The sequence below is a fragment of the Orbicella franksi genome, chromosome 9 (assembly GCF_964199315.1).
Source record: "Orbicella franksi chromosome 9, jaOrbFran1.1, whole genome shotgun sequence".
NCBI lineage: Eukaryota > Metazoa > Cnidaria > Anthozoa > Scleractinia > Merulinidae > Orbicella > Orbicella franksi.
In genome coordinates this window covers 13,593,623-13,879,737 of record NC_138153.1, presented here as the reverse complement: position 1 = coordinate 13,879,737, position 286,115 = coordinate 13,593,623, and the positions used below count along the sequence as shown (strand labels likewise).

General features: G+C 39.1%; 13 protein-coding genes, 1 long non-coding RNA gene and 2 pseudogenes across 19 annotated transcripts; 9 read left to right on the top strand and 7 right to left on the bottom strand.

The window, feature by feature from the left end:
- The first annotated feature begins 9,697 nt into the window (after positions 1 to 9,697).
- Positions 9,698 to 13,516, top strand: LOC145497360 (dapdiamide synthesis protein DdaC-like). The gene is made up of 3 exons (XM_081477179.1): positions 9,698 to 10,285; positions 10,595 to 10,813; positions 12,929 to 13,516. The coding sequence occupies exons 1-3, from the start codon at positions 9,698 to 9,700 to the stop codon at positions 13,325 to 13,327; spliced, it is 1,206 nt and encodes a 401-aa protein (XP_081333305.1). The 3' UTR covers positions 13,328 to 13,516.
- A 1,124-nt stretch (positions 13,517 to 14,640) lies between these two features.
- Positions 14,641 to 18,098, top strand: LOC145496401 (dapdiamide synthesis protein DdaC-like). Its single transcript, XM_081476038.1, has 3 exons — positions 14,641 to 14,817; positions 16,509 to 17,099; positions 17,420 to 18,098. The coding sequence occupies exons 1-3, from the start codon at positions 14,740 to 14,742 to the stop codon at positions 17,681 to 17,683; spliced, it is 933 nt and encodes a 310-aa protein (XP_081332164.1). The 5' UTR covers positions 14,641 to 14,739; the 3' UTR covers positions 17,684 to 18,098.
- A 2,603-nt stretch (positions 18,099 to 20,701) lies between these two features.
- Positions 20,702 to 27,538, top strand: LOC145496969 (uncharacterized). Its single transcript, XM_081476737.1, has 3 exons — positions 20,702 to 21,296; positions 23,117 to 23,179; positions 25,240 to 27,538. Exons 1-3 carry the CDS (start codon positions 20,709 to 20,711, stop codon positions 25,462 to 25,464), a joined length of 876 nt encoding a protein of 291 aa, XP_081332863.1. The 5' UTR covers positions 20,702 to 20,708; the 3' UTR covers positions 25,465 to 27,538.
- A 6,536-nt stretch (positions 27,539 to 34,074) lies between these two features.
- Positions 34,075 to 49,083, bottom strand: LOC145497081 (histamine H2 receptor-like). The gene is made up of 2 exons (XM_081476881.1): positions 48,965 to 49,083; positions 34,075 to 36,485 (listed from the first exon to the last, which is right to left on the bottom strand). Exon 2 carries the CDS (start codon positions 36,184 to 36,186, stop codon positions 35,080 to 35,082), a length of 1,107 nt encoding a protein of 368 aa, XP_081333007.1. The 5' UTR covers positions 36,187 to 36,485; positions 48,965 to 49,083; the 3' UTR covers positions 34,075 to 35,079.
- Positions 49,084 to 56,793: 7,710 nt separating this feature from the next.
- On the top strand, positions 56,794 to 61,710 carry LOC145497258 (uncharacterized). Its single transcript, XR_014050670.1, has 2 exons — positions 56,794 to 58,194; positions 58,678 to 61,710. It is a non-coding gene; the product is annotated as an uncharacterized LOC145497258 (long non-coding RNA).
- Positions 61,711 to 61,961: 251 nt separating this feature from the next.
- On the top strand, positions 61,962 to 69,641 carry LOC145498038 (uncharacterized; annotated as a pseudogene). Its single transcript, XR_014050771.1, has 2 exons — positions 61,962 to 63,432; positions 64,809 to 69,641. The product of XR_014050771.1 is annotated as an uncharacterized LOC145498038 (transcript).
- A 95-nt stretch (positions 69,642 to 69,736) lies between these two features.
- On the bottom strand, positions 69,737 to 84,822 carry LOC145498047 (paired box protein Pax-6-like). 3 transcript variants are annotated; one of them, XM_081477923.1, is made up of 9 exons: positions 84,497 to 84,822; positions 80,060 to 80,190; positions 79,399 to 79,983; positions 77,472 to 77,683; positions 76,043 to 76,258; positions 74,969 to 75,311; positions 74,137 to 74,172; positions 73,234 to 73,459; positions 69,737 to 72,592 (listed from the first exon to the last, which is right to left on the bottom strand). In XM_081477923.1, the coding sequence occupies exons 2-9, from the start codon at positions 80,079 to 80,081 to the stop codon at positions 72,532 to 72,534; spliced, it is 1,701 nt and encodes a 566-aa protein (XP_081334049.1). In that variant the 5' UTR covers positions 80,082 to 80,190; positions 84,497 to 84,822; the 3' UTR covers positions 69,737 to 72,531. The 3 variants fall into 3 exon arrangements, with proteins under 3 accessions (XP_081334049.1, XP_081334051.1, XP_081334050.1); XM_081477925.1 differs by having other exon boundaries at positions 77,484 to 77,683; XM_081477924.1 differs by lacking the exon at positions 84,497 to 84,822 and adding an exon at positions 80,317 to 84,466.
- An 8,620-nt stretch (positions 84,823 to 93,442) lies between these two features.
- LOC145497680 (protein SpAN-like) lies at positions 93,443 to 99,377 on the top strand. Its single transcript, XM_081477509.1, has 8 exons — positions 93,443 to 94,110; positions 94,747 to 94,860; positions 96,187 to 96,304; positions 96,701 to 96,882; positions 97,464 to 97,691; positions 97,787 to 97,959; positions 98,449 to 98,589; positions 99,237 to 99,377. Exons 1-8 carry the CDS (start codon positions 93,942 to 93,944, stop codon positions 99,375 to 99,377), a joined length of 1,266 nt encoding a protein of 421 aa, XP_081333635.1. The 5' UTR covers positions 93,443 to 93,941.
- Positions 99,378 to 101,592: 2,215 nt separating this feature from the next.
- On the bottom strand, positions 101,593 to 112,418 carry LOC145498050 (lysine-specific demethylase RSBN1L-like). The gene is made up of 6 exons (XM_081477930.1): positions 112,084 to 112,418; positions 109,546 to 109,623; positions 107,234 to 107,999; positions 106,721 to 106,891; positions 106,244 to 106,352; positions 101,593 to 105,616 (listed from the first exon to the last, which is right to left on the bottom strand). The coding sequence occupies exons 1-6, from the start codon at positions 112,385 to 112,387 to the stop codon at positions 105,398 to 105,400; spliced, it is 1,647 nt and encodes a 548-aa protein (XP_081334056.1). The 5' UTR covers positions 112,388 to 112,418; the 3' UTR covers positions 101,593 to 105,397.
- Positions 112,419 to 112,555: 137 nt separating this feature from the next.
- On the top strand, positions 112,556 to 156,983 carry LOC145498035 (dedicator of cytokinesis protein 1-like). Its single transcript, XM_081477904.1, has 60 exons — positions 112,556 to 112,855; positions 112,971 to 113,054; positions 113,457 to 113,497; positions 114,207 to 114,262; positions 115,662 to 115,761; positions 117,796 to 117,888; positions 118,191 to 118,246; positions 118,979 to 119,063; positions 119,620 to 119,655; positions 120,203 to 120,354; positions 122,366 to 122,456; positions 122,666 to 122,726; positions 123,082 to 123,153; positions 124,773 to 124,848; positions 125,249 to 125,334; positions 125,832 to 125,875; positions 126,123 to 126,204; positions 127,657 to 127,710; positions 127,806 to 127,879; positions 128,722 to 128,820; positions 130,059 to 130,131; positions 130,581 to 130,684; positions 131,156 to 131,321; positions 131,444 to 131,541; positions 131,633 to 131,716; positions 132,445 to 132,545; positions 132,922 to 133,003; positions 134,001 to 134,053; positions 134,598 to 134,712; positions 135,527 to 135,597; positions 136,076 to 136,188; positions 136,715 to 136,842; positions 137,629 to 137,727; positions 138,432 to 138,625; positions 139,564 to 139,639; positions 139,721 to 139,821; positions 140,379 to 140,437; positions 140,995 to 141,066; positions 141,489 to 141,565; positions 142,193 to 142,281; positions 142,952 to 143,050; positions 143,750 to 143,807; positions 144,389 to 144,429; positions 145,791 to 145,881; positions 146,558 to 146,659; positions 147,121 to 147,210; positions 147,474 to 147,578; positions 148,170 to 148,256; positions 148,612 to 148,666; positions 149,503 to 149,584; positions 150,215 to 150,287; positions 150,743 to 150,829; positions 151,228 to 151,404; positions 151,665 to 151,748; positions 151,912 to 152,064; positions 152,157 to 152,248; positions 152,329 to 152,425; positions 152,957 to 153,171; positions 154,158 to 154,362; positions 154,866 to 156,983. The coding sequence occupies exons 1-60, from the start codon at positions 112,813 to 112,815 to the stop codon at positions 155,931 to 155,933; spliced, it is 6,501 nt and encodes a 2,166-aa protein (XP_081334030.1). The 5' UTR covers positions 112,556 to 112,812; the 3' UTR covers positions 155,934 to 156,983.
- A 3,078-nt stretch (positions 156,984 to 160,061) lies between these two features.
- On the top strand, positions 160,062 to 173,748 carry LOC145498041 (ATP-binding cassette sub-family C member 4-like). Its single transcript, XM_081477910.1, has 7 exons — positions 160,062 to 160,706; positions 162,202 to 162,584; positions 165,332 to 166,674; positions 167,135 to 167,705; positions 168,239 to 168,375; positions 170,189 to 170,550; positions 170,848 to 173,748. The coding sequence occupies exons 1-7, from the start codon at positions 160,167 to 160,169 to the stop codon at positions 171,406 to 171,408; spliced, it is 3,897 nt and encodes a 1,298-aa protein (XP_081334036.1). The 5' UTR covers positions 160,062 to 160,166; the 3' UTR covers positions 171,409 to 173,748.
- Positions 173,749 to 174,762: 1,014 nt separating this feature from the next.
- LOC145498040 (phospholipid-transporting ATPase VD-like) lies at positions 174,763 to 192,721 on the bottom strand. Its single transcript, XM_081477909.1, has 18 exons — positions 191,938 to 192,721; positions 189,325 to 189,526; positions 188,511 to 188,599; positions 187,687 to 187,793; positions 186,581 to 186,712; positions 185,832 to 185,971; positions 184,192 to 184,447; positions 183,308 to 183,384; positions 181,509 to 182,366; positions 180,493 to 180,723; positions 179,998 to 180,078; positions 179,059 to 179,313; positions 178,408 to 178,665; positions 177,576 to 177,776; positions 176,737 to 176,817; positions 176,304 to 176,408; positions 175,680 to 175,858; positions 174,763 to 175,597 (listed from the first exon to the last, which is right to left on the bottom strand). Exons 1-18 carry the CDS (start codon positions 192,318 to 192,320, stop codon positions 175,435 to 175,437), a joined length of 3,798 nt encoding a protein of 1,265 aa, XP_081334035.1. The 5' UTR covers positions 192,321 to 192,721; the 3' UTR covers positions 174,763 to 175,434.
- A 546-nt stretch (positions 192,722 to 193,267) lies between these two features.
- Positions 193,268 to 198,338, bottom strand: LOC145498084 (1-aminocyclopropane-1-carboxylate oxidase-like). Its single transcript, XM_081477962.1, has 2 exons — positions 197,815 to 198,338; positions 193,268 to 194,789 (listed from the first exon to the last, which is right to left on the bottom strand). The coding sequence occupies exons 1-2, from the start codon at positions 198,279 to 198,281 to the stop codon at positions 194,282 to 194,284; spliced, it is 975 nt and encodes a 324-aa protein (XP_081334088.1). The 5' UTR covers positions 198,282 to 198,338; the 3' UTR covers positions 193,268 to 194,281.
- Positions 198,339 to 198,397: 59 nt separating this feature from the next.
- On the top strand, positions 198,398 to 240,319 carry LOC145498036 (ATP-binding cassette sub-family C member 4-like). Of its 3 annotated transcripts, none has more exons than XM_081477905.1 (30): positions 198,398 to 198,479; positions 203,201 to 203,311; positions 204,025 to 204,145; positions 204,617 to 204,832; positions 209,670 to 209,759; positions 211,124 to 211,287; positions 212,807 to 212,932; positions 213,754 to 214,003; positions 215,597 to 215,716; positions 216,171 to 216,215; positions 216,660 to 216,701; positions 217,893 to 218,084; positions 218,671 to 218,765; positions 220,004 to 220,090; positions 221,650 to 221,746; positions 222,416 to 222,589; positions 223,196 to 223,342; positions 224,672 to 224,709; positions 226,257 to 226,516; positions 226,782 to 226,861; positions 228,577 to 228,727; positions 229,913 to 230,152; positions 230,596 to 230,696; positions 231,399 to 231,593; positions 232,018 to 232,173; positions 233,164 to 233,253; positions 234,249 to 234,421; positions 235,174 to 235,279; positions 235,601 to 236,274; positions 239,366 to 240,319. In XM_081477905.1, the coding sequence occupies exons 1-29, from the start codon at positions 198,403 to 198,405 to the stop codon at positions 235,913 to 235,915; spliced, it is 4,059 nt and encodes a 1,352-aa protein (XP_081334031.1). In that variant the 5' UTR covers positions 198,398 to 198,402; the 3' UTR covers positions 235,916 to 236,274; positions 239,366 to 240,319. The 3 variants fall into 3 exon arrangements, with proteins under 3 accessions (XP_081334031.1, XP_081334033.1, XP_081334032.1); XM_081477906.1 differs by having other exon boundaries at positions 198,406 to 198,977; XM_081477907.1 differs by lacking the exon at positions 220,004 to 220,090.
- LOC145497359 (uncharacterized) lies at positions 237,909 to 239,360 on the bottom strand. Its single transcript, XM_081477178.1, has 2 exons — positions 239,006 to 239,360; positions 237,909 to 238,887 (listed from the first exon to the last, which is right to left on the bottom strand). Exons 1-2 carry the CDS (start codon positions 239,089 to 239,091, stop codon positions 237,909 to 237,911), a joined length of 1,065 nt encoding a protein of 354 aa, XP_081333304.1. The 5' UTR covers positions 239,092 to 239,360.
- A 1,470-nt stretch (positions 240,320 to 241,789) lies between the features above and the next one.
- Positions 241,790 to 243,812, bottom strand: LOC145498051 (uncharacterized; annotated as a pseudogene).
- Positions 243,813 to 286,115: the final 42,303 nt, after the last annotated feature.

Below are 286,115 nucleotides of genomic sequence, written 5' to 3'. Positions count from 1 at the left end.
AATCTCCTCTCGACGAACCGGAAATCAACACCAACTTGACAAGAACCGATGAAGCAGGATCGCAACAGTGGACAGCTGTTTCGTCCTTATTGGGACTCGTCGCATGACACTTTGTCTCCTTGCGCCCCGAAATACGTGATGTGGCAACGCGTGTTTCGGGGCGCAAGTGAGTTGAAAGAACGGAACTTGATATAGTGAATTCCCAATAAGGACGAAACAGCTGTCCACTGTTGCGATCCTGCTTTATCGGTTCTTGTCATGTTGGTGTCTCGAACGTCTTTCACGTAGTATCAGCCTTGCAGTCTATTGTTTGTCTTTATATTGGATTTCCATTTTTCCACAGTGCCTTTCTACAGACAACAGCAAAAGGCTGGGAAATTGCTTATTTGCCTAAAAATTACAACCACAATTAGAAAAAGGCTTACTTTATTCGATTTCAACCTTTGTACGTAGCATGAAATAAAATTTAAGGCAATAAAGCTTGAGGTAAATGACCTACGTGAAAACTGACCTACCCCTTGACGTTCAAAAACGCGAGTCGAAACCTCAAACGTGACGTCTGGCTCTGGTCATGTGACCCCTAGCGGTTCGCCGTTTGCGGGAAAATTATCAAAGATTCCCCTTAGGAAAATCAGCGGTGTAACGATAGGAAACATTGCAAACACTGGTAAAACCCGTGGGAAATAAGTTATAGGGAGCACCATTTGCTTGAGGCAAGGAATTCCCGCAACTGGTACCTGTTTCCAAGTGCCCAAGTATCAAATTTATTGAGGTTTCTGTGGGCTTCGATGTGGAAACAGACTTGATTCCAGCAGCATTTTAGTTATTGGGGTTGTAATCGGCGATGTACTTGAAAAAGTGGCGTAACAAGGTTGTTTCTTCAAGTGTGTATAGTTTATGTCTATTTTTTTTCTGACAATGAAGACGGTGACGACTTAAAGAGGGTATTTTTGAAATGCTCAGCGTTTTCAAATGCAAACGTCTCCTACAGATGGTGAGTTCGTTTCCTTTAACTTTGAAAAAAATGCCGCTATGTCATTCAAAAACTCAACTTTCTTGCGCACAATACTAACTAATGAATTGTCTAGCCCATCCCAGAAGGCGGGGCAACTCTGAAAGATCTCGGCAAACACAAAGAAAAACTCATCAAAGCGGCCGCCAAAAGCTGAGAGACAAATGTTTGGCGGACATGTATCGACGAGGAGCTTGTTGGCGACTACACCAGCTTTTTGGACATCGATTCCCATAGTCAATTCGTTATATGTGGTAGATATGATGCCAAAGATGGTAAAGGCCCACTCCCGCCAACAACAACAACAACAAAAATGTTTAGGAAGCTATACGGCTCTTTATTTCCAAATCATGTGTTATCACCTTACGCTTAAAAGACCGTCATATTATTGGTTAAAACCTAAAATTCCGACTTTACTAACCCGGCCCACCTTATTGTTTCAACGCACATCAGAGAAGCCGTTGGCAAAACACGTGTAATTAACGAGAGACAGAGTGACTAAGTTACCTCTATTTTAGGTAACTCTTGCTAAAAATTAAGGAATAAGCTCGTCTACTTACAATTCATGACAGACATTTCATGCAAAGACGCTCTCGAAAGTTTTGGGTATTTCAACTTTCTCAACAAAAATCCATGCACATGCTTTCATTTTGGGCCGGCGAAGGGCTGGCGATCAAAACGTCAGATTTCCAAACTCTGTGGTGGATATCTTCATCAAATGCAAGTTGATGATCAGCTAAGTGTTTTTGAAGTTTTAAAATAGCTTAATCAACAAAAGTGCGGTGAAGAATGATGTGGAAAACTATAATGACGGGGCATGTGTCCTTTGGAGACGCCGTCGACACTACGAGAGAAATATGAAACTCAGCGTTACTTCTAAGGTTAGGCCTACCGTCCACACTAATCCGTCACGAAAACGGAGCTTTTCGAAAACGCCTTTCAAACCGGAGGAACTTAAAAGCGTCGGTTTTGCATTTTCGTGGGGACGGAAGGGGCGGATGTTTACAGGCTAGATCGATTGTAACTATTAAGCGTAATCAAGAGATTATCTTGATTATCTCTTGGTCTTAAACAGATATATCATAATAGGCCATTTCCGAAATGCCTTTTGCCTCTGTGTCAAAACGACTCTCCGTGCAAAACGATTCAGATATGCACATAAAAAATTGGAACTGCAATCAGTTCATACAATATTAAAATTGGAAAGATGAGCATAATTGGTTCGAGGGACTGTATAAACGGGGTAAAATTTTAAAGGATTTTACAGGGTGGGATTTTTGAATTTGGCCGTTGGCCGTATTAAGGGGGTGGCCGCATTAACGGGCTTTTCTTATAAGAAATGAATGGACGTTTCGCCGGGACAAAAAAAGCGGCCGTAAAAACGAGGTGACCGTATCAACGAGGTAAACGTAAGGCGGGTTTCCACACTACTCCCGTGAGAACAACTTATTACCTTCTATTGTTATTGTCAGAGGCTTCTGTTATTGTTTATCAGAACACTTAATTTTCGACCAATAGTTGCAGACCACATTATTACGACAGAGTGCTTCAGTGGATGTGTTACTTGTTCTTATTTATTCCAAATTACACTTGAAATCATTTGCTTGTTTACTTATACAAACAGACCTTTTTACTAATGTCACTCTTTTCCGAATTTTTCATTCAAACAAGAAAAAAAAGCCTCACCGTTCGATGTATCATGCGAAATTTTGTAAATATGTCAAGTTTCATAAGAATCCGTTGCTATCGCTTGGGAACATGGGACCCCAAATTTTTACAAAGAATGTATGCCATGGGGCAACCAAACTGGCCAACTGCATGAAACTACGCATATTTACTAAATTCGGCATCTATGAAGGTGATTTTTTGTTTGTATGAAAAATACGAAATATTGTTGATATATAAACAATAAACTCCATTTGGCGCGGAAATATGCTCGGATATTTGTCCTTGGACATTATCTTTTCCTCAAAGCACACAGTTTTCATCGAGCTAAGCTCTCAGAAAACTGTTCGCCTCTCGGAACAAATAATGTCCGCGGACAAATATCCGAGCATATTTTCAAAGTCGAATGGATCGAATATTTTTCGTAATACGCGCAGTTTTGAAAATTGGGGAATAGGCTCGGATATTCCCCTGGGGAATGGTCGGTCACGTGACGCGTTTAGACCAATCGCGCGCGAGCGAAAATATTTGATGGATTACGTGACATCGGCAGAAAGGTCCATTATACTCTAATCACCCTGAAACGATTATAAAATATTTTGTAACTAATCTTAAGAAACACAAATACAGCATCAGGGGCGGGCATCTCGTTTATTGATGCAGGGTACAGTGAGCGTTACATCATCATAAAGAAAATACACTAGTGAATAAAGAGAAAATTAAAAAGCAAAGTTGAAAGAGATGCCTTCGAGTGGCTCTTGCATAACTTACAAATTCTTAAATAGCCTACTAGCCCCTTAGGGGATTCACGCCTAAAATACTTCTACAGTTAACACGAACCATACATAATGAACATACTCCAGTGTAATTAGCGAAACGTTACAAAATATATTTATACTCTAATCACCCTGAAACGATTATAAAATATTTTGTAACTAATCTTAAGAAACACAAATACAGCATCAGGGGCGGGCATCTCGTTTATTGATGCCCGCTTTCGAAAATAAAGAAAGAGAACAAAGGAATCTAAGTGTGCAAACTTCTAGACACTGAAAGTAAAGATTCTAACCTATCGTAATATAGCCGTGGCTAGCCGTCCTTGGCTCGATCAGTCTTCTATCTGCCGTGACATAAAAAGTGTAGATTGCTGATGCCTGCTCCTTAGCGGCCCCTGTTCTTAAGCTATGTAGATTAAACAAGTGTATAAGATATCCTAGTTCCGCAAACGCATGCCAAGTCTAAAACTTTATTTCAATATGAATTTTTTGAGAGCAAAATATGCTACATCTCCGAAGAAAATAAATTCATAAAATTAAAACTAAAAATTTCATATAATAAACATCTGTTTTGCTCTTATATGCATATATAAATCTTGACAAATGCATCGCAAAACCTAACGTTACAGCAACGAAGGCTAGCTAACTCGTTGCCGCGGAGAAAAGCCGACTAGGCAGTCACGCAAATTGCAGCTAAGCGAAGATTAGCAGGATTAGCCTTGACGCCCGCAAACCTATTATATACCCTCAAGATCATCTCGGGAGTAACAGCGCCCCCCTTTTTATGGAAACAGGTTTTGCAAGTTCAATTTAGCCGCCTCGAGAACACTTCTATCACAAGTCAAATCACAAGTCGGAAAGTCATACCGATGGTGTGCCCAATTTATGCCATAACAGGCAGAACCAAGTGTGGAGTAGAGGGAACTCTGCTGCAGCAAAATACTCCAAATAAGGAGCAAAAGACGTCTCATCAGACGACAAACAAGCGACTTCCTTAAAGCGCGAAGACCATTCTCTAAATGTTTGAAAGTCACTTGAATAACGCTCTGTTGTTGAAGGGGCCTTTGCTTTACAGGCACGCAAGGGAAGACCTTCCGCTGACTTGCGAAGTCGTCTGGATCTCTTGAGTGGGCAACCTTTGAAGTAAACACATAGCCACTTTGTAGACTTGAAAGATAACAAAAGAAATGTGAGAACAATTAGAAAAAAAATGCAACAACACGCAGATCAGAACATAAGGAAGGCCCAGAGGCCTAAATCTTGCATTCAGCACACTATATACTGGCAGTCCTGCACAAAAATGGCATGGCTCAACGGCCTAAAACAGTGTAATCACCTAAGATCAACATGTGATAAACGGGTAGTCCCGCACAAAAATGACATGGCCTAACGGTCTAAAACAGTGTAATCACCTAAGATCAACACGTGATAAACGGGCAATCCCGCACAAAGATGACATGGTCCAACGGCCTAAAACAGTGCAATCACCTAAGATCAACACATGATAAACGGGCAGTCGCGCACAAAAATGACATGGCCCAATGGCCTAAAACAGTGTAATCACCTAAGATCAACACATGATAAACGGGCAGTCCCGCACAAAGATGACATGGCCCAACGGCCTAAAACAGTGCAATCACCTAAGATCAACACATGATAAACGGGCAGTCCCGCACAAAGGTGACATGGCCCAACGGCCTAAAACAGCGTAATCGTGACCGCGCGGCATGACTTCTCCATAGACAGGTTCTACTGGACACTGGACTGTACAGCGCCGACAAGCAACTAAAATTCTCCGAGTCAAAAGGGAACTGTTATTTGCCCCATGGAGATAAACATCTTTACCGTTCTCAACGAAGAGAAAATCAATAACAAAAGATCTGAAACCCCACCTACGATACACCAAAAAGGCCAAAAGGGAGCTGAAAGGCCAATAAAGAGTAACCAGTTCTATTGACAAAAACATATGTGGCGGATGACATTTTTAACTAACGAAACAGGTGGCACCAGCCAACAGGTTTCTCCTACGCAACTAAATGCTAGAGAATCTTCGAATAGAAACTGGGAAAAACTTGAATTTTTTTTTTTTTAACTGGGAAAGTAATCAATTGAACAGGGACCCCGATGAGAGGTTACTTCATGAAAATAGCTATCTTTAACTGACCAGTCATCAATCGACGATCTTGCATAAGTAATCAGCTTTCTCGTTAAATGAACGAAGTATCAACTCGGCCTCGATTTTGGTATTACTTTCTTTGGCGGTATGAAATATACCACCGGCGAGTTGAAGCGAACACAGTTTCATACTACCAGAATCGACGATCAAAGGTACAGATTGGTTGTCAGTAAACCACTTAACAGAGCACCCTGAAAGAAGATGTGCAAACTTTTCAAAGCAAAACAAACACAGTGGAGTTCTCTCCACGTGGTACTCGATCTGGTATTCGTCTACATAGAATCTCAGTTTTTGTGCGAAAACAGGCAATGTTACCAATGGCAATAAAAGCAGCCAATCCAATAGCGCTAACATCCGAGCATACAATACAAGATAGTCTGCGAGCAACGTCTGCAAAACACTGGAATTGAGATACGAAACATTATTCTTCCAGAACTCCAACTGTATGGAAACTGACAACGGGTTAACAACAGCAGGAGCACACGCACACTCGACCACTGAACCTGTGGCCAGAAGATCAGAAATAGCCTGCTCGACAAATCACTATACTGGACTGGATGGCTGAGTGATTCAGTATTAGAAAACTGAGCTGAGGGTGGAATGTAAATAAAGAGAATCTAATACCCATCAAAAATAGTATCGCGAATAAAGCAAGAAGCGCCTATATGATTTAAAAAATCTACATTAACCATAAGGTTGCTTTAACTTAAATATAATGCGTTCTGTCCTGATAATCAGTCTTTTATTCATTCATTCATTCAGTCATCAGGGTTAGTACAACTGTTAACCCTCGGACTAACACCCCCATCGTGGCACAAGGGGGATGAAACCCTCTCCTTGGGTTTTCGTTCTATTAAGGTACAAGAAGCCCTGAGCTTGCTCTATAAAATAATGACATAGTTTTTGGCTGTGACGTCGCATGACGTCATTTGACCCACCATCTTGGATATTACTATTTTCTTAAAAAGGCAAAAAATAATCTAGAATGCTTATGAAGCCAGAATGCTTATGAAATGTACAATTTAGTGAAATTCAGCAAAATGATGAACAAAGCTGGAAAAAAAAATACAGAAGTATGTCGAAAAAGTTGATTTTTGTCCAAACCTATACGAAGTTTGCGGTTGCCATGACAAAGTCAAAAGTAATGGACACAATTTACATAACCAAAATTTACGCGAACGATGAATGAACAGCTACGGAAATTTTTCAGCCCCTTAGAGTAAATTGTCTTTTCAAGACTTCCAAAAAACCTTGAATCACATGGTTCAACAAAATTATCAATAAGTTCAACTGGCTCAAAGTCTCCAATCATTTGATTAAATTGAAAAAATTATATACTCAGCTTATCCCATTCTCTTCAATGCAGCTTGGTATTTGCCATAAGTATGTATTTTTACTGCTTGGAGGGGCTGCAGCGGCTCCTCTAAAACGGCTTGGGCAGGAAGATGGATTTGCTCAGTGGCTTCTTTGGCCGCATCTGAAACACTTGTCTGCTAGTTGAGGCTGACGTCCACGAAAGGACTGCATGCGAAAAAAACAAAAAGGCTGATTAGAAGAAAAATAATTGCCAGTGGACAGGCCATGAGTGGATGGAGCTTCACTGGATGTAGAGCGGGTAGCTGTAGAGTTGGCCAGCTAGACGCATTTTTCCGCTTTTTCTCCCGGATCTTAGCTGGCGGTCGTATTTCGGCTGATCAGAGCTTTTTCTCTTCCTCTGAATCTTCGGCGAGTTCGTCGATTCGTACTTACACTGCTGCCCAAACAGCGGGGTTCTTGTCCGCGGAACGAAATAACTTGGCTGCTGAAAGGTTTCCTTTTGAGATGGTCTTGCTGGTCCCGTCTGTTGCATCCAGCAGAGAGTTGCTGAACTCGTATTGTACTTTAGAGTTAAAAGAACTCGAAGCCTTGGATACCGTTTTTAGCCTCTACAGTTGAGACTGAGTGGCAGCTTGTTTCTCGTCGAGATCGCGTTTGAATGCAGAGAACTTCTGATCAAACTTAACGTCCAAAAGACGAGGAAACAATGTTCGTGAAGCAGTCTCATGAAAAGGATCTCCCTCAGTGAAGGATTGCGCGATCGAGGCGGGAACGCTCGCTCGTTCAATATCCGACGATATAACAGCAAAAGCAAAGTTGAAAGAGATGCCTTCGAGTGGCTCTTGCATAACTTACAAATTCTTAAATAGCCTACTAGCCCCTTAGGGGATTCACGCCTAAAATACTTCTACAGTTAACACGAACCATACATAATGAACATACTCCAGTGTAATTAGCGAAACGTTACAAAATATATTTCTTGTTATGGAGTAGTGTTTATCACGTCACTAAATTTGCATATATTAGCACGCAAACAGTCTGCTCCCAAACTCGGTGACTCCGATTCCGAGGTAAGTTTCATTTTGATTCTGCTCGGTTGTGTTTGTGTAACTTTTCTGGCTTTTTCACTGAAATAGCATAATCTGTGCGAGGCCAAGTTTAGCATCTAGTCGTATTTTGTACTTTTGGAATACGCTAAGTTCCAGGAGGCAATCTGTAGTCTCTTGAGCTTTCGGTGTTAGGACCATTAAGAATTCGTTTAGTAAGAAATGACTTTCTCGGCACGTTATACAGTTTGCTTTGTTAATGTTCGAGCATACCTGAAGACGAACCTAAGTATGGCAGCGTACCTCGCCACAAGGAAGTCTCGCCACCAAGCGAAGCCTCCTCGCCAACAAATTACTAACAATCTAATAACATTAAACTGAAATTCTTTCTACCTTGTGTAGTCGTATAACTCACACAGCCCGTGTAAGCCGGGTTGAAATTGTTTGATCGTTGAGACGAAGCCTTTTATGAAACACTTACGTAAGCTTAAGCAAACGCAACAGCGAAGCAACTGAGCAATAACAGCACAGTCAGTTCTCAAAGATATATACATGTAGTTGAATTCTAGAAACCTATGTTTTCTTTGCAAACACACAAGCCAACAAACTTACGAGTCGACTGACATTGTAGTCGCTCGAACACCTAATGTACCTCGACTACTTTACTCTAGTTTTAATTTTCTCTTGATGTTGGTGGCGAGTTCGTCGGTGGCGAAGTTCTCTGTTGGCGAGGTGACCGGATACCCCCCTGAAGTATCAGGACCGATTGTTGCTCCGATGCCCCTAAATTCGGTCTAAATTTGTTTGTAGCAAATAGCCATGTACTCAGCTCTTTAACAGAAACAGCATAATATGCGCAAGACGAAGCTTAGCATAGATCCTTATTTGTATTTTTTGGAATACGCTCATGAAAGGTTTGTTTATGTGGTCAGATAAATGGCTCTAAAAAATTCTAGGTACTCCCAATCGCACAGCACACCTAATTCTGTCATTTGGAATTGTCTGAGGAATAAAGCATTATTAAACAACTATAACAGTCCTCGGTCTCGTCTTGTTTATTTTCTTCACCAGTTCTCACGTGTGTGACTCAAAGGCGAGCCTGCTAAAACAGGCTATCTTTAAGGCCGATACGCACGAGGGATTTTGCTCCAGGAGCATGCTCCAGGGTCAATTTGCACGACTAGTACACACTGGGGAGCATATTCTGGGAGCTTGCTCCATATTATGGTACACCCGAGGGAACGTTTTCAAGTTTTGCTCCGGGATCTTGCTCCCAAATATTTAACCGGTTTAATGTTGTGGAGCATTTTGCAGGGTGGAAATTCTGTTCCCGAGAATGAATTACGCCCATGAAATCGTTGGTACACACTGAGGAGCTTTGCTCCCGGAGCGTGCCCCTGGAGCTAAACCCCACGTGTGTATCGACCATAAATCACGAGTGTGCGCCAAGAAGAAATGTAAGCAAGCATGAGGCTCGGCACCGGTTGCGTTAATGCAGTTTACTCCCTTAAATGGTCGGTGGGCCCCTCCTTTCTTTTCATGGATTACTTCCTAAGTCACCGATTTTCTCCATTTTGACAACAAACAGTAAACATCTTAAATCTATAACAATAACATTTCATTTTCATGGAACTGAGCTTGTTCAAAATATGAATGGTTGTTCTCTGAACGCAGTTCCTATATCATTTATCTCCATTAACAGAATATGGCAGCTCGACTTCTGCAGCTTCGCGCGTCTTTCTCGAGACTTCCTAAGTGTAGTATTCCTGGAACCAGAAAGTCCTATCTCAAAAATATTATTTGCAGTTATTCAGCCCAGCAAAGTCAGGAAAATCCAACAGCAAGGAGCATTTTTCAGCCAGTATCCAGAGAGGAGCTGGTCACTAAATTCAAGTCGAGGCTCAAGGACAGGCCGTTTACTGCTGGTTCAACGGGTGAAGGTTTCCCAGAATTCCTGGCAGAACCAAGAGAGTCATTCCCACATGGCGTGCGAGTTATTAATCCGCACCGGTCCTCCCTCGCCGAATTGAGCGCAAATTGTATGGGGTACGTAGAGGAAAACCACGCACAACATCCCGCCATTTTGTTCCGCGGTCTTCCAGCTGAAACTGCACAGGACTTTTCAACTATTGCAAGGGCAATTCCTTGGAAAGGAATGAATTACGAAGGTGGTGCATCGTTCCGACAAAAAATTGACAAAAGTATAGGAACTTACACCGCTAACGATGATCCTGATGATGTGGCTATAGATCCACACAACGAAATGTCATACACTGAGGTCTACCCCTCCAAGGTAAGCAGTTCAATAAAGTGTAGAAATGACGAATGTAAAATGCCAGAGGTCGTGACCAATTCATTATCCCAAGGAACAAAACAGAAGGCTTTTTAACGAGTGAGAACCCAAAGAAAGCAGGATAACCACATTATCCTTCCGTTAGTCGTGTTATACCCAATAGATAACGCAAAAGCGTTATGATCTTTTGTTAATTAAACATAAACTTCCAAGACGTGGTAGGGGTTGGGGGGGGGGGGGGGTATAATGACAGCAATTGCAAATGATTTTAATTTTTAGTCAGCTTTTAACTAATTGTGACCACTCTCTCTTCCCCTGCAGGTTTTCTTTTTCTGCCTGAAGGAACCCGCAGATGGCTGTGGCGGAGAAACAATTTTGGTGAAAAACAGGGAACTCCTGTCGAAACTGGACCCCGAAGTTGTAAGAAAATTTGAAGACAGACAAGTGCGCTACGTCAGATACTTGCCAGACAAATCCAATAAAAAGTACATGAGCTGGCAACACATTCATGACACGGACGACAGAGAGGTAAGCAGGTACATCTCAGTTTCACGCTTATCTCCCAGGACCCGGACCCTTCACTGATTATCTTCCTGCAGGTAGTGGAACCTTAGAAAAGGTTGCATTCTCCATACATTCATGCTATTTTGCTTCCACTACACATCCAAACACATATTGTGATTACAATGGATGCGTTGACTAGCCAAGCCGCTATGAAATTTATTCAAGGATTCGCATACTCTGAGTGAAGTGTGAAAACTAAGTGCATTTTGGATATTTAGCCTCCTTTGTCAACTCCTCGCTCGCTTTGCCTCAGGACATTGTTCGGTGTCATTTCATCTCCTTTCTCTAGCCCTGACTCGCTCTACTTCACTGTATTGTTCAGTATTGTTTCGCTTCCTTTCCCTTGCCCTGGCCCGCTCTCTTTGCAATCTCCTTGGCTTCTTCTTTGCTTGTTAATTCTTGCTCTCGGACGTTCCCTTTCACGTTCTGCTTTAGTTAAACCCCGTCTTGAAAACGTTCTATCAACTCAACTCCGCTATCGTTTGTTGACACAGCAATAGAAATGAGTTTACATCTCTTAAATCCCGCCCAGCAAAGATGGCATTCGTGAGCTTCCCCGTTCGGGATACTTTGAGACTCCCCTCCCGTTCCCCCTCCCACAGAGTCTGTACGGACAGACGCTCTCTCGTTTCCACGCTCGTTCACTTGTACAGTGAGGTCACAATCAAATGTTATCGGCTTGATGGTTTAACCGTACCAAAAATCCGTACCCGTGGTGATCCGCCAGTGCGATTCGCGTGCTCCAGCTCCGGTACTAACTCAGGATTGTCACAAATTACATGTGGTATCGATCTTACGTAGCTTTTGCTCTGGACAGATTTTAAGCTTAATCGTTCCTTCATCCTTCCTCCAGATGTTCTTATTCGTCTCTGCGTCCATTACAAGGTCCATAGGCCGGCAAATCAAGTACGTTTTTCGATCCAGTCTCTTAAAATTGAATGAGCTCTCAGTCTGTATCACTGTGCAAAGCTTGCAGCAATACGACTTCTGGTAGCACGTGACAATTTTCGGAGTACTATGGAGTGTTCAAGTTATATGTGTTATTTGCCAGCTGGGAGGTCTGTATAATGAAAAACTGTGACCGAGGTCTTGAAAATGCTGCCTGAGGCTGCAGACCAAGGGCAGTATTTTTAAGCCCGATGCTATCAGTCGTTGCGAATCACTCGAAGTCAGACTGTCTACCGCAAATTGAGTAGCAGAAAGCGAGGAAATCTGTTAAGTGTATTCCACAGAAATTCTCCTAAATACAGCAACGATCAGAGAGATAAACTCCACTGCAATTGACTTCTTTTTTGTGGCGAGAGAAACACGGGATTACGCGCCATTACAGCGCCGAGCTACAAACAACCAAACAAACTCTCACAACTTCAAAATACTCAATTGAATTTACTTACAGTGACTCTCCTTGCCATTTAAAAGGAAATAGAGATAAACCTGGTTGATTAATCGTCGATGGAAGTGTAAAAAGCAAAGGTTGACGATTACCGCAAGTTCACTCATGAAAATCAACCAACACGACAATTTCACCCGCGCTGTTTCCCCCGTTACCGTGACCGTGGTCAGAGATAGGAAACTCCGGACCGCGCTAAGAACCAATGAGATTGCAGGATTGGTTACCGTGCCCTCTTGGGAAAAAAATAAGTTTTTTATTGGATAATTAGACATGATTACAATTGGAAACTCGTGAGGGTTTCGACAATAGCCCGTATGCATGAAGACATCAGACAGACAAGCAAATTTAAACCGCCAAGCCTCGCGTTGAAAATTTTATCGTGCACAAATTCCCAAAATGGCAAAGATAAAAGGAATTCCCCCGTGGAAACAACACGAAGGCGCCAGAGGTTTGAGAAAATTTCGCGCAAGCGAGGCTTGGTGGTGAAGTTTGGGTATGTGACATAATCATGCTTAAGAGCTATTACCAGTTGGGATTTTTAACCATCTCTAGTAGGTTTAATATTTGTTCAGTCTGCTGGAGTGGCATGTCTGAAAATTAGCTAGCATATTGTAGCTCGAAGCCAAGTGTATTTACCACAGTAATCAAAACTTTATGACTATTCTTTTTTATTCCTGTCTGAAAAGGTCGTGGAAAAAAGAGTGAAAGAGCAAGGCAGCAAAGTCACATGGGATCCCAGCGGAGATTTATACTTTTGGCATAACAGGCCCCCCTGTATTCAACACCCGGAGACAGGAGAGAAAATCTGGTTCAACCAGGTAACTCTTCATAATTCTTCGTACTTCCGGCTACTTCCGGGGGGGACTGAGATTCCCGATCACAAACAGCCTTGTCACACTTATTATGGGGATGGCAGTGATATCGAGCCTGCAGTACTACAGCACATACTGGCTACCTCGTGGACATGCGCAGTTGGGTTTAAATGGAAGAAAGGCGATTTGTTGGTTTTGGATAACTTGGCTGTTCAGCACGGCAGACTGGGATTCAAAGGGGAGAGAAAACTTTTAGTTTACTTGACCGCATAGTGAGCAAATAACAGAAAAGGAACCTTGTTGATATTGAAATAGTAGTAGTAATCAAATAGCAACTTTATTAGTCACTCCATTAATAATGGTTTTAGCTTTTAGATAAACAAAGGGCGCGTGAGGTCTGGCGAGTAGTGCATGCTTAAGTAAACGGGTATCACGTTTTATACTGTAGTATACCATGAAATATCGCACGTGACTTGATTTTTTGCAACTTCAACACATGGATTTTTTTGGTGCGATAAAACAGGTTCGAGGGGCTGTTTAAACGGGGTAAAAATGTGAAGGGTTTTACTAAGTGGGATTCAGAATGAGGCCGTTTGCCGTGTTAAGGGGGTGGCCGCATTAACGACGTTTTCTTATAAGAAAATGTATGGACGTTTCGTCGGGACAAAAAAAGTGGCCGTAATAACGAGGTGACCGTATCAACGAGGTAAACGTAAGGCCGGGTTCCACGCTACTCCCGTGAGAACAACTTATCACCTTCTATTGTTAGTGTTTATCACCACACTAACCTGCGAACAGGCTCCCGGTGAGCCCGAACGAAGCGAGGGAGCCTGACCCCGCCCCGATCGCTTTGCTCTCCGAATTCTTCTGTTTCGCGATCGCCGGATTTTTTTTCCGTCCTCGCTGGGAGCCTGTTCGCAGGCTATCACCACACTAAATCTTCGACCAATAGTTGCAGACCACATTATTACGACAGAGTGCTTAGCTTTCAGTGGATGTGCTACTTGTTCTTATTTATTCCAAATTGCACTTGAAATCATTTGCTTGTTTACTTATACAAACAGACCTTTTAACCGATGTCACTCTTTTCCGAATTTTTCATTCAAACAAGAAAAAAAAAAGCCTCACCGTTCGATGTATCATGCGAAATTTTGTAAATATGCCAAGTTTCATAAGAATCCGTTGCTATCGCTTGGAAACATGGGACCCCAAATTTTCACAAAGAATGTTTGCCAGGGGGCAACCAAACTGGCCAACTGCATGAAACTGCGCATATCCACTAAATTCGGCATTTATGAAGGTGGTTTTTTGTTTGTATGAAAAATACGAAATATTGTTGATATATAAACAATAACCTCCATTTGGCGCGGAAATATCCTCGGATATTCGTCCTTGGACATTATCTGTGCCTCAAAGCACACAGTTTTCATCGAGCTACGCTCTCGGAAAACTGTTCGCCTCTCGGAACAGATAATATCCTCGGACAAATATCCGAGCATATTTTCAAAGTCAAATGGATCGAATATTTTTCGCAATACGCGCAGTTTTGAAAATTGGGGGATAGGCTCGGATATTCCGCTGGGGAATGGTCGGTCACGTGACGCGTTTAGACCAAGCGCGCGCGAGCGAAAATATTTGATGGATTACGTGACATCGGCAGAAAGGTCCATTGTGTTTATAGAGTAATGTTTATCACGACACTAAATTTGCATACATTAGCACGCAAACAGTCTGCTCCCAAACTCGGTGACTCCGATTCCGAGGTAAGTTTCATTTTGATTCTGCTCGGGTTATGTTTGTGTAACTTTTGTGGTCTTTTCACTGAAATAGCATAATCTGTGCTAGACCAAGTTTAGGATCTAGTCGTATTTTGTGCTTTTGGAATACGCTAAGTTCTAGGAGGCAATCTGTAGTCTCTTGAGCTTTCGATGTTAGGACCATTAAGAATTCGTTTGATAAGAAATGACTTTCTCGGCATGTTATACAGTTTGCTTTGTTAATGTTCGAGCATACCTGAAGACGAACCTAAGTATGGCAGCGTACCTCGCCACAAGGAAGTCTCGCCACCAACGAACTCGCCACTAAGCGAAGCCTCCTCGCCAACAAATTACTAGCAATCTAATAACATTAAACTGAAATTCTTTCTCCTTTGTGTAGTCGTATAACTCACACAGCCCGTGTAAGCCGGGTTGAAGTTGTTTGATCGTTGAGACGAAGCCTTTTATGAAACACTTACGTAAGCTTGAGCAAACGCAACAGCGAAGCAACTGAGCAATAACAGCACAGTCAGTTCTCAAAGATATATACATGTAGTTGAATTCTAGAAACCTATGTTTTCTTTGCAAACACACAAGCCAACAAACTTACGAGTCGACTGACATTGTAGTCGCTCGAACACCTAATGTACCTCGACTACTTTACTCTGGTTTAATTTTCTCTTGATGTTGGTGGCGAGTTCGTCGGTGGCGAAGTTCTCTGTTGGCGAGGTGACCGGATACCCCCCTGAAGTATCAGGACCGATTGTTGCTCCGATGCCCCTAAATTCGGTCTAAATTTGTTTGTAGCAAATAGCCATGTACTCAGCTCTTTAACAGAAACAGCATAATATGCGCAAGAAGAAGCTTAGCATAGATTCGTATTTTGTGTTTTTTGGAATACGCTCATTTATAAAGGTTTGTTTATGTGGTCGGATAAACGGCTCTAAAAAATTCTAGGTACTCCCAATCGCACAGCAAACCTAATTCTGTCATTTGGAATTGTCTGAGGAATAAAGCATTATTAAACAACGATAACAGTCCTTGGTCTCGTCTTGTTTATTTTCTTCACCAGTTCTCACGTGTGTGACTCAAAGGCGAGCCTGCTAAAACAGGCTATCTTTAAGGCCGATACGCACGAGGGATTTTGCTCCAGGAGCATGCTCCAGGGTCAGTTTGCACGACTAGTACACACTGGGGAGCATAGTGTGGGAGTTTGCTCCATATTATGGTACACCCGAGGGAACGTTTTCAAGTTTTGCTCCGGGATCTTGCTCCCAAATATTTAACCGGTTTAATGTTGCCGAGCATTTTGCAGGGTGGAAATTCTGTTCCCGAGAATGAATTACGCCCATGAAATCGTTGGTACACACTGAGGAGCTTTACTCCCGGAGCGTGCCCCTGGAGAAAAACCCCACGTGTGTATCAACCATAAATCACGTGTGTGCGCTAAGAAGAAATCTAAGCATGAGGCTTGGCACCGGTTGCGTTAATGCAGTTTACTCTCTTAAATGGTCGGTGGGTCCCCTCCTTTCTTTTCATGGATCACTTCCTTTACTGATTTTCTCCACTTTGACAACAAACAGTAAAAACCTTAAATCTATAACAATAACATTTCATTTTCATGGAATTGAGCTTGTTCAAAATATGAATGGTTGTTCTTTGAACGCAGTTCCTATATCATTTGTCTCCCTTAACAGGATATGGCAGCTCGACTTCTGCAGCTTCGCGCGTCTTTCTCGAGACTTCCTAAGTGTAGTATTCCCGGAACCAGAAAGTCCTATCTCAAAAATATTATTTGCAGTTATTCAGCCCAGCAAAGTCAGGAAAATCCAACAGCAAAGAGCATTTTTCAGCCAGTATTCAGAGAGGAGCTCGTCACTAAATTCAAGTCGAGGCTCAAGGACAGGCCGTTTACTGCTGGTTCAACGGGTGAAGGTTTCCCAGAATTCCTGGCAGAACCAAGAGAGTCATTCCCACATGGCGTGCGAGTTATTAATCCGCACCGGTCCTCCCTCGCCGAATTGAGCGCAAATTGTATGGGGTACGTAGAGGAAAACCACGCACAACATCCCGCCATTTTGTTCCGCGGTCTTCCAGCTGAAACTGCACAGGACTTTTCAACTATTGCAAGGGCAATTCCTTGGAAAGGAATGAATTACGAAGGTGGTGCATCGTTCCGACAAAAAATTGACAAAAGTATAGGAACTTACACCGCTAACGATGATCCTGATGATGTGGCTATAGATCCACACAACGAAATGTCATACACTGAGGTCTACCCCTCCAAGGTAAGCAGTTCAATTAAGTGTAGAAAAGACGAATGTAACTGAAATGCCAGAGGTCGTGACCGATTCATTATCCCTAGGAACAAAACAGAAGGCTTTTTAATAAGTGAATACCAAAGAAAGCAGGATAACCACATTATCCTTCCGTTAGTCGTGTTGCACCCAATAGATAAAGCAAAAGCTTTATGATCTTTTGTTAATTAAACATAAACTTAGAAGACGTGGTAGGGGTGGGGGTGGGGGGTATAATGTTAGCAATTGCAAATGATTTTAATTTTTAGTCAGCCTTTAACTAATTGTGACCACTCTCTCTTCCCCTGCAGGTTTTCTTTTTCTGCCTGAAAGAACCCGCAGATGGCTGTGGCGGAGAAACAATTTTGGTGAAAAACAGGGAACTCCTGTCGAAACTGGACCCCGAAGTTGTAAGAAAATTTGAAGACAGACAAGTGCGCTACGTCAGATACTTGCCAGACAAATCCAATAAAAAGTACATGAGCTGGCAACACATTCATGACACGGACGACAGAGAGGTAAGCAGGTACATCTCAGTTTCACGCTTATCTCCCAGGACCCGGACCCTTCACTGATTATCTTCCTGCAGGTAGTGGAACCTTAGAAAAGGTTGCATTCTCCATACATTCATGCTATTTTGCTTCCACTACACATCCAAACACATATTGTGATTACAATGGATGCGTTGACTAGCCAAGCCGCTATGAAATTTATTCAAGGATTCGCAAACTGTGAGTGAAGTGTGAAAACTAAGTGCATTTTGGATATTTAGCCTCCTTTGTCAACTCCTCGCTCGCTTTGCCTCAGGACATTGTTCGGTGTCATTTCATCTCCTTTCTCTAGCCCTGACTCGCTCTACTTCACTGTATTGTTCAGTATTGTTTCGCTTCCTTTCTCTAGCCCTGACCCGCTCTCTTTGCAATCTCCTTGGCTTCTTCTTTGCTTGTTAATTCTTGCTCTCGGACGTTCCCTTTCACGTTCTGCTTTAGTTAAACCCCGTCTTGAAAACGTTCAAGCCTTCCGTGCAAGCCTTCCGATTGATTTTCTATAATGTCCATAACATAGGATAATCTTTAATTGTAATAATTGAGGTCCAGTTTGGGGCATTGTCGCATTCCAAAATTTTATTGCGCTGACAAATTTTAGAAGTTGAGACGAAAAAAACTGAAAAGTTGAAGAATGTTTTAAATAGGTTACGGCATGGCGAATTCGTGTTTGTCAGATGTTGCTGTAGATACTACGGGGATTTGAAGATTTGAAGAGCACAGAGAACAAACTGTTTAATGGTCTGGAAACAGAGAGGGTAAATAGCTCGGGGATTGTCCACCGAGAATATCGCTTGTTTAATTCTTTCATTGATGCATTTTCATCGGTAAGCTTCTACGTCTAGCTTTACAGAAGCAAAGAATGTATTCCAGCTATTGAAAATTTTAAGCCTTTTTTTTAAACAATATAAAAACGAAATTGAATCTTTCTCTCTTTGCACACTTTCCTAGTTGCTGTATCATAAATCACTATAGCCATCCCGCTCCTTCCGCTCCAAGATTTTAAGCTTCCCTAATATTGTTATGTGCGCAAGTATAAATTTTCTATTTTTGATTTTTTTTCTTTTCGCTGTTTTGAGTTTAGTATAAGTATCCCGTATTGTATCTAACTTAAAGTGCCACTATGATCAAATTCTCGACACCCATTTTTTAACATTTCGTGCACAATAGGTCTCTCCTAGATATCTTGGCAAATTTCAATCTTTTACGAACATAGGAACTCGTGTTTTTTTGGACCTTTATTTCCGAGAATTAATTTTCCTTTTTCCAAGTCTTGGTTGAGAATTGGAGAAAATGACGTCATTTTCTCAAAAATACCACACGGGTTGAAATTATGATAACAATTATTACAGCAGTTCGCGTAAAGAACAACAAAAACTTTGGCTCATATATTCGTGCAATTTTCTACATTAATTGTTGTTGCAAGATGTTTCAAGTTGTATTACAAGTAGAGTATTGTTAGTGGTGTAAGTAGCCCACATTGTAAGTAAAGTAATACAAGTATTGTATTTTAAGTATTAGAATTGTTAGTGGTGTAAGTAACCCACATTGTAAGTAAAGTAATACAAGTATTGTATTGTTAATAGACAGATAGCTTTATTAAAGTGAAATCATTGCAGCTGCTGAAGAGGCTGAATTGTGACATACTTTACAACTCGTTAAAATAGAGTATTATTAGTAGTGTAAGTGTTGTTAGTAGAGTATCGAAGTGGTGTAAGTAACCCTCACGGTTGTAAATAAAGTAATACAAGTGTTGTATTGTAACTAGAGTTTTGTTAGCGGTGTGAGTAGTATTTTAAAGTGCTTTTAGGCTTAGTCCAGCATTTGGTTCAGTATTACCTACATTGCAAAACACATCATAAAGTAAACTAAAGCAGACCAAAGAGCCGGAGCTTTTCCCTGTTTCTGTAGCATCAAGTAGCAGTGACGTAACCTAGGTAGTTGGCAGTCTTATTTGCGCGCCATATATGATAAAATGCGCGAGCGGAGACGACGGCATGCAGAAATCTCTCCCAGCATTTTATCTGTTTTATTTGTGCTTTTATTTTATGAAAGACTAGCTATTTCGTTTTTTGCCTATTGTTCCCGATTACTATCCGCCTGCTCCCAAGCACCCCTACTTCAGTGAAAATAAAAAATATCTATATGCATTGATCAAGAGGGTTAGAAACTAGTTTTTATACTGAAACATTTCTCATCCCAATAACTTAAAACTATTGCAGCTTTTGAAATCCCAGAAACTTTCTCAACAGCCAGAATGATGGGATTTAGATTCAAAAGACATGGGAAATACAAAGAGCAAAACACCTTAAGAATAGGTAACTATATATTTGTTCCGAGAATTAAACTGAAGAGGAACAACATATTGTCCATATTAATTGAAAGTTTGGAGACATAAATCGGTTTCATATTCTTCACATTACAATCTGATATGATTTTTGGAATTATAAATCCCTTTTGGTGAATATTCAAAGCCGTCTCCAGTGAGAAAAGTTGCCCGACTTCAATGCCTTTCCTGTTAACAAACATTTGACGTCAGCACAGTACAGTTTTTCGCGACTGTTGAATCCTGATTGGTCAATTCAAACTTCAGGGGCACCAGCCGTATGCAATGTGCGAACGCAAATGATTCACACAGCAGGCCACGGGTTCAAATTGCCGTTGTTTTCTGATGGAAATCACTCAGCTTGCTCAGCAAAGGACTTGTTTTACTAGCAATCTTATTTTTTAATGGATAAATTTTAGTCATCGATCGACGCAATGACAAGAAAGCATACTTGAATAAGCCAGCTCTAACCACTGTCTTGCTATGCAACCGAAAATAGACTGAAGCTAAAAAATTGATACGGCCAAAGCCTTTTGGCAACAACGCTTGAAAAAAGTCGTAAATTTTGACAAAAAATAGAAGAAATCTGTTGATATAAAATTTCTCGTTTTTGAAATATCGAAGGTATTAACTTTATTTCCTTGCCGCCGAGGTGGGTCTTTCCCAGAACTCGGCTACTGAAGGCCGTGGCAAATATTACGGTGGACTGGGCAATAGTCTGATTCCAAGATGGCTGACGCTCGGCGCCGAGAAGCGAGGAGAAGAAAAGTGCTGCAAAATAGCGAGGATCGCCTTCAGAGAATATTGGGAAGTCGATCAAGCCATCTCACTACTTTAAACTCACAGCACCAACCATCTGAGATTGTTTTAAATTCTACTTCAGCGGAAAAAGATGTTTCTAATCAGAACAAATTTGATGTTGATCCCGAGGAAAGTGAAACTATTGTTAGGGAAAAAGATGTTTCGTCGCCTGTAGAAGATGAAGACAACCAAACTGTCCAAAGCAGTAAAGCTGAAGAAACTGCTTGCGAATCAAAAGATATAGAAACGGACGGAAAAAATTATTTGGACGACGAATTTAAAGATGTACCCGAAGTGACAAGTCACCACCAGAATCTTCCGCCAGCTGAAGTCAACAAAACAGTTGAACACTTATCTTCCACCTCAAACTCTGGTATATGGACTCGAGTTATATTCAATATCATCTTGGCTGTTGTATTAGTGAGCAAGTGGACCTATGTAAACTTGGAAGTTTTACTTTCTTTGAATAGAAACCAAGATCGTGGTAATTCTCAAAATGATTTGGTCCAGTCAGAGGTAAGATAGCGTTAGCTGAGGAGACAGACATCTGTTTCACGCACTCAATTCATCCTCCATCTGAGCGATGTTTGAGATTTAGATGGGACTCTACCGTGCCAATGACTCTATGGGGCTGTTTTTGAGACTGTAATTGGCTGTTTCTCGAGCAGTAATATCACCAACAGCTACATTGTGAAGTAGTAGAATTTCTCACATTTCTTTGGCAGGGATGCGCATTGCTGTTCCAGTAAATATACATGCACATCCTGAAGGTTGTGTTGAGTTGAACTCTCATCCCTACCTGGGCCAGATACAGGACTTCAAAGAAGTGTGTTAGAGATACGGACTGCTGAGATACCAGCTCCAGGGAAATCCTCTCCCGTAAAATTTTTTAAATTGAGATCCTCAGAAATGAGATTTTGGGCATTCTGAGGTCAAATTAGCATGTTATAATGTCTCATTTATTTTAATTTAGGAGTGGGGGGAGCGACAGAACCCCCCGTATCCCCCTAAATCATCCCAGCCCTACCCTCTAACAACGGACTGTCTTCATATTGTAGGTATTGGACCGGAATTAGCTAGCAACTGAAGCTGATGTCAGTTAAGCTTTATACCTTCCTTTATTAAAGTTTTTTTTACAAAAGCTTTGGCTTTTGAAACCCTTCTACCTCTCTGAATTTCTAGTGACCTTTCTTGGAGTAAGGTTGTAGGTAAACTCTGCATTGATCGGGGGAAGTGTTCTAGACCACCATCTGGAGCTTACAGTTTCGGTGATGACTAGGGGTATTTGTGCTGGGATTTGATATTGGACACACGGCAGACATAAATTGCTTTGAATAAAAAAAAAAAAAAAAACATGAAAAAGTGATATCTCACATGCACAATGTATAGATTTTGATGATATTGCATTTATGGACAGTTCTGCCTTGTATTGATGTTGACTTGGCTTTTACCTTTATCCAGAATCTATGGTGGGTAATGGACCTGAAATTTGTTTGTATTTAAAAATCTTTCTTGGCTCTTTCTGCTTAATCTTAAAAAAATGTGTGGAAAATGTTTTATTAACCCTTTTATCCCTAAGCGCACATATACACGCACTGAGTGGTCATGCTCTTTAATGTACCACTTGTGATGTCATCAATTGAAATGTTACCAAATATCCTTTATAAGCAGATAGTGGAGCTAGGATAGATCTATCCACACAACAGTGGATTTTGGATATCGACCACATTCTGACGTAGCAAATTGAAAAACAACTTTATCAGTTTTGGTGCAAGAATGGTGGTAAAATGGCTCATTATACCTATAATTGATCAAGGTCCCATTTCGGGCTTTGCCCATGATTAACACCCAGCATTTTACGGCAGCCAGAAAGAAAATGAAACGCAAAAGATAGCGAGAGTAAAAGGGCTGGGAAAAGGAAAGTCCAAATTTTGGCTTATGCGTATGCGCTAAATTAAAATTTTAAACATTTTAAACCTAATTTTCAGGAAATTTATCTTTTTGGTAAAAAAATACCTTTTTCAGCAAAACTAAGGCCCATTTAGCATTGTGGCAGCCAAAAAACTAATTTAGCGGTTAAAATGGCATTTTTTGGTAAAAATGTGGGGGTGAAAGGGTTAATATATGGAAAACATTGTTGCTTGGGGAATTTGTCTTGTTTCATTCAACTAGATGTCGTTTCTTTATTGCCTTCACTTGTAAGACATTAAGGTGACCAGTCATTGAGAAATGTCACATTTCAGTCAATCCACATCTTGTTCTCTATATTGCATCACAGTGATACACATTTTTTCTCTGATCACAGTAATAATTTTGTATTCTTATATTTCTTTCAGTCTATGATATGGCCATTCCTTGCTTTACAGCTGTTGTTTATGTGTGTGCCAAGCTTAAGACAGGTCAGTTATAATAGTATACTATAAAAGTACTCTGGTAGGCATGGTGGCCTCATGGTTAGTGCGCTTGTCTCTGAATTGAGCAGTCTGCGTTTGAGCCCTGGCTGGGGACATTGTGTTTTGTTCTTGGGCAAGACACCCTACTCTAACAGTGCCTCTCTCCACCCAGGTATATAAATAGTTACAGTGAACTTAATGCCTGGGATAACCATGCAATGGATTAGGTACCATCCAGGGGAGAGTAGAAATACTCCTAGTCACTACATGCTACAGAAACCGGAATAAGCTCCGACCTGATGGGCCACTTGGCTCTTATGCAGACTTGTAAAAGTGTTTTTAAAGACACAAGCCTGCAAATTGTTCCCTGTTGTCCTGTATTAAAGGAGCTATGTAATGCAATTTGAGGCAAGTTTAGAGTTACTGGCCTGGTCATGGAATTAACTGCAGCATCACAGTATTGGCTTAAAAATGTAGAAAAACTCAAAATAAACTGTCTCAGAAAAGCCAAAAAGGGGCATGAGTGGGAAAACTGGGTATAAAATTGATTACGGTACATTTGTGTAATCTTGACGAATGTCAGGCTGAGCTCTTTCAAGCTTATCTCAATTTGTATTTGTATGAAAATGCCATTTATAATGCTCAGAGATCATCCTTGGTTGTTATGTGGCTGTGACTTGCCTTTAAAGGCAGGCATTCGTAAATTTCAAGAGGTGCATATTTTTATTGTTCTGCCAATTTGAAGTTTAGAGTACATAACTAACCAAAATAATCAGAATTAGCCAAAGTACCATGACCTAGTGCCTTTAATTGCGGTAGTACTAGGTCAGAGAATTTCTTAAATATTAATGCAAATTTGCATTTGAGGCAAGTGGCTCATCAAACTGGCACTTATCCATCTATCAATGTTAAACCCTGTGGGGACCCTGGGCATATATGGGATAATTGACTTTTCATAAGAATGTTTGGTTAACATCCCCACCGTAGGGCCCCAAAATAGGTGAAATCAGATCAAACATCCCCACCTTAGCATAGTGCCATGGTGTACTGCCCTGCAGGTATCCTTAAATTTCAAGAGGTGCTTAATGTACCCTGTCAATGGATGGAAAATATAAGAATTCCGACACTTGATTATCTGATAAAAAGTGAGACTAAAAATTAAAAATCCTCTAAATCCCCACAAAGTAGGGAGAAGTAGTTGTTTTATTTGTTGAAAACAAGTTGTCATCTGCAAAATGCTTGTGTTCTTCTACAGAAGAACTATTTCAAGATGTCCACACTGAGGAGCACATACCATGATGTGATTCAGTTCCCCTTCCTCCTTGCCAAAAACAAAACATCCCCACACTGGGGCCCAGACTTTTAGTCAAAATGCCCATATATATGCCCAAGGTCCCCCTCCCCCCCCCCCCCTTTGAGCTTACCAATGATAGATGTATTATCTCTTTATTGACGACAATGAAAAAGCTAGCCTAAGAGTACAATTTTGTAGTTTGGGTGGGGTGATGGTCCAGTACAGGGTAACCTCCCTGGATTTAATTAGCCAATACCTATTTACAGTATATACCAGGGTGTAGAGAGGCATTGTGAGAGTAACATGTCATGTCCAAGAACATAATGCACTGGCTCTGGCTTGAACAGGGCTTGAACATGGACCAGGCAAGCTGGAATCTAGCGTGGTAACCTCCGCCACCCATCATATGATTAAACCAACGTCCTGATTCTTGCACTCCAAGTAACAAATTAAGTGGTGAATCTCAAAACATCTACAAATACACAGAGAACTGTCTAGAGAGACACATATGGCAATGCAAACCACAAGGGTGGGGGTGGTAGAGGAAAGGGCAAGAAACATGATTTCTGAGAAGAGTAGCAGAAGAAAATGGTAACAGTATAAATATCTCATAATTGATAATATTGTTTTAATTCACCCCTGGAGTCAGGGTGACCATGTAAAGAGGAGCATGGGAAGCAAGAGCTTTTGACTCCCGTCTTTCTCCCTCGTTGCATGAATCAATGCCTTCACATTTTAGTTTAAATATTTCTTAATTCTGTTTATTTTTCAGACATCCCACTCTACCTTTATCTCCATGCTTACTGTTGCCCTACAACTCTGTGGAATTCCCATAGAATTTACACACAAAGTCAATTTTATTTTCACAGCACTTTTGGCTTCCCTCAAGGACTTTGGAGTGTTTTTGTTTGCAGTGATTGTTGTTCATTGCATTGTAGACTATACCATCACCACTGGGCTTCTTATGCATGTCTTGAAGACCATTCAGTCAAGTTAAAAACTTGCACGCTGGATATATCTTCTTTTTGTAATCCTCTGGGGTGTGCTTCAGCATGTGGGTCATTTGGTGCGATAGTCTTATTTTTGATTGGATAACTCAAGGTCAATCCCTTTGAAATTTTGATTATAGGTTAAGTATAAAGTATACTTAACAGTTTTCCTTCTTCTTGGTCATGAAATGTCTAAAAATACATAACATATGCATATTGCCCAATTGTTGCATGTAGGTAGGTAAAGGTTAATTCTGCATGCGAGCCAAGTGGGTCACCAAGCTGGCACTTATCTCCAGTATCAGTAGCATGAAGCGACTAGGAGTATTTCTACTCCCCCTGGATGGGATGCTAGTCCATCGCAGGGTTACCCCCAGCATTGAATTCGCCGGTACCCATTTATACACCTGGGTGGAGAGAGGTACTGTGTTAGTAAAGTGTCTTACCCAAGAACACAACACAATGTCCCTGGCCAGGGCTCGAACCCGGACCACTTGATCTGGAGTGGAGCACACTAACTATGAGGCCATCGTGCCTGCACTAATTGTTAGGGCATCTCTTAAAATACATGTACTGTACCTCCCATCTCTTGGTTACTTTTAGTGCTAGGGAACTGAACTTCCATAATGACAGTGACTTTAATTTTATTAACTACATTTAGAATACTGTAATTACCTAAAGAACTTAGGCAACATGAACAAAGTCACTTTCTACATCAGCTGGGATATCTCAACATACAAATCAACTTCATACTTCGTGACAGACTCTGGAAAATCGTTTTGGGCTACATTCATAGGTTTGTGCATTACGTTAACTTTTAAGTACCGTAGCTGTGATAAATTTGGAAACCTTTTTCGTCCTGTGCATTCTAGTTGCATTTTACTACGTTATGAGGTGTAGCATTGAATGAACTTATGAGCGAATGAATGATATTTACATGTATAAAAGTATCTAGCAGAGGGAGAGCCCTCTGCTAATAAGAGAGACCCAACTTAGAATAAAAATAACTGTAACGCTAATGAACATGAACTATAATAATACCTGTTTACAGGATCAAAAATTAAGAATTGCATTAATACTTATTTCCGAAAACAGGTTGAGATTTGTAAGTCTTCTGTTAGATCATTTCCTTGGTTGGTACATATTGTAACAGTATAAAACCACTAGTAAACCTATAGCGGAATCTTAATAAAGAAAAGTAAGGCTAAACTGTGATTCATAGAAGGATTTGGGTCGTTAACATGCATACACCGGGCGAGGACGGGGGGTGCTTGTCGTACCTTTTAGGGGTTAAAGAAGTGGTTTTGGTACCTGTGAGGGTGTTCAGCCTCAAAAGGTCCACAGCAGGAGCTTTTGCAGTACCTTCTAGGGTATTGAGCCAAAAAAAATGACCGGAGATAATGTTTTGTTTTAGAATTGATACCTACAAGGGGTGAAAAAAATTTCGAGCCACGCCCACAAAACAGAATCTAGGTACCTCTTACGGGTTCTTTTCGAAACTTCCGACGAGCACCCCCCGTCCTTTTTACATGGGAGTCCCCCCCGGGAGGCATACACCTCTCGTGCAAGGGGTTTTGCTCATGAACCCAGAGTCCCAAGCCACATGAGAGCATTAAACACATTAACTTCTTGTGTTGCCTCAATCTCACTTATTAAGACCGACTGCATAGGCCAAGTCTAAGGGCTGGTTATCTTGAATGGTTTAATATTCCCAATGCCAACGGCTCGTGTTGAGTCTGTGTCTCTGTTTTAACAACCCCATCCCACCCCCAAAGGAATATTAAACACCCCTGAGGCAAACAAAAGAGGTCAATAGGAACTATTTGAATTAAATTTTTTGGGCAAGGAAGGCTTTTAAGAGCTTAATCTTTTTGCTTTGAGAGGAGCAAAGGGCGTTAAATTGATGTTTTGTGGGCTTGTGTGTGAAAATAATTAAAGACGCGTGCGATCGTGTTCAGTTGTTCGTGATCGTTAGAGTTGCGTGGGTTAGTTTCCCAAACTCATTACTTTGAAAACAAAATGAACCAAAAGAAACCGCAAAATAAAATGTCAGCAGAGCCCGAGGTAAATAATTTCGAAAAAAAAAAAACACACGGCACTAGTCATTTTGAGATGAGCGGTTGATGTCCTTTCGATTTTATTGCCCCAAATAAACAAATTAATTGATTGATTAATTAAAGAGCTTTAAGGCCCCATCGACACTAGAGCCTTTTCGAATGGGCATCAATCAAATATTCAAGTCCACACTACCGTTTTCGCAGCCGATTTTCTCCGTCCAAACTAAAATGCTAGAAAACATACATACGCAATGAGGAAACACAACCATCTTTTTCACATGCGCACATTTGATGTGAATGACGTTTATGTTTTCAAAGGCTCCGTTTTTCGCTGTCCACGACAATAGGACTTTGTCTTCAAGTGTCCTCATTCTAAATAGCGTTTTCCAGTGTATGCGTTTTCGAAGAAGACTGATGAACGTTTTCGATCGTTTTAGTGTGAGCGGTAAGCGAAAACGCCTGAAAAAAAAGGTGTGCGTTTTCAAGCGAAAACGCTTTGTGTGGACGGGGCCTAAATTTTTTACAACGCAAATGCTTCCTTGTTATTCTTTTTAAGATAGCTTTGTTCATAAAAATATAACATTCCCGGGTTCTTTGATCGCGAGTTCCAGCTTGTTGGGGGTGAACTGTCTCAAACAAAAACAGAATTTAGGAAAAAAAAAAACTGGACAGATGTTGATTTATTCGGCTATGTGTTAGCAAAACACCGAAAAATGTATGTTTTCGTCATCATGAAATGGGTTTAATGTCATTTTTATTGCATTAATCCAGTTAAATGCGTTCATAAGATCCACCAAAATTAATCAGCCTATAAATATAAGAGCAACGGTTTGTTTTTATCAAACAACATTACACACAGGTTGCAAAGATGAGAAAAAAGCGAGAAAAATAACAGACAAAAATGAATCATTTAATTTAGAGAGAGTTACCAGCTTGTTTTTGATTGGAAAAGGGCGGCGTTGCCCTTAAGAACTGACTAAAAAGAAGAATCTTCAATAAAAGTTAGCGGCGTTAATTTTGCAGGAAGTAATAACTTTTTCCGTGACCGGATTGGGTGGATCCGGGTGAAGTTGCCTAGGGAAGGTGTCAATGGTTTCCTCAAGTCATCACTTAGGTCCAATAATAGCTGAGTTTTTTTTAAAAAAACTGGTCATTTAGCAAACACATTTCCTCGTCGGCTTGACCTTGCCACATACTGAGTTTCCAAGAATCCGCACGTTGAATTTTGATGTTAAGAAACTGATTTACGACCAACATCGGACTTGCAGGCTCACCGCAACAACATAATGAATCATATGTTTCAGCTTTTGTTTATACCGAAACCGGACACTTTTGTTATACATGACTCGAAACGTTGACCATCATGTGGAACTGAGGAAATTTGCTCTCTGCTGGAGAAGAAAATTTCTCACTCAGGCTGTCAACTTGTCAGTTGTTTTTCTAACGAGAACCGCGAGCACTAACCATCAAGTCACTGACCATATCTGAAATGAAATTCTAGTAACATCTTTTAGTTCCACCAGTCTAATCCACATAATCGTTCATTCATTTTCTGAGATGAATCATTGCGAAATCCTACGCTTGAAAACCCCCGTCTTAGAAGGTCTTACTTTTCAACGCACAAGAAGAGTGAGGACAGTTTCAGCGACTGAAACATAGCCAGAACAAACACACCGATATTTTCTTTTGTTGTCCTCACCACGAATTAAAGGACGGTGCCTACTAAATACAAAGGTTTTTGCTCCGGGTTAGGACCACGCGGAAAAAGTAGATCTTTGTAAGGGCTATTAGCATCCAGAAAAAAAAATTGGGGTAGCTGGGCGTTTTTTCGAGATAATTAACCTTGAATCTCATCAAAAATGCTGACATCAGCATTTTTCTGAAAAAAAAAGAAGGAAAGGATATTTCTTCACAGATTTCCATAGAATTCGCCTTTATATACAGAAACGCAAACACATTTATAAAGATCTTAAAACTACATGGTAAATGGTAACATAAAAACCATTTTTGCTATGTTTTTAATAACAAAATCGTTGCCACAGCGTTTTTAGCGTCTCTGACAGCCTTCCTCTGGTTCAGCTAAAATACAGTCTAAATACCTTTTGCTCACAACCAGAAACTAATCACGTGTTGAATAGGCTTGCCACTTCCATTTCATAACATAAAATGTAGAGGTAACCACGCGTTTGTTAAAGTTATTGATCTTGTTTGAAAACTTTTACGGTGCCCGTAACATTTTTCCTGTCACCTCCCTAGTTAGTAAAACAAATGCGTATCTCATACTTGTTTCGCGTGCGCACTACGCCATGTGCAGGTACATGTTTACAATTGGATTTCAGTATAATTTTTGACAGATAACGGCTAGTTTTTCAGCTGGAAGACGTTAACAGTTAGTGGTTAGCGATACGCTGCTAGTCTGGTATTCCTGGTTTAAGTACAGGTTCCTTAAACTTGATTTGGTCACAGTAGGAAAACTTTGCTTTCATTTCAGTCGTGTACTTGGTAGCGTAGTTGATTGCGTCACTGTCAACCCAGCGCGTGCGTGGCGCTTAAACCATGCTTGCGTGATGCGCAAACGTGTGCGCACAATCAAAAGTAGGCACCGTCCTTAAGTCGCGTCAAATTTAGCCCCCACCCCCTCTGAGACTGTGCCCTCGCTTCTAAGCCTATTGGCCTCGATTTCACGCAAGTTCCACGTGCTTTTGCGTATGTGGAGAAAGTAGTCAAGAAGGTGGAATTATTTGGCTGTTCTTTATAGGAGAAACTACTGCTGTTGGTAAGTTAAATTGCCTTATATTTCGTTCGAGTAAGTCGTTATGTTTTTCAAAATGTTTTATCAAAGTCTTAGGGACTTGTGTGCTACTCCCGGTGCAAATATCAAACGGAAATTCGGCATTGTGTTATCAACCCTCTCGCCTTCGACGAAGAAAAGCCATCTTGTCATTGTGAATGAATTTGGCAGTGAATACATTCGACAGTCATCGAGCAACATTACTATAGCTTTTGGTCACATGATAAACGAACTAAGTTGTGTAGCTTGGCGGCGATTGTGCCAGAAAGTGAATTTACCGATTTGTCAAGCTCGGCGGCCATTGTGCCACAAAGTAAATCTACCGAGTAAAATAGCAACATATATGCCTATAAATCCTGTTAACTCCCTCTCACAGACAATATCCTGTCGAAAGCACTCCTCTAATCTCTGATTATTACTAGTATAAGAATTAAAAGAGGAATAAAGAACAATTTTGTTCTTCGTGTATCCATGCTTATGCTTCCACTTATGAAGGATAACCCCTAATTGGGACAACGTGAAAAGAATGAATGTGTTTTAGTCACTTGTAAATGCATGCTGCTGCTCGTATTCGCACAGCTAGTGCTAATAAAACCAAGTTTTGCCTAGCTGACTGAATTATAGTACTGAGTCCCCTTTCAGTGATGATACTACTTTCCAGATTCGATTTGAAATTGATGATGAACAAAATACACCGACTTCGCATCAACAAAAGTTAAAGTAATTGCTCAAGTAATCAATAAACGATCACTTTGGAACTTCACTTTAAAGATTCTTCGGTAATAATTTGACTCATAATCCGATAGTTTGTTTATTTCATTTGTCGTTCATGTAACCCGTTTTCGTATCAAGTCCTACGAATTGAACTTCCTTGTAGCAATTAGAATTCCAGTTATCACATAATACCCACGAAGATTGCATGACCCAATATATGGAAAACATTTCAGATTTTACACATTTTTACTCTAAATTTCCAACCAGTAACCTCATTCGCTACCCGTATTCAGGTTTTCATTTTCTGTTCTTCTTTAACTCTAACTTTAAATCGATTAAACAATCAATAACAGCACCAATCAATTTATTAGAGTCTCTCTGTGTCATGCTTATGAAGAGGTCATAGCCGTACGGGCACCTTCGGACTTGAGGGGTGCGGGGGGGGGGGGGGGGTCGGGGAGCGGTGATCTTGCTCGAAAACTTTAGGCAATGCCCTAATGCGAGGGTGTTATAATCGGGATGCAAACGCACTCAAATTGCATGAAAAACAAAAACGTTTACAATTCCCACATCTAATGAAACTGCTATAATTCTAAAATAAAGTTATATTCAAAGTTCACCTTATCAGTCGATCATACGCCATCAACGGTCTCAATCCGAGTAAAATCTAAAACTTATTAAAAGAAAAAATTCTATATTGAAATAAAAACTAGCGCTAAAAAGTCACGGCGTTTCGACCTCTCCGAGGTCATTTTCAAGTGAGTAAAATTTTCTGAATTAGCATAAATATGTTAACAAATTATAATAGATAAAAATGTGGCGAACGCTAAAATGTGATAAAATATGTGAAAAAGTGTTATACAGTGGAAAAATAAAATAATCTTAACAAGAATTGCTCTAAACAAATAATTTGGCGCGAACAGTGCGATTCAATTCGACGGCTTCGCTCGAAACGTCCGATTTACAAATTCGCTATGGCGGTCAATTTCAAGTTGGTAATTATAACTATGTGTTTCACTTGCGCACCAATGCAGCCCAACAATTTTTTTTAGAGACCAATGCCTTTGCCGGTGTATTTTGTTAAATAAACTGCATTTCAAAGGTAACTCGAATTCTTTTGGTTGTCTGTGTAATGGTTTACAGGCGAAAGGTTTGGAGCTCGAGATATACGTAATATTTCATCCCATAAATTTTCGTGTGCAATGTCAGGTTTGAACTCCTTAATTTTCAGGGATAGAAATTTTCCAAAGAAACGTTTTTCAAAGATATTGTTTCTAAAACCCAACCGCAGTTAGTTCAGATGTTTAGTCAGTTTAAATTCCGATCTTCTTTGTCCTCTGTGACCACAATTTTCAGGCGATTCCTTTTAGCATACTAAATGGAAAATCAGTCCTCTTGTGCTCATATCAGATGGCCATTAAGACTTGAGAAGTAATGGTATTACTTTGCTGCTATTTGAAATTTCGAAAAAAAAAATCGAGAATGAAACTTCTTTGATTAACCAGTTTGTCAAAGTTCTTTCATATTATGTAGTGTAAGTAAACATTTCATGTATGCATATGCAGAACAGCGTAAATACCAGTTTACTCAAAATATGAAATTGGACAGACATTTTGGTATGGTATTCCTTTTAGTCAAAGCTATGATTCTGGCACACTCGTTAATCCCATCTGTATTTTAAATACAATGGCCATTCAACCATTCAGATTAAGGTGGCTTCTACGCGACACAAACACTCTCACTTCTACATGATACAAACAATTAGAAAACAGTCCTAAGAAAATAAGTGCGCTGATTGGTTAAAATGTGTTTCTATAACTCGATGGAAACACAACTAGCACGAGCTGTTGACTTGATTATGGCGCGAGCAAAGAGAATTTACACTTTGATAATCAAAGTTAACGTAGCTCGTGTTCCTACAGCATTTCTCGTTCTCCCAAACTTCCACTCGTGTTTCTATAACTCGATAGAAACACGGTACATGTTTTCTATTACTTTATTATTTGGTAGCTAATGGGGTGTAATGTAGGAGGGCAGCGGCTGGCCTTTTAAACTTTGACTGATGTTATCCACCTGTTTAATCTTCTCCACTGGGTGCCTACAAGTTATTGTAAATCAAATGGGATCTTAAAAACCGCCATACCATCCCATATCGTTCTTGTACCGCGGATTGTTCTTTGAAAAAGGTGCCCTGACTTTTTCAAAACAATATTTATTCAATAATACACGGCAACCAAAGGAAATTGTTATTAAAAACGTCGAAACTCATAAGAGGAATTTTATGAAACGATAAACAAACTTCTTGTCGGCACTTTTGTGATACGAAAGATCTTGCTGAGATTTTATTTCTAGTAAACAATGAAAACCGTATCAAGTGGCTTGCAGCTGATAATATTTAAAACCTTTTTTTTTTTTTTTCTGGAAACCTTCGAGGTGATTTTGGTCCGTCACGAAAACCATAAACCATGTATAAGCCCGGGGCATGGGCTTTGAAATTAGCAATCGAATGAGAAAATCAACACAAAATTTGCACACTTGTCTGCCCAAACACCCGTCGTATCCAAAATAATTTTTGTTTATTTCGCAGATCTTTGCGTCGTCAAACCAACTCCGATGAATGTTTTTGTAGTTTGCACGCACAGATACCGTAAGTTGTACAGGAAGAAAGAACCATTGAAAAAATTGGAAATTGCCGCTACGCAAAAATTCAAGATTGTTACATTTGCTTTTATAAAATATCGACTTCACTGAATCGAGCCCAGAAAAATAGTGCAATTGTTACTTATATATGATGTATCGCAAACATCATATGCAATGCGTGAAGTTAACGTTTATCGTCAATTTATTCTAGATATAACTCTTGAATTTAGGAATTTATCTTATTTCCGGGTCCTGGTTTCAGCAATATTTTGAAAACTACGAGGTGGTCCAAATGCCGTTACGGTCTACAGTAGCTTGTAACAGGACATGAAATGAGATTAATGGCTATAGGTAGCCATGACATTGCGGAAGTAGAAAGACAGCCTCTTTAGCCAAGTGCTAGTTATTAAAATTTCATTCGTTCTTTTCGACAACAAACTATATAGTTGTAGACATGTAAAAGACGTTTGGAAAATTGCTCATTTTCGCTTTATTCTCTCTATACGCAAATTAATATTTTATAGCTAGACTAGATGACTATATATGTACACTGTAACATTTAATTTACAGTATAAGATAAAGTGCAACTCCAAGAATAATAGGTGTTACGTTACACGGTGAAGATAGGCTGAAAGTTTTCACTCAGTACGACCAACAAAATAAATTCAAATTTATCTCCATCAAGGCCCACTTCCTGAATCCTTGGGCTCAAATTGGTTTCGTGGATCGTGGGTAGGAAATGCACAAAGTAAAATACACTTTTTTATTTTTCTTTGGTGTTACCTCTCCCAAGGCACCAAAACACCTTAGAAAGCTTAGCTTGTGGTCTTTTTTTAAATTTCGTGCACGGTATGTCATGTTAAATGTTTGTTGCCGCTCCGCAACGTAACAGATCTTAAAAATAAAAAAATAAAAAGCACTGACACCAACAACACGCCAACGCAAACACGTGAACGTCCCTGTCTTGAGTCAGTGCTATTTTAAACCCTGCTTTCCGTTTGCTATTTTCTAACAGTCCGCAGACAAAAATATGTGCTCTTTTAGTCCTTAAATTCTTTTCTTTTTTTATCTGACTGCATCATTACTGCAAATGGCTTTGTCTTAGAGCTGTATCTGAAAGTGCTGTTTTCGTTTTGAAGGAATTACTTTCAAAATACTTCTCACTTTTTGACATAAAAGTCGTCTCTTTCCGAGTGCTTCCATTAGTCAATCAAAACCATTTCAATGGCTAAAATTGTAAGTACTATGTACTGTCTAAACTGCTCTAAAAACGTCTAGTTTGGGAGCTTGAGAGGAAATGCATCCTCTGCCTCTAAATAATATTTTAAATATGATTAGTTCAATTGAGTTCCGACGTTCGAAGATGACTTAAGGACTTAATTGTTATTGCCTTCGTTTTCACCATCACCTACCCCAAAGACCTAGACGGTGGTAATGCTTATTTCTGGTCCTCGAGTAGATACCCTTTTGAAAGAACTGGGCCCGTGTCGCAGGCCGTTGGAAATCAAAGTATCATCGACTGTAGTCGAAGACAGTGGTCTTAACATTCGTTCGTTACCATCACCGTCTCTAGAACGGTTGCGGCATAGATTTTTCGAGTTGCAATAAAGTTTCTTAAAAGCCAAGCGAAAGTCCCTGTTCATTCCAGTGTAGATCCAAGGGTTCGCACACGATAGCACGTAAGGAAGAAAGACAATGACTCCTTGAACCGCAAGTGGAATTTCCTCGAATGTAAAAGCTTCGATGAGAGTAACAACAAGAAACGGACTCCAGCAGATGACAAACAGGCTCACAATGACTGCAAGCATTTTGGTGATCTTTAGTTCTTTGAAGAAGCGCTTTTTCCGCTCAAACGACTGCCTCCTTTTTGGATCGCAGCAAGAGTCTACGTCAAGTCTAGTTGACTGCATCTTGGAAATCTGGTTGATGGCCGCCCTGCAGATGGAGATGTAGGAAAATGACATGATAATGAGAGGAATACAAAACAGGGCCAAGAACAAAAAGATGACATATCCGTGAGTGACCTTGAGGTCCTCGTGGAACTGTAGAAAGGAGATTCCAGCGATGATAAATGAGAATCCCCAAACCATGGCGATGGACTGTTTGGCACGGCGTGGTGTCACCACGGTCTTGTACCTTAAAGGCCGGCTGATGGCGCAGTAACGGTCAATGGAAACCAATGTGGCGTTGACGATGGATGCTGTGCAGCAGAAAGGATCAATCCATTTGGTGCACAAGTCCAGAACCAGATGATCATTTTCATTGTCGATGGGAATAAGCGCGCTGATGAGCCACACAGGCATCGCCAGAAGAGCTACAGCTAAATCCGCCGAAGCAAGAGACACGATAAAGTAATTTGTCACCGTCCGCAACTCTCGGAATGTGTAAACAGCCATAAATACGAAACCATTACCGGCAACAGTGGCAACAATGAGCAACAAGACGAAAACAAGAAATGGAATCTCGCCCTCAGACTCGACGTCATTGTAGAATGGGTCGAATGACAGGTTGCTTAGGTTAGCTTGCATGGTTCATATGGCTCTAGACGTTGCGTTTTGATGACCACTGCTGTATTTTAGCAGGAAAATTGGCTTGTTTATCAAACGTCGTTTTAGTTTATCTACTGGTTAGTTACCTTGATAAAGTAACAGCGGCCTCATCCGAATAGATTGCTCTCGCAGAGGCACTCGTACGTTGAGTTGAAGAAAGCGTTTATTCACTGAAGAGTGTAGGTGAGTGTTGAAAGAATGCGAGCACCCGAAGTCCGTTTTTCTTTACAACACAGTCCAGTTGGAGCTTCGACTTCTCGTTGCTCTATGCAAAAAGCCTGTTGGTAACAAAAGTTAAGGATAATAAATTAAATCTTCTTCTATCTCTACAGCAAACCAGTTTCAATCCCTCTTAACAGCACATAATAACTGGTGAGCCCTTAAGGTGAAGTCTCTTGCTAGTGCCCACTAATCCGTGTTTATGAAGACCGTGACAATGAATCCTCAATTTATATGTTTTAAGAATTTTTTTCAAGCAATCACCACGCACATTTCCGACAACGTATAGAGCTCATTGAAATTCCACGCTTACAAAATTTGCATACAAAATGAAGATTTTGCCTCGGCTTGGAAAATTACTTCCTAACAAAACAATATCAAACCCCCCCAACTTTCGGCTTTGCTCTGTAAACAAGAAGCGGCCGCCTTGTCGTTTATCATAACGACTAAAGATACCAAGAAAATGTCTTTTTAATATGAAAAAGGTAACAATGAAACATCGTCAGCCATTTTAATAAATTTCTTCCCGGTTTCCGTTTATATCTGGATCGAAATATTGTCAGCTTCAGGCGAACATATTTCAATGGACTTTCTGAATATTATCGAGAACCCATTAGTTGTGTTGTTGTTATTGAAACTACAAATGGCACCTGCAATAAAAAAGGACAAATTTCAACCATGCCTTTTTTTAAATAACGCACTAGAAAATTATCAAAAATTGTTATTTCCGCCAAATTGCAATTTTTTGTTGCTGCCAAATTTAATTTTAGGAGTCGACAGTGAATTTTATTGCACCTCTTTATTAGAATTAAATCACAAGCTAACACAAAGCTTATTTGTCTTGTAAGTAACACTATATTTACGCAACATACTTTCTAATTTGAGACACAAAAGAGGGAAAATGTGCTACCAGCCATGCCTCAGCGTTAGCCGTAGTTTAATTAACTGCATGTTTGCTACAAATGGAAAGTGTCTCCTGCACGAAACGGTAAGTTTAAACAACAAATTAAATGTAGGAAGTATTTTACTAACATTTCTTTGTGCGTTTGTGTCAGTAGAAAATTTCAAATCAATAATGCTTTGTGAATAACTTTTATAAGTAAATTTTTTCTTTTTTGAGTTATTTTACCTCTTGTTTGCGTAGGAACGTCTTTTGGCAAAGATTCCATTTACAGCAGAAGAATAAATTTCTCGCGATAATTCGAGAACATCGAACCAACGCCCTTACCATCCTAACTCATTTGAATTTATATCAGTATTCAGCGCAAATAGTTTAAAATGCCAAGAGTTGAAGAACGCATAAAAAAACTTATGATGTGCAGCCTTGGTTTGTCAGGTCCCATGAAAATTGATCTCCTAGTTTCTTAATGAACTTTTCACAGCAGAAGATAGTGTACCCTGTAGAGCTGCCTGTTTCCCCAAATTAGTCACACGTAGCTTGACTAGAAATTTCTTAAACAATCGTTTCACATGTATTTGGAAGAGAGCAGATTTAATAAAGTTTTGCTCTGTTCATGTGAGAGAGCTTGTGGGGCCTGCAACAGATCGCTGACTTAGAAGATCTGTACTGTCATGAATTGAAAAATGATTTTATCAATACTTTTGATAATTCTAATCTTAGGGTACAGAATTTTGAACTTAAAATTCAACACTGAAAATAAAAGAAAAACGTTTGAACAAACCTCGTTTTTCGTCAAAGCCAGCTATGGAGTCTGACTGAGTTTACCACGAACCTGATTTGAAACCACAGTTTAATTAAACGGATCCTACGTCCATATGTCTAAGCGGGGCACCTATTGCATCAAACAAAACAAATAAAGTGCGGTGTTTTTCTTCTGGTTTAACAGATTACTAACCAAGATCAATTGATTAAGTCATTGAATGTCCCTGGGAGATCGGTTTTTGGACTGACCGCACTAAAAACACATCCACTGAAAGCAGGTGATCGTCGCTTACATAACCACGCTGAAATACATTTCAGCTACAAAATAATGGACTCGACGAGTAAATCATGGTTGTGTAAAAATGGCCTTATCTATGTCACGGAAGATCTAAGCTTTTGCAAAAGCCACTAGAAACGTTCATTTGCTCCGTAGTAAAATCGACCGCGTTTGCGTTATTTCTGAGTACTACTTCACGTCTAGAAAGCACCTCACTTTCATTGCTGCCTGTCGTGAAAATTGCATCTCCTCTTAAAGCAATTGTGCTATAAAACAGCTGTAACGATTTTAGACTATTCCAAGACTATTCCATTATTTGGCGAGCTTGTGATAAAAGTACCTCAGACTTCTTAAAAAAAGCAGAAAAGCATAATTCGCTTCACTCAGTTAAATGTAGACGGTACTGAATGCGATTTGGCTACACATGGAGCTACACTATGCCATCAAGTGACTGTATGATCAATAATTGGTCCAAATTCCGGGAGCAATCGTGTGGGACATAAAATCAATCGTATCACGTACATAACAACGAACCACACCAGGGCCACCATGTCCAATTATCTTGAGGGAATGCGAAAGTATATAGAATTGAACGAGGGCCGCCATTAGAGCTAGCACTAGTCCAATGAGCCACTGGCTTACAAATCACCCTAATGTGGTGAGGTTTACCAGGTTTATCCATTCATAGGCTTTTTTCCTACGGGATGTTTGAGTGAAAGTAAAAGAATGTCGTCTATCATTCTGCAATTTCTGAATACTGTTGCAGACACGTGTGCATTTTAAGTACCTATTTTTGGTAGAATAGTCAACCACACTCTACTCACTGAGAATGCACCAAGAGTTCCCCAACCCATAAAAAAAGTTACGAGGCAACGTGTTCGTGATCAATCGCATCCGGCCTGATCTGTGACGCCCCGCAATTTAAATCTCATACTAAGTAATAACAAAGTCGTCTATTACTAAGTAATAAATTACTTTTCAGTAATCAAAATACAAGTGTCTACCCCAGTCTCTTGGAACTCGACATGATATCATTTCAATCAGCTAAACTGACGCGTGCTTCCGATTGATATGACACAATCACGGCTAAGTTTAGGCTCCGTCAATATGATTTTAATAATTATGCAAGCTGTTGTCCGCCTTGCTTACGAACTGACCTTTGAACGAGCGAGTTCTTGGGCGTTCCAAAAATACCGTACTGGCACACGCAAATTAACATTAAGTCATGCCACATGTATGAGAACGCATCCAATAGCCCAATTTCGATATATTAAAATTCAGCCTAAAACAATAGACCTCAGCGCGAGGCTCCGGGGAATAAGCCCCACAAATTCTGTAGTTATTCCCCGGAGCCTCGTGCTTAGACGTAATGTTTTAGGCTGAATTTTAATATATCGAAATTGGTCTATTCTGATATTTTCGTTTTTGGTTCCAGACTTCCTTGACGCATACTAGGACTTAGACCAAGACTCTTCAACTTCGAAATTGAAATGCTCCCAAACTTCATTGCACAGAATTTACAAAAAAAGCAATGAGCACCAGATGAACAATGATGAATGATCGCATTCTTGGGTTTCTTCCACTTACTCAAAAGTAAGCTTGGAAGCAACTTGTACAGCATGAAAACCATACCATGTGAAAGTAAAGTGACTCGTTAGCAATCTTCTGAATGGTCGCATACTAGAGTGTTATTCCTGGGACAACTCAGCCACGTTACGTAAGGGGAGTCTTCGACCTGAGGTCCAAAAGATCTAATCCTTTACTGTTCGTGTACCATCTTAGTATGAAAGGTAACCCTTTCGTGTACCTTCAATACAAAGAGGTACTAATTTCCCATAACTAAAGAAGTCACACTATGTCCCTTTTCTATACTATTGCATCGGTTGAACCCTTGATGAATCAGCTGTTGAGTGCGTCTGTTGGACATTTGGAAAGGTCTTAAATAACAGTTTTCCCTTCCTCTTGTGAAAGCGCTTATCCCTTCTCTTTTACCACACCTCCAGCCTGAAAAAGGTACCCGGGTGCAGCCTCCCCGTGTAGTCAATTAGAGGAGGTACCCCCTAGCGGCATTTATCCATCGACTTGTACAATGTAATAAACAGCACCACATTGGATTTACTTCTCATCAGTTTTTCACAGCAAACAGCCGTGGCTCTTGGCCACCTCTCGGCCATTTTGTCGTTGTAAAATTCCCGACGTGTTTCCCTCTGAGGTCAATTCTACGGTCAGTAGTTTCACGCATTCAATAACGTCAGTGGCGTCACTAAAGCGCCCACGGTACCACCAAAGGCTATTTTTGGACAAGATGTTGAAAGTAGCGGGGGGGAAAAAAATCAATTTTGACCGCAGCAACAACAACAACAGCAATTCAGGAATCACTGCATTTTCTGCATACCCTGCCTTGCAAAGGAAGAAAATGCTTCAATTTTAGCAAACCCAGAACAGTGAGACAATCAGCACTGGATGCATTGGGTTTAGGTGATACCCTCATCTCCTCATGTAGCAAAGTTGTTCGCCACATTGATCCCGGAGTTGAAAGCTGTACGATTATCTTTAATACCCTCCGAAAAAGTTTCCGACGGAATAATACTTTTCAGCCCTCTGATAACAACTTAGAACAATTATCTGTTTAAGCAGCGAAAAATTACAACCCAAAAAATATGTTTTTGGTGCAATCCTAGACGGGGATCCCACAAGCAATTAATTACTTCAGTCATTTCCCGACCTATAAAACAAAGGTGTTAGGCATTGAGAAAAGGCTGTGTTAAATCTGAATCAAAAATAGCCCTACGCTAAAATTAAGTCCATATCATAGCGCGGGTTTCAGTAGCAATAGATTTACTAATCTCTTATCGAGAAGAACAAGACATCAGGTCTTTTTATACATAGTCGACACATGTAAAATAATTCCGAAACGATATAAAAACTGTCAAATCGTGGTAATCGGATTATTGATTAATCTTTGTTGGTTAATAACTCTTTTTAGGCTTTAATTTCACAACTGCCTAAGTTGTGTGCATAACTGCGATGGTCAATCATATCTTCTTAATAACCCTTTTTCTTTGGCATGACGTCTACTTTCCAAGCGTTACAATGGCAGATGACATTTTCTTCCCTAGCCTAATCTGAAATAACATTTTGCCGACTTATTTCCTTTACAAACTGTACTTGGAATTGTTGTTTGCCAACCCCGAGTCCACTTATTCTCCAACAATTGATGCCAACAATTGGTGCTCGTTTATCTTCGATTCGTATCGGTCCGATGTCGAGTGACAACACAATCAACAAGAATCACTGTGCTAATTGCAAACTTGCTGGCGTCCCTATAACGGAATTCAAACTTCCTGATAAACGGAGATACGAAGAAACGACAAAAAAATCTGTTTTAACTTACACCAAAATAGCTAAAAAGTCCTTCTTAAAATACTTCAAATTGATAAGGTTTCGAGATACCGCCAAAATCAACTTTATCCTACCACCAAAATGTCTCTCAAATTCTACTGCTAAGTATATTCACCAAACCGAAACCCCACTCGTAAATATTAAGTGTAGTAGGTTGATAGCAGCCATTTCGCCAAAGCCCCTAGGACTGAAGAACAACGACTGAAATTTTACAAAGGAAATAGTAGAATAAACATTCCCAAAGTTAAACTTCGACCTCGTCCGAAACATTTACTCTAAAAATGACCCAACCCAAGAGTTGTAAAATAACAGCGAATGTTGAAGAATTTTACGCAGAAATGTTTCTAGTCATCGGTCTTATCTTACCAAATCGATTTCTTTTTCCCGTAACATTTGATTGTGATTTTATCTTAATTTTCCCCGTACTATTTGATTGTGATATTATATAAACCCTCTGCGTGAACTATAGCTTATGTATCTCCTCAACCACACGCAAAAATGTTAGTTAGCATGTACTTACATTGAGATTTCCCTAAGTTGACGACTGGAACGTGCCAAGACTGCTATTGTCATTTAATTTGTGGAAACAAGTTATCACGAACATGTTCTCACATTCTGACCTATTGTGACCAATCTATCAACAAGAAAAGTCTCGAAAGATGACGAAAATGTATTGCAAGATTTCAACGCTTTACATCGCATGCTAAAAGGGCACTGGCAAGCAGTGAACTCTGATATAACATTACATATAATACCCTTTTCCGATGAAATACCCTCTCATGACATTTTTTTTTCTCTCTATCCAGATTATAAGACATTTTTTGACGACGTTTTTTTCTGGAACTTTAACAGAATCTTACGTGCTCACACGTTTCAACTCGTTTCAACACCTTTCGTCCACAGAGGTTGAAGGAATGCTGAAGTTTTTTCATGAAGCCCCTAGAGATTGTGGATCTTCCTCTTTTACTGCTTTTTGTTTAGCAAGTCACGTTTTACCTTTTTTATCACATTTAATCGTTAGTATTTTCCTTTAGACCGTCCTCTTTATTTCTTTTCACGCAAGTATACGTAATGGGTCGAATAACACCACTAAGTTCCTTCGATTGGTTTCGTTTCCGGCTCAATATAAGACACTTTTTCAGATATTCGAGCATTTTTCCTTCTTTGACGACCATCTTCACGGATTATACAGATTTTTGGCAACAGTTCGGCAAAACAGTGACTAGGCATAACAAAACCCTGTGTTATCACAAGACCTGTTTCATAAAACCCTACGCATAGTTTTGCGTATTCAGCTGCGATTTTTCTCCAGAAATATTTCACTTAAATTGTCTAAAATCTCAGTGCTGCGGAATTTATATACACCATTTCATGTCGGACCAACGTAATCTTCTAATCATCAGCTATTGCATTTCTCTCGTAATCATTACCAACATCCTTCTCTCCCCACCTGACCCCGAACTCCTCAGAATTCCAGTAGCCAAAAAATTGCCCCTTTGAAAATAGTTGCATGATACCTCCCCGTCCCAAAAGATTGCTTATGGGTCTAGGTATTACAGAAATATAATGTCTTCCAATGTCAAGTCTTGGACGTGAAGTTTGGTATCTCGTTCATTCTCGCTTCATTTCCTTCGTCGACTCAACGATAACAATTGCTAGTAGTTTGCAAGTTTTTAGTTCTAAAACCTTCATTTCAAAAGAACTTGGGGAAAGCGAATCCATACCCCAGTGTTTGTGTTTTTAAATGCTCGACTCAAACAACCAACTTTGAGAGTAGCTACTCAGTTTTAAACCAAAAAAAAGTTGTACTTACTTTAGGCACGCGCTTTTTTTCAGTTGATTTCAAGTCATGATGACATGAAAGATTTATCTTTTCTCCATTTATACTGAAGAAAATGTTAAATCTCAAACGGGCTTAATTCAACAGACCTCAGTAAACAAATAAAATTCAGACTACCTGTAAAAAATCTCGAAAAAAAGAAAAGCTGTTTTCAGTTATGACGGGCAAATAACTTGTGTAGATAACAAACACAATAGAATAGTTTACATTGCCATATTTTACCTATTCTGATGGTAATCCCAGATCACGGAAATTAAGGTTGTTGTCTGGTTCTTTCAATTGGATTTTACATGAGTATGCCTTCATAAACACACTTTTTCATTACTTTCCAAGTTAATTGATATAGTTTTCCTGTGTTAAAATCTTAAGTCAATACAGCTGGAAAATTGGTTAGTGGATTATCCGATACTCTAAAAGGATTGTTTTACTCTGTATTAGGAATGCTCTTGCTTTGATTAAAACTCTAAAAGATTCTTAAAGATACTCCCACGACCCAATTACCGCTATGCCTCTTCGGTTAATAAAGAAAAAAGACACATGCGTCGATCAGGTCAATTATACATCATCAAAACTAACAAATTGTTAGTAATGGAGACATTTTTCTACTAAGAAGTAAGACATTCTAGCACGAATTTTTGTTCGATGATTTCAGGTTGTTGATTAGTGATAATTTGCCGTGGTGACATATTTTCTCTAGGGAGATTATTTTTTTGGATTCCAATAGGTCATATAAGACTCAAAATAACGCAATTAAAAAACTAATAACACACAATATTGAAGTGTTGAAAGCTGTAACATCATAAATGATTGTTCCTTGTGGTCGACTGCTTGTTTTCAGTTTGCTAAGAAAGCGAATTTGAAATGAAAATTGCAATTGATCTACTGTTTGTTTGTCAAATTTGAAGAAGTCCTTATAGGGTGGAGACAGATAAAGGGAATGAGGAAGAACGAGAAACAAAGTTTATCTCCCTTGAGAATTTCTACAGTGTCTACACTTTAAAATCTAAATTAAAACCAGTCGGCTACGGGAAAGTAATAGTGAAAAGAAGTGTCCTAGATAAATTTCGATTACAATTTACTTTAATTATCGTTCAGTGGGTTTTTAGACGAAAGCGGTTAAAGCGTATTACATTATAATTTTGGGAGGATATCGGTTATAACATCTTTCACTGTGAGGTACCGTATTTTTGCGGGATCTCTGTGTTGTTGGGAAATGCCATTAAAACTACAAACCACACTGCCTTACGAGAGTCATGTTTTAAACGAGAGGTGTAGCGGACCTTTCAACATCGTTGCTAGACGATATAGTTTTAATTTTTTGTCTGTTTATTTCATTCATTTATTTGCGTACTTACTAAATTACTGTTTCACTCATTTGTTTGTTTCTCTACTCCTTCATAAAACTCATCTTAATACTTCAAACTTTCAAACTGTGTCAAAATTTTACTCTTTTACTCTTTACTCACGTAGGTGGTCTTCAAAAGCCGCAGTTTTACTGATTCCTTCACGTTCTTCCAATTTCGTACTCCATCTTGTTTTACGATTGATAAATTCAGGTCAAATGTTTTTCAAAAGAGCCAACATTATCCAACGCCACTGACTCTAGAGAAAGACGTTCTATCTTTTACACGTAACGACTGTGTTTAAGTAAATCAGCAAAAGTAAGCAAATCTGGAAGTCGTAACTGGCTTCACGTCGCCATTGGTGTGAATCAAGGAAATTCAGGTCTGTTAACTTGTGAGAGAATTCACACCTTGTCACATATAATATCAGAGTAACACCAAACCAATAAAGTGCTCTCCAGTCAAATGCGTCATCGATATTCTCGCATGAATAATTTCATGAGATCTCTTAGCAGGTTTGTGTTAATAAAAAGATAAGTGATTTTTCTTCTAGGGGTCATTTTATTTCGAGAAAATCTTGTTTAGTAACAAGGATAATCAATAAGTACTTATTTTTCATGGCCAGGGAAGTAGAGGGAAATCTGGATACAAATTAAGGTCGCAGTACGAAACCAAAGTATGCGAATCAAGGTGCAATGATTGAGAGAACGGAGAGAAAATACGTTTATATCTTTTTAATAAAGTTCTTTTTTGTCTGGATAAGACTGAGCTATGAGTTTCTATTTTATCTTGCCGCCAATTGAAAATTGGATTTCGTTTTCATGAAACGTTTTAAGAGGTTTTTTCTTTTCCACTTTACCGAATTAAAAGCTTTAGTGTATTAGGGCGTAGGGTGGTGCGCTTTAGGTGGGATCACTATAGAGTCGCAAATTTCGAGAGACCTTTAGAAAATAGAAAATTTCTGTTCACGAAATAAGTTTGTTTCCTTTTTTTAAAAAAACAACAACAACAACAACAATTCACAAAAATTTGCCACTTGCTTGTGCTTCTATATTTTTGACAGTAACAAAAGTAATGTTTGGAAAAATAGAAAAACGATCTCTGGTTAAAAATTTGTTAAAACGAGCTTTCGACTACCAGTCTGTAGTCTTTAACGAGTAATAGATAGAAAGCGCGAACGTTAAATTATATACTGAGAAAAGTGTGAAAAAACAAAATTATAATAAGAAACAATAGAAATGCTTGTGTGCTTGTGTGCAATGTTGGAAGAAAGAGAATATTAGAAACACAAAAACCTTTAAAAAAGGTTCCAACATTGCTTCACATGCCTAGTTGAACGACCATTCCATCGACTTTGACAATGCACGCGTGATTGACAAGGGAAATTTCCGTGTTAGAAAAACTTTGGAATCCTGGCACACAGCAGTTACGAACCATGCTGACAATAATGCGAAACAATTACCAAGACAATATTCAATTTTATTTTGAACCTCTCATTAGCATTTTTTAACTCGCACACAAGCATTGCTATTGTTTCTTATTATAATTTTGTTTTTTCACACTTTTCTCAGTATATACTTTAACGTTCGCGCTTTCTATCTATTACTCGTTAAAGACTACAGACTGGCAGTCGAAAGCTCGTTTTAGCAAATTTTTAACCAGAGTTCGTTTTTCTATTTTTCCAAATGTCTTATCCTGGTTACTCATCTATTTTTAAAAATGATGTCGTTCATGGTTGCCATATTCCTTCACTTTCAGTCTTAGACTTTGAGCTTAAAAATCATCTTAGAATTCTGTTAAAGACTGCTATCAATCTTTCTTTTCTATTGCAATTCAATCTTTCATTGTCTCGGATTGAAGAAGCCTATGAATCTGAAAATCTATCTATGTCTGATAATGTGCATGGGAGGTAATACAACGTTTCCAGGCTTAACGACTTAGCAGATTTCTTACATGAAAAATGACCCTGAATATTTCAAGTGGATGTGTTTTATACAATCACTGGCATTCACCTCATATCAGACTTCAAAACCGTTTTACCTACCGTTCAGCTTTATCGATCTCAATGTCCGAATTACCCAAGTGCGAGATGAAACTGTAAGACAATGCCTGGCATCCGTTCACTAAATGCATTTAGCGGGATCAGGTGGTTTGCGGCGATTGGAGGAGCTTGGGTGGGTTTATAAAATCCGCGTTTTCTTTAGCCCTCTTGGGCGCACGCAATTGTGCAAATAATGAAAGAATTAAGACAAGAGAAGTATAAAGTAATGTTTTTTGATAGAAGAATTGTTAAAATTACATCTGAATTTGCAAATGAATCGCAGTTGTCTTTACATTTCGGAAGTCGGTGGATAACAAATTCAGCTTAATGCATGCATAAAATTATCTGCATTTAACAGGCTTGGCATTTTTATCAAAACATAAAAGATTACGTAAATTGACTTGAAAGATGTTTTCAACCTGTCAAGGGAACTTTTGTCCGCTTTCCTTGCCTTACGATTTATTATCCCATACCTCTATAAATAAATAAAAAAAACACATTGATCTTGTCTCTTCTACGTATCTTGTAAAATAAACCAAAGCGAACACTCCTGTAGTCTCGGAAGGTTTTATGCTTTAATTAAGTTTATTCCGTGCAGACTCTAAATACTCCTTAATCCGCAAAACACGTTATCGACTTTTTTGAGGTCTACACTAAATGTATGGCGTCTAGAATATCACTGATAACAGTTTTTTTTTTTCGCTGTGCTTTTATCAGTATTTTGGTGGATCATGTTATTTACCTAGGTCAATAACCAAGTAGGCCGAGAAAATGATCTTCAATACGTACTTCCAACTTTTATCCGAAGATTAAGATTAAATTATAAATAAAAATCTCCATATGCCAGAATATAATTTATCAACAGAGCCTGTCTTAAATGAAAACCCCAATAGATCTGTTTTTTCCGGTAATTTTGTTACAGAAAAGCAAAGAGAGATTTTCATATTGCCGCAATGAGCGTATCCCGCAAGTTATATTCTAATATTCATGAAAGGAGGTGAAATAAGTCTATTTCAAAACTCTAAATTTCTTGATGAAGGGCTGAATGGGTCTCGCACATGATTATGACTCGATTACGACGGAAATGAAATCATAACTCGGTGAATTTTCGCCTTGTAAAATCACAATATAGAAAATCAATTTCTCAGAAAATATGAGTTTTGAATTCACCATGCGATGTAATATTCCAAGTTTTTTCGCCTTGGAGTGCAATAAACAATAACAATGACATGTTCTCTTGAAACACACTTCAAACTTTCAGTCAGTTATGAATAAATTAGTACTTTCGCCAGTCTTGTTTAGGGTGAAAATAGAAGCGAAATTGAATAGCCCGAAGCGTTTTGTCAACAAGTACAAAACAAAGCCAACCTAGTTTTAATTTTTTTGAAATTTCTCATTTCCTGAATTTCGGTAGGGGTTACTTGATACATCGTGCGAGAAGTCTTAAACTTATCAAAGTTATCATACGGCTAATCTGACCACCGCAAGCTTCGTAAGTGAGCACATTTTCCCTTAATTAGAAGTGACAGCGAAAAATACATTTCCTTCGTCAATGAGAAGATCTGTTGAGGCGACATATGGAGAGGAAAAGAATCACGGCCGGTTCATTATCTTCTAGCAATTCCACTATTTGTTTCGCATTTAGCTCGCTGATCAAGGCAAATCAGTTAAAGAACTTACTTATTTATTTATCTATTTCTCCGAGTCTTTCTTTTAGCCTTCGCCTAACATTGAAGAAGCACTGTATTTCGTTGTGAAAAATAAGGACCACTCAAACGTGAAGACACGGCTTCAAACTGGTCCTTGCGCACGAAACAAAAATAGCACGGATAAGTCTCGGACAACTTGAAATAACATGTGCGCTCTTTGGAGTAGAGTTCCACTTCTCGGACTAATCGTGACCGAAAAATGTATGCCCTAAATTTTGGATACTGTAGATATCAGTCCAGTAACTTAAAAATCGAAAACATACCTTATTGCCAGCTGTATCCTTGAAGTTTTTTTCTGCGAAAAAGCTGCCTGGTATAATATTCCGACCACCTCAGGTGTGATACACAAGTACTGCAAGGTCTTAATCCGACCTGCTTTTATGCCAAATTGATAAATACTTAGAATAAATTATGCCCGATGCCTCATCAAGCTAAGGTAGATAAGAGTTGTCATTAGCATGCAATTACTAAATTCTATTGATGTTTTACTTTGAATAAATAAGCGCATTGACAAAAGGTTATCATCGGCTGCTGGATGGAGAATTTTATGACTCGCACGAAACTCTATTGGAAAATAAAAAGACATATTCATTGCGCAAATGGTTTCCAAAATTGAACGGAAATTACAACAAACTCTTTAGTTCATTTTTAAACCAAATTTCGTTAATATTTTATGAAATTTTATTAGGCAAGGAATTCATATTTCGGTTACGTACAATAGTCGTGATTACTGGTCAAAAATTTAAAAATACTTAAATTATTTTCAAGCCAGCTAGATTATAGTATATCGTAGGGCACATACAACATAATCGTTCATTTTTCAGGGCAAAGTTTGAACGAAAACGAGTTGACGAACATAGATTTGATTAAAGTGGACAAAAAGACCCGAAATCAGATTTCAAATCAGGTTAAAATTTCCGAATCACACATCCGTGAACCTCCATGTGTGTATTTAAAGATTCAAAATCGTCATTGAAATCGGCATTCATGCTAAAAACCCTTTAAAAACAGGGCTTTCGTCGGCTTCTCTCCGTCGTATGCAAATTTATAGAAAAGTTTGAGTGTTATTCCATATACAAAATCTGCTCCACCAGAGGGCTTAACTGGATTAAAAATCTTGAAAACTAACGAAATAAATTGCGTCGACTGGGAATCTAACGACGTACTGTTTTTGAATTTAATCTTTTTATTTCATTTACCTTTTTACCCGTAAGACTTACGTAACATATTTATCATCGTAATTTAGTTTAATTTTCTTGTCTTATCTATTTTCGCACGAACCGCAAACGCTTCAGTTCCCCTTTCTAGCTATAGAATCGTGCGCGGCAAAATGATTTCCAGTGGGAAAACGTGTTATGCTTCGTAAAAATGTCATATATAAAGTACTTAACTGAAAATTATTTTTATATCGGTTTTGTGCGGTTTCTAGACAAAATTACAAATGAAAAAAAAAGGATTTCTTTCTTAACGCGTGGGAAGCAACGACTGTCGAATGAGCTTCAACGTGAAAGCGTCAATTTACACGTCTATTGGAGCGGGGCATTAATGGCTTTATTCTCCTTTCGGTTTTAATTTATAATAAATTGTTTCCGAAGATAAGCAAACCAGCATATACTGCCGCAATTTCGCCTTTCAACGAGGACCACTTTTTGTTTTGACGCACAATTTGTTCGCCACGTATCAGATTGGTATCTTATGCGAAAGTGTGCCTCGGTCATTTCGTTGGAATCGGATGCCATTACTTCTTTCGTTTTGACAATTTAGGTTAAAAGCAAAAATATTTCGATGGAGTATTTTCATTGTCGTCTATCATCTGTTACATAAGTCTGCAAAATACAATAACACACTATCGTGGGTGCTTATAACATCGCTTTTTTCGAAAACGCGTTGATTTTTGTTTATTTGTCGGGCAAATGATGATATGATGTTTCGCAATAAAATACGGACTACATTTACATTTATTTCAGCCATCTCATCTCCCTCATTAAATGTTGTTGCTTCAAAATCTTAATAAACGAGTATTTTTCTTAATATTTTACTTAAAAAATTGCTGCGGAAATTATCTCCGCAAAAAGTGATCGTGAATCATCATAGATGACGTTTTAAAACAGATAAGCGTTATACCCGGTTCCAGTCTCCCTCAAGCCTCTAATCCGACATTCAGTGCTCTCACTAATAACAAAGGACGTTACATCAAGGTGAAAGCAACTCTGATTAAAGGTACGCACTGGAAGATTACAGAACGACCGTAGCTGACGTCATTGATTACATTTTCAAGCAAACGACTTTGGGCAGAGAAGGCATCTAACTAGATAGGTTTGACTCCAAACATTTAAAGACCTTGTGAAACTTAGTAATTGTTAAAATGCTTGGCTCTTTGGGTGTAATACTCAAGGAACAATTGGCTTTCAGAAACTGCAAAATTTCTGGGTGGCAAAAGCGCTAATGAGCTGTTACATTCTTTGTAAAATTTTGAAACCCGCTTCTCACAGGAAGTATTCAATAAATCCGGCTCACATTACTTGTGACAGTTAATCACACTATGCACTTTTAACATTCAAAACTAATATGTTTGTAACTTGATAAGAAACTGAATCACTTACGCCAATGAGGCAAATATTGTTAACAAATATTCCCCTACAAGTTGCAATGCAAATTAGCCCTGCGATCTGCCAGGGGGCAAACACTGGAAAGAATACATTTCTCGGAAACTTCAGCTTGTCCCAACTATGAAGTATATATATATGCCAATATGGCGGGGGATTTTGAGAGCAAATATGCAGGAATGATTTTATTATTATTTTGCTCTCATTAACCGAGCAGGAGGTCTGTATGGGAGAATCTTGACCGAGGTCATGAGTACAGAGCGAACGCAGTGAGGTCTGTAAACACGACCGAGGTCAAGATTCTCCTATACAGACCGACTTAGCTCGGTTAATAAGATGTTTATGATATGGCAAAGAAGAAAACTTTAATTCGTTTAATGTAACTGGTTTGCTGACATTTTGCCTGCGAACGGCGATGAGCTTAACTTAAACCTGCCGAAATTTCCTCGTCCTCTTTACTTCTTTTCTTGTCATCAGGCTTTTTGGCACTTCCATAAATGATTGAGAAGAAAATAAAAGAAAATGGCGAACATTTTTGTATCTTAGTTTGCTACTTTTTCAACGCAAAATGAAACCGGTCTACAGATGTCGGTCTAGATGGGAAAATCTAGACCGCGGTCAATATCGATTTCAGCCAATCAAATTCGTGAATTCGGTAGTTCCCAGTCCTTGTGAGACACAGCCATATGATAAGGTTAAATACATATATGTTATTTGCCAGCCGGGAGGTTCGTATGGGGAAAACAGTGCCCGAGGCCTGAGGCCGAGGCCGTACTCAAACTCAGATAACATGTTTATATTTTTCTCTACGGTATTGCTTTGAAAGCAACGTTTGTGTTGAATTTTAATGTTAATTAAAGCCGTTCGGTTCAAACCTGGCATACGCGTGCGTTTGACATTTCGGGTACAAAAAGCGATCCTGTTTGCAGGATTTGTTATCGGAATCTTTAATTGTTTGACTCTGTGACGAATGTTTACATTGTATTTTGTTTTACGCTGTAACAAAAAGCTTGAAAAGTTGCCAAAGTTGGAAATTTCGGAGTGGTCTGTACTCAGGGTCCGGATGTGAAAATCCGGACCACTGCAGCGCGCGATTATCCAATCAGATTCAAGGATTTAGGATTCCGGACCGCTGAGAAGCCGGAGAAAAAAAATGATCCATGGTATACCACGAGAGACTGTTGCATAACTATTTAATACATCGACTCTCACAATCAATGCAAAACACGATGAGAAAGTTGGGTGTAATACTATAGGGGTATAAAACGGATTTCCTGCATTCTGATTGGCTGTATTTTCCACGGCATGGTACATAAAAAAAGATATCTTAACCTGTTATATACGCAAGCAGGCAAGTCATCTGCTTTAGAGAAATGCATTGTAAAATACACAAGATTTTATATTGTAGCGCTAAGAGTACAGCATGGCTCTGTGAAATTTATCAGAAATAATTGAAAAAAAATTAACCAGTTCAAATTTGTAGGTTATAATTTATTTACCCCCTCAGGTGGCACGTGCCTAATTTGTATTCTAATCTGGAAACAAACATGGCAACTATCTTGAGTAAGGTCGATATTTTGTGGCAAGACAACATCAGCTGAAGCAAAATGGCACAAATGAGTGAATTTATACGGTAAATAGACAAAGCCGGTTTCCACGTACCAACAATAAGGCGCCGACTGCAACGAGACATCACTGCATGATAGCTGAGTTGCCTAGCAACACAAAGATGGCTCATGCGAGCAATGGGACGTACTACAAGTACAGCAATATGATGAAGAGATTCTGTACTTTACCATCAGTTAAGAGAACACGCGAGCTTACCGCCTGGCCAAAAAAGTTGACCTTGCCTAAATAGTTTGTGTATTTGTTAACATGCAGGTTTTGGTCAAATAAGTCAAATAACGCTTGTAATTATGTGTGATTTGCCATAACTTTCATCTTAAAGTAAGTAAAAGTAAGTAAGTAACCTTTATTAATCTTCTGGAAAAAGAAATCTGTGACCATAAATACACTAGGAAAGATCATTCCTGGTAAACAGGCATGTGGGCATTGATCAGTTAGCGTTGTAGTTGGAATCAGCAGTGTTTATATTGTGATCTCAATAGCTATACGACCGAGGTAACTACATTCATTCAATCATTCTTTCATTCAATCTCCACCCCGTTCCCCTCTTATTACACGTGGCTTGGTGCTAAGGAGAAAAATGGCGAACTGCTTCAATAAACTCTAATCTTTTGCTTTTAATTACTATTTTACAAACAGATGTAAAAGATTTAGCTTACGTACTGCAAAAAAAAAAAAAAGATATTAAAAAAATACGTACCAAAATTTACATCTTGTCAGATTACTGTTATTTTGCCAAAAACCTCCAGTAGGTTCTAAGTTGTTAAATAGGATCGGTAACTTTTGCTTGGGTAAGTTTTGTAAGCAAGTGTAAATTATAGTTTAAAATCATAGAAAATGGTGGAAAAAATTAGTTCTGGTTCTCAAATGGCAGACGTTTGTCTGCCTTTTGAGAAACAAACAAACACTAATGAAGGGTTATCCCCGCCAAAACGTCAGACTGCGATAGCATTAACAGCATTTTTTAAAAGGCTTTTTTAAAGCACTCTAACATATTTGTCACCATTTTCCATCATTTATGTTGAGTGCTACCCGACAAATATCTATTTTATGGATTAAAATCATTACTACCGTAATTATGGGTTATTATAGGTTGGTTCGAGCTAACATAGATCCCGTAGTGATCATTTTCAGGAATCAAGAGGTCGTTGAGGACTCTTAGAGGGCAAAGTAGACTAAGCTCATTGTCTGGTTGTCTGCTTACGTTTCATTTGTAAGCACTTTGAGTTTTTCCTTTTTTATTTATCTTCAGCGAATCAGTAGCCTTTGGGGTTCGTAGTAAGCACTAAATGGATTACTGTTGTGTTCCCAAACTTTGAACTTAAGCACTGCAAGTACAAATTAAAACCGTGCCTGAAAGTTTTGACAATGTTATCCGGAAACTAAAACTGCTTGCTGTCTCATTAATGTCAGATGAAGGTTATCGTTTCTATGCAGTTATCAAAGAGAAGTCATGTCTTTCTTTCAATAAAATGTGTAAGTGAAGAGGGTTTTTTAAGCACCGTCTGCAATCAGTAATTACACACCGGAAAATCCAATGTCTTTTACCGGGGTCTTTGAGTAGTATAGAGCCTTAGAGTTCATAGCGAAACCATTTTAGTACCACTGTAATGGTGTAAATAACTAAATTCATGACTTTCAAAGCAACTAAATTGCTATAAAATCTGTCATCTGGCTGAAGCAATGAAGGGAAATGGTTGTCTAGCCTGAAAACAAGCTTTCTGGGTGGCTGTTAGAGTAGATAACTGCCAACTTCATTACATAACACTTTTAAGGCACTGGTACTGATACTCGATCAAACCTAACATAAAGAGATCAAACAAAGGTAAAATATACAGCTTTCAAGTTTGAGTGTATGAGATCTCAAAAAGAAAACGAGAAATATCTTTCCTCTTAATTTTTAATGCAAGAAACTTTCATTTTCCACACCCAGTCAGATGGCTAGTACTGACCCGTATATTATTGGAATTAGCATTTTGAAAACCTCTTTCAAATAAGTCGCTTTTATCACCTTCTTTCCAGATTATGCAAATTAAGGAGCATTTATTTAAGTCTGAGCGAAACGGAAATGTAAAAGAACTAGTACGACCGTATTTCATCTTTAATTTTCATCGCCAAACTGCAAACTGCCTTGAAATACTGAATAATAATGAAATTTAAATTGCTTTGAGTTAGATTCTAACGACGTGCTATTTACGAATCTGATCCTTAGGATCAATCTGTTATTATGTTTAAAATACAGCTGACATGAGTATTTGACTTTAATTTCCTTGTCTGATTACCTATTTGTGTCGTTTCAGTATTGCTGGATCTTTTCTTCTGGGAAAACGTTGCTACGTAACATCTTGATGACCATCAAAATTCATCGTGTAAAATCAGCTTTAACTCGAATTTTGAACGCTAGATGGAAGTTGCGTGCAGTTTCTCGCCAAAAAATTGTACACGCACAAAGTAAATAGGTCTTAGCTCTTTGTTGAGAATGGGAAATAAAAACTGTCACGTAGGTTCCAACAACAAGTCTCGATTAACAGGTCTTTAGAAGCGCATTTCAATGGCTTTTTACAACTTTAATTGAACATACATTTCCGTGGATGAGACAGCCAGCACAATCTGCCAAAATTATCATCGGTAATTCAGAAAGCCGTAATCCTGTGGATATTTTTTTTTCGCGCAGGTTCTTTCCCATTTTAGCTGCTGATCTCATCTATAAATTACCGTCTCTTTTTCTAATGTAGTTATCGTTTTGGCGATATCATTTTCAACTCAGTCTCGAGAAAATCGTTTCTTTACTTCGATGATGAGTGATTATACAAGTAAGTTAGGAAATGTTCTTCGTAGTTTTCAACGACAAGTGATATGGCAAAGTGTTGATATACTCTTCTGAAAAAGTGATCGTAAATCTCGCTAATTCTTTCCTCCGCTGTGACCAAAACGATCGAAAGTTTTATCAACATCAAAGCAACATTGATTAGGGCAAACTAGATGCAAATTAATTCTCGAAGAACATACAGCAAACTGACGTAAAATTACAAAAGTGTGTTGTGTATTATGATGATGCGATTCAGTGCAGACAAAAACTAGACATGTACTGACGGCTTTCCAAGGTTGAGTGAAGGATTTTCCAAGGGGTGGACCATTTGAATTGTGAGGGGGATGGGGGGGGGGGGGGTTGGATGGTTTTGAAAAAAAAAACGTATTCTGGAAGTATACTTATACCAATAAAAATCATACAGAAGACTACTGCCGAAAAATATGCACTAAATCCTTTATTGGCCAATCTTGTTCGGTCAAGATGGCTGGATAATGGCTTCGTTCTTTTTTTGCGTGTTTACGGACCTCGAATCCGTCTCAACCCACAAACACGCAAAAAATTAAGAGCTTGGCCAACATCCAGCCATGTTGACCTCACGCTTGGTCAATAACCCATACATCTTGATAAACGTAAGTAAAGAAAAGTGAGTGAAGTCACAAGCAAGACAAGTAAATTTGAGGCCCTAATGGGGAGGGGGCGGAGGTAAGGATACGGGGTATTTAATAAAAAATCAAAGGAGACCTATCGTCAAACTCGTGGATTAAGTAATCTAGAGATGAAACATGTTGGTGAACTTGCAATTACTGGTGTATTTTTAAAGGCTGTTAAAACAAGCTGGGTTCGTACCACGTAAGGTCGCAATTATCTCACAAAGCGTAGGCTTTTTTCGTTGGCTTTTGTTGCACACATATCACAGAATAGCTAGGGTGGCAAAATTGCAGCTGAACAGAGAGTGGTAAAGGCTAAGGGTTCTTGGGTCACAGAGGACACTCATGCCAAAGAAATCATAGAGTACTCCCCCCCCTTCCCACACACACACACACACACACACACACACACACACACATACACCCAGATCTTGATGTTGATGTTTGTCTGCCTGCTGGGGAAATTTACAAGTATTCAAGTCGTAGAGCTTACAGACCTTTTTCATTGCATTTCACTCAACGCTATAGGTAAGGTTTCTTATGAGACAGCACTTCTTTTCCAATGTAGAACCGCTTGTCTCTCTATATATATTGCATGTAAAGTACATCAAAATAAGTAGCCTCATTTGCAAGCATTTTCAGTGTTGATCCAAAAAGTCTTTCCACCCATAAATATGTGCTCCAACGAGCACACAGAGGGGTTTCTTTCCCTTTGTTATCTTTTCAATCAGGAAGCAAAAGTGTAAACACAAGACAAGGTAAAAATCATTTAAGCTTATCAAAGTCAAGTATTTGGGAATTTTTTTCCACGTTTATGTGCATTTCACATCCCACTCAGAGTTCAAATCAATATACTAAAATAAACAAGACAAGTATAGAGAACACAACTGTAATCTAAACTTAACTCGATGTCGGTTGAACGTGGATTACTCAATTGATTGAACGTTGGATCTCACAGGAGATCTAATCAGCCAAACTTGAAAAGTAATAAGTCAGACTACTGCAAGGCTGACACAAGGTATATTCAAAACAATATTTTGGCTGGCCTCAGGTTTAGATGTTACTAATTATAAAAATGAAATTACAATATTATATAATGGTGCCGATGTTTGCCCTGGTTTCGTTCATTGAGAAGTGTTCGTTTCGCTCATATAAGTTCATTAACGTTCTCGAATAAGACACATTCTCATCGAAGCTTACCACATTAGTGGGTCACTTTCCAGCAAACAAATGCTCATCTCCTGGTCATTTCGAACGCCTGGACGAGTCAAATGCTCATGAAATTCAGCGCTCAAGTTGGCCATAGTACTAATTCGAACATTCGAAGTCAACCCCACTTCAATCTAGCGAAACACGTAACATTAATGGTCGTGTAAAAGCCACAAAATCATCAATTCGGGTTGGTACGATACACATGCCATTAGGGACAGCGCGTCTCCCAACCCCAAAATGCTTTGGAAACGAAAGAATATCGAGGTCGAAATGTATTACGGACCAAAATATAACAAGACAGCGGGAACCTGGTCTCTAACATTAGTAGGCCTGGTTAATTTTATCATTTTTAGAGGGTAAGGTAAATCCTGAATAAAATTTTTCACTTGAATTGCTCCAAGCATTGTTCAATATTTATGTATAGAATGATCCTTGCAAAGTTGAGCCGTCGACAGGGCAAACCCAGTGCTTACAATACTGAGGTGGTTTTCGAAAGCTTTTCGCCAGCCCAAAACTCGGCGAGAAATCGATCGACAAATTCAAAGCCGTGATCTGGGACAATCCTACTGACGATATGCTACCAAGTTATGGTAAGTTTTTTTTAAAGAAAAATTAAGAAATGACTTCATGTGGAGTGATGTCGTGATGTGTAGGCTTATTTTTCCAGGTATATCCTGAACTAGTACTGGAACCGGCTAAAATATGCAATAAAGTTTGTGTAATTTTAAAGATAAACAAAACGAAAATGCGTGCACGGGCCCGAAAAAGTAAAATGATGTAAAATAGAAAATGGGATATGCTTATTTTGTAGCTGAAAAAATGCGATTAGGGTTTTACACATGGTGTAGAAGGGTGGAAAGGGGGTGGGGGGTTGGGGGATGCCATCTCCAATACAGTATCACAGTTTTGTTGAATTAGAAAGCAGTGACGCTTAGAACTTTATAATCTTATATACATCTTTGTCCGCTAGCAGCCCACTCCAACTCTACTTTTTGAGGTCTATTACCCCACTCCCTTAGAAAATATTTAATAAAGCCAGATGAAAAGTATATCATGTTGTTACTAATTAACAGGATTGACTGCAGATGAGCTTGCCTGTCTTGCTGCATCGGGAATGCAAGGCTGGGTCTATACTGATCACGTCACATGGGTGTTAAAACAGCTTAATGACATGCAAAATGATACCATGCTACTATGCCCAACGTCGTTGTTAATATCCACAACGAGATGATGAGGAAACCTAAGTTACTTAACCCTGGACCATTAAAAAGGCTGGTTTTCACTCTGAATGTGGGACAAAGGAATGGCAAAACTTTCATTGGCAACCCTCAAAATGGTGGTAATCATTGGGTACTGGTAGATGTTGAGCTGCGACCTTTCATGAAGATCATATACTGTAAGATGCTGGCTTGGCAACCTCCCCCAGACATCATTGATGTCGTCAATGATTTTGCACGGTACATTCCACAAGTTGGAAAGCACAAAAAGAGTCATTTGGTGCTTGCCCACTCTCCCAGTGCGACTAATTGGCAGGGTCATGAATGTGACCGGTGATGCCGTAACTATTCCCTGCAGAGTTGCACTGATATATGTGGTGTTATTACTCTGGTGAACGCAGCTGTGGTAGCCTTGCACAGCCCTCTTTTCTGATGGTTAACGGGTCCAGTGATCAAAGAATCAATCTTCTTGCAACACCTGACCCAATACTGTGTCGCCCATGAGCAGAGACGAAGCCGTATTCTTGTCAGTGTGAAACAAAGTTTTAGTTTGTTTATTGTGGAAGTGCCACAACTTCCGCTGATGACCACTCCATCTTTCCCTCACCCCCATTAGTGGTCATTATATGGTTTTACACATTGTGCTGGCATTATTTTGAGCATAATAGTGAGGCAAAAGAATCTAGCAGTACGCAGGAATAACAGTGACAAAACCTGGCCGATGTCTTTTGAGCATAATATATAGTGAGATTTTTTGATCATCAAGCATTTGCATAATGACAACAAATTTGAGCATTATGTGTAAAACCCTATTTCATGACCCATTTCCAGTACTATTCTGATATTTACAACACATGTTTGCAAACACAAAATCCTTTAACAACAGAAAGACAACAATGTTGCAAAGGAATACTCCTTCTAACATGAACCAAATGCACTGCCCCATGAAAAATGCAGGACATGTGGTTAGTGTAGTACAAAGATAGAAGAGTGCTTTTAGAAACCTTTTGACCTAAGTTTTCATCTCTAAAATGGCCCTTGTGATATGATCAGTAGCAGGCTGTACATGTTTTCGTGACGATTTGTAGAGATAACTGTGCAACCTGACACTAGCCTTCTAGCAGGCTACTGCCATATTGGCTTATGATATTGGCTTATGTTATTCACAGGTCTTTAGCTTCTTCATTGTGAAGAACATCATCATAATTTACTTCTATCAAAATGAAAAAGATCACCAGGGATAATGAAAACCTAGATCTACAGGTCCCTTGGCAAAATTGTTTGTTTGATGCTGTGCTAAATAGAGAAGATGATATCATTATTTAGAGTATTTAGTGCAGGAAACATTTTCACACTAGAAAATATTTGAAATCATTACAGGTCAGACTAGTGAAATTTTAAAAGCTGATTCTAACTGTTTCTGGACGACCTATATGGAACATGCCAGGTCTCTTTCAATTGAAATCATTTTGTTATTAGCAAAAAAGGACAGAGCAGTCATTCAAGACTATTCCAGCAGCTTGTATTAATAATAATATTAGACCATGTTTTTGATGTTCTGTAAAATAGAACAGGGATAAGGATGTGAAATCATTATTGGCATGAGGTGAAACTAGTCTTGTGTTTCACACATTTAATTTCAGTGGGCTATCACAATACTGGGCATTGTGCTTTGCATAAATATTTGATCAATCAGCTCATTTCCGTAGGATTTTTATCAACTTGATCCCCACCACAGATATATACATGTACATGTACATGTAAGTTCTGAATGGCACAGTGCGAACTATATTGATTTTGCAACAAGTTTACTATTAATTTAATATTTTTTTGCCATACATGGCTCGAGTAACATTCTAAGGAAAATTGGACTATGAGTACATGTCTGACATCTACTGTCATTTCAATATTGTCATATAGTTATTTCATATTGTTCTAGAGTTTTTACTGCTTTTAAGCAACAAATCTGAAACAAACATTACATGCAGAAACAAAAAAAACAGATAAATATTATTATATATTATATTATATATTTTCAGGCTTTCAATGTTGGTATGTGTATGGAATTATAATGGGATTACGGTATGAAATTCTGTATTGCTGCATTAAATACACGACAAGCCGTTATGATTATTGTTAATCAAATTAAAGAAACTACATATAAAATCCACATACACAACACAAGCTAAGGTTCGTTTACTAGTAACAAATAGGTCAATGAATTGCAAGATAATAAATACCGTGGTGCACAACTGATCTGATGAGCAAAAATTTCTGTGACTGAGACGTTCGAGGGATAATTTGCGTTTCCTTTCAGAAATATTTCGAGAAAACGTGGGCTGGTGGTCGCTAACTACGTTTTAAAGCTGAAATCAACCAGGCGTTTCAAGTGTTAGAGACCAGGCTCCCACTATCTGATTATATTTTGGCCCACAATACATTTCGATCTCGATATTCTTTCGTTCCCGATGCATTTTGGGGTTGGGAGACGCGCTGTCCCTAATGGCATGTGTACGATACATCCTTTGAGTAGTAACCGCGCAAACACGATAGCGAGGCTCGCGCTGACTGCACGGTTACTATTCCAATATGGCGTCGGGCTCGGTTACTATTCCAACATGGCGTCGGCCTCGGGCGTTCTCGTTCGGGCCGACCAATTACGAACAGTGTCTACACCTGAGTGAGTGAGTGAGTGAGTGACACATTTGCATATCGACGTCCCCGCAAGAAACACGTTTCTACGCTTCGCGTATCCACGAGTTTAATTAACCGGATACAGGATGTTTGGGGAAAAAGTTTAAGTGCCCCTAACCCCTAATTTTTTTCCTTAGCCGTCAAAATAGTCTTTTTTCTTCTGATCACATTGAAGAAAATATTATGATAGTCGTACGATTTTTCCTCTATTTTCTGTGAATTTTCAAAACTGGGAATCTACGCGTTACTGTGGTTCAAGGCCTAAGGAGAATGGGTCCGTCAGCCGGGGATCTGAGATATTTAAGTAAGATAAACCAGGGTATCAAGTAGGAAAATCGTTAATTTTAGTAACTGGAATAACGAGATAAGGGATATTTAGGCCAATACTCGGAACCCCCCCCCCCCCCCGCCCCCCAGTAATATTTATCCATACAGTATCCCTTAAAAGAAAGCAACCTACGTGCACTTTGATACAATACAAGGAAGGATCGAATACCCGCACATTTTCGTTCACAATGCGATTTCAAAGAGATTTTTGGCATAAAATTACGCTTAGCATTTCAGTTAAGTGTTTTTGTTTGCATTTACCTCACATTGTGGTCTTGTCCTTTTATCTATTTTAAACTTCTTGATCGGGTCGGACTCTCTGAGCAACACAATTGTAGTATTGATCAGTATTGATGATGACAGCCGCCTAACGCAATTACTTCGGGTCCTCCAAATCATAAACCTTTTTTGTTAGCTCTTGTTCGTCTCAATTTTCCAGAATGATAGATGACTTTAGAGAGAAGATTGTACGAGGACTATTTTAGAAGAAAAACTCTGCCTAGCTTGCTCTCCAAATGTTTCATTCAACTCAAGAATTTAACACCGCATCACAAATTTACCGCCTTTTTATACCTTCACTTCGTTTCCATTATCCACTCGATTCAGCGTTTGTAGCAACTGGCTATTAATAACGAATGTTCTATTCATACCGAAGGCTTCAGAAAGATTTTCCTCAGAAGAATTGTTAATTCCATCTAACGAATTCCTCAGACAAGGTCAGGTGGGATTTAGAATGGAAAAACGTGTACAGCCCAAATCTTTCCTACACGTAACATTGTCGACCCGTAACTAAAAAACAGAAGACGCCACTATACATCAGTACAGTATTTCTTCTACTGTTCTAGCACTCTTAATATTGCCATTGCAATGTAGTATTAGTCATGGGATTTATTGGCTGTGTCCTCCCTCCAAGGTATTTAACTTATCAACATCAACTACAGTAGGTATTGCATGAAACGACATCAGACAGAGGTCCGCTACAATTCTGCATACCGTTCTCTAACTATGGACACAAGAATCTCGTTATCTGCAAAGAGGTGGCTGGACATCATTACGTTGGTAATAGGTCTTATCACGGTTTTCGACGCCATCTTGACGGTAGGCAAAGCGGGTTCGAAATTACAAAATTAGAAAAGTTAACTGAGCGTCTTCTAGCCAAGCTACGTCCTTCAAACTTTGTATTTTAACGTTGCGATTCACAAAGTGTGTAAAGTTCAATTTTGGAAAAAGTTATTTGCCATCGGATTCCCATACAAACTTTGTAATTCTAACCGCTTTGCCTACCCGTCAAGATGTCGTCGAAAACCGGTGTAACGCCTGTTTCGTGGATGATCCCATTAAAGAAACGACGTCACGAGGAGATCGCGTGTGATCGTCGGTTGACCTCTCCCCCAGGTCTCGTGACAGCCGAGTGAATAGAAAAATGAAACTACAAGGCTCGATCTATTCAATGAATCTGGACTGTACTCCGACTCTGGTCTGGACTGTGCTCAACTAGAATTGTTTGATGCTTCTGATTGTCCTGAACTTTACCGATGAATTCACTCATCAACATTTTACTAACTTTGAGTATTTGGGGTATCAACAAAGGTAAGTGACTATGAAGTCCCTATACCTCCAGTTCATACGGAAATAAGTCAGTTTACTTTCTGTAGTCTGTATATGACTAACACTTCATCAACAAACTTCTCAGTAACGTATTTTCCATGATCGGCCCTGTGTTATGAAGCATTTTAATCTGGAATATACATATAAATGGGAAGACGAGCAAATCTTCCAGTGACTATGGATATGTATTCTGCACGTGACACTTCCGGTCACTTCCGGCTTTCTTCCCTAGCTTGCAGTTTGGAATAAGGTATAAAACACGCGTAACCTGAAAAGTATGCTGAATCATTAGTCGAAGCTGGAAATTTGTCCTTGACCAACAAAACAAGTTTACAATGAAATTTGAAAGGGTGAGAACCAAATTCAGACATCTAGGTACTATCACGGCGGAGAGCTTTAACACGAACAGGGTCAAATCTGCACTGACAGGGAGGAAAGCTGTCATCCCATTGTCCATGATTTTCTTCCTGATTTTACAACATTTTTACAGCACAATTCATCATTATTGCGACAGAGACGAGCCTCATCAAGTTGTCATGTTACTGTTACATTACGTAATCATGTATTCGAGCAGACATGTATTGGGAATACGAACTAATACATATTCTATTCGTAAATGTTAACACATAATCTCAGCTTCTTGCTAAACAATACGCTGACAGTATTTATGTTACGTTTTATAGCAAGCCTGAACACCGTTTTCGCTGCATCCTGAGTCTGTTTAGTGTCTTTAGTGTGACGGCATTCTAAAAGCGTGACGCAAGGCGATTAGACTGCGCGATTAACCTCTCGACAACGGCCAGTTAATCAACAACTGACGAACGGTGTATACAAATACCCTACAGGCGGTGAAGCAAGACGGGCAGGGAGGCTGTAGCCCCCCCACCCCCTGAAAGGAAACACGAAAATTTGGGGGGCTGCCCCCCCCCCCCTTCGTAATAGCACTATTCCGTTTCATGGTCTGCCCGAAGTAGATCAGGTTACAAATATCTGAGAACCATTTGCGAAACGCCTGCCACCAAAAGGCTACTAGGAGAGATAAGAGGTATGCGTTTGGCTTAACGATGAGCCCTTTTGTTTCAAAACACTCCGCCGCCTCTGCCCCATGTTTTATTGCAAAAGGTGACAAAAATGGATCCATTCCGCGCGTCGTTGGTCTCTGTTTCTGTTTGATTTCAGTTTTATTATATATTTTGACAGTTACGTATTTACGTGCTAAGAAAAGTGTCATATTACATCCCTACCTCCCTATAACGGGCACCCCTGTCGTCAAGGTGGCCGTTGTGGAGAGGTTCGACTGAAGAACCTTTATATTTGCCTTAAAACTAACTTAAAATTGTTTTAAAATATTTCCGCAGTGCCTGTTTTCTCTAAAGAAATCTATGTTTCCCGCCACTATGGAAACAACTTGACTTTTTGCGGTGAGACGATTCACAATGCCTGCAAAACGATTGGCCTTGCCCTTGCGCAGGCGCAGTGGAACGACACCATCTACATCGATGGCACTGACACGTCACGTGATCCATACCCCTGCTTGCCGACGACATCACATACAGGTGGACTCTACGTCGACAAAAGCTTGTCTCTGAAGAGATTTGGCGACGCTGAGGTATTCCTTAATTGCTCCTCCTCAAGGCAAATCGTTTTTGATGGGAGTAACGCGGCATCCGAGACAGTAATTATACAGTTAACGGGGCTGACGTTATTTAATAGCTCTGTTACTGCTAGAAATTGTTCGCTGTATGTCAACAGATGTCTCTTCACAAATGCTATGCCTTTCCCGAACGCAACTGCTGTAGTCAATTTTGAGGCTTTCCAGGAACATTTCTCTTTGACAATAAAGAACTCCGTTTTCAGTAACAATGCTTTTTCATGCATCTGTGTTGTCGGGAACAGCCCTCGAATAGAAGTTCACGACACCACGTTCATCGACAATAGCGTTACTTGGGAAAGCCTTAAAAGGGTTGATGTCGCTGTATTTATGGTATTGTTAACAAGACAGCACAAGAAATATGGCTTGTCTATGACATTAACCAACATCTCATTCATGTATAACGAGGCGCCCATGGGAGGATGTCTTCACATCCAGACAATTTATGTTAATTCTGCAAACGGGCAAACGGTGAAAGGTCACCAGAAGAATAGAGGTAGCATTCAAAAGGACGTGAGCATTATTTCTCAGCCGTACTCTACAGATTATATCAGAAAGCAATCAACAAGGGGCAGCATTTCAGTGTATATTAGTGAATCAAGGTTTTGTCATAATACTGGCGGAGGAGCGATCACTGTGAACCGAGACGTTAGCATGGTAAACATTTCCGTTACAAAGTCTGATTTCATCAATAACAGTGCCTCATTGGAGGGTGGTGCCATGCTGGTTGAAAGTTTAGACGAATTTTTTCTGCAGATCGAAGACTGCAAATTTCTTGAAAACAGCGCCAGAGACGAGGGATCAGCGATATACGTGATAGCGATTACACTAGAGGCAGGTTCAGTTCTAATTCGAAATGCCTTGTTCATGAGAAATATTTTACACAATCTAGACTTTATTGAAGATTTTCCCATGGGTGGTACTCTGGCATTATCTGCACAACAGGGTTACCTAAAAGTTTATTTGGAAAATGTTTCATTTGTGTATAACAAGGTGGCCAAAGGGAGTTCAACTTTGTACACTGAAGGTTATTTCTTAGAACTTACGATTGTTGACTGCACCTTTCATGCGAATTCGCAGGATGAAGGTTTTACATACGACTGGACAACCATCAGTATTGACTCGTATCAACTCAGTTTCACTCTTATCGATACGGTCATTTCTGAAAATAAAGCAAAGCCAAGGGCCGATAATAACACATTGGAGGGACAGCCAGTTCATTTCCAAGTGGTAGGTCTTTATCTTTCACGGATGAACATAAGTGGCTTACACTACAGGAACAACAATGGTGGAGGAATTTATATTCAGCTGGGCTTAAATGAAAGAACTAACTCAACTTTTTTCTTACAAGACTCTCACTTTGTAAACAATGAACTATTTTCCATGGAGATTAAGGCGAAAGCAAACGCCTTTCTGCAGATAAGACGCGTTTACTTTACTGCAAATTGGTTTGTAAATTCTGGTCTCGGTAGCTTGGCCTTGTTTTTCATCTACACTACAGCACAAGGAAACCAAATAGCGATACAAGACACCACTTTTGAGAACAATACAGTACAAGGTACCATTTTGTTGTTTAGATTACCGCCCGATGAAAGAGATCTCCGCGCATGTAAAATTCCAAAATGGAATTACGGAAACCTGATCCGATTTATCAAAGTTGCGTTCCATAAAAACAACCCGGATACTTCAGTAATGAGATTGGAAAACGGGCACAATACTCTAAGCAATTGCCAATTTGTTGACAATTTTGCAGCGTATACAATTTTTATTGCAGAGAGTTCCACCAGTCTTGAATTAGTCAACACGTCTTTTGAGCACACACAAAATTGGAAAATGGGCACTTCTCGCCTCCTTTACCCCAAATTAATGATTTCTGCAGGCTTTCGAGGATTCATATATTATGCAAGTTCAGGACCCATAAATCTGAAAAACGCGACTCTCACAGTCTACACAGCCCAGGACATTGACGCCTATGTCATGGTCACGGGCTCAAGTGCTGCACATGTTGACAATTCCTCGGTCATTCAATGCCCTGTGGGGACGCTAAGGGGCTGGACAAAGTTCTCCCACCCTCACCTCGTTTCAAATAATAAATGCCCAAACGGGTTATATGAGGCTATGTCGCAGTCCTTTATCATCAGTTGTAAGGCATGTTCCACAGGATTCTACAGTGTAAAGCCATTTGCAAAAACGTGTCTGCCTTGCCCGTTTGGTGGAAACTGTTCAAGTGGCATTGCTGCAAAACCAGAATTCTGGGGTTTTCCTTTGTTACCAGACCATGGATTTATCAACTTTCAAAATTGTCCAATCGGTTATTGTTGTCCTACTAAAAGCATCAGCTGTCCTTATGACAACAAGCATTATTTGTCCAGCGGCTGCTCCGGAAACCGTTCTGGGTTCCTCTGTGGTGAATGTAAGCCCCAACTCCAGATGGCCATCTTGGATCCGATCCGTCTTCAAAAGGCGGTGGATACGTAAAAGTACTTTTCTACTTTTACCAGGTCGCTAATTTAGTGTTCGTCTCTGAGGGCATTGAGATGCATTTGGCATACAGTTACTTGCTGACTCCAATCATTGGCTGGTTCGACTTTAAAGCAATCAGTTCAAACGACGGCCTGGTTTGTCCATTTCGCGGGCTCACAGTGCCTTCAAAGATATTCTTGCATGCCTCTCAGGTCTTCGCCGTGTTATCAGGTGTCCTGGTCATTTTTCTCTTGCATGGGACTGTCAGGAAATTTCGGAAACAGTCTCCGGCCTTGCCTTCCTCTGGTCAGTACTTTGGAGCTACCACAGAATGTTTGCTGCTTGGCTATTCGGCACTAGCGTGCGCAGCACTTAAGACCTTGAACTGCGTGGAAATCCAGTCAACCTCTCGCTTCTTCTACGATGGAAACATCCATTGTTGGCAATGGTGGCAAAAAATGTGTGGAGTTTTTCTGGCTGTTTACATAATCCCTTTCATTTTTGTTTTGTACCTTGGATCAAGTCTGCTTAACGGCAAAGTCATGTCTACAAAGCAATTTTTGTGTGCTTGTGTCTTTCCATTGCCGTTCGCTGTTCTTTGGATGGTTATTTGCAAGAAGAGTTCCCTTAACGCAACGGAAACTCAACGTGTTAACGACGAACTATCACCTTTGCTAACTAGCGATCGGTCGACCGAAGCCGAGCACGATTACCATGATCTAACGGACGATGTTGTTTACGGTCCTTTCAGGAAAAGTAGCGGTGGCCAGGGTCCTGGAACCGTGTACTGGGAAAGCGTTTTAATTGGTCGTCGCTTGGTTCTGATCTGCCTCCACACTTTCATCGTGTTTCCTTTCGTTCGGCTGGTTTGCTTGAGTGTCACGTGCGCTGCTATTCTTGTGCACCATATATGGGAAAAGCCATTCCAAGACCCACGTGTTAATCATGCAGAAACGGCCTCGTTGACTGCCTTGCTTGTTTTGGCGGTCATCAACATGGCTGAAGCTGCGCTTGCTATAAATGGCGGGCTTCTCTCGGAGCAGGAGCGAGTTTGTATGACTGTGTTACATGTCGTTGAAATCATCATTCTGGGAACAGTTCCTGTGATATTTCTTGCGGTCATTTTGATTTCTGTCGTATGGCAGTTGATCAAACTTTGCCAGTTTTGTTTGGCAGCCCTTTTTAAATAGCTTGATAATAAGTCACCATTAATGGCATTTTCGAGAAAGATCGACAACTGCTATTAACACCAGTATATGCCAAAAGTGTGGTGACACTGAGAATCTGAGCTAACTAAAATTACCAAGGGCCTATGCTCTTGATGCAGTGCCATCTACGATTTAGAACCAATATTAGACATGATTAGATATTATTTATAGGAACTGGTAGTTTGAAACTGAGAACTAAGTCTATTTGTTTTCAAACGTCCTCTATGCGAACATATTTGAGACGTTTTAGTAAATCTAAACTTGAAGTATTTTAAGAAACAACTCTAATGTGGATTAGACTAGATCACTGAGAAGCTAAAAGGCCTGTAGCTTCCTACATAGACGCTGTTTGGGTTCGTTACGAGCTCAAAGAGCGGTCAAATAGCCCAAAGAGTTTCTGCGTAGGAAAGTAACAGGACTGCACAGAGACTTCATAGTATTAAAGAAAATTTTTTCCATCGTCTTTTTGCGCTTTCAATATGAGTGTGGTAAAATCCAAAACCAAAGTAATAACTCTAGCCAATCACTAAGCACACAGACACTACAGTCAATCAAAACTCGAAGTAATAACATGTAGCTGACTAAAAGCGCGGGAAAACGAATGAGTAGTCACAACTGGTTTTGGTTTTACTTCTGATTGGATTAGAAAGTGGCGCGAGTTTTGTCAAGGAGTTATTTTATGCTGGTGATGTATGCACGCAGAGAAATCTGAAGTTTGCTTCATAATCTCAATTTCTTATTAAAACGGCTTTTAATTGAAAGATCAAAGTCTACTTTGTTTAACGCCTCAAATTGTTAATGCACGAAATGACTGTTTTTTTCAGAAATTCCTCCTTTCTGATCACTAGGGTGATTGCAAAGCCTCGCGGGTCAACCATATTGCACAAAAGAACATGGTCACGCGGTGATACTTCTTTTTCGATGGAATAAGCATAAGGTTTCATGACAACTTAACAACACAATCAGAGGTTAACACTTTATTATTGACAAACCGACTAAATGTATCCTTTAAATACATACCGCGGTGCTTAAATAGTACTTACACATACAACAGATCTCATTATATTAACCATGAGAAAAATACTGTTTTGGTCTGTGCCTACAAAAATACTTTCTAAACTACATCTCTTAAAGTCGAAAAATATCTCCGTAGTTATACAAAAGATTAGAAACATCGTTTAACTTATAAAAATACGCTACGGATATTGTTTTCTAAAAAAGTTATCTAAAAGTGATACTTTTGTATACACTGAAACTCTCGTGATAAAGGACGAACAGTAAAATGTATTGTAAATTCTGGTCTGTTCGATTTGTTTCAGTGGATTGGGTAGTACAGGTAGTAGATGATGTAACAAAGACAAATACACAAATTATGGTAAACTAAGTGGTTGATATAGAAATTTCATCTAATATTTCGCCGAAAATGCAAGGACTATTTTACATCTTGTCGTACAGAACTGCATTTCGATAAATATAATATCTATACAAAATAATCTAGAAAACTTAAAGAGGGTACTTCTACGCCTTTCACCACGTCTGTCTTTTCCAGATATCATTAACTTGAGCACTGCCTCTTCATTCTTTGGCCAGTCCAATTAATCATGGAGTTTAAAGACCATTCAAAAGAGAATTTTTCGTGATCCATAGCACCCTGCCCTTGAAGCAACATATTAAGGCGAGAAAACGTTTAGAAGGCATTCCTCCTCGCCCTGAAAACGTTTAGTTACGAACAGACGTAAATATGTACAAATGGCCATGTATTTCACACGCGTATATATAGAAAAAAAAAAACATTTGTACTTTGAGGCATTCAGAATGTATGAAGTTACTCCCAACCAACCCCCTGAAAGTCTCCCATGGTACCCCCTCATAATAGTCATGACCAGACTCCAGTCTTCAACCCTGTACCTCCTTCAAGTCAATAGAGTGTCCTGTGTCTTCAAAACAATTGGAAACTCTTGAAAGCTGAAAGTACTTCCATATAGTTTTCATTTCAGTGGTCTAATCTGGGAAGTCTGTACTTGCAGATTCCAAGATATGAAATTTATAAGACTAAGACCTAAGGGAAGGGGTTAAATGCAACAGTCGTATTGCAAACTGTGTATTCTAAATACTCTCGACTAAATGTTACTCAGACTATTGGATCTACGTTAGGAACAACAAGAAAGAGCTCATGACTTAAGATAAATGCTAGTCAAACAAAACTTTCAATCAATACTCCTTCCATTCATGCAAATCTTTCCACCATAGTTAATAGAAGGGAATGGTTATTAAACCCGACAAAGTTCTTTGTTGTATGTTTTGTTCTCTTTTTTTTTGCCTTGACCGTGCACAAAACACAATAGTTGTTTACTCCGTACTGAGGAACTCTCCAGTAGAAACGTGCTGGTTATGTAATTCACGCATAGCGTATGAGCACAAAACAAACGATTGTGCACGGTCGTGAACCTTCCAACATAAATCTTGGCATGTTTGTTTGCTCCTTTGATGTTTGCCGGGCTTCATAACCACTCCCCTCTGTTAACTATGTTTCCATTGAATCCTAACACGTCTGACCACAGAAGTGTAACTATCACAACTACCTTGTTTTCCCGAAGAGCTCGTATCACAGAACTTTCATTTCAAGGTCCTGTCACTAAGAACTCGAAATAACACAGCATGTATTTTGGCAATAAATAGCACTAATTTCAATTTTCTTTCCAAGATCGAGGTTGTAGGTTAAAATGATTTTAACCTAGTTTAATTCTCAGTTTCCTTTGTCTTCTAATCCTAATTATTCATGATCCATGAACAATTAGGGTTAAGAGACAAAGGAATTTCATTTTCACCTGAATTTCATTTTGACCTACAACATATACACATATGCATGTTTGTCCTACAAGCTGCTTACTAGCCAGTAAGGTTTCGAGGGAAGAATTAATTTCTTCTCGCACCTGCCCCGTGTCCCTTGGCGACTGTTGACTTATTGACAGGTTATTTTTGTGTTATGCTCTCCAACAAAAACCTCAAGAAGAAAGGTGGTGACATAACCTCTTTACAGTAATTTTATACACTAGTAAGTTACGACATCTAAGTTCACAAGTACCTACCTACCTATATACACATACACCGAACGTGTACGCCAATTTCCCTAAAGTGTACGACACGGGAAAAACATTTATTACATTAGCACGGCATAAATTGATTTCACACCAGAGCCATGATTAGAGAATTCAATTAAAAATGAATTCATGTAAGCTTAGTGCGGATAAGCCATCATTTAGACTGCTAGAGTCCAGAAGGATTGAGATAATCTAGGATTAACATCAATTCTTGTAGATTAATTGAGTTCCATAACTTGACAGACTATTTGCATTAGATTATTTTCATCTGTGATTTAAGAGAATGTTTGTTTATGTAGTGAGCATTTTCCTCTTTGGTTTTTAACCAAAACAATCACTTTCTGAGATACACTGCACACAAGTATCAAAAATAGATTACACTATAAACTTAAGTCAAAAATAAACACGAAGTTCAACTCTGAATTTCTAAAAAACGATAGCTCTCGGAGTTCCATTCATCACATCACATGGAACCCCCAAAATGTGTTCAGAACTTAATGCAAAACATTTCTTCTAATATCTAATTAAGTGTACACTGATAAATTTCATCAAGAAATTCACAAACTCTGTTTTCATAGCTATATCAATACCACTCCATGGTTAGACATTCGGCGATGGTATGATGACGAAGATAAAGTAGTGCCACATTAAATTTAACTTATGCAGTGGTGCTTAGTTTTGTGCCTGACATTCTTGATGGAGCTGGGGCTGAAGTAGTCCTGAAAAATATATAAGAAAAAGTAAGAATCAGGACATTGGTCATGCTAAATCTGTTCCAGGACTGACACATCATCAGTGTTGGCGTCCCACTCCGATTTTTGTGAAATGAAGGGACAAGCAATGTTTACCCCTCATAATGATAATAAATAAATAATAAAAAGATCTATATAGCGTCAGTATCCACTGATCCACTGGTCAAGATATCAGGATGTGGTGGCTGAACTTGAGCGTGACTTCATGTCACCTACAACTCCATTGCAGGTGACATGAACATGTAAGATAAAGTCTAGTACGTCTGGTGCTACTACAGCATGGCTCATTAGTCTGGGATGGGCCAAGTGTCCCATACTACTGAAAGCTATTTCTATTTCCAGAGCATTATGCCACTACATGTAGGAGTCTTTGTACCCCTCCCTATTAATGGTATGCTAGTCTGTCACAGCCCCCCCCCCCTACCCCCCACCCCTTCAACCGCATCATTTAAATGTGTTTTAACAGCTAAGTGGATAGACGCATTGTCAGAGTGAACTGTCTTGCCCAATACAATGCAAGAACTTCAGCCAGGGCTCAAACATATGTTGCAGACATCCGATATCCAGTGTACCAACTATAAACATACATAATTTGACAGCAGCCTTACCAATTAGCTGGAAGGAACACTGTTGGCCTGCCAATGAACCCCTGAGGAGCGTACGGAATCCACTGGTCAGGATATGGTGGCTGAACTTGAGCGTGGCTTGATGGGGGGAACTGGCCAGTCATGTCTGCTGGGATCTGGCCTCTTGTGAGTGTGCTCACTGGGGGGAGAACATATCCAGGGGCAGGGTTGGCAGCAGGGGGAGAGGTAGCCTGACCAACATCACCTCCTGTAAGACAAAAAGATTAGACCAGGGTGTTTACACTCATGTTCAATAAATCTACTGCATGTATTTTCCCCAATTTCAGCCAAACTTAGCACATTTCCAATGGGGGAGGGGGGAAATTGCAACTGACAAGTAAAAAGGAAACCGCTGCATAAACACAAAACATTTTTGATTTGCAGTGTGCAATTTGGCACACAACTATAACAATTAATTTTTGTGGGAAACTAGCCATCAAGCTATCAAGCCCACTCAGAGTTAGTCAAGTGTACGTTCGTAATATACCTGCCAATGGTGAAGAATACAATTGAATATAATTACGGAATATCATACATTTCAACTGCGGGAAAGACATAAAGACATGAATGATCACAATGACTTGCCAGCACCCACATAATAGCTCAGTTGGTAGAGCACTGCACCAGTATTGCAGAGGCAATGGGTTTGAATCCCTCTCAAGCCTGAATGTTTTTTTTGGGCTTTAATTTCACAGCTACTTAAGTAGTGTACATAATTGCAATGATAATTCGTGTCTTTACATTTTTCACTCACTTCAGATATACGATCTGTTCATATATTCACTTGCACTATTTGATATTGTTAGTCAGATCATTTTTCATTTACAGTAGCTATTGTAGCCTTGAATTTACCACTAGCACCCAAATAGAACAAACAAAACTTACCGCTGGTAATGACTCGCTGATACTGTATTGGGCTACCTGAACACAGAGAAAAAAAAAAACAGAGAATTAGAAAGATTCATTTTATAATAAGATCCTTCTTTAGTGTTTTTCTTAAATTGAATTACAATATTTAAAGAGGAAACCACATCAGCCTTTTCATGCAGGTCCTCAATCCTAGTCAAACTGGAATTTGGAGATGTTGGTTTTGATGGACAGAGGAAAACCAGAGAACCCAGAGAAAAACCCTGCTAGCAAGGCAAGAACCAACAAGCTCAATTCTCATGTGGCACCAGGGGCCCGTTTCTTGAAAGTCGCGGAATCTTTTTGGGCCTGAAAAGCCATTTTTAGTTAATCGGTATTTAAAGACAGAGAGGTGCATACGCCTGACACTTCTTGTATCAAGAGAATCTCTGTTCATGTTAAAAGTACATGAATAAAACAGCTCTGCAGTCAAAACGCGTGAGATTTTGCTACGGCTTTTCGGGTGCAAAAACTTTTTGTGACCTTCGAGAAATGGGCCCAAGGCTGGAACCAAACCCAGGCCACATTGGTGGGAGGCAAGCACTCTCACCACTACACCATTCCTTCTCCCCCAATAAATTAACAGTTTGGTTGATCAATTGTTTTGATTTGTAAAAGATGGACTTTTCCAATAATTTGAAAGCTGTAACTTAAAATTGGTTATAAGGAATTATCTGCAGTAAGTTTAACCATCCAACCAGTATAACAAAGAGAAAATACAACGTAAATCTATATTTGATAACACAACTTTTAGGGACACCGTACAACAGCCACTGTAGGTAGGCAGGCAGGCAGATAGATAGATACTTACGTGAGGCATAAGAGGGTGAAGTTGTCATCACACTTTGCCCAACAGTAGAGTACCCTACTGAAGAAGTGTTTTGGCTAGCTGGGTGTGACTGAGTGTGGTCACTGAGGCGCATAGTATACCCCTGTCCATTAGCCATGGGATGGGAAGCTTGTATCAGATTACTGCTTGGGACAGCAATGAACGTTGGGCTGTGTGCCACAGCTGAAGATCGCATCATGTCATAAGACTGCTGCTGAACCTGTGGTGGTGGGGCCAAGTTGGGAATGCCCATGGTTGTATGCATGGCCATGTTGGGATCAGAAACTGGTTTAAGCTCCGTTAATTCTGCTTTTACTGGCGCATCCTGTTGACAATAAAACCCAGGCATGGTGTTAAAGTTCAGAAATCAGCTACATGAAATAATATCTACTGAGCGTCTACTGCATCATGAAATGAAAGCAAATAGTTTGTTTTCAGTAAAAGTCATAGCTGATAAAATAATATTCAAGAAATAGAAAACATGTACATATCATGTATTGTGTTTCTATTGAGTTACAAAACATGAATGGAAGTTTGGGAGACAAGAAATGCTGTGCGAACACAAGCCAAAAGATGAGTGTTTCCACAGCTTTTTCATGTTCTCCCAAACTTTCACGAGTGTTCCTATAGCTCAATAGGAACATGGAGAACATGTTTTCTATTGTCTACTTTGATAATCAAAATGTAAATTCTCATTGCTCACACCATCATTACATCAACAGCTCTTGCTAGTTCTGTTTCTATCAAGTTATGGAAATGCAATTTTTAACCATTCAGTGCGCATAGTTTCTTTGGGCTATTTTCTAAATAGTAATATTGGAAAATCCATTCACACAGTACATGTCCTGGTACAATGTCTGATCTTGACAATGATACGATTACTAAGTCCACTATACCAATCAAAGAAATTTACATGTAATCTCAAGATCTGTGAATACAACATTTCACTTGAAAAATCATTCAATGAATGCACTCTTGGATCCCTTTGCAATTTGTATGATAACAATTTTTGACCTTAAGCCCGTCTGTGTTACATTACACAAGCCACAAACTCACGTCATGAACTTGAGGGTATTGATGAGATGGAATGCTCTCATCATGAATTGGTGTGGGGTGATTTGGAGGAGGGCTTATCACAGTTGTAGGGTAACCAGTAGCTGAGTTAATAAAGGTTGTCGGCACTGTCTGGGCGGGGCTAGCTGCTGTGGGGCTTCCGATAGGAGGCACCTTTTCTTGCTTCCTCCACTTAGCTCTTCGATTTGAAAACCATACCTGCAAACAGGAAGGTGGAAGTCAGGACCCGTAGGGCAGTTCTGTTTGATGGCAATTTTGTTTTGATATTAAGTGTGATGAATGCAATTGCTAAAGTCAAGAACTTCTGAAAAAATTTCACTGTAACACTAATATAATTATATAAAACTTCAGGGAAAAGGTTTATCAAAGAGAAAAGTCCTCAAATTTTACTTTGAAATTCATAAGTGAAATTAATAAATGCTTGAATGCTTTGTTCAGAAGGAAAAATTCCAGTAAATTACTCCTGTTAACATTATTCAGCTGAGCTTCTGACCTTTGGATCACAAGCAGTTGTTACTCACAAGTGACATTTTCAATCCAGATAGTCAAAACACCTGAATATTGAAAGTGTTCCTGTAAAATTGCAACTAATGACCTTCTAAAATGAAACAATTGGTCAGATTTAGATAATTGCATAACAGTAAACCAATCACATCATCCTGCAAAGAATATAATGCCAAATGCAATAAGCTCATAATATGACTATTTTAACAGACTGAACTACATGCGTAAGCAGCAGTTACTGGTTACATGCCCTGTACAAAAATTACTCTTAATTACTTGCACAAAAACACAAGAGAAATTAGACCAGGTTAAATCCATCACTGCTAAGCTGGAAAATTAATTTGATACACGCCATTAATGTAAGTTGAAGGTTAACATGCCAGTGTCACTGAAGAAGAACAGAGTTACAGATGCAAAAGAACTTTAAAGCAATCACCATTTTCAGAAAAAAACTCTTCTTGATTGATCATTTTGGCAGCTTGTTTGCAAAACAGGACACTACACAAATGAAAAATCTAAGTTTGCCAAAATGACTGACAAAGAAACACAACCAAAATGTAAATTTCTTGTAAAGTGAGTATTTTCTCTTGTTTTTTGGAAGTTTTGTAATTCTAAGTATGCAATTTTCCTATTATACACAAATAAACTGGGGACAAAATTGCACTTTTTTGCACCTGTAACAATATTCACAAGTAACACAAATTATACCTGAATTTGAAGTAATTCATTTCCAAGCTTAGAATCGGTTAGTGTTTATTATGTTTTATGTCGATGATCATCATTAGGCAATTTGTTACAAACATGTCTCATGCAGTGATAGATAATCCCAGTTCTTTAAAGATCAAAACCGAAGCACTGCAATCTTTTTAACCTCTTTTTCCAGCATTAACAGCAATGACTTTAGTACCTGAATTCTTGCCTCAGAAAGTTCAACATCTTGAGCAAGCTTTTCGCGAGTGAAGACGTCGGGATAGTGTGTCTTCTCAAAAGTTTTTTCCAGCTGCTCAATCTGGTCACCAGAGAACGTAGTACGTTGACGGCGCACTATCTTGCGTCCATGGAGATCTGTTGGTGAAGTGGCATCTCCCTCTGCTTGGACCTCCTCTTCTGAATGGCTCCCTTTGGAGACAAAAGTTGAACTGTTAACACTCATCATACCTATCTAGAGGGTGACAATTAAGGTTTAAGTCAGACATAAATTGCAACATTTTGGGGTGTGAAATTTCAGGTGACTTTTCCTAGTAAAAACAAGATCTGCTGGAAAAAAAGACCTGATTTAGTTTTATAACTTATGACTATCCACTAAATAAGAATCAACTACCCATATACAGTCCCTAGCTTGATTGTCATCATGTAAGCTCTGAGAATTTTTGTTTTCTTACTCTGAGAACTTGATGCTGTAACAAGAAATCCACCATAATTTCTTTATTATTCAAGATTAACTGTTTGTCTGACAATGTATAGAAAACAGAAAGAAAAATTTGGTATCAATCATTCCTAGGAATAATTGAAGGATGGTGGTGCTGTGTCCTTCATCATATAGACAAAGTTTCAGAAAATATCCATACCCACTTGAGCTTTTCTTATTGAGCCAGTTCCCCAAAAAGTCTAGTTTAACTTTAGGCTTTCCTAAAGCAGACCCCCAGACCCTAACCCCCACGGTAGTCAATCAGTAAAAATCAATATTGAAAAACCACTTGATAAATCGATATCAATCGATAAATTGAATTTAAGTATTATCGATGTTATCAATCAATCGATAAAACTCAATACTCACACACTAGCGAAGTTTTAAGGTTATCGATTTCATCGGATTTATTGATCAACTTTGTTTAATTTGTTAGGTTACACTTTGAAAAGCTACATCCGTCAACAAGTTTGCACACTACATTGAAATTTATATCAATCAGTAAATTTCAGAGTCACAATTCTACACATTCAAGTCCAGGAGTGAACGTTCTCAGGGGGAAAGTAAATTTAAGAGAGGACAGTGGAATTGCCATGCTCGATTTTTCGAAGCTCCCGATTCTTAGAATCAAATATTGTTTCCCTCCACTCAGTCCGAGATTAAGTATACCCCTGATTTCAGTTTTATCGATTGACAACACCAGACTTACCCACAAGGGAATGGATATTTTTGAGAAACCTCACAATGTATCTGTGTGTCTTTGCAAAAAGTTAAAATTCAAAATAGCCTAAACTTGTCATCAGAGATTTCAAAAACTGGTTCGGCTAAAACACCAAATAAATAAAATAAAATCTGGAGACGTTTGAAGAGAAACAATTAGATAATGAAGGGATTAAGGCAATATGACGTGCGTGACAATTCTACTGACATCATACATGTACCTTACAAAAAAGATTTCAGTTTTCCAATTTAATTACATGTACTTGGATGACTAAAATTTCAAGAGTAAAGGTAAGAATTTTCCTACATTCCGAATTGTGTCTTCCTAGTTCTCTTACAGCGATTTTGTTCTGAGAAAACAACCCTGACTTTTCATAGCGTTTCCAATATTAAATTCGACTATACAGAGGCCTCGAATAGGTTCACAACTAATTCTCTTTCCGCTAGTTTCGTAACTGAATAAAAAATCTATAAAATGTTAATACAAATGAGAGTAAAAAGTGTACACAGTCATATTCTGAACGATCTTAATCCACTGACAAAATTACACCTATATGTAAACAAATTTTCGCGCGCGCGGCAACGATAAAATTACGAAATAATTATACGCATGTGCAGAAGGTCGTGTCTGAGTATAGGGTTTCCTCACGACAAAAAAAATTCCATCACACAACTTCGAAATAACAAATAAAACACGCCAAAATACCTGTGCTTTCTGCGCTCTCAACAGAATGTTTCCTTTTACTCGATGGAATGGAATTCGGCGGGTGGGCTCCCATTCCGAGTATTCCACTGATGGAATACGAACTTCGCGGTACATGCACACCACCACTCTCCACTTTCATATTAACTTCGGAACCTCCGTTTGCAATCTCTTCCTTAGTCGGGCTCATTTTGTCTCCACTGTTGATACGATTTCGAACAATTCTGTTGATGGAGCTCACACTGGGAACATTGTCAGATGAGCATACTCCTTCGCTTAAAAGCCGGTCCCGAATCTCCCAGGCAAACATGGTGGGGTTCGCACGCTTGTATTCGGCGATCTTGTTGACGACGGGACCTGTTGCTACCTTCGGCTTACTTCCTCCGATTACGCCAGGCCTAATGGAGCCAGTCTCGTAGAATCGGCATAAAATCTTACTGACACAACCGTGGGAAACCCTCAACTGCCGGGAAATGTCACATGGCCTTACTCCGCTCTGAGCCAACTCAACAATTCTCGATCGAACAACATCTGGTAGAGGTCTTCCATTGACGAACAACCCTCCGAGCTGGTTAACCCCTCCATGTCCTAAGGAGCAGTAAAGAAGCGCTTAGACTGTGCGTTCGGATTTGTTTTGCTACTAAACACAACATTCATTAACTACCTTGCTTCGTGGTGTGAGCCATTCCGGGGGACCCGTCGATCCGTGTGTATTTTGCCTTTCCAAAAATCACTCAGGCGCTTCGAGCTCAGTCAGGCGTTACTAAACACTGTCACTGGGCCGTAAGCGAAAACCTGTGAAAATCAAATAAAGAGCACAAATACTATCAAGTTTCTGCTGCAGATCACTGGAGCGTTTCAAGCACTGTAGAAAGCAGACAGAGCGAAGCCCTTTGCCAACTTCGCATTCCTATCACACACCTCGTGGTTTCGGACGTGAGACTTGCAAATGATCGCGCCCTTCAATTCCTTGGCTTTCGGAATATTGCAACGAACCCAAGTCAAAACTGATTGACAGATTTTCCCAAAACGAATTTTTGATTGGTTCGTTGAGAAAGGAATTGTTCTCTAAACCTAATTTGGGTGACCGGAAAACAATTAAACAACTGCCGATCTGTCATTCATCTATGTTTAATAGAAGTATTATCACTTGATAACCATTTTCTTCCCCCGGGATTTCGACCCAAAATTCTCAAGGCCGACCACCACAGTCAATATTTTGTGGGATTCCCACAGATGGCTTTCGCATTGAGTACGATACAGCGCAACGCTTATTACACGAGGATAACGATAAGGGAACGTCCGAATTTCCTGATTGTCACTGCGTCGAGATTGTGCGCAAAAAATTACCATATGTAAGCTGGCATTGTCTTTGATTTCACTTTGGCGCGCGTTTGTCACACTGCAAAGGAATCTGCGCCGAGGAGAAAGGCAGCGAGGTGCGATAAGCAGTAAACTGTGACTGATTTTTAGTTAGGGATCAGATATTTACTGTACCGTATCAGAGAACTACCTTAACTACACCACGCCATATATGCAGCGGGAGCAAAACTGGCGTCAAGCGAAAGTCGATGCAAAACAAACGCAAAACTATCAAGTAGGAGATTGAATATGATCTCGAACCCTATTGAAAAGCGCTCTTTGTGTTGGTGATGCCTTAATAGCGTCCTACAAAGCGCTTTTTCACAGCGAAGCTTGGCAACCAAATTTGCATCTCTTTGGCAAAATTCTTTTGTTGTTTTCCGACGAGAGGAAAGCGGAAAACGGCTGCACGAATAACGGGCATTGGAAACTACTTAGCGCCCACTGGCCATTGTTATGTTTTTATTATTTGTTTTTCGCGCAATAAATGATTGAGCCACTTTCGCCAATTTCATGCTAGAATGAAGCTAGGGAGTACAGACTAGCAATCTCGATTCGTTAAGTCGTGGCGAGCTGTTTGCGTTCGCAATGTTGGTCCTGAAAAATAACTTCTCGCAGATCATGGCACAATATAAGCGCATTTCATTATTGTTTTCCGACTTGCCCCTGAGCGTATACAAGACCTTTTGACTTCTAATTATGAAATGTGCAAGTTGTGAGATGAATATTAATATCCGGAGGGCGTGAGATGAATTTTTAAGAAGCTGTTGACTTGTTAACAAGCGAACACAGACACTTGATGTCTTGAGAGTCGGCTGAAAAGGCGCGAATTGGTTAAACAGCTCTTACACAGAAATTTGTCCTGTCGAGAATGATTCGGAAGGAAATCGCGGTTACTCTATTTTATCAAGTTTGACAGTGAGCGCTTTTCAAGACAGAAAATGCTCCCGGCTATATTTCGACAATTACTGTGGCATGTAGCGCAATCGCGCGGCAGATATTTGCAGGTCTTAGATAATTTACTGGCATTTCATGCTTAAAGTGGGTGAATAGTATATTGCCTTTGCGACAAAAATATTTAATCTAGCTTCCGTAGCAGTTTGGTTTGTACATTTTTCTTCATGGCGGGCAAGTGAAATTCCATTCTTCATTGGCGGCCAATGACGTCATCACATTGGCATTTTCCCTTTGCTCGAAAGCAAAGACATACCTCCAATATGTTCAACAAAACGTTTTGCCAGTGAAGTTTTCTCGCCGCATTGCACAAAAAAGTGCAGCTGTCCGAAAAAACTAGCCACGTGTCTATGTGGTGGAACATAATTTCGCTTAATCTCTATGTAACCAAAAAGAGATTTAACGCGCGGCTGGGTTTGAGTACAAAAAACGCGATATTAGGGCTTACATGCGTTCAAGCTCAGTGCCTGATTTTTTCTCGAATGAGCTCGTGCTGTTTTCTGGGATTTTTTTCTTTAAGATTCCAAAGGTTTTCTGACACTGTGGATGAAGTCACAAAGACATGATTTCGCTTGTTTTTGATTAGCATAAAGTATTGGAATTTTTAACCTATGTTCATTAATTAAGCCCTTGGGCTAACCATCAAATACTGATTTGGTTCATTCAGAATAGGTGGACTTTGCAATGAGAGTTATGATAGAATATAGTTCAGATGAGGCAGATGAAAAAGTTTTTAAGTTCCTCTACCCAGAGACAAGATTTACATGTTGCGCGGAAAATGCTTTTGACCTTTGAAATCCAAAGTGGCCAAGAAGGTGCTTGATCAAACGGAAAACGCTGAAGAGACTTTTGCACGCAAGAGCGCGCGGCATCAGGCACGAAATCAAGAGAGCGTTGCCTCTTAAAATGACCTATTTGTGGCACGAAGCCGTGCGGGTTGATAACCTCAACTGCATGATGACGAATTAGTTCCTTGTTCCTTCCCCGATGAAAGCGTGAGACGAAAGCGCTGATTACATCCTGTTCTCTTTGTTCAGTTATGTTTCTCTTTTATTAGATTTCGAAACTGTTTTAGAAGTGCTCTTCAATCATTATATAAATGTGCCATGCAAATATACAATAATGGAAACATGGGAAGACCTCGACAAACAGAAAACAATGTTAGTGGCTGTTCTAGAATTGTCTATTCTCAGAAGCAATAAGAACGAGATTTCAAGACTGATGCATTTGCGTGTATTGATGGCATGGCTCAAACGTCATCTAAGCGCTATATTCTACCTTTCCTGTGTTATCATTGCATCTTAACCATCCTTGAGGCACAGAAAGATAAGCATCTACAGGTTTTATGCCTCTTATATAAAACAAACTGTACCGTTTTGCTGTGCTGTGCAGTGCAGACAGTCAAGAGTTTCACGTATTAAGCAAAATTGCTTCCTCAACTCAGAAAACACACACTAGTCTTTGAACTAAAGTTTCGTTATGAATAAGGATTCTCTTACAGACTAAACAATATTCTTGATCGCAACACACATGTGCACCCAATTCCTCACTCTATGATAAATCCTTCGCTCAAATTAACTCGTTCTTTAACATCTCGCAGCAGATTCGCCAGTTCGCTACACATGTTTAGTGTCTTTCTGATGTTCAAGTTGACTGGTTTGCGGTTCAACTTCGGGCTTTTTAAACCGGGGTTCCTATCGAGTGCGTCAGTGTTAATTCGACGCAGATCAGCAGAGAGAGACAAAATGCTCGTTGCGTCTTCAGCTTAACTCGTTGCATGCTTCAGTATTCTAGAGCAGTGATGTGTGGCAGCAAAAGTCGCAGACTTCAACGGATACAGAAGTGTTTCTCTTCAAGCCAATGCCATGCTCTTTTGCTGAATTTGCTCGAGAAAAAATGACACTAACAACTTTTCAGTGCACAAACTATTTACCTTTGCACAAGAAACAACTTTATATCTCATATACTGAAGTCGAGTTACGCGCACGAGAAATTCCGTGAGCTGTTTAAGCCCTATTTAAGTCATTCCCTTCCCCTGAGATCTTGCCGTAGTTTATCAACTTAAGTCTTAAGATTTCTCGCAAACGTTCAACCTCGATCGGTTTAACCTTCAAGCGCACTCAATTTCTTCACTGCACCTCGCTGTTCGTTCCGATAATCAAATTCAAAGGTATTTACTGGCTTATCACAGATCACTGCACTATTCTACCCTAACTTCACACCTCAGTCGAATGAATCCGTGTTAAACCAATGAACCAGAAATGTAAAACAAAATCGTCCCTGTCTTCGACCACATCTCACCAAGTGGTATTTTCATCGGATATCGCGACTCGATACGGAACGACGGTTTGACTGTCCCGGTCTTAGTCACATCGAAGGCGAGAGGCTCGCTTGCCTTCGTCTTCGGCAAATATTTGCGTAGTAAACACAGGCTCGTGTCTAGGCGTCAGGAAGGATTTGTGGACGAAATTGTTTGTTTGCCAGAGATTTATCACAACTATAGTCAAGCATGAGATAGCAGGAAAACATGCGAAACAAATCGTTGAAAAGAACGCAGCCAACAGACACAACGCGAATTAGCTTTGCTATATCTGGATGCGTTTCGAAACTAGGCGAGTAGAACGCAACCAAATTCCTTCACATGTGTACAAAGGAACAAATTTGACCACAAATTAAACTAAAAAAAAATCTCTCTCTATCTCTTTCTAATTGTTTAAGTATGCTAAGTGAAAAGGAACACAACAAACTATATTTCAAGAGGACAAAAAATAGCAACTCACTTTACCTTTTTAAGCGAGTGTGCTCAGCTCGCTTGGCTCCGGCAAATATTCTTGACAAAGGTATAAGAAGTTTGTAAAGGGTTTGCCAATAAATAGGGAGTCATAGAGTGCTCTCTCTTTGTTATGTATATTAGATGCTTGATTAACTAGCTCATAATATACTCCACTAATGTTTTTTCGCCTGGAGCTATTTGTCAGATTTATCCGGCTTTAACCACGGCAAGTTCAGCTTGACGCAAGGTCGCATCTAAAGAAGCATCAGTTCTTTCCACCGCTACAATTGTTAATTTCTATTTTGCAATATTTTGGGAAAAAGTATCGATATCATAAGTTTCGTCTAATTTCACGCGCTTTCGTGCAAGTGTCGACTTTTGCAATCTATTTTTAAGAAAGTTGAATAATGTTTTTTTTTCCTATGCAATTGACGTAGTTGTGGCCTCTGTTGTTTTCCGGAACAAAAGACGAAACATCTCGCCGATTGCGCGCATTTCTTGCTTTAAGCATCCCGTCTACGCTGCCTATTTCCTTTACAATAAACGCAACGTGCTTCAAGCCCGCTACCATCTGCAGATTGATTCGCCTAAGCTTTACATAAATGCCAAAATGGGCACATTGTTAATTTGCTTAAAGCATGTTTACGCCTGATTTCAAACGCTGAATCAAGCTCCGAGATACCTCAATATTACAACCAAGCTGGGATCTCTTTTCAATTTACTGATTTACAAGCAGCGTTCTGATTGGCTAACAGATTAGTAGAGCATTAACAAAAAGCCGACTCGCCTGCTCTAATGTAGGAGCGAACGCGTTATTTTTCATCAGATATCTGCTTCTGTGCGCATTCCGCAAATTCACTTCTCGAGGGTAGTTTGTTTGTAACACATTAATTTTCTCTTCATTTACGTTGAGCTGACCCCGCTATTGTCAACTTGGTTGAAAGGGAGGTCATGGGCCGCCCATTGAATTTTAATTACCTGTTGTGGTAAAATTATTCGATAACATGCACAGACCTCGCCTTTTGTGAAAACAGCTTTCTAAGATAAGTTATGCCTTCTTCGATTCTTTTTTTAATTATTGGGTTTCCCCTGATTCAAAATACCTTAGGAGCGACATTAACCCGAACCCGAACATTGCACATCCTTTCCAGCTGACGTAGTTATCTTAATGTGACGAAAACATCTTTAAGTGTTTGACATTAAATTAGGTAGCAACCTCTCTAGATAGCTAGCTATTAATCTAGTTAGTGTGTTTGATGACTGCAAATAAATCAATCGCTTATCCTGCTACTACTACTACTACTATGGAAGCAGCTCTAGAACCGTTAAATTATTGTATACACAGTTACAGTTTATGATTTTATTACCATGCGGTTGATCTGTGCTCAAAGCAATTTTTTGGGTCAATTTAACCTTAAACAAGGTTTTCACTAAGTTAAGCATGAAGCCAAAAGTACAAGTCTGTTAAAGGTGACCGGCGTCCGATTCACTCGTAAGCTTTGAGCTATATTCTAAAATGCTGCGGTGTCACTCTCTAGATGGGTCAAGAAAGCTAATTTCATTTGGCGAACGACATCGATATTAGTCTACCTAGACTAAACAGTCGTTACATAAAATCTGACACAAGGCTTTGCCGTTTCCCTTGATGTTCAAGTGTACATTTAAAAAGATGTTGGCTGCCGTCACCAAGCTTCATTAAACACGAGAGTTGTGCGTTTGTTTTAAACTCTTGACGAGGCGCGTTTTTAAATAAAGACTGAATCCCTCAGTGCGTCGCGCGCGCAAACGTTAACAATATATATAAAACCCCTGGTATAAACAAACACGAACCGAATTAAACCCGCTGAAGGATTTATTTGTACGGATTTACGCTTAACTAGCCAACCTCGCATTGCGTTTAATTCGACAACTGCACGCAGATTTACTGAGCTTAACCTATTCACGAAAAGAACTTTTCAAAGTTTTCAAAGAGTTTTAAACTATAAAAACCCAGTTTAAATGATAAGAGGAGTAAATAAACTCAATATCTGTGTATTTCTGGTGATTTCTGGGCGGTTTTTATCAATTCATGACGCTGCATTTTGAAGACTGAAAACACTTGACGGATCAGCAAGCTTAACCGTTCGGGATGGCCGAGCGTGCTTAAATGCGTACAATGCAGAGTCTCGCTTCTATGACTTCCATCGCGAGCGCTGCATACGTGCCGCGCGAACAATAAGTGATGCAGACCAAAAGTTGATTAAAAGAGTTAACAAGGGTAGGATATGGTAGAAGAATGCAACGTCTTGCCCTGGGGGAAGTTTTTGCTTATGCATCACGCAAAGAATTAGCGCGTAATTTGTTTAAAAGACCATCGCTAAAACGAGCGCTATTTTGAGTTAACGATTACTTTCTATCATATACATTCATCTCTGACAAGTGAAAAGGCAATCACTCACAAAGTTGTCATTTAAAGATCATATCGTGCGTCAAGCCTTCGTTACGATTGTTTCTGTTGCCATGGTGATTCCAATGAGGCGGGAAAGGAGTCATTAAGAGGCAGACAACTGACGGCATGTTAATTTCACCTAAACAAAAAACGCTTCGATGTACCATCCTAAACTAACACGTAGAAGGAAGGAACAGTTTGAGGTTTTTGAACTAGAAGCTTCTTGAATACCGATTTTATACTTCCTCTCCATGCCTGGTTAACAATATAACAGCTTGATTGTTCCTGGTTCCTGTGGAGGTTTGGTTACGCAATTTCTTGAACTTCCCTTATAGAGTTTACTGCATTCGCTCTACGTGACCTACTTGCGTTGCATATTGTACATGTTTCTCGCCCTTCACTTTTATTTAATCGCTATCACTTACAAGATAGATCATTATGAACAATTATTCATCAAAGTTGCGGTAAGTAGTGCACGACAGCTACTAAGCCGCGAAGGGGCGTGGTAAATATGCTTCGGTTGTCATGGACAATAAGTTCAATAATTACTTGTTATGTATCGCACCGGGGGAGGGGAGGGAAAATTGATGAACCCCAGATCAACTCTTGTGTTTCCATCGCTCTCTCTTCCTTCCCCACCCCCCACCACTCCACCCCACCCCACAACTACCCTCTTCATCTTCCATCAATCACAACTGTTGCAAGGTAACCTGGCACTGAAAGAAAAACGTTGGGAGTGGGGACGTGCGTGAAATGCACCAGCACCCTGTCCGGAAGTAGTGAGGTTATACTCCTGTTCCCATCAGGCTTTATCGAAACGCGATTCAAGCACTTGCTCAGAAATTGACGTCATGTAGTTTTGATCGGACTTTGAGCTTTAAATAACAAGGAAAAACCTGTAGAACAGGAAAAGAGTATATGAGAGTTCAATGAGTGTCATTTTGTTCTGCTCGTGGTTAAACCACGGATTGCACAAAGCTGAATTAACATCTTTTGGCTGTCAGACGAGCAAAAACTGCCAACAAAAATTCCTCGCATGACTGAATGGAGTGCTTGTAAAATAAAGTTCTTCTCAGGCATGTTTTCAGGCGTTGTATGTAAAAAATCTGCTTGAGGTAGTAGTTGCCTATGTAAACGGTAGCGATGTAGGGTGAACTACATGTAACTTACTAGAATGTTTGTGAGGCCGTTTTGTGTGATTAGAATCCAAAATTACTTTTTTACATGTGCGCGCGCACGTTGGAAATACAAACTTCTCTTGATTAGCTCGCCGCTGTGACACACACCATGAGGGTAAGGTTAAAGTCTGCATACGAGCCAAGTGGCCCATCAGGCCGGACCATCCTTATCCCAGTTTCTGAAACATGAAGCGACTAGGAATATTTCTACTCACCCCTGGATGAGATGCTAGTCCATCACCCCAGCATCAAATTCGCCGGGACTCATTTGTACACATGGTTGGAGAGAGGCGCTGTGAGAGGAAAGTGTCTTTCCCAATAACACAACACAATGTCCCAGGCTAGGGCTCGAACCCGGACCGCTCGATCCGGAGTCGAGCGCACTAACCATGAGGTCACCGCGCCTCCACACTCGACACAGAGTACATTGTACTGAAGATGTGATATTTACAACGTTTCGCGACGGAAGGTGATTCTATAGCTTCAGCCTGTTGAGTCGTTTTAAAACTTACCAATAGCAAAATCCCTCCTATATGCCATGAATAGTTGTCACTTTACTGAGCTTATATCTTTCAAATGCGATCGCGGCATTTTCTAAATAAGGAATAAGAATCCTAACGCGCGCAGCCACGTCACAAGTTTCATTTATGACGCAATTATTTTGAAAACAACTCTAATTCAAGATTAACTGGCAAGGAAGAAAAGGCTGAAAGTTTTTCATCCGTTTTAATTTTTACTAACCTTGGTTATCTGAAAAGTATAGAATTGCCATAATTGTCAAAGAATGAAATATTTGAAGTACATACTTGGCGGTATAGCTTTAACAGCCGCAGTAGCGGCAATCTCTGTTGTTATCTACAAATGGTGGAAAAACAGTGGAAAGGTAAGTATCTGTTGATGAATCAGGTTTATTTTCTGCGAAAAATTGTTTTTGATATCTGAGTACCGTCCACATCCATACGTTTACACTGCTAGAAAAGGTTTCCGAATTTTGACGAATCCAGAACGCTTCAAAGTTCTTTTTATTCTTTTCAGTTATTTTTCGTTCAAACTCAGGAAAATGAAACTGAGATAAGACAATTTCTTTGTTTGTGGTTTTAATCTCACTACTGACGTGTGTCTCCGTTTTAAAACACTATTTGAGCAGTCCTTTCCTTTCCTTTAAGTCCGCGAAGAACGGCGAAGGCAGTTTATTTTTAGCCTATATCAGCAGATCTAGGGTGGGTTGGGGTTTTATGCGGCAAAAACGTTGTTGGATTAGCCATTGCGAAGAGCTTTAAATAACGAAAGTCCATGTTCCTAGCTCCCCTTTTTTAGATTTGCAAAATTTCCTGCGAGGTAACATTTCGTCTAACACTGAAGACACACGTGAAAGTGAAACAACTATTCTGTCTCTGAAAGTGTGAAATAGAGAACTGGGGACTAAAATAGTTTCTAGTGAGTAATAAGACTTCTCCACCGGGTTAGGCCTACCGTCCACACTAATCCGTCACGAAAACGGAGCTTTTCAAAAGCGTTCTTCAAACCGGAGGAATTTGAAACCGCCGTCTTTGCGTTTTAGTGTGGACAGAAAACTTTTTCAAAACGGAGCTTTTCAAAAAGATGACATCAAGGTAATCATGTGATTTCCCTGCAGGAGTTTTTCTCAAACACAAATCCAAAATGAGCGATGATTGTTGCGTTTTCAAATTTCCCCGGCGTAATGTCGACGGGGCCTTATAAATCGTAGACGTTGATTATTCTGTGTTTTATTTTACTATTTTTGCAGGGTGAAGAGGATGAGGATGACGAAGAAGACAACTGGCCTGAACTGAGGTATGGAATTTACAAGAATCCCAAACCGGGTCCTTCTTGGAGACTGGAGCCTGGTGAATACTACAATCCCGCACCACTCCCGACAGATTCGAACTAAGGTGCTGCTTCAGCGCTGCGCATGACATCAGTGGATCATCCGCTTGTAAGTAGAAACACATACTAAGTATGCTACGTCTTATACACGTAAGGTTTTTTTTGGGAAACCTCAGTGAAACTTACTTTGATTTCATTTTTACCTAGTTTGTAATCTATGCTTTGATTATTTCTTCCAGATAAATATCATCTCGAAGTAAAAATGTTTTGTCTACTTTTTGACCGTTTGAAACATGCAACAATCTCAATTTAATAATTTACTCACCAAATTTTAACCGATTTGATAAGGTCTTACCTCTTCTGATAAACGTATAACAGTATGAGCTCTAAAGAAAGTGTTGTCCTATGGGTTTGTCATATCTAAATGGTTAGTTTAGCCCGTGGAAAGTAAGCTCTCCAGACAAAAAGCTTTAAAGGGCATTTCGACAAATTAATTGCGTAATGTTTGGACCACTTCGATTTTTTAGTCTTGAATATAAACATATTTCAATGTGTCATAACACAAATAATTCTTGAGTATCGTGTGTCTGAAAATAATTCACTAAAAGAGTCCTTTTGGCGAAATAAAAGAAGAGAATAAAAAAAGAAAAAGAAGAAAAAAAGAAAATTGGAATTCTCCGTCCTGTCGCTCCTAAATTATTCGGGCAGAGATTGGGAAACAGTTTACCAGCAATTAGGCCTAGTTAACACTAGCTACCTGCCTCGTTAAGCTAGCAGGACTCAGTAGGGTAAAGGTGCACGACTTATTTTTCCAAAAAAAAGCTGACATGGTGAACAAAACAAAAATTTTAAACAAAAATTGTACAAGATCCTAGTTTAGCTTGCTCCACGCTTTTCCTACCTCAGTGCCAAAGTCAACTGGAGAGTCGTCCAGTTTCCAGCTCCCAAGGAGCAAAACATTAAATCCAGTCTTTTATATGCAACTTCGATCCCAGGCAACTTTTTTCTTTAAGCCAAAAATACGCTCTCCGGACGAGGGTCAGTGGATGACACTATAGGAGAAATAGAAAGAAAATTCTCGTTCAACCAAGCCTCGCCTGGCGACAGATTTACTCGGCTACACTTCCAACCGATACTGTTGGTTACATAACACAAGTGTATCAAAATGTTGCCTCGATAATATACAATTCAATTTATCACATAGAAATTAGCTACAAGGCCAATATCCAATTTAAAGTGAAGTCGAAAGTTTTCTGTATTGGACCGGTAGGTCATGATAATGGTTCTGATAACAGTTCCGCTACATTAGGTTTATTCTTAGTATCAGCGACTATTTATTACATACGTCAGTTACGGACGAATCAATATTGGTTTATGGGAACGTGATATTTCCCATCAAAATTAAATTGTGTTTTCCAACTGCCATGCACACTCAATTCCATTGTTTATGAGCCAATTGGATGTGAGCAGAAGTCTCGTGCATTTGTTCTAAATAAATCCTTCGTGGCGAATAATAAATGCTAAATTCGATATTATCTGTGTAAGTTTGTTAAAATGGTCGGCTAAACTACAGAATACAGGGCCACTTTTAATCATCCACTGAACGAACCAGCTCGTTTGGCTCCTTTCCTCCTTTGTCATCCACTGCCGCGCCAAACGAGCCATTAATTATATAGACCTTTAGGACTTAACGCATATATAGATTATTCCTCGTTCTTTCATCCACTGCCGAACCAAACGAGCCGAATTCTGTCTTTGAAGATTGGCCGTCAGTCATTCTGCTCACCCAAATAATAGCTTGAGCCCTTGAGCCACCTTCGGCGGTTGCGCAGTACAAACTGCTGTCCTACGAAAAGCATACCATGAGAGTCTCACTGTTCGTAGTAAAATCGGCAACGCGCAAGTTGTGCTGGCTCTATTAATACCCAACTCGAAAATTCTGGTTATACTTCGACGAGGAATAAGATATTTTGTTCAGAATAATAAAACTATTTTCTTACCAGGCGATAAGGCTTGGCGAGCGAGTTGCAAGGAGCAGGCTATTCAGTTTACGCGCCAAACTTATAGTTTTGAGGCCAAAAAAAAATTCATATTCTCTATGTGGCTACAATCTTGTGGTTTCTGGCATTTTAAATCCCTTTTTGAGAAAAATGGCCACAGTTAAAACGAAAAAATAATTATCTGTCATAGCTTGCACATGTACAGTTTCGGCGGTGAAACTATATGTCTGCATATGTTGCTTATGTTTATGAAGCCTGCGAACTCAACGTATTTCCGGGTCTCGCTTGTCTCCACCGAAACAAGAGCCGAAAAAAACCGGATGCTCTCGCAGGCTAATGTTTATACTTATGCCTTAGTGAAAACCAGTCTACCAGCCTTTAAGTGTCACGTCCAATTAGAAAAAAAACACAAGTCTGACTAAGTGTGTTTTAATAAAAGCATCAAGAGTTTTCGTGACAGCCATATTGATGTGTCAAACAACACGAAATAGTTGCATAAGAAAGGATCTCCTTTCCCACGGGAGGGAAATGTTATTGTTTGGGAACACTAACAGGCCGCCGTGACCTCAAAAGCGTCAGTGACATCTCTCTTCTCCTTCTATTAGCATTATTCCAAGGCAATTTTTCCCCAGAACAAGCATCTATTGGAAGATAGTTCCAGTCCAATACCGAGAATACAAACATAGCCTACTGACTGTTTTGAGCCTACAGTTTCAATAGAGAGGCATCTGCTGAGTCGTACTTGGTCTAGTGTCTAAGTCCTTTAGGGCTCATCGGCTAGTACTGACCGGGCAACCAAAAACATCTGGGCACTAATCTTTGACGACAAAGTTGCTAAGTAACTTTAAAGTGATGTGGAAATGGGAATGCTCAATTTTGAGGATTTTGGATATCAGTGTGTCAACACAGGTGTTGTGTTCTTCTTCAGTATGGAGTGCTTTCGTCGATACCTTTTTTAATTTTACGCAAGAAGAAGCAAAAATGATATTCTGGATATAATATATGAAATGACAAAAACTTGTCAAAATTTTCTAGTCAGGGAATTCTTCGCAAGCAATACATCACAAATAGAATTTTAGCACGTGTAGAAATGGGGACTTGAGGTGTTCTGATGCGCCCATCATGTTTATGTACAATATTAATAGAGCAACATGGCGACCCGGACCAAGCTTCACCACCACGTAAACAGCATAACAGGAGTCTGGAAACACAAAATATGCTACTAATTCAAGTTTTTTTTTTGTCAAAACCCTTTAGCGATCTTATTTATATGAAAAGCACCCTCCATTGAGCAGATAAAAGAAATATCTCTTTCCATACACTGTCAGTTATTGTCATGATGATATTTTGCTACATGACACCTCGTGTACACAGTCAGTTCTGGGTTAATTGTATTTTTAACGATCTATTCATGTATTGTCCATCCTCTGTTATACCTCAGATTGGGTTACGGACCCTAGATTGTATTAAAGCCATTGAACTGTCATTTGGTATCATAAAGGAATTGAACACACTGATATTTTTTACTTATTTACCCAAAATTAACAGCTTTTAAAGCCCTCACGTTTGCCAATTATTTCCATGACGACAAACGAAAACACTCCAGAAAACATTCTTTAATTTTATTAGCATGGCTTTATTTCAATTGTTTTTCTCTCTTCGCGTTTTCGTTTGATTCTAGTTTTTTTTATCTGTTCCTATTATCCCCGCGATCATCTGCTTATCAACTACGAGGATTTCCTCTTCGTATGCCCCATGATCGACACTGGGAAAGCTGACCACACAACGCCTTGACAATTCCTCTTTCTAATGTGCAAAGACACGAACTCTTCATTTACACACCTGCGACGACGTGCTTACACGTTTTTTGTGCAAAAACGCCAGCCATGAATAATGAACGGTATTATACCATTCGGGCCGGTTATAACATTGATATCTGGCAAGAGAAAACTTGATATTCGGATCCCCGCGAGACCGTGAAAGGATATTAAGTGGCTCTCAAAATGGCTCTTCAACGCCTCCAGTTTTTAACAGTGATATTCTTTCTACTATTTTCAGTCTTCTTCGTGCCAGGTCCAATAAATGTGATGTCCGACTCGGCGACTACATTCAAACCAACAACACCGGGAGTAATAAACACAGCAACGGATCCACCTTGGATGTCGAGACCAGGTAGAGAAATCAATTTTGAACGTTATAACAGGGTTTTGCCACCAACTAAAAATAACGAGCCCTCTAATAAGACGACCATAACTTCCTATTCAATAAAGTTAGAACACAATTTGGAATGATCTCTTGGCGAGAAAAAAGTTGCTGGTCAAATGGAACCACATTTCGTGACAATGAGGGAACACAGAGAAGTAACCACTCGTCCATACAGAGACATACGTTCTATCCCGACATTTTGCCGCATTTTTAGCACACCCATTGTTTGTGGGAAGATGAAGTGAACACAGTGAGTGTACCCCAGATACATACTGTTGTCGAAATACAGAATATAGTTTACTGCGGTACTTCTAGTTTTCTGATTGCCTCACGAATCGTTGCCGAACAACTCCATAAGCGCGTGTGCTGCAGTTTTGTGATAATTATGTTTTTATTTAGTATCGAGCAATAAAATAACTCGAAGACTTTCTTAGTTTTTGTTCGCACAATCACCAGCATACTATAATTTTCAATCAATTCAAGAAATAAAAATATACAAGTCACTGGAAAGCAAACAACGAAATGGGACTCTAACCAGAAATTTAAGCAAATATTTTCAAAAGACTTGTGATTTGAGGTAATGTGTGAAATATTTTCTTTCAGACTTATTAGAGGGAGACATTATGTTGGATGGACAAATCAGCCGTGCTTCGGTTAACAAGAAAATTTACCTATGGCCAGGAGGCATCGTTCCGTATGTATTGGAATCCTCGCTGAGTACGTACATTTTTGCTTGTCAACTTTGTAAGCAATATAGTTTGCTTTAGGCTTGGACCACTCCAAGGAGAACAAACGAAAAGATGTCGGGTCACTTACTTCCCCACGGAGCAAGTCACTTCATTGGCCCTTGTAACCAAGAGTGGCAGGGGACAGGGGCAGAAACCTGGGGCAGAAACCTGGGGTCAAAGGGGGTGGGAACTTTACGCAAGAAGAGGGGGTGAGGCGGGGGGAAGTGGGATTCCAAAGGTGGCATATAGGAGATAGGAGAAATAGGGGAAATATTGAAACATTGAGTCATGTGTTGTCATAGGAAAAGCACCCAGAAGTTGGAACGAGGGTAAAAAAAAAAATAAGGTTGGGGAACAAAGAACAGATCCATTGTCCACTCAGTAGAATTATACCAAAAGTCTAGAAAGTCAGTCGATGACCGGAACTGGGCTAGCAAAACTTACCTAGCTCTTAAGGAATCCTTTTAACGTTGATGCCTGGATTTTGAAGTTTTTTTCTGCGAGGGACTAACAGGCTAGTTTTTCAATGGTTTCGAGTTGCATACCGTGAAATATCCCGCACCGAGTGGCTTGCATGATTTTTCAGAATGCACTCGAGTCTTAAGGCCAGTGGGGTATACAAAGAAAACTCAAGTCACGAGAAAACACTGTGTTACCAGGCCTTTACCATAAAATAACCGCTACAAGACGAACAGCTTGCCAGAAGTAAGATTAGCATAAGCTTTTACTTCGAATGAAGCCGGATATACAAGAACTTACAAAACTTTTACATTTAACGTTAGCATGTCAAATTCCTAGGTTAGCTTTAAGCAATCTGATAGCCAGAAAATTGCAAATACTATCTAGTCATGGCAATGGTAAAGATAAAAAAAGACCTGTAAGATTATGCAAGATTTGCTTTATACCTTACATGGCAAGTTCTTGCCGTCCAAAGCTGTTTTCTTCCGCATTCTTGGGTTTTTCGGTAAATACCTACAATTGTAGCAATCATGTTTTTGAAGCTTCAAACTATAGAAAGTCGAATTCGATATACTAATTTGGTTTCTTATTCTTTTAATGTTTGAACTTCTTCTTGTAATATCTGAACCAAGCTGAATAGAATGTACCTGGCGCGCGCTGCCGGCCAGGTTTTTTGGCGGGAAAATTTAGATAAACGCTATGATATGCATCAAATTTTTAGCTGTAGCTTCCTGATTGGCTATTTATATTGTACACGGAGCGAAGGCGAATGAGACCCACACACGCACGAATAGCTGGGAAATGAGTGTTCCTTCAGGAAAATTTCTCCACATTATTTTGTTTTCTTACTTAACAGCCATTCACGCACGCTCAGCAATAACCAATGCCATGAGCACGATGGAAAGGCTTTCATGTTTGCGTTTCAAGTCCAGAACAAATGAACCGTACTTTGTAAGGTTTATACGAGGACAAGGGTGAGTGATCGTCAATAACTCAGCTTATGTAACTTATGAATCAGTTATGAGACAACAGACTTATAAGGGGCGAAATGAAAGTAAACTTTAAAAAAAAGTCAGTTGGATCTCAACACACTGGAACCATTGTATAAACTTTTAACTTTTATTATGTCAAATTTTAACAGTTATATTTCGTTGTTAGCACACGCAAAGCTTTTTTGGAACTTTTTACCTTTTAACTAAAGAAGGCTCAATATTAAAAGCTGAAATGTTTTTTGGCCTCTCTCAAAACACAAACCAAATTAGCACAGAGGGAGCTTTCATGCAACACAAGAAATAATAATAGTTGTAGCACAGAGAGGATTCCTCTTATAACTTATCCATCATACTGTTTTTTTTTTCTTTTTGTGATAGTTGCTACTCCTGTATCGGTCGAACAATGAATCCAAGAGGTCAGGTGGTTTCTATAGGATGGGGTTGTGAGTACGAGGGCACCATCTTACATGAGTTGATGCATACTGTCGGTTTCTTTCATACAAACTCACGGCCTGACCGGGATGCTTATGTTATCGTGTATTCGAAGAACATCAGACCTGGTGAGTAGTGCGCATGTCAGAAATCAGCTGTCTGGGACATTAATTCTTGCAAAACCAGATCAATCGAGGAACTCATTGTGACCACAAGTAAGCCTAACACACAAAAGAACCGCAGCATCGTACAACTGGAACTTAACAAATCACTTCTGACCAATCAAAACATGCCCGGATAAGGTAGTGAACCAATCAGAGTTGGACGTAAGAAATCTTGATGCAACTAAAACCATGCGGTTACTAAGCCCGGAAAAAAGCCTGAAGGGGAGCCAGGTCTGGCTTCAGTCTCCTTTCTGATTGGTTGACTAGAGAAAAGAAACAGCACCGTTGCTTAAAACACGAGTTTCATAAATCGATTAAAAACTTGAAGAGTTCAGGAAGTAATAAATGTCTCAAAACTTGTCTGAACAAAATCTTCGCTTGGTTTTTGAACGCTTTCACTGAGTTTTGAGCGACAAAAGAAACTGCGTTTCTGTCATGGCCTTAGACATAAGTCCTGGGACGAAGAGCAATTACCAGTTTAGCCAAGAGATCTGGTATCCATTCATCAGAAGCGAATTAAGGCATGTTGTTGTACCTCTCAATAGGTTATGAACAGAACTTTAGAAAGTACAGTCATGGTCAAGTGGATCGGCTTGGGGCACCATATGACAAAACATCCCTCATGCACCTACCTCGAAACAGCTGGAGCAGGAATGGAAAGAACACAATAGAATCACGCGCCGGAACCCATGTGGTTTTGGGCCAAATGTACGGTTTATCAGTCGTGGATAAACAACAGCTTAATCAGCTGTACAAGTGTAAAAACAATTATGGTAAGAAATATTCAGTTTTCTACCAAAAAAAATATTGAATTTTTAACTGTACTAGACTCATATAGGGATGTTTTCCAATCTTCTGTTTTCACTAGGTTGCTACCTCGCTGTAGGTCTTGAAAACGGCCAAATAACAGATTCACAGCTGGGTGCCAGCTCTTCCAAGAGCTATTATGAGCCGCACCAGGCTCGGTTACATCTGACCGCGGGACCAAAGGGGAATGGGGCCTGGTGTGCTTCGAAAAGTGCGATAGGAGAATATCTCCAGGTGAATTTTTTCTTCTTTTCTGTTTGAGAATAAAGTTGGTACCTTTCACTGGCCAACTGAGCCAATTTTATATTAGTGTACTTGTTCGGCTAAGATAAAATTTCTTGTTGCGGTCACGCTCCAAGAGCGCAAAAGAGTTCACGCATGTGTGGACTATTGCAATCTCAGAGCAACGCGTGCAAAATACGGCCATTAATGAAACCATGCATTTCTTTTGGAAATGTAAAAACTGAATAACAGTTGGTAATGGCAAATGAGATTTTATGTAAGAGGATTGTCTGGATGTTTTAAGAGAAATGAATTATTTTAGAGTGAACTCTGGTAGACGAATTTCTCGACTCCGCCATCTTAGCTTTTTGGCATTTCACGAGGGGACCAAATATCACTAAGCCTAGAAGAGGAGGGATGGGTTGAGGATCTTGGATCGCTCGTACCGTTGTTAAATTGCAGTTAATCAAGTTAGTTAATTTCTACTGTTGCAACCCACAGATCGATTTAGGCTCAAGGTACAAAGTAACTGCAATTGCTACTCAAGGCATGGCGAGCTATTTTTCGAAAGCCTGGATATCAGGGTACAAAGTCCAGAGCAGTGACAATGGCAACTTGTACAGCTGGGCTACGAGCATACAGGTCAGCGGCATTATTGCTCAGAGTTTGAACTATTGAAGGAGATTAGTTAATAGCAATAAATGGTACAAAAGAAACTCCAACGAATACGTCCATTCCATTTTTAAAGAGCCTCACCATTCCTCCTGCGCTGACCGTAGGTGGTTTAAATTACTCTGCTGACTAGCGAGGCTGAAAGAAAATAGATATTTGGATGCATTGAATCTCGATAGCAAACACAGACATTATTGCGTTCTAAATAACCATAGGTGTGTTTCCTTCGCGACGGAAGGGAAGAAAAGCTTTCAATAACTGCTTACCTGTTTTACTTAATTATTCATTTATTTTCCTTTTTATGCTTGTCTACTTGCACAATACGCCTCACATTGTAGTAGTTCCGACACCTGCACTGCACCCGGGAAAAGATGGAAAAATGTTGTTGTCTTGTAATTGTCTTGAGATGGTGCGCGTCTTGAGGGAAACGGATTTTGTGACAGCTTGGATGACCATTGCGATTTGGTGAAAAATGAGTTTGCAGACAACAAGAAAGGGGAAAATACTACCCAATCATAACGAAGCCATTCTTCAGCTTATAGTTCCGTTTCTATAAATTACAACTTCGGCTCCAGTTTCCCCCTTGTCTGTTTTAAACTCTTTGTCTTTTGCAGCAGTTTCTACATGGAAATTGGGACGCAAACTCTGTGCAGTACAACTCCCTTCAAACACCGTTCAGAGCTCGCTTTGTCAGAATCCTTCCCACTCACTGGTATAACCAGATATGTTTACGAGTTGAACTGTACGGATGCAAGTAAACTTGAGGTGAGAAAAATCAGCGGCATAAACACTCAAACCTGGCATGATTTTGCTTTATTTTGATACATGGGCACAGCTGGAAAGTATCTGCCACAAGGTGATTTAACCACATATAATAAACTAAATAAACTGCAAAGCCGTAAACGAAGATCCTACTTGATTGAAGGTTGGATCTCACAGGAGATCTAATCAGCCAAACTTGAAAAGTAAAACGATGAGAAGTGAAGGACTACTGCAAGATTGACACAACGTGGTATATTTAGAACAATATTTCGGCTGGCCAGACCAGCCTTCTTCAGGTTTAGGTGTTACTAAATTATAGAAATGAAATTACAATATTATATAGTTGTGGATGTCGTAACCTATATTTCGAAACTAAAAGGAGTGGCGGAAATGACGAACAAAACAAACTACACGTAAATTAAGTAAGGATAAAATTGATCTTCGTAGTTACAAGTTTTACGATTCATCACAGCCTCGTCACATCTACAACTTGTAACCTACGTAGACCCGTTTTATCCTTACTTTTAGTTTGTTTTATTCGTCATTTTCGCCACTCCGTTTACTGTTCCGAAACATGTGTTACGACATCCAGCACTATATAATATTGTAATTTCATTTTTATAATTAAGTAACATCTAAACCTGAAGAAGGCTTAAACCTTATTTAGCTGCTTTTTTGCAATCTCAAAGGGACTTGTAAAAAGCTAGATGCAGTTCTCAGTTTAGTAGTATAACTGCTGATTCAGACCGGCCTTCATGATCGCTTCTGCTAGAGTTAAAAAAAATTAGTATGGAACGCAGAGGACCCGTAGAAACTTTTCCAAGTTGACTCAAAAGCCTTCCATTCAGTCGGTCAGCGTTTGTAGTTTGGGCGGTGTAAAGGAACTTTACTGTGTCTTATTTCAAGCAGCAATAGTAATAACATTGAGGTATCCTGATATACAGTCTCTTTTTGTTTCCTTTTAAGGTTGATGAGGGATATTTGTATTTTCACATTGAACGAGCGGAGATGCAAGTTCTATTACGAATTGAGAATTGGAATATATTTATTTATTGGTATATAAACGACAGGGAATTCGGGGCCGAACTGCTGATTGCAGTTTCATCATTGATTTGACTGATAAATATATTTATCTATTTTTTTTTTACTAGTAAAACAGTACAAACAACATATCATCGAAAAGTAAGATAATTTTAACTGTCAAGTCAATATTACTATCCTTAACCCCTCTATTAAGGGGGCTTATTTATTCCAAGAATGTTCGAGGGAGGGGCCTTATATAAAGGGCCTCCCAGTAGGGGATTCATGTTCCCGTGAAAAAATTCGCGTCTTCCCCGTTCCCCCAAAATAAATTCCATTTTTTACCACAATTTCTGCTAATCTCGCAATCTGATTGGCTAATTTGCCGTTGTCGATAAGAGTCCATACCACGCTGCTCGCGTCAATATGTCGCGCAATGCCTTTTTCGGCTCGCGTTCTGAAAAAAACATTTTCTTTGACGTTGATTTTGTGGTAAAAAAACAAATCGAAATGTGGTTTAGCGTGGTCTGTACTCTTATCGACAACGATTACGCGTCATTACTCTTTTCCCAAACATTTTTTGTTATTGTTTCTGCATGTTGAGCGAGTTTGCAAAAGTTTTTGAAAGGAAAGTCTGAAGCGTACAAGTAGCTCATTTGCATGAGCTGATAGTAGAGATATCCCAAGTTAATCGTCAAAAGATATCAAGGAATGATCACGGACCCATGTTCTTTTGTTCCCCCAAACCTCTGGGAGGTCCTCTATATATTTCCGTACTCCCTTCCAATATTTGGGTAACAATAAAAAATATTTTTATCTAAGGTTGATGTTGTCACTTTATTGGAAACTTGAAGCTAAAACGAGAGCGGTTGATTAGTTTTGATGTACAGCTAACTCTAGAAATAGCGCAATTCTTTTATCGAGTGGCAAAATAATCGTTTGCTTCGCTTTACAGGTTGCTGAACGCTATGATTGATCAAAAAAGGCTCGCGCAAACTGCTGCTACAACCAATCAAAGCAAATATGTCGTTTTCCATGAGCCAATCATGACTTGGTTCCTGCCCGTTTTCCCGCGCTTGTCACCGGTAACCTGCTCTTGCTTAAAATCTGATTGGTTCATTTCTTCTCTCCAGATTGTGAAATACAACAATTACGCCACACTTTCAATTAAGGCAAGTGAATATATGAAATACCATATATTTGAATTGCGGAAAAAGAGACGAAGACATGATTAATCATCGCAGTTACATACACAACTTAAACAGTTGTGAAAATTAAAGCCTGAAAAAAAAAATTTCAGGCCTGACAACTGCTTAAGTTATGTGAATAACTGCGATGATCAACCGTGATCGCGTTGAATCAGTTTTTAATAAATGGATTAACTTTGCTCATGTGACTTTCCCCCGTGCGAGCCACACGTTACATGTTTCACTCGGAGTTCTGATTACTCAGTTCGCTCGATGTTTGGTGAAAAAAAAACTCGCTCTTTAGATCGAACTGGACAGCCAAAACTTTGAACCCACTTTCCAGAAATACTGGTGTCAAAAGCTGGTACTCAGTCTCTCAATGTTTCTGCAGTGTTAAATTATGAAGCTTCTGAACAGGAGGGCATCAGCAGTAAGGCTTTTGAGGTCAACCATGCATTGAAAAACAAAACAGCTTTGAAACCATTTTTAATGCAATAAAAACACTATTTACAATGATAATAAGTTAACAACTCTTATAACCTATCAATAAATACTTTTCAACTTCTCAACACTGCCCATGCTTTTTGACGTCACATAAACAAGGTAAACATCGGTCGATAGATATTCATTGTGCATACATGTACATGTCAATGACAGCTGAATGGCATGACGCAAGTGTCACGCAATCTTCTGTATCAAAACTAACAAACAGATTGATCTTTTTTCTGTGAAACTAGGTTTTATAATTATTATTATTAAATACATATCAATTAAGTAATATTTATCTCTGAAATACTATAGATATAATTTATACAGCAATACGTCACAAGAACTCTAGGGTAATTATCTTTGAAGGGACAACTTTGTCACATGACACAAGCTTGCGACAAGTAAAAGACATGAACTACTTCATGTAAATCAAACCTACCACTTCTGAGTAAAGCAAGTTACAGACTCGATTTTAATATATAAGACTACCCATGCGATACATTTGTCTTTTAAGCTTGTTGCATGCAGCAAAGTTTTCCCATCTTAATCATCCCTTATAGGACGGCTTGCAGTGAGGTCTTAATCAAACAAACAACCATTATTCAAGGCTTAAGGACTTTTCAAAAATTGACCTCATTGTGCAAGACTGTTTTTTTTTTTTAATTGAGACTTCTCACAGCATTTCTAATGGATCTCTCGTGATATGTAAATGTACTTTTACATACATGGGGATCATTTGACTCATCTTTGGTAATAGATTCCTTTTCACTGCCCCACCATAGGATCATTTTAATTGGCAAAACTACTGAAAATGTTAAGATTGTCTCACAATACTTCAAAGTATTGTGTATGACAAGCCAAATAACAACTGCAAAAGAGACTAGTGAGCCATGCTCATACTAGTATAAACCTAGCCTCAAGTTTAACATTTAAATTCTCATTACATCCTTCATATATTTTCTCTAATTCTGCTAGGGAGAATTTCCTTCCAAGTCAAAACTTCCTAAGATGATCTCAACTGGTTCTACATGTATATGCTTATAACTAGAGCTTGATTTCCGCTGGCTTGTTTGACAAGCACAACTTACAACCTGCCTCCAAAATCTTTTGTAAAAAGGTGACCACAAGCTAAAAAATTATTGATGTTAGTGACTAAAAAGTTCCAACAGAAACAATGCACTTCACGAATAACAAAGGTGACAGAATGTCAACATCATCATCCTCCTCAATATTGAGGATTCTAAATTGGTTTTAAAGGAAAAAAAGATTAAGTGCATTCCCACAAAACAGTCACTTTGTTAATATGGCTACCTAGTTTTTTTTTCCTGCAACCAAAATCTAAGTCAGTGATAGTTTTAAATTTTGGATTTTCTGGCACAGTTAAAAAAAAAACAAACAAACAAACAAAAAAAACCCCAGACAACTATAATTATGTTAGTTGATTGCTAAGAGAACTTTGTTTCTACATGTATCTTATCCACTGCAACCATGCAATGTATTCTTAACAGCTTTGAAACAAGTCTGTCCACAATGTATATGTTGTAGTTTAAAATGAATTTTAGGTCAAAGTGTTTTTGAACTAGTTTGAATTGTATGTTCCTTTGTTCCAGATTTATTACCAAGTCCCTTAAAGAAAGGAAATACAAATCAAACTAGTTTGAAATCATTTTGACCTGAGATCTATTCATTTTAACCTGCAACATCTATTTTCTGTTTCAAATAAAAAAAAAAAATTCACCACTAAAAAACAGGAATTTCATACTTGTGGAGAGTACATGTAGGAGAGTAGGCCAGAGATTTTGTTTCAAATATCTTGTGTAATAATATTTGTATTTGTAATGAGAAAATAAAATGTTGTTGTTGTTGGTGGTGGTTAAACATTTTAATAATTCTAGAATCCTAATCTGTAAGTCTCACACAGAAAATGAATACTCTGATCACTCATTCTGGGAGTTAAACTTAAGGTGGCTTGAAACAGTTTCCAGCACTTAGATTTTGGTGGATCGTTATAACCACTCTTTATCACTTAATGCTACAATCGTGGTATCAGAAAACTCCCCAACCACTAGTGAACACGTTGTTATGACTCTCGTGATGCAATAGATTACCATAGCAACAGTACGACCTCCTAAAAACACCCTTAATTACAACTTTAGGGGCTTATAATTCAAAAACGGCACAGTGAAATTTTTTATATAATCAACTTTTGATAAGCATGATAAGACGCAACTTTTGGCAAAGTTTAAAAAAATTCTGTACATAGGGTTCAGAGCCACCTTAAATTTCCATGTTGGAAACTGTTTTGAGCCACCTTAAATGTAAACATTTTCTCAGTTTGATGTGTAATTTTATTTTTGGCTAATTTAGGTAATAGAACTGAACACCTTTCAAACTCTAAACAACTGTTTGGATATTCTATAGATTGACCAGGTTGTGTCGGTCAGCTTGTATCTTTTTTCGTATTCCCCTATACACTTTGTACTCTACTACAGACCCACGGTAATGAGGTAAGGATTGTTGAATGGTGTATAACAGCTCAAGTTCTAGGTAGTTGGAAAACTGTTCTGCTGGAAAACTTCAACAAGTAACTCCTTCTACCAAAAAATTGATCAACCAAACCATCTCACCCAAAACAGCCAATTTAAAACTCTGGTCACTAGTGAACAAAAGATTTAATAGGGTTTGGCTACTCTATTTCCTCTCAACTCTTCAAACTGCATTTGTCAAAAGTGTTACTACAAGTAAATGACAGACTGTATATCCTGTAAGTGTACTGCATTATTAACTCCCACTAAGGCAGACATACATGAGAGACCAGCTCTGATTGTCTGCTGAGGTGTCTACAATGCAGCTTGTAGGGAGATCAAATTGTACTGATAAATGAAAGTCATGTGTAGATGTACATGTATATGAGACGGTGAATGGTATGTAGAATATTTTATGTCTCGGAAAGTGTAGATCTGACCTCGAAATCTCAGAAGCCTTTGTGTTGAGCCACAAAGTCTTGTTTTTGTGTGTCTTTTTTTTTTCTCATATCGGAATCTAAAATCATTTTTATTTTAGCCCTAGTCTTGGAGTTTCTAAGAAGGGCATCCAGGTCAGCAGGCTTTTAGCCAGGATTTAATAAGTGGGTGTCCAAAATGTGCTATGGGGCCTGCTCAAATCAACAATTTATAATGCAACATGAGACAAATTAAACAATTTTCTTTAATAAGTGGCTGTCCACAGGACGCCTGGATGCCCATCTGGCTAAAAGCCCTCGAGTTGGCATCCCAGTGAGTCTTGAGCAGGTTGTACAGTAACACTTACACAATGCTTGCTTATTGCTCAATGGTTTTTTCTGCTTCCTTGACTTCTGGGTAGTAGTTCTTGTATCTCAGATGCCATGCTAGGCTTGTACATGCGGTTACTGTTCTAAACTGGTGAATGACGTTACGAGGGATGAAGTAGATGTCATTATCCCGCAGAAGGAACTTGGAATATTTCACACCTTCTCTTCTTAGCTGATTAAGTTTTGCATCATCTACCCAGCTGACACACTGAAATAAGAGGAAAATTTTATAATGTATACCATAGTTATAAAAACAGTTATACACATGTGCATGTACATGGCATAGATGAACCCCAGAATACAAGCTTGCACAAAATGAACTAAACACAAAAAAAGGTTTGGCTAAATTGTGCCTCTTGTATAAAATTTGACAGTCGTGCATGAACAAAGAAGCTGTTCCCAGGTGGTAAAAAAAGGTAAGGTAAAGATTGCATAGGAACCCAGTGGTCCATCAGGCCAGAGCTTATCTCTGGTTTCTGTTGCATGAAGTGACTAGCCTGAGTATTTCTACTCCCCCCTGGATGGGATGCCATATGTAGTCTATTGAGGGGTTACCACAAGCATTAAATTCCCTGGTACCCATTTAAATACACCTGGGTGGAGAGAGGCACTGTGAGAGTAAAGTGTCTTGCCCAAGAACACAACACAACTGGCCAGAGCTCGAATCAGGTTCTAGCCCAATTTCAGACCACTTAATCTGGAGTAGAGTGAACTAATCATGCAGTCACCATGCCTCCCAGGAGTTCAAAGGGTACCGGTAACAATGTATCTTCCAGATACTTGTACATGTAAATCACTGCATTATCACTATGAAGTCAAACAGCCTGTTCCCTACCTGTTGAACTGGGGGTTCATGAAGATCCAACTGTAATTTCTGAGCCAGAAAATTGAAGTTTTCAGCACTAAAACACACCACATCTTTGCAATCTCTGTTGGCAGAAGGACTAGAAAACAAGAAAATAACCAATTGTCAGTGTACATCCACAAAGTTAGAAGAATTTTACATGTAGTTAACTGACTCTCTGGTTAAAGCAGTTATTAACAAGCTAAATATGGGAGATGTAACAACACGTTGTGGTAAAACGTAAATTTAATCACAAATTAACATACATGTACTGCGAGTAGTTACTGAGCTTTACATGAAACTGACGCCCAACTGACGTATTGCCTTCACTGACGCTATGTAATAAGAACATGTCCATGTGCATGTGAACTAATTACAATACTACAAGTAACTACTTAATGAGCTACAATCAATATATCAACTACATGTACTAACAGATGATATGAGCACGCATAGCTGAGTGCTTACATTTCTCCACAATGAACTGCTTTCAAGACTCCCACCGCTGCAGTAGTCTGCCTGTCAAAACCATGTCCAACATGGTCAGCATGACACCGCGTTCTGTCTTCAGCAAGAATTTCTCTGGGCTCAGAGGCTCTGGGCAGGTACTGTAGGTTTTGAAGTTCATTAACACCAATTCTTGGAGAAAGAAAAAAAAAACATTTATACTACACTATGTGCACATTTGTCTTGCTGTTGTCCTGTGGTCAGGGTGCAAAGAGATAATGAATAGCCAGGTGGTGTCGTTGCATGCTAGCCTGAAAGGATTTTTATCTTGGGACCTCTTTTAATTAGCAGTCAAGCAAGTGATGGATAAATCCTCCAGTCCGACAGAGAAAAGCAGTAAACTATGCCTACATGTATGAGAGGGCCTACAATGATGCTGATGGTGCTGCTGATGATGATGATGTTTGCTACATACTATACATGTACAACAAGTATATTTGCACAATGTATTAAAAAGAATTAAAATCTACATACCTCCGTTTTTTGTATGGAGACTTGGACTCCGCTGTAGGAACAACCTGCTCTCCTGGTCGAACCCACAAAATCGGACCATCATTGCTTTTGTTTCGTTCAGGTAAATTAAGGGCAGAGAAACTTCCCCACGGCATAGTCTCCTTTAGAAACAGACATTGTTCAAGAAGGTCCAGAAATTCTGGGAAATACCCTCCACTTTCTTCTTGCACAGTTCCAACTAAGCTGAACTGCAGTAAAGGTCCTGATCGATATGTCCCATGAGAATACGAAGATTGCACTCTTTGAGAGAACTCCTCCATTTTTAAAGTCTCAAGGTCTGACTTTTTATACAATGACGACACCTTGACAACAAGATTCGGATGGTTCACTCCAAAATACTTCACAAGTTCAGGCAGATATGCTGCTGCATTGTGAACGATGCCCATTACATTTTTCGCTACACCTTCACTCTTTTCAGCAAAGACTTCACGGAAAAAAAGTTTTACAAACTTCTGCAATTTTTCTTCTCGTAAACCTGCAATTTCATCGGAATAAACATGGAGGACTGAGGCGCCCCCATTAGCATCAACTTCAGTGTGAATGAGATGAGATAGACGGGTCTTTTCTTTGGGATTTAACCGTATAGAATAATCTTGGTCGTTGAAATTCTTTTCTTCTTCGTGGTTATGATGGTGGTGGTGATGGTCCTTGTGTTTCTTCTTTTTCTTCTTGACATCTGATCCTCCGTTGAGTTTAGCAGCACCATTGCTCTCGTGATTTGTATCAACTGAGGAAAGCCAAGAACAAGATGAATTAGTCATGTTTATTGATCGATGATAACGACTACTCTTCAACATTAGATATATACATACAGTCGAACCTCAATCATCCGTACCTTCACTATCTGGATTTCTCGATTATCCGGACTTTTTCTCTAGTCCCAATTTTATCATCAATATTTATTAGTCACGATCAAGATCCGTAGCAATATTTGTTTTAAAACTATAGCATTGAAAGGTCAAGTCAAAAGCGAGTTTGGTTTGCTTTTAAAGAGCAAAAGCAGCATTCGCAAGCACCGTAACTAATGAAGAACACTCGAATGAGTTCTGATTGGCTAAGAGTTGAGTGGTTCAAGATGTACAGTAGACCATGTTGTTTTCCAAACGATTTGTAAAAGTGTTGTTTCATGATTAAATGTTGTCATATTTTCGATTATCCAGACCCTCGATTATCAGGACTATTTCATCTAGTCCCAGTGAGTCTGGATAATCGAGGTTCGACTGTACATACATAAACTTTATTTACTTTAGACTCAAATTTGAGAGTAGCTATAATAATAAAGCTAATATCTTCGAACTAAATAATTAAAAATGCTATAAAAATACAAATTTATAATAAAAATGTTAAAAGACATGCCTATAAATATTATGTTAAAACTCAAAATACAATATAAAAATTTACAGTTACAATAAATATCCAAGTACATACTTGGCATACTATTAAAATTAATAATTAAATTGATAAAACTAAGAATATTCTTCTTGAAGTCATTTATCTAGTAACAACTTCTCAAGGCCTCTGGGAGGGAATTCCACAGTTTAGCATTTAGGTGCAAAAAAGAGTGAAGACCATAAGTTGTTGTTCTTGGCTTGAGGAGTGACAGGATGCCATTTCCACATAGGTTGTAGTTTACAGAGCGAAGAGTAAACAAGTACTCGTAACAGCCTTCTCTTTCATCTCATTTATATTTTTCACTTGATTTTGTTGTTTTGCATGCATTTTCAACTATGGTACTCAACATTATGTTTTAGATCACAGGTATGTATGATAATTGAACGTAAAAACAATATTTTAAATTACATTATTATATATTTTCTTCTACAAGAGAACACCATAGCTACATGTAACAGAATCAAATGACAAAGCAGGGTCTTGTCATTATGTGCAAGCAAGTCTCATCTGTCTTATTCAATTTACTTTTGTACTTTTACTTTTGAATTTTACCTCACAATTACATGTAACAGACTCAAATAATAAAGCTAACAGGGTCTTGACACCTCTAATGAAATGTGTGCGAGCAAGTGTCATCTGCGTGTTTTTTTATTTGTAATACTGACTATGCCAACTAAAATCAATGGCTGCCAGGATGGTACAGATAAATTTCAAATATACCAGTCTTCCATGGAAATGCTTATCAAAGTAAAGCAGTTAAATTAAATTATACTACATGTACATGTAGTTTGAATTTTATTCAGTGCAGGAACACTAGCCTGGATTCTGTTATTAGACACAGGCTACCAGGCCAGTGGAAACGTGGCACACTGTGTCATTACCTGAATTTCTCTTGATTTTCAGTTTCAAGTCATTGTGTGAAATTATCTCTGGTGCTGAGGGAGTAAATTCACACTTCCCTGCAAAGAACAATCAAAAACTAAATTACGAAATAAACTACCTAACCATTCAAGTTAAACATATCATAGCACTGGAACTGCATCCATATTCTTCTTACGTCTGATATTATAATTATACATACGAGTAGGAAGGGATACTTTTTTTCACATACAGCTGAAGCTGATAAATTTGTAAATGTAGCAGTCTATTTTACCATAGTGATGAATGGAAAAATGCAAATTTAATGTCAAACACAGGGAGTGCTTGCGCAATCACCCAAGCCAGAGGCTCATGATAAAGAGCTTGGCAATAATCCAAAGTAGTCAAAAGTTTCAAAGTAGTCTGCGGCCGGATACAATTAGGAATAATAATTAGTGGGCATTGTGATAGTTTCAAAGTTCTCAAATTACACTCCTCTATTTTGTGAACTTCAGAAACATTCTTTAGTCCATCAATCATGAAATGTGCTAAAGAGACTTTCATGTTGCATAACATGTAGGTGAGTGACACAATTGAAGTTGACAGAGGTAAATTAACCACTGATGGTGAGTTTGTAAATAACCCTGACATTTCAAGCACTCAGCTCTTCATCTGAGCATTGGACAAGGGATGACAATTGAGACGTCAGTTTTACAAACCTACTACAGCAGGTTATTTACCTTTTTGTAACTTCCAGATTATAACTACGTTGTCACTTTTTTGCAATTTCCCATGTATGAAGTGAGTACAACACAGTTTGTACCAATTTTGATATTGAATAATATAATAATTAGCTTTGATGTGAGAGGTCGCACTAGTCTAAGGAGAATCCCCTGCATACTAAGACCTCTATGAAAGAGCTGGAGATAACCATCTTGGAAACCATGAAGATCGGCCAATGGAGATGGGTCAGTCATGTCTTGAGGTGAGAGACAGACAATGACTGCCACATTGCTCTCACCTGGACCCCTGAAGACAAGAGAAGGTGCAGCAGACCAAACATTACATGGAGGTGAACAGTTGAAGCCGAGTGCAAAGACCTGGCCTGGACTAACTGGAGTGAGGTGGAACCAAAAGACCATGAAAGATAGAAGATGTTACTGGGCATTCTTATGCTCCAATCACACAAGCATTTGGTGGATGAGTATGGGTATATATGGGTTATTGACCAAGTGTGAGGTCAAGATGGCTGGATATTGGCCAAGTTCTTTTTTTGCGTGTTTATGCACCAAGACAGAGTCAAGGTCCATAAACTCACAAAAAAAGAACGAGGACAATATCCAGCCATCTTGAATGAACAAGCTTGGTCAATATAGGATTTATTATATGGCTTTTAGGGAAATTTTTCTTGCGGGACATGGCGGGTAGCTCCGAGCGGGCAAGATAGCTCCATCCTGCCCGCTTGGGTAGCCAATCACAGCGCAGGATTTGATTCATCTTACCCCACTCATGGAACTAGCCATATAATAACAGTGCATATTGCTTTGAAAGTTGGTAAATCCAAGTCAATGGCGAGAGAGAGAGGATGGCTAACTACAGTTACGATGTACTGTAAATCATTTTTTCTTCCCTCCCATGAGGACCTACATGTACTAGGGTAGTTCTCATCTTCAGTGTCCAATTTTATGTCTCACATTTATTCATGGAGTGTGAAAAATTTTTACAGCTTTACATTGCCATGACATTTCACACTGGTATGGGCAATGGACTTGAGCTTAAAAAATTACCAGCAGACGAAAAGAGAGACGGAAAATAGAGGGATCTTTTAAGAGAACATTACTTTACCTGCACTTAAAAATACTCGTTAATAAATTATGCAACAACTTGCGTAAGAACGTTGCGATCGTGAGGAACGGCACCAAATGGCCACTTTCTACATGACACTTTCCCATTCTCTTTTATCGGAAAAGTTCTAAAAATGTATATTTAAACACTGTTGGTTGCTGGTGTCGCAACGCTATGCAAAACAGATCCAGCTTCGTGTTAGGAGAAAACACGTGCAGCTTTTCATGAATGCCGAATTTACTTCGATTCGCGTTACAAGTGATCATATATATCTGTAGCAATTACCGTGAGTTTTCTGTTTCTAACTGCAATTTACAAAAAGATCTAAGCTTAAAATCTGTGCTGTACGACCGAAACTATCGATAGTGTAACGTATGTTACGTCAACGTAATAAGATTGTAGCTGCTCAACGATCACATGCAGAAGTCAATAACATGTTTGAAATTACTGTGTGCAGTGGCTTTTCGTGTATTTACCACTTTTAAAAATTTACAGTTGAACGGATTATTTGGAGATCGAAGTGTCCAGCAGTCTTTGCCTTTTAAAATTCAGCGATCAGATACAGCTTAGTTCACAAAATTGTAAAAAACAGTGCAACGTAAACGCCGGTCGACAGCACAGACGAAATTTACTTGCATTCGCTCGTCATAATTCCGTACGCTGAACGATTTAATCTATTCTAGAATAACAAAAATAACGTTGAAAAGATATCGTACCTTCTTTTTTTATCTTTTTCAAGGTTGTCTTTAAGCTGTTGGTTGCTTTGGTCGGCGAAGGTGAGCGAGAAGGCGATGACATGGAGGTGATGTTCCAACTTTCCTCGGACGAACTCAAGCGTTGCGTTTTGCCTAAATTTTCGAGAATTACCTGAGGTTTTGTCTCTGCTTCAAAACTGATCTTCCTTTTTTTCTTGACATGCTCATCTTTTGGTAGTACAAGGCTCGTTGTCTTCTTCAGTAATGGAGATTTACTTTCAACCGTCTCTTGACCGTTAAGGGCAACTTCCTTCTGGGTCGCCATCTTGGAATTTATATTATGGGCAAAAAGTGACGTCACACACAGAACCGCTTTCGCGCGGAATTTTGCCAAATTTAGTCTAGAAAGGAAAACAGTGTGGCCATTTTAAAAGTTTTGGAAAAACGTCTTTCATTTACATTTTTATCTTAAAAATCTACATGAAATAAAGTTAGAAAAAAAAAATGGTTGAATTTTTTAGTTTACAAAACCCCATACAGACAATTTGACCCTCACCCGGGTGAGGTGAGCATTAAAATAGTCACGCAAACGAGGCTCGCATGTGATAGTGAAAATAAACATGGCGCCGGACTTGAGTGCGGAGAACTGAGGACTTGGGAAATGCATATGTACACCCTTGACAGTCTTCATACTTCTCTAGTTCCTTGAAAATAGAAATGAAAGTCTGTTCAGAAAGTCGGATATGAAAAATGGCTGCTTGGACACCGACAAGTGATGCAAAATATGGAGTTGGTAGGTGGTGATCGTTGACAATTAGGATCCGCATTTCAATTTTTGTTGATATTTTATATTTTGAACCTATAAAAGTCACCAGAATTAACTTGGAGCTGTTGGTTTTATCTCGCAGTTGTTTATAATTTTGACGGCAGTGTCTGTCATGGACTACGGTTAACCATTGGCGAGACGGTGCATATTTTAGAAGAATGCGCAGGTGAGATGTGTGTATATCGACTCTATAAAACTAGCAAAGTAACAATCAATAATGCCTGCAAATATTTCCTGATTGGTTTATCTTGTTATCGCGATGTGCATTTATTGATTTTATGGTTTCCGGATTTTCTGTGGCTGTTTAAAAGATGAACAATTAAGGTTTCTTTAGTAGTTGGTAGAGAGGAAACTGTGCTAGTAAATATCTTATCGTTTGATGTGTTTGTTTCCTGTGTTCAGTCGCTTACCACTAATTGATTATTGAATCAACTTCTCGATCATATTGATTATTTATCGGTCGTGGTTGTTTATTTATACTTTGTATGAATCACTTGAAATTTCAAATCGATGATATCCTTAGTTGCTGTCCTACAAGCAAACTGCTGCTGTATTTTATACTCGACAGGTTGGTACCGTGGATGCACTTTGCGAAATAAATCTGTAAAGGTGAGGCTTCAGCAACCTGATAATCCTATTTTGTTGTTTGTCCACTTTAATTGAACGCAGTTATTAATTACTTAAATTCAATTTGCTCGATCTGAGAGATGAAAGACTCGACTGAATTCAATTAAATGCCTTTGTAAATTTTTTATTGTGGATTACAAAATTACAGATTGTGGGCTGATTAAAATGGTAACATTTATTTATCATCTGTATTAATTTACGTTTTTGGCGGTGGGTGTCTAATATTGTTTATTACTTGTTGTTCAGTTTGATCTATGGGCCCTTTGATTAGCTCTGATTGCTGCTCTTTTTGACAATGTGAACAATGCATTGCAAATTAAAAGCTTCTTTGTTAATTTTGTTTGATAAATACAGATTAAATTTTAAGAATATGAAGACAGCTAAGTTATGTTTCAAAGAATTGCTTTCATCGACCCAGATACACTCTTATGGTGATTGTAGGGGCTCTTGGACTGAATTTAAAAATAATAAAACATGTTTAATTAAAAAAAGTGAACATCCTGGAAATAAGAAAATGCATATACATACAGCTGTAGGAAGTGGTAGTGACTACACTGAATCACATGTAATTACTTGTCTTGCACTTCTGTACACAAAGACGTTGCATTAACTATTACATGAATATCATAATTTCAAATAATTTTAAAACAATAACATGTATCATTTTGTTGTTCAATTTTGTTTATACCAGGGTATTTTTCCAGCAACCTTTGTTCATCTCAAAGACTGTTCTGTGGAAAATGCAGGGTAAGAACTTACAATTATTGTTATTTTTTTTTTTTGGCAACATCCCAAGCATTTCCAAACTTACATGTACATAAGTAAATATTAAAGAATAATGTAACTTTTCTTATTGAAACAGACTATTCAAAGTTAGATTGAGATTCTAAGTTGGACAGTCATGGGTTGTTAAGATTATAGTTTACAGTCATTTACACTACTAGGTGGGACAAAAAAATCCATCTGTATTTTAAGAGTTTTAGTTAAAACTTGGTGAATGAATAGTATGCTGGCTTAGTTACTTCTGATCAGTTTTTATAGGATGAAGCGGCTAGGATTATTGTTATGCCAGGATTTTGACATGTATTTATTAATGTCGTAAACGAAAAGTGTCCTACTCGAGAACACTCTCTATTGTATAGACAGGTTCAAAATCAGATTTTTTACCCCAGAATCCATCAAAGCAACTGTCAACTGTTGTCCCTCACTTACAGCCAAGAAAGACACTATATTCCTTGAATCATGGCCTACCCTTCAGTAATCACTTTGACAGTTGTTCCTCTACAATTACTCATCTAAACCAACCTTACCTTAGATGTGAGGGTGATGCTACCATAAAAGACTCACTACTCTCATTACACTTATTATCGCACATTGATAACCCACAATACAGTGCAGTTGTTTGTTTCAAAGCCATACCAAAATGTACATGTGCTAGGAATTGAAGTGTAGTCAAACAGACACCTCGCAGACCACTGTCAAAAAGTCTTTATATCAAAGGTATCCATATTTAGTAGATTAGCTTAATAGAGAACTGTGTGTGAAGCTGAGGATAAAAACTATTGTTTCTTAAAATACCTTATAACACCTTATAATGGTAGAGAACAGAAGTACAGAATGATGTTTTTGAGAGGCCAACATGAACTGGAGGTCAATTTTTGTATTCATTGGCATGTATTGTCGACTTTTCATTGAAAACGTCAAGTTGAAAATGGTGAAATGAGAGCTTTCGACTCACTGGTAGGGGTAGAAACCTTGTTATATAAACTAACATTATTTATTCATTCATGTATACATTATAATTTAATGACAACAAATTAACAAAAACAGAAATGCTATAAGGATGGTCTGTAAAGGAGTCATAGACCCCATACTCAGACAGGTCACCTACATTATGAATATATGAAGAAATATATTAATTAGAATAAATATATAAATATATTAAATGTCCATTGCTGAAAAAAAACATTTGTGTTGGAGCTCTAATGAGTTCAGTGGTACATATCAATGTACCCGCCTCACTTGAAACAATGCATATTCTTGAAATAATAACCAAATGCTAGATAATTCACCGTTGTAGCCCAATGTTATTTGAAAACATTTACTTCAAATATTTACTTAATATGAAATTTCTTATTTTTTTTAGGACAACAAATGAAAGTGTTGTACCAAAGGAAGATGCTACCGTAAAAGAACTAACTTTGATATTGAGAGAGTGGTTTGTCATCTGGAAAGATCTCTACAGGGTACAATAATACTAGATTCTTAATGTTTATTAAAGAACTTTTATGTATTATCATTGATATGAATTAAAGGTTTATTTTTCCTTGACACCTGAACTGCTCACATGCTTTTTAGTGGCTGATAAAAGAAGCTGTGCCAAGGAACAATCTTGGTTACTGGTTTAATTACTGCTAAATGAAATGTAAATTCCTCCTTTATTTCTCTCCCCTGTATTTCAAAATTAATAGACATAACAAGGCCAGAGGGTATCTTGAATTCATAAACACTTTATTTAGCCTCTAGGCTCATTGATAACAACAGAGTTCAACTTAAATTAATTACTCCAACCCTAAAGATGCCTATAAATTTATTGTATTAGTTGTTATTTATGAGAGAATGAATAAGTATTAATAGTTAATTTATGTGTCAAATAATTTTCAATTCTGCAATATTTTATTTAAAACGATTTATGGTGTCAGTGTACATTGTACGTGTAAAACATGACGTGCTCCATTTAATTTTTTTGTTCTTCCATGTATGTGTAGGACTTTCCTTTAAAATATAACTAATAATAGTTCTCACTGAATTTCCCCCTTTTTTTGTTAATTGAAAATAATGTTCAAAACATTATTATATGAACTGAAACTTTTTTTCTTTTTTTTTTCTTTGTAAACTATATCAATCAAAATTTTCTTATAACTTCAATCATGAATAATATTATTCCTTTATTCCCCATACAGTGTATATTAAATCGTACAAATTTCAATTTCAAGTCAAACATTAACTTTTTTAATAAATTCAATGTAGGTAATATAAAAATTAATCTATAAATTTATATTTCAAGTTAAACATTAACATTTTCAATAAAATAGAAACTTTGTACTATATCGAATCATATAAAACACTTAAAAAGGTAATGTATTTAATAACATTGAAACTTTGAACTATTATATCAAATCTTGTAAAATACTTATAATTTGAGGCACTGATTTTCAATAACATTAAAACTGTTCTATATCAAATGATATAAAATATTCATAAAGGTAATGGTGTTCTTTAAAATTTAAACTTTATACTAAATCAAATCATATAAAATATCTAAAAAGGTAATGGTAATAGTAACAATGTAACTATGTATTAAAGCAGTTTGAAACCTGTTGATTTGTTTGTTTGTTTGTTTGTTTTTTTCTAAAAAAATTAAGTTGATAAGGAATGCCGTCCTCTTGCTACAGTATGATACCAGATATTCAGGTGTTGAAGTCAAGCATTAACTTTTTCAATAAATTCAACCTAGGTAATATAACAAATTTTGTAAATTTTTATTTCAAGTCAAACATTAACTTTTTTAATAAATCCTGACCAGAAATATGACTTTCTGATCATGGAGCTATCTCAGCTCTACATCTAGGCTTAAGCACCGTGAAAATACAGTACCGAGTGATTTAGTTACTGAACCAGTTCTTTTGTCTTTCTTAACCACTGAGTAAACCTTTGTTAACCTTCGTTTGTGGTGTGAGTCTTTTACACCCTGTTATTTTTTATTTTGTGTATAACAAATCCAACTTTCGAATGTATTTCCATCTGTTTCTTTCAAGAAAGCTGGACTGAATCTTTTGACCAGTCTTTCAAATGTATTTTGTATGTCGATCCGTTTCTTTCAACAAATTCTTTTGGATTCACCTAAAAAGCTAAACATACTTGCCTTTTGGCTGTAAAATAGGAACGAGCGGCAAAAAGCTACAAGCAGGACTCCAATCCCATTGCCCTTCTCGAGCTGCTTTAGAACCCTAGATCCTTTGCGAGCATGTCATTGATCCTTTGCAAGTGTTTCGTAGATCCTTTGCGAACTTTTAGTAGATCCCCCGCGAGCCACATTCACAAAAATCATGATTTTTTCCAGTACCTTTTGCTGTTAGTGCATCACATTTCCTAGTATACCTTCGGGCTCCTTTGAAGCCTCCTCAGGTTTTGGCCTCAGGGCCAAAACTCTTCAGGGGCAAAACTGGAATTTAATGTATATTAATTTATTGTAAACACAAGTTTTTTTCTTCTTACAGACACAACAAGTTCGTCTTTTTGAAGCACTGAAGACAATTATGTGGGATTTGGTGGAATGTAGACAAAAGCTGTTATCGGGCACACTGACACAAGTAAGTAATTCTTGGTAAATTTGCTGATCAGTATTTGAATCAGAAATAGAATAGTTCTAAAAAAATCAAAAATAATATATAGTTGGTAATAATTATGTGTTTGACTCAATTTGTAATAACAACTTGTAAATTTAAATAGTTTTTATGAATTTGTTGATCAGTATTTGCATCAGAAATAAAATAGTTTTAAAAAAATAAAAAATAAAAATAATAAATAGTTGGTAATGATTATGTGTTTGATTCAATTAGTAATAACGACTTGTAAAGTTTAAAAGTTTTTGTTTCTCCATTTTGTGGTATAGGATCAAATGGATGACATCAAGAAGAAAGCCATCACAAAAATTGATTGGGGTAACAGGTTTGTGAATTAGGACATTGTGAAATTAAAGTAATAAATGATTATCTAAGAGATGCTCATTTGCAAGGTCTCATATTATACAAATGTTAGAAAATGCACACAACAGAAGTTAATGAGTAAGTGTACATGCAAGTAATAGACCCCTTTCATAAATGGCTGCTAATTAATAAATAAGCCTGACCAACATCATTATTGAGCTGATAATTCAAAAGGATTTTTGCTCTCAAATGAGCTTAGTGAGCATACAAAAGTAGTTTTAATAGTGACACATTTATGGGTCTATACCATGCATGGACCCTAAGGTAAAGCCATTTGGTTTAGTGTACAAAGTAAATGTGTTACATGGCTGGTACTTGCTTTCACGGCATGATGCCACTAGATTAGTGCCATGATTCCATGAATCCAGGGAGATCTGTATGAGGTCAGATGCCAGATAAACTATAGCTGAATTAAATAACAATAATTTGTTATTTTTGCTTTGTGCATTTTATTTTATCCTGTCATATTTGTAACACCAACCCAAAAAGCTTGATACAGTAGAGGAACTTCATCCATTTTCCAGCTTTGAGTCAAGTTAAAAACAAAACAGTTCCTTTTTCTATTCCAGCCTGAAACAGTGTAGTGTAAGAGTTGCTAGCGTCAATGCCCATATGCACAACACAAGGCTTCTAAACGTATTCAATTATTGTTGATACTAACTAGGTATTCATTTCAAATATCATTGTTTATCAGCAAAATGGGACTGGATCTTATTCCACGGGTGGATGGTGAAGTAGTTGATGCTGACTCTACAAGTGTTGTTGAACTCTACAAAGTGGTTAGTTACATTTTATTGATTCATAATGATTATAAATTTTACACTTTACATGTAGGTGTTCAGGAATAGATTATAGCACTTTAGAACTTACAGTACCATTAGGTCTGTGCAAATCTAACAACTTCCACTCTGCTGCCTCTCATAACAATAGGCAGTTTGTCATCATCACATAAGGTTACATCCATTTTATAGAGTCCTGTTTAGGGAAGGAAGGCCAATGCTAGTTGGAATTTCAACTTTTCTTATTGATCACAGATCATCCTTGAGTTCATTAAACAGTTAGTCAAGAATTAACTTTGTCCCCCTGACTCAAGTGTTCATTTCTAAATAAAAATGTGTTTTGTAATTTCAAAAAAAGACTGTCAATGAGTTGTTTGATACATCTAGAATTAACTTTAGTGATTGAACTTTTAATTTACCAAAAAGAATGGTTTGTGTACATGAAATTCAACATTCATAATGACACCGTAAATTATTAGCCTTGTTTTAGAAATCAACTCCAGATGATGTGATGCTGTCATGATATCTAATGATACAAATGTTTATCCTTTTTAAGCATGTCTCAAGTGCTGAAGCTAATCTGCAAGTATCAGTAAGTTTTGAATGGTTTGTTTCTTTTTTGTGACTGTGGAAAAAATAACCAGTTCTTCCTAAAGGTAGAACTATGTACGGGGCTCTAGCTGTAAGCCGAGTAGACTAGGCTCAAATGTGACAACCATCCTGCAAACATTTTCATGAATTTAAAAAGCTGTGAAAAAATTTGCTGTAATACATGGTACTGTTGGTGAAAGTGCTTGGCTGTTTTTTGTATTTTCTTTTTTTTCCTTTACAAGTCCAAGTACACGAAACACTGCATATAAACTGCATGTAAAAGTACAATACAGAGCTACATGTACATAAGACTACTTACAGTATGTTGACATGTTGAAAAACAGACAGTCTGACGACATGAAAAAGAGAGGTTAAAAAGGTAATGACAGTTGCTGTTCTACAAGTTGGAAAAGGGTTGTCCTTTTGTTGTAATGAAACTGAATGAAGTTTATCATTCTTTATTGCCATTGACGGCCTTTTGATTTTTTCAGTAGGTGCTAAGTCTGGGCCACTAAGACAAAATTGATTGATATATGTTTTGTCCATAGGGGAGAGGTAACTTCAAGAAGAGAGCTTCACGTGGTGTCAGTACAGTGATGCACCATGCTTACATGAACATGACTAGGTTTGTGTGCAGCATGGATGAGAAGTGTCAGGTGTTCTTCTCCATTTATGATGCCAGGGAAGGACGTTTCATCAGGTACATGAATTGTATTCTCAAGAGCAGTAATCAGCCCAGTCAAAATGTGCCGGCAGCTGGCGATTTTGCTGCCATCTACGAAATATCTGCCGCCTACTACACACTTAAAAGTTCATTAAATAAATTAGGTTTAAGTTCTAACTTGCCATAAATCAGTAAGCAATTCATGCTAAAGCTCTTAATGAACTGATATGAAGCCTCTTCTAGATCAAATTGTGACTAAAAAGCATATGCGAATGTTTTTTGTGAATCGAGCTGCACAGGGACGAATGAGCGAACTAATGTTTCAGAGCGGTGGGGTAACTGGGGCTAAGGAACGCCTTGCACATTGCGTGGGAAAATGAGCTGCCTGAACGGTCAGCAGTCAATTTTCTTCCAGTTACAAACAAGATGGCTTCGACGCCAACGGCATCCAAACGTGCTCGTGCTGAGGATACTAATGCAAAAATATACAAATTCTTTCGCAAGATATCAGGTGAGTAGTTTTGGAAGTCGATAGTTTTGCATTTATACAGTGTTTTGCTCAAAGGATTTGAAGAGTTTGATTAGAATCTTCGACTTCCTAAGGACTTCTCTGCATTCCTTTGATAAATTACCGATTTACTGTGACCTATACTTTTGCATATGTGCGCTGTATTGCCCAAAGGATTTGAAATTGGGTCTCTTTTAGATCTACCACCTTGCAGTCCTGACTCAGAGTCAGACAGTGACTATGCAAGTGACTGTGAATTTTATTCTTAACTCCAGCGGTTAATTCCTCTTTAATTCTGATACTTTTGATCTAAATGTTAAAAACAAAACTTAAAATGGCAGGAAAATAACAGTGTTCTTATGTAGTTACTTAGAACAATTTCTCTCAAGGGAAATTACAGAAAGTAACAAGTATGAATAGTGAGGATTCTCATTTCGTATGTTGATATTTAAACATATAGCTAATAGGTTGTTATCTGTTTTGTCTATAGCCAAAGGCTGTAAGCGAGACAATGAAATAGATACTCAGTATGCCTTGGTAGTCCATCTTTTAATTTGGTGAACACAAACTTACAATCAATGTAAACTGTGATTTGAAAAAAAAACACTCTTCAGTGTTATGTAAAAGCTATGTAGGGGCTCCGCTGAGTTTATCCCCCAGACTGCACGAGATACAACCATTTGAAGACAATAATTTCATTTTTTTTCCGGGCAGACATGCCTCTGCTCACCCCCAAACACCACCCCCCACCCCCCCCCACCCCCCCAGGGAGCAAGGGCCTTCATCCTTATCTGCCTACTACATGTACTCCAGCCGTCTTGCCTACCACTCAAAAAGATTTTGACTGGGCTGAATAATTAATATTAATTTTTGGCTCATTACTGTAGAAGTTAAAACAAATTCTCATTAAATACTGTTTATGTAGCTGCTAGTAATGGTTTTCCTTTCTTGTTACTTCCCCTCCATTAAATACAACTAGCATCATTACTGGGATGTCCTGTAAACTGGTTTGTAATGTTGATGTATACAGTGGAATCCCAATTTTTCAGACCTCCAAGGGAACCGAAAATTGGTTTGAAAAATCGGATAGTTCGAGAAATTGGGGGTAAAATTACAGTGTTCAACTGAGGAGGGGAAACAACTTTTGGTTCGAGTTATTGGGAGGTTCAAATTAAATGAGAGTTTGAGAAATTGGGATTCCACTGTAAGTAGTTCTTTAAAGCAGCCACCTCGAAAGACACAAACCAATGGTGAATCTAGCAAGGATCTAGGGGGCCTGCCCCTCTCACTAGCCGAAATACATAAGGGCTGAAAATGTTTTGGGTCCCCAGCTTTATTTAAGGCCCAAAGGACCAAAAACAAATTGAGATGCCCATCTTACTAAGATATCTGGACCTACTGCTGCAAGCACCAGACTTTACCCTTGTGGTGATGTCAGTGGTCATGATGGGCACGCAAGCACCTGTTGGCATACAATTCTTACATGTATCCTTGTCATGAATCAGAAAGTAATTTTTGTCATTTTTTTTTCTTGTCCAGCGAGAGATTTCTAGTTGCTATCAGCAAAAGTGATAGTACACTAAAGGTGAACCAACCCCAGAGGATTGAAAACTCCACCTGTGTTTTTACGGTAAGTATACACAGTCTGTTGAAAGTCCTTGTTAAAATTCTGTCATTTTTTCTTTAAATTACATGAATCTGCAGAAAAGACTGCAGATCATCAATTCTGTTTAGTTGGACACTAATGAATAGTCATGCCACAAATGTCCACATGTTCTGTGGCTCTTTATAATGTAGAACTTAAAGGTTTTTGTTAAAAGTTATGGGATTATTTTTCAGGACCTAGGGAGTAAGGACATCTCTGCTGAAGCCTATCTGGTAGCTCACATTGTGAGAGTAGGTATGTGACATCTGAGGGATCTGCTGCACTCAAAGATTTATTGATATTGTCATGTGTGGAATTTATGCCTTGTTGAGTAGGTTCATTGTCATTACCTCATCTTTCTTTACCCCCTTTCTTCCTTGTAGTTTTCACTGCATATGACTCTGTAATGTTATCAGTAATAGCTTTGATTCAAGAGCCCAAATTGAATTAAGTAGATTTCCAAAATATAGAAATCATGTTAATCTATAGATTTCTGGGACAGGGTATGGAGGGTGTACTTACACAAGGGACCATCTTGAGTGTAAAGTTGTTTTGACAACCTCCATTTATTTAGCAAATAATATTCATGTGTATGTTGTTTTTCATTTAGGGAGGATGCTAACTGAGGGTTCCTCCAAAAAGGTTTCAAATGCATCATATAGGAGACCATTTGGGTGTGCTGGTAAGTGTTAACTGGAAGAAATCCGTATTTCAGGTCTCTCTAACTTCACAAGTAAAGTACAGTAACTTTACATGTTAAATAGGTCTTTGTCATTTGTAAGGGTGATAACACAAGACAGCTAGCTGTTACTTTGCAACAGACCAAGAAAACGTCTGCAGTGTACATGAAGGACAATCTTTGCGAGCTTTAGGTGGCCTGCACTTGAGGAAGCACCTGCACTGAATAATCCACCCCAAGAGTATGCTCATAACATAACATAAGAGGCATTGCTCATAACACCTTCCTTTAATTCCTTTAGGGTGCACTCGAGGAAATAATAATGAAAGAAATGCTCTCATTTAATTTCTGTTTTCAGACTTGATTCTGCTGATCTTGATTCTGCTCAGGCAACGTTCACATTAGTCTTCCTTTAGACTGCAAAACAGTCATATTTTTTGCGAATGCAGTCAACAGTCAATATTTGAATGAAAGGTCTGAAGCAAATGTAAAAACGGCGAGGAGAATGGGGAGAGACGCTAAAAAATACTACTGTCCACCATGCATATGTTAAATTCATTCAAAATTACCCGTTCTTCCAGCAATGGGAAATTCCCATTGGTTTAATTCTGACACAACCTGTCATCAAATGTCACTCACACCTCATCAAAAAGATATAGACGCCATATCAGTTTCACTGTAAAGACAGTAATTCTCGCGGGAAAATGGACGATGCTGACTCCACGCTCGCGAGCGATTTAGCAGTTGTCCACTTGTAAAAATTATCATTTTACTCTCAGTATGAACGGCTAGCTCACATTGGCAATATTCCTTGAAATTTATAACTGAAGATGGGCAGGTTTGGTTTTTCAACGGCCATTCGCATGCATGAATGACCCCGAGAGCAAACAAATATACATGCAAACAAGTTATTTCTGGATGACAAATGTCTGCATTCATAGATTTCAAGGAATATTTGATGCCCATGTATTTAGTGAGCTAGCCGTTCTTACCGAAAGTAAAATGATAATTTTTATGAGTGGGCCACTGCAAGGTTTCACTTTTTCAGGTAAATTTTGCACACAGTCGGCAACGAGACATCCACCAAAACTTAGGTTTTGTCTAGACGCTTTTGTGCTGAAGGTCACATGTGATTGAAAACTGCTGTAAGATGTGGGTGGAGCTGTCAAGCAATTTCTGTCACCTGTGTGGCATTATACGACCCCCACTTAGAACGAATTCCTTGTATGAAAAGCCGACAGTCATTTTCTTGCGCTTCACATGCGAGGATCATGCTTACGGCGCTTCGCACCTTTCAAAAATGTCCAAAACGACTGTTTTGCAGTCTAGTCTTCCTTAGGAATTAAATTTCATATTGGAGTTTCCCCCGCCCTGCCCCATGTTTCCAAATGTCTAACAGGAAGTGAAAGAGTGATGGAGTGAAATCGCTCCACTACTACAACTGGGAAAATAATATTTTCCAAGTTTAAAAATGGATATCAAGAATTTGATCACAGGGGCACTTTAAGTATTTTCAGTAACAGCAAAGTTATATTCTTATCTTAAATCAGCACTTGGCACCAGATGTGTTGCTGTTGAATTGAGTACTTTTGTGCATAAGATGTTTCGTTTATCCTTATTAGTGTTAGACATAGTTGATGTTTTGACTGGAAAAGAGGAACAGTTAGAAGGCAAAGAATTTCACATGCCAATCTTTACGTAAGTGCATTTTAGTTTTTGTTTCCTTTACTTCTGATGGTTTTTTGTTGAATTTTTGAGCATTTTCTTTGCTAAAGAATTTATGAACACAGTACATTCAACTGTCTCAAAGCAGACACTGGTGCTGTAAGATGGACACCTCCGTAAGGCAGACAGCTAGAGCTATTCTTGAATGCACCCTCTAAAGGGAGAACTCACCATTTTTTTTAATGATTTCTCTCTTTATTTTTAACTATTAAAAGAAATAGGAACATCCCTTTGCAAGTTAGAATCAAAATTTTCTTGCTCTTCAGGAAAATCAAGTTGTCCCAGACAACAGGACAGCACTTGTCCATGCCCTGGGTATGCATAATTAATGAATCTAATAAATTAAATTTTATGTTGGGATGTGCTTTTTCAGTTGTAGTGATAGTGATTTCTGGACAGTCCATGATAGTATCATCAAGAAACAAACCAGTAAATACAGTGCTCCAAGCTCAAATAGTGGTGAGTCAAGTCAAGTACTGACCAGCACAGTATAATACATGTAGTAGACAGGGCTATTGCAAATATGGTAGAAGAAAATTATTGAATGATTAAAATGTTATTCAATGGGTATACAATGTGTAATTTTTTGTTATTATTATCTATTCTAAATTTATTTTTTATTTTTTAATCATTTTAGGTGAAAAAAAAAATCATTTCAGGCGTTTATCCAACAACTTATTTTAAAGAAATATCATTTTATCCTTCACATTTAAATTTTTTTGATGTGTATAATTATTGTTATGTAATTTTTACGTGTGGCTCAGCCTCACATGGACGTCCGGGCTTTAAAGATTTTAATTGTTATTATTGTTATAATTTTTATTGATACTGTAATTGAGTGCTGCAACCTAGCAAGATGTCTGCTATAAAAAGTAACGAATTTTGAATTTCATTGTTTTCCTTTTACTCATTTTCTTTTTGTTTCAAATTTTCTTATTTTAAAAACTCTTTCCCAGGTATCCATGTTTCTTTGAGGGCATTTCACGGTGACCTAGATAAGGTGAATTATTTTATTTTATTTCCTAGTGATAGTTTTTTTTTCTTTTCTTTTTTTTGCAAATTGTAAATTGCAGTGTGTGTGATTCTGGGGTGCAGAGTGGGGAAGGAACAAACAGCGGAAGTGTGAAATTTATAACTAAATAAGACTTGTAGTAATCAGGTATCCAATTCAATCTAGAACCAGGGAAAATATACTATTTATCTGGACTTGTTTCAGTCGCATTTAATAGTATTGTTATTATTTTAAGGTTCAAAGTGAGAATCCCCTTTTGCTACCCAAAGGGATTTCAGTTGTCAGAAAATTAGGATTCCCTGATGTCATCATGCCAGGTTGGTGCTCATCATCATTACTGTTTACAGTCAAATCTGCAAAAGGGTTCCATCTTAGAAAATTAGGATAACTGTCAAAAATCTAGAGTGAATGTGAGGTTTTGTTTTAAACTGAATCAAGGATTTAAGGAACATTTTCTGTTTATGTTTAATTAATATAGAAATGCTGACATTTGGGAGAACATGAATTGTTGTGGGAACACGCACAACAGACAAGTGTTTCCACTACTCTTAGGAGTTCTCCAAAACTTTCTCAAGTGTTTCGTTAACTCAATAGAAAATAGGGAAAGCTTTTTTGTGTTGCTGTAGTTAACACTCAGGCAGAGAGGAAAAGAAAGGAAAATCGCTTATTTATTGGGATTATTACAATGTAAATTCTCCTTGCTCACCCCATCGCTACATTAACATCTTGTCCTAGTAGTTCTGCTGTGTTTCTGTTATGGAAATGTGGCTTTTACAGGTACAGCTTATTCTTATTTACAGGGTTTTTTTGTTAAAAAGAATAATTAAATCATACTCAATCAATAATTGTGTCCTCTATTCTGAGGTTGCAGTTTCTACAGTCCTGTATGTATTACCAGAAGCATGTCATTTTGTTGCTCTGATTGGTCGGCTAAAAAAACCCAGTATTGTTCTGAACATATCAAGAGAATTTAGTCACTTCGAGGTGATGTGCTTCTGGTACTACTGATACCTGATCATACTTGTTACGCTTAAGCAGCATGTCAGGGACATTTGGGCAGTGGTTCACATTTTGGACTAATTGGCTTCTGAAACAAACCAACAACAACTACAACTTTATTATGACTCGCATATTTACAATTTTACAGAAATATATACACATTAAGTTAAAAAAGCTTGGCGATAGCAACAGCGCGAACCTGCAGGTAGCCTGCGCTAATCTAGGCGGGCCACATCTACATACATCCAAAACTTTCTTGTAAAGAAATCCCAAATTTGGCCTTGAATCCAGCCTTATCAGGTCAGTGACTTGATATTTAAACCTAATGGTAACGTTTTTGTATGTTTCAGTGGCTTATCAGGTGAGTTTGGTCAAGCCATGGTTCATATTTTGGTGGGACATAGTCTCACCAAAATACCCATCACGAGAGCAAACAAGCCTGATATGCTGCTGAAGCATACCAAAAAGTTACGATTAGGCATTTACCACACCCAAATTCAACCAAGTGTCATATCAGGTCAGTGACTTGATATCGCAGGTATCAGGGCAGTAGACACAGCTTCTGACTGGCTAATTGCGAATTTGGGTATGGTAAAGCAGGATACGAGGACAGTAGCGACAGTTGTTTTGTTTTTGTTTTTGTTTTTGTTTTTTTTTGCAAATCTGTGCATCCTAATGGTATTAATAGTGATCATGTGCGTACACAAATGCATAATAACTGTAGTACTATGTACATTAATGAAATCCAATGTATTTAAAACCTTTTGCAGGTGACATTAGGAATGACTTGTACGTCACTTTGGAAAAAGGAGAATTTGAAAAAGGTAATGACATCTTAGGTCTTTGGCACTTATCAAGATATGCACTCTAGACCCATATAATTGGTTAATTACTGACTGCAACCATATCTTTTTATCAGGAGCAGGGAAAACAACATCAAAAAATGTTGAAGTTTCCATGTGTGTCATTGGACCTAAAGGCAAAGTTATTAAGGTAACACGTGACGCTGTTGAAGATCTCTAGTGCTCAAGCACTGTACTGAACCAAAGTAGGATTACCATCGACATTGATTGTAGTTCTGTCAGGTGTCAATATTATTATTGTTAACCTTACTGTAGTGATTGATTTTCTTATTATTTTGTGGCCCTTACAACAGTTTTCACTTTGAGTGTTAAAGAACTCTTGTTTCCCTGGCGAACGTGACAAAATCAAGGTCTCGACCCTCAAAGCTGACTTTCAAATTCTGGATTTGTATTAATTGGATGTGAGCAACTAGGATTTACACTCTATTAATTGTGCTTTTTGTTTTGGTAGAAATTCCAAGAGGCTAAGTTTATTCCAGACGTATAAATAATTTATACCAAACTGTGTTCTGCCCTTGCAGTAGAACGTTACTGGCTTAAAACTGTGGTCTAGAACCAATCCATTTCCAGGGTCGTTCTTCTTCCCATTTCCAGAACAACTCTCTCACACTCCAGTGTGTGGAAAAAAGTGAGACCCTAGGAATGAGGTTGCCCTAGAACCTCCTGTTCTTTGTACAACCAAGGTATTGCAGGAAACAGCATTCAATTCTATGAAAGTATGATGACAAACATGCTCTGTAATGCAATGCTCCTTCCAGGAATCCCTTGGATTCAGTCAATTATATCAGATGGCATTTTGAGGGATCGTCCAATGAATTTGTAAGGTTTCAGTTTCTACAACCATTGAATCCAGCAAGCATTTGATGGCCTCCATGTCTTTATCAGAATTCTACTAACCACTTTATCTGTGCCTGGGATTCTCATCATGTACATGGGGTTGGACTTCTGTACTTTGCTATTTCTGTTTTTCAGGACTGTGTTTTCCTTGGAGCAGGTGGTCCCAGTTTAACGGAATACCAATCAATCATCTTCTACCACAACAGCAGCCCAAAATGGAGTGAGACCATTAAGGTATAGTTCTGAGCAGATTGTCATTTTGCTGGTGTTTTGACATCAGTTTGTTAAAAATATAGATGAGCCTCCCACGAGTGGTGCGCAAGTCCCAATTGCGTTTGAAAACGGAGACAAAAAACTGAAGCGTCATATACTGTTGCTTCCTTAACGTTTTCGGGCGTTTTAGTGTGGACGACAGGCGAAAACGCATCGGAAAGTATGCATTTTCAAATGATGACGAAACAACCAGTGTTAGCGAAAATATTTTATTTCGTTTTGGTTTAGTCGAAAACGGATACTTTTAAAAACTTATTAGTGGGGCCAGGGCCTAATTAGAGGAGGCTTAACTATAATTTCAATTATTTTGACGTTCTGCTCATATTGACGATAGGAAAGCAGGCTTAAGGGCCCATTAACCGATTTATGCGCGCGCTCGCGCGCGTTGCTAAGGAGGTGAAATTTCACTTCCGGTTACTTACTTCAGCCTGAGCGCGGAAAATAAAAACAACTCAATAACTTGCAAGTTCGCTTACATTTTAGATGTCTTTCTTTTTTTTTTTTTTTTTTTTTTTTTTTACAAAATGCAAAGTAAAAAAAGCACAAGCAAACACAAAATAAGAGAAAGACAGAAAAACAAGAGCAATAGAAAGAGAAAAACTAACCATATGCGGCTTTCTTTGATCTTACCGAAGTGCGCTGGTAGTGTAAATTGCAAGCGCGCTGATAGGGGTAACTTCCAATATATATCGGGCGCACTTCCGGTTTCTTTAAATGCTAAAGGAAAGGCGGTTTTTCATTCAATCTAGCCTTTTTCGCCGGATTTCGATCAAAGCCAACGTTGGAAAGATAGCTATGCATTCCTTTTCAAAATCATGCTTTTTTCAGCAAATTACGAATTTTTTAATATTTTGAAATTCTCTCAAAATCTGACCTTTTGGAAATGAAACAAAATCTATGCATAGCGAAATGAGGATTTAAATTAAAATATTAAATCAATGAAAAAAATCCCGATAAAGTAATTTGCCTGAGAGCCTTTGCGTTTTTTCAGTATTAGTCACATGACCATGGGCGTGGCCTGATGACGTCATCACTAGTGTTACTAATCATGAAAAAGTTAAAACACATGAAATAACTCGGAACCAACTAAAAATGATGAGGTTATATGAGAATAAATTTTCCTTAGCAACGGCTCGAAAAGATCGGTTAATGGGCCCTTAAGTATTGAGGTAAACGTTTTTTTTCCTCTGGACTATCAGATACAGCTTCCCTTTGACAAGTTCCTGGGTTCCCACTTGAGATTTGGCTTTCGACACTTGTCAAAGTTTGAAGGTAAAACAGCATTATTTGGTAATTTATTGTCATGTTAGCTTGTGCTTTGTCTATTATAATACGTATTAAACTTTGTCAATTTGTTAAAGTATTAAGATGATACATCACGTGATGTTGTCTCCGTGCTTTCGCGTTAATAATAGTTTCAGTTTCAGTTTTTTTTATTATTGCTCACTATTTACAGAAAAACAACAATTATAGAATTATTCTATTTGCCTTAGAACGTCCATTGTCAAAGCAACGTTACATTATGTGCGGGTAGCCCTACATTTAGGGAATTGGTTCCTGTTAAGGGTTCTCTTTCAATACATGTTTGTTTTTTATTTGTTTTTGAGTGTATTTTTAAACTATTAACTGATTAATAGCCATGAAAGTTAGATTGTATCCAAACAACTGCGACACGGTAGAATATTTTTTTTTTCTATTTTGTTATTTGCTCATATATTTAGAAAAAGAAAAAGCCGACAAGACGTTTGGTTTTTCATTTGTGAGTCTCATGAGAGCTGATGGTACAACAGTGCCTGATGACACACATGACCTGTGTGTGTACAAGGTAAAGTCTGTCCCAGTTTTTTGAATTGACTTAAGCAGGGCTGCAAGTAATTTTTTCTCTTGAAAGGACATATGTCTTACTAAGACACCATCTTGGTCAGACAAAACAAATTGCACTCAGACATCACCAAAAAAAGTAAGATTTACTCAAGGTAGATTTTTATTCATGCTTACCGTAAGGTTATTTACGGTAAAAAAAATTTTCCGAACATCTTGTTTGACCACAGGTAGGATTTCGACAGACATGAGCAAATTTTGGTCGGCCAATGTCCGATGAGCGACTGTTATTTGCAGCCCTGCTTAAGGGCTGATCTCACAAACGTGAACCTGTTTCAAATTTCAGACTGAATGCGTCCTTATATGATAGATATCTAATGTCCAAATTTCTCTCTGTAGGTTCTTATAGGTCCTTATACATGGGTGTTAACTGTAATTTTTTGTTTGTTTGTTTGATTTTTTTTTTTTTGCACAGTACGACGAGAAGTGTTTCTATGACTCACTGACATATCTTCATATGCCATCAAGACTGTCCCAAATGGCAAATCATGTCAACTCCAGCTCAGATAGACTGGTACGCAACTCTAAAGATACCTTCTACATCAAGACTATAGTGTGTTCCACGAAGCTGACTCAAAATGGTGAGAACTCTTCCGATTTAATTTTATATGGCGAACTCTTTTTGAGAAAATGTCTCCTGACTTTCCAAACAATTTGATGTATGCTCAAAATGTTTCTTTACTGCTCCTAAATGTTTTTATAGTTGACCTTGTTGGCCTGTTAAGATGGAGATCGCAGAAGCGTCAAATCCCGTCTGTGTTAACGTCTTTGCTAAAAATTGACGGAGAGGAAATTGTAAAGGTGAGTGAGTTCATAATTGATTGTGCAAAGGAGGTTTTGGCTATTCCTAAAAACAGAACAAACCTATAATTATGTTTGGTATTTTTTACAGTTCCTTCAGGACATTTTCGATGCTCTGTTTGCTATTCTGAATGAAGGTGCAGAGCAGTACGGTAACCTGGTGTTTCAAGCTTTGGTTAGTAGATACATTGACTTTAATAATTTACGAACTCGCCGAGGGACCAGTTCCCTGTTAGCATGATAGCTCAGTTGATAGAGCACTGCACCGGTATCGCAGAGGTCATGGGTTCGAGTCCCTGAAGTCCCGTGCAATCCTGAATTTTTATATTATATTTTCGGTACTTTTGTTTGTTTTAACCAAAATGAAAGTTAAGATTTTTGAAAGCTGACCTTGGAAATGGTCCTCACGGTGTTTCGAGTTATTTTAGTCCTGTCCAAAATTACTTTTAAGTAAAGGAAACCTGAAAATAATAGTTTACTAAGATAGAAAAACACCAAAGAGATAATACTAAACCATAGAAAAACAAGGATGGTTAAGGATGGGAAAGATTAACACGGATTACAAACGACGAACTTGAAAAATTTAAACTAAACTTTTCAAGATGCGCAAACCGTAGCGTAGCTCCATGACTCTTTAAAAGGGTGAAATATCAGTGGCGACCATACACCCACCGAAAGTGAAGAAGAGGTTGGTGACCAACTATGGCTGTGTCAGTGACAAAAATCATTTTCTCACAAAATTTAACTGTTTATCCAAATTTACATGTATGTGGGGGTGGTGGATATTTTTAATGCAGTGCCGAGTGATTGAGGGCGATCAGTCCAAGGATCATCAAGAAATAACAGTTGTAGAGCTAAGAGGTGACGATTTTAAACTGTTACAACCTACCTTCTTTTTTACAGGTGTTTATCATTTGCATCCTTTCCGATGAGAAGTATCAACACTTTCAAGATGTATTGACGACGTACATTGAAAAGCATTTCAGCGCAGCCTTGGCTCACAAGTATGTTCAACATAACAATGATTTATCTGTGACGACTGTTTGTTAGCATTTGCTTAAAATAAAAATTAAAAAAAACTAGAAAAAGCGTTGTGCTTTGCAAATTATTTGAGAAGAAGAAATCATCTGTAACGTTTTCATCGTTTGATACAGATACTCACTTTTAGAAAGAAATTGACGTATAAATTATTTGGGATATGCGAATTTATATTGCCTGGATCACGTACATGTATTCTGCACTAGCTTTTGGACTTAAAGGTAGATAAATATTGAAAATACTTGCAGTAAATGACTTTCTAATCAGGACAAACGACAAACGGTGTAATCTAATTACCTGACTTACTAAATTTGTATTTTCTTTCTTTTTCCCACCCTGTAGGAAATTAATTAGCTGTTTGAAACAAGCCTTGATTTATACTGGAGAAAATGACAAGATTGAAAAACTCAAAAATGTCATGACGGTAAATGCTTGAATCATTGTTGTCTTGTAAACGTAGAAATGTTTTAATCACACTAGTTATTTCTCAATGCATTCGATGAAATTAACGATTTGTGGAGGTCATAGTGCCTTCTCTCAGATCTAGAACGCGGAACAACACTGCTTTTTGTTATAGGGATTTCTTTGTATCTATAAGAGAGCTCAAAAGTGCTACTACAATTTTGTGCTTGAATAATAAGAATCACAAAATGTTTGTTTCTACCGATTATCCATGGAAAGCAGTACTTGATTTGACGAAAAATAATTGCGATTTTATGTCCCCTATAACTATAACTTATAAGTAGATAATATTTATTATTTTGCAATAGACCATGTTGATATTCTTGGAACCAGCTTACAACTGTCTGAGGCTCATGCGGGGAGTCATTCCCCAGTATTGCACTGCGCATCCCTGCTGCGCATAATTTAACGCGTGATTAGCGCGCACGCATTGAAAAATGGCGGCTTTTTCTTTACGGCTGGTCCTCGCCATAGAGGTAAATCGTCATTTTCTCGCAAACGAGTATGGTGTCCCATCATTTTTTTGCTGTTGTTTTGAATTGAGTAATACATTTCTCTGTGTAAAATAAATATGGACCAATTCTCCGTGTAGAACAAAAAACAATCGTCAGAAACGTGAATTTAGCAAGCAATCGTGACTACAATCATGGTGCTTATAAGGATCTATATGGCTATAAACAAGGTGCTGTTGCTCCTAAACGAACATGGGGACCCCTCATTTTTATTTCAAAATTTGAGTTCCTATCATATAAACAATCAATAGGCAAAGTTTCACAAAAATCTCAGTGCAGACTCTATTTCAGTGGAATGACCTTAAACTGTAAATGGCATAAATCTCTTTTTAATGATATTCCCAGCATGAGCCTCTATTGCAAGCTAGTTCCAGTCCAATACCGAGAATACGAATACGGCCTATTTATTTCGTCCTATTTTCACTCATGTTCTTGTTATTTTTTCAGGCCTTAGAATATCTTTTTAAATTTATTATTCAGTCAAGAATGCTGTTGATCAGGTAAATTGTTTATTCCATTACCTGTGAATGTATCAATATGAATTCCACTCGCTAAACTTCACAGCCAATCAGTAAGTAAACAACTGATTGCTCATTGATCTCTACCCTCCCCTCCCCCGCTCAGTATACTTAATTTTACATTCCCATGCGTTCAGGTCGAGAAAGGAAACCTCAAGAAGTCTTACATGTAAGACTGGTTTACCCTTAGCGATGGACTATGGAGTCAGTAACCTTTTAGAGTCCATGCAAGAAGTCATTAAAACGGAATGAAAGCGTTCTGATCCTTACACGTTTGATTGTGATTTATAATCTTTGTATTGACTTTTGCGCATCAAGCTCTGAAGGAGAATAATACCGTGACAGAATTATTGTCTTGTTTTCATTGGTATCCTCTGTTTTGCTCTTCAGACCGCTCACCGAAAACAGTTTAGTTTTCGGGAGAAAGGAACGGCAACCCTCTTTTCAGATATTTTGTTGTGTATCATCTAGTCGTTAGGTATATTTACTTGGAGTTTGACTACGGTCGCCTGCTTGTTTTCTTCAGCATGCATCGGGGACGAGATGCAGCAAGTTACGAGCAATTCAGGCAGGACCTGAGCTCGGTGTTTACTGATCTTAATGAATTGATGTCTTCACGTATAGCTGATGTTACTGTACAGGTTGGTGCTTACATTGTGCTCTAATTCTTTTGCGGCTCTTTCACTATGCATTAACTCATTTTTGGCCTCGTGCAAAATCTTTCGAAATCAAAGGACGTATCAAAAATATATTCTACTCAGGTAGGAAAGCACTCAGAAAGTAGGATGGTCAAGATTCAATAAGATTGAGAAGGATTGAGAAAAACGAACTTTCACCATGTTCCGGCCTAGCTCTTAGAAGGGCAGCCAGTGGTCCAGATGCTCCGCCTGCCTCGCTATCTGTCCCTATGTGTTGCAGTTTTGTATTTTGTATTTTAGATAACAAGTTTTGCTCATAGAGCAGTTTCAATTGAATTTCGTAAAATCAAAACCAAAGTTATCACTTTAGCCAATCGCAAAGGACGCAGACAACTCATTGAACCAATCAATGAAAAATGCAAGCAAATACATGTAACTGACGCAAACCGCGGGAAAACGTGTGCGAGCACGTCAGGATTGGTTTTGGTTTTACTTCTGATTGGATGACAAAGTGGCGCCAGACTTTTAAGCCAATGGCGTAGCGTTATGATACAAAATCGAAGAAAATGCGAATGACTTTCGACAGTCAAGTGCAAACCACTTTACGGAAGATTTTAAGAGAACCCTAGTAAACTAACGTTTCGTTTGTTTTCTAAGTTTACAAAGCTAAGTAGATCTACTTGTTTGAGCGAGTTCAGACACACGATAACAGAGATTGCACGATATAGTCTTTCAAGTACTTGATATGACATGAAAAAATGTTGCCATCTCGGCAACTAATTTCCATTTTATCTTCATTTGTCTTGATGTTGAACAGTCTTTAGCAATGCAACATTTTGTTGGAATTTACCAAGACGCTTTAAAAGTTTTTAGCATCGAGGAACTGAGGTATGTTATTTACCATTGTGTTGCAAATGTTTGCAGACTGCATCAATCAGCTTTTGTCCCCTAGCCATATTCAAACTGTTAGGAATTGAATTGGAAATTTGTGAAGGTTAATGGTCTTGTTAATTTTCAACCAATTCCTCTCGCATTCACCATAGTTTTGACGAGGTACATTGTAATCATATAACTAGGTATCCGCGCTAACGGACATTGCATCGCTCAAGAATGTCTCTGTATTAGTTTGAGTGGGTTTGAAATTACATGGTTGTGTTTCAGTATTGCAAAATCAGGAAATATGATAAAGTGGAACATCTTTATCGTGATTAACTTTTTTAACCCAAAGAAACAGAAATGTAACAGTATCGGAGTACAGCACTACTATACCTTGCTATTCGGTTTTTGGATGCAGATTAAGCAACGCGGAACATTATTGCTTTGTCAGCCATTAGTTTAATGTATTGTTTCTCTCTTTTGCTTGTAGTATGATTGCTAAGCAATTCCTTCTCAGCGTTGTAAAGGACCAAAAGGCCCTCACCAGTAGTAAACTACAGTTTATTGATGCCACTGTAAAGAGTGAACTCTTTGTACACAAAGGTAATTATTCCTATAGAGACTCTGGCAGTTCCACTTGTATCTGTGCTATCATTTTGTTCCACCATGTTACAACCCCAATCCTACCCCAACTCCTGGGCAAGGGGTCTCTCCTGTCACAGTAAGCTGTATAGGTATGTTGTGCCTGGACAGCACATGACTTTCTTTAAGTTTACTCTGAAAATGACATTGTACACTGTTCAATTTTGATATGGAGCGTGATATCAAGTTGTGGAAGTTTATAGATTTCATGGCTTATACCATTTTCAAAAGGGTGGTGCTCTCATAAAAAAAGTCCGCTTTGAACAAGTCCTGGTGACGTTGTGTTGCAATCAAGTTGTACATAAATAGACCAATTTCGATATATTATAATTCAGCTTAAAACAATAAACCTCAGCACAAGGCTCCCGGGAATAAACCCCACAAACTCTGTATTTATTCCCCGGAACCTCGTGCTGAGGTTTATTGTTTTAGGCTGAATTTTGATATGTCGAAATTGGTCTATTCATTTGACTTTATTCCTGCAAAGAATCAAGACAAACCCTTATGCCAGTCCTGGTGACTATCATTCAACAACACTTGATACAAAAACAAGACATGAGGACATGTGCAGAGATACTGGGATCAATTCTCACAGCTTTGCACCACGGAACTGCAGTAAGTATATAACAGCCATTGGGCATGCCACACGTCAATGTATTTAATATTTGGTATTAAACAAATGAAAACAATTACTGTGTTTCTTTTTGCCGTTATTCTAAAATTACTTATAGAAATCACTGTATTTTTATCGAGTTAAAGCCGTGAGGCAAGAGAAACCCTAGTTTACGACTAGCAACTAGAGACTAGCTCTTAACCATTTGGTGGGCGTTTTTCATTCGTCCAAAACTTTCCAGTGGGGGTGGGGGAAGGGAAATGGGACATTTTTTTCCTGAATTTCCTGAAACAAGGATAACCTCGTGAGGTATACCGAAATTTTGGAAAATTTATAATCGGAAATTTCTGTTTCATTTGATTTTGTTCCCGGGATTTTTGAAATCTTCGAATGGTACATATTTCGGAAATTTTACAATTTTCGGATTTTCTATAAACTTTCCCTGGAAAGTTTTGTACCATTTGCCAGCGTTTCCAAAAATTCCAGAATTTTGGTTTAATGGAAAGCGCCCCATGTTATCCCAAGTTCCACTTGTGCTTTTTCAACTTAATAGAAACAAGGAACATGTCTTTTTATATACATTATTATTATTATTATTATTATTATTATTATTATTATTATTATTATTTCTTAGATAATATGAAAGGTCAAGATGTCACACACACTAAAAACCGCTTTAAAGTCGAATGGCTCACTGACATTTTTATCAGGCTTTGTTGCTCCTTGTGAGTTCTTTGTTTATCGTAGGAACTTTCCATAACTTACAAAAATGTTTTCTACTCATGTAGAAGGGTCCAATTGAAGAGGATGTGTATCTCGTTGTAAGAACCCTGCTGCAGCCTGTGTTTCAAACAGTAATGACGGTGGACAGGACAAGTGAACTGGCGGTAAGTGGTCTTGTCAATAAATGATGCACTGCTGCAATGCTTTGTTGTCTGTTTACATCTGTATGTGATTATAAATAGAACGTACCACTCATCTGCTCCAAGCAGATTGGTAAGCGGTTTAAGGCCGTGTGATAGGGCAACATTTTCTTTCTACTTATCTTGCAACATTGTTGTATTGCAAATTGAAAAGCATTATTTCGCGTATTACCACCTCTGTACCTAGTCGCGGCAACATGTTTGGACATGTTGCAAAAAGATGTCTACTCCGCAGCCTGTTTGAACTTCTTGCAAAGCTCTGCAACACGGGTGGTAATACGAGCAAGTCGCTTGACTATTTCAGTAGAATAATATGTTCACTTGCATTGAACACAGGTGATGAGCGTATGAATTCATGAGCTGACAGCAAACAGGGCCTACAATCTGGAGCGACGTTTCTCAAACAGATTAAACCTATTCGCTCTAGGCTCTAACAACGACAATTTAATGTAAAGATCTTACACGCCTACGCACTGTGGCAAAACAGGCTAAGTCAACACGCAAACAGGTGGATATCTAGCAAGTGTTTTGTCCCTCTCTATTGTTGTCACGTTTATTCATTCCCATAATCATTTTCTCATTCCCCTCCCTGTCAGATCCAGCAACATGCTTGATTTGACAGTGCTTTTATTTTGGGTTTTTACACCTCATTGCATCCAATTTTTCAGAGGCATTTTCTGGCAGTGTTGACAAATTTACTGTGGATCATGAAAGAGGAGCATTACCAGCGATATCTGAAGGAGTTCAGCAACAACAAGGAGCTCAAGGATTTCCTGGTCAATGTGTTTGTGGTATTCACTGAGATAGTCAAGCGTGGAATCTTCCTCAGAGACTGGATCGTCATAATCGTCTTAGGAAACAGGTGGGCAATTACTACTTAAGAGTTGGTTCATGCTTAGCGTGCGTATATCGAGTTATGGATCCACGCGTGAAGTTTGGAGAGCACAAAAGAAGCGTAAGAGTTGCTCGAGGCGACAGCCGAGAGCAACTCTGGCTTCTTGAGTGCTCTCCAAACTTCCCAAGTGTTCCATAACTCGATATACGCACAGCCAAAAGCATGAACCAATTCTTTTGTAAGATGGCGACAACAACTTGGGAGCTAAAACATGTTTTATTTGTGATTGACTACAAAGTTCTCACAATGCACGGCAAAGGAAAACAAAGATCATTAGCATCCTAACACGCCACAATAAGTTGATCAACGGTTGAACGAAAACGCTTAACCTGGTTTCTAAAATTGGCAATGAAAAATTCGCTTCTTCGAATTAATTATAATGAAAATGTAGACGAACAAAGTCAAAATACCCACCTTTAAGTAAGCATCTTAGCTTGGCAAAATTAAGTCAAAGGCTCGAAGTAGAGTTTGGATTGTTCAGAATAATCTTCACATTGCTTAAACAAAAGGAACTTGCACCAAACTCGACGGAAATTTTGCAGCTAAATTGAAACTGCACACGTCATCTTAGATACGCACGGCCGTGCGTACATAGAGATTTCGTTCATGATGGCTTAATAGGAATTAGATAGGATCAGAGCGCGCGCTTTGGTGTAAAGTTCCTTGGAAACAAGTGTCGGTAACTCAATGATGGAGGGTGCGGTTTTGTATCTGAGGCGTTGCTATGTACTGTGACTTAAGTTAATGACGAAAAATGTGCGTGACAACTCTCAGACTGCTTGGGCAATATCATCTGAATATCTTGTGTAATTCAAGGACAAACTTCAAACATGTCACAAACGTTGCCCATTGTGCCTTTTCATTTTAAACTCACAGTAACCTGTCAATGTTTCCTTCTTTTCCAGCGTGATTCTCAGGGCCATTCAGAATTTTTCACAAGCTCTTTTGGATAATTTTTCTGGAGAAAACTTCGACTATCAGGTGAGATGTCTTTGCTTGTAATGAGTATGTATTAAATTGATTTTGTTTTAACGTGCTGATTGTAAGTCTTGCTTTTTCCAGTTGTGGAACAACTACTTTAACTTGTCAGTGTCATTTCTGACTCAATCTCACCTTCAACTGGAGAACTTTACTGAAGTGAAGAAGAACAAGATCATTGACAGGTAATTACATGAAGTACTTGACGAATGCTACCCTCACCCAGTAAACAGCCCACGGGAATTAGGACCAGCGCACGAAGAAAATAAATGATCGCCAGGTAGCAGAGCTGTAGTCAACGGCATGTAGAACCGCGTTACTAAATTTTCATACCATTCACTTTTCAAATAAAAGAGAAAACGATAGACATGGCGTCAGTTAAGAAGTGTTCGAAAGCTGCTGCGTAACAGAAGTGGTGACCAGTACTAAAAGAAATAACGAGTTTTGATCGGCTGTGCATAGAAGTTAGGATTTCCAGCGTGAAAATGCCATCTTAGGAATTTTGATTAAAGACTGGAAATTTTGAAACTTGTGTCTGTTAGTTGCCTTGTTGAATTGGGCACCTGAATTCAACTGAAAGAAATTTTGTCTCTTGATCGCATTGCATTAATCTTACCCAGGTTCTACAAAACTTGAAGCAGCTAACTTATTTGTGCGCTTGGAGGCGTACCTAGGATATTGCATACAACATTACTAGACACCAGTTGATATAAATTTGATATATTTGTTTTTGTTTCTGTAGATATGGTGACATGAGACAAGTCATGGGTTTTGAGATTGTTCACATGTGGCAGAGTCTTGGTAAGTCTTGATCGTTATCCTGAGAGATTTCTCTCTGAGAAAAAAATAAAAAAAAACCGCTTTGTACTGTAATAATGTGCAAACTTGTGTTTAGGTCAATGCTGTATACAAAACATCCGAATGAGAGCGCTCCATTAGGAAAGATACTGTTCTCTACGTTGTATCAGTCGTGTTTTGACATGAGCGTGTATTTTGACGTAATAACCTGGACTTGCATATGTGTTAGGGAAAGAATGAGTTGTAATTTTAGTTTAGATCTTTCGGTGTTTCTCTTTTCTTTACTTCCGTAAAGTATTCCGTGAACTACAAAAATGAAAGAAATGAATCCTAAATTTTAAACGTTGCAAAGAGGTTAGATTTTCGGGTGCAGGAGAAGTAACGCTAAAACAAGTTGGTAACCACGTCTTTCTGGCGGGAAACGGACGCGTGTAGGTGCTGATCGCTAATAGGCTAAACGGAAAATTGCGGTTTGTCAATAGAAGATGTAGCATTTCCTGTGTGTTTTCCTTGGTGTCTCACTTATTAATCTTCTTTTGTTTATCCTTTTTGACCAACAGGTTCCTCTCAGAGCCATTTCATTCTTACGTTGGTTTGTCCTTTCCTGGAAATGACTCTTGTACCGGAAACAGGTGATATAAGCTTTTTTCCTGTTTCACATTAGCGATTTATTTTTGTGTGTGCATCAAGTCAACTGGTGATGGAAGCAAGATCGGTGGTAGGAAGAGCATGATGGGACACATTTGCTAACTTCCCGTCATCCTTCATGTGCTTCCTTTCTTACTCTTTCATTTGTCGTCTTGGTGCTAAATTGGACGGGTCTAGGAAGAAGAGTGTTTCAAAAACGACAATTTATCAGTTCAACCGAACGGACTTCGTATGAACAAAATTGAGGGTAACAGGAAGTCTTCTAAATTATTACATTTCCCCGTTTCTTGAAGTTTTTAACTGTTTTAATTATTATTTTATTTTATGAAAATACTTCCTTTTAGTTTGTTTCCTGATTTCATTTCACAGTTCATCTCACAGTCGTTGTTCATGTTGTGTTCTACAGAATTGCGCAGAGCTACGTTACCAGTTTTCTATGACATGGTGGAATGTGAGCTGAGGACGAAAGGCGTGGCTACCATGGTATGTACATTATGTTTACTCTGACTTTGTACTCGCGCGAAAACCGCTTATATGTTCCGTTTAAACGCGGGTATACATGCATACATGAGGCAGTCAATCGCCACTTCGTCGACAAACGGGGTTGGAAATTGAAATTATATTATCGTGATATTGAAGCAAAGAAAATGTCTTTCAGTTTCCTAGGTTTCATCGTTAGTTAGATAATCCTTATGGAACATTTTTAAACAAAAGCTCGGTGAATTATATAACACAAGATATCGTAGATATCATGAGTGGATTTACAAAAACGTGGTCAAAGAAACGTGCGCTGTTTTGCACTAAATGAGCTACACGCTCGCATTTTAAGACTCCTTAAGGCCCAAAAATCACGACAAAAAACGTGACAAAGAGGGCGACGGAAAAGAATTACTGGCATGGCTTTTAATTTTTATATCTTCTACTTTGGAGATGACACGGTTTTCATAAATCCAGATACTAGTTAACATATACATTATTGTGTAATACAGGTAGAATTCTGCTTATTCTAAATTTGTTGGGGAAAGGAGCTCTTAAAATAAATGCAGCGTTGTCGTTGTTATGACCTCTCATGAGAGCGTTTCGTTTTGTTTTCTCGGTCACCGTGATCAGGTGGAAGCCAAAATAGTGAATGAACTTGACCGGCTGGTGAGTGTGGACAAGAAAGGAGACAAGGAGTACAAGAAACTCTTCAAGCAAATGTAAGACATTCCCACGTCAAGTCTCATTTAAACCCACTGTTTCAACCGAAACGGCCAACCTGTTTCATCGTTTTCAAACTGCTGCATCGAATTCTGGGCAAGTTAGCATATTTCTGTTGAGAGCATATCGTGATAACCGTAGCCGTGCTCGCAAGTTCTCGCGCGAATTCCAGATTAGTTTAAAGTGAATCGGTCAATCGACATGTCGTGTTTTTTCACAAGGATCTTTGCTTGGCTTCATAAAAGAGCACATCACTGTCAGATGGATACTGCGAAAAACAGATATTTCACTACATAATTAGTAATATTTCAAACACGAGAGAAAGAGTTCTATTACATTTCCAACAGATTGTGGGAAGCATATTTTTGCGAACTCAAAGGTGTTTGGAATTGTAGTCAAACACTGTTCCGTGTGTTTTGAAATACCTCCTAAATCGAAACTGAACCTAACCAGAAAACGGAAGAATGAATTAACAAGAACGTATGCTAATTTAGGACACATTTCCAAGCACTGTCACGATTATGATTTCTTTTGTTTCAACATGATGAATTATTCATGGCACGACCGTCATGTTTAGTGTCCACTCTTCTAACCTGATGTCATAGTCATAGTTTTAGATAAATTATTAACATGAATTGTTTCGTTTCTATATCTTCGTTCTTCTCGCAGTCTAACGGAAAAGTTCAAGGAAGGACTTCTCGTTCCTGAAGAAGGTTTAGCGTTCGTAAGTCGTGTAACAGACCTGCTGGAGTTGCTACTTGAGTACAGGTATGGCCTCGTGGTTTAGTCAGTATGAGTTAAATACAGTTGAACCCCGCTAACTCTCAGGGGAAACGAAAAATAGTTCTGCATAGCGGGAGTTCGCTAGTATAGCCGATAGTAACTAACTAAAAGGCAAATCCAAGAAAAATTGGTTTGAGTTCGAAATAACGGGGAATAGACCTTTTTCGCTTGGGCGGTTTGTTTTCCCACTACAGACCACGTGATGTTCTCTAGAGATTTGTTCTTTTATCCTTCTAAAAATTATTTATTCATATGCACGCGACTATTTGAAAATTTGAAAGGAAGAATTCTCAAGAGTATCATCACATGGTCTGAAATGGGGCAACAAGCCGCCCAGTCGAAAAAGGGCTATTTGAAATAACCGAGTTCACATTGGCCGGCTCCAACTTTACTGATGTAGATTCCAGGTCGCAGCGGTTTTCGCAATTATGTACTCTGGAAAGTTGAAATGTCTGGCGGTCTGTGGTTGGCTCTGTTACTATGACTGACAATTGATTGGCGGGAAATTGGAAAATGGCTGTCCTCGATGGAATTGAAATTTTCTAGAGCATTCAGAGTTTACCGTCCCACACTATATGATGTTTTTTTTTTCTTTTTCTTGTCACTTACTTGCTTTAGAACTTGATAACGCTGTTGGGAGCAATTATAGTTTGGTCGTGTTAATTGATACATATTTTTCTACAGGAGAATATCTGCTGAAGATGACAGAGAGCAGAAAATGAGTTGCCTTGTACTTCTGCTGGTAACAAAACAACTGGACTTTATTATCATTTTCTGAAAATAAGAAAGAATTTTAATCTGAACACGAGAAGTTTTCATTATTTTGCTTTTTCTTCTCAAATGCTATCGAATTTCTGTATTAATTTGAGTCTGCATGGCTTACCACAATCCTCCTGTAGAGCTTAATCTAAGTGAAAGAATGATATATTGAAATTAAAAAAAATATATTACTAAATAGCCCAGAAACACATCCAGCCTTATCCAGAGATCGTTATTCTACTTATCTTCTCGTAGAAAGCAATGGAAGGGATATTATGTTACATAACCAGAGCCTCCAGAAAGCACGGTCTGTAAGACGCTTTACCTCCAAAACCTCCCTTCGACGTTTTTGCTTTTCTGTCATGAGCTGGTCGTTATCTAACGACAGCAAAAGTGTCAAGAAACTCTGAACATGCGAAGATTTGGCCCGTACGTCCTTAATTCGCCAAAACACGAATACGACTTTATTTACGGAACTTTGCAGTCGCAACTCTGTGTTCTAAAATGTAATGGCAAGGCATTTTTTGTGGTCATGCATTATCCTTGTCGTGTTGTCCCTTTCAGGAATTTTACCAAAAAATCGGACGTGAAGACATGTACATCAGGTATGTAAAAAATACTTGAAATAGCTTTTTTTTCCGATAGCAAGCAAGAAAGTTTCTTTTTCATATTGTGTTTCCGGGTTTAGCTGTAGTAGGATTTGTTTTGTTGTTTTTTTTGTTTGTTTGTTTGTTTGTTTGTTTTGTTTTTTGTTTTTTCGTTTTCGTTTGCTTATTTCCTGATGCAATCTGGCCACCATCTGTTTTTATAACACTGCGTGGTCCGAGATCTCAATATGGAGTGCACAGAAGGTGGATTCATAGAATGCTGCATTTTAAAAACGTCCCACCGCGGCCTGGTGGGCCACTTGGCTCGTATGCAGACTTTACCTTTTTACCGCGCAATGAGGTCAAAATTTCCCATCAAGCTTTGCACAGATAAACATGGCGGCATGCGGGAAATTTGAGATCCTAAATTAGCAGAAGTAAAACCCCAGCAATCAAAACAGGAAAAGAATTATCGACTTCAAATCGCTGAAGTAATTTGGAAAAAAATGTTTTTTAGCCAAGATGTCCTTAAACCGTAACACGAAGCTTAATAATAAAAATAACAACAACAACAACAACAACAACAGCAATAATAATAATAATTATAATAATAATAATTTACCAATTGATATAGCGCATATTTACATATTCCATCAATAGCGCTTTACAATCACCATAAAAATAAAGGAAAATTATAAATTATAAAAATACTTCTTAAAAAGATAAGTCTTAAGTCGAGATTTAAAGCTGTCAAGTGATGTTGCTTGACAAAGCTCTTCAGGTAGGCCATTCCAGAGTTTCGGAGCTGCTGCTGAAAATAATCTGGCCCCCAATGTTGGAAGCATCTTTCCCTTGGGATGGTCCAATAAGAGCTTACCAGTAGACGTAAGATTATATGATGAATTCGATTTTATACTAATGAGATCACTAAAATAAGTTGGTGCAAGGCCATAAATACATTTAAAAGTCAAAAGTAAAATCTTATAATCAATACGCAAAGAAACCGGCAGCCAGTGCAGCTCATAAAGCGCCGGTGTAATGTGAGAAAACTTTCCGACGCCAAGAATAAGTCTTGCTGCTGCGTTTTGTACACGCTGTAATTTAGCGATCTGCGCCTTTCGTAAGCCAAACAATAAACCATTACAATAGTCAAGACGGCTGGTTATATAAGCGTGAACCAAAGTAACTATCAATCATGTTCGAGGTATAATTTCAGTCGCCGCGACGTTCCTTTCCGATAGTTGTTTGTGCTTTTCGTTTTTTTCCTCATCTCGTCTTGTCACCCTTGCCTCTTTCCTCGTTTTCGTTATGTACTACAAATCTTGGTGTGAGACATATGGGATAATTCTCGAAATCAAATTTCTCTGTTTTGCATACAGGTGTATCAACAGACTCTGCGACCTTCACGTTGCTGCAGAGAACTTCACAGAAGCTGGTTATACAGCCCTGAAACACGCTGAACTACTCAAGGTGATCAATCTTCTGCTGATCAGTGTTGAAAATTATTAAAATTACTCTTAGTAGAGTACCCCTGGTAAACTATGTAAGCTTGTTTTTCCACCTTTATGTAAGAATCCTCCTCGCTAAGGCTGGTAAGTTGCATTAGATAGATAGACACCTTTATTTAAAAGTAAAAAAAAAATCTAAAGGTAAAAATTTCAGGGTAGTCCCTTCAGGGAGCTTACAAAGCATCTCTGCGAGCCCTGCTCCTGCTCTACTAGTATACTAATGCATATGCTGCAATCTGATTGGCTGCGCTACTCGTCTAGTATCAGCCATTAGAGTGCAGTGGCTAGAGGTTCTTGGCATAATGGCTACCATTTCTAGTTCCTCAAATTTTACAAGAAAAATAAACGCTATAGCATGACGTGCTGGCGTCATCTTGTCGCCATTATCAAATGCAGAGTTAAGTCTTTCAGTTCAGAGCTAGTAAGTATTTCATAGAAATCTCGAGCTCGTAATCTAATTGTTAATTAGAACGGCTTGTGGTACCAAGGAAGTATTTCACGCATTGCAAGAGAAGAGAGATGTCTATCACTGTAGGCTCGATTACCAGCCGCTGCTAGGGAAATGATCCTGCGAGCGGACCCGAGGCCAGCGGCGGAAATTTAGCCTACCAGTTAAACGTTGTTCTCCTTTTCAACAGTGGCCAGAGACTCTTCTGGAAGATTCACCAGAATCTCTGAACGATTTCCAGCTCAAGGAAAAGTTATATTTGGATGCTATTGACTATCTAGATAAAGGAAAGGTAAGTGATTTTGTTTTACTTTCTTTCAATGTTCCATCGTTACATTCCTAATTTTCCCTAATTTTCCCTCTTTTTGTAGATTTCATGTGATCAAATTATGACCTACCATCTTTTAATGTAGTTATGGGTGAAATGCTGCAACCCTGGCCAAAATTCCATGGGACACCTATTTTATCAACGACAACCTGATCATTCGTCACAATTGCTACAAAATAGAAATTCCCCTTCCCTTCCCCAGACAATTTTGCAGGATAGACGATTCCTTCCCCCCCCCCCCTCTCCAACTCCCATAGCCGGTAGCAATAAGAGGCATTGTTTTTTTCCACAACATTTTAAGGGGGATGGGAGTAGGTTAACTAGATATTTTCCTCTTTCAGTGAAAAAAGGGAGGAAGACAGAGTTCAGGGACTGGACTAATTTTATGACCTCGCTTACATTTTTTTTGTTCGTTTGTCCTTTAGACGTGGGAGAAGGCGATTGAGCTGTGTAAAGAGCTGACAGAACAGTACGAATCACTGCTGTATGATTACGTTAAACTTGGCGACATTCTGGTAAAATCCTTAACTGTGTTAATATATGATAAAGTGTTCATAGTGAGAACAAATAGAACAAATAGTGAGAACAAATAGTTTGTTTGTTTGTTTTTTTCTTTTGTTTAGTTTCGTTTGTTGTTGTTGTTTTCTTTGCTACAGACCAAAATGCTCTAGTATGTAAGGCCCTACTTGACCAAAAACTGTCATTGTTTGTCTTTGAACTGGACATTCAAATACTTAAGTGTGTACTGATCTTCTTTTATTATGTCTTGTCTGAATAGAAACAACAAGCCAAGTTCTTCGACAACATCATGAAACAGGTTCGGCCTGAACCAGAGTACTTCAGAGTAGGATTCTACGGCAAGGGCTTTCCGTCTTCGGTTAGGGTACGTCCTTCGACAAAAAAAATCATTTGAGGAATATCGAATGAGTTTGTACTTTTGCATTAGGCGTGAAGGTCGTTCTGATGTCTGTCCGTATTGTACCCGGCACTGCTGGTACATGACAAATGCTTAGTTCCTTGCCCCCGAGTGAGTGGGGGATGTGACAAATGCTTTTGACATATTTCTGATGTGATGTGTTTGGTTCAACTAATCAAAATCTCAGCATTGAAGAGCGCGGGGTTCACATGGCAAGATACGCTGGCGGGAAATGTCAACTTCACCTTCAATTGTTTTGACTGGCCAGTGCAAACGTACCCCATCAGAACGTTCGTCAAAACGTTATCAACGAGCGATGGGGGCTTTGGAAATGTTAACTCGTGTGCAACTATTAAGTCAACATTACCTTTAACAAACACCTATATCTTGACATGATTTCACTGTCCTCTAGAATTTTGTATGGGCTTGCATTCTTAAGTCCTTTCCATCTTTGGACAAAGTTGCATTTTGACTATCATCATTTATTCATGTATCATAGAGAAGGCAATCTTTGATATTTTGTCTTAACGGGACACTTTTCTCTCCTTTGCATTTCAGAACAAAGCGTTTGTTTATCGAGGTCAAGAGTACGAGAAAATCGGCTCGTTCAACCAGAGACTAAAGGCACAGTTCTCGGATGCTCAAGTAAGGAGTGATTTAATTCTTGTTTATATTTACACATTTGCGAGAACTTCACCTAACTCTGTTGTCAAAGCTAGGCACACGTGCAGTTAATTACTTTTGTCCAAGGATTTCACCCTCAAAAACCATTTCTACATGTGTCTCACATACTTATTATTCAACTTCACGAGACTTGATATCAGGAGGCTTTTAATGTTCACTCAAGTTGATTTCTGTAAAGTGCTATGATAATTGAGTACTGTAGATTGGATTGAAAAGGCCCTTAAAATCGACAATGTATATATGAACCTATTAGTCTATCCTCAATATATTGTTTAGAAACGTTTCAAACCCGCTCAAATGAATTCTTGTTTTTTAGATGATGGACAAGAACACACCTCCAGAGGATGATATACTGGAATCTGACAAGCAGTGTATCCTCTGTTTTCCTTCTATATTTATTGTTTAAATGTCTTGTAATGTAATGTAATGTTAAAACGCTAACTTAATCATGTCATGTAGCCCAACACTGAAGTATTCTACATTCTCAGTGTAGTTTAACAACAGAGTCAATCACTTATCGAGACCTGCAACTCGAATGAACTTTTACAAAATAGCGATCTTGTATTGCCAGTTTTCATGTGACATCATCAATTTCCAAAATAAGAAATTACCAATCCTTGTGAAGTTTTAGTTTCATCAGATGTAAGACCCTCTAATAACTTGACGTTTTGCAACGTTTAAGCCCGACAGGGTTCCTCATTATGTAATGGAGCACGTCGGAATTTCCAAGTCTATGCGTTGCGTGACATTAAAATGGCGGCTCGATAAGGCTGTCGAGTAAGTAAAAGATGAGTTATTGCTCAAGTTTGTACTTACTAAACAGTTCTTGCTCTAGACGAAGTATTCATTTCAATGTATCGGAGCTCTAGAGTAATAACGTTTCGTTTCAATGGCAAAACTCAATGACAGATGTTTCTGTTAGTTTACGGCTACCATATGTGTGTCCCTCCGAGGGGCACATCATACAAAGCTCTATAAATTTGAGTGAAACACTTTCCCGAATAACGCGCGGATGGAAAACCGCACAGACCTAAAACTTGGCGTGGTTATTTATATATCAGTCATCTTTCATATCGCAGCTTCTTGACTTAATTTATTGAATGGTTACGATTTTTATTTTTGATGGCGTGACACTGCAAACCAGCCATAAACAGCTGAAAACCTCGTTGAAGTGCTGCATGCGTAAGTTTCTCTTGACTGGTTCCAGATCTACAATGTTGTCGAGTGATTCCCATCTCGGAACACGAAGAACGTTTTTCTGGCAAAGCAGTTGATGATAAAATTGCAGGGTAAGTGCTACTTATTATTACGAGAGGAAACTGATATCATCTCCTTACTTGAGATTGTACTGTAACTAACTGTGTTGTACTTAAAGGAGCTCAGTCTCGTTATTTTGAGTTATTTTGGCCACATACAACATTACCTTTGAATGGTAGGAAACCGGCTGAAAATAACATTTTAATAAGGTAGAAAAACACCAAAGAGATAATGATAAACCATAAAGGAACAAGAATGGCTAAGAATGGAGAAGATTAACATGGATTACAAACGACGAATTTGAAAAATTGAGGCCAAACTTTTCAATTTGCGCAAACCGTGACTGAGCTCCTTTAAGCTAACTAACTCATTAAATAGCTTAATTCGTTAATATGAAGGAAATAGAAAGAGAAACACTTAAGTCGCAATTCGTTTTAGAACAAAATACATCACCAAGACTTTTCCAGGGATGAGGCAGAATTTTGTCAGTAAAACTTTTTTATGGCTCCATCAATGTGTATTTGGAATTTTTTGTTTTCTTGTGTCTTTGTTTATATATTTGTTTTTGCAGAGGCAGGCTCGATCTCCTTACAACATTAAAATGGGAGTGGCATTATCCAGGAAAGAGCACACAGACTTAGTTATTTTTTCTTAATTTTCAGTCATTATCGTGTAAATGACGTCAGACGCTTCACTAACTCACGGCCTTTGCGCCCGGGATCGGAAGACTTTGCGGTAAGGAACAAGTGTATGCCACTCTTTGTAGATCGTAAAAACATTCCTTCTTTAACAAATATAGAAGCCTAAGCCGTGTATTACACTGTGATAAAACACGACGGGCATTTGAGGACACGAGCCGCAGGCGAGTGTTTGCTACATTTCTCTAGTGTTCTCAAATGTCCGGAGTGTTTTATCACAGTGAAATACACGGCGTAGGCTTCTTCATTTGCTTTATGATATAGAGGTAATGTGGCGAAATTTACGTTATCTGATGTGCGTCATTTGCGTTATCTGATTTCTTTGTTATCAGTCTCTCAAACAATTATTTGTCAAACTTGTGTTCAAATCGACGATTTTATACCAAACCTTTGAGGAAAAGGCTAAAGCTAACACTGAAATAGCCTTTTGTGAGTTACTCTCCAAACTCTTACAGACAACGTGCTGAATTCTAGTTACTTTTTTTGTTTTAGAACTTGTGGTTGGAAAGAACAACCTATACAATCGCCTCACCTTTGCCTGGAATTCTCAGATGGTTTCAAGTCACTTCTTCTGAAAGCGTAAGTTTTGTGATAACGATAGTGGAGTCTCGTACCACGCGTGATGTCAGTAAAAGATGATGTGGCGGTAACGTGTCATGACTGTGTTTTAGAATGTGTTATGAATGTGTTTTGTGGAAAAAGGCCATTTCTGAGTTACCTTGTGCCTCTATTTCAAGACGAGTCTTCATGCAAAACCTCTCATAGGAAAATGAGTTTGATTTGCATGAAAATGAACCTGTAGGGGAAACACATTTTCATACGAATGGTTTCGCTGGAGGACTCGTTTTGAAACCGAGGCAAAAGGCTACGCGCCGGCGCTTGACAACTTTTTGCGTTCCTTGTTGCGTGGGAGTGATTTCAAGGGAACAGTGTGTTCTTGCTCCCTTTCTAATAAAACGTTGCTGTTTTTCTTTCAGATTGAAATCAGTCCTTTACAGAACGCCGTGGAGACCGTGGAGTCCAAGAATAAAGAGCTGGATAGGATTATCACTAATCTGTCCTCAGACACAACTCAGAGTATTAACCCACTGAGTATGATACTCAATGGTATCATTGATGCTGCTGTCATGGGTGGGATAGCCAAGTATGAAGAGGTATGAACCCACCCAAGTTTTTGCTAATTAAAACCTTTGAAAAACGTTGAATCTGACCTAAAAATGCTATAGAACGATGTAAAAGTAAGCTAAATTCTCGTCAACGTTCTGTTTGCCTTCGTCAGAGTAAAATGCTAATTTTTCTTTTGTAGTCTGGTCTCGGACGAAAGAACTTAGTAAGCTACTGCTATGGTTGTTAGGCTCACGGCGTTATAACGAGTACAACGTTAATAATAACTGACAACCCCTTGCTTTTGCAGGCGTTTTTCGCCGCGGAATACCTGAAAAGCAATCCAGGTGATAAGCTACTTATTGACCAGTTGAAACGCGCCATAGAAAATCAGGTGAGGTTATTTTTTTGATTGCGTATCTAATAACACGATGTTTGTTTACAAAACAGATGCTAAGCACTGACAGTGTGTGCCAATTAAGTTATGCTTTAAGTTTTGAATTAATATCTGAACTTTAGTATATTTTTTGGGTGATTAAGAACTATTTTTCGTGTAGGTTAAAATTTTGGAGAGGGGACTTAAACTCCATGACGCGTTAGCAACGAAAGACTTGCGTCCGTTTCATAACAAGATGGAGACGTGTTTTGCTGACATGAAAGCTCGTGTCTCAGGGGAGGAGAGAAAATCATCTAGGCCTAAAGATCTACAGGTTGGTATAAAATTAAATCACCAGGATTCTCATTCAAATTGCAGTTTCATTTGTCGTCAGTGCGATATTATTTTGCTTATCACTTTTCATAGATTCCTTTGCCTCCGATACCCTCTAACCATGCCGCGACACTTCCGCACATAAGGGATTTAAGAAAACAGAGCTTACCTGACATTGGCAGAGAGTAAGTAGATAAATTTGATATTGCACCTGAAGGTCCGTGTGTCAGCAGTCCTGTTAATTCCCTGATTTGTTTAATACCAGAAGTGTTCCTGTGACGAATTCAAAACAGAGGCGTCAAAGCGAGTTTCCGCCACCACGAAGCATGTGGTACGACAGCGATGACCAACCAGCCAAGAAGGTGATGGAACACTTTCTTTCTTGCTTGCCTTTCGCTGGATTCACTTCAGTTAAAGAACATTTTGCCCTCGCGTTATCTTCCATATTCGGCTCTCCATTAGAAGGGAAAATATGTAAATCTCTCCCACTGTCCTTATTTTTTGGCTTTTCGCTGCGCTTGAATAAAAACCTTGTACTAATTGCATGCCTCATCTTTTGAAATAAATCTTGTCTTTGTTACCACAGTGTTTTTCTTCCTCTCCCTTACAGACTTTCTTTCCTGATGGTTCTTGGCAGTGATGTCTCGCAGTAACGTTGCATATGCTGATAACATTAAGCAAACAGATAACATTTAGAGTGTTCGAGCTTTTTTTTCCAATTGATAATAAGATTCGGAAACTGTTCGGATTCTTTATCTAAGGTCTTCCGAAAATGTGACCTGAACGGTTTTGTTTTGTTGTCCGCTTCTAAAAGAGCTCCCATAAATTGAACCGATCGCCGTAATTGTTACTGCAATAAAATTCCAACACTGCTGTTGTGTTTTTGTCCGCAGATTTCTGGATCAAAGTCCCTGGAAGCTCTTTCAGAACTAGATGAACTTGCTCCGCCAGTTCCAAAGAAGGGCTCTAAACCGGATCTCACATTTGGGATCTCTCCTGAGTCAATACGCCGGAGGACCACGATTGGCGGAAAACTTCACCACAGGAGTTCCTCACCAGCGGGCATGCTCAGAACGGTCACTTCTCCAGTGCAGCCTCTTCGTGACAAGTATGACTTGCTTGATTTGTCTACAAGAGATTTTCGTGTGGAGCCGTTACAAGTAGAATTTCTTAAAGAGCGAACCAGCGACATGTATTTAACTCGGATCGATAAAACTTCGGTGCCGGGTCGTTCGAAAGCCGGTTAACGCTAACCGAGGATTAAAAGTTAACCATAGCATTTTTTTTTCTTGTATAAAAGTGTTTTTTACTGTTTGTTTTGTGTAGTTTGGGATTATTCAAGTTCAAAACTGAAGGACAGACAATATAAACAGAAAACCTCACCGAAAAGTTACAAAACTGAAATCAATATTCTCGCTGATCCTAGGTTAGCTTAATCGAGGTTTGAACAACCCGGTCTAGGGGCCTGTTTCTCGAAGGTCCCGAAAAGGTTTCGCACCCGGAAAGCCGTAGCAAATTCTCAAACCTTATGATTACAGAGCTGTTCATTTACATATTCTTAATATGACCTTCATACAAGAAGTTTCAGGCGTATACACCTTTCTGTTTTAAGATACAGATTAACTAAAAAATGGCTTTGCGGGCCCGAAATGTTTCCGGGGCGTTCGAGAAACAGGCTCCAGGCCTCCTTCGAAAATGTGGGGTGGATTGTCACGCAACGGAATTTGGCTGCGTGACGATGGAAGCGAACGATGAACACGATTGTGTATTTGAGGCGCACCATTTACAGAAACGATAATTCCAAATCTATAGTAATGCCGTGTCTATCACAGGAGCGTTAAATTCTGAATTCCTTGTCACACTTTTGTGTAGTGTAACAAAAACAAAGAAGCTGAAAAAGCGCTCTTTTAGTCCCCGATATTGAAATAATAATCCTCTCAACTGATTTTAATGTAAATTTGTGGTTTTAGGGCCAAGAAGTTGTTGTTATTTTTCTTTTATCAAGACAGTTTTCTCGTCTTGATAGTATGATACTGTAAACAAAATTAATGGTGTTGCTAGTTCATTTACTATTTCCTTCTTCATCTGTTTCAGTGGAGAAATGTCCCCTGCTCTCCCTCCCAAGCGCAAAAGCATGGTGGTCTCCAATCCTACATTAAACGGAGCAGAGACTGGAGGCGAGTCCAAGGTCATCCCCCCTCCTGCTAGCGAAGACAATCTCCCCGCCCTACCTCCCAAGAAATCTGTTTCTCGGATGTCTGCTGAAGTGAACGGCCCTCCGGTTCCAGAAAAACCAAAGGTAAGAGAAAACGTACATTTCGGTCAGCGCCATGACGGTATAGCACAAATGCGCATTCCTGTTTTTTACTATTTTTTTTTTTCTTTTTTTGCGAACAAGTGTTAGCTGACCATACGGCTGCACACGCTATTACAACTGTAGTATGTCTCTCATGTTTGATTGTTCTGTGCCCTAAGTCGGTAGCATTATTTACTTGTAATTTTTTTTTCCTCCTACGTGGAAGAACAAAAAAAAAGAAAACACAATTACTCTGCCCAGCGTTCGAACCCAGACCTGTCGATCTGGAGTTCAGCGCAGAAACCTTTAAATCACCGTGTCTCCTACGACTGTAGTGAAATAATATATTGGAGGATTTCTTGGTAAGTAAGATAATCTTTAGTCTTATGAGTGTAAACATCGTGGTTAATTGCGAGGGAAGCCCTAACTAAACAGATGATAAATATGCTATTTGTATACTAGGTATTTGGATATTAATGATGTAGCGGTTTTCTGTCTTCCTCTAGCGCCCAGTGACACTGATATCTCCTGATGATGACTGCAATTCTGCACCTGTGCCTCTGTTGCCAGAGAAACGAAAAAGCTACGCTAGCACTGCATCCAGCCGTGCATCGTCAGTGTTCTCTGACTCAGTCCCAGATCCCACGTGTCCTCTGTCACCCTTTTCCCCGTCAAACTCTCTCGGTAATTCGACACAAAAATTCTTCTCGCGGGATCCTCGTGGGTTTTCAGTGGCGTCAGGTTCTTCAGTGTCAACGATATCCCCGACAACTGCCCGACAGGGGGTCCTTACATCGGACGGGTATAACTCCAGCGGGGCAAATGGGTATAGTTACGTAACACCGCCTTCAACACCTACTTATCCACGAGTGCCGTATGATGATGTTTCGTCGCCCAGTACGTCTGTAGCTAGCTGGGTGTCGGAAAGCACAAATTATTTTTCGGCGTCTTCGTTTGACAGCGATTTTATGTCCCCTGGGAGTCCCCCGAAGCGAGGTTTTAACACGGGGATGGAGCCATCGTCGTCAACCCCGCAGAATGTAGATTTTTTCGCAGAAACCTCGCCCACGAAGAATGACTCGACTCCGCCGCTAATTCCGTCGAAAGGGCACGATGACGCTTCAACATTCGTTCAAAAAGTTGAAGGTTGGCCATATTCTGAAACGACATCCACAATGACGTCATCAACGAAGGTGGGGTCACGTGACGAATCAGCGAAACCTCGAACCCCAGTCCCCGCTCCTCGTAGAAACACGTTAAGCTCGTCAAATCGACCCACTGTATCTCGATCTCCTTCGGACACGCCCGATGGCTGGTTGAATGCTCATGGTTTAGGGCAAGACGTCACTCCACCTCCGGTCATGCCCCGAAAATCTCTTTATTTTCCGGCGGATAACAGCCCCAAGTCTCCTCCGCCAAAGCCGCCGAGACCTTCACAGTCTGCAAGTAGATTACCTCCACCGATGCCTAAACCTTACGCTCCAAAATCGACCGAAAATTCACCGGCAGCTCAGCGAGAAGCGCTCAATACCGACACGCAGGACATACCGCCTTCAGAAGGAAAACAAACATGACCTGCTTGATATACACTTTAGGAAATACTCACCCGGTACCCCCAAGGCGACACTTCGTCGTGCCCTTGACCTTACACAAACACTGCATTCTAGCCCCTAATAAATGGACCGGACATTTGACTGAAGGTCCTTCATCGTGACTTCACCAGAAGAATGATATCCTAGCAAACCATATAGAGTTTCTTACAGATTTGTGCTTTCGACAATGTTTCCGTAGTCTTTGGAAGACAGGTCGATCATTAAGCGTGCTGTACATAAGGTAAATGTTAAGTGAATACGAGGGATAGTACAATAGTACAATACGCAATACAATTGTCTCTTGTAACAAAAGTACCAAAAGTTTTCCCAGAAAATAAATAGGAAGTTAATTAGGAAAAGCTATAACGAAGACATAGTAATGTATTATTTCAGATTTTACTAACGTAACTCAGATATTAGGCTCTGCGAATATGGCTTTTTTTAACTTGTGAATAGGAACTTTTTAAAGTTGTAATATTGTACCAGAATATTGGCGTTGAAATAACGCGTTCACAGGTTTCGATTGTTGAAGATATTGTGATATCACCATATCGATCTAAAACACCCAAAAGACGTCTTTTCAATCCACCGTAGGAAAAAAGATGGCGGCTGTACATTTTACCACAATACCTTGCGAACCTAACACAGCCTGCAACGTACAAAGAAAGCCAAATTTTTACAATATTTGTTCCTGTACGAAGGAAGTTGTGTATGCTAGGTTTGAAGATTTTGTAACTCTTCTGTGCGTTTTTATGAACGTTGTTAAGGCTTTCGCTCGCTAAGAACTATGGGTAAATGTACCAGTCGCCATCTATTTTTCCCACGGAGGATTTTATCTTGTATTATTGTATGGTCAGCGGGCGCAGACCATTGTGTAATAAAAGGCAAATGGAGACCTATGATTATTTTTTTATATCGAAGGCCACGTTGATAGTCAGTTGTTCACAGGAATATGCCACAAGAAATATTATAGATAGTAGTTTTCTATTCTTCATATCCGAAATCTTTGTTAATAAAATGTACAGAAAATTATACGGTTGTTGTAGTCAGCCAGAGAATATACACAACAGAATGTTTGGTTATTCTTCCCCGCGGAAGCAGGGACGGTTATCCCAGGAGATGGGTGGTGACATAAGGAAGAATTTTAGAGAATGGGATGACAGTTATATGAAGAGTGAAATAGAGAAACACATTTGCTCTTTCTATTTTTAAACACTTATTTTCCTGAATTGCGTCATTTCCACTTACGCCCCATCCCTTTTCCTGAAAATCACCCACCTCTTCAAGGGCTGTAACGTCTTCCAATGCAAACTAGCAAACGGCATTTTTAGATATAGGAAGAAATTAGATACAGGGAGAAAAACGCGAAGACGTACGAGAAACGTGTGCGTCCATCGGTGCCCCTTACAACTTACACCTTTAAAATGCCATGTACCAAACGCTCCTCAAATCTCAATTCATGTTCACCAGAACCTATTTTAATAATAGGCCCTTTGCACGGTCCGGTCACATGGTACAAAATCACACACGTTGGGAAGCAAATTGCACAGTGGGACTTCCAAAACAAAGGCAGGTCAAGGTGGACTTGTTTGAGTTGCTTTGTTTTGGAAGTCCCTCTGTGCCACATGCGTCCCAGCGTGTGTGATTTTGTACCATATGACCGGATCGTGCAAAGGGCAAATTGATTTTTAAGGGGGGAAGTAAGTAATTTCCTTGACTTTAGGCATCCTACATTATGAATGATTGAACTGAGTTCAGACTCCGTCCACACTACGCCAGAGAAATTTTAAAACGCAACACCGGTCATTTTGGTTTCGTGTTTGAAGGAAACTCGGTCAGGGAACAGTCACATGATTCTCGTGGCGCCATCGTTTTCCGTTTTCAAAACGTTTTCCGTCCACACTAAAACGCAAAGCCGGCGTTTTCAAATTCCTCCGGTTTGAAGAGCGTTTTCGAAAAGCTCCGTTTCGTGACGGATTAGTGTGGACGGTAGGCTTAACCGTAGAAATAACATGAGCTACGTTTTCAAACATTTCTCCGGCGTAGTGTGGCTACCCAAGGTTTTATTGCAAGCGTTAGTTCAATGGCAAGCTTCGTGCTTGATAATGTATTCATTTTCACATTGCTCTCGGGCTGTTTGACTATCGTTATTCCCAAGCGGTAAACTGTCCTTGAAGAATGTAAGGACAAAGCCAGTGATCTTGAATATATTAAGCGGAAGTATTTCTATTCCAGTCGAAGAGAGGGTGGTTGGAAGAACTCGACTTGACAGCATTATTTCTCCTCAGGAAGGAAGCATGTGGTGCTAAACATTGGTTAGAGTTTTCCATAGATGCTTATGAATTTGACATGTTAAGATTCTTTTGGGATATAAAGGGACAAATAAGTGATACCACTGATGCGTCGGATGAATATAAGCTCTTGTAACTCAAAAACGAGCTCGGTGACCCCCAGTTGTTATTATCGAATTGTAATAAGCATGACAGGATCCAACTTTTTTGCAAAGTTTAAAAAATTCTGTGAAGTGGGTTCAGAGCCACCTTAAAGTTTCGAAAATTTAAGGCGGTTCTGAAAAAAATTTCAAGCCGCACCCAAAAATAGGTTCTTAGTACCTCTTAGGGGTTCTTTTCAAAATTTCCGACGAGTACCCCCGTCCTTTTTATGTCGGAGACCCTCCGGGAAATGTAAGTGTTTGAAACATTACCATACACGGTGCGGTGGTCGACAACCACGATATGTAGGTCGATCATTCTCCATAATAAATAATAAGTTGAAATTGAGAGAAAGGAGGCCTTATAATACAACACCCACTCAGCGGAATTTGCTAATGAATGCATCACTGAATCATTATTTTTATTCTCCACTAAAGTGATCATTCCCATAATCCCTCGCAACATGTTCAGTTCTTCCAACATCCGGTCATTAGTTCATGCGCTAACAATGAACATTTCTTGAAGACGACTAAGCAAGACCATCTACAGCTTGTAAGTATATAATGATGACCTCAGATCTTATCTTATTCTGCTTTAAATTCGCCTTTCAGCCCTCCGTATTTTCATAGTATCATATCAAATCTCGTATAAAGTTAGGTGTTACGTCAATTGGAGCATATCGAGATTCCCAAAATGCTAATTCGCAGTAAAGAGCTGCGCTGCCATGAGCTTATATAATCAGTGCCCTTAATTTAATACTTACTTGGATTTATATCTAATGTGTTATGAAGGTTATAAAGGTTATCAGAAAACTGTGAGCCGGTAATTTAAGTTCTTGGGATAAAGTGCAATGCTTGTTTACTACGGCGGCTTTTGTTTCCTCATTAACATAAATGTTACTTCTGGCAGGCATGTTGTTTATCAGCAATTGCATACATTTATTAATTACGAAATAGATAACGTTTTTCGAGGTGAAGTTTAGGCCGAGGTTTTTCGGTTAAATAGCCAATTCGGCTTCGCCTCATGGGCTATTGACCCCTTGAAGGCTACGGGTCTAATTGTTAATTAGTATAAACCATTAGCGTTGTATCACGAATGCCGTTCTCCGGGGGCCGCTTCTTTGTGTTTTCGAAGTGACTTTGAAGAGGATTTAGATTAAAGACGGTTTTGAACGACTGGTAGATTTATACTAAGACAATTAGATTATTCACTCTCGATTTCCATGCCTGATAATTGATACCATCACTCTTCAAAGACACTTCAAAACGAAAAGAAGAGGCCCCCAGCGCACACTGCTATACTACTCGCTGTCTAGAACAGAATAGATAGTGAGTAGCGTAGCCAATCAGAGAACGGCATTCGTGATAGAACGCTAGTAGATTTATCTTAAAACCCGATTGAAACACGGAGAATAAGGGTATCACTTAAGCTAGGAATAACATTTTTGTTGCGTTCAGTGGTTTTTGAGCAAGGAGCTCGACAAACAATTTTCGGCAATTTTCCATCCTGGCCATGATGAAAATAAGCCTTTTTGCAGCTTTCATTGATTGATTGATTATTTTGACATATGATCAGATAGTTTACTGGGCAAAGGTTGAGGGACCCAAAATACAGTGCACCGCTTTTACAGATACCCGCACTTAAATTACCTTTATGCAGTGGCTGAGTTGCAAGATTTACCACAAGGCACTGCAAGTGTTTTGCGTTTGAATTGTCCTTTTGCCCCTTATTGCTTGAACTGAATTTTGCATGCTTTTTTCAGGGAAGAAAACGACTAAGAAACATGAAGCAGAATGAACAAAATTGTCGGACCTCAGTAATTCCACATCCTAATGACTCAGCCAACTGGATTTCCTGTCTAACGTTACATTGGATGAACACTGTTCTAAGACAAGGCAGCCAAAGGCCCCTGGAAAAGGAAGATATTTTTACTTTTCGCAAGCAAGACAGCATGGAGCATCTTGTGAATAAGTTGGAAAAGTTATGGCAACAAGAAATTACCAGAAGTCGATTAGCAGGTTCTCAACCTCGCCTGTGGAGAGCATTTTGCTGGATGTTTTCATGGAAGCAGTACACATGCATGTTTATCTTGAAATCACTTCGCGCTCTGTCTGTCGTCTTTCTGCCTCTACTACTCTGGTTCTTCCTCTCGGATCTCGAAAATGAATCGCAACGGAAGTATTCTGTTTCTTCCTTCGTGTTGGTTGCTGGAATGATATTGGCGGCATTCATCAAAGGACTGTCTAAAAATCATTTCAGTGCATTGGCAGAAATCTGGGGTACACAACTGAAAGTGGCAAGCATTGGCCTCGTGTACAAAAAAGTAAGTGTTAATTGACGGTTATAGCACTGGATTACACTTATTACTGATTGACTCGGTGGGGGGGGGGGGGGGTCTGGAGGGCTTGGTGCTTGCTTTGTAGAGCAGTATCCATAACTTTATTGAGTGGTTTCTATATAAAGTTCCTTTGAATAGAAAGATTTGTCTTTAAGTGTTGACAGAATCAATTTTAAAACCTTTTGCCTTAAATCCGTTATCTTGTATTTCCAACTTAGGTTGGAGACAGATTAACCTGAAAATCAATTTGACCTGTTATATTCCATCGCCATCGGTCTCAGCTCAATATGTTCCTTAAGGACGGTGCCTACTAAATACAAAGGTTTTTGCGCCAGGTTAGGACCACGCGGAGAAAGTAGACCTCTACAAGGGCTATTGGAGTCCACAAAGAAAAATTGGGGTAGCCACGCATTTCTTCGAGATAATTAGCCTTGAATCTCAACAAAAAATGCTGACATCAGCATTTTTCTGAAAAAAAAAAGAAGGAAAGGATATTTCTTCACAGTTTTCCTTAAAATTCGCCTCTAAATACAGAAAAGCAAACACATTTATAAAGATCTTAAAACTGCATGGTAAATGGTACTATAAAAACCATTTTTGGTATGTTTTTAATAACAAAATCACTCACTTCACTGGTTCAGCTAAAATACAGCCTAAATACCTTTTGCTTACCTCCAGAAACTAGTCACGTATTGAATAGGCTTGGCACTTCCATTTGATATCATAAAATGTAGGGGTAACTACGCGTTTTTTAAAGTTATTGATCTTTTTTGAAAACTTTTACGGTGCCCGTTACAATTTTTTTTTCTGTCACCTCCCCAGTAAGTAAAGCATTTGCGTTTCTCGCACTTGTTTTGCGCACGCACTACGCCATCTGCAGGTACATGTTTACAGTTGGATTTCAGTATAATTTTCGACAGATAACAGCTAGTTTTTCAGCCAGAAGACGTTGACAGTTAGTGGTTATCGATATGCTGCTATTCTGGTGTTCCTGGTTTAAGTACAGGTTCATTAACTTGAGTTGGTTACAGTAGAACAATTTTGCTTTCATTTTAGTCGTGTGCTTGGTAGCGTAGTTAATTGCGTCATTAGAGAGTTTAACCATGACGTTTACGGCAGTGCAGACGGCAATCGGCAAAGATAACCTCTGATTTTTTTATTCTTTTCTTCTAATCGTTAAATAAATCACACAAAAATAGGAAAACGTCTTTTACTATTACCGCAAATACAAATATTTTCACTCTACTGTACAAACAGCTGAAGACAGACGGCATTTTTGGCGTTTGCCGTTTGCCGTTTGCCGTAAACGTCATGCTTAACCTCATTAATGTCAACCCCAGCGCGCACGTGGCGCTTAAACTATACCTTTCGTGATGCGCAGAACGTGTGCGCACGAACAAAAGTAGTCACCGTCCTTAATTTACTTGTACAACCAGGACTCCTGATATAACTTGATAACAGGCTGTTGCTATCTATGCAGATTCTCAGAGAACTTAATCGCAGTGATATTCAGAAGATACTCACGGGAAAGACCATCAACCTTGTGTCAAACGACGCACAGAAGTTGGAAAAGGTTCTGTGGGCGATATTCCTATTTCTCTTTGCCCCTTTGGAGGTTTTGGCTTCGTGTATTATTCTTTGGCTCCTTATTGGATGGCGTGCCCTTGCTGGAGTGGCCTTTTATGTAATAGCTATCGTTTACATCACCGTCGCGTCCCATCAGATTAAACATCTACGAGTTAAAAGTGCAGCAGCCACAGACAAGAGACTAGAAGTCATGAACGAGATTCTATCTGGTATTCGAGCTGTTAAAATCTACGCATGGGAGATGAACTTTACAGAAGCGATCAAGCAGTTACGGAGGTATGATCCAGAGTAACGTATTGATTGACTTAGACAAAGCTTTGCCTTAAAGTGCACCTAACCCCGAACGTTTTTTCGTTGAAACAAATCTCTTTGCTGTTCAAAATACCTCTGCGAAAAAATATCGATGTTGTTAAATCCTTGTTTCCTGTGCCCCAAGGAAATGTCGAAAATAGCACCAAAAACGCCGCCAATTTGTTCAAAGACCGAGTTTCACTGAGAATGGGTCCATGGGCTATTGTCACTATAAAATGTTTAAGCAAGCAACCGGAACGATGATCCTGCTGGTATACGTTGGATCAATAGTGATCTAATCGGCTTTACATATAAAATGAAGGATACAAAAGCAAAAACCGACACAACGTAGAATGATTTTTTGAAGGTGTACTATATTTCGGCTGACCAAACCAGCCTTCTTCAGGTACAATGAAAATTTTACATTGGGACGTGTTTTTATGTAGCCGATATTTACGTAATACCGGAAATACGTAAAAGTAATTGACAGTGTAAATTAAGGATAACATACGGTAAAATAAAATAACGTGATAAAAGAACATAATAAAAGAAAACAAATGGAAACAATTAATATGTTTCTTCGCGGATGTTCAGACCATCAGGATCAATTGTTCTGCCTTTTTGAATTAAAAAAGCTTCCCTGGCCTTACGGATAGAGTCTCTTTTCGAAAAGATTTTTTCGATGGGGATTAATTGCATGTCGTTAGCAGTGTGGTTAGGAGAGGACAGCAAATGTTCGGCCCTACCTCCCGTCCTCTATAGGTAATGAACCCTGGCGCCCGTCCGAGTTCAACCCCTGTACTGTGCACGAAGAAAATAGATTTCAGGAACTGGCTGATTTTCTTCAGAATGGTGCAATACACATTCGAAAAGTGTAGAGAAACGTCTTGCAAAAGCGCTAACAGCTGTTGCAGTAATAAATTGAAATATTTGCAAGAAAGATATACTGTGCAATTCACTGGCGATGATACGTCAATGGCACAGCAATGACGATGGGTCGAACTAAAACAAGCGAAGTGATTCTGTGAGAACCATTGGGGAGCTCACACTGGGATTTGTTCAGCAGGCTTCCAAATGCTTTCTTCCAATCCCCGAGTATTTATAACATAGCCAAGAAAATTGTGTGATCAATCAGAAACGTCACGACTGGTATGGGAAATAAAAGTCGCGGCTGTACGAAACTAACATTGGTTTCTCTTTCGATTCAGTTCAAAGTCAAAGTTTAATTTTTCAGAATCACGTAAGAACTACGTTAGACTCACACAGTTTTTCTAAGGGTTTGGAAACCCACAGCGTGACAAACATTCGGTGAAATATAACCATGTAACATGAAATGCGGACCGGTTAGGGAACCTCCTTATCTCTTAGAAAACCAAGTTGCGGCTTAAAACGTGTGACAATAGGAAGGCGGTAATTTTCGCGCGGCTTCAAAAATGCAGGTCCAATTTTCAATCGATGGAAGCCATTTTTTCTGGTTAAACTCTTTAGACTCTTTTTATAATCACATTCAAAGCATCGGCCAATTCCTAATATGAGTAATAAAAAGCTCAGTTTATATCCTTTGAGTTGATGGACTAAACGTTAACTGAGAAGTCGTATCTATGAAAGGATCAAACTTTAGAACAATGAATCGTTCAAAGAAAAACGCCACAAGAGTACACCTACGCACGGGGGCCATTAAGTCCGAAAACTGCGACAGTTATGTTGCTCTTATGATAAACGTGAAGCATTGAAGAGAGTAGGAGACAAACTGGATGTACGGAATAAGCACAACTTACGAAAAACATTCCTGCCTAAGGTCAAACGTTAGCGGGCTAAAGCATGCGTGGCGCTTGTGTAGGTGATGAAATTATCCTCCAACTGATCAGGTTATGCAAATCAGCCGTCGGTGAATCATCTTTTAACTTTCATTCATGGATTTCAATTCAATTCTAGTAGTGACTCCGCTGTATTGCAGGCGCATATATAGTTTGACGTCGCCAGGACAACGTGTTGCGAGAGTGCGAGTGATCGGGGGAGGTCGAGAAAGGGTTCATGGCATCATGTGACTGGAAGTTCAAATAACTCAGATTAATTGTGCGTTAAATGTCCGTTTCATTTGTTGGTATGGAAAAAGCAAATTTCGTGAACTTTGAAAATTCAGAGAAAGTCAATGAAAATAGCTACAACGATATTTTTTCGCAGTGGTGATGAGGAAAATAAGGTGATTTAGACAAGCGAAATACAATTTTGAAGGTTACTGGCACTTTATACATAGTCCTATAGATATTTTTTTTACCTGTTCAATTTACGAGTTTGCTCATAGAGCACTTTGAATAATTTGTCGGTAGCATGTGCCGTAGGCTACTGGCTTTTTTTCTTTTCCCCTGTCGCGATTCATTACATGTCATTGTATGTTCAGCTAAATTGTCAGTTAAAATGGGATTTGCTTTTCTGATAGCCTGCGAGCAGGTTCACCTTTGAGTCACGCGCGCTAGTAGTGAAGAGCAAAGCGATCCGGCGGCAAGGAGTCTGATGAAGAGGTGCCAAGTTTCTCCGTCTCACGGCTTCGCCGCTCGATTTCGCACTCGCGGCTACTCTCCGCGCGCGCTTGTACTTCAACGTGAGCCTGCTCGCAGGCTACTTTTCTGATATCTACAATCCTTGGGGTACTCAAGACAGATATTTTTACGTTACTACACGGGTGCGCGTTTCTAATACTGTGTTATCCTTTTCTATTTAACAAAAAACAGGAAAGAGATGTGGTTTATCAGATTACGTGGACTTATTATATGCAGCCTATATTCCCTTGGTTACACTAGTGCACCACTCGCTGGCTTCATATCTATTGCTATCTTGATCACAACTGGCGAACACGTTACTGCTTTTAAAACGTTTACAATCTTATCCAGCATAAACGTTATAAATTTTTGCATTTGTGTCCAGATGGCATGCACTTTGCACTTCGTTGCTGAAGGTTATATTGCTGTCAGGCGCATCGAGCAATTCATGTCCAGGGAATATGGTATATCATCTGCTCAGCTCGGCAGAGGAGTTACATTTGGTAAACAACGAGGTCCTAATGGCTGCGTTGGTGTCAACTTAAAGGCAAGTCGATATGGAACAGGAATTGTCAGACTAGAAAGCTTTAAAGTCGGAGATCCTAATCTGCTTTACGTTTTGAGAGAAAGGACTTTGTCTGATACAGATAATAATGATCTATCTCTAGTGTGTGTTTCGGCTTCTTGGGATAGGCACGAAGACAGGAAAGCTTTAAGAGACATTTCATTTTCTGTGAGCAGAGGACAAATGCTTGCCGTAACTGGACCAGTGGGAAGTGGAAAGTCGTCTCTCTTGATGGCTATTCTTGGAGAGTTGCCTACTTTAAATGGAAGTGTATCAGTTAATGGAAGAATTGCGTATCTTTCTCAAATGCCCTGGGTCTGCTCAGGTACTATACGAGACAACATCTTGTTTGGAAGATCTTTTGAAGCGAGACGCTATCAAGAAATTGTAGAGGTTTGCTGCATGCAGGCAGACCTACACAACTTCCCACAAGGGGATTTAACAGAGATAGGACACCGTGGCGTTAGTTTGAGTGGAGGTCAGCGGGCTCGTGTAAGTTTAGCACGCGCGCTATACTCGGACGCCGACGTCTACTTGTTGGATGACCCTCTCAGTGCCGTGGATGCCAAAGTTGGAAAGCATCTCTTTGATCGCTGCATTTGTGGATTTCTTTCAGGTCGAACCCGTGTTTTCGTTACGCACCAACTGGACTATTTAGCTCATTTAGATAGCATCATTGTGCTGAGGGAAGGAGCTCAAGTAAACGAAAGAGTTTGTCTTCATGAATTCGAAAAGTCGAGATCTTTTAAATTTTCTGACGTCGACATTGTCGCTTCAGGAGTCGAATTCGTAGAACAACCTCATCATTATCAGGATCAATCCCACGGTAACGGGATTGAGGACTTGAAGGAAGAGGAAGAAGATAGAAGTACTGGTTCCATTACTTGGAAGCTCTACTGGAACTTCTTCCGGACATCTCTGGCAGCTCCTGTAGTCTTTTGTCTTTTCCTCTTTGTTCTTGGCGTGAATGGTAAGAAGATTTCTAGATATTTTACAAACTCTTTCGCGGGACGTAGCTAGTATGGTTAAATCATTTGGTTATGTGGAAACAGGTTCAAACGTTACTATTACCGAGTCTAGGATCAGTAACTCGCGTGACCGTCGGACGATCGACAGGGTTTTGATGGACCATGTTAAATGCCGCTATTCCTTTTTTTTTTTTCTGACTCCAGGAGTTCCCGAAACAATTGTCTAAAAACAATATTAACGACATCAAAGAAGGGATGAAAACTTCCTGGTTGTTATGATTTATGTAGGTCTAAAATAATAGTCAACTGTATAGCTGATGATTAATTTCAATTTCTTTACTATGCTTCTAACCAGTTGCGTCATTAACGGGAATTAGCCTCGAGAAGTGCAAATTGCGCTGTATACACCAAATTAAATTTGAAAGGGAACAAAACATTCTTGTGTTGTCTTGTGTTTCTTAGGGTTACTTGCTGCCTCTCACTGGTGGGTGTCTCAAGTGTCGGAGATGGATCGCGAAGAGCAACAATCATTTAGGACATTAGGCATTTACGGCTGTTTCGTTGGATCAAATTTCCTGGCCAACTTAACTGCCTCGTTTCTATTTTATTCAACACTTCTTAAAGCCTCTGAAATACTGCACAACAAAATGGTATGGTCTGTCATAAAGGCACCGGTGCTCTATTTTGACAAAACTCCTGTTGGACGTATTTTAAATCGCTTTTCCAAAGACATTGGCAATATGGACGATGTCCTGCCTCCTGAGTTCTTGCTTGCAGTGGAAGTTTGTTTATTTTCAATAAGCATAGTCCTACTTCCTGTCGCAGCAAACTTTTGGCTTATTTTCGTTGCTATTCCTCTTGTTTTAACTGCGCTTTATTATGGCCGATATTATCTGAAGTCTTCCAGGGAGATTAAGAGGCTGGAAGCCATTACATGCAGCCCAGTTTACTCACACATTTCAGAGACAGTTGCGGGACTCGAAACAATTCGTTCATCACAAATGGAGCAAAGTTTTTTGAAGAGGCTCTTCAAGTAAGTGCAGTTTTCAGAATAATCCCAGTCCTACCTTGATTCCTTTACATATCTCATGGCAATAAATCAGTCTGATGTCCTAGATATTCAAAGGCACAGGGTGGTAAAGAGGGTCTGGAAGAGGGGTCTGGAATCTCAGTTATCGGTTAGATTTTCAGCGACTTGTTAGGTATCAGTGAATATTTCACTCCAGTTCTCAGCTATCAGTAAATTTTGACGATGTTAGATCTCAGGTATCATTATAAAAAGGCGTCATTTCTCAGTCAACTGAGAATTAAAATTACAACCAATTCTCAGCGATGAGTCAGGCCTTGAAGCTCCTGGCTATCAGTTATACTCTATCCAAACGCTCTGGTTATTTATTTAAAGGAGACACTAATGAAAAACTACGAAGTGATAGAAAAATGAATTAAAATCCTTACAGCACGCGATGTCGACTGGCGAATAAATGATCTGCCTATCCACAGAAAGCAGGCCTTTTTCTAGATTTTGACCACTATCAATTTTTTTTGTATCAACTGATTTACTTCTAGATACCAGGATGAGAACACTTCAGCATTAATCATGGTAATTACAAGCACTCAGTGGCTTAGTCTTCGCATGACTCTTGTCTGCAGTCTTATGATAGCTGCTGCAGCTTTCGGGGCGGTCCTTGCTTCCCAAAGCCCAGGTAAGATTACATCAAAGTGTCATGGGTAAGAAGTTAGAACGAAAGTAAAAACTGTGTTCGTTTCTTCCATTGTTCTCGATATACATTGTATTTCTGAAGTCCAGTTCGCGATCATAGCAAGAGGGAATAAGTTTTCTTTAATGTGAATATCAGTAATATCTTTATTTCCAGCTGATACAGTGGTTCAATTTTGGGCGTATATAACTCGATTTATAAAATAACTGAGCTACTGCCGGCGAATTATTTTATAAGAGCAATAGGGCACTTTTTCTGTGCTTACGTAGCCTCATCTAAACACTCGAGGGGTTGGGAGAATTCTCGAAAGTTATGCAAACCCTTGACTACGTCTCGGGTTTGCATGACTGTTTCGAATTCTCTCAACCCTCCTCGTGTTTAGATGAGGCTATGTGAACACGGGAAAAGTGTTCTGTTGCTTAAATACAGAACTTTCTCCCATTTATGTTTTCAAGTCACTATTACCCTCTCTCTGTAAGAATATTGTTTTCCGGCCCACGGTCAATAATGCCCATTTTAGGCTGAAAATATTCTGGTAAATATTCTTAAATTATGGGGCATGACATTTCCGTTTTAGAATGCATTGGGTTATACATTACAAGTGTTGTTTAGTCCTGTATCGTGTTAAATTGTACGAGTGCTCCATCGCTTTTCGTAGCAGCCAGTCTGGTCAAGATGTCGCGTCAGACGACTCTTGGACGTTATGGCTTTAAGATAATAAAAAACAGTTTTCTAGAGATACCGTGAAGATATCTTATAAAAAAAGGTATATTGCAGCAACCATGCACGTCACATAAACGGAGAGAGCGGATGACAGACAAACAAACAAACAAACAAGCGTGATGACAGAGCCAGACTTAGGGACAGACAAAGACAGACAGAGAAAAAAAGAAACAGATGGAAACTGACGGGCTAAAAACTGACAAACCAAAATCTTTCAGACCAACTAACCGACAAACCAAAAGAACTGATAACAGATCACCTGTGAGATGAACAGACTGACATTAAGGCTGAAGGTCTGCTAGACTGACAACCATCAAAAAAGCAGATTAAGACACTGACAAACCAATAGCCTTACCGATCAAGAGATTGGCAACTATCAGACTATAAGACCATTACATCGTCAAACTGTCAGACCGTTGGAATACCAGTTGACTGATCGACGGACCAAAAGACTGAAAACAGACCGAGAAGCTGACTCACTGCAGACTGACAGACAGTAAGACGGAGAAGCAGACAGACAGACCGAAAGAAAGTAAGGCCGATAGAGTTAACCACACACACAAAAAAAAAGACAAAAAAGAGACAGAGAGATCTAGGCAGACCAACAAACTTACAAATTTTCACATTGATGGTCCACAACGATTGACAGACCATCAAACCTACAGAAAGACTGATAGACTGAGAAGCTATCAGGCGGACGGATTGAGATGCTTTAACACCGCACGCTGTCAGACTGTCAGATCGACAGACCAAACCACGGAGGTCTGCAGATCAACAGACCAAACGTACGATGGTCTAGCAGACCCATAGACCGTTAGTCTGACAAACCCCACAACCATCATATACGGATTGTTTGATAGATACATATCAATAGACTTTCAGAATCACTGGCAGACCGACAGGCAGTGAAACAGACAGAAAGACATAAAGACAAAGAGGCATTAATTTGACAGCAGTGTATAGTAGTAAATGGTAAGACACCATAGTATACAAAGATAGCAATATTCTGTATAATTGATCACTTGAATTCTACTAATCTTTGTATTACTATTTTCACCGGACAATCCCCCCTCAGCCCTAGCTGGTATGTCCCTTGCTTTCTTGTTGGAATCGTTAGATGAAGTTCAGTATGGTATCAGAGCAAGTTCTGAAGTTGAAAATCTCATGACGTCAGTAGAAAGAGTTATTTCGTACACTGCTTTGGAAGCAGAGCCCGGATACAGCACACAGAACTATCCGCCTGAGTCATGGCCACAGAGTGGAAGCATAGCCATCAGAGATTTGTCCTTAAAGTACGTCGAAGGCGGTCCTCGTGTGCTGAGGGATGTCAACCTATCAGTTACCGACAAGGAAAAGATAGGTGTGGCAGGCCGAACAGGAGCTGGCAAGTCATCCATTGTCGCAGCACTTTTGCGCATGCCAGAACCAGAAGGGCAGGTAAACGTCGTATAGATTTAAAATAACGTGTTATCCATTTTTCCCTATGCGCCACCTTGGCGCCAGGGGACAGGTGAAGTTATCCATTTTTATGGTACAATAACGACGTTGCAACATTGTGTTATTTAATCTGCTGTTGCTGACACGGGAAAACAACACTCTGAGTGGTATGGCCTTCTTTTGGCGTTTATTTTAAGTTAAAAGTTTAGTCGATTTGCAAACTTTATTTCCAAGGCTGCAGTTTTATGAGTCTGTCGATCAAACAACTGAATGTACTACTGCGTTTATTTTGCGCAGGTGTTTATTGACGGTGTCGACATTAGAAGCCTTAATCTTCAATGGGCTCGACGTTCCATGGCCGTGATTGCCCAAGACCCGGTACTCTTTGGAGGAAGCTTGAGAAGAAACATGGACCCATTCTCAAGTTACACAGATCTGGAGCTTTGGTCTGCCCTTGAAGGAGTGCAGTTAAAGGAAAAGGTGGAGAAACTTCCTGGCCAACTAAATTACCAACTTAAAGAGGCGGGATCTAACTTCAGTGTTGGTGAGAGACAGTTAGTGTGTTTGGCTCGTGCTCTGGTTCAGAAAAGCAAGGTCATTATCATGGATGAAGCCACCGCTAATGTGGATTTCAAGACTGATCGTCTGATCCAGGATGTGATTCGTGACAAGTTTAAGGATTCCACAGTGCTAACCATTGCTCATCGACTAAACACGATCATGGACTATGATAAGGTGCTGGTTCTTAATGGTGGACGAGTGGTGGAGTTTGACAAACCTGAGGTGTTGATAAGAGACGGTGGATTGTTTGCTGAACTGGTGAAACATACCAATCAAACCAGAAAGGAAGCTCACTGATTCAGGAGGTCAGTCTGGGAGCCTTTAACTCTCATTTTTATTGCTACAAACTTTTCAATTAGACTGGATTTTGAGCTCATGTACGCAGCTGCTAGACAATGTGTTTTCTACAAACTTGGCAATAATAGAGTATACCAGGATGGGCTTAATTGAAGAATGCACCGAAACTCTGCTTGCTACCCGGTGGCATAGCCGTCAAATATTGGGTACACAGTCAGAACGTATTCGAGTAGCGAACCATTTTTGACGGAGAGAGAAATTTTGCAGTGAGTGGCTAAGCGTCTACGCATGCATTGTAAGATGGATATCCACGTCTTACCTGACTTCCGAGATCTACATGCAGTAGCAAGGCCAGTTCTTAGTGCTATAAGTATTCTTGGAATGTTAAGAGTTTTAACTCTTAAAATTAAAATCTATCCTCTAGTTCATCACTCAGTGTGCTACAAAACTGAAATTTTCACATTCGAGATTTTTCCTTTCAGCGCGCTCTATATCGACGACAAAAAATTCGACGCCATTAGAAGACATTTGTTATGAAAGAAAGTAGTGTACTATGTGCACGTGCAGGAATGATTTTTTAATGAATGATTTTTAGTAAGAGCACGTAAACCTATTTCGCGATATATTCAACATAGTTTGTACAGTTTTTAAAACTATTAATAACGATCATGTTCCTAAAATCATAAAAAATTATAGAGTTTGGAAATACTAAATACGATCTGAGGGGAACTGACATTCTAAAACTGGCTTAGGTCATCAATTCAACCCACAGGCTAAAATCGTGGCGTTACCTGGCGCCAAAGCTGTGCAACCTGCTACCAGATTCACACAGAACTATTACAACTTTGAAGGCCTCCAAGAACAGTATCAAGAAAATTTACCTTTTGTGTCTTTTATTACTTATTGTTATCTTATTGATTGTACGTACGATTATAGTTTTTGATTTTAAACATAACGTGTAATTATTTTACATTGTATTTCATGATCCTGGCTTACTCAAACATTATGATATTCACTTTTAATTTCAATTTATGTGGAATACCTGCAAATTAGTCGGTGTGTCATTTTATCTTTCATGTAATGTCACACCTCGCATATAGCTAAGCCGTGTAGAACACGATAAACTGCTATTTTATTGTCTTGTATTGTACCGTATTTTTAATCTAGACAAAAACTTTGTCACAAATTGAAATGCACCAACTTTATTACTGTGCCAGTAAAAACGGAAAGTGTTAGGACATACTTTAAACCAGTGTAATTTACTTCTGTAAAAATCCTCGCCTTAGCAATGTATTTTATTCTTCTATTCCTGAGCAGGCCCCGGTTAATTGTTCGAAGGCTGGATAACGCTATCCACCGGAAAACCTTCGGCTGATGCTACTAGAACTCTTATTCGAAGAAACTGGAAAGCTCCACCTGTTTCCATCTTTCCATCACATTTCTCTCGGGCTGTTCGACTCTTGTTATTCCCAAGCGGCAAACTGCCCGTGAGGAATGTAAGGACAAAGCCAGTGATCTTGAATATATTAGGTTAAAGTATTCCTATTCCAGTCGAAAAGACGGTGGTTGGAAGAACTGGACTTGACAGCAGTATTTCTCCTCGGAAAGGAAGCATGTGGTGCTAAACATTGGTAAGGGTTTTCCATAGATGCTTATGAATTTGTCATGTTAAGATTCTTTTGGGATATAAAGGGACAACAAAGTGATACCATTGATGCGTCGGATGAATATAGAATATTTAATTTCACCCTGCATGCAACATAAAATTCTACTGAATTCTTGTCTGGCTCCAGTTTTTCAAAAGGTGGATAACGCTATCCACCGGATATATCACAATCCAGTGGATAAGTGTTAACAAAACAAACCACGCTATGGATAGTGATTTATCCAGTGGATAGCGTTATCCACCTTTCGAACAACCTGGGCCAGCACAGGGTTAGCTTAAGCGGGCTTTAAAACCACCCGGCCGGCCCCCGGTTGGGTATCGTAAATCCTCGAATTAGCGTCCGGGGCGCTTATTTCAAATTTAGGAGAAGACTGGGGGCGCTTTTACGAGGGGGGCGCTTATTCGAGTGGGGTGCTCATTTAATTTTTCCAAATCGTGGCCTGACATGATCATTTTTTTTAATACGTCATCGCGCGTAAACACCAACATAAGCTGTTTATTGACATAAAAAGCTGATCCTAAAGTTTGCATCGCGGCACCGTTAGTACTTAACGTGTTCAACGGGTTCACTAAACATGTTCACAAACTGAAACAATGTACAAATTTAATACTACATGACGAAAGCTATACATCCTTTGTTGTCTCACTACTCGTCCACAAAACGGGTGGCGGGAGGGGAGGGGGCCGCTTATTCGAAGGGGGGGCGCTTATTTTAAATTTTGTCCGATAGGAGGGGCGCTTATTCGAAGGGGGCGCTTATTCGAGGAGGAGCGCTAATTCGAAGATTTACGGTATTACATTATTGGGTATTTAAATGGTCTTGGTATTCGTTGCTCAAAAGGTAATCTTATTCCTATTCAAAAGAACAACTCATAATACAAATCTCCTTTGCCCAAAAACTCGAACGAAAGTTCAGTACCGTGTTGTAATGTTTAATTCATTTATTACACTTGAGGAAAAACAGTTCGGAGTGATTCCCACCACACCGTCTCCTCGACAACAGCAAAATATCACCATATGTCCTCAATAAGGACTGAAACCGACTGCCGGCAACAGAATGGGTCGGAGTGTAGGAACCTGAGGTGAAGTCTGAAATGAAATATCGTATTTCTCCATTGTGACCCTGGGGGACTTATTGAATGCTCGAGGTGTTAACTTAACACAGCGTTTTATCGAAAATCTACCTTTACGAAAAGCTCACGTTTTCGCTGTTGTCACGTGTCATCCTAATGTATTTTCAAAGTACTACAATCTTATCTTTACTTATAATCCATCAAATATTTTAGCTCGCTCGCTCGCGATTGGTCTAAACGCGTTACGTGACTGAATATGCTCCAGCTAAAACAATTTTCAAAACTGCCCATGTTGCAAAAAAGATTTGAATGATAATAAATACAATAGCCTCCATGTGGGGGTGAAAATATGCTCGCATATTTGTCCTTGGACATTATCTGTTCCGCAAAGTTCACAGATAATGTCCGCGGACATACATCCGAGCATATTTTCGCGCCAAATGGAGGCTATTGTTTATGTAATACTGAAAGCTCTTAGTGTTTGGCTTCTTTTAGGAATAAGGACAGTGTTGTCTAAGTTACTCATTGTTTTGCAATCTAACAAGGGTTTGCTTGAAACATTCCGTCATGGCCAAGTTCTAAATACAGTCAGTCACACCAGTGAATCTAGGCAGATTGAGGAAAAAGATTTCCACTTTAATTTCCTAACTGAAACGTTGATGCTGTTTGACAGTTTTAACTATTAAAATTACTTTCCCCCCAAAGCATATTTCGCAAGGCATCACTAAATTGTAAGCTTAGTCTTACCAAAACTAAATGACATACATGTATTCTTTATTTAATTTGCTTCTAACTATTTTTCCAGAAATATTGTAAATAAAACAGTACATGTGCCAGTTTCAAAACGACATAAATTATGCAAAATCTCCATTCGGACTCGTAGCAACAAATAATTCGGTTTTTACATGTAAATAATGTTGGAGAAATACCTAATTGACACATAAAGATACAAAACTAAGTAACAGGAGTTTAACTTTGTTGCGACAGACTTGAGTAGTTCACATGAAGAAATCTACGCTTAATTTACTAAGATTAAATATTTCCATGCAAAGTTAAGGACTCTGCAATCTAAATGAAACCGTCCACATTGTTTGCCATGTGTTCCCCTTGTCTTTTATGGTTGTGTCCCTGCTGTTATGGGCGTGTTTTGCCCGCGAGGTCATTCAACAAACGAAACGCGTCCACTTTTAGCGAAGTCCACTTAGCGACGCCCACTTGTGTGATAACAACCATCACCTTCACAGACGAAGTATATCAGAAAATAGTCGCTCTGATCTTCAGGTCATGTTACAAGGAGACAGACGCGCCTGTCCTCTGAATTTCAGGACTTTGTTCCACGTAAGTGATTCTACTCCTGGGTGAATCCGATGGTTCACGGCCTTTTGACTCTAACTGAGCCTTGTGGATTTCTGTCGGCCAGATCGTGTGCCGAGCCACCATCATCACAACCCTGTCGTCAGGCAACAAAATGACATATAAACCGTTATTAATTATCCCAAGACTGCAGTAAATAAAGAACAAACCTACTTTACCTTGGAAGAAGAGCCAGCACTGCACTTATTGCGCAGACAGCCCAGAATTCCATAGTTGCCATGGTTACAAACGGTACGAAGTACATATCCCAAAGGAAACGTCCTAAGCCGCCGAGTACAAAGTACCACAAGAACGAGAGAACAATACTGCCCCATAAAATCACATGGTGGAGGATTGTCTGCAGCGCAATAACAACCAATGTTAACAAATTTAACAGTATTGCAAAAGGTTTCGAATTTGATAAACTTGCCTTTTATACAGTTTAGAGCATGTCAGCAATTCAGCCCCTGTCATATCGCTCAAAAACATTACTATATGAATTTTTTTTTTCTAGCTCTGTCGTGTAACTTGAGAGGGAAAACTCCAGAAAAATATATCAAACACGAAAGACCGTGTTTGACCACATTTCCAAACACCGAGAACTGAGAGAGTTGAAAATACGACGCGTCGCGGAGTATTTTTGATGAACTTTTTGACGAACTTTAATTTCGCAAGAGCATTAGTTGCGTACATAACTGCGACGATCTCTACCCGATCTCTACGTCTTTCAATCTTTATCCCGCAGTTCAAACATATGACTGACATTTGAAACATTCTCTTGCATGAGTAATATTCTTGCTTACCCACTGTGCTGTTATAAGTGCCAAGTACAAATTAGCAACAATCACTGAACTCTGATGTAGCGTCACTCCAACCATTCTCAAGCCGGCTGTGCTTCCATTGTACACCTGGAACGAAATACGAGACGAACAAATAACTGATGACATTCATTCAACTATAAGTTTTTACAATACATACTTTCGGGAGATAAGCTTCAAAAGAAATTCATACCCGCTACATCGGCAGATAACCAAAGGTTAAACTTGACGTTAACCGGGAAAAAACAGGATAATGTGTGTTTTTGCACCTTGAACAACTATTGTAATGAGTTTCTTCGGTTCATAAGTAGTTTTGCAATACTGAAAAAAACAAAACTGACAGTTTTTTGCATGCCGAAAATAAAGACATAACGGGCTGGTTCGAACATAATTTAACTAGCCTTTTCACAATACTTACCAGGTAAGCAGCAAAAAATATCACTACACTTTCATACAAAGCATCTAAAATGGTGAGCCAAAAGAGCTTTCTTGTGTATGGCTATGAATAAAAAGATAGCATATCAAAACTTACAGATCTTCAATTCTATTAACTTGTGAGTGATTAGCGTGAATTTCAGACGTGTCCTTGAGTCGCACTCTGCCAAAAAGACGCCGTGTGGAACTTCACGGCTTGAAATTTCGGTTAGTGATACTAAGTAAAAAAAAAAAAACAGCTCCTAAAACTGATTGATAAACTTCAGAATCTACTTATCTCTGAGTGACGTTGAAAAGACATTGTTGGCATAAAATTGTCGTCTGACCGATGGGAAACATTGCCTTGCTCGAGGAGTGGAACACCAAGTTCGTGCTCCTATCGTGACTCTTAAGGGTGTCATAACTTTCAGCGTTTCCATATTTTCATTAGTTCGTACGACCAACCCAATATTTCAGAGACAAGTCATAGGAGAACTATGAACTAATTTCCTCGAACTCATTAATTCTTCATCAAGTTAAAACAAAGAAAATCACAACCGTGAAGGAGCTTTGGATACCCGGTCTTAATTAGCATAGATTTTGAAGGTTTTACTTCTTCGTTTACTTCTTAGTTTTTGTTTCGATTGAGAAGATATATCAAACACTCGAGACTGTGTTTCATCGACTATCCAAACACCTCGAATCTCGTCGAAAATACTCCGCTCCGCGTCGTATTTTCAACTCTCTTCTCGGTATTTGGATATCCCGATGAAACACTGTCTCTCGTGTTTGATATATTACGTAACATGAATGCAACATATTGACAAGGCTTTTGTGCTGTACCTCGCTGTTTTGTCCTGATTTGTAAAGAGCCGGCTTTCTGCTCAGTATATGATCAGGAACATCTTTATCCAGTATTCCACAAATGACGGGCGGGACCGCGGTAAAAGCAAGATTAAAGAGAATCAGCGACATATCATCAATGGCATTTGAACCAGAGAAACCATTGTACAGTTGAAACCAGAACAGAACTAATACAAACATCTGAAAGGTAAAGAAGAGGAAAACAAGTAAGTGAGGCTGTATTACCATCTGAAGATGTTAGGAGGTGCGGTGGCTTCATGGTTAGTGTGCTCGTCTCCGGATCGAGCGGTCCGGGTTCGAGGCCTGGCCTGGGACACTGTGTTGTGTTCTTGGGCAAGACACTTTACTCGCACAGTGCCTCTCTCCACCCAAGTGTTTAAATGGGTACCGGTGAACTTAATGCTGGGGGTAACCCTGCAATGGACTAGCAACCCATCCAGAGGGGAGTAGAATACTCCTAGTCGTTTCATGCTACAGAAACCGGGATAAGCTTCGGTCTGATGGGCCACATGGCCCATATGCAGACTTTACCTTTTACCTTTATTAAGGGAAGTTAAAGAGTTCAGCTGAAACGAGCTTGGAAATAAAATTGAGATTTTCAATAGCAAAATATTCGACTTTGTAAAACCAGTTTGTGAGCAACAGAGTCGCATAAAATACCCTGATCTTGCGTTACACTTCTTTCAAAAAAGCTTCAATAAAGCGGAAAACAAATTTGGTTGAACACCTTTTTTTCGCTTTTCCATACCGACCAATATTAAAAGCCGTCAAATTGTGCGGGTAACTGCTAACGCAATTTTCAGGAACTTACAGCATTCTTGAAGAAGAAATACAGGAACATCTTGCAGATGCGATCGTAACACCAATGTCCATGGACCAATAGGAGACGAGAGAGGAATTTAAACCGACCAATGGCGAAGTCGCTGGCCATGACAGCCTGCATGCCTTCCTGTCCCGAGATACCAATGCCTACATCGGCCATTTGGATCATGCTTACGTCATTAGCGCCGTCACCAATGGCTAACGTCATCGTTTTCAGCCCATTTCTGACAAGTTGAACGACTCCAGACTAAGGAAATTCGTTTAAATGGGGTTAGTTACGTGAAGCAAGAATTCTTTGCCACTATGATAACAAAATTCAACTCCTGCAGTAAATAGGGATCGCCGATATCTTTAGAGGTCGTTTTTCAGACTGACAAGTAGCTTTTCAGTAAATATGGCAGGAGAGGTCAGGAATAAAGAACTACCTCGCTATGGCTCGGCAACACTGAATATTTTGCAGAGTCCACCACTTGTTAAAGATTCCATTAACTACAATTATTTCCCCTTGGTTAATCCATTTTACAACACTCTTTCCTTGCGTCACTAAATTCTCACAAGATTACAGATTCAAACCCGTATGACTCGATTCTCGACAAGACTACACGAGAAAATTACTCGAACCAGACACAACGCAACTAACCTTCTGCAGTGGCGTAGCTCTGCAACAAAGAACAGCTTGACAACGTTTCGCTAAATCCAAGAACTTGCGATTCAACGGTTCTTCTAACGCGTACATGAGTGTCCGTCCGTCAATCACTAGTCCGATTGATTGACCGTCAGTGGGTGGTGGATTTATATGTCCTGACACTGTGTTGGAGGAACTGCCGCTGGCGATGCTAACTACTTCAGACTGGAAGTGTAACAGCCAAGATGTGATCTGGGCTTCGCATTCATTCTGCCGTGACAAAAGAGGATGTAAGGTGAGAGAGTGAATCACATTGGCCTTACTCACAAGGCAATCTCTCTAATGTTACGTCCAAGAACCACCACCCGTCTGGCCGATTGTCCCATAAAATCTCCCTCCAGTGTGCATTACGACTCCGTTCTCCTTTTTGTCGAACGCAGTTTCTACTGGTTTTGGAAATCCCACGAGTGTCTAGAAATAGCCAACCAGTGACGCGAATTCTGCTCATGTGGACAGGCCAAGCCGCTTTAATGGCATTTTCACCCTCTACGAAAATATCCACGCAACACACGAGGGAATATTTACGCTGGAGAACTGGAACTGGGTATCATGTCTAAAAATAGCTTGAGAGGGGGTACCCTGGGAATAAGGCATATATGCTACCCTTCATCCTCTCTTGGCCGCAAAAAAAGAACATCGTGACATTTCATTCTGTTTTGAGTGGTGTCGATGGATAGACCACGTTACAAACAACAATCTGTATACACTGGAATCCTGTTGTTTTTCGAACCTCCAAGGGAAAATAAAATTGGTTTGAAAAGTCGGCGGTAAAATTACACTGTTGGATTAAGAGGAAGGAAACGAAATTTGGTTCGAGTTATCGAGAGGTTAAAAAAATCAAGGATTCGAGAAATCGCCGGCATTCCATTATATATCTACATTTAGTGTGTTTACCTTGGATTTTGCGTTCAGAATAACTATCTGCATAGTTTTGTCCAGCAATCTGGAAGCATATGCAATATTAATTGCTGTTTCCTACAAAAAAAAAATATATGTAGTAAGTGAACTGAAGTAAAGATTAATTTGAAAGGCACTTATGATCGTTGCCAAAAGGAAAACTAAAAAGTGATTATTCGCCATTCTGCAACCTATACTTATCTTCAGATCGAAGGGGGAATATTGAATTCAATGGTCCACAAACTCAAACAAACAAGCAAACTTCTATTTGATATTGATAGCGTGATTTTTTTTTATGTGAACCACAAAGCCATACATCAATCAGAGATATCTCAGTGAGAGATATTTCTCCCAAATTATCGATGGAAATATATTTGTAGAAAAACCTTTAAATCCAGTTTTGACTTCTTAAGATGTGGCACTAAGTAATGTCACCAAAATGTTTTGTTATTGGTAGACATTACAGTAACTATATTTCCTTTGTTCAATCACCTGCTTGTCTCCTGTGAGGACCCATACTTTAAGGCCTCCCTCGCGTAATCTAGCAATTGTCTCAGGGACTCCATCTTGCAAGCGGTCCTCGATGCCAGTGGCACCCAGGAGTTCCATATTACACTCCAGTTTATGGGCCGATGCGTGAAGGAGCCTTTCTCGGTCGTGAAGCGCTGTTTCAGCTTGCCTGTGTTGTTCTAACCATTCTTGGTAATCACCAATTGATAAATCCTAAAGCAGTCGGAAATTAAGTTAGTGCTTAGTTCCAGGTATAACGTACAAGTTTATCAAATCTTTCACTCCCAAAACGTAGAATGTCGTTCTACCTGTTATCAATGTGGATAAAACCATAAGGTGTGACGAATGAAAGCTATTGAGCAGTTCTTTCATGTGGTACTGTTTATTATGCTGTACATGGTGGTTCTAACTTTTCATCCTGTGGATGAAACCCGAATATGTAACCATTCAAATAAAAGCTACTGAGCAATACTTTCATGTGGTACTGTTTGTTATGCTGTGCATGGTGGTTCTAACTTTTCATCCTGTGGATGAAACCCGAATGTGTGACCATTCAAATAAAAGCTACTGAGCAGTACTTTCATGTGGTACTGTTTGTTATGCTGTGCATGGTGGTTCTAACTTTTCATCCTGTGGATGAAACCCGAATGTGTAACCATTCAAATAAAAGCTACTGAGCAGTACTTTCATGTGGTACTGTTTGTTATGCTGTGCATGGTGGTTCTAACTTTTCATCCTGTGGATGAAACCCGAATGTGTAACCATTCAAATAAAAGCTACTGAGCGGTACTTTCATGTGGTACTGTTTACTATGCTGTACATCGTGGTTCTTACTTTGACTCTGTGGATTAAACCTTGGTGTGTGACCATTCAAATTAAAGCTATTGAGCAGTACTACAAACTGTTACCGTTGGGTTCTTCAACATCATGAATAATTAAATTTGCGATTTCTTCAACTTGCCTCCCTTTGAAGTGAAACTGTTTTGACCGTCACTTACCCTTCTCGCCATACACAGAGTTCTGAGTCCATCTCTGGCATAGAGATCCAAATGAGAAGCAGTTTCCTCCACTAAAGAGCCCCTGCTTTCACGCCTAGCAGCCCACGTTCCTTCACCAGCATCAACCTCATCTGCCATGAACTGTTGATTGGATCGCTCCAGCTTTGGAAGTACAGCAGAATCGGCTCCCTTACAGTACAGTACAATACTACTATCATCCTCCCGGCGCACGACAATTGACATACGCTTACGTGAAGAGTCAAATGGCAGCACGTGAAGTAATTCATACGTCACTTCACCCTCGCCTGGTATATACAACGTCACTTTCTCGGGACTGCGCGAGAGAAGTTTATAACCGTACAACTGAGCAGCTTTCACGAGAGCTGCCTCATCGGGCGACTCCGCTTCGTAAATAAGCTCCTCGTTCGCCGTATTAAAGGCGTCTGCTGGTTCTATTAAAGACGACGGGCTCTTGGGCCTTTTTGACAAATTCTCAAGAGAGGGTTTTACAGGGCTTGCTGACACACCCAAGTTCAAGTGTCCCGTGCTTGAATCACTTGTCCGTGTACGTACGGACCCGTAATCAGGGCTAAGGTGATTGTTCAGAGTTCCATACTCGCCTAAATCTAACGGGGCGTGGTTACTGTCCGGGCTATTGGGTAAATCAGTTTCATCTAACCTTGAATTTCTACTGTTTTGTGTGTCTGGAGGCTTTCTCGTTACAACCACAGTATTGCATATAGCTAGTAGTATAAAGAACTCTCTCAGATAAGAGCTCTGCGGTCCACAGGGATAACCTGCTTTGCCGGTCGCCTCTATTGCTTGTGCAAGCTCTTTATCCCAGTAAATTTCATCACCCTATAAGGAAAGAACGAAGCGGGGTTAATAATTTTTACCGCTTATCTTATGATCACCTTAGCAAATAGATACCATTTTGCCGTGCGTCTGTTCAGTAATTGATCACAGGTCAAAATGTTGTAAAAACAAAAAAGTGGTACACAAGGCGATAGCCGCGTGTGTCACTGATGTTTCTTACCGCATTCTGACATCTTCTGTGAACTATTACTGAACAGACGCACAGCAACATGGAATCTGTTTGTTTTAAACAACAAAGAAACCAAAAAAGATGTCAATGATGTCATCTATAAGACCCAATCAAAATGCGAGAATAATTTGACCTTATAAAATGTGTTGGCTACCACAGAACTTTGGGCTTTGTTTATAATAAGCAGTGTAGGACCTGAAGCATGATCCCATCAACCACCATTAATAATAGAAAAATAATCTGAATTTGGTCACGACTGACACCTGTTCTATGCTTTAAATTGGTTTAGTAACTACTATTTGCTGTTGAAGAGATAAGCTATTTCCCAAACTACGTCTTGCCTCTTTTTCAAAACGAGGCCTGCTGCAAAAACTTTTATGATTTATTGACTTGTATGAAATTTTAAATTAATCTTTGTATGAGCAAGACTTTGTACCAGGTTTCATTTCCAAACAGAGGCAAAATACAAGTATTTTAAGCCAAAAGGCTATTTCCATGTGGTCTATTCTTGGTGACAACTTCAGCTTTTATACACAAACTATTTTCATTAATAGCAAGGAAACAGGAGGAAGGGCACAATACTGTAGATCAGTTGCTTTAGCTGAAAGGTTAGAGCTTACAGGTTTGATTCTTATGCCTCTGATCCCCGGGCCCTACTCTTTTGGCTATACAAGTATAAGCTTGGGTGTGTTATCACCTTAAGGTTCAGAGTCAACAAATACAAGGAAACAGCTCACTTTTATACTTTACTCACTTTTGACCCATCAGATATTTGATGGTACATTTGATCAGCAGCTGGTAATGATGGTCTGGCATCAACAGCATCTAATCCTTCATAAAACAAAATTTACATAACACCAATTGGAGAGGTGGAGGTAAGGTAAGTAAAGTCTGTATACGAGCCAACTGGCCCATCAAACCGGCACGTACCTTTAGTTTCTATGGTAAGAAGCAACTAGGAGTATTTCTACTCCCCCTGGATTGGTTGCTAGTCAATCGCAGGGTCACCCCCAGCGTTAAATTCGCCGGTACCCATTTACACACCTGAGTGAAGTGAGGCATTGTGAGAGTAAAGTGTCTTGCCCAAGAAAATAACACAATGTCCCCAGGCGGGGCTCCAACCGGGACAGCTTGATACGGAGTCAAGTGCACTAACCATGTGGCCACTGTCCCTCCACACAATTGAAGGGCACAATTTACAGTTCCGTGTTTTTATCAAAATGACCAAAGCAAATTCAGCAATCCTCTGCTGGCCAACTAATGTACAGTGTCTCACTTATTTTAATTAATGAATTTTTTGTAATAGTGTGCGATAGTGAAATATGTCTGTAAATAGTGTCAATTAATAAAAAATCTAAAAAAAAAAAAAATCTATATTGTATTTGTGTGAATCCATCATTCTAACATTTGAATGCAACCAAAATCATGTCATTCAGTATGATGGTTTGTACTGCACTTAGTGACTAACACTCAAGCACTCTTTAGTAAAAATTAGACTCTTTCGCCACTAATTCTCACTAATGAAACTTAACTGTGACAAATTGTCATTTGTCATTGATTCAGATGAAAGGGCTGGGTGCCCTGGGGTGATGCCCCCTTAATATTTCAGCTAAGCTGACATAACATGCACATACATACCAAGTTTGTCCTTGTGAGAAAAGTTCCTCCCACCAATTGTACACCTCTTGAACACCATTTTGTTTTCAGTCAGAGTCCCTGTCTTGTCTGAGAACACATATTTGATTTGCCCTAAATCCTCATTGATGTTGAGTGCACGGCACAGCACAGGCTGATCCATGTCAGCATAATACAGCTCCAGATCATTGGAGATAAAATACACTTGGAATAACTTGACAACTTCCATAGACACATAGAGAGAGATTGGTATAAGGACCTAAAGAAAAAGAAAAATATTATCACAAATTCTCAAATTTAATAATAATTTATCTAGTTAAAATAGAGAAATCACAACCGTCAAGAAGGTTTGGATACCAGAGCTTAATTACATGTAGCATAAATTTTGACAATTTTACTTCTCTGTTTACTCCTTAGTTTTTGTTTCAATTGAGAGGATATGTCAAACACTCAAGAGAGTGTTTCATCAGCTATCCAAGCACCTTGAATTTCTTCAAAAATACTCTGCTGCATGTCATATTTTCTATTCTCTTCTTGGTGTTTGGATATCCTGATGAAACACTGTCTCTCGTGCTTGATATATTACATAACAGACAAAAAAGCGAGCCCTGGAAAAAATACTCCATATTCAATCCAAACTTCTCATTCCACTGCTCAGTTTCTGCTGGAGGGTCAAACTGCAAGACAGTATGAAACCATGGCAACCACATCACCCTGGTAAAGCACATTTTATATGTATCTGAAACAAATGTTGGGAAGGCAAGGCAGGCATTTGGGATGTTGAGGCCAATATGGCGGTCTACAGCGCTGACAACTAAGACCAAGTTGAGAGTCTTTAGATCAAATGTGAAGGCTGTGTTTCTGTATGGTTCTGAAACTTGATGGCTGACCAGAGGATTGAAGCAGAAGCTGCAACTGTTCATCAATAAGAGCCTGAGGAACATCCCGCGGATTTGATGGCCTAGACGAATACGCAACGAGGAGATCTGAAGACAAGCAGAGCAGCGACCGGTAGAGCAGGAAATATGACAAAGGGCTTGGGGTTGGATTGGCCACATGCTGAGAGACCAGACGGATGCATAGCCAAGAGGGCAATAGAGTGGAACCCACGGGGGAAGTGCAAGAGAGGCAGACCCCAGCACACCTGGAGGCGCACAAGAATGGCAGAGCTGGAGGGGAGACAGCTCACATGGCAGGAAGTGTAGCGCACGGCTTAAAATAGGGTTAGGTGGTGGGGACTAGTGGACGACGTATGTTCCATCAGGAACGAAGAGGATTGATTTCTTTTTTGAGAGAGAGAGAGAAACAAATGTTTCCTTGGGCTCATGGCTGGAAACATTTTCAATATTAATGAATAAATTTATATAATTTGTCCATATACATCAACCTCCCAAGGATATTTACAGGATAGGGTCAAATTTCATGACTGGTCTAAACTGAGTGACATCTTAACAGGTATATCACAATTACACTTAACAACTGCTCTTTTATAAGCATTCAGAATGCAGATATAATCAGTACGTACAATATTAACAATGGAAAGATCAACATAACTGGTTGTGACAAAAATAATTGGCCATAATTACGAGGTGACCGTAAAACAGGGTTCCACTGTACATCTGTACTGAATTTTAGAAACAAACCTGTAAAATAATGATAAATGTCCAGAATCGAATGAAGCCCTCCATCAGTGGTTCTCTTACAAATGGCTGATCAGAACTCTTAGAACCAGGCGTGAAGTGTCTGTTGAAGAAATCATTTCTGTCTGTCCAAAACCCACATCCTGGAACGAAACATGGGACTGTCAAACACAACTTCACACTCCTAAACCATCAATAAAAATCTTTTTCAAAAAAATCAAAAATAGTCTTTCCAGATATCTTGCAAATGGTATTTAAAATAGAAACTTTACAAACCATAACTAAATAACATTGGTTTATGGTAAGGAAAAAAGTTGAAAAAATTGCACATATTTGCAGAGTAAACAAATTCACTTTTGACAATTTGTTTTAAAGGACTCAGACAAACATGACATGTAGTTAAACCTTTAGACCACAGCCAATTTTGGCTACTGACAGTGTGTCTGATGAGTTATTACCATCATTTCTTGAGTATTAATCAACAGAATAAAACACAGTCCTTTAATTTGCAAACTTCTAATACTTAAGGTAGCTTTAATGATTTTGAACTTCTAACAATAAAATTAATATAATTTATGATATACCATGTATATGACAGTTCCTGTTTAAATTTTAACTGAAGCACAAACAAAATTCAAAAAAGTCTTACAACCAATGAAACATTTTCTTAGGGCTAAATATCATTATGCTTAGGTCTGTTTAATTACATTACACAGTGTATTATCAATAACTGGAAGGAAGTAAGTATTTACCTACTCCTCCAAGAAAACAAAGAATGAAGAGGATGATAACACAAGCAACGACATCCACATTGAGATCCCTCTCAACCTTACTGCGCTTGTATCTTGGACCACTGTTATTCATCAGGGCTTTGCTGTCATGACCTAAAAATAACAAGCACACATGTTACATGTGGGAGACATGGTGGCCGTGGCCTAATAGTTTGTGTACTGGACCCTAGATTGAGCTGTCCAGGTTCATGCCCTGGCACAGGGCATTGAGTTGTGTTCTTAAACTAGATATGTTACTTTTACAGTGCCTCTCTTCACCCAGGTGTGTAAACGGGATACCCGTGAAATTATTGTTGGGGCAACCTGACAAAAGGCTGGGGGGTAATCCTGCGATGAACTAGCATTCCATTCAGAGGGAATTGACAATACTCCTAGCCACTTCATGCTACTGACACCAGTGTTAAGTACTGAGAGCTACATGTTTGATTCAACTGGGTTTAAGAGGGTTTTCTTTTAAATTAATATGTGTAGAAAAGGAAATGCACATAGTCCATAGCCCACCCTGTCTGTAAAGGGACATTTCATAATCTTTGTTACATGTAAAAATTTTGTGATTAATTTATCATACATTCAGACATGCAAACATTCACTAACATTTACTACATCAAAGTAAAATCACCAATAAAAGCTACGGAAAGATACAAACAACTGCATACTGTTTACATATTACACTTTACTGTAATTCAAATCTGGTAGTATTATTTTTTCCAGGATTCCACCATTTTTTCAAACATGACTCGTATTATTTTAATTGTAACTGATGCAATTTGTTTTAATTGCAAATATGATGTAATTTAACAGAGAAAAGCCACCTTGTGGATCTGTTAAATAAACCATTATCATCATCATTATTATTATTATCATTATCATTATCATTATCATTATCATTATTATTATTATTATTACTACTATTATTATCATCATCATTACATGATAAGTTTACACTATAGGAATCCAATACTAACAGTTTACATCAGACAATAAGAAGATTTTTTCACGCCTTACTAAACTGTAACTTATTGAAACTTTATAAATCTCCAGGCTGAAAATATTACGTTACTACACACCTGCATAAACAACCATTCCTTCCACCCAATCAGTGTTGCGAATAATACAACCGCGTAAGAGCAAATTGTTCTTGCCAACAGGAATTTCCTTACCGTCATCAGTTATTCTGATTTTAGGAAAGAAAAACCAATTTAGTCTGCAAAATCAGATGGAATAGCTTTCTAGTAACATAAATTTGGGAAAAAACAACTAACAACACTGCAGCTAAGCAGCATTAATTTTGTATACGAATGTATAAAAGTGGCTTGCCATTAACTTTAAAATAGGTAATTTAATCAAAGGGCTTTAAACTTCACTGGTGAGAGCAACAAACACAGCTGGTGGAATCTCAAAACTTCTGAGGATTGACATAGCCTCAAAACATATGAATATTGGTCAGGAATTTTCATTTTCAATCTAGCATTCTATTTTAGGTAAATCTATGTTTTGTGACGTACATACAACTCATGACTTAAGACTCACTTATAAGTGAACAAAATCAAAAGAGTAACTTAAAACATTTAATATTCAAATTTGAAAATAACCTGTTTTGCTAAAAATGGTTTGAACAGTTGGCCAACCAATTTGATTGTAAAAACAATAGTATAATAACTAATTATTTATTTTTTCTTATTTTTCTGAGTATTTAAGAAAGACAAAATAGATAACTAAGCTGACAGGGAAAATAAGTCACTGACAGAGATTTTTCTAGCCACAGAGTAGTTCCATTTGATGCAGACTGTATTCAGTCCCAGTTGCTAATTTTTAAATTACTTAATCTAAAACAACTTGCGGTCAATATTTACCGACAGCTGCTCTTCACTATGATTGACAATACACTTACAAAGTCCCATGAAATCTGTGAATATGGTTATTTGGCACTTCACACTTCAACTTATAAGGGAACTGCTCAGGGGAAAACCTGGAATTTTCCTAAAAATAAAAATTATGAAATATACTCTTATGTAATTGTATAGAAATCTTATCACTTGCTGTATTAACAAGCAATTTTTTCTCAGTCAGATGTAATTATGTATTGCGTACTCGGGGCAATAATAACCTCCTCCTACTGATTGAACCTAAGGGCCGTACTGGGGAATATTGGCCCTAGGTCAGGTAAGTACCAAAGTGACCGAGGGCCAATATTCCCCAGTATGGCTCCAGCAAGCTAAGGTAGTGAGTAATTTATTATATGGAACTCGAATTTGAATTTGCCAGCTTCCAAAAACAAAAAATACACGGCTTATGACCATTTCCATGGAAATAGTTGGTATAACGAAATCCCACCATGGAAGAACCAATCAGAATAATCAGATTTACCTCAATACATTACAAATTTATCATTCTATATATGACAAAAAAATTTTCAAATGTAAAAGCAAATTGTTTCTGAAAGATTTTAGGACTGCAAAGAAGGAGAATGAAGAGAAAGCCATGTTACAGTAAATACACTGGAAGCATGGAAATTGTGTTATAAGACACCATGTTATTGGACACTTTGATGTTGGACTCCAATTTGATGAAAAATAAGGCATACAAAAAACCAATCAAATGAGACAAAAAACTTTTTTTAAAGTTCTGATTAATTGTGATACTTTTCGCTGTTCAGGAGAATATTGAAGATATCTAATCCTTACTTATACTGGCTTGTTAATTACCATGTTTAGCCCTTTCACAACTTCTCTTTGCTTCAGATTTGTCTCTCCATCAAGATTGGCTGTCTCAATGTGGCACACAGAATTCGTGTCACTTGTGTTTAACAACAGGATATCTGCTGGGATGCTCTCATCACTTTTAAGCTTGACAAAGTCACCAACCACTACTTTTTTCCAAGCTATTGGCTGGTATTCTTCAGCATCACTTTAAAAGATTTCATAGGTTAAGATATTACACCAGCACACAATGAATTCTGTCATTTCATACATTAAAGAGGGAAACATGGACGCGTGAAAGAGAAACATAAGTCAAGTAATTTCTACTGGATTTATTAAGGATTAACAATCTGATATAAGCAAATACCATAAAAACTCGCATATAAGAACCTAGTGATTTAAGAACCTACAGGTTGAAATCTGGCATTTAAAGACCCAAAAATATAAGAACCTGTTCAGCCTGGCAAAGGAAAATAGGTTCTTATACAAAAAAATCACTCCAGTTTTCATGACCACAGTCTAAATTCTGGATTTTAATTGTGAGAGAAACTTCTGACAAAAAGTTAATGCGTATTTTTCTTTGATTTACATTTTTTGGATTTTCACTAGAAATACCGTAAAATTCTAAAAATAAGCCCCTCCGTATAGAAGCCCCCCAAATCTGAAATACAAAAATACCTCCTATTATAAGCCCCTCCGAATATTAGCCCCGGAACTTGTATTTGAAAATTATCCTCAATTATACAAACCAAAGCAAACCACACATAATCACCATTATCAGGAAGCCTTTTTTGGTCATAAAAGAATGATTCTGTGCACTAAAGCAGTGTGGTCAACAAGGGTTGAAGTTACCGTTTTTACGGTATTTCCATTCTAATAAAGTTTATTACCATTGTGTTTGAACTTGGCATTTTCAGGGTGATTAATTTGTTATGAATTTCTAACCAAAACCCGAATATTACCAGTTGCACATTCAAAAATTTTGACACAAATTTCCCTCCAATTATAAGCCCAGCCAATTTTGAAACGCAAATTTCCCTCCTATAATAGGCCCCTCTGAATACAAGCCCCTCCCAAAAATAAGCCAGTCAAAAAGGTCCTTTGAAAAATATAAGCCCCGGGGCTTATTTTCGTCATTTTACCGTATGTTTTCCATAAAGCTATGTACAGTGCAAGATAGACAACTTAAAATCTAAATATCTTATAGAATAAGATATACAGAAATGTACTAGCAAGCAGTTTTCAGTGTTGTTGAAAATATGAGTTCTAAACCATTATGTATAACTAATAAAAATATTTCTGCAAATGGTTATCCTACAACAACCTCTGAAAAATAAGATAAAAACCTCTTAAGAACCTAATCAGCTTGAACTGTGAAAAACTACCCTAAAACAGCAGAACCTGATCAGCCTGACCTTGAAAATTCTAGGTTCTTATATGTGGGTTTTCACTGTATTTAAAATTTACAGATCAAATTTGAGACATTAAGTGTATATCAAACACTAAAAGACTGTGTTTGACCACATTTCCAAACACCAAGAAGAGAGTTAAAAATAAGATGCATAGTAGAGCATTCTTGGTGAACTTCTAGGTATTTAGAAATGTGGTCAAACATGGTGTCGAGTGTTTGATATATCTTCTCAATCAAAGCTTCGACTAAGAAGACAGACAAATAAATTGTAAAAATTTATGCAATGAAATCCAAACTCCGTCATGGTCATGATTCCCTTTGTTTATAACTTGACGCATTATTAATGATTTGGGAATGTATTTTCAAATATAATATTATCTGATTATCTGTAAATTGGTTTTGGCCTTTCACTTGAAGTTTATAGACAAATTTCTTCTCAGGACATGTAGTAGTACATCTACAATAATTGTTCTTTGTGAGGCTTAACTTCACAGGATATCACAAAAGGCTCTTACAGTAACGTTTTTTAATTATCAACTACAAGTGTCAAAATTTTACCACCAGTGAGATATTTAATAACTCATCAAAACAATTTATGTCAACATGTGTGTCACTGTACCCACACAGAGCTTGCAGTCAATTAATTGTGCTGAAACTTAAGCGCTCTTAAGCTTAAGTTTCATTATTTAATGCGTGTAAGAAATGGAAATTCGTGCAAGAAACAGAAATTCGTGAAACAAATGAATTTATAACTATTAGCGCTAGCTGCAGCAATTAGCATGAAAGCTCGGGCCATTAACTTTGCTATCGATCACAAAGTTACGGCGACCTTTTGAATCATTAAACATTTATTAAAATACAGCTCTCAAGCGTGGGCTCTGGTTACTTTACAATCTAAATTGTATCCGTCTGTAAATGTGTAAAAAGAAAACGTCTTGAAGTTCAAATTCCACAGAGGCGTCAGTGTATAATCGAGTTGACGTAAGGTGCTAGCTTCGACATTGAAATGTCTTTTAATTTAGCAACATCCCTGAAGTTTGACACGAAATATTGCTTAACATTAATAAAGTTGTTGAGCTAACATAAAGCCAGGGATCTGACATGCCAGGATTTCCACGTCGACAAATAAACATATGCAAATGATCCAAGAAAATACAGTCCATTTAAATTAAAAATAAGCTTACACGAAATCACAAAAAAAATCTTACCTGTTAAAAACATGACAAATGCTGTTATTCACTGCCTTGTCGGACTTGTATCGTCTTCGATCTTCGAACAAGTCTTTGATTGCGGTCACGGAAAGAACGAAAATCAAAGGTACCATGGCGATGTACTTCCCGAATGCGTTAATTTCTGGGATCAAATTTAAAATAACAATTCCCAGAAAATAAATGTTCGCAAAGCGATGGAACTGTTCGAATAAGTTTTTTGGAAGGAAGGACCATAGTGAATATTTTGTGGTCTTGATGGCATTGCTACGGTTGTGTTTTGAGTGAGCACTGCTGAGTAGTTCCTTGGTTTGAGCATGTTTTGGAACAACTAGCCGGTAGCGATCGTCTTCTTTCCTGCCTTTCTCTCTCTCTGACTGCATGACGGAGGCTAAAACACAACCGCATCAGTAAACCTGTAAGTTATTAAATCTTACCGAATAATTTCCCACAACATGAGGCCACAAAAGCAAATTTGAATGAAATGTCCTTTATCAGTGCGGAAAGCGGAAGATTTGGAGTAAGTGAAGTAGCAACTTCCCGCGAGCCCGCAGTCACAGCCGTAAACTACTGTCAGCAGCAATCGGAAATTGTCGGTAAATTCCGGTCTTGTTCGGGAATACGAAAATACCAATCCCATGGCCCTTAGCGCGTTTACAAGCCTCTTTGGCAGACGCCATATTGGACATTGCAGAGATCGTTTCGACTGTCTTTGGTGTTTTCCCTTCGTTTGGTTCACTATGGGCAGGAAATTTGGTTCGCTAACAAAGGGCAAGAACATTGTTACGTATTCTCTGTCTCCATTTGAGCAACGCGCTTTTGCTGGGGTGACGAAGAGCATTGCAAACATGGCCAGACGAGTGAGAACGCAGTTACCTTATCAGCTACCGGCTTTCATCTCTGGAATATTGCTCTACACCTGGGCGATGGAAGACTTTCGCCAACGGAACAGAAAGAACCCAAAAGACTATGCAAATGACGAGTGAATTTTTCTGCTTATTGCGATGTGAATTTCTACAGAACATTTCCTACGTGACGCCATGGGAACTTCAAAATGATGTTATATAATGATGCTTGGTCTGCTACAGTTTTACTTTCTCGTTCCACAAGACGATTTAAACTTAAAATTGAAAGTATTTTTGACTTGGTGCTGCATTTGGATTTCTGTGATCAATTTCTCTGCGATGTGCTTTGTTTCTGTGGCTTAACTGCCAAATTAAAGCTAATTAACAATCTTCCTGTAAACGTTTGTGAATACCTAATACAGTAATGTCATATGGCTGACTTGTATTTTGGATGCTGACCATCATAAATTGTGTTTGTCATTTGGGAAATTAAAGTCTTTTGAATAATTGTATTATCATTTGATTTGTACTGCAGTTTTTGCAATAAATTATATCATTGGTAACAAATAAATTACTCCATAATTTTGGCATGACAGTTTAGTGTTTTAAGGCAGAAATTTATAATTTCACATGTGAAATTATAAAAATTGCCATGGTAACATTTGACATGGAATTCCGCCCCATGGTACAATAAAGTCAAAGACATATGATTGTAAGCGAAATTTGTCATCTATGATATTAAAAGGTAATCAAATGGTATGCTTGTGAAATTAGGAAATGATTTCATTTGCATTTTGTCAAATTTCAGATAATTTCCCTCGCCTTAAGACTCAGGGAAATTATAAGAATTTTGAGAACATGTGTGAAATTATTCCTAATTTCACAAGCATACCATTTGATTACCCAGACTTATTTGTGGTATTTGGTCACCTTGCTCTGTAGCGAATCTCTCCCAGGAGGTTCATTCACTAAGACAAGTTGATTGTCCCACACAAGAAGTGACTTCACACCCAAAAGAAGTGTGCTAGACTCCAACTTTAGCATTACAACACAAGAGAGTGAAAACACACAGGTAAAGGCAACAAGACTGTAATTCATCTGGAATGACATGTTCCGTGTAAAGTCTGATAAATTACTCTATGCTCATTTGAGTTAGAGTGCAGTTAGTTTTTCCCACAAGTTGTGTTGGCAACACCGGCATTCAGCTCATAAAAGGCAGTAGTTGGACTTACTGTTCCTAGAATTGCTTTTCAAGGAACTTTCAAAACCACCTGACACCATCTAATGGAATCCCCTATTTGAGAGAAAGAATGGCCTGGGTTTTCTGATTAACTTAGCAGAGTATAGGTACACATAAATAGATGGAATGCTTGTTACCAAATAACTATGAATTTCTTCATGTTATGCAGTATGCAGCAACATGCCTTCTCAAGTAGTAATTTCTGCCCAATTTGTTCTGAGTAAATAACTGAGTCGAGCCACAAAAAATAGTTGAACATTTATTGTTTTTCTTCAGGTAGGATGCCACAATATTTATTCAGAACATAGTCTCCATAGTGTATTGGGAACGGTAACGATGGCCTTACAACTGTTTTTTCTACAGGAAGTAGAGTCTTGTCAAGAGGAATCGGTGAAACAACACAATCAAATCCTGGTTCATAAAACATTGCAACAGACAGTCTGGGTTTGGTTGGAGAGACCTTCACCCTGTGAGGTTTTGCTTTAAAAGCACCACTTGTCCAGATTTCCAGCATGTCTCCTATATTGACAACAAAGGACCCTGGAACTGGTGGGACATCAATCCATGAGCCATCTTCAGTCTCTACTTGAAGGCCACCCACATCATCTTGGAGAAGAATTGTTAGCATGCCATAATCAGTGTGTCTCCCCACTCCCCACACTTCTTGGCCTTTTTTTGAAGCAGGGTTGGGAGGGTAGTGAAACATGGCTAGTTGAGCAAAAGGATCATCTGTGAATTCCTTGTTAAAGAAATCCTTTTCAAGGCCTGAAAAGAAAAATGACATCAACACTGTTTTATGAAAAAGCAAGGCAAGTCGGTGATATATTGTTCTTGACACAACAAAATAAAATTCATATCTTCAAGCTAAATAATGTTTCTGTTTGGTAGTGGACGAATAACAACTTTGACATATGATAAAAATCTTGACTCACATACACATGTCTTTCAAAGCTAGATACCTGGCAATTTCAAATTCATGGATGATCAATTTCCACAAAAATTATCATTGAAGCTCCCAAGAGTATGTGATCTTTGGTCAGAAACACCAAGCAATTTTAAACAATGTTTTGGCTAAATTGTAATTCACAAATTGTCAGAGCTTTCTTCTTGGCATTTTAGAAAATAATTTCATGATTAGACTCAGATACCTGACAGTCAGAAATTTCTGTTTTTCCACAAAAAAATTTCATTCAAACCCACTGAGAATACTTGATCTCTTTGTAGAAATACTCTTGAATAACGACCTTCACCATGATCCTTGACCCTTGACCCTTGACGTTTTAACAAATTCCTCACTTTGCCTTGGCATTGTAGCACATAACAAAGTGTTCAGAGATGGAAGTTGGCCCCAGGGAATTATGATCACACCCCCGTCAAAAGACTTGTCAAACAGTAACTTTTACGAAATATATTCAACGTGGAAGATTGTGTTTGACCACATATCCAAACACCAAGAAGAGAGTTCAAAATAAGTTACACATAGTGGAGTATTTTTGATAGACTTCAAGGTGTTTGGCAATGTGGTAAAACAAGGTCTTGGGTTTTTGATATATCTTCTCAATCGAAACTAAAACTAAGTAGAAAACAGAGAAGTAAAAGTGTAAGAATAACTGCTAATTAAGATCAGATATTGAAACACCAACATGGTCTTGATTTCCTTTGTTTAAACTTGATGAATAATTATTGACTTTGAGAAACTGAGAGGAAAGATTGTCACAAGTACTAGGTAACGGTGAAGCTAAAGTACAGGTCACAGGTCACAAAAAAAAAGAGTCATTGTAAATTTGTGGTGAGTTTGTTATTTAAACATGGTCATTTTTGAAAACAAAGAAATGCCAGGTCTACACGGACTCTGCTCATGAATTGTGATTGCGATACGTCAGTTAGCCTTCAATAAGATTTTTGCTCTAGATAACAAGACAGTGTATCTTTTAGAGATTTGCCTCTCTTCTTCAATTAATTAGAGGCTCTGTATATATATGCATATCAGCAACAACTGGTTTTGTTCTGCAACCCAATTATTCATCAAAAATGAACTACTGGGTGATATGTCACAGTGTGACAAATAGCAAAGCTTTCTTTGGAGTTGCTTTTTCTTTGTTGGAGAGCCAACATTCTGTAGATGTAAAACAGACTCTTGTTAGTGACCTCTCAGTGAAGTTTTTAGGATATCCAGGGGCTTTGAGGTACAGTTCGAAATTTAAGAGACACTCTTCAAATGTAGTTTCTCAAGAGTTTGTTCTATGGAGTTCATCTTTAATGAAACCTTGTCTTTAACTCCTGGTGAATGGCATGAGGTGAAATGCATGTATTGGAAGGTTTCCATCAGCTTGTAGTGGGTCCTGATGTCAAGGATAGAGTCAGTTTTAATTGTGTCCCCATTGTATAACTATTGCATGCCTCAACAACCTTAACTGGAAAGCGTAAGTTTTTCTCATGACCAAAAGGCAAAAGTTAATCACCTGTGGGACCCGGACACACCAGAGCACAGCCCTGGTTTCAACCACAAACTCCTCCCAATTCACAATTATTCTTTTTTGTGACCTGTGACCTGTGACCTGTGGCCTGCCCCACTGGGATAAAACCTATCCCAAGAACTTCTCAGAACAAGGTTACAAGAAGATATGCTATTGTTCCTGGCCTTTGTTCTCATAACTTGTGGCAATAACAATCAAGTGAAATCGATGCAAATCGATTCTCATAGTTGCAACTCTCTGGATCATCGATTTTCGTCAATAATTTTCTGATATTAATCAATTAATCGTTAGCTATTATATTGATTGCAGTTGATTATGTCGATTATCTGTTTTCATCGATTAAGCACACTGGGAGTTTCAGATGGCCGGGTATATAATTTGACCTAATTAAACCTTGTTCACTGTTACTCACCGTAAATCCTCAAATTAGCGCCCCTCGAATAAGCGCCCCCTTTGAATAAGCGTCTCTCCTATCAGCCAAAATTTAAAATAAGTGCCCCCCCTCTCCCTATTTTGTGGACGAGTAGTGAGAAAGCAAAGGACATATAGTATTCGTCGTGTACAGGTATTAGATTTGTACATTGTTACGTGAATTTCTAATGGTGCCGCGATTTAAAATTTAACATCAGCTTTATATGTCAACAGAAGCATATCACCTAGTCTAGGTGATATGCTTCTGATGTCGATAAACAGCTTATGTTGTTGTTTCCGTGCACAATTTAGGAAGATTGTCATTACCACATAAAGTTTGTGATCACATCACATATCACAATTCTATAGAGACCTAATTCGCAACACCATGCATAGATCTTTCCATGTATGCGCTTGCCCTTATGTAACCTAGTAACTGCACCAAAGGACTAGGGTCGAGAATGATATTGGAATGTACAGCCCCCAGGAAGGTATTCACAAAGTGTCAAGATTGTTTTACAGGAAATCACAACTCATCACAGGACATCACAGGGCATCACAAGGCATCACAAGGCATCACAAAGATTTTGACAAGAAAATTTTAGAGAACAGTGCGCTTAGTCAAGCGTTTGAACAGACGTCCGATGACAAGATGATAGAGATGAGATGATATGTGAATCACGTGACCTACTTGTGTGATGTGTGATGCGTCACAAAATAGTTTGCTCAGTGCACGCGTCCTAAATCGGGCATCAGATGTGTTGTTTACGTGCACATGATGTATTTAAAAAATGATCATGTCAGGCCACGATTTGGGAAAAATTAGCGCCCCCTCACCACGATTCCCCACCTCTAATTCGAGGATTTACGGTATTTTCTAATGTCTTTAATTAAGGCTTACCTAAAAAAAAGCGCAACACAGCTCAACAGGTCCGACGCTAATTCCTGTGTTTTTCTGAAGTATTCTGTCATAACTGTTTTGAAACCAGGAACATACTCGTGTTTAGGCCACGGGTTGTTCCCACAGAAAACTCTTTCTTTTCTTCCTTCAGGGACGTTATTGAAGTCACGGAAGTAATATATTCCTTCCTTCCACTCGGTGCAGCCATACTCAATACTGCGTTCTTCTCCTTTAGTAAAATATCCACGAAAATTCTTCCGTCGGTGAATTTCTTCCTTTTTCTCTGCTGGTAATTGGAAAAATTGCCAGAGCTTTTCTAGAACTTGCCGTCGCAGTTCTTCCCCGATTCCGTGGTCGACGACGTGGAAGAAGCCAAACTCTAGACAAGCTTTTCCAATCGCTGTTATCTCTTCTAAGCTTGGATTTCTTTTTCCAAGATTAGTCAAATGGATCACTGGAATTTCCATCATGTCTCCTCAGATCAAAAGAAAGTGAGATTGTCTGTAAACTGTCTCTCCCCATGCCCCCGCTGTTTTCAGCTACTTTCACAAGGAAGGTGTCAAAGAAGGTCAGTACAGAGCGAACAGAACGATGGAGAGTGAGAGAGTGAACGCTACAGCTAACCCAATGGCCAAAGCTACATTCATCAGCAAGTTTTTGACATATTGGTACGTGTGTTGCAACATTTTGTTAAGAAAAGTTAAGCTTATTTCTTCGAACGCACGTCTTTTAGTGACTTAGTTGGTGCAGATTATGCACGCGGCGGGATGGGACATTAAAGCCTGGTTCTCATATCCCGCCGACCTACCTGCGACGTAGTCGCTGGTTACAACTGATAACGTTTGGCGATCTGTTCCAGTGGATCCCCGGCGCATCTGCGATGGATCGCCAACGTACTCAAATTGGCGCGAAATGCTTCATCCGCCATTTTGAAAGTCAGGACTTGTGGGAAAAATCGAGTTGTTACGTCATACTTTTGCATCCGCAGATCTCCGCAGATGATGTTCACATAAAATACTTCCATCGTCGACAACCGCCGGCTTGCCTGCTCAGCTCAACTTCGCAGGCAGGCCGGCGGTCAATGCCTGGGAAAGATTATGATTCGGTGATAAATGTTCACATATGCCGTAACGGTGTCCCAGACCATTCCGCTGGCTATGTCCCAGGTATGTCGGCGGCATATGAGAACCAGGCTAACTCGGGTAATAAGTGAGCATGAGAGCTTTTAAAAATGTTGACAAACATGATCTTGATTCAATCTTAATGGAAGGGCTTGCGCCTTAGTTTTCAAAAGCGATTGGGCAATAGATGAGGTCTGACGTAACTTTAAGCTTATGCAACTTCATATAAGCTGCTTGTTGACATACCATAAACAAGGCTTATATTTAAAAAATTCAACACTAAAATTGCCCTAGTATTAAGCCTAACCCAACCCTGGTCCTATAGGAAACTAAAAATACGGGGGAAATACTGGTATTCAAGTAACGTGGTGATGTTCTTCCAAAGAAGAGTAAAGCATCATGGGTATTGTAGTTGGTCGTGCAGTGTCCATCTGTAATTAAGAAATAGTAAACATGTACCGTGTTTCTATCGAGTTTTAGTAGAATTCTACTAGTATACTAATGCAAATGCTGTAATCTGATTGGTTGAGCCATTGAACACTATCAGCTATTAGTGTGCAGTGGCTGGAGGTCGTCTAGGAAATGGCGATGTTTTTTTCATTTATCCAAAGTTCTGGAGAAAAATTTTGATGCAAATGGATAATTAAATTCCTGAGAAGTCTAAATGAAGGACATTTACAGTTTCTTGACTCTTAAAATTCGAAAAACAGCTTCACGTTCACAGAAAAAAGTAAACAATCACGTTTCACGCGAAAATGCAAAGGCTAAATCATGTTTCACGTAAAAATGCAAATTCTATTCACGTTTCGCAAAACATACAAGTACAATCATTACAAAAACGTATCTGGCAATACTGAAATGTACCCCAGTAGATATAGCTGCACATGGCCATATTTTGATAATTTGAGACTCTCTCGTCGTCAGCATGTCTAGATCTTTTGTGGATTGGGTATTATGCATGTACAGTGGAACCCCGTTAATACGGACACCAAAGGGACATGCCAAAGTGTCCGTATTATTGGGGTGTCCGTATTGAGCCATATTTAAGCGGGCTCTCTGATAAAAAGTCACGGACACATGTTTTATCGATACCAAGACTAAGGCAGACATTTTTTACAGCAACAAAACGTTGTTTTGATTGTAATGTAACTGTAAAATTAAACTATGGAAACCTTATGGTCATTTAGCTATAAAGGTTGACAATGCAGACTGCAGCTAGGTCATGCACGAGGTCACCAAGCAATAAAGATGACAATATGAATAAAATATGCAAATGCTGCCTTCGTGAAGACAAAAGAAAGAGTCCAAAAGACATATTAACACTTTGTTGACATATTTCGGTCATGACATCGAAGCGATGGTTGAGCAGACATCAGTTAAGGCTGGATAGAGTGTGGATACTGACAGATTAACTCACCTTTTCCGCAGAACCCTCCATTTTCTGCCTTTTCTCGATCGAAATGGTGTGATACCCCGCGTGTGTGACACAGCGTGACAGACTAGATTCTAGGCCCTCCTGGTTCACTGTTGCTGTGGTTAGGTCTCAGCCCTCCATCGTCACGTGCGTCGAGAGATGTCGAGAAAGGCAGGCTGTCACACTTTTTACATCCAGTTTGGTGTAGTTTACGAGCTTTTATGACGCTAAAATCTCCAAAAATGTGAAAAATTATTCCCACAAAAGTCAATGGTTCACAAATCATGCGAAAGTAAATGCATTTTTCACGGATCACGAAAAAATGGAAAACCAGTTTCCTGAGGACAGAAAAATATAGATTGACGAATCACACACAAAAAAAATCCTCATTCACGCTTCACACAAAGAAAAAACGCCCATTCACGCGTCACAAAAAAAGTATAGGGGACCCTCCAGGCACACAACTTCAATTTTAAATGGCAATTCAATCCGAGCGATCTTTTTCAGGCGCAAAGTTTCATAATAGGTCAAGAAATAATTGGAAACGGTTATTTGAACTAAATTTTAGTACTAAGAATTCTACTAAAACAATTAGATTATTTGCTCTCAATTTCCATGAGATGATAGTTGATTTGGCCTTCGGCTTCATCAACTATCACCTCATAGAAACCTCGAGCTCATAATCTAATTGTTAATTAGTAGAAATCTACCAGCGTTCTATCACGAATGCCATTCTCTAATTGGCTATGCTACTCACTATCTATTCTGTGATAGATAGTAGCGTAGCAGTGTGCACTTGTTAACAAAACGACAGGCTCTTCTTGGCGTTTTCAAAGTGTCTGTGAAGAGGATTTAGATAAAGTTTTGGACGACTAGTAGATTTATACTAAAACAATTAGATTATTCACTCTTGATTTCTATCCGTGATAGTTGATGAGGATGCAGCCCTGGTAAACTATCATGTGTTATAGTTCATCACCAAATTTTCTTCGATTCTTATTGGTTTAAATTGATCAAGTGACATGAGAGTGTGCATCCGCAGAGAGACACTATCAGCCCATGGTGCCCGTCCAAGGAAAACCAGATGGATAGTACTCGTCCGTGAAAATATTTCTGTAAACAAGCAGGCTTATAGAAAATAAACAGTTGAAATTGTATTAAGAGAGTTTTTGTTGGTTTTCTTTTTCAAATTTTACATTTGCCTTTCATGGCTTTCATCTAAGAAAGTTGAAAATAATTCAATACGATTTTTGAACTGGTGCATGGAAGAAACTTAGTGGTCAACAATAAAGACAATAGAGTGTTTATGTCTCGGAACTATCGGTCTCATAGTTGCCCCTTGGTAATTTGATGTTCTTAAAACTAGCATGTTTGTTTTAAGAACATCTAACTCTCCCCTGGATGGGATGCTAGTCCATTGCAGGGTTACACCCAGCATTGAGTTTGCCAGTACCCATTTATACACCTGGGTGGAGAGAGGAACCTGGGTGGAGAGAGGAACTGTGAAAGTAAAGTATCTAGCCCCAAGAACACAACGCAATGTCCCCAGCCAGGGCTTGAACCCGGACCGCTCAATCTGGTGACAATTGCACTTACCATGCATGAGGCCACTGCGCCTCTCACCAGGTAACACCACGACGAAAAAAGAAAATGTGTTTACTTTGATCAGTGAAATGTAAATAATTCTCTTGTCTCACGCCATCAATGCAATGTTACTAAATATTGGCAGAAAATGTATCTAGAGTAAGTGCCTGTTCACACTGCACTGTCATCATCATCATCATCATCAGTTATTGCGCCATCAGACGCATAAGGCCTTACACACTACACCAAGGTTTTTAATTTCATTTTTTCTAGAAAATGTTTTGTGATCTCCCCTGACTTTATTTCAGTTTGGGTAGATTTAGCCTTGCTATATATGTACAAGTCAGGGAGACTAGTACAGCGCTATTGGTCCCATTCTCTATCAAAATTACAGAATGCTCTTCTATATTGGTGTTTAGGCAAGTTCATCATCATGATTTTCTGTAAGGACTCGGCATGCATACAAGAGAGATGACTTTTATAATACAGTAATCCTTTGTCACTTTTGCCACAAATCACAGCATTTAAATGGATTGCTCAAGTACACTTAATTCAAATTTCAAAACTTTGCAGCTTTGAATTATCACTAACCTTTTAGGTTTTGCCATTTGCACAGTTAAAAACAACTTTTATTATACACTCTGGTACATGTTCCTGTAGTTCATTCCTACAAATAAAATTAATCAGTGTAGGGAAAATAAAAGGCAGTAGTGTAAACTTCAGACCGCTTAGGGAACCAATCAGAGTTCTTCTTTTTGTCATGGACCAATTTGCCAAATAATAATGGTAGCCAGGTAAAGTCTGCATATTTCTGTAGGAAGAAGTGACTAGCAGTATTTCTACTTGCCCTGGATGGGATGCTAGTCCACCACAGGGTTACCCCAGCATTAAATTCACTGGCACCCATTTATACTCTTGGGTGGAGAGAGGCGCTATACACTGTAAGAGTTAAGTGTCTTGCCCAAGAAAACAACGACACAATGTCCCCAGCCACTGGGCTCAAACCCAGACCGTTGAATCTGGAGTTGAGGGCACTAACCATGAGGTCACCGCACCTCCCATGCCAAATAGATAACTGCTATAACAAAATGGCATTTAATAAGGAGTTAAACTAAGAACTACTGAAGACAGCTAGATCTGCACAGTTGAAGGACAGATTCATGAGTTGTTGTGTCTTCAGCAGGTCCTCAGGCTGGAGATATTGTCAAATAATAATTATGCAACTTCTTGAAACTATTACACAAATTAATTTCAGCTCTTTGTTTCTCAGGTGGATGAATGGCATTTTTAGGAAAGGATTCAAGCGTCCTCTTGAAAATGGTGATGTTTATAAAACTTTGCCACAGGATGAGACCAAAGGACTGGCTGATAGACTGGAAAGGTGTGTTCAATAGCTGCTTGTTTGCTTGTATGACGATGTGTTAATTTTAATTATTAAGTTTTTTAATGCACTTGTTCTTCCTTTTCATTGGTTGAGAGCGCATTACATGATGAAAAAAAAAGACTGCCTGTAGATAATAGTTAGTACTCATACCCATCACAACATTTGGCAGTGATTTAGCTACAAATACTATTCTCGTCTTGTATAATTATTGTGTCTGCTTCTTTGAAATACTGTGATTTATCAGACTTACAGCTCAAAAATTTTCAATTAACTCTGTACAGTTCCAAAATTGATTAAAAAAATCAGAGGGAAATAAAGATTAAGAAATGGAAAGAATTTGGGATAAGATTGTCATAACATCCAAATTTGGACTAAAACAGGACTCTTAAGCTTAAAAAAACAGTAAAGTTCAATAATACATGTATGCTCTTTGAAAAGGTTGTCATAGAAATATCAACTCACATGACCAAACAATTGACACCAAAATTTCTGTTGATAATTTTTATGAAAATCACAGACTGAGTTAAATGACTTTAACTTGACTGCTGGTTAGGTAAGACAAGATGAAAATCACCATGGGCACTTGAAGCCTACCCCCCCCCCCCCCCACCTAACCTTCTCATAGACTAGGTTTATAGTTGATGTTTATTTTATTTTTGAATGTTTGCATTGAACCAGTTATTCTTACTTAATGCATCATCATTTAACAGGTTGTGGAATGACGAATTAAACGATGCCCAGAGGAAAAGCAGAAGACCACGGCTTAGAAATGCTTTTATTAAGTTCTTAGGTTTACGCTTTCTTATGCTTGGAGCTTTAAATTTTATGGAGGTAATGACCTGTTGAAATATTCTGTGAATTGCAAGTAAATTACACACTACACTAAAAAGAATTTAGCAGGTTTGTTTAGTGTCCCTCACTATTATTCACGCTTTGACAATTTGTAATAAACCTTGAATTGAGCCCTTTTTATAGGGAGAAGAATATTGGTGTGCAAAATCCTGGGGACGAGAAGCACGCACTTCTTCACCCCTACACAGTTTTCGTTCTTTTGTGTCATGCACAACGGACTAAGCAAGGGAGGGACTACTTGTAGTCTTTGGAACCAGTGAATCATTGGGCTCTTCTGATCAGAACAATAATTAGAATAGACCTTCATACCTCTCACAGCAGCAGCTAGGGACAGAATAGCATGGTCAGCCAGTATCAAGTTCGTGTGCACCTACTGGTGTAAAAAGAGATAGTGATGATGACCTGCCTCTTGTTAATTCTTATTTAAATCATTTTATTCATTTTGTACAGGAATCAATGAAAGTCAGTGCCCCTTTACTTATTGGCAGACTTTTAAGGTACTTCCAGCCTGAGCCTGCTTTAAGTCGAACTGACGCCTATATTGCTGCAGCACTTCTCTCCCTTGTCGCCTTCACTGAAGGAATCCTCCATGCTCCAACTTTTTTCCTGAACCAAAGGTGCGGTTTACATTTGCGGATAGCTGTGGGGTCACTCGTGTATAGAAAGGTCAGTGCCTCAACATCAGCAGCTTAATTACAGGCTTAAAGAAACTCCAGATACACTCACAAGGTCACAATAGAGTAGTGCAAGCAGATTAATCTGTTAATTTGTTTTTTTCACTTGGCATTCACTTTAGCATTCATTTGGTCATTATATCTTTTGATATTGGGCTGCACATTCTTTAGTTCTCTACCTGGCATTGCAGCTAGCATCTGTGCCCAGCGTAGCAGACCCAAATTCTCATTTTTTTAATGTCTCTTTAAACTCATCACAAATACGTGTAGATGAGCTTGGGAACTGGTGCCTAAAGGGTTAGTGGGAAGCCAAATGCCAAATGCTGAAGGGAGGTATCCATGGCAACCCTGGAAGTGGGAACCACCCCAAGAAGTGGCCACTAACTGGCACCATCACACTGAAAGATATCAGTGTAAATAACTTACCTGACCGAATACTTACTGTCATAGGAACAAAGTGCAAGTTATGCCGTAGATTATATTGGAAGGTGTGCAATCAAAAGGATCATTTAGTTATTTGATTTACCGTTTCAGACCTGAAATGCTGCAGACATTGTTGTGAACAAAAGGACAAGTTGCAAACCTTGTAAACTCGAGCATTTTAAAGTACCTAGTTGTTCATCAGATAATTTTGAGAAAACTTTTGACTAAAAGGTTGCCAAGATTCTTGTCCTGTTGAAAGGAGATAAGTTGGGGCTAAGTGAAACTTCCGCTTGTTCCAGGGTTATTAGTATCGTTTAAGAGTGAAAAAGAATTGGAGCCATGCCTTCCGAGATGGACCCTGGTAGGGGTGTGTTTCAAACTTTCTGATGTGCACTATTGTCAGTTTTAGGAGTGACAAAATTATTAATAGCTAGATCTAAAACTCACCAAGATGCCAGAATTCTTGTTCAATAATCCAAGACTTTGACAATCATTATTGACTCAGAGTCAAAAAGATACACACAAAAATGAGACTTAATTTGTGACCCACTCTAAATGATTGGGAGATTTGAAGATTGAATTAAAAAGGTTCTCAGACTTAGGACTGTCCTGGTACTGTTCACCATCTTCACTTTTAGATGGAAAATTCCCATCTCCCCTGACAGACCATATCATTATATGCCATATTTGTATTTTTGGTATTTGACTGGAACTAGCTTGCAATGCAGGGGAATATCATTAAATCGAGATTATTGTCATTTGCATTTGAAAAGACTCCGTGTTAAACTCGTCAACAATAGATGAGGTTGGGGGTTGGTGCCTGGAAGGATGGTGGGACTGAGAGCATAGTAGTCAAGCGCCAGGGTATCCCTGGCAACCCTGTGAGCGGCAACCACCATCTGGCACCATCACACTGCATGAAAATACAGTGGAAATGAATTGATAAACACCATGAGGGGAGGGGAAGGGAGGGGGAGAACAGCAAGAAAGCTAGCAAAGGCGAGAACACAAGTGATTGCACAATGTGTCACAGAAACCAGAACTGTGCAAAGGTCAAGCCCTGTCACTTACTGGGCGCCCCACGGCAAAGGTGAGCCGCCAAAGGTGAGCCGCCAACAGAGTACTTTTCCACCGATTTCAAACAATATGCGAGTGAACAATGTTCAACCGGATAAAGATTGAGCTATCTATCGCGACTGGACGGGGACATGGGGATTTGCGGTGGCATCAACAAAACCGGGATCGGACCAGACTGGATCATGGATCGGATCACAGACCGGATTACCGATCGGATCACGGATCGGATCACGGATCGGATCATGGATCGGATCACGGATCGGATCACGGACCGGATCACGGATCAGATCAAGGAAAAAAATTCAAAATTTTGTTGAGAAAATTGCACTAGAGTGACTACTGTGAGCAGAAAGTTTTATTTAATTCAGGTGTGATATTCCTTTATTCTTTTATAATATCAAGGCAACTGGGAGCTGGTCACAGATGAATTTTTTTCAGGCTGTTGGGTTTTGATTGCGATGATCAATCATGTCTTCATATCTTTCTCCGCAGTTCAGATAAATGATATTTCGTGTATTCACTTGCATCAAAGGTAAACTGTCATAAAACAAGTCAGTATGGTAATAATAGGAAAAACATATGAATAGAAACACAAAAACTAAAAACACTAAAAAACTAAATGCCTGATGATTTCAAACAATTTCCATTTTTGAGACAAGTCTATACTTTTACAAGATGTAAGTTTGGAATACGATATTTTGCACTGGAATAAAATGAAACAAACCATTTGTATTTCAAGGAAATATAGCTGTTTTACAAAAAATTCTAGGAATGACATTGATAGTGTGAACGATAACGCAACCCGAGAATAAACAACATTTTAGGAGTTACGTCACGATTTTTAGGGTTATTTTGAGGGTCGTAAAGAGTTGCCTTTAAATAGAATAAAACCTTAAACTGATTGTGTTCTAGGATAGAAAACACTTAAGAGGCAAGAACAAATCAAAACGGAATGAGGATCGTTAAGGATGGCAAAGATTAACGGGGATTGCAAATGACGAACTTGAAAAACTAGGCTAGTTTTTTCAAGATGTGCAAATCGTGATGTAGCTCCTTCAAAGCAAGTCATGTCCTTACGCTTTCATACGTAAGTTTTCTCATTAACTGTAACGCCAACTGTAACGCTCACATCTGACACGAAAATGTAGCCAAGAATTAGCCACTCATAACAATTTCAAAAACAAGAATGGGAGGTTCACGCAAGCTTCGAGCCAACTAACGTTCAAATATAACTACATCTGCCTGTTCATTACAATTTAAATTCGTTGTAAATTGGGCGCTTATGTGGCTTTTTAAATGACCTCTTGTCATTCTCTGTAATTAACATATCATTGCGTCAAATTCGGGATTCTTATTTTCATTTAACATATTTTAGTTTTCCACTTTTATTTTTTATTTATTATTATCTTATAAATGGTTTGATTTTTGTTTTTGATTTTTTTTCTTTAAAACTTTGTTTGTTTTTTTTCTGTGATCCGATCTGTGATCCAATCCGAGATCCGATCCATGATCTGATCCATGATCCGGTCCGTGATCCAGTCGTGATCCGATTCGTGATCCAATCCGGTCCGATCCAGGTTTTGTCGACGCTGGATTTGCAGTGTTGCGGTGTTGATGTTTTTTTTAATGCGGTGATGAGGTGAATAAAATCTCAACTTACAGTGTTGCAGTGATCTCAAACCCTACGGTGTGAGATGTTTGTGTTTTTCATGCTGCGGTGTTCGGTGAAATGAAATAATTGTTTGCGGTTCTGGGGTGTTTTGATTTACCTTTCTCAAACCTAAATTTGACCTAAATGTAGCATGTAAACTTCGTTAATCCATGCTAATTTGCAACAAACACGCACCATTGAGGTTAATAATCTGTAACAAAATGCAGACCATCACTTTCTAGTCAATCTTCAATATGCTTCGGCTGCCAATCCGAAGCTGTTTTCATTTATACGTAACTTGACAAGTAACTCGACCTCTGCCACCCGGAGCTCAGTGTTTGATAGACACGTGGAGGAGCAAGGACAGAAACAATCCTGGAAATTCTGGAAACACCAAGGCCGAATATAATGTATTATTGACTGCGCAGCTTTTTCCTACAGAAAAAGGAAAAGGCGGCGAAAACTACCGGCCACAAAATATATTCAGATGTTGTGTCGGCAGGGAAGAAAGAAGGCTTTCTAAGCTAAGGAAGCTTTGTAACTTACACATGTTTACTATTTTTTTCCTTTTGCTATTCAGCTTCGTCTAGAGGTCATTCTGATACCAGTCTATACCCGCTCCAAGGTCCTGGACTTTCTTGACCTTCTATTTTTTCAAACGATTGTCAATATCAAACGCAAACGCAGCTAGCTCCGGAAAGCAATACTTTCAATCCAGATAGGGCTTCAGTCAGTGGGTTTATACACCAAGAAAAGTGAGCGAAGTAGAAGAAGAGAGGGATCTGGGGTAAAGGCCATCTCTCGAGGCTCCTCTCTTTTTTCTTCATCTGCCTCCTAGCTTCGCGGAAGGTTTCTTCACAAGAGCAAGAAAACGGATTTACAGGCGTCAGCAGTATCGACATATGCACAATGAAAAGCTTTGTGATGTGCTTATTTTGTGGAAAATTGTTGAGGTATAAAAGTATTATTTTAAGTGTAGACTAAAATCATGGCGCTAAAAATACGTGTTGCGGTGATGGTGTTTCATTGACTTTTCTTGCGGTGATGCGGTGTTCGTTAATTTTGTTTGCGGTGTTGCAGTGTTCAGAACCTCCCCATGTCCCCCTCCGACTGGGACTAATCAACATATTCAATCAAACTACAGCCAATGAAATATAACTATTCCCATGGTTAACTTTCCAAAGCCACGCCGATTCAAAGTCATGTTCGTGAACATATAAATAAACTATAAACCATGAGGTAGTCTCTAGCCTTAGGAATCTGCTAGTTACAATGCTCAAACTTGCTCAGACCACTACAAAAACCACAGGTGCACGACAGTTTTTGTGAATATGACATATGATATATGACGTCATTCAAAATGGTGCAGAAAATGTAGACATTCAACGAAAAAGTCTCTAAAAGGTCAACCTTGAAACCACAGCCAGGACACCCAAGATTATGAATTGCGTTCTTCAAACGCAATAACTTGCAGGCCCATTTCACATTGGTGCCAAGAGAGTCTGTATATAAAATTGTTCATCCAACACTCGTTGGTGTACACGGTGGGGGGAAGGAGGGACCACATTATAAATACATTCAATTTTTTTTGTTGTGGTTGTCTTTTGATGTGCAGTGTAAATTATTCAAGGACTCATTTGTGTATTATTCTGTTCACCCTGGATCTTTTCCCCCTCAGGCACTGCGACTTAGTCATGCTTCCTTAGCAGAAACAACAACTGGTCAAATCGTGAACCTTGTGACCAATGATGTACAGAGACTGGAATCGGTAAACTCCTCTATAGCTAAACTAGGTCCAACTTGTGTGAATGATTTTCATGACTAATGAATTTAATTCTGAGTTTGTGTTAGAAATTTGTTTGCCAGTTCTTAGCAAAACTGTTGTTGTTCGTCCTTCGTAGTCGAAGATGACCAAAGACATCTAGTTTGTTAATAAATTTCTACGGTGTGTCCGGAGGTGGCTGATGAGACCAATCCGGGCAAGGAAGCCTCTCCCACAGGTAGGGCAGAAGTGGGTAGGGGCTGTGCTATTAGTGCTAGCGGCTCTTTCCTTGCGTACTGCTTGCTTCTCGTCGGCTTGATGGGATCTGCATTCCTCTGCTGCGTGGGCTCCTTTGGTGATGAGTTGGCGCCAGGAGGGTCTGTCGGAGGCAAGAGACTCCCAGGACTCAGTGCTGATGTTGAAGTCTTTTAGGGAAACTTTTAGACTGTCCTTGTAGCGCTTTCGCTGCCCTCCAACTGTGCGCTTGCCAGAGCAGAGTTCCCCGTAGAAGAGCTGCTTTGGAATGCAGTCATCTGGCATGTGGGAGACGTGGCCTGCCCATCTCAGCTGGGCCTTGCGCATGACAGTGTTGGCACTAGGAAGGTCTGCCTGCTTCAGGACTTCTGTGTCCGAGACTTTGTCCTGCCAGCGAATGTGGAGAATGTTTCGGAGGCACCGCAGATGAAAATGGTTGATCAGCTTCTCATGCCGTCTTAGTAAAACTAATAATATTACGATTATACAGCTGATCATCCCAGTTATACACACAACTTGAGCAGTTGTGAAATTAAAGCCTGAAAAATATTCAGGCCTGAACGGGATTCAAACCCATGACCTCTGTGATACCGGTGCAGTACTCTACCAACTGAGCTATCAAGCCAACTGGGAGCTGGTTACTTTGAAGGTTTATAATATACCCATAGATGGTGAAGAATACAAGTGAATATATGAAAGATCATATATTTGAACTGTGGAGAAAGACACAACTGATCATCGCAGTTATACACACAACTTAAGCAGTTGCAAAATTAAAGTCTGAAAAAAATTCAGGCTCAGTCATGTTTTCGTGTCTTTCTCCACACATCGAGGACCTGGTAATAAACTAGAACTTATAAAATGGACAATCCTGTCTAAACCAGTCATGGCATTATTTTTGTTTCTAAGATCTCTCAAAAATGGAAATTATAAAATAATGCTAGTGCATGATGTTCAGCAAACTTGTTGCATTATCAAAAGCACGATTTTTAGTCTTACAGTCCAATGTATATATTGTTTAGGTGTAAAAGAAGAAGAAAGAAAAGAGAAAAGTACACCTATTGATGATATACTAGAACCTTGATATTGTTGTAATCTTTTTTATTATCTTCCAGGTTACAATTTTTTTTCATTACTTATGGGTGGCTCCTGTGATGATTGTTATCGTAACAATCCTCTGTTGGCAAGAAATCGGAGTGTATGTCCTGCCTGGTATTGTTATTTTCCTGCTTCTTGGCCCGCTTCAAGGATTGATTGGGAGGTTCTTTGCTAAACTGAGGTATTCTGACCAGCAATGTATTATAATTTATAATATTAAAAAAAAAACAAAAAACAGTGATATACTTGTCAAGGAGTATTTTTGTGCTCAGGCTGTCATTAATTAAGGGCCTTAACCTGTAGCACCTGTTACAGCTGAGTATGCTTGATTTTCCCTTGATGCTAAGGATGAAACTGCCTGTTGAAAGAATTCACCCACAGAGTAACAAGTTTGCTATGGGTGTGGAGAACAAGAGTACAGGCAGCTCAAAACTTAATGACAGCCCTGCTTATATATTATGAATAATAATATTTAGTATTTAATATTTAACCAACAACCATATACACTTGTGCAACACAAGATCAGCTCCACAAATACATGTAACTGTTTTTGAAACATAGAACATTACAGAAAATGTTCCCTTTCATTTGGAAGAGCAGATATATAATGTAGAAAGGTTTGTTGTAGTCATTGGACCAAGTGGACGTACTCTCTGAATTGTGCGACTGAAGGTCCAAGTGAAGTAGTCTTTAGTATAAGAACTTGCTATTGATTGAGAAATTAAAGTCAGTATAAGAGGATAACTTTTGTGTACTTATGAGTTATTATAGCAAATTTATGTACTTATATTATCTTGTACTCCCAGAGAGGTTTGGTAGTTATTTAGTAACAATCACCATGTACACTAATAAAACACAAGATCAGGTCCACAAATGTCTTATAACTGCTTTTAAACTTTAAAAGAATACAGAAAATTGTCTCTTCAGCGTGGAAGAGCAATATTGTAGAATAGTTTGTAGTTAGTACACTGTAGTAATTGGAAATGACCGGGCAAGTAAGTTGAATATTATTGAATATTGCAAGTTCAACTTCAGTTTTTCTCTGAATTATATGACTGAAGGTCCAAGTAATATAGCCAATATCAGGGTGAAATATTCTTTACCTGTAAAAACTTTTTTTGATCAAGAAATTAAAGTTAGTAGTGTTTGAATCAGAGTGGGGTTGGATTATGATGCATGTCCTTTATGAGATTACCATTGTGCATGGAGGAAGCTCTGAAAATGTCTGCAGTAAACAAATTTTAACAGTTTGGCAGGTGGGAGGGCCTTATGGTCAGCGTGTAGGACTGCAGATCAAACAGTTTGTGTTCAAGCCCTGGCTGGGGTCATTGTGTTTTGTTCTTGGGAAAGGCATGCATGAACTTAACCCCCACAGTGCCCATCTCCACACAGGAGTAGAAATGGATACTGACAAATTGTTGGGTCAACCTGACAGAATGCTGGGAAGTAACCTTCCGAACTGCTTCATGCTACAGAAACTGGAGTTAAGTGCCAAGAGCTATGAACCAGATGCAATGAAACTAACAAGGCTTTGCTTCTTGCTTGTTAAACAAAACTGTGTGCTATGAAGCATTTAAGATGACCCCATGCCACATGAATACCTGGATCCTCCTGTTGGTGTCCAGCTGAGCCAGACAGCTAGGTTAATTGCAGACTGCAGTTCAGTGTCATACTTTTATACAACTTGTTCCCTTTTTCAGATCCAAAACTGCTGTCCTAACAGATGAACGAATCAAGGTGATGAATGAAATCATCTCAGGAATAAGAGTTATTAAAATGTACACGTGGGAAGAACCATTTGCTAAGTTGGTGGCTGATATTCGAAGGTTGGTGTAACATACTAGCAAAAGTATGGTTCGGTGACATAACAACACCAGTTGACGAGGCTTGCTCAACACAACAACTTTATTCTCTAAGCATCTTGGGTAATACAACAGCTTAACACAACTTCCGGTTACGAATATATTACAGTTGGTTCTCAAAGTTGCAAATTATAAAATAAACAACATGTTTCAACGTACACCTATCGGTTGGAATACATTTACTGTACTGTGGCCCAATGAAAATATAGAAAAGTATTTTGAGAATTTATTCATGATCAGTGAAAGAAACCATCATATTCTCAGGAGCCACAAAGGTTGGAAAACTTTCACCGAAATGTTTAGCAGCTGAAGTAAAATCAAACTGTTACCAGTTATTAAAATAACATCACTATGACTTACAATGCTGTTAGTAGTGATGAAGCATAATTTATTTGAAAGAACTAAAGTACATCTAAAACAGTTAAGAAGGACAATATCTTTGCAAGATAGTTATACATGCAATCGCCATTGATAGGCAACAATGTGTTCATTAACAGATTGAAATAAAAATACTATGGATAGCTCATGTTTTTACAATAGCCCCTATGTGTGATGACATTAGCCTGGCTTAAATTGCCACCAAGCCTTGGTTTGAGAATGCAAATTTTAAATCTTATCACAAACTAATTCCCAAAGTAACAAAGATGAATAGAATACTCATGTGAAAACAACAGGAAGACAACAAAGGTTCGAGAAAATGTGGCACAAACACAGCTTGGTGGTGAATTTTGAGCATGTTACGTAATCGCATAAGACCTACTTAACATCAGCTTTCTTTTTTTCAGACAGGAAACTAAAATGGTGAAGTACGCTGCACTTTTCCGTGCAATTAATTCCGGATTCTATATGGCTGCCCAGCCTGTCATAGCTTTGGTAGTTTTTGTTGTGTATGTGATGACTGGACATACACTAACTGCAGAGAGAGTGTTTGTCGTTCTGGGTCTGTTCGTGGCAGTGAGAGTGAATTTCACCTTGTTTTTCTCAATGGGTATCATGTACCTTAAAGAATCATCCGTGTCAGAGAAGCGATTGCAGGTAACAAGATTAAACTGTCATAACTGCAATATTTGAAAAATGTATGTGTAAACAAATGATAACAAATAAACATTTTGTGCGTAAATTGTCAAAATTTGTATAAGTTCAAGTCTAAACCATTAGTTGAGGGAAATTCTGTGGTGGGAGAACTGTTTAATAGTAAACTAATTTCACACCTTTCATTTAAAGGGTCCCTATCATGGCGGTATGCTACATTTTTTGTCCATCAGTGCTAGCTAGCGCTACAAGTATAACTGATTGCCTTCACCAATACACACAATCCTCCTAGAACACTAGGATGAAGAATCAAGATATTATTTGAATGTATTGTTGAAGAAGAAACAAATTGCATTTGGTTTTTCAAGACCCAACTACAGAATTTGAAAACCTCTGCCTGACTAAGTAAAATTCATATCACAACCCTGCATAATTAGGTATCTCATTACACCTGACCCACGTGGTTCAGAGGCATCTTAAATTTTTGAAAATTTAAGATAGCTCTGAACCCCAGGTACAGAATTTTTTAGACTTTGCCAAAAATGATAAGAAATAGTTATAAGCACTTTAAGCTAAAATTGAGCCGGTTTTTAGCAGGTAATACTGTTGCTATGGTAACTTATTGTGTCACAAAAAGGATAACAAGGTGTTCTTCAATGATTGGGCAGTTTTTGATACCATGATTGTGGCATCAACTGGTAAAGAGTGGTTATATAGCCCATCAAAATCTTGGAAAGCACTGGAAACTGTTTCAAGCCACCTTAAGTAAGATGCATGTAACTGAGGCCAACTCTCCTGGATTATCCAGGAGTTCCCTAGATACAGTCTTAATCTCTCACTCTCCTGTATGCGGTCACCAATTCTCCCAGATATGAAGAAAACTGCTTAAAGTACATTTTGCACACTTATTTTGGCTGATTTTTGGCATTTTAAGGGGAAAATGTTGGACTAGGATAATTAGATGGTTTTAATCAAGTTTGATTCATCAAACACAGTTCTTGCCCAAATCTGAGTTTTTTCTTAGCATGTTCTGAAACTAAACCAAGAATTAAAATAACATTAAACCCCCTCTTTTTTTAATAAACTGTACTTTGTTGTCCAAAGACTTCTCATTATCAGCACTAATGTATATACAGTCGAACTTCTGGTTGTGACCACCTCTCCTCAGCGACCGGTTTTTCAAAATACCAAAAGTTTCCAAGTCAAATCACTATATTTGGAACCTCTTGTAAGTGTGAACACCTCTCGTAAGCAACCGCTACCATTTTTTTTTTTTGGTTTTGTTTTTTTACTTTTGTTTTTAACCTCCTGTAAGCAACTACTTGAGAGATAATAGAGCAGAAACTGGATAGTAAGGCATTGTGACATTAACACATTCCTGATAAGTACAAGAGATGGAAATTTCTCAATGAGAAGTACCAGATTTTTCTCAAAATTGACTTTTTACATGAGTAAAACATTTAAAACATTGGGTAAGTCTCTGTAGTTACCATATGCTCTTGTAAGTAACCACCTCCCATAAGCAATCCCCTAGGCCTTGGTGGTCACTTACAGAAGGTTCAACTGTATTAACTTTTTCGGTTGTCTTTTTTTAAGAAATTCTTGGAACTGGAAGAAAGGGAGCCAAATGTGTCAGCTGCTATTGAAAATGGTATTGAAAGCAAAGGAGATGTTCCAGTGGTGAAGCTGAACAGAATTAGAGCTTATTGGGATAAAGTAATATATTGTCTAGTCCTTTTGTCATTGTTTAAAGTCAGTAGAACAAATGCTCTTAGCTTATTGGCAAAAGCAATCTCTTCGTTGTCCAACCTTTTAAAATAGGATAGTCCTGATATTGTAAAAATTATAGAACTTTTCAAAACTGGAACACACAGTTATTTTACCTAATAGTATGTATTTTTCAGGAAATTCTAATTGCCAAAGTGAAAAAGTAAATGCAATAAGTATTATTAAATTTTATCATCTTACATACAAGGAATCAGCGCTTTGATTATTACTGTTGTGCAAGACATGTTTGTTCTGCTTTCTTTTTGTTTGTTTCTTTTGTTTAAGCTGTCAGTTTCATCCAATTTTGATCAAAAGTAATACTTCTTATGAGTTTGTGAGACACACACGAGCAATTGTTTTGTAAATAAGTTTTGCAATGATACAATTGGTGATTTTTTTGCAGTCTCTAAACCCAACTTTGAAGGATGTGACTCTTGAAGCAAGGCAGGTATGTTATCAACTGTCAACAATGCAATATCATACAATCTTCCAGTACAAAATATTAAGTTGTAGTTATATATTGTGTCCAGAATATTCTGATCCAAGTTTATCTGCTTACCAAGAGTAAGTGCAGGCGAAGTTGATTGTGCAATTTAGCACTGTCTTTGGTTTAAACTTTTTGAAGCCAGTTTGATTGTAATTTTGCTTTGTTTGGGTTACTACAACATGACTTAGACTCTTAGACAAACGAAAAAAAAAATGTAATTGTATTAAGGTAGTTTATAGCAAGAAACCCTGCAACATTGTTCTCTTTATTCTGATTCTTGGTACCTGATTAAGAAAATTACATTACTACGGTTTTGAGGATTCAGATGTTGACTGCTTTAGAGAAATGGATTTAAGATATACATGCAACTATATAGCAATGATGACCCTGCTATTGTTTCTGCAGGGTGAACTTCACATTGTTGTTGGACCAGTGGGGGCTGGAAAGGTGACTTAGTAAACAATTTAAAATCATTTTGCATCAATCACAAAAGAGAAAAATAATAATATATGTAATTTGATTTTTAGAAGCTTGACTAAATTATGACTGCAATGAAAAAATACAGTACGGATAAAGAAATGAAATGTTTTTTCACTGAAAAGAATACCAGTTTGCACCATGGGCAATGCTGATCTGAGTCACTATACATGTAGAACTGGTACAAGACCAGTCCAAGGCCATGCTAGTCTGAGTTGGGCATATTAAAAATATGAAATGGCAAATGACAAAATGACACTATGGTTACCCTAAATAGCACTCTGGTTATCCTAAATAGCATTCAGGTTAGCCTCATTATGACTGACTCAACAGTGGTTGGCTCTCAATAACGTAAGGGTTAACCCATATTCCACATTCACTCTTACCCATAGTGCCATTTCATCATTTTGCCATTTTGTGTTTTAAACACGCCCGTCTGAGTCGCACAGATCTGAACCATGTCACTATGAACAGTACCATTCTTAAAGCCTTACCATTTGGGTCGCAACAGTCTCAGCCAGAAGCCATCTCAGTTTAAGGCTGCCAGTTTGAGTCATACTGGTTTGAATGGTATGGTCTGCCTAGTAAGTCAGTCTAATAAATGATCCATCTGAGTCGCATCAGTCTGACTGGTCAGTTTGAGTCATATGGTAGATCTGTGTCACACTAGTCTGTATTATATGGTTAGTTCGGGGCAGACCAACCTAAGTTGTACTTCTTGTTTTTGTCAGCCCCAATGGACCTTGATATTCTCTGTGTTTAATAATAATATTAATAAAAATGATAATGATAATAATAATGATAATAATAATCGTATTTATATAGCGCACATATCCTAAGTTCATGGCACGTTACAAACGTAGAAAAAATACGCAAACAAGTAAAAAATAACCAAAGCAAAGTTAATAAAATAATAATACCTAAAAATAACTAAAAATGGCCGTACTTACAAAACAAAGAACAACTCGCTAAAAATTCTGTGAAAAGATAGGTCTTAACGGCCCTCTTAAAACTATCAATCAAAGTCAATCTGCGCAGAGCTAAGGGTAAATTATTCGAAAGTTTAGGGGAAAATACAGAGAACGCTCTATCTCTGTAAGTCTTAGTAAATAAGCTGGACTGATCTAGAAGTATTACTTGTCAATTTCACTGTTATTGCAGTCGTCACTACTAATGACCGTCCTTGGTGAATTGCCAATTTCTGATGGTGACCGATCCATTCATGGTAGAGTAGGCTATGCTTCTCAACAAGCTTGGATATTTAATGGAACTGTGAAGGAAAACATTCTGTTTGGTCAAGGTTTTCACAGGGATCGCTATTTAGAAGTTATCGATGCTTGTGCCTTGCAAAAGGTAAGATACGGATTCACACACTGTATGGCCATAATCAATTTATTTTTTTGTGCCCTCTGCTAGATTCTCGCCTTCTCACAGGCCAAATTGATTGCTTATTTCCTGAAACAGCTCCTGATAAAAGGACTTTTTAGTTACTTTAGAACTTTGTCATGCAGTACCCTAACAATTTGTTAAATAATTTTGGTTCTAATCTACTGTTGTTGTCACTGACACTTTTTGTTACACTGACCCAATGTATGAGAACATGTGCTCGGAACACGGAAGACCATAGACGTGACGTGATTTCAACTTTGAAGGCATGGCTTGGTTCCTTATAGCATGAGTATTTTTATTGGTTTAAACAACCTCTGCAAATGCAGCTATAAATAGTGACACTGGAGGCATAAGAGAACCAGACTTAACACACCCTGGTGGGGATAGACATCATGAAAATAAACTATTGTTGTTAAGAACACAACACAAAGGCAACATTGTGGCTTAAGCTTGAACAGGCCTCAAGAAAGTTGCTGTGAAACTGATTTGGCTAATCACTAATTTACTCTGGTTTGGGAAATAATTACCTTATTGTGTTTTGCAATTGCAGGACTTGGAGCTTTTCCACGCTGGTGATTCAAGTTTGGTTGGAGAGAGAGGTTTAGTGCTAAGTGGTGGACAGAAGGCACGCATAAACTTGGCAAGGTTTATGACTCAACTCACTATTCTGTTGTTAATTAGAGCAGTCTTCAATTGAGTGTCATAAAACCAGAAAGCCAAACCAGCTACTTACCAATTAGATTACTCAGCCAATCTCAAACCATAGTGAAACCAAAACCAAAGTAATTGCCTGACTACTTTGATACTTAATTGAAAACTGCTTTATACTTAAATTTGTATATATTAGGGAGCTTAGATAGCAAAGTGGGGAGATTTCACACCTTCCACCAAGCTGAAGGTCACTTGGATGGGATTCCTGGACTCGATCAGCATCATATTAATTTGTGGTTGAGTTTGTTGGTGATTCTTATCCTTGCTCTGAAGTTTTTTCTCTAGGTTTCCCCCCGTCCCGGTTTTGATACCCCCACAGAAAATAGCTCTTCAAATTTTCAATTTGACCTGGAAACAGTAGACAAATTAAATAGCCATTCCATGGTCCATGGATGTCCCACTGCTATTTCCCATTTACACATTTTCAATTTTTGTTATTTGCTTATTTATTTATTCTTCTGTTATATTTTTGTTATGGAAATGATAAATCATTACAGCGAAGTCAAAGTAAGCCTGAGCGCTCTCACCTGAGAATTTTGTGCAAATAAGTTCTGTATATTACAAAAAAAATTCAGCCCTCTGTGGCACCTCCATTTAACCACTTCTGTTTAGAGGCGCCCTCTGATACATACAGACATGAATTCCCACTACTAATTTGGCAGTAAAATTGCCGTCTTTATTTGATTCTTCAACCTAGAACAATAAGTACAGTGGAACCTCTCTAACACAGACACCGAAGGGACGGAGCAAAGTGTCTGTATTAGAGAGGTGTTCATATTGTAGAGGTCACTATGATGACGTCACTTTTAAGTCTCCACTGACAGTTTAGCATGTTTAGTATCTAAACTCAGGCCCAAAATTGAGTGTCTTGTGAATTTCTGAATCTAAATGATAAAGTGTCAATGTTTGTGTAACCGCCGACAGGAAACGGTACATGTTGCAAATTATCGACACCTGGTCCCCGGAGTGTCCAAACTTTGTACGAATTTGCTCCCTAGGGCCAAGATTTAGTGTCCGTTGTCCGTTTTAGAGAGGGTCCGTATTATAGAGGCTTTTTTTAGACGAAATGTATGAGATTTTTGTCCGTGCATTAGGAAACTGTCCGTATTAGAGAGGTGTCTGTATGGAGAGGTTCGAATGTTACTGTTTTGTTCATTGTTGTCTTATTGTAGAGCTGTTTATCGTGATGCAGACATCTATCTTCTTGATGACCCCTTGAGTGCTGTAGACACACATGTTGGAAGAGAACTGTTTGATAAGTGAGTTAGAAAAGCAACAATATTGGTGCACCACCAATGCTGGAACTTTTTTTTTTGTTGTAATTTTTTATTTTTTTCATTGCACTTATAATGCAGACTTACAATATGACACACAACTTAACCGTACTCAAACATACTTCTAACAATACTTTACTCACAAATACCGAATTACAGTATGTTGCTTACAGTAGACTAGTTACAATAAATTACATTACTAACATACACTACATATATGTAGATTACTTACAATACATTACTCACAGAAAACTACTTACATACAATAGAGTCTAATTTCCAATAATTTTTTGTGAGAGGAGGTTCAAGAAACTATGTCGAAAGACTAGATGAAATTGCTGCAACTGCCGTAAGTCCACTGAGTTATAAAACCACTCCTGTAGTTTTCTCAGGGATCTCACTTCGGGTCCTCAACTCTTCATTGTAAAATAATTTGATTTTTACAAGTTGGTGATCATCCACATGCAACAATCAACATGGGTTTCCCAGCACTGGAAGAAGATAGAAATGCTTTGGAGGTTGTAACTTGCTGTAACAATGGGTAAATTTGGTTTGTTCTTCTTAAGTGGCCGATATGTTACAGTCGCTTGGTTGAAGTTCAGTTGTATCATTATGATTCAGTTTAGCGCCCTGAGGTTGCAAATTTACTTTTGGAAGCTTAAGGAAGGGCGTCTATTGTAGAGGGGTGTTGTTAGGGAATGTGCGCGTAATTGTTCATTCCAGAATACAGTCAACTCCCGTTATAGCGGACACCCTCGGGACCGCGATTTGGTGCCCGTAATAGCGAGAGTCCGTAATAGCAGGGTGCGAGAAAATTTTTATGTTGTAACATTTGGACAGACTGGACGAACTTATACATGGCAGCGATACTGCAAAGAGGGCCTTAAGAGAAAAGATGAAGAAATTTTGATTGATGGACGGAAGAAACGGAAATCGACCAAAAAAGACAAGGACAATCTCAAAAAGTAGAAAAAATAGACTTGATATGTGTGCAAATATTCCAAGATGCTGCACGGTATCCACTATAACGAGAGAGAAAACAATAAAATTGTGACGTTGGGACCGAATAAAGTGTCCGTAAGTCCGTAATAGTGGGAGTTTGTTTCAGTCAAACGTCTGTAACTTTCGCCGGGGATTTAGCTGTTGTCCGTAATAGCGGGGTGTCCGTAATAGCGAGGTGTCTGCAAGGCGAGAGTTGACTGTAGATATTGTTTTGTACTTAAACTGCACTTTGATCAACAACACAAGATAAATAAATGTAACTCAAGAACCGTAACGGCAGGGGTTCTGCTTAGTCAGCACAATTCTCTTGCCTAGTCCAAGTGAATATGATCATCTTTGCATTTTGATGAGAAAACAGACAACATAGTTCATTCTATTCCATGTCAATGTCTTGAACGTCACTTTTTCAATGAGAGCATTTGTAAAAGAAAATGCCTCTTACGGGGAAGTGCTGATTTGGAAGGGGACGCTTATTGGAAGAAAGACACTAAGGCTAATCATGACAGTAAACAACAAAACAGCACAAGGGATTTTTTTTTCAGGTGCATCCTTGGATTACTAAAGGATAAAGTCTGTGTGCTGGTGACTCACCAATTGCAGTACCTGAAGGATGGGACCTCGATATTGTGTCTGAAGGAGGTCAGTGCCAGTGTTCTCCCCCCAACCCCTACCCAGAGCACATTGACCTCGCCCAGAACCCAAATAAGGAGTGCTCAATCTGGAGTCCAGCTCACAAACCAATGGGCCACCGGGCCTGTCGCCAGGCTTATAAATACAGAATTATTTCAACTTTTGGTTAAATATACATCTGTTTACAAAGGGTTCAATAAAGTCCCAGTTTCTGCAGTGCTAAGCGACTAGGAGTATCTGCCCAAGAACCCAAAGCAGTGACCCCAGCCAGGGCTTCAACCTAGAACGCTTGATCAGCAGTCCAGCGTGCTAACCATTCAGCCATCATACCTCCACTTTAACACATAAAGTCATTCAAATGGTACTTAATCAAAATGGTATTTGACTAGGTCGTTCCTGGTTTTTCTCAAGTTACAGCCATCCTAATAATATAACCATGTCAATTGTATCACTGATATAGACCCTATTCATAAATGTCTGCCAGTGTAAAATTATTTTGCTTTCATTTAAATTAGCCCAACTAACCTCGTTTGAAGGTAAAAATTCGTTTGAGTTATCAACTCAAAAACGAGGTTAGTTCGGCTAATTTTAATACTTACAAAAGAATTTTTAATTGGCAGCCATTTATGAATAGGGTTTATTGGTTTGACGCATTTTTGACACTTGTCTTTGTCACAGGGTTGTTGCATTGGACAAGGCTCATTCTCAGAGTTAACCAGCACTGGTTTTGATGTTCAGTCTCTTGTGTCTTTACCTGAGTCTGATTCTGACAGTACCATTGAAGCTGATGATATTCAAGTAGACGAGAAAGAAAAAGATATATCCGCAAAAATGACTGTTGTTAAATCTGTGGTAGGAATATGAAACTTGGTTAAATGAGTCTGGTTTTGCATAATTTTGTTGTTAACTTTTGGAACTATTTGGTGGTGGTTTTGTTCTGGTAGACCCCTAATAGAGCCTTTTTAGAAAGGATTGGAGGGAGCTTAATTTCAAAAGTAGCCGTGTCAGCCAGAACAGTGATGAGAATTTATGGTTTTGTGAAATGCTATACACATGTATGAAGAAAACCGAAAGGAGAAATTTTATGTTGATATCGGACCTTAAATAAGGTGCAAGGCAAGGTAACTGCGTAATAACTTATTAAATATTTTGGCTCGCGATTGGTCTAAACGCGTCACATGACTGAATATTCTCCCAGTTTTCAAAACATGCACGTGTTGCGCAAAATATTTGACGGATAATAAACACAATAACCTCCATTGGCATGAAAATATTCTCGCATATTTGTCCTTGGCCAGTACATGTATCTATTCCTCAAAGCTCACAATCTTCCTCGAGCTACGCTCTCGGAAAACTGTTCGCTTATCGGAACAAATAATATCCGCGGACAGATATGCGAGCATATTTTCGTACCAAATGGAGGCTATTGTTTATATAACTGTGTATTACTATTACCAGGAATTGTCTGAAAAAGATGAAAAGACTACTGAAAAAGAAGACCGCTACACTGGGACAGTAACTTGGAAAGTATATTTTGAGTTCTGGAAAGCAGGAGCTGGGATCCCTATGTTATTACTCTTGATAATACTTATCATCGGCACACAGGTAAATCAAGGTACTTGGTTGATATGGCAAAGCAATTACGTCCAGTTCAGGTGCACATCAATGAATTTATCAAAACTGCCATAATAAATAACCCCTTGGATGTTAGTGGAGACCTTTTAATGATTGTTAAAGATTGGGTTGACTGGATTAAGTGATCAAATAACAGACCTCGTTTAGACAGCATCAGTCTAAATTTCTGGTGTCAGTTCCCAAGACAAGAGCACAAGGGGAAAAATGACCAGGGAGTCTAACGAGGGCTGTGGTTTAAGGACGTTCGTGCTAATTGTTTCTGCGCATCCTTATTGCGCACGCAAATTCACACGCCACGTCATGCATGAGAGCGTACGCTCTAAATAATAAATGAACAATGATAGGGCAGATGACCATTGCTATAGCTTTGCCTGGATTTAACGATCTTGGATATTCGGTGACGCGTACTTTTCTTTCCAGAAACAGACTTAATTTACAATTATCTCCACATTGTCCAAAAATGAACAAAAAATCAATGTGGGAAGTTAAAAAAAATTTAAGATTTCTGTCCACGGGACATCGAATCCTGCCGTCTTGCGGCTGCAAGGCGCGTGGAACTATGGTTGCTTAATGCGAACTTGTTCTTTAAGGACCCTCACCTGTTGATTAAATTCACTTAATAGGTCCACGTAAACAATATTTGGCAGAGAACATTTCACTGCAAAGATCTAATTGCAATATTTTTGAGCTTACAGACACTGTGGCCTTATTCGCTAATGAAGCCCGATCTTTTCAGATTTAGGGTGTTCTTCCGGGCATGTTCTCCCCCAAAACGAAGTCGGTGACCCCCATTTTTTTTTTCACATTTCCGAAATAGCTAACTTATCATCTTACAGTGGTAAAAGTCTCAGAAAATACCCCAGAAAATACCCCCAAAATGTTCAGGAGATATATACCCATCTCCCCCCTCCCCCGAAACGCTCACATGATATGTATATACCTAAAAAAATTAGTATGGGTAATCCAATCGTTGGTCTTTGACTTGTTAATTGTATTGAGAAATGTCGCGCCAAACGTTGCTATGGCAATTTTGTAATTTCACATGTGAAATTATCAATTAACGCTGGTATTTCTGACCAAAATTAAGGAGTAATTGGACACCCATGATACCAATTAGATAAATAGATAAATAAATAAATAAATAGAATAAATAAATAAATAAATGAATAAATAAGTAAATAAGTAAATAAAGCACCAAAGAGAATATTTCATCAAGACAGGTTTTCAAGCTACACAAGTTGTAGAAATAACTAGTCTGTATACTTAACTGCTTTCCACTTCCTTTATTTGATTATTTAGGCAGTAGTCATGCTCTCCGAATGGTGGCTGGCCCATTGGTAAGACAAATTTCACAGAATTTTCGTTTATCTGATATTTTGAATGGTAATAGTTTATTACTATTGTTCTTAAGTGAAAATTTGATGTGGGAAGGTCCTGAGCTGTTGCGTATTTCACTGGTGTTCCATGTATTTTGTATGCAAGTGTTTTCCTGTTAGCAATCAGATTGCAAAATCAAGGTTTTGACGGACTGCAACCTAGTGTCAAGTGGAAGGCGCGGAAGCCTCATGATTAGTGCGCTCGTCTCCGGATCGAGCAGTCTGGGTTCGAGCCCTGGCCGGGGACATTGTGTTGTGTTCCTGGGCAAAACACTTTACTCTCAGAGTGCCTCTCTCCACCCAGGTGTATAAATGGGTACCGGCGAATTAAACGCTAGGGGTAACCCTGCGATGGACTAGCATCCCATCCAGGGGGGAGTAGAAATACTCCTAGTCGCCTCATGTTACAGAAATCGGGATAAGCTCCGGCCTGATGAGCCAGTTGGCTCGTATACAGACTTAACCTACCTACCAAGCAGGGGGCCTGGTCAACTGGGAATGAGTAGTTTAACTGTTTAGCATACCCAGTGGCTGTTCAGTTAAGTACTAACTATTTATAAAACTGATTGCGTGTGGTGTTGTTTATTATTATTAGTGGTAGTGGTAGTGGTAGTGGTAGTGGTAGTGGTAGTGGTAGTGGTAGTGGTAGTGGTAGTGGTAGTGGTAGTGGTAGTGGTAGTGGTAGTGGTAGTGGTAGTGGTAGTGGTAGTGGTAGTGGTAGTGGTAGTGGTAGTGGTAGTGGTAGTGGTAGTGGTAGTGGTAGTGGTAGTGGTAGTGGTAGTGGTAGTGGTAGTGGTAGTGGTAGTGGTAGTGGTAGTGGTAGTGGTAGTGGTAGTGGTAGTGGTAGTGGTAGTGGTAGTGGTAGTGGTAGTTATTGTTAGCGTTAGTGTTAGTGTTAGTGTTTGTTAGTGTTAGTGTTTGTTAGTGTTGGTGTTAGTGTTGGTGTTAGTGTTAGTGATTGTTAGTGTTAGTGTTTGTTAGTGTTTGTTAGTGTTAGTGTTAGTGTTAGTGTTAATGTTCGTGTTGGTATTGGTGTTAGTATTAGTATTAATATTAGTATTAGTATTATTCAGTTCGATTGCAGGCTAAAACTAACGTAAAAAAACTGAAAAAAGTGTATTTTCTTGTTTTGTTTGCGCGTAATCTATGTGATATAGCATATGAAGAACTTAGAACGTTTATTATATTGTCGTTAGACACTTGGGAAATGTGAGAAACTCCAAAGAAATGTACTAAAACAGTCGAGGTATCTGAATATTTCTCGTGTTCTGAAATTGCTCAAATGTTTATGACACTATAATAAGTAGTTTAAGCTTCTTTTTCTGTTAAAGGAGTTTGCCTAGATTTTTTTCAAGTTCGTCGTTTGCAATCCGTGTCAATCTTTTCCATTCTTCATCATCCTTGTTCCTTTATGGCTTCTTTTTGACCTACCTTAGTAATAACTGTATTACTGTGTTATACCTGAGGGTTTTGATCCAGTTGACTGTTTTTAAATGTGATCTTTGTAGGGCGGATCTGGAGGAAAAACTTGCGTATGAAGCGGCTACTCTTTCGAGCAACTCTTCGACTACATCTAAAGAACTTACTGAAATGAGGAAACACAATATTTCAATTTACGGCTCCCTTGTTGGTGGCACCTTCCTCTTAGCCTTTGCAGCTGCTGTTGTCTTCCTTTACATTGCTGTATCTGCGTCTCAGAACCTTCACAATAAGATGTTTAAGAAGCTCCTTGGTGCGACAACTTACTTCTTTGATACAAACCCCGCTGGTAGGTGTTGGTCGTAGTTTTCTCCTCGCTGCCCAGCAAATGCCTTCATGAAAAGCAGAAAATCTTTTCCACGTAGCGAACAGTTGGGTAACAGTGGCGGATCAACGGGATGGGCCCGGGGGGTCCGTCCCACCCACCCACCCCTTATTTGGGGTAAAAAAACTGGAAGAACAGAAGGAAGAAAAGCCGGCCAGGCAAGCAAAACAAAACATATGCATCTATCTAGTTTTCATGACACATTCCAATTGTTTTGCATTTTTTGCAGGAAGAGTGTTGAACAGGTTCTCAAAAGACATTGGTCAGATGGATGATTTGCTGCCTTACACATACTATGACTATGTTCGGGTATGTTGTGCTTCATTTTTGTCTTTGTAAAAGGTGAGATCTTCGTCGGGCTGGGTCGTCCATACCGCCGGAGTTTATCCAACTTTAAATAGTATCAAGCGAGTTTAGTGGAACCCCGCCTTACGGTCACCTCGTTAATGCAGTCACTGCGTAATTACGACCACTTTTTTTGTCTCGGCAAAACGCCCAAACATTTTCTTATGACAAAACCCTGTTAATGCGGCCATCCCGTTAATACGGCCAACGGCCACATTCTGAAATCCCAACCTGTACAATCCTATATAATTTTACCCCCTTTATGCGGCCTCTTTAACCAGTTATGTTCATTTTTCCATTGTTAATTAACGAGACGAAGTGGAGGTGAAGAATGTTCACCAATGATCACTGAGCCTGAGACGAATAATTGTTTTAGCATAATTTTCAGAGGTGAATATCAAGGACTACAAAGTGACGGACAAAAACATAAAAGCACAAACGCAATTGTTCGTGTGCATACACGTATGAAGCCGTAGTTTTAATAACAAGCTTACACGTACATCGACTGTCAATCAATTTACTCATCGAGTTCGGCAGTAAAACGAAGGAGCGAAACACTACGAAAAATAAATTCATCCAGTACTTTTGTTTTATCGTGTTTCACTTCGTTCATTTATTCATCGTCTAAAAATGAGTAGCTTTAGTTGGAAGAAAAATAACTTTCGGTCAATCGATCTGACCTGCTGGCGATCAACGTAACCACTACGTTTACGATTCTTAAATGCCTTGAATACAAATTCTTGAAAAGATTGTGGGTCCAAGGGCGACAGCAATCAATTTGAAAATTCTCCATCCTTTCAAATATCCTGGACTTGGAGTGATGTCTTTCGAGTAAATGAAAATTTCATTCAGCAACTGTCAGCCGTGTTTACTTGCCGAGATGGGCAAAGGTTACGAGCTTAGTAACCAAACTCTACTGGGGTGCGTATAGCGTCATATGCCGAGCTTTTCGACCAATCAGAAAGTCCAATTCTTATATTAACCTCTGAAAATTATACTAATATTGCATGTAACGAATGAAGTTTCAATTTTTTTGAACTTATATCTGCATTCTGGATACTCATTAAAGAACAACTGTTTAGAAGTGCATTTGTGATATATCTGTGAGACGAAGCTCAATTTAGACCAGTCAAAGTTTGGCCCTACCCCGTTAATACGGCGAAATTTTCATGGCCCGTTGGTGACCGTATTAACGGGGTTCCACTGTACGTGTATTATTAAAAGCTGGATCATCGGATTATGCATTTCAAGAGTTTTCATTGGCTTGGCCTTCATGCTATATTTAACGAGCTAATCATCTCATATCCAACAAGCGGGAGTGGAATAATTGTTTTATTGAAAACGCGCCCAAAATATGGAAAACTAAAATTGAATAAAAGTAAAAACGCCCCGAAAAATCACGCGTATGCTTACCATATTTCTAGAGCATGGTATGATGACAACTCTAAGCTACACTCCTCCTTAGCTATCTATCATCTCATATCCAACACGCCTTCGTGGAATAATTGTTAAATATTGGATTTTTATTCAATGTTTTGGGTTGGGTTTCCGCACACTTACATTAACCGTTACCCAAAAAATATGTGATATAAACAGGCTATACGGAAGGAATACTAAACGGTTTGACAAATTTCAACGGCTTTAGACTTGACTTGTTTTTTATTATTATTTTATTGTAGCTGATGGTGTTGTCATTTGCAATTCTGTCGCTGAATGTGGTGTTTATGCCATACTTACTGGCGGCAGCCATTCCCACTGTGCTGTTGTTCCTGTTCATTCGTCATTACTACCTAAAGTCAGCAAGAGAGATTAAACGTCTTGAAGCAATGAGTAAGTCTGAGTGTTTCATGTGTGTAAGCTGTCTCTAACTTCTTTCGGGATATTTTGTTGTGAGTTGTTTAATATGACATATAGACACGAGTGTTCTACCGGAAAAGACACCACTCGCAAAATTCATGCGAAACCAAATCCGGTACTCGGGTGGCGTATTTTCCACTAGTGATTTGTAGTGAAGATATCGATTACTTCACTGATATCTTGTTTGACCTTAAATTTGTTGGTGTATGATCGAAACATCTTCGGATCATCCTCTAAAGTCTTCCGCAATCTTCGGTAATCTTCGGACATTTTCGGAAATTGTTCGGAAATGTTCGTGTGGCCTTTGGACAGTTTTTGGAGAATCTTCGGAAAGTGGTCGGAAATCTTCGGAAAATCGTCAAAAACGTCGTTATCAGTATATCTATATGATAAACAAAATAATACACGGTTCCTTGAAGATATGGAATATCTCTTCTCTTCAACTTTATATCTCACTCGTTCGCTGCACTCACTCGTGAGATATCTAGTTGAACAATCGAAAATATATTTCATATCTACGCGCTCACATGTATCATCCTCTGTCTACTTACTAACCTAACCACCTCGAACCGTACTGGGGAATATTAGCCCTCGGTCGTTTTTGTCAAGACCTTGCTGCGCTTGGTCCGTACTGCCACGACCTCATCCAATATTCCTTGTTCTCGGTTTGTAAGAGGTTACTATGTCGTTAGCCTCTGCCGCAGACTTTCTCTGGGCTCGTCACGCAATCTTCCTTCCCCACAGGGGGAGAAAGATTGCGTGACGAGGCCAATGGCTGCGTAGGAGGCTACTATGTCACCTACGCTTAGGTAATTTTCTGGCATGCATTATTGTTTTGTCGGAAAGTCGGTAAAATGTCAGTATGATTTCTAAAACGGTTGAAGATAACAAAACAAGTTTGTAGAAAGTGCAAGAGGGAAGGACTTGTCAGGGATGGAAGAATGTTTTACTTGTAATCAATTCTTTTGTAAATAAATGAAAAAATATATAAGAAACCCGCGCGGGGGGTTCAAATAGGACAGTGCCCAGCTCAATACATTGAAAGCATTACACCGGCAACAGAAATATCTGATTGGTAGAGTTAGTTATTGGCCCTCTGAACTAACGTGGTAGTGAAATATTTTACTTTAATTCTTTTTCATCTTATTTCCTCTTTAGACCGCAGTCCTTTGTATTCTCATATATCTACCAGTCTCCACGGTCTAACCACCATTCGAGCTTACTTGGCAGAAGGTCGATTCAGACATCTGTATGAAGTTTATCAAGATGACCACACGGCTTCTTGGTTCCTGTTCATGGTAGGATCCAGGTGGCTTGGATCCAGGCTCGACTTCATGTGCACTGTGTTTATTAGCTTGGCGTCTTTTACGCCTCTATTTTTGGCAGAAGGGGGAATACGTAAGTCTTTAATTACCGGGGGGGGCTTGACTGGATTACCGTAATTACAGTTAGGAAAAATGTCAGGAAACACCTTATGAAGGACTCATAGTCAATTGCATGGGTTCTAAGGCTTGTAAAACATGTTTCTTTATTGTTCCACTATTACGCCATTGTACCATATTAGGTCAAGACAACGCGCAAAATATGAGCCCGTATTGCACCGTAGAATCGTATTTTGTTTTTGTCATTTGCACGCGCCTTAGGCAATCGGTACAATGTTTGGATGATGCAGGATGCATTTCTAAAACTAGAAGACAAAATAAAAAATGGCGTAGTACTTTAGTACTTCTTTTTCTAGGAAATCCCAACAGGACATGGATTTTAACATTTTACACTTTCTAAATAGTTTTTAACTAAGTTTGTGTCCATCAGAGATCACGCTTTTTCCATTTTCGTTCCAGTCATGTCTGCCGGAGTGGTTGGCCTTACAGTAACATACGCCAAGATGTTAACAGGAGGATTTCAGTGGTGTGTTAGACAGAGTGCTGAAGTTGAGAATCTGGTATGTCGTCCAAAACCTATCAAGTAAGCTATGCCAGTACTGAAGGTGGCGTTCGCAAAAAGGCTTGATAAAGACACCGTTTGTTGGAATTGTCTCGTATTACACCACCTTGATCAGGTTTAGAATTTAGCCGGGGCCTGATCTGCCGCCATTCCTCTCAGAATCGTGAACACTTGGTGCAAGTCGCCAGGAAGAACCTGAAGTGAACTTGAACTTAACCAACTGGTCACACTCTAATAGTAATTTTGAGTGGCCAAATTACTGACTGAACTTATAATCTAGAGACGTTACAAATCAGTATTGTTACCTGCTAGAAGTAAATACAATTTCTCTGTGGAGAGGGAAATTTCATCTGTATGGTAAAATTTCTTCAGGTATTTGCGATGTACAGATCATTTCATGTATTTTCTGTCACTTAGTTTACCCTTGATAATATATTATTTCTAAGTTTTGTGGGCTTAAGGAGATCTTTGTTTCCAATGTCTTGTGCCTAGCGTACTTTTGTTGGAAATGCTTTAAATTTTGCTCCCAGGAAATGCATGAAAGAGGCAACTTTGCTACTCAGTTGTCTCTAAAATGTGCCCAGAGATAGCATTGCTTATGTTATTATCGCAGCTCAGGGGTACGAACACTGTTAACTTATACCGTCTTACGTTTCGCTAGTCATTGTCACCTCTTACAATTTTGCTCGTTATCCTCCAGATGACTTCTGTGGAGCGCGTCATCGAGTACTCCAATCTGGAACAGGAAACCCAGCCCCACGCTAAGACAGTCGCTGTACCAGAGAATTGGCCACAGTACGGTATAATTACGTTTGAGGGACTTTACTATACCCATCATCACACACTGCCTTACGTGTTGAGGAGGTTGAATTTCTGCATCAGAGCACAGGAAAAGGTAGTTGGTTTCTTTGTACACAAAATTCAAAGTTCTAACATAGAACAAACGGGTGTTTATTTATTTTCTATGTAATTTAGAAACATTGTTTGTCAAATAAGTTTTCACATGCCATTCTCGTCCCCAGAGCAATCCTAACCCTGTCCTGGTGCTATAGGAAACTAAAAATACAGGGGAAATTAAGTAACAAAGTGATGCTCTTTTAAAGGACAGTAAAGCATCATAGGTATAGTGGCTCGGCATTGTCCATCTGTAATAAGAAATAGAGAACATCTGCGTGATTTTTGGTGCTGACCAAAGGAATCGCGGCCTCTGGGTACGACAACAATGCACATGCGTTCGCCATATTAAAGCGCCTCGTAATTTGACCTGATGTAGCTTAGCTGCTGCTATATGATGACTGTCAAGATTTCTGTTTTTTTAGGTCGGTATTGTTGGCAGAACTGGAGCTGGCAAATCATCATTAATGGCAGCGTTGTTCAGACTGGCCGAACCGGAAGGTACAGTTCGGATAGACGCTGTGCCCATCACGGACATTTCATTGCGTGACTTGAGAAGCAATCTGTCCATCATACCTCAGGTAATCTCTGTCTTTAAACCAGAACTTTGTCACGCAAGCTCATGCTAATGGCGTCGATGGTAAACTAGCCAATCGCTACTCTTAGGAGACGCTGCAAAAAGGCGGGAATGTCACGTGAATCAAGTCGAGATTATCTGTGCGTCTCTGTTCTGATTGAGCAAGGAGGCGGCATCTTCTTTGGCTAGCTTCCGCTTGTACGAGTTGCACTGAACTTTCTTGGTTAAATAACGAGCAGAACAAGACATCACGTCTTTTATACACAGTCGACGAACTTAAAAAAACTTCAAAAACGTTATACAAACTGTTAAATCGCGGTAGTTCGATATTAGTTTGCTCTTTGAGCCTCTTCAATCGTCCGTCATATTTTAAAAAGCGGTTAAATTATGTACAGTACATTAGCAAGCACCGTGTATTGAGGAAAATAAGGGGCGTATAAATTAATTTTTGTGAAGTAAAACTGCTAACTTGAAATCCGTGAAACCTGAAATTAAAGTTTAGGGGTACAAAAAAACAGCTAATGAGGTAAGGAGTGACAAATTGAAATGATAAAAGAAACGCTCTCATTTAATTTCTGTTTTCAGGCTTGATTTCCGCCGATCTCTCGAGTAAGCGAGTCGGGTCTACGAGTGCGCGCAGGATCCTTTCTTGAAGAGTGGCTAGCGATCGAACCTATTCCGTTTTAAGTGGTATCTTTTAGGGGTCTAATGAAGCTCAAGCAACGTCCACATTAGTCTCCCTCAGGAGTTAAATTCAAATTTTTCGACGAGCATCCCTAGCCTTTTCATATGGGAGTCCCCCTCCCCCCCCCCCCCCGGGTTTCCAAATGTCCAACGGGAAGTGAAGGAATGATGGGGTGAAATCGTTCCACCACTACAACTAAATATTTTCCAAGTTAAAAAGAGAAGCTTAGTGTTAAAGACTTTTTTTAAAAAATGTTGAAGACTTACTTGGCTCCATTGAATAGCTGATAACTGTATTGGTTCTATTCAGGACCCAATCCTTTTTAGTGGAAGTCTTCGAAGAAATTTGGATCCTTTCAATCAATATGGTGACTCGGAATTGTGGAATGCCTTAGAAGAGGTAAGTGTGTTAGTAAATTGCAAATATTTGCCGAACATACTGATTTTTTGGTGAGAATGCCATCTCTAGAATCCTCAGAAGTTGCTGTAGGTAGCGTGTCGTATTAAACAACTTTAAATATTCGAGGTAATTCTGCTGCCCATTAATTAGACAGTGAGAGTCTGAAACTCTTTGGGTCAACTAATTTGCTAACAAATGCCTGTAAGTCTCCCGCCCAAATTGTACTTCAACAACTAAGGCCACATCCACACTACGCCAGAGGAATTTGAAAACGGAGGTTTCACTCTGAAAATAATAATAATAATAATAATAATAATAATAATAATAATAATAATAATAATAATAATAATAATAATAATAATCGTATTCATATAGCGAACATATCCAAAGTTTTCGTCGCGCTTTACAAACTTAGAAAAAACAATATACAAACAAGTAAAAAATAACCAAAGTAAAAATAATAAAATAATAATACCTTAAAATAGCTAAAGATGACCATACTTACAGAACAAACAACAGGCTATTTACAAATTCTGGAAAAACACATCAAATGTTTCCGTCCATACCACGCCGGAGAAATTTAAAAACGCAGCAATCACTGGTCAATTTGGATTTGTGTTTGAAAAAAAAACTCGGGCTGGGAAATCGCATGATTGTGTGACGCCATCGTTTTCGAAAAGATCCGTTTTCAAAATGTTTTCCGTCCACACGAAAACGAAACGCCGACGTTTTCAAATTACTTCGATTTGAAGGGCGTTTTCGAAAAGTTCCGTTTTCGTGGTGGATTAGTGTGGACGGAAGGCCTAACTGGAGAAATAAAGCTGCGTTTTCAAATTATTGAAACGACTTACAGTACCGGTATTTTGTTTCACATGAAACATGCGCGGTAAAGGAAAGAAAACAACACACAGTACATTTCAACTAGAGACAGATGTATGTTTGGAGGTTTGCCCTTTTCTCTTCAGGTGTTTAGATGCTTCTTTTCGTCTTACCAGGTACAACTAAAGGAAATGGTCACTGAACTACCAGATGGACTGGAAACTAAACTAACCGAAGGAGGCTCAAATTTCAGTGTGGGTCAGCGGCAACTTGTATGCCTTGCACGCGCGGTCCTGAAGCATAACAAAATATTAATCATTGACGAAGCAACAGCAAATGTAGACCACAGGTATCTGTTAATGTTGTACGCGGGAATTTTGTTGCTAAGATGTTACTTAAGTATTTGTTCAGAGGCCCGTTTCTCGAAGGTCTCGAAAAGTTTTCGCACCCGGAAAGCCGCAGCAAAATCTCAAACCTTATGATTACAGAGCTGTTCATTTACATATTCTTAATATAGACAGAGGTTCCATTCCGTACAAGAGGTTTCAGACGTATACACCTCTCTGTTTTTAAATACCGATTAACTAAAAATGGCTTTGCGAGCCCGGAAAGTTTCCGGGGCTTTCGAGAAACAGGCCTCAGGTCAGTTTTCGCTTCTAACATTATTGATTTCATCAATGCCTAACTGAGTAGACCAACAAAATCAGGCGAACAACAGGCGAAAGAAAACCGAAGGGTACGATTATTACGAGACAATCTATTGGAAATCAGCGAATCGGATTGCATGACAAATAAATTCCATATTGCTGTACGTCTGTTCACAGAAATACTCACAAGTTCGTTCTGTTAGTGCCTGTTTTATGAAACACATTTCGGTGGGCAAACAGGAGTCAAACCAAACCTCGAGAACTCCAAACGTAGATCTAAAAACTTTGATGTTTTCAAAGAAATAAAATTAAATCTAGAATGCTTCAAGTGATACCATAGCCCCGATGAAAGTACAGAAATACTCACAAATCCGTTCTCGCGCTGATCAGAGTTTACTGAATTATCAAAAGCTGACCATATTCAAAATTGAAAACATTTCTCTTCTTCCCTCAGCACCGATGCCTTAATCCAAGAAACGATACGCAGTAAGTTTCAACGTTGCACAGTATTGACCATTGCTCACAGACTTAACACCATTATGGATTCTGACAGAGTGCTGGTGAGTTTCTCTCTCTTTGAATGCATTGTTTGTTATGTCCTCATACGGCGCAATTCCACCAAATGCATTATATTAAATTACATTGTGGCTGGCTTAACATTTTTTTGACAGGTGCACGTCGTCCATACATCTTCTCTTTCTTATCGTTTAGTCCAGGGTCTTAGCCGCCTTAAATAAGGGTCAAACCCCTATGTAGGTGGGGAAGGAATAGATATTCAAGAATAGAGACTTATTCATATAAACATTTTCCATCCTTGTGTTTTCTTTTACGGTATTTCTTTCTTTTACGTCCAATTATGAACCGTTGTTTTGTGTTCGCAGGTGCTAGACGAGGGAAGACTGGTTGAATTTGACGAACCCTATCTCCTGCTCAGAAACAAAGACAGTCTATTTTCAAAAATGGTGGAACATACCAGCAAACATTTGGCCACTAACTTATATGAGGAAGCTCGTCAAGCTTACTTTTCAAGGCATAAACTATCTGAAGACTGTGACTTGGATATGTTACCTTGCCATTCGCGAAGTCCGTTGCCGAGTGAACAACCGAATGATGGTGACTGGGAGACAATCTCACCAAGAATCAGAAGAGGTTCTTCCGAAGAAAGGGAGCGCTTGTTATATGAGTCGACCGTTTAATGATTTTTAAGAGGAACTTGTAGGGAAGAATTCTGGCAAATGGTTGGGATCATATAGACCGAGACCGGTCTACTAATTTTTTTTCTTTTTCTTGTATACGTTGTACAATGTTTTCTAACTTATCAGAAGTGAGGACTAATCAGGTTCAGAGCCTAAATCGGGAGTGTGGCTTCTCCCACGCGACTTTCCCGCGCTAGTGACTGGTTACAGCTGATTTTCTTGATCCGAGGACTTTCCCTGGTTAGAGTTAGAGGTTGCTTCGTAACCAGAGCTATTTATTTTGTTGTAAGTGACGTTACAGGAAATACCTTTCGAAGTCGAGTCTTTTATTGGCCTGGAAACATCTGTTATCGCAATAGGTAAGTTCATACTAGGGCCCAAGTAGGCCTTAAGTACGATAAAAACTCAAGTGAACTTGAGACTGGCGGTGCTAACTTTTAAAGATAAGCGTTCATACTAAATTGTAAAGTATGCTACTTGCGGAATCGCTTGTCAATCAAACTACGCGGTAAAACCCGCCAAAGCAAATGTAGTCAAGACACTCAAAGCTTCATTATGCCGCGACCTCGAAACGTTCGAATAGCGTCCCTTATTTTGATTTTTGCTTTCCTACTTTTGCGACAGCGGTCTTTCATGCTTCAACAAATGTATTGCTTCGCTTTAATGGAGGAAGCCTTTAGAATTAGCCGGCGAAACCGTCGGATGTTGCTTATTTATATGGCAGGGCACTCACAACAACAAAGACCACAACTGAAAAGAAGAGCTTGGGTTTGGCCTAGACCACAGAACTGGTTTCGCCTTCTTATAGCTAATCCAGCACTGCATTTTCTTTGGAAGGAACATTTTCGTATCACTCACGCAACATTTGAATACCTATGTGACCTAATAAGAGCAGATATACAAAAACAACACACGCGGATGCGAGTGCCAATTAGTGTAGAAGAAAGAGTTGGTTTAGCATTATGGCGACTTGCAACCGGCAACAGTTATAGAAGCTGTGGGTTACAATTTGGATACGGAAAGTCAACAGCGAAATGCATTTGTAGTGAATTCGAGCGCGCTCTTCTTCGTAGGAAGGATCAATTCATAAAATTTCCCTTGACAAGGCAGGAAATTACAGAAAAGGTTGACGAGTTCGAAGAGATGTATGGCATACCTCAAATTGTCGGAGCCATAGATGGTTGCCACATAGAGATAAATGCTCCACCACGAAATCACGAGGATTACTATAATCGTAAGCAGCATTATAGTGTGAACCTTCAAGCTATAGTTGATTCTAACCTGAAATTCATCCATGCTACCGTTGGTTATCCAGGCAGCATACACGATGCTCGCGTCCTTAGACTAAGTGGACTATACGATTTGGCACAAAATGAGCAAATTCTTACTGGCCCGACGAGGAATATAAATGGAGTAGAAATCGGCCCTCTTCTCGCTGGAGACAGTGCATATCCCCTTACCAGCTGGCTCATGAAACCTTACTCAGACAGGGGGCACTTAACTCCTGAACAAAAAAAATTCAACAAAAAATTCAGTGCCCTACGATGCGTAGTCGAGCGTGCATTTGGCATGTTAAAATCACGGTGGCGAATTGTTATGAAAAAAATTGAGCAGAAAACGACAACCCTTACGAAAACTGTTGTTGCGTCATGTGTTTTGCATAACATTTGCATTGAGAGAGGTGATCTATATGATGATGGCTGCGACTCCGATGATGACTCAGACGATGAAGATGAAGGCAGACTTCTATTTGAAACTGGCAACGATGTGAGAGATGCTTTAAAAGACTTTGTGCGGGATAACTTGTAACACTACATTTTCCAACTGCAGGTTTTACTTGTTAACGAATGCTATGTGTAGCACCAAAATGTCATATAAACATATAAACTTGCCGATACAGGCAACAACAAAACAGCAGAACAGTAACAAATATATATATAATTAGAATTAATACAACTGTCTCCTTTTTAGAACATCAAATATGTGCACTGATTTACTTTGACACCAAATCTTTGAAAATGTCCTTAAACCCTGCGAGAATTGCATTTGTTTGTTCCAACTGATTCCTCTGTGATTCCCGAAGCATTTCTGCGGAACGTTCAAATCGTATGTTATCTTGCTCTATGCTTCGTTCCATAAGTTGTAGAAAACTTGTCTGCCACTCAGACGTCGCTGTTTGCTCATCACGTCTCTTCTTTCCTTTGCTGCCAGATTTCGCTGGCTTATCAGTTGCCTTTCGTTTCACTCCTTCATTGGGCGTCGCAGTTTCGAATTCATTTTCCATGTTTTCTGTGTCGGCCACGCTTCCTTGTGGAGAGAGTGATGTGCTGCTGCCTTCTTCGAAGGCAAACGTGGAAGAGCCTTCGAGTGCCATTTTGGATGGGTCAACGCTATCGCGATGACCCATCATGTCGTCGAAAAAGTCGAAGTATGGAAACCCCTCTTTGATTTTCTTAAACTCCGCTTCGCCGGTCGACTGAGAGCGTTGCTTTAAAAGCTTATACTCGTACTCGAGATTTTGCTGGCGTTTCTTTACCTGCGGCAAAGTTCTTTCGCTCTCAGGACAGCTTTCCTTGTATGCGATAAAAATTTCATTCCATATCTTAATCCTTTCTTTGTTGGACGCACTGCGTAGCTTGCTGTACCGTGGCCCCCATACTTCCAGCATCTCACGAGTTTCGTCTTCTGTCCAGTCAGACGCCTTTAATTTGGTCTTCTTTTTGCCTTCGGAACTTGTTTTACTGACCCGGCTTGAGTTAGCGGATGAAGTCTCAGGCCCTGGTGATGGGGTTCGCGATACTAGGGAGCTGTTGTTGCTTTGTGGTGGACTGTCGCTCGGTTGAAATGCAGCAGGACGGTAAAAGGTCTGGCTGTGTGGTGGGAAATGAAAGAGTTGTCCACTGCGGAAAGGCGTTTGTGGCTGGTTAATCGTTACGGGTACTGCTCCGGCAAATCTTTGGTTTAAGTTGTTGCTATCGAACAGAAAGCATGCTTATGAAAACATGGCTATTAAGATTTTATTAAGAGTAAAACAGAACATTTGTTCAAAAGTCTTTAACTGGTTTAATAAATAAATGAAACTGCACTTACATGAGGCTTAAGTCCACGGAATCGTCGTCCTCTAATCGGTATTGTTGCTGAGCGAAGAAGCGAGGCCGGCTTGCGTTGTAATCCATGCTTTTTGCTTCGCCAAGGTTTGCGTGCACTAGCTTTTCCCGCCGTTTAGTTGATTGACGTGTTATCGCTTTCGCGTGTTTTGATAGTGCCTAAGAACGCATTCGAGAACAGCAAAACTAGACTTAAGAGCGCACTTCGGCTCCTTTGAAAGTACGCCGTTTCTAAGGTTACAAAGTAAGGTACTTGAACTAAAATAAACCCCGTTCACATTCCAAGTAGACCTTGGGCGTACTTAAGGCCTACTTACGTACGTAGTATGAACTCGCCTAATAGCAGAGTCATGTCTGATCAAAATTGTTTGTTAGAGTATATTTGTGTAGTTGCAGTAATGTTAAGTTGGTGTTCGATGTTATAGGGGCGAGGTCATGCTAGTGTTCGGTGATGTTTTGTGTCCTTGTTGTATATATGAGGTGCGAACTAGAAAATGTCGTAGTTTAAAGGGCGGAGTCATGCTAGTATTTGGTGATTGTCTTGCGTCTTAATGAGCTGCAAACAGGAACATGTCTTTGCACTGATGACATACCATCAACGCCTTAAGCGAAGTTTTAGACTTTGCTTCAGAAAAAATAAGCTGAACTTTTTTTTCTCTAGCCGGGCAGTTCAATCTCGGCAGTCCGTTCTCGTGCATGTTAGGCTTACTCGTATTCGATTTGTGCTTTCATTGCTAAGCGGTTTTATTCGATGTTACGAACGCAGTTGCGTTTTTTGTAAAAAGCCTCGTCGTATAGAGAAGGAATGGGGAAGACGATATCAGTTTTTGATTCGAGTCTCTTCTGAGGAAGGTTGCGCTGTTTTAACACCAAAAGAGCGAGAAAGCTGTTAATCAGTCTCAACTTGAACATGCATTCTCAAATTGATAGATTATTCTCTTACTTAAAAGCCCATTTACTTATAGGAAAAAAAATGCAATGTATTTATTTTAAACTATTTATATGATGAACCAGAAGAACACAATACTCGTACTTGTGACGTCCTTTTGAGGTTGGTCACGCTATTTAATCTAGGATTAGCTGAAGTTTGAATAGTTTAAAAGGCGATTTGAAATCTTGATGGTGTTTTGCTAACAGAAGCAAGGCTAACTAGTAATCCCGGATTACCTTCTACGTGTATCTGCTTGTGAGCAAGTGGGTGTTGTTTTAATTCAGGTAAATGATGAATACTGCAAGTTATTAATATTTAGACATTAGTAACAACTAATAATAAAATCACAGTTGGTAATTTCTTTCATCGTGGTGTAATGTTGGGTGGGCGAGCATGCGAACCTGCCGTGAAGTAATTTTCGCACGCTTTCGATGACTTTATCTTCCTCTCTCACTTGAGACTGGTTTCCGTTGAACCTTTGAAAGGTATCTGCCTGTTTTTATTTGGATTGTGCACCTCTTCTGAGTTAATTCTGAAATTGGTTAACATCAAAATAAAATGCATGTAATGAACTCCGACAAAATGTGTCATTTTCTCAGCCCATCAGTCAAAGTAAACTGACAAATCGTTACTTCGCTTTTGTCAAGTCCCCGCTCGGTTTCAGGATCAAACGACGCTGTTCAAAATAATTTCGAAAATAAGCTAAATGAATTAATTATTTAAATGTGTCTTTCACATTCCGATATCGATCTTCTGTATTGTATTACGTCCAAGGACAATTCAGTGGCAATTCTTACGTTTCCAATAAACAGTAGACTGCAAAACAGTCGGTTTCGGACGTTTTCGGACGGCGCAAAGCGCCGTAAGCGCGATCCTCGCGTGTGAAGCCGCGAGCCTCACACGCCCGTTGGGGGTTTGAGGTGAGAAAAGCGTCTCTCCCCATTCTCCCTCGCCGTTTTTACACTCGCTCAAGACCTTTCGTTCGAATATTGACCGTCTCTCGCGTTCGCAAAAAATTACGACTGTTTTGCAGTCTAATTAAACAGAGAAGCGTCTCAAAACATGGACTACGAACGCGTTTACACATGTACGGATTAGCCTGTAAGCAGGCTTTCCAGCGAGGTGTATGGGTAAACGCTGGGGTTGAATGATTTTGAAATTTGAATGAGATTGATCTAAAGGGATTCCATAACACAGCGGGGCCAAGAAGTCAAAGACGTTTTCAAGACTGGCATGAAGAAGAGAAAGATCAACATCTCTGCTTGGTGTTGTAACAGTATTTTCGGAATGATTGACGCTCCTTTTAACTGATTTACTTGTTTCCACTTCGTCGTAAACTAACAATACCTTAAGCTGGAAATATGTCAGGAGAAATGTTTATTAAGAATAGAGCTTTCGTCCACATCTGTCGGCTTGTTCACTTTGCTCAGTGGATTCGCGGAATAACCTCGGGGCCAGTTTTCCACCGTATTCATCTTGCAAGGTGACGGTTCCATACGAATGCCACTTTCCATCTAACCCATATGCGTTGACGAACGACTTAGAGTTTCAGATATAAATAACCTCTCTTACACCTCTATCCTGAAGGAGAGAAAATTATTTGGTAACGTGAGCATGGCAGCCGTCACACCAAAACTCTGTGTAGTTTCAAGAAATACGGGGTTCTGCTTCCCAAAACTAAACTTACTTCACTGTCTATTTGCGATAATATTGTATTAGACTACGAGTGGTCTCTCTGTTTCAACGCGGCTATTTATTTTTTTCCTCTCGCGGTTTTCTTTTACGTCACGCACGACGGACTAAGCGAAAGAGGGACTATAATGTTGGTTATACTATTTAGAAAAGTAAGAATACATATGAATATACAAATCTGAGAAACAGTGCTAAAGAAAGTAGAGTGGACAGGCCACGCCCAACTCTCAAGTAAACGGCATATTGCAGGGCTTCGTAATGTTTAAGCCAAAGCGAGCCTTTAAAAGCACCAATAGGCAGGAGCTATTCCATACAGCTAATGGTAGTGTATTGTAAAACGCTACCAAAACATGTCTTTTCCATCTTCGTCTCCAAACAGCCATTACAGCCATGTTCTGGTAACGAGTCTCGATAGCAAGAGACATGCTAGTGAAAAACCACTCGATCACCAGCTGAACTGAAGTGTGAACAGCAAAAGGCTGAAGCAACTCTAAAAGGGAGCTGTTTTCCGAGTAGACTAGTTGATACAAGTATATGAAGCCATTAACAGACACTATAGCAGTAGACTCGGACAACATGCTCATGATAGCGATATCAGCCATTAGTCTTTCTCGTCGAGGAGTACGAAAATTTCCCCAAGGAGCTGACCTTCTCTTGCACACCACATGACAAATATGATCAATCACAACCATGGCACTTCGCTCCACGACTTCGGCCGCGCCGTGAATTATACCAAGAATAGCAATGGATTTCAAACTGTCAAGATCAGCTTGCAAAATTCGAAAAATAATCGCAGTCCCATAATAGCAAGGTGCTAAAAGCACATACGAATATCCCGGATGGGTAATATTCCACAACCGCTGAGCACTAATTCTTGATGCTATTTTTAAAGCGAGCCCAGAAAGAGGAGCGAACAGAGCAATGGCTAGTCTTCCTTTGTTGTTTTGTTTGAGATACGCTGCATACAGCTAATCGGATATTAAAACACTAGTAATCATCATCAGAGAGGTCGGTGCCGTCATTTTACACATGAAAGTTAGGCGTTGCTTTCTTGATCGCACGCACAAGAGCCTTACGACAAGGAAGAGCTGTAAACAGATGCTGGTTAGAAAAAAAATATAAATTGGGATTTGGTATATAACAGGCGCCAAGTAATAGGGCATCTCCATAACTTGCAAGACAACACGGTAAAGTGTGTCCAAACAATACATTAATAAGGAAACTAATATCAGTTTTTTCTTCAGTCCTTTTAGCTGATAGGAGCGGAAACTAAATGACAGATTGACAAAGGGCCAGATGTAGTAGAAAACGACCGAAATCGCATCAGAAATTGTTCTCGTCCATTGGACAAGGACTGGGATTAGTTTTAAAACAGAGGTAAACAATCAGCAGGAAAAATATACCAATGATTATAGTAGCTAGAAAAGTGATCAAAGCTCCAATGTACAAGGATTTACAAACTGTTTGCAAAAAAGACGGTCGAAGCCGCTTCCAGGCCATGGCGCTATCCTCATCTTCCTGGTCTGCTACTGTTTCTTCATTTTCCACTGGAGAGCAGGCGTTTAAAAGCCTTGGAATTATCCTTCTCGACGCTAAAAAGGCCGAACTTGTGACTTCTTTGTCACTGTACTCTTGGTAAATGAGCTCATCGACAGGAAGATAATACCACTCTCGACCAGTGCTTTGCAGGGGATCGTAACCAAATGACTCCATCGTGAATTCAGGTTCTTCTGGATTGTAATGCTCTGTTACGCCACGCGTAAAGCGGAACACGATTTGACCAAACACTTCCAACAGGGTACTGCTACTCATTTTACGTCGATGAAAGATTGTATGGAAACAAGAAAATCTACCTGCAGTATATAACGCAAACTATCTCGAGATCACGATATTCATTTACAAAATGGACCGCCTCCCTGTTCATCTACAGAGTGGCAAGTGCACCTCTTTCTCGTCCAATTGTGAAATGGTTAAATATATTGCCGTTTGTGATGGCGGAACTGAAATGCGGCTCAGAATTAATACAGTGTTGAAGGATGGGGCAACGACCTTTCTGTTTCTAGTGACAAATTCCCTTCAGTTTCTTTGAAAAATTTTGCTTCAATTTCCGTTAGCTGTCAACTGATCAGAAGCACCATCCCGGCATTAGTTCGTGGGTGATCGTGAAAACTTCAAAAAGAAAATAAATGAATAAATAAATAAATAAATAAATTTTTTCTCCGATTTCTCAAATTTTGAACATAAACTATGTTGTCATTAATTAAATCTTAAACCTCAGTGCTAGATAACTAATTAACGTTTTCACCGCCAAGAAAACACAAGGAAATAAAGGAGAGCATGCTAACCAAAAAGAGCTGTTTTTAAAATAGCTCTTTATTGGTGTAATAGCGGAGAATTCCAAAAGCGGCCCTTGTTTCTATCAGCATTAGCAGCCTTTGGACCTCAATATATTCGGGGGTTGTTACTTTCCGAGAGCCAAAAACGTTAAATCAAGTTGGTGCGACTGAGCTCTTTTTTCGACTTAAAGACGGGGTGATAAAATTTTTCGTTCCAGTTTAAATTTGTGTTGCTGACACATGAACGTGTTGTAAGTGGTTAGTCAGATACCGTAAGCTGTTTCTTTTTTATGACGCTCTTGTACGCATCAATATCTCAGTGCGCTGCCCGAGTTTCAATTTTAATATGAAGAAACGTTCTTTTGAACTACGCTCCTGTTGAAAATGATGATTGATTTTATTTGAAGAAACGTTCCTGTTAGTGCGTTTCCTGTCACTTGATGAATATTTTACGGCTTTTGTTTTTATACGGCGCAACATGAACTGATGAAACACGAATTGACATTTCGTTGCATAAGCGATACCTTCACTCGTTGTTGACTGGCTGACTGCCTTAATTAATTTTCAATATACGCACGTAACTTTCACTTGACTATTGACCGGAAAAACAAATATGCTATCGATTGAACCTTGGTTTGGCTATTTTCGGGGTTGAGTAGGGTGGGGTTGTTCGCTACCTCGGAATTTTACAGTATATCTATTTATATAGATATTGGTGAAATAACTGGATCTTTTGTCATGATAACGGAGATGTATATTTTTTCTTTCAACATATTTAAATTGAATTTCACTTTTTCCAACACGGAAAAATAACATTTTTTTTAAAAAGCAAACGTTTTTTTTTATCTTTGCGTGTTGTCAAAATGGTTTTCGTATTAATTTAAACATTTGCTGCGATTACAGTACTCATCTCGTATAAGGTGACCACCGTTTTACGGTGCTTTTTAAAATGAATAAAATACTGATATGTCTTAGATTTGCACGTTTCATCAATATCCATACAATTACCAGAAAATTTCATGGCCGCTTGGGGAATACCGTGCTGATGGGCACGTTTTCTCTCACAAGTAAGAGATACCATCAGTATTCGAAGCTAGGATAAAATTCGTATCCCCCCGCGCTCATGTAATATTCTATATTTATATGTGTGGGTGTAACTATTTCTGGATGATCTAAATTTCATTGTAAGTCAGACTAAACCGCAGGATAAAATCAACTTCCTTAGAAATATTGCTTGCAGTCGTCCGTTGTCTCTACAGCCTTTAGCTGAACGACCTTGTGCTTTCATTTCGATTTTAACTGAGTGGATCCGGCTCTTTCTGAAAAGGGTTTTGTTTTTTGACGATGAAGAATGAAAAATACGGACGAAAGTTGAAGACTATCCGACTGAAACATAAAAAGGCAATATAACAGACAAAGCATACGAAAATTAATTGAAACCTTTCTGCAAATTGAGCCAGATTGTATTTTGAGACTTCTTCCAAATTCCTCAAAAATAAATTTAACAAGTCGAATGTGGTTTAGCGTGGTCTGTAATCTTATCGACAACGTTATGCGTCATCACAGTGGTCAGAGTGTTGTGGACTCACGAGGCGCAGCGGAGTGAGTCCACACAGACAAATTTTGACAACTGTGACGACGGGTATCCTTGTCGAAAGGAGTACAGACTACGCTAAACCACACTTCGATTTGTTTTTTACCACAATATCAACGTCAAAGAAAATGTTTTCTCTTTTTTTTGCAGAGCGCGAGCTGAAAAAGGCGTTGCATGAGGCATTGACGTGAGCAGCGCGGTCTGGTCTCCTAGCAACAGCGGTAAATTAGCCAATCAGATTGAGAGATTAGTAGCAATTGTGGTAAAAAATAAATAAATAAAACAATAATAATAAACACATTTTGATTAAAAATATAAAACAAACAGCGGCGATAAACATTTTAAAAAGTTCATAAAATGCATGTTTTTAAAATGTTTATGACCGCTGTCTGTTTTATATTTTTAATCAAGCTACGATGGCCGAGAAACAGTTTGGTCCCTAGACAGTCAAACTAGTATTTGATTCCACTTTTTCAGCCTGATGCTTAAAAGATGCCTGTCGCGAAAATTCTTGCCATTTGAAGAAGAAGGACACTTATAGTATGTTCCTCGGTGCGTTGACGCAAATGTCGGCTTGTGAATCCAACATAACCTGCATTGCACAGGTCACATTCAAATTTAGAGTTAGCAAACAGTGGTTGGCTTTGCGTCAGGCACTGACGTAAAATCCTTTTCCAGCGATTTTGTGAACGACAAAGACGAAATCAGTGAACACATGAAACTTTTACACTCAAATTTTTGAGTTGATCTCGGAGAATATAAGCTGAGACTTTCCTTTAAAGGGGAAAAACATGAAAAACGCGAACGGGACCTGCTCAACTATGATATGGGTTTTTAAGGCAATAAGGCAATAAAGCGGGTAATGGAGGAAGTAACTATTTATGCGGGTATTGAAGTCAAGAAAACGGGATTTCAAGCGTCCTTCTGAAGCCCCGTCCATATTACGCCGGAGCTCACAAATTTTAGATTTGTGACTGAGCACAACTCAAGCAGGGGAATATCGGGATTATCGCGTAACGTCATCGTTTCCGAATAGCTTCGTTTTCATAATGTTTATATAGTCCATGGGCCAGGGCAGGTTCTCGGTACCACTCGGTGGGAGAAAATGTGAGTGATATCTGATGAAAGCTTGTATGAAGGACTTCTCAAATTTACTTGATGGCAATCGTGAAAGAGTAGCTTTCAGTATTTTTTGCGTACTTCTTTTTTTCAAAAATAAAACTGCGACATGGAAACGAGGCTCACATTAAAACAGTTATTTTAAATGCGTTCTTTAATTACAATATTAATAAATTACTACATTGTACAGTAACAACTTTTTTTAACATTTTAGGTTAAAAACTAAAATTTATAAGTTGATTTGAAAAAGAAAAACTTAAATAAAACCATGCAGCTCAAACTCGAAAAGCATCATGGGTAACGTCTGAGATGACGGCTCGCTGCATAGTAAATACTGCAAAGTTCTTGCCAAATTTTCGCAGTTTGGACGCTTTTTATCAAGTAATATAGAGAAACAGGGAACACTTAGTATTTTTATGCTCACTGAACAAAATACTTACAAACATTCAAGAGTCTGTTCGACTCAAGGAAACTTGACTGCTATGTACAGTTTCATTTGTTGTTTTATTCCTATAGACCAAACTAAACGACCTGCTTTTAAAACGTGTATTATTCACTGCTCATATGATAAAAGTCGGCTAATTAGCCCTATTTTAAAAAAAAGATCTCGACTCTTTGAAATATTTATTGAAGGCGACTACAATTAAAAGTCATGGGCCATTGCTTTATTCATTGGCAGAGAATACCAAGGAAGGAGAAATTCCCCAAGTCATATATCACAGGAAATGCCGTAGTCTTTTTAGCATGAAGCGCGATTAGCTAGAGAACATTTTTCAAACAACGGCCGCGAAACAGATTTCGATGTTTAATTTGGAAAGTGAAGGGCAAAGATCTCGTCGGCAAGAGCCAAGCACGAGCAGAACTTGCTCGAAAATGCACACTTTTTGCGAAAATAAGACGGCATGTACAAGAACACGCGATCCCTTTGACTCAGTAGGTTGACTTGTATTTAGATGCTTTAGAAAAGCTGCTATTGCTGCGAGTGATAGCACGCTTATTGGCCTTGCCTGTAGTGATTTGGTAGCAGCTGAAGCGTCTTACCATGGTCGTTTTTTCTTCAGATTGTACCTGACCAGATAAAGAGAGTAAGTACACTGACTTGGAAAGCAATGAACCGGACTCGGATGAAAACCAATTTTTTTGATATCGAGTCGCAAGCTTATGACAAACTGTTTGAGTTTATTTGATCAGATTTATTAAATCCCAGGCTTATTTAGATGGTTGGTCTGAGAGAGAACCAGGAATCTCCATGCGATCAATGGGCGCTACTGAAATATCCGAATCAACGAAAAAGACATTTCTGAAGAAAGTTAGAAAACGATTTCGGCGACTTGTTACAATTTGAAGATCTCCCGAACAATAATAAAGTTTTTGCTCTTTCAAAAAAATTTTTCAAATGCTCAACTGGCCAGAGAGATAGCAACTTTATCTCAGCAATTCGACAACAGAGCTGACTCCATGTAAAGTCAAGGAAAATAGTAAGTTGGACTGTACATCTGTAATGTAGTTCTTTCAAATAATACTGAAATGGCAATCAATCTCCCAGCAGAACTAGATGCCTTTCTCTATACTGTTCTAACTAGCAACTCAGAAATCCCAACGGAATATCCTCATCGCCACCGGTGCCTTGTTGGCAACTCTTTTGGGCAAGACATTATATACGGGATAACTGGAGGAAAACCTTCCAAGCAAATGCTGTTACCATACACAGTAAAAACTTTGCGAACCGCAATGTTGAGCTTACACAGATGTTAAGCCGATGTGGGCATAGGATTGCCTATACGCAAATTGAGGAAATAAAGACAGCCGGCTTTGCCTACAAAAAATGGCCTTGACGCCTGATAATGATGTCCCTCTGCCGAAACATATTCAGGCAACGCTTGCGTGGGATAATATTGATAGAATAGAAGAGACGCTTTATGGCGCAGGAACATCTCATCGAGTAAATGTCATTGCTGTCTAAGTCAGGCATTTTGGTCCCGGAACCTCCTTCCGCCCCCTGGAACTGAGCAAGCTAGGACAAGGAAAAGAAACATTGATCCTCCGGTAATCTCGCTTGTACGTGATATAACGCTGGTGATCGCACGACACGAAGAAGACATGAAATTGATGATGTCCATGCTCGAAGGAAGCTGGATCAATCCCTTTATGGGAGAAAGGCAAGACCTAGTTTGTCTATCTACCGGCAGCCTCGCAACTCCTGAGATAGAGAATGATCTCCATGCTTCCGGCAGAGGCTTTCGGACAGACGGCTTATCAGACATTTTGTCATGACAGACTTGAGTCTGACCAACGTAAGGTGAAATTCTGCGACAAAATTACGAACCTCAAAACTTAAACAAGAAGATGAAAGGACAAATAGGGTCAAGCAAGGAAGTAATCATTAAAGCGGATCGTGCGCAGTTTGCTCAAATGATCATTGCTGCTGAGAACAGAACGTTGGAGATGAATGATGTACTGAATCACCCTCTCGGACCTCGCCCATGGGCCCTTGATACGGCTAATGGATTGTTGAGGAGAACCACCAAATCATGACTTGCTAAGGAGCCAGCCAGAAGAATATGACAGCAGCAGATATGATTCCTCAGCCGTGCGGGCGAATTTTTGACGGAGTAGTAATGGTCCAGAAGATAAGAAGGGACCAGAAAACATTTGTTGAATTGGCTGACATTATGATGTCCATGGTTTTGCATGAAGGAACAGACAGCCAGCGTATTGACGTGGTCTTCGACGTTTGCAGAAAAAATTCGATCAAAAACTACAAGAGAGTGAAGAGAGGTTCAGAAAGCGGTCATAAAGTCAGAAACTTCAAGGCAGACTACAAGATACATCAATGGCGGACATTCTTGTCTAATTCCAAGAATAAATCACTCCTGACCAAATTTATTTCAGAAAAGTGGCAAAATGAGAGGAACAGAGAGAGGTTCGCTGGAAAGAAAATTTTCGTAACGACCGAGGGTTACTTCTATGAACTCTCCTCAATCGGAGTAACAGCAAGGGAAGAGCTAAGGTCGACGCACGAGGAAGCAGGTACCAGAGTGTTTCTCCATCCAGCACATACAGAGCTGTAGTTATTGCGTCTAAGGCGTTTTTTTATTATTATTATTATCGCATGGTTGTGGAGTCTGTAACGCCATTGGACTTTGTTGTACGATATTCTGTGCCAAACAAGGCAAAGTTGACTCGAACCAGCTACCTCCCTGTGCAGATTGTTTCTGTTGTTTAAGGACGTACTCCTCGAGAGCAAACTACCAATTGCAAGCAGCTATTTGGAGAAGTTTACAGAGCTGCCCTCAAGTCCCTTCACCAGTTAGTCAAGGATGGGTCGACGAGTACTGCAACTTATCCATCAAATAGATGAATGGCAAACCCTCCCCTGCAGAAGTTCTTCTTGAGTTTCTCTCCTGTTTTTGTGCAAGATCATGCAAACTGTCCACGTGCCGACTTGCCTTACAAATGGCCTTAAATGCACCGATATGTGCCGCCTTCGTCACTGCAATAATAGGGAGATTAAGCAGCGACGACGACGACGCCGAGGACGACGCCTAGTAAAAAATGAATTTATATTTTACCAGCAAAATTCGCGATTGTCTAGATCTGTTTGGTGCGCCGATGGCTCTAAAAACGCGCTCAAGCTAAATATGCAATGACAGCGTTCAATTCCAAATGGAAATACGAAAAATTAGCCGTCGTCGTCCACGTTCAGTGACGCAGAATTTGGTCATTTCACGTTGTTATTTTGTAGAGGACGGCAAAGAAATGTACAAAGATTTATAACGCACGTGCACAGCCATTGTTCTGGTCATTAAATCTTTTGTTTGGTAACGTTCTCGTTGCCGTTGGCGTCGTGCTTTGCTTAAGGTCTCTAATTGTTTTGCTCATTAAACCTTTTGTTTGGTGACGTTCTCGTTGCCGTTGCCGTTGTGGTTTTCTTAAACTCTCTAATAGTGCTGAGGAGGAGGAGATTCTTGATGAACAATGCTCTGATGACGAGGAGGATCAGGAAAATTAAGGCATTTTAAATATCAATAGAAATAATCCGTTAAGCTAGATCAAGAAGGTAGCGTTGAGGAAATTGTGAAACCATTACTCCTCGTCGTGAATTATGCTTTCTTTTTATGGTAATATATCTCAATTTCTTATGAACTTTTAGGCTTCTTCAACATGAGGGAGCTTTTCAAAAGTTTTTTAATTGCTTAATGAGTGCTTTGAATCAAAAGGGAAAATCCTTTCAAGTTTCAAACACACTTGCCACATTCTTCTTTAGAATGATGGTGTGTTAACAGCGAAGATGACGGATCCAAAATGGCGGATCCAAGATGGCCGACAGGTAGTAATTGAGAATCACTCTCTTGGTAGCAATTGCACCTCACCAAATCATTAGCTGTGAATCACTCATTTTCTCCTGCTTTCGTTTGGTGAAAATTCTGCAAGATCAACGCATTAAAAAAACACTTTTTTTTGTTGAAATTTAAATATTTTTTTAGCGTTGCCATGGAAACAAAATCCTTAAAGCTCATATAAAGTTTTAACTAAGTGGTTTAAAACTCAAAGCAGTCATTGCTTGTATCCTGATGATTCTGTAGAAATGAGTGACGTCTCTTTGTCACGTGATAAATCCTATTAAGCTACTCATTTAGCATTGCTGTCATACATAATATGAAACTAGAGTAATTGCAGTTTTCAAAAATATATGGTAGTATTACTCCCCGTGAGTGGTACCGAAATGTTATTTTTTGTGGTCCTGGCCCATGGACACTAAAACGCAAAGCCGGCGTTTTTAAATTCCTCCGGTCTGGAACGAGGTTGAGTCACTCGCCATCTCCTAAGATCCACCATCTTTGCCTCAGATTTGGTCATTGGGTCCAAGGGAATCTTTTGCCGAATATTAATTCTTTCATTCACGAACTTCCAGAAGTTCCGCGTTAGACGGTGCATGGCCGCCTTTACCCAGTGAAAAAATTAAAGCTAAGATCACAGATTTGAAGCCCCGACAGCGTCTTTCAAATCTCACAGTAGGGTCTTTAGTTCATGAATATTAATGAATTGTGTGAAATGAATAAATCAATTCCTGAATTTTACTGTTGTCCCAGAGTCCAGTTCACTTTTTGTGAATTTTGATTTTACCTGACGTATCACGTGACACGACGCCGCTTCGCACCTTTGCATTCACATACACACAGCTGAGCTGAATGGATGGAGTAGTTTTGCGCCGTCAAAAGGTAGGAATGCAATTTCCTTTGTAATACTTGAATGGTTACATGAGTAGAAAATTGCGACGGGAAGATGATTACGTGCTGCCAACCTCAACGGCCGAGATCGGTTTATGTCGTTTCCCGCCATTTTCGTTCATTTTTTTCGTGAAAGGTATTTTAGTTAACATTTATCTTCAATGTCTACCTTTGTTTTTAACGCGACGTTCTGCATTCATAAGAACCTTCATATTTATTTTGACCATGGGATATTCCAGCAATTAAAACTTGCTTCGCGACCGGCTGCCCGCTTGTCGTGTGCTGCTGCACGCTTCGGGTACATTTCAGCTTGTCACAGGCTTGGCTTCCCTCGAAAGGGAAGTCCTGAGGCGAAACACAACCGTTACAGAATTTGAATCGTCGTGAAAAATCTTAGAGTGGTGTTTTAAGGAGCGTATTCTCGTTTGAAACAGTGGCGGCCGCAAGCGGGTCTTTCCTTATGGCGTCAGTCAATTCAAGTAGTGCCCAAAAGCCTGGCATTTGCAGGGCTGTCATTAAGTTTTGAAGCAGCTGTTGCATGTAAGTTATCACCCGTAGCAGTAAAATACGTGGCCAACGGCCACACGTTCCGAAGACCCGAAAGGGCCTGAGCATCTAGGGGGTCTGGGAGCATGCCCCCCAGAAATTTTTTGAACATGAAACCCCTGGAAATGCATTTTCCTGCTTTCTAGGGCATGAAAATGACAATTTTCCTAATCAAAAATGCTGCTAAAACAGAGCGATATGTTATAGTACATCATCAGCAAATAGTGAAATAACATCTTTGTTGCACCAACCTATGCAAGTGGTCCTTATTTTAGTACTGTTTGTTTTTCACAGTGCATAATTTCAAATTCATGCACCTTAATTTACAGAGGTCAAATGAATAAAGTTATAAAATATCTCCAACAGACTTGAGTGTTCCTTGTTAGCTCAGTGTTAGAGCACTGGACTAGCGTGCGGGAGGTCGCAGGTTCAAACCCCGGCCGGACCAACACTCAGGGTCTTTAAATAATTGAGGAGAAAGTGCTACCTTTGTAATGACATCTGCAAATGGTTAGACTTTCTAGTCTTCTCGGATAAGGACGATAAACCGTAGGCCCCGTCTCACAACTCTTCAAAAATTAATTCTGTGGGACGTAAAAGAACCCACACACTAATCGAAAAGAGTAGGGGACGTAGTTCCCGGTGTGGTGGTCTATCTCTCATCTGATGGTTAAATGCTCGGAGATATTAGCTGCATAAGCTACTCTGAAATCCGAGGGTAAATAAAGTGATGTATGTATAAAGGACAGTCCATAGTCAGCAATATGGTTTGATGTTTGCTAACAGTTATAATAATTCGTTATTATGGTCAAATGAATAAAACGGGAGTGAAACCGGAAATAAAAATTATAATAACATCTCTACCTTACCGAGCTATCTTACCATTAGAGGAGCTCAAATAAGTTGGATCAGACATTGAACATCTCTGTCCTTTACAGTGGTAATAAGAATGAAATGCTTTACCATTTCTAGACTCGGGAAATTTTTCTTCCACTCTTTGTAGCATAATACTCGGTTCTACAGGCTGCCCATATGCGGCTGAAATACTTGCGGTACTTGAAGCCTCGACCGGCTGTTTTGTGAGCTTCCTCATTTCCATCGGTCCGTTGGGATTTTGAAAAAAATCTGTCGATCCCAGGCTGTTGACGTGGGTTCTTTTCTCTTATTCATATTAAAACATAACTTTCTCTACACACGCGTGGGACCAAACACGATCGATCAGCCTGGACAACACTCTACATCGGTTGGCGGAATTTCTCAAAAGGTAGGAGCAACGCATTGCGTAATAAGTTCTGCTGCTTAAAATGGCGTCTACATGTAATTCACGGCGATAAAGCAAACTGAAAGTTCATCTCCAGAGTAAAATATAAATAGTAGAACCAAGGAGGCAAGACACCAAGAAACAGTTATGTTTATTTCAATAGGTAAATGTTTAAAAATAAATTAGGTAAGTGTAGCATGTTCGTACCATCAATCGACATCTTCACCCGTAACATCAAGTGAACTCAGCCGTAACAGGTGTTACGGGTTACGGCCCTTAATGACAGCCCTGCATTTGTAGCTTTGTAGACAGTTGTTTGAGTGAGCCCGTGTTTTCACGAGAGATGTTTACCTCGGTTTTGTTTTAGCTTTACTGAAGTGAAATTTTTAATCGTGTAAACACAGTAGCTTAGTTGCAGTGTGCAGGCAGGCACAGCTAGAAGAACACCTACCACAAATAGAGAGAAAAAAAATTATAATTGAGGTCTATGGAGAAGAAAAGCAAATGTTAGAATTTAAAGTGGCCCTGTGTAAGAAAAATTACTGGTAAACATCTACGTAGCCCGGGCTCTGTGGCAGATGCTGTTTCAGGTTTTTTTGCGGAAAGAGACTCAGTGAGACATTAGAATTTTCTTTCCTCTATTCATCTACAAAGCTTTACATTTAAGGTGGCTTACTACATTTTTTTGGAGACTCGATAGCGCGCTATGATTGCCTGCTAGATGTCAGTATTAATTGCGTGTGCAAAAATGACGCAAGCAACCCTAAGTAGAAACGAAAACCACTTCAGCCCTTGAAAGGCGTTAAATCACTCTGGTATACGTAGCAATAGTTTCAAACTCTGTTCAAACATATGTTTAAGCCTTGGGCCTAACAAATATGACAGTAAAGCTCAATAAACAACCAGTAAAAGTGCTCTAATTTACTCTTGCTTTCTCGCACGTGATTGAGTATGGCTCAAAAACCTACCGTACAACCCATGATGAAATTTTCACAGTTGATTTGTAGGGGTGAATCATGTTTAGAGCCAAATTTTTAAAAACAATCTGTAAGACCGATTTTGAGCTATTTTTGATTTCACATTTTCTTAGTTTGCAAAAAATCTGTCCTACAGATTTTGATTTTACTTTGCATGAATGTTAAATCAGAGCCAATTGCATATCCATGAAATTTTGAGGGGGTCATAGAGGTAGATTTTGAGAAAAATGTGATTTAACCTGCAAGTGCCCAGTCTCTCCTTAGGTACTCGGTCGTTCATTTTGGCCATTTGTTAACGTTTAATTGTTCAAGTTTCACATAGAATGGTAAAAGACTTCAGCAAACAGTAAATAGAGAAAGGAAAAACATCTTGCAACATTTTTCAAAAGAGTTAGAAGTTGACTATTATAATCCATCAAAACTGTAGTAAGGAACCTTAAGACATTTAAGGAGAGTTTGGCTCGACAACACCACAAGCAAATTGACAACGACCTGCGTTCGGCATTGGAGTAAAGTCAAATTTTATAATTTTCCAATGTTACTGAGCAACATTACAGCACTTGCTTTCCGAGGGGGGGGGGGGGTTTAACGATTTCGAAATTAGAAAGGCATCAGGGGTAGTGCATTTTCCTCTTGGGCAAGTAACTTTCTCTCCTCACTTGCCCTAAGGGGAAGAGCCCAGGCAAGCCGTTTGACGTCTAAATTTTTGCTAATGATTTTGAAATGAGTAAATTTTAGGCACGTAGGTAAGATAAAAGTGTTTACATGAAGCTTGGCAGAAATTACGAATTATAGCATTGTTTTGCTGATTGTATGATGCTTGTTCACAGTTCAGAAATGGTTGTCTAGCACTCAATCAAAATCTGCCCTGATCAAATTCTTTCCACCACTAAAAATAGCCATGTGTATTTCTTAAAATTTCAGCAGTTTTTTGCTTTTTTTGCAAGCATTGACCAGTTTCATTGTATAAAACCAAAATAATTGGATCACAGTCGTAGAAGCTGTGTCGATCTTTGGCAAATTAACATACAAGTTTTCTGATAGAAATATAAGCTTAGTTAGGGTGCTGCCACTTGAAATAAAATGTATTATTAATACTATTGATCAGAAATTGATTAGCAAGTCATCAACAAATGTTTCAGTGTTCCTGGATTTTGATGGAAAAGAGTTTTTCATTCAAACAAAGATGTTTTCACTCGATTGAAACTATTTTTCAGCCACCCAAATGGAAAAAATATTCACTCATTGGCTTTACAAATTTGACACCGGGCCTGTTTCAAAAGTGAAAAGGAGAAGCCAAATTGTTTTTTATTATACTTGTTCTTTATTTTACATGCTTCTCTTCAAAATGACATTGGAGTTAGGCAAGATATAGTTTAACTTTCAAGCAGTTGAACATAGTCTAGTTTGACAGATTTTAAATATTGCTTGAAGGATTTGTTATCCAAAGGGATATGTATCCAAAAAATTCCAGTTTCTGGCAGCTGGGTCTGGTGGTCAAGTGGAGATGACTCTTGTACAGCAATCTATTGCCCTGGGTTCGACTGCTCTTATGGTGACATTTTTTTACCTTAAAAAACAAGTAGAGAATGCGATTTCATACTTCATGTGTGAAAAATAAAGAAGTCTTGCACGAGAAAACCTCCAGGAGGTCAATGTTAGATTACATCAACCCCCTACCAGGGGCTTACTCACCAGAAGCTGGCAGCCATGTTGAATTATTACTTCATTCTTGTATTTTCGCTAGAAAAGTAACTGTAGTGACAGGTATCGGGTTTCTGTTATTTGACGAAACATTCACCAACTTACTGAAGTTGGTGCAACTAACAGAAACCCAACACCTGTTTCTACAGTGAGTATACCTTACGTTAAGGGCACTTCTGAGACCATCTCGTGGATCCTACAGCCCTACAACATCCTTGTAACCCACAAACCTACTACTACATACTGACCAATGTTAATGACAGAGACAAACGCAACAACAGACAGGGAGCAGTTTACAAGATCAAATGCTCTGACTGCCAGGGTTGTTATGTCAGTGAGACTGGCAGAAACCTGAATGCAAGGCTGACTGAACACAAACGAGTTATGAGAAATGGTGATGCCAACAATAGCATAGTTGTACATCATCAACTGACAAACCACAGCATTGACTGGGACTCTGCTCAATGCTTAATCTACAGTACAAACTATTTTCAACGACTGACTCTTGAAAGCTGGTACACTAACTTAGAACAAATGCCTCTAACAGATGTCAACAACTACCAGCAACTTACAAATGAGTTATCCATGACATAAACAAAACTGACAAACAGACCTTAAATAGACCAACATAATTTGACTAACAATAGACGGACCTCAACGGACTGACTTGATTTGACTAGCAATAGACAGATTGAACAACCTTCCAAGTTGCAACCATTTTAGTCGCCATGGCAACTAGAATTTTGGAGCTGGTGACTAACTTGAAACAGAGGTCGCAAGCCTGGCAACTAAAATTGAGAGCTTGCGTGGACTGTTGCCTAGAGGGGAAAAAAGTGCTATGAGGGTTATGAATTCACTTTTAAAAATTAGTTCTTCTGCCATTTAAAGTCACTGAAATTGATACAGTTTAACCTCTCTAATATGAACACTAAAGGGACAGAGCGAAGTGTCTGTATTAGAGAGGTGTCCTGATCGGAGAGGTGTCTGTATGGAGAGGTTTGACTGTGCTAAAATAAAATAGTGATACATTTTATTGTAAGACCCCATCATAGAAAAGAACAAATTTGCAATGTGTCATTAAGCTTCGTATGCAACAAACTTCCTTCTACTTGACTGGACTTTAGACTGTGATAATTTCTTTGAGCATGAGACAATGCACGTGTACACGTGTACAGTTTCTGCACCTTTGATACATTGATGGTGAGTTTGGGTTTTTACTGTGAAACTGGAAAAAGTTTGCAATAAATTGTACAGCACCTTCGCAGCATTTTCCCGCCAAACACTATTTTTAACCGTGGAAAGAAATTTGATCCAGTAGATTTTGATCATGTGCTAAGTAACCACTTCTGGACTGCGAATGTGCACCATGTAATTAGCAAAACAACGTCTCAACACTTGATTATTCCTTTGAATATCCACTGCCCATATAGTTCGGTCTGTCTCCCTGTGTTTGCACTTTATTTGCTTGTCCCTTTCATTCCCTTGGTCTTATTTTGTTTTGCACGTAAAAGGCAGGTGAATAACTCTAAAACCGCAAGGTTCATTTATTCCCCTGGCTCGACTTTAAACACATCTTTTCCCTAAGTTATTGTAATTTTCTTTGCAAATGTGTATCAAGTGTCAAGAGTAAATAAAGTTTTGTTGTTGTTGTTTCAATTTATTCTTTTTTTGAAAATCGTTATCGAAATATTTAGTTGGCAAGTAGCTTTGTACACCCTGTCCTGGTTTGGGTATTCTGGATCATATTGAGAATTGTAAAAATGTAAAAAAGCTCTAGCTCTAGCTTGTTTGGAATCTTCATTTAGGCCTTGTTGTATCAAACCATGACCTTGATTTGATAGGTCGAAACGTTCATGCATAAGGAATAAGTTCATTAAGTCACCTGCACTTGCATCATCAGGGAGTTGAACTTGGATTCCAAGTGTAGCACTGAAGTCCAGAATTTGTGGATTTTGATCTATGGCCTTCCCTTCCACTTTGCCTCTAACAACTGTTCCTCCTCTTCTGCATTTCTTCTGCCATTTCCTCTACTTTCTCCTTGATTGCCTTGAGAATCTCCTAGACCACGTGCAACTGGCTGTAGTTTGTTGTTTTTTTCATCATTTGAAGCTTCTTCATCCTCTTCACTTGCATTTTCTTCTTCTGAAGTCTCCTCTGAACTGCGTGGATTATAAAAACCACTTTCTTTGGTATCTTATCGTATTCTGTGTCTGCATCAGTGAAAGTGTCATCTGATGTGTACTCATGAGAGTGAGACGCTCTTTTGAAAATTAAAATTATACCAAGCAAGGCTCCTGGGATATGAGCCAAATGGATCTTGTCAGTAGTGCTTACTAATCAGTACCAGACCTTTTTCAGCCACCAGAGTAGGCAGTGTTTTATTTTTCACGCAACTAAACTCCAGGTCAAGTGTTTGTTTTGAGCACGTATATATACGTCCTGGGTGGTCAAGTGGATGCACTGAGGACTTGTATATACATCCATGGAAGAGAAAGGGTTAAGGGCCTACCAAGCATACTCGGCCATAATAGGTGTTATGGGTTATGGCCTTTATTGCCAGCCCAGTAATTTACAGCAGTTAATCCAGTCATTTATATAGGTGACCTGTTGTGGTCCCCAAGACAGCCTGGGTTTAATACCCCTTGAAAAATATGTAGGCACATACTGTAGAAAACCTGAGTCATTCCTGTGATGTTATTATTGTTAGTGTGTACACTCAACAGAGAAAAATAACTTGATATCACTTATTTCAAGTGAACACAAATGTACATTTCTTGGTCTTAATGCTTTACTGGATAACCAGCAAGTTTTTACAACAACTTTGATGGACAATTGCCATGTCTTAGTTAATGCAGAACTACATAACTAGCTTAAGACTATTACAGCATTCATTGTGGAACTGCTAATTGCAATACTTCGAATGCTATGTCTTGTTGTTTACAAATGACACAGAGACCATTATATTCGGTAACAGTGCTTGGACTGTGCAGCCCACATCACATAATTATCTCTAATAAATCGGCATGGCTGAATAGTTCTGGCAGACCCAAGTTCAACTCCTTGGACAAGCTTTTAAATAGCAAACTGGTCTGCTTTCTGTCAGTTGGGGTTTTTAATATTGTTATGTTTGATTTGAATCATTTGTTCCTGACATTGAGTTACTCAGCCCACTAGTCTTTATGCTTTACAAACAAACCAAGGGTAGATGAAGGTTATTTATTAACTTTAATTGAAAAATTAAATGAGACTTACCTGTAAGTTGAAGTTTGATTAAGACTCTATGAGTCAACCGTAAGAAGTTGACCATATTTTGACAATTGCAAACCAGAGTTTTAATCACACCTTATGTTTATGAAACAACCTGGTCATAAACATGAATAACGCTTTGTAACAGTCACTCTGTTAACAACTGGGGGAAAATCAAGTACCAAGAGTACTTAATGACTGTTTTTACAAAGCAGTAAGCAGCTGTTGTCGAAAGTTATCTGCTGGTTTGGAAATTGCTTTGTTCTAATATTTCATGAAGGTATTTTCAGAGGACCACCCAGCACTGTCCATGACAGTGGTCATCGAGAGTTCTGAGCTCTTGCTGCTGAAGTTGATGCAGCTCTCCTACTGTGGGCACCAAAGGTGGATGCATCTATACCAGCAAGCTTTAATTCATGCTTCAACCATCTACTAACAGTGTCCTTGGAAACTGGCCTGTGTGGTTTCTGATAACTAACAAGTAGCTTTTGATGATCATGCCTCATCTCTTTGGTCCTCTCCAGGTATTCAGAGAGATACCTCACTACACAGATTTGAGGATCTTCATCAAACGACAGATATTCTAGCTTAGTACATTCTTTACCAGACTTGGTGGTTTTTAATAAATCATTTACAATAAACATAACCTTGTTATTGGAGACTTTCATGTTCCTTGTAGTTAACGCTTGTATGGTCTGACAGTGTTGGCCTGACAATATGGTCATCAACGTGACTATTTTAAATGACAACAATTTTAAAGATAAAGTTTCTGCAGGATGTGAAATTTTTAAATGTTCAAGAACTTTATTCACATCCCAAACTTCTTTGTATTAAGTTAGGGTTGGTCTTGTTGTAAATGCTCATTTAAGAAAATGAGAAACAAGTGGATGATTACCAAAGGACTGGTTACCCTGTAAGACATTGACACTGGCCATTTTGTGACCACTGTACAGTAAAAGCATCCACAGCTACAGAACCTGGGTCAGGCTCATAAGATACATATTGGCTTAAGACTATAATTGATTCTTGAGGAAATTGGTCTATATCTGGTTTCACTGACACTCTGCAGATACCCTTGTCATACAACTCTTGATTAATGGTCCACTCAATTTCTCTACGATGTTGTCTAGATTCTCTGTCAGCAACTATGTTGGTTTTTCCTGGAATATGGGCTAAAGTCAGCCATATTCCTCTGAGAATACATCAAGACCATATCTCCTTGTTAAGCTCATTAAGTTTCCAGGAGTGACTAGTACCCATGTTGTTAAGGACTGACTACTGTCATATTGTCCACCATGAGTTTCAAATGCTGATGACTGATTTTTTTCCTCAAGACATTGCAAGTTGAGGCATCTGTGTATAAGATTGCATGAGGTTCCCCATGATCAATGACATAAAGTGATAAGGAAATATTATTTATCCACCAGTTTATATCATCAAGAACAGGGGATGTTAATTCCATGTTACCCTCAAAGTTGCCACATTGGGATAGAGCTTTGGTTTTCTCCATATCAAGTCTGCGGTAATACAGGGGCCCATACATGATCCCAGGGAAGCTGGAGGTCATAAGCACCCAACAACTGTGCAATAAGTCTAATTGTTGGCCTCTGAAGCTTGATAATATGGAGGCAGACTTTTTTCAGTTTGAGTTGTTTTTGTTGTGTGAGGCTAACTGTCATATTCCTAGAGTCTAGGATAAATCCCAGAAAAGTAATGGTTTGGGTAGGGAGGAAGACGGACTTTTCTAGGTGTATTATGAAACCCAGTGAATCAAATAATTTGATAGTATCTCCAACATTGGCCAGGCAGTCCTGGTATTCATCACCTTGCAGATAAGAGTCGTCAATGTAACCAGAAGAAAGGTGTCCTTTCTGTCTAAGGTAACAGTAAACAGGCTTGAGCAGTTTAGTGAACTTTCTTGGGCACAATGCCAGGCCACTAGGGAAACATGTAAATTTGTACAGTTTTCCTTGCCATTCAAATTTAAGGTATTTCTGGTCAGTTACAGCCATGGGGACTGAATAATATGATATCAGTGGAAGTCACATAACAATTAGGTTTCATCATTCAAATCACCGTCCAAAGGGTGACCATTTTAAAGTGTCCATATTTTACTGACCTACATTGTATTAAGTAGTTTTAAATTTAGAATCATGTGATGAGTGCCATCAGGTTTTGGTCTGAGGAATACAGTCGATATAAATTGCCCTGGTTCATTTCTAGTAGGTATGATAACCTCTTTCTGAAGTAATTTGGTAATTTCAGACTGAATAACAGTGCTTTCATCTACACAATGAATTTCTTTTGTGCTGGGACCCTGTCTTGATAAGGGGTGGTAGGAAATTCAATAAACTGGCCTTTCACAGTGGCTAGGACCTCAGGGTCTGAGGTTAAGTCTGTCCATTTCAGATAAAATTTTCTTATGCTGCCAGCCTTGAAGCACTGAATCCTAAACAACAATAATTGTTTAACGTACACAACATTAGACTCAAACTTGCTCACCTGCAGGGTTTTGATGTTGGTCAGCTCATTAACAGTTGTATTTAGCTCTTGCCCCCCTTTTTTCTTGTAGAAGGGGGGGTTTAAGTTTTTTGACTTGTGTCCACGATTTCGCCATTGGTTTTGGGAATGAAAGGACCTTTTGTAGTATTGGTTGGAGGATCTGTGCCATCCGCTGCCACTAAGGCTGCCTTTGTAGTCAGCCTGTGGATGCTTGTGAGATTTTATTGGACGCTTTGTTTTTGTTGAGCTGCTGTTGAAGGTCATTCCCAAAGAGCAACGAGGTAACAGGGACGTTTGGGGAGCAAAGTGCAGCATATTCTTTCTTGAGGCTGGGTCTTATCACCTCGCGCCTTTTCAGTGATGATTCATATTGTGTGTGGCCTAACAAAGCCAGAGCATGTGTGTGAAAACCCATTTCATCAAGGTTAATTTTGTTTGCATCCTTTTTGCAGGCCTTGAGCAAATTGTCAGTGTACTTTGCAATAATTATGCCCACCTTGGAAACGTTCTGAGTATTGGGTAATCTGAGGTCCACTCGTTTGGCTGCATGGCTCATGTTTGCCCATATTTCAGGGTTCACTTGTGGGGCAACTAGACTACCAAGGTTCCCAGGTCGGGAATGTTTCTTTAATTTCTCAGAGAGTTTATCTGAGTTTCATTTCTCGCATCATCTCTTATTAATGAGTTTGGCAAGCTTGTCTGATACATCTTGGTCAGTTTGCTCGTCTGCATTGAGATCATTTGTAATTGTGTCAATCAGATCATCTTTCGAGTCCTGAGTCAGGCAACTCTTCTCTTCTTCAAGTAGCTCAACAATTTGGAAGTGTCCTTATTTTAATCGGTGTCTATGTCAGACAATTCATTAATTCTTGGCCTTTTTGAATGTCTCTGGCCATCAGCAAACTGTTCAAGGGTTTTCTGCATGGTGCTCATCGACTTAGTTACTGACAACATGTTGTCATTCAGCTGTAGAAGTGTCGCTCCCGGTGTGTCATTGGTTTTTTCTGAAGCAGCAGGTTTTGTCCTTGGGGAATGGTTGATTTCATCATCGTCCCCAAGGAGTTTATCTTCTTCATCGTGGCCTAACTCCAAGTTTCCAATGTTTTTCTGACCATCGTTCTCATGGGAGTGTTTTCCCACCATTTCTCAAGATGATGTTGACTCGAATTTAGCGTAAATGTCTGAGTTCTTCTGGATCCTCACTGAATCTGGCAGGTCCCAGTTTAGTAGGAATTTTTTAGTACTTAACAGCTCCGCTATATCTTGTAATATTTAAGGGATTAATTCTTCTAAACAAGTGAAAGTGGTCGACGTAACTCCAAACGCTTTGAAGGTTAGGAAGCAACTGAATGCAGAGGTTCGCACGCATATCTCACATGATTTCCTTGTGACATACACTGGTGATGAAATAGAATTACATATATGACGGTAACCTGGTTAACTGATGTCTGTTCTTTTGATTTCCATATTGTGTACCACAATTACAGCTAACACTTCACTGTTTTTGAGTAACCTCTTTGGTGTCTTTTTACTGGGTTAAGAGGACCACCTGGACGACTTTCCTTACTCATAGATGGGCATGTATATTCAGAGTACCATTTGTGGTTGTCTTGCTTTGAGATAGGGCAGATGATGGCAAGTTGTTTCTGATTTAGTAATAATAAATTATTTCTAGTGCATTACATCAGTAAAATCTAAATGCTCTTACAAAAATGAAAATAATTTAGGATCCAGTGAAACCTTTACAATAATTAATGATGTAAAAACTAAACAAGGAACTAGATTGACATGCTTAAAGATTAGATAAAAAAGTTTTAAGTCTGTTTTTAAAAATATCAGGGGACAGGGTGCTCCTTACATCTAATGGAGGTTCATTCCAAACCGTGGGTGCACCATAATTCTTTGTCCTAAACACTGGCCTGATTTGCACAGATCTTTTCCCAGATGACTTAAGCAGCATATTTAAAGTGACATCCATATTGTTGTGGAATTTCTTTAGTAATAGAAAGGTAGACCATGTAGAGGGATTTCTACAAGGTGTCTTAAGCAGCATACTTAGAGTAGCATCCATTGTTGACTGAGCTTGTGCATACCTTAACATGTTGTATGGAGCATTTAGGTATGGAACATACAGTCATGTACAAACTTAAATGTACATTACTGTGCTTTGTAATGTCTTGACTTAGCAGGTACAATGGAGAGCTATTTACAGTGCTATCAGTGTCTTGGCAATGCATCAAGAGTCCATTGATATCATTTGGTGCGGAAAACATCAAAATTCAGACATATTTCACTTTAACAGCAGTCTAACAAAAGAGGAAAAGAAATACAAAGTTAACAAATGTCAGTAGATCGACTCCTTCACCAAAGCAAAATAGCTCTGGTCTCATAGGAACCTTTGTTTAGAAAAGTTTTTTCTTGGTATGCATTCAGTGATCAAGTGTTCTACTACTATTGCACAAGGCTGTCAAGTATGTGGGATTGTGTGCCGCAGAAATGCTGTAATGATACCAGAATCCATCATCTGTTAAAGGATCGATGTTTTTAAAGAGCCATGTTGTCTCTTCATCCATGAGATGAAACTGGTTTTGTGGAACATATGACTCTATCTGAGCTGTCTTCACGGGGGACCTCATAGTTGATACCATAACTACATGGTGCAAGGGGAGAGCCATTTCCAACAGTCCTGATTCCATAGTAGTTCCACTGCACTGTAAACTCTTCCAGTGACATGGCTATTTGAGGCTGGAACTCATAATGGAGGATAAACGTATTCCATTCACTGGTAACATCCAAGATCCCGTAGTGTTATGTGCTTGAATATAGCTGAATAGTGGCTGGTAACAAGTCGATTCTCCACAGCTTTTCATTCAAGAATTGGGAGGGCTCCTACCTGTTAGGAAACTTTCCCTACTGGTTCCAGGATTTGAAATCATTAACCTGGCTACATCAAAATTCTCCACTCATTTTCACCTCTCTCTCTATTTGGAAGGTGATATTTCCTTACTCCTTACTGAAAATATTGCAGGGCAGTGGTTGCGAGATTATTGGTGGCAAAGTTTAGATAGTGAATAATTCACACTCACACAATAGTCATGCTGTGCCTTAATAAGGATAAGTTATGGGCCAAAAATTTTGCCTAAGGTGCAGAGTAAGCTGAGGGTTTTGGGTTAAAATTTCCAGCGTCGCTGAAAGGGAGGTGTGAGGGGAAAAAACTGGATGAACTGAAACTAAGAGTGGACTTGTGAAAAGAGGGCAAAACAGGCCAAGCAGGGCATATAAAAAGCCTTATCAGGACCTCTAGGGACTTGTAGGGCCAATAGAATTTAGGCAAGCCAAAAACACGCGATTCAAAGAAGTGACAAAAAGCACATTGAGGCTTTTCCCTGAGTGAGAATAGGTTATTGTCCTCCTTTAGCCACTAGCACCCAAGAATAACAAACCTCCATGCGATTAATTTTTTTATTACCATCAATGTGCCACAGACAATTTGGTGCATGCACATTACATACTCGCCTTTGAATCGCTGGGCTCCTAAGGGCTGCTCTACCCACAGGATTTATGACTTGAAGCCCTTCTCTAATCCTCCAACGCTGAATTTGTATGCTGTTGCCTTGAATTTAAAGGAGACACTTCCTTGGATTGTGGGATTGTTTTAATCTGGCGATAGCATTCTCTGGATCAGACAGGGTTGTTCATACTAAGTAGGAGCAACCCTATGTATATTCAGTATGAACAACGCTATGTCAGAGGAGGACAGGACACTTCTATGAGTCCAGGTCAAACTTGAATTTTGTCCACTGCTTTTCAAGCCTTGTTTTCATTAATTCTTTCTCTTTCCCTTCTTTCTTCGAGGTTTGATCTCTGTTCTCATTTACTTGGAACTCAGGTGAATTTGGTTTTGGCAAAGCTACTGAACTGAAAATAGAGAAGGATGTCAGCACTGACAAGTGCCCTTGAGAGTGTGTTCCACTTCTGCGATCTAGTTTACACAATTCACTGTATCTACATAAGCAAGAGCCTACCTGTGGCAGATGGAGTGTAAGTTCAACATCACTGTTACACCACTGTGTTACCTACGTAGCCACGACACTGGTGTTTCTTTTACTTGAAAGTGTGAAATATTGCGGAATGATGATTTGGTTGTAATTTTGGGTTTTAATGGTTAGGGTTTAGTGCTTGTCGGTGTACCGCAGATGCCAGAAATGGGTTGAGAAAGATGTTGATTTATTTGTGACGAGTGAGACTACAAGGAATACTTGCATGAATAATGAACGATATATGAAGTGAGTCTGGATGCCTCCCAAGAATGACAGTATAAGAGATATGTCCCACCTTTGTGGGACAAATTTGAGTAGAATTGGTACATGGTTTTACCTTTTTAATAATAAATAAAGTATTAGTGGTTTGGTTTGGAATTAACTTACTCTAGAGATCACGCTTATAGCCTTGCCATTGCTATGACTCCAAAAAGTGAGTTTTCATCAAGTGACAAGAAATGACTTTGATTTATGCCCGTAATCATATTTTATAATCAGACGTGCTCTTTGTTATAGTAAATGAAATTAAATGACTAATAATGATAACTGATAAAAAACATATCAGGAATACCGCGAAAATAAGAGTTTAGTAGTGGAGGGAAGGGAAAGGAAGCTTAAGACTGAAGGCATGAACCTGAAGGAACAGAACAAGTCCAGAGTACCTAGAATTGATGTGAAAAAAATCTAAGTATATAATTCAATAAAGAAGAATGTAAAGTATTCTCTTATTGATCATCCAACGTTGGAGAAGCTCTGACCAAGAGCTGCTACATGTATACCATACACACTGGCACACAAGATTTTTGACTTCTAAGTCAAAACATCCAAAATTTGTTTCCAGAATTGGCTTAGTGACCACCTCTGAGCTTGCTGCACTAGGGCTATCAAGGCACTGGTTTTTGTCTGGCCTTAATCTGGGCAAAGTTATTTTATGGAAATAATCAACTGCTCTAAAACGATAATATCAGTACGTCAGCATCTCATCTGCAAGAATTCCAAAACTCTTTGCTGTTTGCGGTGAAATAAAAGTTTTTGTTTGTTTTTCTTTTGAAGGATTATTTCTTTAATAGAGTCTCCAAGATTGTGAAAGATTTCTCAAAGTAATTGTATTGATCTGCGCTGAAAGTACTTGAGTTTGCTTAGTCTCAAGAAGTTAATCTCAGACTTGGAATATTTTCTTTTACTATAACCAATAATTGGTAGTGGTCTTCTCTAGCATGCTTTCATTTACCTCATTCCTTAGTTTATGTGTTTGAAGTGTTGAGATGGGCTGCATCATTTCAAGTTTTATGGCATCTTTGTGCTGCGAATTTGTAAGATGATCTTGGACTGCGTTACAATGTAGTTGTACTGAAGGTGATAATAAAATTATGTTCCACACATTGGATTTGCTATGGGTGCCTTTAAGACAGTGCTTTCGACAGAGAAGGGGAAACATCTCCTTGTTTCTCTTTTCATAAACTCGCCATGACAGTCCAGTGGTTTAATTGAAGCGGAGATCTGTAGATAGCCAGCTGTGAGAGAATTTGGCCTTTCCTGCTTGAAGAATGTTTTTTGGAAAGACTGAACAACAGTCATTTGGTTTACAAAAGCAGTTATTGGGTACAACTGAGCAGTCAATAATAGTCACTTTGTTTCTTGCAGAAGTGACCTCCTTGCTGTAGAGATCTGGTTATGGTGCCTTCTAGTTTTTCAGCTTGGACTTAACCTTGAATTGATTACCAGCACTGTTTTTCAGCATGGTATTCCAAACATTCACGCCAACCCAAAAAAGCAGTAGCATTGTTTACAGTTCCATTGCTTAACAAATGTCACTGTTATGCTAAAAACCATCAGTGTTATGCTCCATTATAATTAACATCAAAATAAATAAAGTAAGTAGTCCACATATGTTCATTAAAAGTATGATCCTGGGAGTTTACAAGGTCTTTCAAACCTTTTCCTGGTGAATTTTCCACAGAAAGACCACAAGCTCATTTCTGAAGTGCAGTGGCTTTCTGCAAGGCCTCTTCATTGGTTCTTTCTTTTTGATCTGGATTTCTTCAGATGCATGTTTTGTTGACCCTATATGAACTTCTGTGATCAGTTTTTTAGACCGATCTCTTCACGGCAAGCATTGTAAAAATGACCACAAGCTCATCTCTGCAGTGCAGTGGATTTCTTCAAGGTCTCTTTTCACTGCTTCTTTCTTTTTGATGCAGATTTCTCCAGATCCATATTTTGTTGACTCTGTAGAAACTACTATGATTAGTTTTGTAGACTGATTGGAATATGAAACGAGACTTACTGGAAGTTGAAGTTTGATTGAGATTCCATCATATGACAGTTTGTAAGGGATCACATGAGATAGCACAGCACTTGCACAAGTCATTCTTAAAAGTCATGCAATGGCTGCATCAGTAGTACTGCATTCAGAGGTACAAAGTACATGAAAATGTTAACACCCACAAATCAACAACCAGAAAGGTTGGGTAACTCAGTGACACAAATAGTAATATATTTGAGTGTAGGTTGACACGATTCAAAGACACCTTTCATAAAACATGCTACAATCTGATTACTGCCAAAGGTTTCTCCACATCCATTATAATGAGTGTAGACAAAGCAGACCATGCAGTATTGAGGGTAGAATAACTGAGCTGTTGGTTAAATAGCTGCATGAGAAATTAGAGAGTTTCGCATAACTGTGGGAAATAACTGCCAATCTTCCTCTCACTACAAAATGCCAACCATTTAGTGAGGTATGCGGCATATTGTTTTTTAGAGCCTCTCCTCCAAGATGGTATGATAACTTCAGTAAGTTTTTGTGAAAGTTGGTAGTGTGTGAAGGATTCCCTGACACAGATCATGCCAGCAGGTGGAGTTTTCTGTGTGGGGGTGGTGTGGCTTGCTTTTGGATGGGGGTGCCTTAGAAGTTCTGGGTGGGGACGCAGAATCCAAGGCAGGCTGTAGAGGTGTTGTAGAAGAAGTGGGAGGCACGTCTAGGTTGGCCAAAAGTGGCACAATCAGTACACTCTGCTCATTCTTCGCTGATTTTTTAGGCATCTTGGAAGAAGGCTACAAGGTGGAAAGGTATTGAATTGAAGAGTAAAGACTACTCCAGTTCATAGTGAAAGCATCTACATGTGCACTGTTTGGGTCTCTGTGCCATGGACAATAACTACTGATCTGATAATTGAATTGGCTTGCAAAGGGATTGAAATCGTGGTGGCATGACAGAATATCGTTAAAGGATTGTTTGTTTGTTTCTTTAGATACTCATATATGATTTGCCTACTGTAGAATTGGCAAGGCCAATCCCCTGGCTGAAAAACAAGAAATGTCTTCATGTAGGCAGCTAAACCAGTGCTCATTACCACATCATTTGCAGCATGAAAGGCTGCCTTTGACTTCAGCCTGATCTCTTTAAATCTAACAGATGTAAATCATCCATTTTCCACATTCTTCAAACATTGTCATTGTTGCAGTATTGATAAATCTTGATTCTCTGTCTCCCAAGTTCAGAATTAAATCAAAGGCTCCTTCGAGCTACCTCATGGTATGTGGTAATTATTCTATGAAGTACTGTCCTTTGCCTCTTTTGGAACTAAGAAGTGTTGCATTTGTAAGGTGTTAAGTTGAAAAGTGCATCATGTTAATAAGCAGCCATTAGTTGAACATGTTTATAGAAATAAGGTCTTCATCTAATATATATAACATTTTGACAGGAAACACTGGTAATCCTTTTAGTGTCTTTTTCTCTGTCTGGATTATGAACATCAGCAGTGCAAATACTGTTTTGACAATTTGTGAAGATTTCATTAGTTTGCACATCAGCACTGGATGTGTTAGGGTTTTGAACAAACTCACCCCACTCTTCATGGGTTGTGAAGTTATGCCATCTAGCCATGCATTTTGCACTTTTATGCCTTCAGTTTTAAATACTGTAATTCACTAGTGTCTACAAGATATTTGGCTGCATCTAATACTTTCTTAGGTCTGACAATCTGAAACTGATAGTGATGCTTGTAACCAAGTCGCCTTTTAAGTTTTATTGGAATGGTCTGTGATTTGCTTCTTGGCCTTGGGAGACAATGAACAGTCGAATTTACATCACTTGGCACATTGACAATGTTTCCATGAATAGACAATTGACCAACCCTAGATAGTTCACGGAGTTGCATAAAAGGTATACGAGGTGATATTAGTCACTCTTCTAGTGATGTGAAATTCAATACATTAGGCTTACAAGGAAAACCCATCTTATTGGCTTTAGAACAGATGGGTAACCTGCCTTGTTTTAGACCTTTTGTATTGCAAGTTAGACAATTGCCTTTTCAGACTTTTTTAATACTTTTTTTTTATTGCAAGTCCTGCAGATCCATTCAGTGTCATTGACACTTTAAAAACCAATAAGACAGGACTCAACAATGTCTAGTGAACATGCCCTATATTTGTTGGGATCACATTTCACCACAGAGCACTTGAACCACAATTGGTCACAACAAGTGCATACATATTCTGGGCCACATGCAATGTTTTTTGTAAAACAAATTTATCATAGAAATTGCATCGTACTTGTTTTCTTGTGGCTGCAACTCATGACTGCTACATGTTAGTAGTGATACAACTGCCAGAACCTCAGCCTTTTGTCTTTTTCTTACCAACTGTTTGGTTATTTGATTTATGTGCTATGGGATATCTGATTTTCGTTTTCTGAAGGAGCGCTGCTCAATTTCTCTGACATGTTCTGGGTTCAATTTTGTTCTTTTAGCAGCCTGGTGTTTCTTGTTCCTAGATGTTTTGCTATTAATGTTGCAGCCTTGTACTCGTTTTTGATTCTCATTTATTCTAAACTTATCATCAGCTTCTCTGTCTTTCATGTATTCTATCATGTATTTTCTTCTGTAAGCTTTACATTTTTCACTGTTATTAACTGGTTTGTTTTCATTTGCATTTCTTTGTTTGTTTGCTGTTGTCACTTATCTCCATTGTTCTGTTTTCTACTATGGAAACATAATGAAATTCATCTAGGTGTCCAATGTAAATGTTTAGGGCATTTGTAACATTCACTGGTTCAACAACAGTAACTGGAGAAAAAGTTGGATTTGATTCAGCAATATGAATTGATAAATTAAGACAATTGGCAACAGCTTGAATTATGATAGCATCAGCCCATGTTCCTTGACATGACTTTCTTTCCAAATAACCTTGCCAAGAATGCTCAGTTTTACTCTCTATAAAATTGTTCAGGGTGATTCACTAAACACTGAATGCCAACACTGCGCACATAGAAATGACTATTAGGATTTCCATAGAGTTAATGTGATACAGCCCTAAAAAAGCAATCACCACCTCCTTCAACATCAAGTGCAGTTCTGCCTAACTGAGACAATCTGAATTCTAATAAACAGACAGAATTTGTGGGTGATATAAAAGGTACTGATATGCAATACCGGTACTCATTTGCAGGACCAGGATTTGACTCCATATCTCCACTCAATGATATGATTCTGCTCAAAAAATGATACATTTTCATTTGGAGCTGCCTTAATTTTCTGAAAATATTACCTTCAGCTATCATACAAAACAGAGGCAAGTTTTTATGCTTTGGAGTCCTTGTTCAAAAAATACACAAACTTAAACTTTGTCTAATGAAATACTTCTTTGAGAAAATCATGAATTTTAAACCTCTATATCACTCTAAGAAATGACAACCATGGTATCCACACAACATAGCCTTCAGCTTGGAGGATTTCGTGACATTAATTTCTAATGTATAATTTCACCGACATTTTTTTTAATTTTTAATTTTTTTTTTTGCCATTAGAAAGTCTGGTAACCATTTTGTAAGAAATTATGGAGGGTTCTCTTTCACGTGTCATTCTAAACTGAGGATGGGAGACAATGGTAGCTCAGAATTCCATACATTCACATTTTTATCTGCATTTCTGTACTGACAATTACTTGACAACTGAACTGGTATTTTATTTTGATTTTCAAACTGCTTGGGTATTGTAGGATTACCTTCGATAATCAATTGCTCCTGACCTTGGTGTCTTTCAGGTGGTATTCAGCAGGTAACAGATCATCTGTTTGGCATTTATTTGTTGTTTGATATTTTGTATTTGTTATGGTATTTGTTATTTGGTGTATATTGTATTTAGCATTTGTTTGGCAGTTGTGTTCAATCTCTATAGCTTGTCACAGTTGTGGCATTTAAGTCCCAGCGAGAGGGGAACTTGACAAAAGCTTCATCGATCTCCTTTGTCATGTGACATTTTCTGATCAGCTTCCAGCGAATTGCAAAATATTAAAAGCGCATTTAATTTTAAATCATACGTCCTGCCAGTATTTTTAGAAAATTCAAAATGCAATACAGTAGAAGGAGGGCAGCTTACCTTTTTCCCCAGACCATAAAGCATTCATTTCGAATAGTTTGTTTTGTGCATTCTATTCCTCGTCATCCAAATGTATCTTGGAGACATCGTAACTTTTAAGACTTTAAAACCCATTTCTTTCCACTCGAGCTTTCTTGAGCACATTTCCTGTTTGTTTGTGAGGTCTTCAAAAGTGTACTTTGATGAAAGATGGAGCGAAAGGAAAGAAAACTCGCCTTGACAATTTTTGCGTCGGGCTCGACACAAGAGACGCCATTTTGTAAACATGTACTGCCACCTTTGTCCCACCCCCTCCCCCCACGTATATGAACATAAAATAATGACACGACTTTGTGACAAAACCAAACCTAGTATGGGGGACAGGGGGAAACGTGTTTAATTCATGTTTAATGCCGATTTAATGCATAAATTAATTCTCTAACGGGAATGTAGTGACAAATCCAACCATCACTATACCTCATGGTATGAAGTACATACCATGAGGTAAAAATGATTGTATAAGCCAGTTAGGCATCACACTGAGACCTAACTGCTACTGATATCATGCATGCATGCATGGCGCAGATGTAATCAATCGTTGGCGTGATTCAATATCTATACCATTTTGGTCATGTATGTGAATAGCTTGTTCCACTGTTATTGCTGGGAACTGCTTGCAAGCTTTAACAACTATAGTACACATGGTCTTTCAGGGTCCGAAATTAACTTTTGAAGTAGGTTGCTCATTGGACAACCATCTTTTCAGATCTGGATGTCCGAGATGAAATCTAGTCGTCAAGCAATAAAAGGAGGCATGCCATAACTTAATATATTCAAGATTCCATTGGCCATTCCTCTGGTTTTTGATTCCGAAAAATATTTTCTTTGACCGCTAACTTGTGCACTGCACTTTCTTCATGTTTTCTTAGTGTTTCAAGTCGAAATGTTGTACACTTCTCCTTTGAAGCCAATGCACTTTGACTACACTCTTCTTGCCCTCCAGTGTTGTAGTGTATACAGTATGAACAAGTCATAGAATTTGTATTTTCGAAATACTGGAGCCACGGCCGACCAGCTTTCCACTGCGGCTGAAATTTTCGAAGCCGTGAGTTTTGAGGCCTGGAGGCTTCTGTTCGGGTTTTCTTGCTTTCTGATCCAGTTTCTCCTTGGCCTTCCGAATCTTTTGGTGCATCTTTTCGTTTTCTATCATCATCACCCTTTGTTTTCTCGAAGGTGTTAAAATACTGGAACAAAGTGTTTTGCTTCACTGAATCCACAGAGTCTGCCATTTTGAGAGAAGCACATGGCATGTACATCTGCGAGTTTCTAAGAGTTTGGGTCATTACTGCTCAGCGGTAAAATGCAAAACAAGATGGCGGAGTAAACGAACGTTCGTGTGCGAATCGTAACAAATGGACTGGCTATTTTATTGTTCCATTTCTCATACAGAAATTTCGACCTAAGATTATAAATTTTAAGGTCCTTAGCAACTGTGTACATCTTCAAGAGGCTGGGAACTTGAATTATGGTCATCCAATGGGCAACCATGTTCTGCGATTTGGTCGTCAGTGTTAAATTCTGGTTGTCTCTGATGACTGGACGACCGTTAATTTTGGACCCTGTCTTTGCCTTGGAGGATTGATCTTTCTGAGGCCTTTTTTTGCGTGAATGGATGTAAAGTCATCAACTATTGGTACTGTCAGTCACTTGCGTTCTGTTGCCTCAGTGATGAAATCTTTAAAAGATTTGAAATGAGATTCAGGCACTGTGTTCATAACATTGTTAACAGCTCTCCTGGCTCAAGTATGCCCCATGCTATGTTTGATTTCAATCTCTTCTTTTTTTTTGACATTTTATTTTTTTTAACGGTACAATAAAATACAATTACTTACTGTATCAAGTTGTGTACACGACCATGTGCAGGATGACATGAGAACTTTATTCGGATCACACGTAACTCGATATATCGTCATTGCACAATCACTACGAATAACAATCAACCGGAAGAGGCGTATATTGTAACATCTCCCCTTTTATCAACGCATAAAAAACTAAACTTTCTCTCTAATAGCATCTTATTGTTCATTGTTCTGAAACTGTAACTGTACTATAAAGGTATGAGAACTATGGTCCATGTCCTTAACACACATAGTCCTGGAATCTCACGGGTGGTTTGATAGTCCTAGAACTCGATCTTAGTGCTGGTGGACTGGGCACAGGACCGGCTGTGCTGGACAGAGAGTCTGTGGACGGTGACAGGGCTGTTTCGGGGTCATCCTCTGATGCTGGTAGTGCTTCTGGAGTTGGCTTGATTGCTTGTCTATTACGCTGCAACACTTCTCCGTTGGCTTCTACCAGGTAGGATCTATCAGAAAGCTTCTGTAGACAGGTTCCCGCTTCCCAAGACTTGCCTCTGTGGAGTGGAGCAATGCGTACCTCCTGACCAATGTCGAGGTCTGGTAACACTTTGACATTTCTATCATGGTAGCTCTTGGCTTTCTGACGTTTCTGCTGGATTTTGTCTGGCACTCCTTCAGGGACTTCAGGATACAGCAGGTTGGTTGCTATGGGAACTAGTGTCTTTGTTCTTCTTGACATCAGCCGCTGGACTGGGCTTGACTGTATTTCAGCTGTAGGGGTATTTCTGTAGGACAACAAACTTAGCCAGGGGTCTTTGTCATCTTTCAGGGCCTTCTTGAAGAGACTTTTGACAGCTTTGACTGCTGATTCTGCCTTTCCGTTGGACTTTGGGTGGTAAGGAGATGAGGTGACATGTTGAAACTCCCACTGTTTTGCAAACTCGGCAAACTCTCTACTGGCGAACTGTGGTCCATTGTCGGAAACCAAGATATCCGGAATACCGTATCAACTGAACTGTACTCTCATGAACTTGATTATGGCTGACGAGGTGGTCTGCTTGAGAGGGCTGACTTCGACAAAGTCGGAGTAATAATCTACAAGGACTATATAGTCCTTAGAGTGAAGCGTAAACAAATCTGCGGCTAGTCGACTCCAAGGCCTGTCTGGAATCTTGTGAGTCTGCAGTGGCTGTTGAGGGTTACTCGCTTGATACTCGGCACACACGTCACACTTCGCTACTGCTTCTTTGATGTCACTGTTCATGGCTGGCCAGTAGACTCGATCTCTTGCTTTTCTCAGGCATGCTTCTATTCCAAGATGACTGGCGTGTAGCCGTGATATCACCTCAGTTCTCAGCGCACGAGGAATGATAATACGCTGGCTTTTAAAGAGTATGCCATTGTGCAGTGTGAGATCTTCTCTGAAATTCCAGTACTCTCGGATGGATATAGGAACTTGTTCTCTTGTGTCAGGCCATCCCACGAGTATGGTGCTCTTGAGTGTCTGCATTACAGGATCGTGTTCTGTGGCTTTTTGGAGTTGTGCTAGTCTTTCACTGGTGATCTTGACTGTATCCAATGGGTTAATTTCTTCAAGTTCTAGAGCAAACACCTGAAAGTCGTCGTGAGGCTGATCGTCTTGATTCTTGAGATAAGCTCTTGACAGGTGGTCTGCTACATACATTTGGGATCCTGGTTTGTACGTCACTTCTAAGTTGTACCTTTGAAGTCGCAGGAGCATTCTCTGTAGTCTGCTTGGGGCTGCTAGGAGAGACTTCTTAAAGATGGGTTGTAGCGGCTTGTGGTCAGTCTCAACAGTGATTTTCCCTCTTCTTGTCATGTACTGGCTGAATTTGGAACAGCCAAAGACGATGGCCAGGCACTCCTTTTCTATCTGGGCATACCGTTGCTCTACTTGTGAGAGTGTTCTGGAGGCAAACGCAACTGGTTGTCCGTTTTGCAACAATGTAGCTCCGAGGCCCTTCTCGCTGGCATCACACTGTAGGGTTACCTCGGCATTCATGTCGTAGTACTTGAGCACTGGGTGGCTTGTCACTAGTTGTCTGATCTGCTCAAAGGCTTCATCGTGCTGTCTGGACCAAATGAACCTCGCATCCTTCTTGGTCAGTTCTCGTATTGGTTGGGCAATCTCTGACAACCGGGGAAGGAACTTGGCGAGATAGTTTACAAAGCCAAGAAGACTGAGTGTTTCCTGTTTGCAGGTGGGCTTGGGCATTTCGCTGACAGCTTGCACTTTATCTGGGTCTGGTTTGAGCCCTTCCCTGGAGAGGACATGACCCATGTACTTGACTTCTGGCTTTCGGAGGTTCAGCTTCTTGCTGTTAAACTTCAGATTAACCTTGCGTGCTCTTTTCAGAAGTTGAGGCAAGTTTTTGTCGTGGTCTGCATTGGCTTCCTCCAGAGTATCACCAGACCCTATCACCAGAATGTCGTCTCGTAGCACTTCTACGCCCTCCAAGTCACCAAGGTGCTCATGTAGTTTGCATTCAAATTCCTCCGGTGCGGCACAGACGCCAAACGGCATGCGGAGGTAGCGGTACCGGCCCATGGGCGTCCAAAAGGTGGTCATTTTGCTGCTTGTTTCGTCCAAACTAATCTGGTAAAATCCATCCTTTGCATCTAGCCTTGTGAAGACTTTGGCGTTGCTTAGCTGTCGAAGGACTTCTTCTAAGGTTGGCATCTGGTATTTTGGCCGTTTTACTGCTCCGTTAAGGTCCTTGGGATCTAGACATATTCTGATTTTGCCAGGCTTGGCAACGACGACCATACTGCTGATCCAATCAGTGGGTTCAGTTTCCTTTACTAGGATGTTCTTCTTCTCAAGCTCTTCTAGTTTTGCTTTGACTTCTTTGTGTAGCATGACTGCAATGCGTCTGGGTGCGTGATGCACTGGCGTGACTTCTGGGTCAACTGTGAAACTTGCTTTGCCAATGTGTCCGAGGCCTTCAAACACGTCTAAAGTCAGTGAGGACCTTTTCTTTGGTGAGCAGTGGTTTGGTTTCTTGAATAGTGTTAACTAACGTTGTCGGCTCACAGTTTATTTTTAGTAGTCCTAGCATTTCACAAGTTTCTGCGGACAATAACGGCTTGCTGTTTCCTTCTACAACTTGAAACTTGAGCTCGTGCCGTTGCTTGTTTTCTTTGAGAACGTTGAGTTTCACTTCTCCAAGTGGTTTCATCACCAAGCCATTAAACAAACGGAGTGTGACCTTGCTTGTTTGGAGAGCCGGATTTCCGTTCTGGCTGATGACTGACAGGTCGTGATGAGTTAGAACATTGCACGTCGCTCCTGTGTCCAACTGACAATCCAATTTTGTCTTGTAACGAGCGTTAGCGTCGTAGAATTCGAGCGAGGCGAAGAGCTGTTTCCCTTTGACTTGCACTGACGAAACTTCTTCGACTTGGTAGAAGAATTCATCGGAGTCTGTTTACTGTTCGTCATCGGTTTCCTCGGCTATTTGTTTAACTTGTCGTCTAGGAGCTGATCTGGATACTGACGCGAAGTGGTTGGGCTTCTTGCATGCTTTGCATTCATGGCCGTAAGCCGGACAATTTTCGAGGTTGTGTCTCTGTTTTCCTCCACAATTAAAGCACTGCCACTCTTTTCGCATTGGCGCTTGATCTTGACGTTTCTTGGGATCACGTTTCTTGGGATCACGTTTCTTGTGATCACGTGAATTGCGTTCTCGAACAACACGGACCTCCTCTGTGGCTTTTTTTTCGTCTATCTTCATGGCTTTTAGCTGGTGGCTTGCAGCTTCGCTTGACCTACAAATGTTGAGGGCCTTGTTGAGATCTAGAGTTTCTTCTTTCAGGAGACGCAGTTTTGTTGAATGATCCTGTAGCCCAATAACCAATCTGTCTGTGATCAGCTCGTCTGTCAGCATTCCGAATTCACACGTGGATGCAGCCTTTCGCAATCGGTTAATGAAACTATCCACGGGCTCTTCGAGGTTCTGTGTGCACATGTTGAATTGGTAGCGCTCGTAGACTACATTTCTCTTCGGTTTGAAATACGACTCTAACGCCTTAATGCATTCGCTTATGTCGTCTCGCTCCTCGGGGCTGAGTTTCAGGTTTAGAAATATCTGCAAACATTCCTTGCCCATTACGGAATGAAATGTAGCCAGACGAATCTTCTGTTCTTGCTTGTCGAGGCTTGTGGCGACTTCGTAGTCTGTCCACTGTTGCCGAAAGAATTCCCAATTGTTCACTGCATCGCCCTTGACGTTCATCGGCGAAGGAATCGGGAAATTCGACGTAAATGTAAGCGCACGTGGGGCACTCGTCGACGGTTCTGTCTCTGGCATCGTGTAGAGCGACTGTGTTCCTTGAAATGAGTGTAATACTCGTAGTAACAGCAATGGTCGGCCTATAGAGGCGTATTCACTAGTATTGAGGTAGTCCCACTTCTGACACCATGTATCAAGTTGTGTACACGACCATGTGCAGGATGACATGAGAACTTTATTCGGATCACACGTAACTCGATATATCATCATTGCACAATCACTACGAATAACAATCAACCGGAAGAGGCGTATATTGTAACACTTACAATATTACATAGTTACACTAATAACAATACACTATGTCACGTACGGCTAATTACAACTTCCTTACGGTACTTACAACATGGTTACTTACACCTCTGTCAATTACAACACTATTCTTACACTATTCGCATCCTTTTTTCTTAATTGTTATTATATTACAGTGGCACCTAATATATACATGTAGTTTTTTCCCTATATGTGCAAATTTACAGTTAAATAATAAATATGAAATTAAATATTAATTAACCATAAACATCAGCAGCATATAAGATTAAATTAAAAAGGCCCACGTGCAAAAAAATTTTGGAATTGCTTTTTTTGTAGTTGCAATCTCTTTAAGAATTTCAAGTTTACCGGGAATGAACGATAGAAAGTTTTGTAAATCTAAAACATCTCCGCGAAGGCTTGTGCAGAAAATACAATATTTGGCGATCAGTAGACAATTTAGGACTTGCCAATGCTTTGTCCTGTCATGCCAGCCGTAGAGTATATGGCCTATGGATAATGTTATTGTTTCATTTGTGTTTTGGTACCACCAGTCTTGAAACAGAATCTAGAAATCGACTGATAGTGTGCAGTTTATTAGCAGGTGATGCAACGTTTGTTCTTCTGCGTTGCATAAGTTGCATATGGGGCTTTCTGAAATGCTGTCTCGATAAAGTGTAACACGGCTTGGAAGCACGTTATGAATAACTATACAGATGGATGGTGTTTAAAAGAGAGGAGTAAATAGAAGTGCTTCTTAGGGTGTTGACTGTGGTATCGTGTGTGAAGTTCGGAATAGGGTTTTTAAGACAAGCTTTCCAATTTTTTGGGAATGCATTAACCAGGCCATAGTATATGGTGAAAGGAACCTTCAAATTGAATTTTATTGCAAGTTCATGCCACTTCGAAAAATCCTGACTTTGGTTTATGTCGCTTATCTTGGTAATAGTGGCGTCATACTACCGAAACAGGTAGACCGTGAATTAAAAGATATGCGTGACAGTTGATTTTGGTGCTAAACGTCAACGACTTAGGTCACGTGGCTTTGTTTTTCAAACCAAAAACATGAACTCACGTGACCACATTCCAGAACTCTACAATTATTCGCAATAGTTGCCCTTTTTGCTTTTCTTCCTTCTCTGGTCACAAGTATGTTGCAGCTAAAAGTTTTTTATAGCATCCCAGAAGGAGTCGACAGGTGTGAAGTCATCTTCACCGAAAGTATAATACCGAATTTTGAAGATCTCATGCAAGTAATTAGAGGTAAAACTGAGAGTTTACAGTTTATACCTGACACGGAACTACGAGTACTGTACATGGATGATGAGAACATGTTGGTAACCATACGCCCGAAGACTCCTTCCATGATGCTTGGCATTGTGCTTCCAAAGTGCAAGGAATGACATTTCGCTGTTTAAAGATAAAAATCATGTGGCAACCTAAATCAACACCTGAGTTAATTTCCGCGAAGCGTCAGCAGATGAGAGAGGGAAGCGCAACAGACAGAGATTCGAAGAGAAAACTCAAATTTGGCGAGAACTGCTCAAAACATCTGCTTCTTTCGTCTACTCCGAAATCTCTACCCAACACCTCTTCTGAAGATGATCTGATTCCTGACATTGGAACAAGCAAAACCTATCTATCTCCACCTCGAAAACAACAGCGCCGAGTTAGAACAGGCGATTTGCCCGAAAACAGTGCGCTAAATCGTGGGCCATGATCAAATCATTATATGTCCCCCTTGGATCTCCTCATATCAGATAAACAAGAAGTAAAAAAAGAGAGGAAAAAGGTGGCAGAAAAAGAAGAGGAAGTACAGCGATTGATGGCTAGATACGGCAAACATGCGGGGATCGATTATTCGAAACCTTCTTGTACCAACTGTCATCGGCATGAAAGGCACAATCGTGTCAACTGCCTGTACAAAGCTCACCCTTGCTAATCAGCAGAATTTTCTGGTGACTTAAGCAAACACAAAGATGAAAAAGATGTTGTTTCTCGCGCAGTTAACGAACTGAACAATGCAAAGAAAGGTCTTGAGAAACTGCAAAACACTTTGTCAATGAAGATAGCACTAAAGAATCAAACATCAAACTCATTCTCAAGTCTTATGTGATCGTGATTGACTAACGAGTGCAAGCCACGCTACCTAAATACTCAAGGGTTTGAAAACTGGCGTCAGGTTAACAAGGATTTAAAGAAACTTGAATCGCATTTTAAAGGAAAAATTCCCCCAGTTGGGGTCAGCTTACTTGAGGCACTGACGGAATATGACAAGAAGATAATGCTAGAAAGCTACCAAGTGCCACACCAAGGAAATCCCGTGCGAACTTTATGGGAATTAAAAGGCTTTAAATGGCCTTCAGAAACCCCTGAACCTCTGCAATATAAACCCGTAGACTCGCTGCTTAGCTTTACTTTTAGCGAATCTTATTCAACTGGCACAGAACTCCAACCATTAACAGTCGAAGACGAAGAGGAGCAACTGGCCGCTGCACTGAAGGAAAGCAACTTGTACTTGCATGGTACGCAAACTAAACCCAGCGCAACTATCACCCGAGCGACACTTTCCACGAGTGAAGGAAATGATGACAATGAGCGAACTGAACTTAACGATGCTGCAAATGCTCTACTAAATTTGTCCAAACTAAGCTCAAATTAAATAGTCTTCATTTCAAAATACGGTGCGATTCAGCAGGGGACAAACTGTCTGGCTGTCAATTACCTGCTTGAACCATGTTGTGCTTTTAAAGAGTACATATTTTACTGCTCTTGAAATTTTTAAGTTAATGCGTTTAAAATTCCGATACTAAGAAAGATAAACATTTTTTCCTTGGAAAAGAGTAATTTCATGTTGTATTTTTCTGTTTATAAGGTCTACAGCCGACAAAGATAACGAAATACTGAAAGTAAACAAACATGCACGCACTGCCACTTCAGCGATTCTCAGTTACAAATGGACTAGAACAAAACATTGAAAGTTTTAATATTGTTCAAGAAACGTAAATTGTAACTTACATTAACCATTGTTGAAGTTCTACAGTTTTGTACAAATGTTACTTTACGCGACATGCTTGCTGCAATAATAGTAAATTTAAACTGAAACTTTCATCAGACAAATGAATAAAAACTTGTGTTGTTTTTATATCAGATCAACAGGTTCTTTAGTTAACAAGGTAATTCGATTCAGTACACAGCGAATAAAATTTAACTGACATAGCTACAAGATAAAGCTATAAAAACCAAACATGTCCTCAGTAGTTATGAGTTCCAACGCCTCAAAGATTGCAACATGAACGTTTTCACGCAATAGGCATCGAAATTCCTCCTTCTTTAAAACGGTTTTCAATTTATTGGAAACGAATTCTGTGACGTTGAATTCTGGTGAAAGGGATGGAGTGTAAATGATTTGTGCTCCCATGTGCAATAGCCATCTTTGCAAAATGTCCCCAGTCTCGAAACGATGTGTGGCGCAATTGTCAAGAATGATATAATCACCAAATTCAATTGCTGGATTACCGAGTGCAGTTGTGGCTTGGCCAGCTTCAGCGAAGAAATTGAGAAAATTTGTAGAATCCGACGTGCCCTCCACAGTGTTTGCATACAGTACTCCTTCCAGTCCACACAATAAGCTAAGCGTTACATTTGCTCCTTTTTTATTTCCAGAAATTATTTCAACCGCTATTTCCCCTTTGAGAGAATTTCCATAAGCGGGGTTTCCTGTCCCACTATGAACGCCAGCCTCATCGAAAAATTTAAGTTTTTCTGGTGGCAAAGCACTCAAAGTATTTAGAAACTGTTGACAGTAAACTGTGTTCACAGGGGTAAATTTTTCCGCAGATGCCTTCGTCAGTCGTTTTCTAGTGTAAGGTCCTTCTGGCAGCTTATTCCTGATAACATTTCCAATCGCTGTCAAGGACGTTCCGCCTTCTAAAGTACTGTAGTTTTCAAGAACATCTTTAACCGATTTATAGGGAAGGGAAGGCTTCTCCTGTTTGAGAAATTCCATCAGTTCTATGTCCTCAGGCTTGAGGTGTGACGGATTACCTGATAGTTTCTTCGAAGGGAAATGGTCACCCGTAGCACACAAATTTTGCCATAACTTTGAAACAAATTGAGTTGACACTCTGAAGCGGTTAGCAACATCGGAAAACTTTCCTGGAAAGAACCCTGAGGCTGGATCTCCGCCTTCTGCCATAATGGAGTCGATAACACTTCCTCTCAAACTTTCATCGATTGATTTTCCTCGGTAGTAACTTCGCCCTTTGCTGTTTATGGAGAATGCCATTCTTTGACTCGCTCTATCGCGCTCTTAGGAATGTAACGTGAGTAATGTGAGTTCGTGTTTTTGGTTTGAAAAACAAAGCCACGTGACCTAAGTCGTTGATGTTTAGTGCCAAAATCAACTGTCACGCGTATCTTTCAATTTGCGGTCTACCTGTTTCGGTAGTACCAATTTTGATAAAAAACAGGTTTTTTTCCCACAAGAATTTTCCTGTTATTCCACAGTATTTTGTTTTTAGGATTTATTTTGGAATCGATGCCCATTAAGATTTTGAACTTGCACCAATAATCTAAATGTGGGAAGCGCATCATCAAGGTCAAATATACTTGTTGCAAAGTTGCATTTTGTTAGGAAGGCTAGACCACCATGATTGTGCAAAAGCTGGTTAGGAATTATTTGCCAGGAGGCTTGTGACTTGTCTTGAATTCTGTTGACCCAAGTTATTTTAAGCGCTTTTTCCATGATCTTATAATCACACATTTTCAATCTGCTGTTTTTTTTCTCCAATTATGTTGTTTCTTTTGATTTTAGGGGGCTTCCCTGCCCAAATAAAGTTGAAAATTAGCTTATTTATTTCTTGGATGTAGTGATCTGGAACAGGGTGCACGGAAGCTGAGTAAATTAATTTAGATATCCCAAGTGTTTTGACTGTGTTAATCTTTCCATAAAGAGTTAAATTTCTCTGTTGCCAAGTGTTTAGCGTTTTCTTGAGGTTAAGTATTTTTTCACCAAAGTTCAATCTGTTAGCACTTTCTTGGTTGTAAGAAAAGAAGGCACCAAGGGCGTTGATAGGTTCTTTTGGCCATTTGAAACCAAAAGGTTCATGAGTTCTGTCTTTCCATTTGCCTAGCCACATTGCTTCAGTTTTAATGGTGTTTATTTCTAGACCAGAATGGTCTTTGAAATCATTTAACACCCTCAAAAGACTTGTAATGGAGTCGAGTTCATGAACAGATACTGTTGTGTGGTTGGCATATTGACTTATTTTAAGCTCATGCTTGTTGACTTGGATACCTTTAATAGTGGGATCATTTTTTTATGGATTTAGAGAGGAGTTCTATGCGGAGAACAAGGAGGACACCAGACAACAGACAACCTTGTCTGACTCCCAGCTGTAGGGAGAAAAAAGTTGAAGCATGACCGTTATTCAAAACACAGCTGGTAACATAGAAAATTTTCATCCAATTTTGAATGTCATGGCTGAAGTTGAAGAGCTGAAGTGTTTCTAAGAGATAGTCCCATTCAATGGAATCGAGTGCTTTTTTGAAGTCCAAGAAAATGGCAATACCTTTTTGATTTAGCTTATCCGCGTAATGTATTAAGTCGTAGATTAGCCTTACATTTTCATCAGTGTAGTGGCCTTTAACATAACCAGTTTGATCGGGGTTTATTGACGTTGGCAAGACTTTTTCAATTCTCTTGGCTATAACTTTAGTGAGAATCTTGTAGTCGACGTTCAGAAGTGAGATGGGCCTTAGATTTTCCAGAATAGTTTTATCCTTGGATTTTTTTTGGATAAGCGAGATTTTTCCTCGTCTTGGGCTTATAGAAAGCATACCATGCTGAGAAGCGAAGTTGTAGCTGGCTAGCAGATCATGACAGATGTCAGGCCAAGAGAATCAGTAGAATTCAGCTGGCAGACCATCAGTGCCCAGGTTTTTGTTATTGTCAAAGTCCTTGAGCACATTTGTGCATTTTTCTTTGTTTACTAATCCTTCACAAGATTTCTTCTCTTCTTTGCGTTTTCTGGATTAAAAAATGGCAAGTTTTTGAAAATTTTGGGATTGATATTTGTGGAGTGGTATACCGACTCATAAAACTTTTTTTTTCTTCTAAGATTTTGAATTGATCTTCTGTGTAACAATTTTCCCCAACTTTGAGTTTTGAGACTGTTTTGATATCATGATGGCGTTTTTCTAAGCTGTAGAAATACTTTGTGTTGCGTTCTCCTTCATGCCATCTCACTTTGCTTCTTAGAATTGCACCGTTGGTTTTGGTCAACATGATTTTTTTTGAGACGTGATCTAGCACGTTATAGTTCGAGTGTGATGTTTCTGTTGTGCGTCTTATTTTCCGCTCTGGCTTGAAGGTCATTTTTTTGTGCAGTAATTTTTCATCTCAATATTTTTTCGCTTTTTGTTTAGAGTACTTATCGTGAAACCTCTTATCTCCATTTTTATGAGGTCTCATTTTAAACCTAAATCATGAGTCTCGTATTTCTCCTTAAAGATTGGAATGTTTATCATAAGTGCTGTTAAGTATTTAAATAAAGTCTACGAGTCCTCAGCCGCTACGTTCACTATGAATGATCAACTGAAAGGTTTGAAGTGTAAATGGAGGCACGCTTAGCAAATGATCAAGGGCTAAGTTTATTGGCTCAGTTGAGTTGCGGACAGAAATGCATGAACGCGGGCTGAGCGTGTTGCTAGCAAAAAAGGATTGTGTATATTTCCTTCTGCTTTGAAAACAAACCTTTTGAAAGTGCTTCTTTGTTTACAATTTTTTATGATTGTGGCGTGATTGAAGGAAGTTTTGCACGGACTAAAATGTCCTTGAGTGATTTTTCTTTCTTGTAAGATACAATCGGTGGCTAGTTAAAGATATGTGCAAGTCTAGGCTGCTGTTGAGTGATATGCCAGTGTTTCATGAGAATCTTTTTAAGATTCGGTGTGGCCAGGTTATAAGTGGTAACAAATGGTAAAATTTCTTTTGCCTTCTTTGTTTTGTTATGAAGAGTTTCTGTTCTGTCTGAGAACTGAACTTCAGTCAAGATTTCATGAATGAGCACCTTGGGATAGCCTCTGTTACTGAGTCCGCTCAAAATCTCGTTTGTATTTGTTAAAATTCTC

Bases quoted from the DNA above. Each gene is read 5' to 3' on its own strand.
- LOC145497360 (XM_081477179.1), top strand. From the start codon at position 9,698: ATGGCAGCTCGACTTCTGCAGCTTCGCGCGTCTTTCTCGAGACTTCCT. The intron at 10,286-10,594 runs GTAAGCAGTTCA...TGACCACTCTCT, and splicing joins CTGAGGTCTACCCCTCCAAG to CTTCCCCTGCAGGTTTTCTT. The intron at 10,814-12,928 runs GTAAGCAGGTAC...CTGTCTGAAAAG, and splicing joins ATGACACGGACGACAGAGAG to GTCGTGGAAAAAAGAGTGAA.
- LOC145496401 (XM_081476038.1), top strand. From the start codon at position 14,740: ATGTTTATCACGACACTAAATTTGCATACATTAGCACGCAAACAGTCT. The intron at 14,818-16,508 runs GTAAGTTTCATT...CTCCCTTAACAG, and splicing joins TCGGTGACTCCGATTCCGAG to GATATGGCAGCTCGACTTCT. The intron at 17,100-17,419 runs GTAAGCAGTTCA...CTTCCCCTGCAG, and splicing joins CTGAGGTCTACCCCTCCAAG to GTTTTCTTTTTCTGCCTGAA.
- LOC145496969 (XM_081476737.1), top strand. From the start codon at position 20,709: ATGGCTGACGCTCGGCGCCGAGAAGCGAGGAGAAGAAAAGTGCTGCAA. The intron at 21,297-23,116 runs GTAAGATAGCGT...TATTTCTTTCAG, and splicing joins ATGATTTGGTCCAGTCAGAG to TCTATGATATGGCCATTCCT. The intron at 23,180-25,239 runs GTCAGTTATAAT...TTTATTTTTCAG, and splicing joins GTGTGCCAAGCTTAAGACAG to ACATCCCACTCTACCTTTAT.
- LOC145497081 (XM_081476881.1), bottom strand. From the start codon at position 36,186: ATGCAAGCTAACCTAAGCAACCTGTCATTCGACCCATTCTACAATGAC.
- LOC145498047 (XM_081477923.1), bottom strand. From the start codon at position 80,081: ATGGCTCACACCACGAAGCAAG. The intron at 79,984-80,059 runs GTAGTTAATGAA...ACTGCTCCTTAG, and splicing joins GGCTCACACCACGAAGCAAG to GACATGGAGGGGTTAACCAG. The intron at 73,460-74,136 runs GTAAGTTTTGTT...TTTGTCTTACAG, and splicing joins TCAGCGAGTCATTACCAGCG to GAGGTGATGTTGGTCAGGCT.
- LOC145497680 (XM_081477509.1), top strand. From the start codon at position 93,942: ATGGCTCTTCAACGCCTCCAGTTTTTAACAGTGATATTCTTTCTACTA. The intron at 97,960-98,448 runs GTGAATTTTTTC...TGCAACCCACAG, and splicing joins CGATAGGAGAATATCTCCAG to ATCGATTTAGGCTCAAGGTA. The intron at 98,590-99,236 runs GTCAGCGGCATT...CTTTTGCAGCAG, and splicing joins GCTGGGCTACGAGCATACAG to TTTCTACATGGAAATTGGGA.
- LOC145498050 (XM_081477930.1), bottom strand. From the start codon at position 112,387: ATGGCGACCCAGAAGGAAGTTGCCCTTAACGGTCAAGAGACGGTTGAA. The intron at 109,624-112,083 runs GTACGATATCTT...TGTTCTTTGCAG, and splicing joins GAAAAAGATAAAAAAAGAAG to GGAAGTGTGAATTTACTCCC. The intron at 106,353-106,720 runs GTAAGCACTCAG...CTTGTTTTCTAG, and splicing joins GCAGTTCATTGTGGAGAAAT to TCCTTCTGCCAACAGAGATT.
- LOC145498035 (XM_081477904.1), top strand. From the start codon at position 112,813: ATGGCTGCTTGGACACCGACAAGTGATGCAAAATATGGAGTTG. The intron at 125,335-125,831 runs GTGAGTCAAGTC...ACTCTTTCCCAG, and splicing joins TGCTCCAAGCTCAAATAGTG to GTATCCATGTTTCTTTGAGG. The intron at 131,322-131,443 runs GTGAGAACTCTT...ATGTTTTTATAG, and splicing joins CACGAAGCTGACTCAAAATG to TTGACCTTGTTGGCCTGTTA.
- LOC145498041 (XM_081477910.1), top strand. From the start codon at position 160,167: ATGAAGCAGAATGAACAAAATTGTCGGACCTCAGTAATTCCACATCCT. The intron at 167,706-168,238 runs GTAAGTGCAGTT...ATTTACTTCTAG, and splicing joins TTTTTGAAGAGGCTCTTCAA to ATACCAGGATGAGAACACTT. The intron at 168,376-170,188 runs GTAAGATTACAT...ATCCCCCCTCAG, and splicing joins CCTTGCTTCCCAAAGCCCAG to CCCTAGCTGGTATGTCCCTT.
- LOC145498040 (XM_081477909.1), bottom strand. From the start codon at position 192,320: ATGCAGTCAGAGAGAGAGAAAGGCAGGAAAGAAGACGATCGCTACCGG. The intron at 176,818-177,575 runs GTACAGCACAAA...TTTTATTCATAG, and splicing joins AATCAGGACAAAACAGCGAG to CCATACACAAGAAAGCTCTT. The intron at 175,598-175,679 runs GTAAAGTAGGTT...GCCTGACGACAG, and splicing joins GTGCTGGCTCTTCTTCCAAG to GGTTGTGATGATGGTGGCTC.
- LOC145498084 (XM_081477962.1), bottom strand. From the start codon at position 198,281: ATGATGGAAATTCCAGTGATCCATTTGACTAATCTTGGAAAAAGAAAT. The intron at 194,790-197,814 runs TAGGTAAGCCTT...ATTTTTCTTTTC, and splicing joins AGCTGTGTTGCGCTTTTTTT to AGGCCTTGAAAAGGATTTCT.
- LOC145498036 (XM_081477905.1), top strand. From the start codon at position 198,403: ATGGAGAGTGAGAGAGTGAACGCTACAGCTAACCCAATGGCCAAAGCT. The intron at 216,216-216,659 runs GTATGTTATCAA...TTGTTTCTGCAG, and splicing joins TGACTCTTGAAGCAAGGCAG to GGTGAACTTCACATTGTTGT. The intron at 234,422-235,173 runs GTATCTGTTAAT...TTCTTCCCTCAG, and splicing joins ACAGCAAATGTAGACCACAG to CACCGATGCCTTAATCCAAG.
- LOC145497359 (XM_081477178.1), bottom strand. From the start codon at position 239,091: ATGGATTACAACGCAAGCCGGCCTCGCTTCTTCGCTCAGCAACAATAC. The intron at 238,888-239,005 runs GTAAGTGCAGTT...TCTGTTCGATAG, and splicing joins TCCGTGGACTTAAGCCTCAT to CAACAACTTAAACCAAAGAT.